This window comes from Grampus griseus, assembly GCF_964374135.1.
Source record: "Grampus griseus genome assembly, chromosome: 10".
Lineage (NCBI taxonomy): Eukaryota > Metazoa > Chordata > Mammalia > Artiodactyla > Delphinidae > Grampus > Grampus griseus.
This window is the reverse complement of record NC_139004.1, coordinates 4,796,592-5,073,855: the sequence shown is the minus strand read 5'-3', so window position 1 is coordinate 5,073,855 and position 277,264 is coordinate 4,796,592. Positions and strand designations below refer to the sequence as shown.

General features: G+C 47.6%; 2 protein-coding genes and 1 long non-coding RNA gene across 9 annotated transcripts; 1 reads left to right on the top strand and 2 right to left on the bottom strand.

The window, feature by feature from the left end:
- The first annotated feature begins 4,601 nt into the window (after nt 1-4,601).
- Nucleotides 4,602-25,869, top strand: SSR1 (signal sequence receptor subunit 1). Its single transcript, XM_082663689.1, has 8 exons — nt 4,602-4,763; nt 7,475-7,587; nt 10,768-10,855; nt 12,154-12,416; nt 14,337-14,413; nt 15,176-15,254; nt 17,515-17,608; nt 23,353-25,869. The coding sequence occupies exons 1-8, from the start codon at nt 4,685-4,687 to the stop codon at nt 23,418-23,420; spliced, it is 861 nt and encodes a 286-aa protein (XP_082519815.1). The 5' UTR covers nt 4,602-4,684; the 3' UTR covers nt 23,421-25,869.
- On the bottom strand, nt 24,761-40,399 carry LOC309828401. Its single transcript, XR_014297309.1, has 4 exons — nt 40,364-40,399; nt 27,603-27,716; nt 27,322-27,485; nt 24,761-26,232 (listed from the first exon to the last, which is right to left on the bottom strand). It is a non-coding gene; the product is annotated as an uncharacterized lncRNA (long non-coding RNA).
- An 8,739-nt stretch (nt 40,400-49,138) lies between these two features.
- Nucleotides 49,139-226,771, bottom strand: RREB1 (ras responsive element binding protein 1). Of its 7 annotated transcripts, none has more exons than XM_082664127.1 (13): nt 226,322-226,771; nt 119,641-119,758; nt 115,970-116,094; nt 115,151-115,363; nt 111,196-111,285; nt 110,326-110,489; nt 81,802-81,946; nt 81,099-81,235; nt 67,603-67,792; nt 63,660-66,552; nt 57,036-57,200; nt 50,961-51,776; nt 49,139-49,687 (listed from the first exon to the last, which is right to left on the bottom strand). In XM_082664127.1, the coding sequence occupies exons 4-13, from the start codon at nt 115,319-115,321 to the stop codon at nt 49,176-49,178; spliced, it is 5,283 nt and encodes a 1,760-aa protein (XP_082520253.1). In that variant the 5' UTR covers nt 115,322-115,363; nt 115,970-116,094; nt 119,641-119,758; nt 226,322-226,771; the 3' UTR covers nt 49,139-49,175. The 7 variants fall into 7 exon arrangements, with proteins under 7 accessions (XP_082520253.1, XP_082520254.1, XP_082520256.1 ...); XM_082664128.1 differs by lacking the exon at nt 226,322-226,771 and adding an exon at nt 184,342-184,623; XM_082664130.1 differs by lacking the exon at nt 226,322-226,771 and adding an exon at nt 183,662-183,774.
- Nucleotides 226,772-277,264: the final 50,493 nt, after the last annotated feature.

The window sequence follows — 277,264 nt, the reverse complement described above, 5'->3', positions numbered from 1 at the left end:
CGGGACGAGTGAGTGAGAGGTAAGCTGTGAAACTGGACAGGGGTCTTCCCGTATTTCGGAAGCGCAAGCTTGCAACAGCAACTAGAATACACGTTTAAGAAATCCTAGCGAGCACGCTATGGTGGAAACTCGACGGTTCTGTAGCACAGTTGGGGATTCCTATAGGGCCAAGGTCAAATATGTTACGAGAAGAGAATTTTCAAGATTTCACAGCACAGCTACCCCGCTGATGGGTTCCGCTTCAGTTTGGACTAGAGGAATTGAACATACCTAATCGAAGACCTTGGTGCTGGGAGAATAGTGTTTCGGGAAACTCTGTTTTCTCCCTCCTGTGTTCCTACTCTCACTCCCCGACCACATTCACAACACCTCTGACGCGGGAGCGTGCTGGGTTTTCCCCCACAAGCTATTCTCTGCGACACCAGCTGGGGGTCCCACAATGTAACTCAATCCGGACACTACCTGAAGGTAGCATCAGATCCCACAAGACTGCTCCTGCCCACTTCAGATGCCAATGGCAAGTCCTGGTCGTCACCTGTGCCTCTAATAGATCAGCTGTAAATCAGAGGCTCCCATGACCCCTTCCTCCGAGTCCATTAATTTGCTAGAGCAGCTCACAGAGCTCAGGGAGACACAGGCATTTAACAGTTTATTAAAGGATACAGATGAACAGCCAGATAAAGAGAGACATAAGGCGAGGTCTGGGAGGGTCCTGAGGACAGGATCTTCTGTCCCCCTGGAGTTGGGGTGTGTCCCCCTTCCAGTACTTGGATTCTGTTCACCAACCTAGAAGCCCCCTGAATCCTGTACTTTGAGAATTTCTACGGAGGCTTCCTGACATCATCATGATTAAGCATTAACTTCATTTCCAGCCTCTCCACCCTCTCTGGAGAATGGAGGGTGGGGATGAAATTTCCTTCCAGTGAGGTGGAAGGAAAACCAGGAGAGTATGTTGTCCTCCAGCCTCGAGAAACAGGTGTTAAAAAAGGGGGTGGAGGGACTTCCCTGGTGGTCCAGGGGATAAGACTCCGTGCTCCCAATTCAGGGGGCCCAGGTTCAATCTCTGGTCGGGGAATTAAATCCCGCATGCACACCGCAACTAAGATCCTGCATGCTGCAACTAAGACCCGATGCAGCCAAAATAAATAAATAAATATTTTTTAAAAAAACTTTTAAAAGTGGGGAAGGAGGCTCAGATGAGGACTTTCGGATTCAGCAAGATGAGATATGTTAGTGCAGTGCTGAAAATAACAGCCCAGTGGAATAAGCGGAGAAGAAAATCGAGAGGTGAGATAGGAAAGTTTTACTGTGTCTGAGGCAGACAAGCGAGGCTGTTGCTGAGGGTACCAGCGGCCACGGAGAATTTTTTTTTTTTTTTTTTTACTTTTTGGCCGCACCGCCAAGCATGTGCGATCTTAGTTCCCCAAACAGAAATTGAACCCACGCCCCCTGCAGTGGGAGCGCTGAGTCTTAACTGCTGGACCGCCAGGGAAGTCCCAGAATTTTGTTTTTTAAGATGGGCAATATTACAGTATATTTGTATGTGAACGGGAGCGATGAATCGGAGTAGAAATTCATGAGGTAGAGGAGAGATGGCTATTTTCAAAATCACACGGTTTTGAGCAGGAGATGAGATCCAAACCACAAATGACGGCTGACCTTTGATAGGCCCATATAAGTTTTTTCTTGGAACGGAAAGGAGGGCAGAGCATGAGTGTACAGTTGGAGGAAAGCGGTGAATGTGATTTTGTCTGTTCTTTTCCGGGAAATACGAGCTGAGCAAGGGTGGGCAGGGGAGTCTGTGAGTCGTGAAGGAAGAGGACCAGGTTGGGGACAGTCTCCCCTCCCACACCCCCATAGTATTCCTTTTACATAAAGATCACAAAAGAATTTTTTACTTTCAGAAGTAAAGTACAAAAACCATAACTCTTTTTTTAGCCCTTGCTAGGTGAAAGAACACAGAAGTCTTTGCTGGTATATAATAAACACAACTTTTTTTTTTTGCTTGACAGTTTTTCATTTCTTATTAGGTTTACAAATGAAGTTAGATTGCAAATTTGTGAGGAAAGATGTAACTTATAACAAATTCAACAGATATTTTCTGAGTTACCACTGGTGTCAGGCGCTGTTCTATAACATTGACTAAAGGCACAAAGGTCCCTGAAGTGTGACAGACAGGAGATGTAATAAACTATATATTGTGTTAGAAGATAAAAAGTGCTATAAAAAAGAGAATAGAGAGTACAAGGGAGGGGCTGGGGGTTGTAATTTTAAACTGGGAATGAGGGTGAGCCTCATTGAGGAGGTGACTGTTGAGCAAAGGTTTAAGGACATGAGGAAGTTCCTTAGCTACTGGGTTACCTGAGGGAACACCCAGAACAAAAACTGGGGCTTAATAGACACATTTGCTAATGATGCTGAGGGAAATCTTAAGAAATTCAAGGAAAAGAAAGCTCTGCTCTTACAAATTCCAAGGAAGTAAAATGACAGAAGTGGAGAATCAAGTGTGGGTTTGCCTGAGCTGTAAGAATGAGAATAACCGGGATGTAGTATATTTCTGGAAAACACAGATCTACAAGGAGATAGATGCAGAGGTGAGAGAGAAAAAACATGGAGAGGGGCAGCAAGGGGGAGAGCTCTGGGTGGGCACCCAGGGAACGCTGCTCATTACAGGGAGAATGGAGATCACAGTAGTGCAGAGTTTGTGGGCACCAAGATTAGGGCTACCGCTTTTGATTTTTGTACTAATTGGACAGTCACACAGGTCTCTCTCTGTTTTCTGTTCGTACGTTTTCATTTTCACATCAGTCCCGTCCTGAGCAGGCACACTTTGTTCCTGTTGCCCCTTTAGTGGCTGGCTGTCTAAAATTCAAGTCCCAAGTAAAATCTATTAGTAATCATTTAATAATAAAACTGGAGTGGAAGTCCCAGTTTAAGCCTAAACTGGATTATCCTCATATGTTCAGGCTCTATCTAAACATGTTCTGAGAACTGAAGAGACAGGCCTACTAGGAATCTCTTTAACATAAGGAATGAGGATCTTCTCTGCCAGAAACTAGCCCTCTGAAGGGAAGAGGGAGACAGCCCTGGTCCAGTGAAAGAGAGAAGAGGTGATTCTGAGTGTACAGCATGATTACATGTATATATCTCCTACTGCAGTCCACAGCAGATTCTTCCCGGTGCTGGGAGACAGCAGCAAGTTAAATAGTAGGACGTGTTTTTCAAAAAAACCCTGTCAGGCATCAGGAGCTCAGAGCAGGTCTGATTTGAAACTCATGGAAAAGAAAGTGCCTCAAAGTTGGGGAGGGAGAGTCTTCCCACGCCTGTAGAGAACTCAGCAAGGTTCAGCCACATCAAAGTGGTGTGCGCAGTCGTGATGTCTTTTCGCACAGAGTGGCAGCTTTGGTAACCATGCGCAAGCGTGGAGGCAGCAGCTATAGTGGGAGGAGCCTTCTCAGGGAGCCCCTCCCCTTCTGCCAGGTGCGTTAGGAGGAGCAGCCCTGGCGGCACTGGTGGAGCGGAGCTGAATTGGTTCAGACCAGCACTGTCAGGTTTAGCAGACAGAATTAGATGGTGCCTGCAGCAGCCACAAGCTACCTTTCCAGGGGCCCCGGGGCAAGGAGGCCTTGAGCAGAGCCAGTGCAGGAGTAGAGCAGCAGAGGTCCTAGACCAGTGGAGCACGCAGTCTGGAATCAGACTGCCAGGTTCAAATCTTGCATCTGTCATAGACTAGCTTTTAAGCCTTGGGGAAGTTACAAAACTTTCTGTGTCTCAGTTTTCTTCCCAGTAAATAATACCCAGCTCATAAGGATTTTCAGAGATTAAATGACAGGAATTGGCAATAGTAAGCACACCATGTGTTACCTTATTTGTTTCATCATTCGTATGACATCTCACGCTGGTCTAGCGCAACAGTACCTGGAATTCACATTGTTTAATTGCATGACATACCAGATTACTGGCAGCAACCCGAAATGCACACTAGATGAGAAGGAAAGTGTCCAGCCATTGCCGCCCCCATTCTGTGGTTCCTAAATGCTTACTCTGTTCCAGGCCCTGTTCTAGGTGACTTATAGCTCTGGAATGCCAGGTAAGAAGTTAAGAACTGTCACTGTTTAACTGTGGGCGAGGGTGTCTGCAGAGGGGGGACAAGAGTTTGCACTGTATATTTTTTATGCTTTGGGTTTTTTTTTCTTTAACTGTTATATATATTCCAAAACATATGCTTGCTTTTCAGTGCCACACACTGGCAGTTCATGCTCTTTATAAGGCCACTATTTAAAATTACACTAAGACTTTATTGCGCCGGTCATCCGGCGGATCGTCATTCAAATAAAGTAACCACTAACGACGCTAATTAATTGGAAGGGAGGGGCGGAGGGCGGGGCGAGCGGCAAACCGCAGGTCACCAGCCCGCGACTGTGACTTAGGCGGACTCTCGCGGGAATCTCAGAGGCCCTAGCAACCGGCCACGTGACTCCCGGGGCCGCCCAGCTTCCCCAGGCTCCGAGCCCAGCAGCCACGTTGGCGGCGTTTCTCTGCCAGGGAGGGGGAGTGGCGAAGGCCGTGCGTGGTACGTGCCCCACTCCTCCCCGCCCGAAGCCCGGATGAAGAGTAACGCCATTACCGCCGGAGCCGCCGAGAGTCGTTGCGGACGGGGACTGGACGCCGGAGCGGCCGCGCCATGAAGCCCTTCTCCCGCCTGCTGCTGCTTCTCCTGCTGGTGTTACCCGCCACTCTTTTGCTCCGAGGCCGCCCTGGAGGTGAGGCGAGGGGAGTGGGTGGCGGGGCTCGGGCGGGTGGGTGGGAGACGCCGCGACCGCAGGTTTGAAGCTGGAGGCGGCGGCGGCTCCGGCTCCTGGGTCCGGCGTCCGCCTCGCCGGCCTCTCTCCGCGGCCCCCGACCCCCGGCTCGCAGGGCGGCCCCCAGCGCGCCAGAGCCTGCCTGGCCCCCGCCTCTTGCACTCGAGCGCTGGACGCTGCCGGCGAGCTTGCTCGGGGGCGGCGGGCGGCTTGCGGCTCGGGCTTGCGCCTGCAGCCGCGGCCTCGGCCGGAGCGAGGAACGAGGGGCGGCGGACAGGCTGTGCCCGAGCGCGCTGCGGCCCCTGGCGCTCCAGCGGCCGCCGCTCCACCCCGTCCCCGCCCCTCGGCGCTGGGCTGACGTGTCTTTAGCGTCCGCGCCAGGAGTTCTCCATTCATTTGCTGAAAGCCTTGTTTTCTGCTAGCCTGAACTCTGAGCCGTGCTGCTGGTCCTCTCCCCGATTATCAGCACATCCCTCTGTGGTCCCAGGTGTGTTGATTTCCCCAGAACTCACCCGCCTGTCTAGCCTTGCTCCCAGGCGGGCTGAAGAATCCCTGGGCATGTCCGGTACTTGAGCCCTCCATTTGCTCTCCTTTTTTTGTAATTATTTTTCCCGTTTTGTTTTGTGTAAGCATCGCATTGTCCTGAAAAAAATGTAGTCTCCTTTGAACTGTACGTGGTTTTTTTTTTTTTTTTTTTTTGCGGTACGCGGGCCTCTCACCGCTGTGGCCTCTCCCGTCGCGGAGCACAGGCTCCGGACGCGCAGGCTCAGCGGCCATGGCTCACAGGCCCAGCCGCTCCGCGGCATGTGGGATCTTCCCGGACCGGGGCACGAACCCGTGTCCCCTGCATCGGCAGGCGGACTCTCAACCACTGCGCCACCAGGGAAGCCCGAGCTGTACGTGTTTTATCTAGGTTTATTCCAACAGTTAACCTGGTGTGAGAATAGATAGCAGGACGTCAGAAATGTGGAAACTTGGCTTCGTAACCCTGGTTCTATCGTGAACTTCCATTTTCTCCTCTGTGGAATTCAGTCTGACCAAATGATCGCTAGAGTTCCTTTTATTCTGTAACTTTAAGCAAGCTGTGTGGCAAAATGAACGATAGTGACAGGTATCCACGAGTTCTTTTGCAAAGAAAAGTGAACTGACTGGCTTCTGTTTAACGGATAGAAAACCAAGTGGGAGAATTAACCAAAACCGTTAATTCATTTGCAGGTTTAAATAGGAATGCTTTTCCTTTAGGAGTTGCTTGCTGGTCGATGTTTTCATTTTCTTTAAGAAAATTTGGAAATCGTACTTGTCTAGAATCTAAAGTATATTTTTTCAGGCTTTCTTTTCTTAAGAAACATCAGTATCTAACTGGGTATCTTTGAACACTTTTTGTGCAGAATGGCCTGTCTTTCAAAAGATGTTTTCTCTTAATTTTTCCAATGTAAAAGTGTAAGTTTTTTTTTAGGCACAAAATTGTTACTGGTTAGCATTAAAACATTGTTTTATAAATGTAGGGTGAAAGCCATTGTATATATTGAGAAGTCTTGAAATTTAACTGAGTACAGCTTTATTATGTCAGTTGTAGGTATTCTTACCGGTTTTACAAAATGGTTTGTAAATTATAAATGCACTGTTTAGTCTGTTCAGCCAGCAACTGAAGCTGATTTTCAGTTCATAAAGTGTGGTTCAGTGTTCTTTAATATTTGGCATAAGTCTTAACGGGCAGTAAGAACTCAAGGAAGTGGGAAAGACTTAAAATGCAGTCCCCTTAGTATATACTGTTTCTCCTGAGTATTACAGCATGTGCACGTGCTTCCTTTCCCATGTTTTTTCCCCCTCTACTTAATTGCCACATCATCATTCTTTCTGAGAAATGTTGGAAGAGTCACTAGAACTTTGAAATTTCTTTTGAGGGTCTTGCCTGAAATAGATTTAATGTGACATGTACTTTTGCCTATAAAATTATGATGTATAGTTTCTTGGCGTTATAGTTATGCTAACTTTCACTATGATGTTAAGTGTAGGGGAAATAAAAAGTATCTTAAAACATGTTTGAAGTTGTATGCAAAAATAAATGCATGCTTTCTCAGCTCTCAAACTTGAAATTACCAATATAGTTTTTACTAAACCAAATGTGTTTTATGAGAGCTAGTTTTCACTATGGATGTCATACAGATATTTGTTCCTTGGAATTACATGCTATCGAGTACTAAGAGTTTTGAGCTGTAGTCAACTCTAATAACAGGATTTCTTGCCTAGATATTTAGATTGCTCTTTTCCTTTAGACCTGGATTTTTTGGTTTGTTTTATGTGGTTAATGATAGATTAAATTCTGGAGTTTCTTATTTTTAAAACAAACTTACTTTCTTTAATATGCTTAACAGTTGCTTGACTTTCTTTATCTGGGCTTTAAGGCATCTTTAGTTTTAGCAGTTCATTTTTCCAGTTGCTTTTTAAAATTAAACAGCATTTCCCACTAAAATTAACGTGCAGTTGGTAAGACGAGCAGTAAGATAAAATCACATGAATGTTCTTAGACACGTTGTAATTTGGCATCACTCGAGTGAGCTGGGAGATTGAGTTATTCCGAGGGAAAATTTTCGTTGCCTATATACCTGAGATTTAGAAACATTGGTATTCCGGGGTAAAGGTTAACTGCTTGTTCTTTATTTTATTGTTAGGCTCATTGGCAGCGGCTCAAGATCTTACAGAAGATGAAGAAACGGTGGAAGATTCTGTAATTGAAGATGAAGATGATGAAGCAGAAGTGGAAGAAGATGAACCCACAGATTTGGTTAGTGCCGTATTTGAGTTAATACATATATATAGTGTATCTATATATGTATGTATTTAGCCCTTATATAGACAAATTTGGTATTAAAATTCTTGCTTTTAGAGGTTTATTACTGGGATCAAAGTGGATTGAATTTGGGAGAATGGGGCCAGTCATTGAGGATGATCCGTAAGTATTTTCTGGCGCAAGGAGGGAGACGTGAAACAAAGAACAATTCAAGGTGATATGAACGTGGGTCTGTGAGGGTAGCATTATAGTAGGACCACTGGACCATTTGTTGTTGGGTTTGGGATACAGACTACTTTGCTTTCTGGTCTTGGGCAACTTATCTTTCTGGGTCCGTTTCCTCTTTCTTCTTTTTTTCCTTCACTCAATAAGCAAGTATTTATTGAGTTCCTACTGTGTGCCAGGCACTGTTTTAGATTTCCCTGGTGAACAAACCAGAGATTCTCTCTGCTCTCATGGAGTTTATGTTCTTGGGACAGTGTGTATGCATTTTGGTGGCAGGGGGTGAGGAGTGGACAATAAACAATATATAAAGTATGTTCTGTGAAGATTCCGCTTAGAAGGAGGGCTTGGAGAAGATCTCTTAGAAGCTAACGCTGAGACTTTTACTATAAAATTATAGTATGACAGTAAGAATATTGGGCTAGAATCAAGATCATTGTGGCATGCTTCTAGCTCATTTTATTTTCTCTCTTAGACTACTGTAATTTATCCTACATAGAATTGGTTTTTAACCACTTTTAAACTCCAAAATCAGTTCTCTGTGAAATCTTAGCAACAATATTGTCTTTGATATCAGAAGGTGAAGGCCATCAAGTGTGGACTCTGTCGGATTTTCTACATTCTACTTCTGAATATATTATTCACTCATCTTTTCTACATCTCTCCTTTAGCAGTGAGTTGTCTTTACTCTCTTCTAAGGCCGGCCCTACCACCGCCACCTTCTCCCCATCTGGGCTTGTGAGATCTTGTTTATTATCCTCTTTCTTTCTGTAACTTTAAGCATTGATCCTTCTCGGTGACTTAATTCTGTTAAGCTGCAGATGTGCTCACATCCTCCACTTTGTGTTCCTCCACCTGAAGTTGCTACACGTTTTCTTTTCTTTTTACCAGCACAGTTCTTGAAAGAGGAAATTGTACCACTTTCTCTTCTGCTTATTTCACATTTGTTCTCTAACAGTGCTTGGTCTGGTCCCATGTATCTAGTAAAACTGTTCTTGGTAACTCACCAGTGACCTGACTGCCAAATTCCTGGCCTGGAATTTCCTGGAATTTCCATTCCTCCCCTGTTTGACCTCTTTAGCATTTCCTGAGTACCCCTTCCTTGAGTGCCCTCGTTGACCTCTGTGGCACCCCCATTGGTTCTCTCTGTTCAGCGGCTGCTGCCTGGTCTCTACTACCTTCTCTCCCCGGCTCACTCCCTTAATGTTGATGACACCTGTGGTTTTAACAACCACCGCCTTACATTGATGACTTCCAGATCTCGTTTCTAGCGGCCTACCTTACCGAGCTCCATTCCTCTGTTTCCAGCTCTTTGTGGGATAGCACATCTGGATGTTCCATAAGTACCTCAAATTTTATCTGTCCAAAATGGAATTCAGCATTTACCATCCATCTTACTTCCATAAATTAATTCTGTTTTCATAAGGCTCCGGTGCTTCAAGCTTTTACCTTGTTGCTTTCATTTCTTTTTATTACACAACCTGTTAATCAAATCTTAGGGATGGTTTCTCAAGTATATCCTTTTCTCCTTATTTGACAGCTTATGGTTCCTACCTTCCTGTTCTGGTCTCTTTCCTGTTTGTGGGTCTCTTTTCCCAAAAGTAGAAATTCACTAAGTCTTTGTAAATGAAGGTATCATTAAAGATACTTAAAATATAACTTATAATACAATTGAACGAATTGTACAACAGTCACTGAAGAAATGTTTTGAGTGCCTTAAGCATGAGATGGGTGTGGAGAATTTTTAAAATGTAAGACAGGCTTGGCTCTTGAGAGGTCTGTATTGGGAGAGAGAGTATTTACATAAATGAAAAGTTAAATGCCAGTAAACAGTGGTGCCCTTAAGCATCTCGATTTATTAAGGGCCTGGACATTTCAAATACATGAGTATCTGTAATTCTCATTGATGCCTGGAGAAATGCTGCACTGGGGTTTAAAATTTTTAGTTAAAATTTGTTGACATTTTTAAACAATTTTTTTTTTTTTTTTTTTTTGCGGTATGTGGGCATCTCACTGCTGTGGCCTCTCCCGTTGTGGAGCACAGGCTCCGGACGTGCAGGCTCAGCGGCCGTGGCTCACGGGCCCAGCCGCTCCGCGGCATGTGGGATCTTCCTGGACCAGGGCACGAACCCGTGTCCCCTGCATCGGCAGGCAGACTCTCAACCACTGCGCCACCAGGGAAGCCCATGGGGCAATTCTTAATTGGGATGGAAAGACCAATAACCAGGCCCTAGCCCTAGCATGGCTCGGCAGAATGTGGATGCGGGACAGAGCCAGCTCTGCCCCGCCCCGTGTTGTCCCTGGCTGCTTTCGTGCTGCCCCCGCAGTTGCATAGTTGCAGCAGGGACCTGTGGTCCTGAAAGCGGACGACACTTGCTACCTGCGTCCTCAGGCCAGCGCCTCCTTTGGAGTCTCCTTCCCTTCGCCCTTTGTCGGGGAGGGGTGGCATGAAAAGTGTATATGAGACTTCTTCTTTTCCCGGAAGGTAGTATTCCTGGCATTTAAACTAAGGGGAAAAGTAAGTACTACCCGTTTTAACCAGAAACTAAATGTCCCTTTGAAAAATATTGTTTTTAAACTTCTTTCAAACTTTACAGAAAATTTACCAACCCGCAGTCTAGAACCTCGCAGTTCAAAGTGTTATCTAAGTACCAGCTTCATGGGCATTTCCTGGCATGGGCATTTCAGGTACATACAGAATCTCAGGCTTCACCCTATACCTGAGTCACAGCTGCAGAATCCCCAGGGGATCAGCATGCATGTTACTCTTTGAGATGCACTGCTCTTGAAGTTTTATTTTCACTGATGAGTTACAGTGAAATTCATTCCACTAGTAATCCCAACACAGCCTTGGAGAAGCAATGTATATATTGTCCCAAATCTAGTGAAGTCATTATTCTTAAATGATGCTGTTTTTCTTCCATAGTAATCTGCTTTTAACATTTTTCTTAGGCTGAAGATAAAGAGGAAGAAGATGTATCTGGTGAACCTGAAGCTTCACCAAGTGCAGATACAACCATCCTGTTTGTGAAAGGAGAAGGTGAGAGGGGAATGTTGGTTGTAATTCAAATACAGGAATTTTATAAATGGCTAGCTCAGTTTTGGGGGAAGCATTAATAATGATTAAGGTCTTTATTTTACAAGTATGGCGTAGACACATTTTGGGGAAAAACCCACTTACATGTATGAATACCCATATCTGTAAGGTAGCATTTCTGGCATTTAAACTACGGGGAAAAAATAAATACGATCTATTTTAACTAGAAATCAAATGTCCCTTTGAAAGATACTGTTTTTAAAGTTTTTTCAAACTGCCACAGTAAAATAACATTGATATTTTGAGTGTAAACATTAGTGAAATATTATATCTTTACAGTTAGGCCTTGATTAGAGCCTGTGTTGCATTAGAAGAAAATTAACTAATGGCTTATATTTATTGAGAACTATGTGGCAGGCACTGTTTTCAATATTTTGCATGTATTATTCAATCCTAGTAGGAACCCTAAGAGGAGAGTTATTGTTGTTGAACTGAGGTTTAGAGAGGTTACGACTTGAACAGGGTTACTCAGTTAGTAAACAGATTCTGAAGACAGGATTCAGACCCAGATGTGTCCGACCCCAGAACCTGTACTTACTGGATGAAGCAGCTCTGTAGACCACAGGATAATTATCGAAGACTTATTATTTGAGGTTATTCATTCTCTAGGTCTTCTCAAGCTTTCTGTTTTATTCCCACATACATTCTGGCTCTGTGCCTACAGAAAGTATGATTTGAGAGGTTTTTGTTGTTGTTGGTTTTTCCCATTTATTTTTGTAGCTGCCTCCTCGGGTCACGTTTGTTTGCATTTGACTAACTGCAAGTAAGGATTGCCTGATTGATGTTTTCTTTGTTATGTTTTGATAGATGTTACAGTTTTCAGATGAACCTCTTAGACTTTACCTTTGTGTCATTTTTCTCTCCGTTATCTGCACAGATTGCAGATACTGAGTTGGAGGTGAAGGTGACTTCACCAAGACATGTAGCCCCACTGCAAGATAATCTTACTCCTGAAAGTATACAACTCCTTCTTAGACATACAACTCGGAAGTGATCTGGTCTGAAATTGAGGTGCTCAGTTCAACTCTTAAGTTGGAATGCTGCCATGGGGACAAGGGTTTCAGCTTACACACGAACTCCAAGTTGCTAGTTAGTGGATGGCTGGAGTGCTCTACTGAAAAGGGTTCTGAAACCAAATCCATACATAGCAGGAAAGGGTGCCAGAATCCGTTTGTAATGTCTGCTTATTTTGTACCCTGTGAATGTTTTCTAATCTTCCTGTCTCTCTTTTTGTTTCTTAGATTTTCCAGCAAATAACATTGTGAAGTTCCTGGTAGGCTTCACCAACAAGGGCACAGAAGATTTTGTCGTTGAATCTCTAGATGCCTCGTTCCGTTATCCTCAGGACTACCAGTTTTACATCCAGAATTTCACGGCTCTTCCTCTGAACACTGTAGTGCCGCCCCAGAGACAGGCAACTTTTGAGTACTCCTTCATTCCCGCAGAGCCCATGGGTGGCCGGCCCTTTGGTCTAGTCATCAATCTGAACTACAAAGATTTGAACGTAAGGCCCTCTAAACCACCTTCTTCTTTTTTTTTTTTTTTTTAAGTTAAGAATGGATGAGGACAGTTGACATTGTTTAATGAATATTCTTATATTTATTCATTCAGGTGCCTATTTTGTGGTTGAAAATAGGCAGCAGGGAGGCAAAGATAAATTGTACACCTCTGTCTCCAAGTCTATAATCCAGTGGGGCAGATGGTTGTAGACAGACAACATCACAGCATAAGTGATACATACTAGAGACAAGTAAGTGCAGGGGTAGGAAAGTGAAAGTGACTCCAGCTGGATCTTGAAAAGGAACAGTGAGCCGCACAGTGGGATCTGCTACTTCTTCAGATGTTAATATATATTAAGTAATTTTTGTACCTCCTTTTGTTGCTTGCATTTTGCCCATTTTACTGCTTCTGTTGGTAAGTTTTAAGGACTTTCTGTGACTATTTTTATGTCATTTTATACACTCATAGAGAAAATGTAACCAAATTATTTTTAGGATGTTAGTAAGGTTTATGGTTTATGAGAACCAAATAGCCTAATATAAGCTCTGCTGTCTTTCTTAGGATATTTTACTATCTTTCTATAGGATACATATATCCAATGAATGAATGAGAGAAGCCCACTAGAATTTTACTGCTGGGAGTTGACCTCTAGATGCCAACTATCACGTCCTCCTTCAGATAGAAAGCACACGTAAACCATTCCCTGTTGAAAAAGTTTTCTGAGAAGGAAATTTCATCCTCTCTTGGAAGCTTATTCAACCTTTTCATCACCCCAGTATCAACATATTTACATCTGAGTTAAATTTCTCATGCTGCAGTTAAGTTTTCCTTTTGTGTCTTTTTTTAAAACTACTTAGTGGAAAGTGGGAAAGAATTTTCATCTTTTTTCTTTTTTTGGGGGGGGGGGTGCATACTGCACTGCTTGCGGGATCTCAGTTCCCCGACCAGGGGTTGAACCCAGGCCCCTGCAGTGAGAGCGCCAAGTCCTATAACCACTGGACCGCCAGGGAAGTCCCCATCCTTATTTTCAGAACAATGTATTAAGCCTCCTCAACTTTATAGTTTAGTAGCTTGAAGGATTGTGTATTTCATCAAGTTTTCAAGCAGAATTAAACTTAATCCAACAAGCATATATGTAGCTTCAGTTCCATTTTGAATGTTTGTTTCATCTTGGAATTGTCACTAGAGGAATGCTAATTGAAAGATCTTGGAATAAGACTTAAATCGTCATAGTTCAGCAATAAGTGGTGCCAGTTTTGAAAAAGTACTACCTTGATGCTTCACACAAAACACAACACAGCTGTGTGTTGTCCCAGTGATTGTCATGTATTTGAAAACTGAAATTGTGTTGAGCTGATAGAATTATTTGGAGACCACCACAGAAAGAGATTTTGATACTGAAAGTCATTAACCCATTTAATATAAACTGATTTCCAATCCATTGCCAATTTAGAACATGAATTTGACTTTTGTTCAAGTCTAGTTCTTAAAATGATGTTCTCTGGAGCTCCTGTGTGCATGTTCATGGTCTTCCTTTCTCGTTTGGAGGATTACCTACAACAGAAGCCAGGGCTTCTAGCTGAAGAGTGTTCTGTGGGCTCTGTTTCTTTCTGCAAGTTATCCTGTTTTTACTTTACTTCCCTGGTTTCTCACACCTCTCATCCCCGTCAAAGAAAGTGGGGACAACTTTAGCAAAGTTGGAGGCCTTTTTTATTTTTGAGGAGAAAGTAACGTCATAACGTTGAGTCCCTGACATTGAATTGGTGCACTTACGTACGACTCTGTTGAGTCTTACTGACGTTCTAAGTGATGAGAAAGCGGTATGGTGTCTGTAGGGTATCTGTAGGGTAACAGTTTTAAGAAATCTTGTAAGCTTTCATTCTTTCAACACATTTCCGATTCTTGTGATTTATTTTTTTAACAGGGCAATGTTTTCCAAGATGCTGTCTTCAATCAAACAGTTACAGTTATTGAGAGAGAAGATGGGCTAGATGGAGAAACGTAAGTGAAGGTCGCAGTGTGTAGGTCTTGGTCTCAGAAGGTAGGGCTGGGAGGCTTGCTTCCGTCACTGTAGTTTTTAATGGTGAAAGATTAGGTGTAGATTGGGTGGAATCCTGACTACTTAAATTCATACTTTAGATGATTCTTACAACTATTAATACCAAGTTAGGAAAGATAGTTAAAACTAACAAAAAATTACTTTAGAAAGTTTGCATTTTGTTCTTCCCGTCTTTAAATTGTTTTCCACCCCGTCCTCTTAAGTTGGTCATCAGCCTCATCTAAGTTGCATGGCTCCAAAATTACTATTGAAAACATAAACCATAAGATTTTATCTTGAAAAATGTGTCCTTTGCGAATGATGAATCATTTTTCACTATATACTTATATAGTTCACTAAAAGTAACTTTCAAATAAAATTGTGCAAAGTCTAATATTTGAGGAAGACAGCACCTAATGCAGCTGTTTAACAGCTTTGACTATAACAAATTATGAAGTAATTTATTGTAGATCATATGCCTTTTTTGGGGGGTGGGGACTGACTGTTGTTAAAGGTAAATTTATAAAACTGTTACCTGGATCTACATTTAATTTAAAATATTTTGTTCCTTTTCCCCACAAATTATTTGGAAAAATTATATTTTGTTAGAATTATTGTTGTAATTAACTCATACCTCTTAGGAGTTTAAGCACAATTATAGTTTTAATTAGCTGTGGTATTTTTTATGAACTAAAGCCAGTTTATATTTTCTCTTTTTATATCAGAATCTTTATGTATATGTTCCTTGCTGGTCTTGGGCTTTTGGTGGTGGTTGGCCTTCATCAACTCCTAGAATCTAGAAAGGTAAATATCGATAAACAGCTCTTATAGCCTTACTTCAAAAATGGTTACAGTACTGAGTACAGTCTAGTTATTTGTGGCTTCTTGCTCTCACTGTGGGTTTGTAGTACCTTTTTTTTTTTTTGGCGGTACGTGGGCCTCTCACTGTTGTGGCCTCTCCCGTTGCGGAGCACAGGTTCCGGACGCGCAGGCTCAGTGGCCATGGCTCACGGGCCCAGCAGCTCCGCGGCATGTGGGATCTTCCTAGACTGGGGCACGAACCGTGTCCCCTGCATCGGCAGGTGGACTCTCAACCACTGCGCCACCAGGGGAGCCCTGTTGCACCTTTTTAAAATAAAGCCTGAATGAAGTGAGAGTAGCACGGACATATATACGCTACCGAGCGCAGGGTGGTTGGCTGGTGGGGGGCATCAGCATAGCCCAGGGAGATGGGCTCCATGCTTTGCGATGACCTGGAGGGTGGGGGGCCCGGGGGGTCGGGGCTGTGTGGGCATGTGGCTGATTCGCTTTGTTGTGCAGCAGAAACTAGCACGCTATTGTGAAGCGGTTGCACTCCAGTGAAGACCTATTTTTAAAAAATAATAACAACAATAAAAAGAAAAGCCTGTTCCCTGGTGGCGCAGTGGTTGAGAGTCCGCCTGCCGATGCAGGGGACGTGGGTTCGTGCCCCGGTCCGGGAAGATCCCACATGCCGCGGAGCGGCTGGGCCCGTGAGCCATGGCCGCTGAGCCTGCGCGTCCGGAGCCTGTGCTCCGCAACGGGAGAGGCCACAACAGTGAGAGGCCCACGTACCGCAAAAAATAAGTAAATAAATAAAAGCCTGAAGAGGAGACCTTGGGTGTCTGATTTGGATTTGTTTAGACTTTGCTGCCACGTGCACTTGGTGTCCTTTGTCTGCATTCTCCAGGATGATACTTACCTTCTCACTGTTACGTAACTCTATAGTCTAGATTTTTTATTCCTAAAACTCAGACATTAAATTTCATTCTTCTGTTTATCATACTCTTTCATGGATATGTATTTTATCTGTAAGTAATGCAGCTTTTATGTATTTGCTTTAATACTCTTGACTATAGGGCTGACTTCTGATTAGCAATTAAATGAGTCTTCATTTGAAAAAGAATGAATGAATTTGGCTGTATTTAAGTCAGAATTCTGTTTTGTGTTAGAGTTGTAGAGTGGCAACATTGAAGCACCTGGTGTAATCATGGTTTCCTGTCTCTGAACATGGTAGCTAATCCTGCCACTGTATCCTCATGTCCCTCTTCTCCCCTACCCTGCCAAAAAAAACCCAACCCCCAAACAAAATAACCCATACTATTCCTCGCAGTATATAATGTGATTTGTGTCCAATACACTGATGTGAACTAGACCCTAAACAATTGCTGGACATTTTGGTTAATCTTTATTTATTAAGCAGTAAGTCAGGCAATCAAATCTATGTAAAATTAGCAGTAAATGTTATTAATAAATCCTTACTTTTTAAAAGAAAAATACTTAGTGCTTGAATGTTAATTTTCATAACTTTCTTTACCTTGTTTTCATAATAATCAGCATTTTTGCTATAAGTTTATGTATTAGGTATAAGCCAGTTTTTCAGTTATCTCTGTATTCAGAGTCCAATTTTTGGACTGTAAAATTAATATTCTGTTTCTTATGTAAATAATTAGGTGGGTTTTTTTGTTTTGTTTTGTTTTTTTAAAAGAATAGGACCAGTGGAATTGAATCACCTTACTTTCTAGCAGTTTGGCTGCAAATACTCAAGGAACAAAATTTGAGGTTGTTAGCTTAAATGGGATTGTGTGTTTCTGTTTTGTTTTATTTATGCCAGCTGTTTAAGTGTATTTAGCTAATAATGCAGGGATCTGCCTGCATGCAACATTTCAGTAATTATCCCAACTTTTGTTTAATGTGGAAATAAGTTTATTCTTTAAGATTTGATTCCCCAAATGAAAATCATTGTAAAAGTAGAAGTTCTTACTTGGTCTACCAATTGTATAGTAACATATGAAGCTTTATAGCAGAGGAAAAGGCCGTTAGAGACTGAAAATAAGTAATTGTGCAGATTTATTCCTTATTCTTTATAATTAGTGTAGACATGATTTTCCTGTCTCATTAAAAAAATATTTGAGGAATATGTTTTAGGACTAAAAGAGAACATGTTTATTAATATATTTAAGTGGGTAGCTTGATGGGCGGTTTTAATATTATAGTAAATAATATAATGGAACTCCTTTACAATAATGTTTTTATGTTCTCTTAGCGCAAGAGACCCATACAGAAGGTAGAGACGGGTACCTCGAGTCAGAGTGATGTTGACATGAGCTGGATTCCTCAGGAAACTTTGAATCAGATCAGTAAGTACGCTTACAGGCTCGCCTGGGAAACTTTTCTCTTAAATGGAAATTAAGTATCTTAGATTTGGCAAAAAATGCTTGGTCAACACTCATCTTTTCATGGCTGTACGAATCTAATATGATGAGCAATGAATGCATCACATTTTTATTCTGTGCACTGTATTTATGCTTTAATTTAGAAATGCTTCCACATCTGCAGTTTGTATACAAATGTGTGAACTCTCTGTATTCCTAACCTTTTTCCTGTCTCTCTTCTTTCCTGTTGCTTCAGTGCAGAGTAGGAGAGGTGAGGCAATTCATCTTTTTAATGGTGTCTGTTGTGGTGTTGGGAGCTGTTGTTTGTGAATACTTTACAGCAAGTTTATTGAATAAGGGAACAGTTTTCTATCACCATATTTATTAGAAAAACTGCCACCTACCCACTCTTTGTGAAAGAATAACCACAGTACTGCCTGATAGTTTACCTAACGTATATTTCAGTTTTTATTATATATGCAGTTGGTTAAATATTAATCTTTATAGAAGAATATAGATTTTTTTCTCAGTTGTAATTGGACTTTTTAAAAACATTTACCATAAAAGCAGTATGGCTTCATTGCTTTTTTTATAAACAACTTTTAAAAATTTTATTTATTCATTTATTTTTGGCTGCGTTGGGTCTTCATTGCTGCACGTGGGCTTTCTCTAGTTGCAGTGAGCGGGGGCTACTCTTCGTTGAGGTGCTTGGGCTTCTCATTGCAGTGGCTTCTCTTGTTGTGGAGCACGGGCTCTAGGCGCACGGGCTTCAGTAGTTGTGGCACACGGGCTCAGTAGTTGTGCCCCAGGGGCTTACTTGCTCCGCGGCATGTGGGATCTTCCTGGACCAGGGCTCAAACCCGTGTCCCCTGCATTGGCAGGTGCATTCTTAACCACTGCACCACCAGGAGGTCCTGTCCTTTTTTTGGGTTGGTGGGGGGAAGAAAAAAAGTTCAGAGATAACCTCCTGGCTCCACGAGTCCCATTTTCCATAAATAATTGGTACTTACGTGTTAGTCTAAGTGTTTTCTATACGTGTACCAGCTCATATGTCTATTGTGTCTGTGTGTGTTTACACAGATGGCATCATGTGACACACAGTTCTACAACCTGAGTTCTTGTGCCTTGGATGTCTTTTTTTGATAATTATATATTTACCTTATTCTTTTTAATAACTACATAGTATTCTTTTACAATTCTTTTATATAAATGTGTCAGAATTAAGCCTACTCTATATTGAAGGATGTTTGTTATTTCCAGTTTTTTGCTCTTAAGATTAATACTCTAATGAATATTCTTAATATATAAAATTACGGGCTAATTTAAAAAATTAAGATGTAATTGACATATAACATTAGTTTTGCATGCACAACATAATGATTTGATCTTTGTATAAAATGTGAAACGATTACCACATCACCTAGCCAACAGCACCCCACACAGTTACAGATTTTATTTTTCTTGTGATGAGAACTCTTACGATCTGTTCTCTTAGCAGCTTTCAGATATACAGTACAGTGTTGTTAAGTGTAATCACCATGTTGTATATTAAATACTTGTGACTTATAACGAGAAGTTATAAGTATTGACCCCCTGCTCCTATTTTGCCCACTCTCCTACCCAGGATAATTTTTTAAAAATTAATTAATTTATTTTTGGCTGCGTTGGGTCTCTGTTGCTGTGTGCGGGCTTTCTCTAGTTGTGGCAAGCGGGGGCTACTCTTCATTGTGGTGCGCGGGCTTCTCATTGCGGTGGCTTCTCTTGTTGGGGAGCACAGGCTCTAGGCACATGGGCTTCAGTAGTTGTGGCTCGTGGGCTCTAGAGCGCAGGCTCAGTAGTTGTGGCGCACAGGCTTAGCTGCTCCGTGGCATGTGGGATCTTCCTGGAACAGGGCTGGAAACCGTGTCCCCTGCACTGGCAGGCGGATTCTTAACCACTGCGCCACCAGGGAAGTCCCTAGGATAATTTCTTAAAAGTAGAATAGCTAGGTCTAAGATTATGCACATTGTAATTTTTATGGAAAGTGTTCCATTTCCTTCCCGAAAGGTGGTGCCAACTTACACTCTCAGTCATGTGTAATATTGCCCGTTTCTCCTCCCCTCTTACTAATCATCCTCACGTGCTAAGTATAATAAAATGTTTTAATCTGCCAGCACGTTACAGAATGGCGTCTCATTTTCAGTTGCAGTTAGGGATGCGGTTTGGCTTCTCTGTGCATATTTGTTGGCTACTTACTGTCTCTTTCCCTGTGAATTGGCTGTTCAAGTTCTTTCCAGGTTTATAAACGGACTTGGCTTTCTGTGTTGAAATGCAAGTGCAGTCTGGTAGGTGCTTTAGTAAGAGCATAGGAGGGGCCTTCTCCAGGTAGGAGAGTAGGGAGATCATTCACAGAAGGGGTTGACATTGGCCGATTCTTGAGTTCTGTGAGGGGGAGTCTTTTTTATGTGCTCTGCTACAGCCTTCTGACTTCCCTTCTAGCCAAATGGCAGCCATCGGATACTTAAAGCAGAGAAATAACAAATTCATGTTTTTTTAAAAAAATTATGTGATAGTCTCATGGAGGCTGGCTAACAGGTGGGAGCTAGTGGACCCAGGGATACCAGCTAGGTGATTGCAGCCAAGCATATGAGGACCCATTAGGGCCTAAGCTGAGGCAGAAGTGAATGGGAATAAAAGGGAAGAGAAAGATACTTCAGAAGTGGAGCTGGTTGGGCTTTCAGTGGCATTTTGGTAGTTGCAGGAAGGGAGGAGTCAGCGTGCTCTGAGTTTGGGCAGCTGGATGGCAGATGGTCCCATTAACAGCAGGGACTCTAGGAGGAGGAGTGTCTGTGCACAAGGAGAGAGGGGTGTGCGTTGGATGTGCTGGGTGCGAGGAGCCCGTGCAACCCCAGTGAGCGTGTGGAAGCGTGTTCGGAGCACAGGCGGGCCAGGATGCGGAGACACTGGCACAGAGCCTAGGCGACAGCTGAGGGTCTCTGCAAGGACAGGCTTCCCACACCAACCGGCATTCCGTGTGGCGGGAAATGGAATTGGGCGGAAGTGTAGACCATGGCCTCTACAGTGCAGCAGGATTGCTTGTGTAGACTGGGAGATTGGTTTCATAGTATCTTTCTCCCTGACCTGTTATTCATGAACTTAAAAGCTGAGAATTATTACACTTACAGAGCAAAATTCCAATCATGTATAACTGTACTTTCATTCAGTAAGTATTACCTACAGTGTCATAACACTATGCTAGGTTCTGAGTGGTATGTTAAAAAGAAGCTAAGAATATATGTATTACTGTTTTTCAGAGTTTACATTTCTGCTTGAGGAAAATAAAGCACACATGTGAAATAGTATGTGATTATGTGCTAGAATGAATAATGTGGACAACTTAAAAGTTAGGAAAGGGGGATCGTATTTAGAGTCAAAGGAAGTCTTTTGAAGGAGAGAGTATCACGTGTCTCGGGTGATGAGTCTCGTTCAGAGTGTAAAGGAAGAAGGGTGGTTTGAAACAATTTGAGCCCATTACTAAGAAGTTTTTTCTTGTATGTTTTGCATTTCAGAGTAGGGTGCTTCAACTTCCCTGAGGTCTTTTAACTGTAAGTGACAGGTTAGCTGATTTTAATAGAAAAATTATAGGATCTTCGCTAAATGCTGTTTCATATGTGTACATAGGGAAACCTTCATCAGAGGCTGTAACTATGAAGTCTTCTGTGTAATGTGACTTTAACTCAGGGATCTGTTAGAAAACTGTGACATGTATCTCATTAAGTAAAAAGAAGTCCATCTGAAAGTTATTTATGTAATATTTCCCCACAGGTGAGGTAGGAAATTAGATTATGCAGTCCGAGAAAGTGGAAAGGGACCAGTTTAACTTTCTGCTAACATCTTGCCTTTCTCTTTTCTAATATGAAAAAAGTTGCAGTGAGTTACCATTTTACTACAATTTAGTCTTTTTTTAAATGGGCAGGGAGGCATTTTCGGATCCGCCCCATTTATTCAATATGCGACATCATGTTTAAGGTTTTCTGTTTTTTTTTTTTAAAGTTTTTTAGGGTTTTGGGGGGTCAGAAGGAGGCGGTTTCCTTTGATGACTGAGAGCACCATTATACACATTTCGTTGTTCTTTGCTGAAATGAAATGCCACTTTCTAGGCTGTTGAGGCATTTGGAGCCATTTTCCCCAAAGCTGGATGACTCCAGGCTGCTCTCTGTCTCGTTTGCCTGCTGCTTAACTCTGATGAGCTAGACATGTGGGAGGGGAAGGTTTAGACTCACTGTTAAGGTAAGTTGGATCGGCTGTCTTCCTGATGGAGTGAAATTCATGTGTGTTGGACGAACAGGCTTTGCAGGTTCTCCGAGGCTCTTTTTTGCGTATTCCTGTATTTAAAACCCTGCTGCAGGGGGTTGACATTGTTGGGAGTCAGTAATGACCATTTCACATCCATAGTAACAGCTGTGTCCACACAGGTGGCTGTTAGATTGTGAAGCATTTTTTGAAAAAAAAAAAAAGATTATTCAGCTGCTGCTTGTATTTAAAAATTATTTAGGAGTAGAAGACGCAGTAATTCATAGGCAAACCTTTCTGAAAATTTGATGAAAGTTGTAGGCTTTCTTTGTCAGAACAGTGCTTCTTTGCTCAGCTTTAGGCACTGGAGCCCCCAAAACACATCATTACCAACCTACTTAATAAAGCGCTGAGGCCAGCTCTCACGTGACAGTTCAGTCATTAATTCTTAAGCAGTTTTTAAAAAAGAATTTTTAGCTTCTAAATATTCTTTCTAAACATTTACTGTATATTTTTTTAAGCTGGAAAAATAATTGTAATGTGTAACTTATTCCGCAAGGAACTTACATTCCTAATAGGTTAGGTGCTCCTAGAAAATATGAAAAAGACAATGGTCAGAGAGAAGACAGTCTTTCACTTTTTTTTAAAGAAACTTCTAGATGACTCCTTACTGGATGGAAGTGGAAGAAACTCACCACCAGTTTATTTTTCGCTTAATAGACCACACTAAGACTCTAACATGAGAGAAAAAAGTAAAAAGATACTGCTTACATGTGTAGGATGCTTTTAATATTGATGTACTGTATAATTTCTTTTAACCTGCTGCTCATTTCAGGTAAACTTATGAAATTACCAAAAAGTATGCAAACTACATGGCGCTGCCTTTATAAATATTAAGTCTTTAATTTAATTTGTAACCAATATAAAATTTTTATGCTATCTGTAAAGAGTTTACTTATGCCATGTATCACGTATAAACATGCTGAGCTGTAGAATTCAGGAAGATTTTGTATGGTAGCTTCAACATCACAGTGATCAAGATTAGATCTTTTCCCACCCTAACTGCAAAAAGATTTAATTGACATATAATGAATGACACATTAGTTCCAGGTATACAACATAATGATAGATAACTTGTACACATTGGAAAGTGGTCACCACAGTAAGTCATCATCTGTCACCATACAGAGATACCAAAAATATTTTTGTGTGTGTGATGAGAACTTTTAAGATTTACTTAGCAGCTTACAAGTATGTAGAGTTTCATTTTGAGTTACCTCTTGAAGGATTATTTTAAAAGGTTAGTGAAAAAACCTATGCTAGGTAAGAGGCATTTATTATTAGATGGTCTTCTTGCATGTGTGTCGTTTTCTTAATGGTAAAGTTGAAGGAAGATGCTTTTGAATTGAACACATACATGACAGCCAGGCAAATCAGAACTTTCTCTTTTCTTCCAGATAAAGCTTCACCCAGAAGGCTGCCCCGGAAACGGGCACAGAAGAGATCGGTGGGATCTGATGAGTAAATGTTCTTTGTGCAACAATTCGGTCTTTACTTAACCCGCCCTAATGTTTTTCGGCCTGATGGGAATTAGTGCAGAGAAGCCATATCACCGTAGGAGGCAACTACTACTTATGTGTGGACTGAGCAATCAGAGTCTGTGGCGGTAACATTGCTGAAAATGCACTGCATTTATTTTTCTAAAGTAACAAATTTGGTTTTTTTAAAACCATTAAAATCTGTGTGAGTGTGTGTGTATGTATGTGAGCAGTTGGTCTTACCAGAATCATTGTTGAACTATCTGAAGCATGCCTTTAGAATACTAACTATAATGCTATTGTCTCTTCCTTTTGGACATTTTCTGGCATTTCCCCCCAAAACTCAGCATTTGCCCAGTATGACTGTAGACGTCCTGCCCTGGACTGTTTTTAAAGAAAACAGTGTTTCTCCTTTAGAAAAGCGCAAGTCCCGCTTGATGGCGCAAATCTGCATGTTGTCGCTGTTCTACAGCTAGTGTTCTAAAGGCGCGAGCCGGCCAGCTGCTTTTTAGCCGTAGAACTGTTGGTATTTTGCTGCTGTTTACTGTAATGCGCACCTTCCGAAACCTGCCCAAATAAGGTCAAGGAATTTGGGGATCTCTAGCACCAAAATTGTGAAACATGAAAATTGTGGTTTTGATATATAAAACCAACTTCACTCTCTTTTTTTATAAGAAAAAAGGTAACATATGTGGAAACTGAGTTGTCCACTGTTCTATTTCTGACCCAAGAGATAAAGCTCTGGGATTTTTAGACCACTCTGTTTGTTTTTTTAAGAGAGCATTTTTCTCTCCTTAATAGAAGCATCTTGCTTTAGAAGAGTTGCCTTGGTCTACAGACTAAGCAAACTTCCAACTAATCCTAAACCTGTTAAAGAGTTGGATAACTTTTAATGGTTAACAGTTGTTAACCGATTGTTTTTTATCTAATCTTTGGGGTATTTTGGTTGTTTTTTTTTTTTTCAAATTAATCTGAAGAACTCCAAAATTTTAAGCACTTAAGATATCAGAACCAAAATTAATTGGGCTTCATAAAATCCCTCTTAGTTGCCCTTGCCCTAGGTAGTAAATGAAGTTTGGCGTTACTGTCAGGCTGGATAAGCAGCAGAGTAAAACAGTACGCACACATCCAAGGCTTTGCCCTCTGTCTTCAAGTCATATTCTCCCACGTACATTTTGTAAGGGAATGGTAAATGAAATTTTAGTAGCTGTGTAATTCCTGATCTGTCTTCATTATAATGAACTGATCCCTCTTTGCTATAATCCCCACCTGCACCCACTCCCACACAAAAAACAATGAAGCAACACAAGTGAAAAACCTTTCCAAGTTGCGTAAGTCCTCATCTGAGCCAAAGACAATGACAATAAAAACAAGTTACTGTAGTGCTTCCCTGGTGGCACAGTGGTTGAGAGTCCGCCTGCCGATGCAGGGGACACAGGTTTGTGCCCCGGTCCGGGAAGATCCCACATGCCGCGGAGCGGCTGGGCCCGTGAGCCATGGCCGCTGAGCCTGCGCATCCGGAGCCTGCGCTCCGCAGCAGGAGAGGCCACACCAGTGAGAGGCCCGTGTACCGCAAAAAAAAAAAAAAAAAAAAAGTCACTGTAAAGCTGTTAACCGCTTTGCAAGTAGGGCTAAGGTGTCAAATTAACTATATTGGCAATGCTAAGCTAAAGAAGCTTTCTATACCTGTAATATAAAGTGTTTTGAGTTTTTAATTGGGCTGTATGATCAGTAGTTTATTTTGGAAAGCTCTGTGAGCTCTAAGAAACTGCATGGTTTTTATTTGATGTAATATAGGAGACCCTCCACCTTCTCAAGGAATATTGATATATTTCAAAACATTTTTGTGAATGTCCAAATTTGTGAAATTACTAGGACATAATGAAGTAAGGTGTAATCAAAAAATTTAAATGACCTCTGCAGAGCATTTTATTGAATTCCTGGTGATACTTAGGCAATGGGAAAGCCACGCTGAGTTACAAGTGCCAGGCCTTCTGACTCCTGAGTAATCTGCCTTATCTGTACTAGACCTTCCATATCTGAGGTTCCAATTAGCGCACGGAAATTATCTGTCATGTTTTATTTTTTAGCACAGATTGGGAACACTAAATTCTTGAGTCCTCAGATGCCAGGGGTCTCTGTAGTGTCAGTGTTTAACAGAAACTAACTCCATAATGAATGGAATTCAATTCCACACATGGTTTGTTCAAGCACACTTACTTAATAAGTAGCCTGTTTTTTAAATGTCTTTTTTAAATGTAAATATTTGAAGTTTTTATTTGTTTTGATATATTAATTTGCTACACCAACTATGGTTTCAGAATTCATCTTCTGAACAACTTGGTTCCAGAGTCTGTAAACTGAACTGAGAATCTTGTGTATTAAACCTGTCACTGGGACGTGTGAGAATAATGTGTTCATAAAGCATGGATCTCACCTTGGTTGTGCAGCTGCATCATTCATTCCATGGTCTTACGTAGTAAGTGACTTGTAAGACTGTTCCTGCCCCCTTGAAGAGGGAAGTGGTACCTCCAAGGTAGAAGCCTGAGGAAAACAGAAATCAGAAGGAAAGGATCATTGACTTGACTCTAGTGAAGTTTTTCATTTTAAATAAGCTTCAGAAAATAGTGACTTTGATAGGAGGAAAAGGCAAATTTAGATCTTAAAAAAAAAAAATTTAAAAAGCCACTGACCTGAAGGTGTATTTGCAGTTCATGAGCCTGGAAGTGTGTTTTGGCTCTGTTGGGAAGAAGCAGACGGTGGTGATGTGATGTTGAAGCCTCTCCTTAATGACTGGTGCTATTTTGGAGGTACAGGAGTACACAAATGTAACAGTATGTGAGGCCCTTATATAGCATTCATCTTTTGTGGTACAATGATATCCATACCCTTGGGATGAAGGAAAATTTATTTGGCTAGAGCATTTAAATAACGTAATTTGTTTTTTAACCTATGAACTTGGCAGTACACATCATTTCTGCAAGATTTTGATAAATTACACCGTTGCATTTGAAGACATTTCCAGATACACTTGAAGTAATTTACCACAGTTTTGGATGGCATCATTTATAAGCTGTAAAATGAATAAATTTGCTCTAATTTTATTAAATAAAATCTTACTTTTCTTTGAACTAGTATCTCCAGCTTAGTGAAGAGCAACCTGACACATACACAAGACCCTGGTGATTCAAGTGAATGGAATGTAGGTTCTGTTGTCAGGCTCATCTGTGTTTGTAAGATCATCATCCTTAGAAGAGAAAAGGAGGCAAGAACAAAACTTGGGGACTGAACATCTAAATAATTTCTTCAGGACTCTTACTCCTTTTTCATGTCCACAAAAGGCTGGACTTGTAGTTAATTACATAACCTGAAGTTTTAGAGTTTTTTTCCTTTGAGATTTTGGAATCATAAAGGAATATGATCAGGGTTTGGGTACCATTTAGCTGCTTTTTTATTTTTTTTAAGGCAGTAGGAAAGGAACTCATTTATTAAACATCAGCCCTGTACTGTGTTCCATTGGGCCTTTCCATTTATCATCTCATAAACCTTCACAACAACCCACTGAAAGAAGGTGATACAGTTCATTTTATACACGTGGGAAAACCCGAAACCTCTTGAGTTTAAGAAGCTTGTGCGAGGTGTCGTACTGACTGGATTCAGACCCGTCTTACTCTGGATCTTACACATTCTCTTCCCTGCACCAGGTGTAAGATGGAGACTTTATAAAACCAGGCATTCGGGCAGCTTAAACAAATACTTGGTTTTCTAGAATCCAGCAACTAGCAAGTTCAAATAACCTCATGGTTATTTCAAAATCGTGGTTAAAAACATTTTCTTCAAGGTGGCTTTTCTAGTTTTGATTGAATTTTCAAGGACTGAAGGACTCACCTTCGTGTTAGAGGTGAGAGTGATGAGCTCCCTGTTCTTGGGCTATACACACACACGGGGATGGAGCTGGGAAGCGGGTTAGGTATCTGTCGAGTCTTCCTGTTCAGACAGCGGTTTCCCTCAGTAGGGCACAGTGGAGCATTGAAAAGGAAACCTAGCATCACCTGGAGAACACAGGAAGGACAGCCCTTATTTAAAGTTCAGAAATCACAGCCAGAGATGATTTGGCTGGGCCCTTCTTGATCCCCTGCTGCCCCTCACGTGGGTTTCTGTTACGGTACCTGTGAACGATTGATCACCTCATCCCGTCTCGTTGGCCTGTCTGCTGGGCCGTGATCTTTTGTCTTGCTGGCCTTTTGTCCCCGGCTTCTAGTTCACAGCCCTCACGTGGAAACCTAACACAAGGGTTTGAAGAAGACAAGAAAACGTGGGCCAGTGTTTACTGGCCGTCTTCCAGAGGACTGGACTCCTGATAACCCAGTATCTACTGTTGGCAGTTCTGTGAGGTTGAACAGAGAGAGCTGGGGTCGTGTGTGGTGTGCCGGCCTGGGGATCAGGACGGAGTCGGCCCCGGCCGGGAACCAGTGGTGACGGTGAGAAGGCAGCTCATCTCTGGCGTCTCGGGGTGTTTTTTACATTGAGAAATACCTGGAAGTCCCAGTTTGATTCGTACCTTTGCCAAATACAACGTTAAGTGATTTTTCTCCTTAAATCTAGTTTACTTAGCAAAAAGAAATAGGACTGAGGTGTCGAATGGACTCGTGTCGGTCTGCTTGGGTTCAAATCCCAGCTCCCTCTTCTGAGTTGGAGGCACTGGGCTTCAGCCTGGGGTGCCTGACCCCCGGGGTTACCAGGTGCCGAGGACACGGCCTGGCACGTGGGTGAGCGATGCCACAAACGCCGTGTCGCAGGAACGGCCTGTGAAGCGCGCGCAAGGCAGGTGCGGGTAGTGCCTTTTGGGCTTCGTTGTGGAGTGATGGTTAAACTCGACCGAATAGAAAAGTGAAACAGTATTCGTTTTCAATGAAAGAGTAAACGCCTTAAGATGGACATGTAAGGGGGCCAGCTCTAATAACGGGTCTACTAATGAACCAGCGTTACGGGGCTGCCCGGGGTGTTACAGCCTGCACACGCAGCTCCCCGAACACCTGGGGAGGCTGCACACGTTCCAGTGATGCCATCGCCTGCCGTTCAAAAAACATTTATGAAACGCCTCTCAGAATTTCTTACAGCCTCAGACTGAGCCACCCCAAGATAATCAGTCTTGACGTGTTTTCAGAAACCCATTGGTCCGATCATGCATCCGAATCACATTTGTCAAACAGGTGCTCGAGCTCTAAAAGCACGTTACGGAGGAGCGTGAGGACGTGCTAGTGGGCAGCGGCGCTCGGGGAGCAGATGCGCGTCCAGGCGCCGCGCGTCCAGGCGCCGCGCTTCCGCTTCGCACGCCTTGTTCATCCGCCCGGCCCGCCGGCTCCGGCCTGGATCCTGCAGATGGGCCGTGCCGCGGGGGACGCACAAGGTACCTTACCGGCTTCTGGTCGCGCCACGTAGGATTTGCTTGGTGGTTCCTCTCTGAGGTAGGTTCCTTCGGTGGAAGTCAGGGTACCTGTCAAGCGTACGGGAACGCCCGGCCGCCGGCTCCAGTCTCCCGAGTACGCGCCGCCATCGCCCGCGGGGCGGGGTCCTTGGCGCCCCGGAGAGCGGGCAGCAGGCCTGCGGCGCCGGGCACTTGAGTGTCAGAGTTGCAGTACTTTCCGGTCTTGCGTGACTTTCTCATCCTGTTCACGACCGAGTGACCGTCTCACAGTTAAAGCACCGCTACGTTTTTAAAATGTGCCCCTGCGAGGGGTGGCCTCTGTCCCCACGGAGTGGAAGCTTGACCCGGAGCAGCTGAGGCTGCCGTCCTGAAGTTGCAGGGCGCACGGTGGCGCGAGGGTGGCTCCAGTGGGGAACCTGCCTTCGTCGCATTCCTCCCGGACAGCACACCTGGTGGCGCCTGAAGACTCTCTTTTCAGGGACCAGCGGCGAGAGGTTGTGGCCACCTCGCCGTGTCTGTGCCTCGAGGGCTTTCCCGCGCCCGCTGCCCGGGGCGCCTCCGTTCCTGGCACCAAGTCCCGTCTGCAGCTCCTCGGGAGACTCCCGGCCTGGCCTCCGTCCCCTCGTCCCGGCTTCTGTCCTCCCGTGCCCCTGGGCGGAGACCTTTCCGTCCAGAGTCCGGCGTGTCCTCTTGCCCCTCTGGCTGTTCCGGTTCCGGTCCTCCTGGGCTTCGGGCTTCCCCTTCACTGGGCCTTCAGTCTTCTAACTGCTTTTCAACCCAGCTTCTGCCCCAAAGGCCTCTCCTGGGATCTCCGTTCCCTCCTCGCCAGCCTGTGCATGTCCGCTCCCCGGCCTTGACCTGTGCGTCTAGCTCCTGGACGCCGGCCCTTGGATTCCCCCTGCCCTTCTAACTGCCCGTGATTCACTTTCACTTAAATGTTTTACTGTAACCCCAAACCGACAAGGCACAGATACGTTTATTTCCTCCATGAATCTCTCAGTCTGACTTCTTGTCCTTCTTCAGTAACATGACTCCTGTTTATCCAACATTAAATCTTCAAGAGGCCCACCAGGTACATTGATTTGCCCTTAAGTATTTAATACATTCTTACTAATTCACCTCTGCTATGAATTAAATTAGATTTCAGTTCTCTCCATTTCAAAATCTTAACAACTTAAGAACTTTAAAGAAGTCCGAATCTATTCAGTATAGGCAAAATACCGCTGGTTCAAAAGACTCCCTTCTTTTTACATTTCCTACTGCACTGCAAGAGGTCTTGGGTGTTTGCTATTTTAATTATAGCGGGCAGTGTATTTTAGTCAGGCTGTTTATGACAAAACGTTCTTCTGCAGTGTGGGTTTTATCTGGTGACTGTGAGAAAGTTATCTGGCCACCTTTAGGACTGACTAGTTAATGAAACATTTGAGAAAAGTTCCTGCTCAGTGAGTTATCGAAATCACAGTTTTTCCAGTTTGGTAAACCCAAGAACACCCTTTTTTCTTGGTTATTTCCATTGGTCCAACCTACTGCCTAAACTCGTCTTCAAACGCATCTTTTTAAAAAAAATTAATTTATTTCTGGCTGCGTTGGGTCTTCGTTGCTGTGCGTGGGCTTTCTTTTTAGTTGCGGTGAGCGGGGGCTACTCTTCATTGCCGTGTGCGGGCCTCTCACTGCGGTGGCCTCTCTCGTCTTGGAGCACCGGCTCTAGGTGCGCGGGCTCTAGAGCGCAGGCTCAGTAGCTGTGGCGCACGGGCTTAGCTGCTCCACGGCACATGGGATCTTCCTGAACCAGGGCTCAAACCCGTGTCCCCTGCATTGGCAGGCGGATTCCTAACCACTGCACCACCAGGGAAGCCCCTAAACGCATCTCTTTATTTGCATATCCCTAATTAAGGCTGATCTCGAAAGGATTTGCGTTCAATACAAAATGATTTGTAAAGTACCAGTGCGTTTTACTGCTAGGTCTTCGTCTTTGCGAAGCACAAAGTGCATCTAAAATATTAAGCAGAGAAAGGAAGCTACGATCTTGATCTTAATTTCCCTCTGGAATTTGTAAAAAGCTTTACATATTTTCAACCTACAAAATTTAGACATTTCAAGTAACAAGTTTTGTCTTCGAATGAAGAAGATTTAAGATGAGCTTTACATGTGCTGTTTGGCTGCGAGCTCTTTAGACTTTTCAAATGATGGTCATAAGACACCCCCCCTCCGACACACACACACACACACACACACACACACACACACACACACACACACACACACACACACACACACACACACACACACACACACACACACACACACACACACACACACACACACGTGCGCATATTAAGTTTCGGTTCCCAGTAATTAGAGACTGCATACTCTGACCGTTTAAACGTTTTTAAGTAGGCAGAGATGCCTCTTTGGTTTAACTTCATCAGTATATCACTGAGTCAGTACCGAACATGTCCTTCTTTTCATGATTTTGTTGTAAGTGGCAGAGCTGAATTAACGTGTTCTTCATAGAAACAGGAACTTTGGATTAGAAGCTGTGCATACTCTGGCCTTTTAGTCTTTGTAACTGTAATATTTTTAGTCTTCTCTGCTGAAGGGAAATGAATCAAAAAATATTAGGGCAGTGAGAACCAGCATTTTAATTTCTTCTCTACAATATGGCTTGAAACACTCAGTATTCAGTAAATTTCAGATTAGTCCAGAGTCTGAAAAGAAATACACAAAATGCTAGAGCTGCTTTTGTGGTAGAGTGGTGGATTTTTTTTTCCTTTTCAAAGTGTTTGTAATGTGCTTATATTTTAGAATGGAAGAAATAAATACAAGTGTTAAATTTATTTGAGCCTCCTACGATGAGTATAATAATCGCGATGGCTGTGGGCAGCTTGGCTGTAGCCCAGCAAGAAAGTGAGCCCATTCGAAAACTTAAGATGTTTCTGTCGCTTTACATACTCAGAGAAAATCAAGACAGATTGGTAGAAAATCCTCAAAAGATGTTTCCTTGGACGGCACCCAGGTTTGCTTCTCATCTGTTACGCCTTCACATTAATAAACCACCTGCACCTCCATCTGGGCCTGTGTCAGCCTGTGCTCGGCACTGCCGGCCCTCCCAGCCCTGGTGCCCACACGGCCCCACCCCCCGCCGTGGCAGTGACTCCCTCTGCCCAGACGCCCCCTGCATCGGCGCCCCCCACAGCCTTCCGTCGTCAAGGGCGCCTGCCTCCCGATGCCTCGCACCACCCTGGGCGTCGGCCTCGTCCCTCCCCACTCCCTGGCCCTTCCGCTGCCCGTCACCCCCTTTTCGAAGCTTAAGCTTCAGGACAGCAAGAATTTCCAGTTACTGGGTCCCCAAGTCTTGGAATGGTACCTGGCATGTGGTAGGTGTTTAATAAATACGAGTTAACCTCACAGCCCTGCAGTGAAGTAGGCAACACCCCCGTCTTGCAGATGAGGAAACTGAATGTACGAGTCCAATGACGTACTGAGACGCGGTTGACTGTGAAGTGGCAAAGCTGAGACTGGAACGCAGGCTGGTCTGTGTCCAGAGCTTTCACAGAATTCTGTTGCCTCCCTCGTAATACAGAGGTTCTCCCGGTGGCCGCCCAGTCCCCATTCACTGAAAACCCTGGAGAAAGGAGGTCGACTTGCCGGCCTCATGTGCGCAGTGAGGATTCTAGGGAGGGACCGGGGCTGCAGCTCCACCAGGAGGCATTTACCAAACAGAGCCAAGGAAACTGGCAAGTGAGTGCCCGGGAGTTGCCGGGAAGGTGGCTCAAGTGAAATCCCGTGGGTGAGTTCCAGAAAAAGGAAGTGAAACAACAGGGGTGTCACAGCCGAGCTTCACACAATCAAGTTAGTTCCCAAATCGTGAGTGAAATGTAACCTTAAATAGTTTTCGTTAAACGTATAATCCAAGCTTGGCAAATTATATCAAGTTGAGACAATGAGATAAGCTATCAGAGGTGACAGCTCCAAAAGGAGAGTTTCAAGTCCGGAGGCTAGCTGTGTCATTAAGACTTAAAAAAGAAAGTTGCTAATTTTTTTATAAGGGAATAGTTCACTATTTGCATCATAACTTTAAATCAGTAGTATTCCTCCTCTGCAAGAATCCTCCAAATGACAGGGAAACATTTTCAAGCAGAACCCTAACTCCCAGGCCCCCTGAAACCTGTCTGCGCGGGTGTGTTCTGCTGCCCTCTGCTGCACACGGGTGGTACAGCCATGACGGTTCATTCCCAAGGCATCGCCAGAAAGACTCAGTTGTCCTCCCCTAAAGCAAGCCAACTACTCCAGACACTGCAACCCACAGGCCTGGGCATCCTGTGCTCCACTCCCGCCCCAAACCAAACGTGGGACTAAAGTGAAAATAACTGCTTTTGCTAAGACGTCAGTGAAGTGACTTGGATTCAGCTGAGTGATCATGTCACCTGGAGAGCTGGCCACACACAGCACGTGCTCTCTGGAGCCTCGTCTCCCAAGAGGAACTTGGTCTCAGACAAAGCCACTGCCTGTCTGCTCTGCCTGCATCACGTCCACACACACATGTGTTTACTTCGGATGCACTCGTGAAATACTTTCTCTCATTGGACAGGAGTATGATGGTTAACAGCCCTTGTTTGAATCCAGGCTCACCCACTTAGCAATCTTACACAAGTCACCTAATTGGTCCCACCTGTTTCTTCTTCTCTAAAATGGGGATAATTGTAACTAAAATTATTAGTTATTAACGTTCAATGAATGTAAAGCCCTCACTATACGCCAGGTGTTTGGCTGGATTTGTTAAAGATACTGCATGTGAAAAGAAAGCTGACCCCAGTGCCTGGCCCAGAGTAACCTAATTTTCACTGCTAGGAATGTATTGTTTTTCCTCATTCCATAAACAATGTTCATTTGTCAGCCAACTGAATACCATCATTATCAACTTTTTTTCCCTAGAACTGTGAAATTCTGTTTAAAAGGTGTGGTCCTGATATTTTTCCTGTACTTAATAGAGCCTCATATAATATTCGAGCTGGAAAGAATCCAGGTCATCTAGGCCGGCTTTCTGGCCACCTGGGCAGGTGGCCGATCCCATCTGTGGACAGCTCAGCTAGCAGACAGTTCTCGCTGGAGCCCAGATCGACCGCCTTGCGGTCTGTGTCCTAGTTCTGCCTTCCGGACCATCTTTAAAAAATCTGCTTTCTCTCCCTTACAACTGTGTGTGTGTGTGTGTGTGTGTGTGTGTGCGTGTGCGTGTGCGTGTGCGTGTGTACCTCTAAATCTTTACCTATTTTATTGAATAATGGAAATTAAAGGGTCCAAAATGATTGCTTGAGATAAAGGATGAAATCATTGCCATTCCTTCGCCCTCCAAACGAACCACTTCAACACTTATTTCTTGCTCTTAGGCGGCATTCACCAACCTTGCTGCCCATAAGATTGGGGATGGAGGAGGGGGGGTTTGCTTAGGGCGCCGTGGCCAGAGCTGCCGATTTTCGCTCCGGGCCGGCGCCCAGGAATCTGCATTTTAATACCCGCCAGCGGTGCTCCCACAACTGCACTGCAAAACAGTCGCCAGGAGAGTCTGGGTCTCGCTTGATGGTCCTGCTGGCTGCAGAGCGGTGAGCCGGCCTGCCCTGCTTGCCCTCGGGAAGCCCTGGACTAGCTTGTGGCAGGACAGCGCACGCGCCACAGCCAGTGGTGTCAGCCTGGACCTGAGTGGCCCCCCTGTCCTTGTACAGAAATGGGGCTGCTTCACTGCCCCCCCGCCGTTGTCTCCTCTCGTGTTGGATGCCTGAGGCCAACTGAAAATGGTGGTGGGACGCGGCCCTGCCCCGGCCCTGGTCCCCAGTGGGTGGGCTCCCCACGGTCGGTGAGCAGGGGACACACGCAGCGCCCACGTGGTGGCCGTGCCTGCGGTGCCACCGCTGGTCCAGTCCCCCGAACCCCGGCCACGAGGCGCCACCGGGACCCTCGGCGATGGTCTGGTCCCTCCCACGGCCTGCAGGAGCCGGACCCAAACCTCTCGTTGCGCGTCTGCGTCTCCGTCCGACCTCTGAACCCAAGCCCGCACCGTCCCCGCTGAGCTGCTCGGTCCATCCCCGCCCCCAGCCTCGCACGCCCGCCCTCCGCCTACACGGGGGCGCCGGTGCCCTGCCCTCACCTGCCCGTCCGGCACCGAGTCTGGGAGCAGCCTTTAACTTTCATAGTTTGGAACTTGGAGAGAAGCTGCGAAACACTGCAAAGGAATTCCCCACACCCTCCGCCTTCACCCAGATCCTCAACTGCTGACTTTCGCTACAGACACACCTGCACGAGACGCGCACCGTCCCTGACCCCTCCCGGGAACAGGCACGCTCTCTGACCGGGGGACGAGCCACACTGCTGCGGTGACTGCCAAGCCACAGGCCACGGCCAGCGCTCAGCACCTGGCCCAGCACCGCCCCCGGCCCGTCCTCCTGCCTCGGGAGCCCGTCCGGGTTCACGCGTTCCGTGCACTTGTCACGTGTCCGTGGTCCCCTTGGGTCTGGACGATTCCTCGGCCTTTCAGGACATGGGCGCCTTGAGGCAGTGCGGGCCTTGTGTGCTGCGTCCTCGTGACTGGGCTCAGGTCACGCCCTTTCGTTAGGAGCCACGCGGCAGGGCTCCCGGCCCTTCCTGTCCATCCCTGGGACGTGGGTTCGGACCGCGGGCAAAGGTGGGGCCCTGCGTGCTTTCCCGGCCCCTCCTCCTCGAGGGAAGCTTCCCGGCACCGGGGCTAGGTCAGCGGCCTGGCCCATCACGCCCCGGGCACCGGCCGCCCTGCCCTCCCTCGGGCTCCCAGTCCAGACCTGGCACAGAGCGGGTGCTCCAGAAAGGTCCGCTGAGTGAACGAAAGAATGAGGGAGACTCTCTGGGAGCCGCTCTAGGTCCAGAGCAGAGCCCCCCAAACCTCTCCGCACGAGCCTGGGTGCGTTTCTGCTTTACGCCTGGAGCATGGCTACGCTTCGGGCTTCGCTTCATGCCGGATTCTCACTCAGAGCATGAAAGTCTGACTAAATCCCAATAACGATTTCTTCTGGGAGTCGCAGAATAGACTAATTTTAGAAAAGTGGACCCCAATCCGAGACTTCTCCATTTGTTTCTTCATGGGGGGCGGGGTGGGGGGAAGGGGATTCTCTGGGGCTTTTGTCATTCGCCCCGGCCTCCCTGCGCCCCCGACCCCGCAGGGAGGCCGCCCAGGAGCTGACCGTCTCCCTTTGATGTTTCAGACGCAGGAAGGGGGAGGCGCACTGATGTCGCCAGCCCCCCCGCAGCGCTGCCACCCCCTCGCCACGCGGGCGGGGCCCCGCCACCGAGGCTGCTTGCTGCAGAAAGACGCCGGCCCCCCTCCTGCACCGCTCTGCTCCTCGTGAAGGCTGGGGCGGCGCTGGCCCCTCGGCGGGATCTGCGGAGGAGCCACCGCCGGGCTGGCTGGGTGGCAGGGCTCAGCGGCCTCTGCGGAGCAGCTGCTGTGCGGTGTCGTCCTCTGCCCGCGGGAGGATGGGCCACCGTCCCCACCGGCGAGGACGCGTGAACCCGGGGACCCACGCCGCCGGGTCCTCCGTTTGGCCTGCGCTTCCCCGTCACGGGGACGGTGACCCGGACAGGATGCCAGCCCGTGATGTGGTGGCTGGAACACACACCTTAGCGGCCGCCGGTGTCGACTTAGGGGATGTTCAGAGACGAGCCGGGCGGGGATGAGTGATGCTTCGTGTGGGCACGCGCCCAGGTGACGGGGCCCTTCCTCCAAGCGGAGGCCCGCGTCTGTGTGTTGGGCTCACAACTGGCTCTTATGCTGACGTGAACTGAGTTGAACTGCACTGAATCGAATTGGATGGAAATAAATTGAACTGAAAGGCTACCCACAAGCATCCACCTCTTGCTGAGTGCCAGGCCCCCGGGGTCAGGGATGCACGGGACCGTCCCTGGTTCCTGTCTTTGCACCAGCCAGGCCGTAACTGTGCAGCAAGAGCATGCCGGGCCGGGGGCGGGCTGGGAGGGGGGCACGAGAGGCGTGGGACTGTCGGGGGAGATGCTCTGAGCTGAGCCTGCAATAGCAGAGCAGGGGGGACGTGCAGAGACACACTCGCACGGAGGAAGCGCATCTCAGGGGTGGCCCGTAAACCTCACGTGTGGAATCACCTGGAACATCCCCCAGACCTACAGCAGAGTCTCGGGGAGCTTGGCCCAGGGATCTGCATTTTCAAACAAACTCTACAGGTGGATTCAAAGTTTGAGACTCGCTGAGGGGAGGGGGTGACAGGGGGCCAGGCAGTGCTTTTCAGGGGGTGGGTGCGTCGGGGTCATTCCCGAGCCAAGAGACACTTCAGAGCACGTCGGCCCCCCTGAGAGGCTGCTAACTCTCTCCCACACTGCGCCTCCGCCCTGGAGTCTAGGTGTTTGCTTTGCTGATAAGCTTCCCAGTGGGTGAGGCTGCAGCTGGGACACAGGTTTGGAAGATTCCAGCCAGAGCGAAGGAAGCCCCATGGTTCTTCTCAGGCTCTGGGGAGCATACGGTCGTGATCTTTGGGGCACTCGGATATGACCAGATGCACCTTCCTTCTCTCCACACCCATCCCAGGTCTCAGGCCCAGGAGCACGGCGCTCAATACAATCACGAAGTGCCTGGTGCTCCCGGACCTGAAAGTGAGGCACCCGAGCCACGCTGCCCAGGGGCCCCAGCCGGGCAGGCTGGAGGTCTGAGATCCAGGCGTCGGCAGGGTTGGTTCCTCCTGAGGCCTCTCCCTCCTTGGCGCATAGATGGGCATCTTCTCCCCGTGTCCTCACACGGACCGTGCACACACATCCCTGGTGTCTGGGTCCAAACTTCCCCTTCTTATAAGAAGACCAGTCAGATCAGATTAGGGTCACCCTAACTTAATCACCCTTTGAAAGGCCCCTCTCCAAATACGGTCACATTCCGAGGCGCTGGGGGGGACACAATTCAGCCCATAACAGGCAGCATTTCCTTAGCTATGACCCTGATCATATACATGGTTAAGGGCTTTGATTGTCTAAGTACCATCTCTCAAGTTGAAGCTGCCCTTCCTTTCCTCGTGGTCCAATTAGCTTTATCTTCAGATAAACATGTAGCATTGGCAGAAATTTTTAGATTTCTAAGCAGCTTTTTGGTGAGCCTCTAACTCTAGTATCAACACAAAATTAAACCCTGGGCCCAGAGCTTCCCAGCTGACGCCAACCTTGCAGTGTGACAATGCAGAAGGCCTTGCCCAGCACCCCTGGGACTCCAAAGGCAAACCAGGACCCTCATCAGCGAGCGCCCCTCACCCACGCCCTGGGCCTCTGGCGTCTCCCGCCTCCCTCGATGGTTCCTCGCGGACCGCAGAGGAGCCCAGGCCCCGCCAAGCCAGCGCTCGGGTGGGGAGCCACTGTCGGAGGGAGGGACGCGGCGCAGGCTTGGCAGCAGCAGTCCCAGCTGCGATGCCCCCTCCCCGACTCAGGGTCCCCGCTGCCTTTCAGAAAATGAAAGTCTCCAAACGAATAGATGACGGATGACAATTTTGCGTAGCGTGTGGAAGCACTCACAGAGGTCATGTCCGGGAGACTATGAAGCCTTTCCTCTATAATTAGAAGGAGGAGGAAGGCTTTTCCGTCCCCAGCTCTGTGTGACTACGGCTGCCACCGCCCCGGTCACAGCACCCTCGAAGGGCCTCCCTCTCCCCACACGTCCCTGGTACAGAAGCTGAGGGTCTACTCGGTGAAGGCCTCAGGTCTCAGGGAGGCCTGGGGACTATTATTTTAGGCGGCTTCTATGCACTTGAAGCTCTGTAGGTACCTGATGTTTTGGGAAATGGGCACTTAACACCCATTCTGGAGATAAAGACATCAAATCCAGAGAAGCCGAGTCACCGTGGGGCTGGGATTTGAACCCAGGTCTGTCTGGCTCCGAATCCCATCAGCTGTCCCTGTGTCGCCCTCAGGACACTCTAGGCTGGGCAGGTCCAGCCTTCGGCACAGTAGGAAGCTCCGGGGAGCTTTAAAAGCTCTCCGCGTGGAGCCCCACCCCCCAGAGACCGTTTAATGGGCCTCAGGTGAGGCCCCATCGCCAGATGGAACAGTCCCCAGGTGACCGTAATGAGCCGCCCAGGGAGAAGCCCGGCCTGCCACGCGCAGCACCTGCGAAGGTCGGAGCCACAGCATATGCTCCCTGCCCCCCCGTCAGTGGGTGGACTCATTCACTGAGAACTCGCATGTCCACGTGGCCCGGGCAGAAGCCCCAGTCCTGGCGCTGACCTGCTTGACGGATGAGACCCAAAACTGTGTCCCAGACAACATGGCCGCAGGGCCTGCCCACCCGGGCTCTGTCCCCATCTGCAAAACGCACACCCCAACGTGCAGGCGCCGGATTGAGGTTTGGAGGGGACACAGGATAACTGCCCCACGCGTCCTCCAGTCTAGCTGAGGAGACACAGCTCAGCTAAACAAAAGAAATGGGGAAAAAGGACAAATACATTCCACCATATAAAAAGAACCAAGCAAGTGCCCAACTGGGGGGTGCCCCATCGGGTGTGTGGGCCCGAGCGACGGTGGGCACAGGGAGGAAGAGACAGGTGTTTGCTATCGAGAGATGGGCTGATTGTGAGCCCTGCCTGATCGCGCGCGCGCACACACACACACACACACACACACACACACCACAGCACCCCCACACACACACACCCCCACCCCCAGCTTCAGCGCGAAGTAGGTTAATCTTTTTGCACGGCCAGAGAGAGTGCCGTTTCGCGGCTCTGCAGGCACAGGGAGCGTGGTTTCTTTGCCCCAGGGGTAACCCCATAAAGCTGCTTGGAACCCCCTTTCTTCTCTCTCTCCCCCTCCCCAATGACCTCAGTGATCCCCAGAGCTTCAGCTCCTACACAACTCAAATCCGGCTGCAGCGCTCACCTGTCCCCTGAGCTGCAGACGCCCCACCTGGATGCCTGCCCACTGGACGCCCGCAGTGGGCCCCGCAAACTCCCCCTGCTCCTGGCGACAGCCCCATCCCCAAGTCCTCCTCTGCGGAACTTTCCATCCGGGCAGCTCAGGGACAGCCGACTGGCCCTCTGCTCCAATACTGGCATGTGAACCAGAGGTGGGCATGAGGCTCCGGCCAGAACGGGTCACTCCCGGGTCCCTGGTGAAAAGGAGCAGCGGAGTGGCTGAGCTGGGGAACAGGAGGGGGGCGGACGGGGGTCAGAGCGTGGAGAAGGCGGCTCTAGCACCGGCCCTGGGGTGCCTGCACCGCCGAGCGCCAGGAGCCCTCCCGGTGCAGCCACTAACACTGTCCCATGTCTGCATGAGCCGGTCCGAGCTGGCTTCTGTCCCTTTTTGCCATCAAAGGCTCCTCGAACAAGATGAGCCCACGGCCTCCAGGCCCAGCGACCAGCTCCTGGCCGGCCCCCCGGCTGCCGTGGTGGCCGCCCCGACCCGCACCCCGGCGCCTCGTCCCCCCGCGGCGCCCGCGCCCCGCTGCACCCCTCCATCCCCCTCCAACCCCCTCACCTGGGTCCGGACGACTTCAGCCATTTCCTCCCTGGGACTCCCGGCTCCGCTCCGCCCTGCGCTCCGCCGCGGGATGTTTCTAGAATCAGCTCTGATCCGACAATCGACCTTCATCGACCCCCTCCTGCCTCCAGGACCGCGCTCTCGACCACAGCTCTAATCCGCGGGCTCACGTGCGCTTCTCGCTGTCCCCGCCAGCGCCCCGGCCCGGGCCACTCAACGGCGTCGTCCCCTCCGAGGGCGACTGGCCTGCGCCTCCGTCCCCCCAGGGCCCCCCCAGACCCCGAGGCAGCGGAGTCTGCGCCTCCCTCACCCTGCGGCTTCCTACCAGGCTCCGCAGGCCCCGGGCGCCCGCAGGTGATGCCTGAGCGAAAGAAAGAGGGATCCACCCACCACGTGCCTCCCGGGCCCTCCCCGCCCCGCCCTACCAGCCCCGCCCCGCCCCACCAGCCCCGCCCCGCCCCGCCCCACCAGCCCCGCCCCGCCCCGCCCCGCTTCCAGCCTCCCTCCGGGGCTGGAGATCAGCGTGATATCGATGGGAAGCTCACCTCCTGGAAGCCAATCCGCACGCCGTTCTGGCTCCTTTCTTTCTCCCCCAATTAAACAAAATCTTAAAAAACCCTGCGGTATGGGGGGGATGACAAGGTGGAGCACCAAGGACTTGGGGGGAGTGAAACTAGTCTGTCACCTACTGTGATGGCGGATCCACGTCGTGGACGTTTGTCCAAACCCACAGGACGTCCGCCACCGAGAGTGAGCCCTCGTGCCAACCGCGGCCTCCGGGGGACAGGGACAGGGGCCGTGCAGGCTCATCCGCTGTAGTGGACGCCCCCCGCCCCGGCGTGCTGCGGGTGTGAGGATGGGGCCGGTGGGGACAGAGAGTAAAACCTTCCTTTCCGTTTTGCTGTGAACCTAAAACTAGTCTTAAGGAAAAAAAAAAAAAAAAGACAATACGTAACAGGAAAAACTGGCTCGGGTGCAATTCAGTTTCAGTAAAGATGAGGTGCTTCCCTCCTTTCCTGTTCACGCCACGCCTCCACCCACCTCTGCCCACACCCCGCTGCCTCTGCTTCCAGGCTCCACTCCCACTGAGGCTGACGGGCTCCTTGTCCCTTCACTCAGGGTCACCATGTGGGCACCTTTAGCCCCCCCTTCTCCGGCAGGATCCAAACTCTGGAGAGACAGCACTTAACCTCAGGGGGAGCAGGGCTGGGCCCTGGTGCTGGTGAGCGGGGAGGGAAAGCAGGTGGGAATGATCTGGAAGATTCCAGAAGGACGTGGGCCAGGCCGCCGGCCCTGCTGCTGCCTGGTAGGGCCCTGAGGCCCAGAGCTGGGAGTACGGCGTCCCGGGGTACAGGGCACAGGCCACCCGGGGCAGATGGTACTGTCACCAGGGGTGGGGCTGGGCTGTGGAGGACACGGCAGGACGGCGGGCAGCTCCCGGCCACTGCGACTGTGCAGAGCCCGGGGAGAAATAAGCGGGCGCTTGAGGCTGGGGGACAGCTGCCAGCGACCCGCGGCCAGTCGGCTGACACACAGCCCTGGGTTCTGGGCCCCTGGGGAGGGGTGGTGGTGCTTAGGCAGGTGTTGCTTAGGCAGCTCTGGAGATGCCTCTAGCCATCTCCCGCCGTCCCGGTGGACGCCGGCTCCCCACCGTTCCCCGGAGGCCGCGGCCCCTTGGTCCTGGGGGAGGCCTGGTTGGGACGCGGGGGGTGTGTACTGTCCGCCCAGGGGCTGCGGTGAGGCCCCGGGCGCCTGGGCGCACCTGCCCCCCGCCAGGGTCCCCGTGCCCGAGGGAGCCCATCTTAAACAGCAAACAAGAAACACCACGGAGGTGGGGAGGAGAGAGAGAGGGAAGGAGAAAGGCTCTCCCTGCGTTTCGAACAAGGCTCCCCCCAACCCCACGTCTTCGTTTTGCTCCGGGTCCCGCAATTGCCGGCCAGCTCTGGCGAAGGGACAAGCAGGTATCAGAAGACAGGGGCCCGGAGGTCCAGGAGGGAGGCGCCTGCTCCCAGAACTCAGAGCTGCGGTCGGGCCCATGCAGCACTCACGCAGCTTCGCTTCCTGGGCCGGGGCCTGGTTCCGGGGTGCGGTGGGGTCCCTGTGCCGCTACAGGTGGGTGGGTAGCTACACGGGCTGGAGAAGAGGGCAGGCGGGGTGTTGGAAGGAAGGTCCTGGCGCATTTCCTAGATTTCAGAGTTATTCCAGCCCAGACGACGGCCTCGGTGTTCCTGACGGCACAGCCAACGGGCAGGAGCCCGGGACTGTCTGTCATTCCTGGGACAATGGTTTTCGAACTTTCCTGGGCTTCAGAATTCTCTGGGAATTCCCTCCTGAGAAAAATTTCTGAATCAGTAGGTCTGGAATTTTTAACGAGCGACCCAGGAACTCTCTTTAGTGGGCCTGGGTTGTCCACACCGAGGAGCTGAAGGGCCTCCCGTCTTGGAGGTTCTGCCCCGGCAGACGCCTTGTGGAGCAGAGATAAGCCAGACCTGCAGAGCCCTGCCACCCACAGAATCCTGCCCCCTAAGTTCTGGTGTCACTTGCTTTGCAGCAAAGAAGCTGGAACAGTCAGGAATGCACTGAGTAACCTTGGGAACACACGGGCAGCACCCACATCGCATCTGCTTCCACGTCTGAGAAGCAGGTGCTCCCAGTTTTCTGTAACTGCCGTTTCAGTGGACACCGCACAGCATCACAGACCCCCACGGCACCCACCTTCTGTTTTAATATTTTTCTGGTGGGCAATTTCATCCTAACAAGGCCACCCATTAGCCAGCTGACCTGGGCAAGTCATTTCACCCTCGTCTCTGCTCCAAGGCGATAAGGATTTTTTTTTCCTTCCCAGTTCACTGGACGTGGGTGAAGAAGAGAGACAAAACCCACAGGAAAACAAGTTGCAACGTGCAACGTGCTGTATAAACATGTCCGAGAGTGAGGAAGGAATGGAAGTCGGGCCCGACTAAAACAGCAGCATTCAATAAATAAAGACAGCACTGAGAGGCAAAATGACCGCTTTCACTTTTTTCTCCATATTTTCCTGCAGCTCCCAAATTTTCCAAACTTTTACTTAAAAGAGCCGCCCCCGGCCCTGGACCAAGGCAGGCTGGGGAGCTGCTGCAGCCTCGCTGGCCTCCCTGACTCTTGCGGGCGAGGTGGAGGCTGCCCGCAGCCAGGCAGGTACCTCCCTCCCTCCTTGGGCTGTGGCTTCCTTCCCCGAAAAGCAAAACGGGAAAGGAGTGCCCGCTGGTTTCTTATTTAGGACACTGACTTGGCAGCCGAGAATTGGAGGGGCCTGTTTTGTCATCGTTAAAGAGTAACCTTCAATTTCAAGTTTAAAATAAACCCGGTCCTCTCCCCAGGTCCCAGCCTCCCCGGGAGCTGCTGGTGGAAAGGGGGCCCAGGCGGCCTGGCACCCAGGCGAGGAGCTGGCGGCGGGGCCGTGCGCTGGAGGGCCCTTCTCACTCCTTGGCTGCTTCAAGGAGCCTTTGGAATCTGAGAGTCGGGCACCAATGCAGAAACTCAAGCAAGATTTCTGGGTGGCTTGTGTTCAGGCTGTGGCTGGAGCAGTGCCTGGTGGGAGGAGACGCCAGAAGGACCCAGAATCCACACAGTCCAACACCCGGCCTGGGCTTCGCCTCCCTCCCGCTGAGGTGGGGACCAGACCCTCACACCCTCCCACGCAGGTGCCGACTGGGCAGGTCTGGGAGAGTGACTTTCTTAGTGCTGGATGTCCTGAGACCTGTCAGGTCACGGCGCCCCCTCGTGGCTCCTCTTCCCTTGGACTTGCCTTGATTCCGTATCTTCCTGGTCTAGTCGGTTTGTCTCCCACTGTTACAAACCTTCGTTCCACAGGGAAAGGAGTCTTCTTTTTCCTCACTGTGTTCTCCATGCTGAGGACAGTGCCAGGTGCACGGCAGCGGCCCAGGCTACACCTTGTTGAATAAAGGCACCGTCGGGGTAACTGGATCCTGGGAAAAAACAAGCAAAACACCCCCAAGGCTCCATCCAGTTCAAGGCCTTATCCATGTTTTGACGGCTACAAAAGTAAAACTGATTTTTAAACATAAACTCCTTTCATTTCCCCATCTTCTAATAGGGATGGTAAATCGCGAAGGGGGTTTCTAACGGGAGCAAGCCGAAGGTGAAGCACGCCTTGGGGGAGATGGCCCTTGGTCCTCTGGGGTCACCTGTGCTTGACTGGGATTCTTTGAAGAGACAACAGAAGAGAAAACCCAAGCCCACGGGTTTACCTGATAAACGCATGACTCTTGGGACTTCCCTGGTAGTCCAGCGGTTAAGACGTCACCTTCCACTGCAGGGGGTGTGGGTTCGATCCCTGGTCGGGGAGCTAAGATCCCACATGCCTCGTGGCCAAAAAAATCAAAACCTAAAACAGAAGCGATATTGTAACAAATTCAATAAAGACTTTAAAAATGGTCCACATCAAAAAAAAATCTTAAAAAACAACAAAAAAGGAAGACCGGCACCCCCCCCACCGCCCATCATTCTTGATGCTAAGGTTCCTTACGTAACTCAGCATCAGAGCCAAAATATAAACTCTGCCAGAAATGCCCACTCTGCATGTGCCCACGGCCTCCCTCTTCCAGGACAGCTGCCTGGGCGAGAGGATGCCAGCCAGCCTGAGAGTCCTCCCCGTCTGCCCGGGGTCAGCAGAACGGGAGACTCAGCCTGGGGCGGGGGTGGGTGCCTGGGGGTGAGGTGGCCTGGGAGGAAGGCCCGCAGCTCATTCCCCGGGGGGAGGGGGCCCCGGTTGGCTCACAACTCCAAGCACGGGAGGTGACAGGGCCGATGAACTTCATCTCCTCTTCCTAAGTAACAGGCTTATTACTCTTCTGATAAATTCCATCTTTCACCTCCTCTATCCTTCTTCCAGCATCACCCAGACCCCCAGGGGTTGCACCCAACACACGCAGACATCGGTGGGCAGAGGGGCATCTCCCTGGGGTCTGCACCCTGCGTCTTTGGCATCCTATTCCACAGGGGCTGCCCCTTTGCCCTTCACACTGACCACGCGCAGTCCCAGTTCCCTGCCAGGAACGACCCCATCCACGGGGAAGGGGAGGGGCTCTTAAGTGTGCTCCTCGGTGGCTAGCGGCAACCCCACGCCCACGAGGGCTTGTCTCCTGTGAGCTGCTTGTTTATGTTACAACCATTCCTGAGTTATTTGGTTGTTTTATTAACACCGGTCAGGACCCCTCACTGGACCTCACCAAAGCCAGTCTGTCTCCTGGGGCTGCTGTGTGTATGGGGGGCCCGGAGACCTTCAGGGCCAGAGCAATCAACTCTTGTCCTGCTGGCGCTCAGAACTGTAACAGGGTCAACTCGCTGGAAACATTTTCTGCAGTCAGCTCCCCTGAACCCAGGTTCCTCCAGGGCTGCTTTGAGATCCACTCCCAGCTTAGAGGATTCGGGACTTTGCCCTTTTGCTGCTTTACGATGGCTGATCCCCCAAACGTGGGTTCTGACCTGCTCTGTCCCCCAGCCCTGGGGTCACCCTCCTTTCCAGGCCGCTCCCCTGTCCAGACTAACTCAGGACTCCTCTGAGTTACAGCAGCTCTCCACCCGGGGACAACTCAATCCCGTGTAACCAGGCTGGAGGAGGAGGAAAGACAAAGTGGATCCCGGGAGCGGCTGGCCAGAAACACAGCCCCTGGCGTCAGTGGTCGTGAGCAAGGACCGAGCTGCTGCGGCCGCGGCCCCGGAAGAGACCACCCTGGGGGAGCCAAGATGAGGGCATGAGGCAGCTTTGGAGATGCCACCCGGGCGAAGGCTCTCATGGGTGCCACGGGTGCCAAGCTGGCGGCGAGCAGGCCTGAGGTTTCCCCCGATGGCCACGGACACCGATGACCCGTCCCCAGCAGGCTGCGGCCTGGGGGTGGGACAAGCTGACAGGATCACAGCAAATCAGAGGACGGGCCATGTGACCGGCAACCTGCCGTTTTTAAAATATAACATTTATTGCTTAGATGGTTTGATACAGAACAGCTTTTCTTCTCATTCTGAATTTGGAAGTACTGTACAACTGAATACAAAGAGGAGCGAAAAGTACCAAAACCAAACCTGTGATTCTGTTCATGTGGCCTAAACCAGTTTTGTGCATAACATGGAGCAGCAGCTTCTAAGTTCCCTTTAGAAGAATATGAACTGTACACATTTATTACTGTTTCCTGTTTAATGCATGGGCTGAAATCACTAGGATCAACTTCCTTCTGGAGGAAAGAGAGGAACAGAGGGTGGAAAGAACGGCGAAACTTCCTGAAACCGGCATCCGACTGTCACATAGCTTCCCCAGGGCTGGTGGAAAAAACAGCCCTTTGGGTTTTTTGTTTTGTTTTCACAGCCGGGAGTTTCATGTAGTGATTGAATCTCAGCATCGTGTCCATAAATCAAAGAGAAAAACAAAAGAGAGAAACTTGCACCTCAAAAAACTTTTCAGAAGATCCATATATATATATTTTTTTGTAAAAGCCCTGAGAGAAGGAGAAAGAGAATCAAACAAATGTATAGAAACAAATTAGCTGGACATGCAAACTAAGCTACGATTCACCCAGAGTTTAAACAAATCACAAATTTCACAGTTTAATATTGGGGGAGGGGACAGAACATCAAACAAATGATACATCTCTCAGCCTCACTAGTAAAATGTGGCAAGACCTTATCGACTACGAGGGTGCAGACAAGGCTAAATAAAGCTTTCAGTCGATGGCGACCACTGCGAGCGGTGGCCCCGGCTGGGCTGCGGCCTGGCGCCCGCTCCGTCTCGCCCCAGCGCAGAGTTAAGTCGTGGCCGCTCCCCACAACGTTCCGAATTTTAGTGTGGAGAGCTGCGAAGAAAAACAAAACACAAGCAACCCCAAGTAATAGCAACAACAAAAATAACAACAACAATCGTCATAAGAAATTAAGGGATGAATGAACTGGTTTTAACTAAGCACACCACGCTTGGTAGGAAGTGATACTGGGTGGGGGAATCATTGGTTCTGATTCGTGCTCACGTAGAGTGAAGAAAACCTTTTGAAATTGGTTCACACATCCCTAATACAGTTAAAAGTCATATATACCTCAACCTTTTTCCTTTCACATGCAAAGAGATCACTTTTTCATCATGTCAAGAACACACATAGCTTCCTTTGAAGCCCGGGTGGTTGGCTTTTGGCTACCAGGAGTTGGTGAGGAAGTGGGAGGAAGGGGGTCCTTGTGGTGGACGCAGGTGTAAGGACAGAGGAGCCCTGGGGGCCAGAAAGGGCGAGGGTCCCGGGAGGGGTGGCACGGGAGGCCTGAGGCACTGAGGCTGGGGCGTCCCGGGCGTCTGGCGGGAGGACAGGATGCTGAGCACAGCCCAACTACAGTAGGATCTGTTTCTTTTCACTGCTGGCAGCTACAGTAAGGGGGTCTATTGCCTGCAAATGATGCTCACGCAAGAAAATCCCGCCTCTGTGCACCCAGGGGTTCAGGCGATTCAGAAACTAGACACAACATGTTTATCTTCGAGCACCAACCCCAAATCACAGGAAGGTAAACATACACCTATTTTTCCTCTTCAATCTCGCATGTGCAGTTTTATTACCAGTAGTAGTATTTCATCGCTCCGCGAAGGACAGGAGCACAGGCAGGTGAGGCCTGGGCTGGGCTTGGCAGGAAGACCGCGAGGGACAGGTCCTGCTGCCTGGCTTTCCCGGAAGCCCAGGCACGCACCTCGCCTCCTCTCCCCTCCCCGGCTGCCCTTCGGCCCCGCAGGCGGGAGGACCACACGGCCCCTGCTGGGTTCTGCAGTCACGGAAGAAAGGCTTGTCTAAGTACAGTAGAAGAGCCACTGCCCGGAGAGCCAAGGACAGCTGCGGGCAGACGCTCACGCGGGGACCTGGGGGCGGCCCAGGTCTCCCAGGACAAATATTGCCCATTTGTTTCTGCTGACTGCAGAGACCAGCAAACTGATGAACTACAAATAATAATAATAATAATAATAATATTATTAATACATATACCGAAAAGGGGAGGGGAAATCAGATACATGACACCTATGCATGTTTTCCATCAGTTCAGTTGCCAGGGGAACTCTTCTCTGTCTTGAAACTTGAACAGTAATGGCATATCTAACGCTGAGAGAGTGGAAACATGTACGAGGTTGAAGCTAGAATCTTTCCTGGTTTTGGCTTGAACCAAACTGGAAACCTTCATCAACCACATCCTGCAATATATCGAGGACCAAATTACAGCTCCACCATGTAGCAAACAGAAAAAAAAAAAAAAAAAAAAAAAAAAGTCTAGTTGAGAAATGAGCATCTTATCCACATTTCCTCTGGGAATTTACATGAAATTCACATCACTTTCTTCCAGTTATTGGCCATGGGTATCCAAGGGCATGTTTTTTTTTTCCCTTCTGTTTCCAGCTCACAGAACAAATGTTACTATCACAGAATTGCAAAAACAAGTTAACACACACCAAAACAGAAGGTAAAGTTAATGCTTAAATGAAAAGGTCCTCTCCAAATAATTCATTAAAATATTTGTTTTGTTTTTTAAGAAGTCATTTCGGGAAAACACAACACCCAAGACGACACCAAAGGGCTGGTAAGTAGTTAAGGCACTCGAGTCGAACGTGCTGCATCTCCGCATGGGTCTGTAAGGCTATGGCACTGAGCGAGGCGCCTGCCTCTCTCCCTACCCCCCTCCCCCTCCCTCCCCCAACCCGAGAGCTGAAGGGCACTGAGGAAACCTCGGGAAATATAGACTCAGGACATTTTGCTCTGCTGGCTTTCGTCTGTGTGCTGGGGGGCAGGCTGGGCTGTCATTCCAGGCCCAGGAGCGAGGCGCTGTCGGCAGCGGCCAGGAGGGGGTGGGCGGGCCTCCTGCCGGGCAGCTCCAGCAGGTCCTGCACGAGGGCCGCCGGGCTCTCCCGCTCAGGGTCACCCGGGGACGCCTGCTCCTTGGGGCTGCCCGCGGCAGCGGCCCTAGGAGCACTCCTGCTGGCCTCAGCCTGGCCGGCACCCGCCGTCCGGCCCGTCGCCCTCTCCTCCCTGCGGCCGGCGTCCTTGGGGGCCAGGCTCTCCTTCCGGCTGCGGGTGACGGCCACGTGGTTGCTGGTGAGCAGGGCCGAGTCGGCCTCACTCTCCGACACGGGGTTGGTGCCGCTGTGGGTGGACTCGCTCTCGCTGTCGTCCTCGCCTCGCTCCTCCTTGTCGCTGTCCTTTCCGTGCTGCTTGGGGTGCCGGGCTTTCTGGTGGACCCGCTGGTGGCGAACCAGGCTGTGCTTCAAGGTGAAGGTTCGCTCGCAGGTCTGGCATTTGTACGGCCTCTCTCCTGGGGGATGGAGAGAGATTCACGGCTGTCAGCAAGGCCACCGGCACCCACCTCCCTGCTCCGCATGATAGCAAGCGAAGGCCCTAGGGGGACGGCGGCTGGGCCGGGCCGGGCCTCCCTCCCGCTCACAGGAAACCTTATCTGTCTGAACTGGCAAAATGGGGAGGGAGGAGAGTGGAGGCCCACACAGCCCTGTCTCCTCGTCCTTCAGCCCAGGGTTTGCACACCTGATCCAGGAACCAGAGTCCCAGAAGCGGAACCTCAGGGACAACAAGACCGGCCTGAAAGAACCCAGCAGTGGCGTCCTTCCCAGGGTCGGGCACCATCGCCAGGGACCTTGTAGGGCGGCACCTCCCAAGTCGAAGCTGCAGGTATGCTGTGTTCTGACTCAGAGCGGCTGGGGCTTCCCCTCTCGCCTGCAAACACGGAGCTGAGAGCAGCTGAGAGCACCACCTGCCAGTACCCCGAGAATCTCTCTCTGCTGGGAGCCAAGCTCCGGTGCCCTCAAGTCCCAGCACAGGGCCGTGGGTGTGTGTGTGGGGCACATGTGCACCTTGGCCGCTGGGAGGAGAGGGAAGCTGAAACCAAGACACAGAGGAGCTTTTCTGTTTGGTGGGGGAAGAATCGCTTGTATCTTCTGGCTTCATGAGGACATCCAGGGGGCCTTTCTACCAAAACAACAGCCGCTGCTTTGGGGTTTGCAGCCTCAAGCCCAGAGGCGGTGGATTCCAGGAGGAGCAAGGACGTGCCCAGGCAGCAGCCAGATGACCGCCCCACTCAGCCCCATCAGCCCCGCTGCTGCAGAGCCAAGAACAGACAAGGTTCTCGCTGCACAGCCGACCTAACACCTGTTGGCTGACGACGACTCCCGGGTGCCTCCCCACACAGGCCTCGGGCCGCGAGCCCCACGGAGCCCCACCGCACCGCCTGCTCCGCCGGCCACACCCACATTCTTCTAGATGCTTCTACCAGGCAGGGCAGCCATCATCCCCATTCTAGAGACAGGACTACGGAGGCTCAGAACACTAAGGGGCCGATCAAAACGCGCTGGCAAACACCACTCCGCCGTCCACTGCACCTGTGCCCTCCTAGTGCTAAGAGTGGGACACGCCCTCAGAATTCCTAGCCCACCCGGGCTCTCTCCCTGCTCGGCAAGAAAGCCCTGCTGCCCACGGTGGCTGGAAGACGGGATCCTGGCTGGCTCGCCACACCACCCCGCCCCCTGCCCCGCAACCTCCACCAGCAGCCCTCCCTCCGCCCCCGCCCCCCTCACCTGTGTGTGACCTCATGTGCCGGGTCAGGTCCTGCAGGGACCAGAACCTCTTGCTGCACACACTGCACACCTTCTTCCTCTTGTCCGCCTTGCTGGCCACACTCCTTGGGGAGTCTGTCTTTGGCTTCTTGTCGTCCTCACTCTTCTCCGAGGGCTTCCTCTCGGCCAGGCCCTCCCCATCCCCATCGGAGGGGCCCTCGGCCTCGTCGCTCTGCTTCTCCGCAGGGGCTTCAGTCACGGCCTCCGCCTGGGCGGGGGGCTCGGTGGCCGGGGGCTCGGCGGGCCTCTGTGGCAGCTCGAGGGCAGTGGGCGGTGGCGCTTCAGGCTCCTGGGGGGCTGCGCTCCTGTCCCCGGGCTCCTCGCAGCCGTGGGCCTTGCGGTGGCGGTTGAGGGTCCCGAGGAACTTGAAGCTCTTGCCGCAGACGTGGCAGGCATGGCGGGCGTGCCTGTGGTCCTGCGCAGCCGGGTCCCCGCCGCCGCCCGCGCCGGCCTCGCCCTCGGCCAGCTTGAAGCCCATCAGCTTGCTGGCGAGGTTGAGGTCTAGGCTCTTGTTGCTGACCGTGTCCTCCGCGGGGCTGTCTGCATCCTCATCCCACTCCCCCTCCGCGCGCTCCTCCTCGGGCTCCGCGTCCTCCTCGGTGCCCCTCTCCTCCCCAGCCAAGGGCGTGGCTGCCGCCGGCTCCGCCTCCTCTGCCGCCGACTCGTCCGGGACCGGGCTGGGCTCGGCTGCTCCTTCCGGTGTCGGCGGCTCCCTCTCCCAGGAGGTGAGGTCCAGCACTTCGCCGCCCGCCGATGCCTCAGCGTCCGACTGGCTGTCTGCAGAGCAAGCACGGGGCAGGCTGAGACCCAGGCCACCAGACACGCCCCTTCCGAGGGCTCGCTCGTGACCCACCCCCCGGGGGCCTGTCTCCCAACCCCCGCCAGGACTTCTCTCACACAAATTCCCCTCACCCCTTACGTCCCTCAAGGGCCAAGACAAATCTGGGGTTAATTTTTAAAAGGCAGAAGGAGCAGCCGCACACGGGTGCACACAGGCTGGGGTCACAGGGTAGCTGCGCCTGCAGCTCCCGGCCTCCCTTCCCCGCCGCCCCCATGCCGAGCCAGCCCCCTCCACGGGCACACACAGGGATGCTCGGGGCCCCCAGGGGCAGCCAGACAGAGCGACGGCGAGAGAGGACAGCTGGCACATTCCAGAGACTCGCAGCACAAGGGAGGTTGAGGAAGCTGAGCCGTAGAAGTTATTTTCCAGTGCAAAGAGGTTGTGTACACATGCAGCCTACACAGGCCTGCCCCCCAAACACGGTATCTGGGAGCACCTCACAGGAAGTGGCCCAAAGCGAGTATTCTGTGTACGTGGTACACATGCTCCCGCCTGACGGCGGGTTTCCAGTAGAGGTCCCAGGCAACAGGAGACGCATGCACACCTGCAGCCCCCCCGGCAGCTGTCAGGACCCCATGTAGGGAGCGGAAACATTTCCTGTCTCTCAAGTGGTTCCTACCTGTCCAGTCTCCACAGCAAAACCAGATGTGGACAGGCCACCAGTTTCTATCAGCCTTCTTAAGGGCTGGCCTGGTGGTAACAGTATCGACACCAAAGAGATGACGGTATTTATCAAAAGCACCATCTCCTCTCTATTCTGGTTGGGCAAAGTCTTAGCCAGTATTTTATTATGTGCTCTGATAGTGAAGCTAAAGCTTGCTGAGCCCGACTATTAACTACAGATGCAATGACCAATGGACTACTGTGGCATCAGGCTGATAAAATTCGTTATTTCATGGCACATATGTGACATGCACCTCCCTCATCATGCCAGGTCTCCGATCACAAGTTCACACATCTAACCTGAAGTCTCACCTGATGAGAGCAGACCACCGCCACACCGACCCAGGCCCGTGGCTCTGAGTCACAGGCTCCACGACTCGCCACCAACGCAGCCCTGGGCTGGGGGCGAAGGAGCTGCACCAACCCTGCCACGGTCATACTGCCTGGGGCTCTCGGCTCACCTACAGCGGTCTACGCGGCTCTCCCACTTTACTTCTCTTCACTGGTTTTATTCTGACTACTTTTTGGCAACCACTGTTTGAGTATCTTAAAAGGTTTCAGAAGGAAACAAGTAATTGTGGGGTGAATATAAAATTTCTGAAAGAAATTTTGACAATTTAAATGATTTCTGACAATTATCCAAAAGATGAAAGAAGATGACCCCTGAGACATGCACACCAACATCGAGGCCATATTCCAGGGGAAAAACCAGCTACTCATTTTCTTGAATCACGCAAATGGAGAGCACCTATTAAATGGCTTTTGGTATAAACTCCACAATAAAAAAAAATACAGAATGCTTGGTTTCCTATTTGTTGGTTCCGTGGGTAGTTAAAGACAAAAAAAAGACAAAACAAAAACAAAAACAAAAAAACGGCGAGGGGAGGATTGATCTCTGGTTACTCCCTATTTGTCCCAGTATACTCTAGGCTGTTTCACTTAATTATTAATTTTTTTCCACCAAAGAGCATGGATTATTTAAAATTTCAACTGTAGTAGGATATATTTAAGATGATAAACTTTTGGGGGAAAATTCAGTGAATTCTGAAATCAAACCCAAGTAAAAATACTACGATAATACACTAAGATCAGATCGTTCTGACTCCTGGGCCCTCCCGAAGTGTGGATAATGGAGAGCTCACCCTAAAAGCAATGGGAGGCCAACTCGCTTCCTCCGAGGAGTGGAGAGGGCTTGTTGCGTTCTACCCAACGTCCACTAGGGGGCGGGTTTTAGCAGGGCAGCCGGTGCCCTTCAAGTTCCCAGCAGCACCAAGGGCTCTTCTCAGCAATTCTTGGGAACAACGCACTTAGCCCCCCTCTGTCTCGTGAACACCCGCCTTAAGCGCCTGGTCCTATCTTGACCTTGTCCTCCGCAGCAGCTCGTGGCGGAGCTGATGACTTTTGTAAGCAATGCGGCTTTAAAAATGTGTTGATTTGGGGACTTCCCTGGCGGTCCAGTGGTTAGGACTCTGCGCTTCCACTGCAGGGGGCCTGGGTTCGATCCCTGGTCGGGGAACTAAGATCCCGCAAGCTGTGAGGTGCAGCCAAAAAAAGAAAAGAAAAGAAAAGAAAAGGGGGAGGGGAGAGCGGGGGAAGAAAACTGTGTTGATTTTCTGTCCCTGTCAGCCAGTCCCTCATTCGTGATGCTAATCTAAGAAGACTGCTAGAGGAAGCAGACAGAATCTGAAGGCACTAGTAGATAAGAAGCCCAAAGCTCCTCCGATGCGATGCGCAGTGTGGAGACTTCCACGTTAGCGCAACAATTAAGTATCTACTGCTTCCTAGAAATGTCGCGTCACCCAACTGAGGTGACAATGTACTGACCTCAATGCCTACCTGGCTGGGCAGGGGCACAGCCTCCACTTTATCTAGACCAGCACTCCCCGTGGTGCAGTCCATGCCCGTACGTGGCCTTCTGGGCCAGCAAGGGTGCCACCACTGAGGGACAGTCTTCAAGTGTCCACGCTGGGAAATTAATTCCCTGGCGGTCCAGTGGTTGGGACTCGGCGCTTTGACTGCTGTGGGCCCGGGTTCAATCCCTGGTTGGGGAAGTAAGATCCCAAAAGCCGTGCGGCGAGGCCAAAAAAAAAAAGTCCACGTTTACACTGATTTGAAAAGTCACATGCAGGTGCCCACAAATAGGAAGGCTCCTACAGACATCATCTGAGGAAGAACCAGGAGCATCCCCTGAGGGCAAAGTGGGCCAGGGTACCTCTGCCCGCAAGAAAGTGAATCAAAGTTTCAGCCTAGCTTTGAACTATCAATATGTCCCTTTCAGCTAAAACTGCCCCCATCGGAGCATCTTCAGCATGCCTTTGGGGGAAAACCTAGGGCGCATTTTTGTGAGACCTTATGTGATCGAAAAAGTCAGACCTACGTTGCAAAACATGTCCTGGGATTTTAAGAAAATGCAACCTAGGCACATAAACCTAGAAATCCCTCAAGAACTGCCTTGGTCATTTCCTGCCTTTGTGTTTTTACGGTCTTTCCCCAAAGCCTCACTTTTAACTTCATGGGAGGGAGCCGGAAAGGAAACCTTCACTCCCTCCATCATGCTCACCTGGTTTAAAAAACTTCCCCTTGAAATCACTGAAATCCACCTCCCTGACCCTCCTTCTCCCCATCTTACCTCTCAGCCCTCTTTCTCACCACGGATTGTGACCACAATTAAACCAAGCCTATATTTTTCTCTTTGCTGGTTTCACGTTACAACTCTCACTGAACTTTCTTTTTCCAGAGGCTTTGTCCCTTAAAGGAAACCTACACAACCTCCGGGCAGGGTCAGGGCAAGGAGGGCGCTGATGGGACTTGGAAAAACAAAACTCATAACTGCAATTTAAAAGATAAATTCACCCACCATGAAGATGTGGGCTGCACCGAAGCTAAGATATAAGTTCCGATTGGCTTTGCGCCTGCAGGAGCCCTGGTTTTGGTGTTCCTTGATCATACAGATCAAGATGCTGAACTCAAAGTATGTTACACTTTAAGACTTGTCTGCCAGTGTGGGAAACCAAGGGCTCCCCGCGGCCACCTCAACTATCAGCTTCTTTCCCTCCTTTGGGACCGTGATGGGCTGTGAGAAAATGGGCTGGGTAGAACGTGATGTGGCAGCTGACACTCAAACACTGAGAGGGGTCATCCCAGTGAAGGTGCGCTCTGCCAGCCTCACTGCCCGTTTCCTGGGGTTGAACAGCAGATCACCCAGCAACCTCAGGCTCGAGGGCACCCAAGTCACGGCAAGATTCCGTGGGGCCTGTACGTTTCTCTACTCAAAGATCCTGGCGAGTCACGTGGACCTGGACGCTGGAGGGGGCGTGGCAAACTGGCCTACACTTCTATACCATGAGAGGGTCTGGGTTCACCACAACCGAGGGCCTGGCCGTTCAAGGGCTTGTTTCACTGGGCTCTGTGGGAGGTGTGGGGAAAGAGCAGAGGGCTCTGCACCAGCTCCTCTTCCTGGAGAGGCTGCCCGCTCACTGCACCCCTCTCCCCCGTAACTGGGACAAGGACAAGGGGGCCGGGGCTGGGGTTGAAGCCCGACCCTCCAGTCCACACTCACTCACAGACAACACAGCCCCCCAACCCACCCAAGTCTGAGGGGGAGAAGCCCGGACACAGTCACAACTCTAGAAAAGCACATTTGGGGGGAATCTCCTCGGATTCAGAAAAGGGGGAAATGTCAAGCTTTCCAGATTTGCCAGACTGAACCCATACCCGCAACAGTTATTCAGCACTGGCCAACCAGCCCTGTGTCTGAGTAACCCGCAGCAGCCCATTTTCTGTTTTATTTGTTTTGGGGGGTGAGGGACACAAAACCCCAGCAGCTGGAGATAATGGAATATACTGAATAGAGGACACGAGTAAATACAGAAGCTGTAAGGAAAAAAAAAGGTGGCAGGAGACGCACGGGGCAGCTGTTAATTGCTCTATAGGGGCCGGAGGAAGGAAGCACATATCAGCACATGAGAAGAATACCCGGATTCGGGTCAAGCAGAGATGTGATTAAAGAAAGGACATGCAGAGTGCTTTTTCAAACAAGACGAAGTTTTTTTTACTGGGAAAAGAGTTATTTAAAAGAAAAACACCCCACCCAGCCCGGCCCCTCCCTGCTGAGGGTGGAGCGTCACTAGTTCCTGCAACACCCTGGCAGCGAGCGGGCCCATCCCTGGCTCTGCAGGATGCGGCAGACGCTGGGGTTTGAGAAAACAACACCCGAGTAGTTTCACATCCCTTTCAGACGTGTTCCTATGCAGAGCTGGACTGTGCACCCTCCTGCACAGCCCAGCTCCACAGGGCAAAGGGCAGGAACAGGCGTCTGGGGTGGGAGGGGTGGGGAACAGATCTTCTCTAGCAGCTCAGAGAAGCAGCCTGGGGGCGCTACCATGGCCCCCATACCCGTCCTGCTGCTGGGATGCCAGCAGGAGGCCTCAGGGTCCTGCAGAGAAGGGGAGGCCGCCAGCCGCAGCGCAGAGGCCGGGGCGCGGCTAACGGGCTCCTGCGGCGCCCTCCTCTCCATCACTTGGAGGCACTACCTGTGCTATCATGGGCTCCAACATCACTCTGTTTTGACTGGGGGATAAGCCCGTTTCTTCTCAGGGAACAGGCGGTAACTCCGTGTTTGCGCAACTGGTGGCGTTCACAGTTAGATTTGGTGGAAAAGAAGGCACCGCATTTTTGACAAGGGAAGGGTTTCTGACCTGAAGCGGGAAAAAAAATACATGTTTATCTGGCTTTCTACTGCAACAAAAAAGAAAAATCGCTTTCCATTCATTCTCCTGGGATCATTGGCATTTGTCCACCCCCCCACCGAACCCCTTTCTTTTAAGAAAATAAACAAAATACATTAAAAAAAACAAAACAAAACACTGAGAACAGTAGCAACTCAAGTGATCACCTTCCCTTATCCTGAGTGGGATGAAAGATTTGTCTTCAAAATACTAAAAGTTAACAATGAAACCAAGATACATATCTGAAGTAAAACAGTATTACAATTACAAATCTTACGTAATAACTACAACAACAAAGGTGAGTGAAGGGATCTGAGCACAGCAGGAGAACACCTATGTCCACCACAGAGAGAAGACGCCTGTGATAGTTTCCAGCCTGGCAAGTACCGTGGACGTGGGGAATCGAATGGGATGAAGGGCAACGCCCGGGGCCTCCTGGAGGAATCCTGAACCCTCTGGATGTCTCTGGGGTCCGGCCCTCCCACCTGGACTGCAAGTGCTGAGTTCTGACTTGCCGGGATGCCTCCTGTCTGACCTCTGCCCAAGGTCACCGTGGTCCTAGCTGGCAAGACAGGGGAGGTCGGCTTGGTGCACGAGGGTTCTCTGTCCCCCTTGCTCTAAGCTCTTGCTGGTGGTGCATCAGGGACCAAGGTCCCGAGTCTGATCAGAGCCGCAGCCCGCGTGTGAAGCTGAGTCACTGAGCGGCCCCTAACCCCACCAGCCCCACAAGTAGGCCAGCTGCCTGTCCCTCCCCGACCATTATCTGCTTCGACCGGCCTACTCTCCCCTTCTTCCATTTCGATTCCTTTTGCAGGCTCCTCAGTACCTGGTCCTGTGTCTGCATGGACGGACGAGGGGGCGAAGCCAGGGCAGACCATGAGGACAAAGAGAAGGAAAGAGGAGGGACCAGGGAAGGGAGTGGGCGGGCACCAGGACAGAGGAGGTGTGGTTATCAGCTACTGCATCACTGGGTTCTTCTGGTTTCCCCCCAAGTGCCACATTCTAAGGTTCTGGTTTCTGATTTTACAGGGAAAAGGTTTCGTGCACCGACAAACAGGACTCATAGAGCTGCAGCCAGCACGGCTGTCTCATAACCCCAAGGCTGCCACGATCACACACACCATCAAGACATGTCAGGCAAGTCAATCAGCGCGGTTCCCTGGAAACACTAAGAGGGGGTGGGGCTGGGCTTCAGCCTTCCATTTAGGTTTAGATGAGCATTAATGGACCCCAGAACCAGTGCAGGCGCACAAGTCCAGGCACCCAGGGAATGAACAGCGTGGGCCTGGAGCCACGAGTTCTCAGGACAGGAAGGACTGGCACTGCCAGCCGCACAACTCTGGGGCGCCATTTGCACGGAGCACACCGCGTGTGACCCCGAATCCCCACACTCCAAGTATGAGCATCAGCAGTAACCAAAGAAAGGGGACGTCCACCTCCACCTGAGCCATGGTTCCAAATCACTGGTAGGCTTTTTACGAACACAGATGCCTAGAACCATCAAACACCACGGAATTAGAAGCCTGGAAAGGTGGAATCAGACACTCAGAAACTGGACCCGTGCACCTCTAAGGAGCTCCACTTGGGCCTGAGAGGATGAAATGGAGAACCCAACTGCTCCACAAAGCTTGTAGGTGTTTTGCACTAAATTTATAAAAATGCTCACATTAAAAAAAAAAAAAAAAAAATCACGCTTTTTGCGTGAAGACTAGTTGTAAAGTATTTTAATGCTTTTTTTGTGCACCCTTCTCGCTTTTCACTAAAAGTTGAACATGATGTTTAATAATTATTCAGGCTGTGTTAAGTAAAAAGAAAATACTTTTCCTTTAATATTTCACTGTCAAAAGGCAACATCACAGCTTCCCTGAGTCAGGCCAGTTTGGAAAACAAGAGAACCAGGCTCGAGAAGAAAACAAGTCAGAAGCTGTGACTATGAACTGTGATCTGGCTCTTGATTTCAAATAAAGCAGTTAGTTTCTTGCTTCTTCCTCTTACATGATTTGCTCTGTAACTTTCACACTGGTAAATGCGTCACTTGTACAGCTGGTTTGAACAGCCAGGCTGATGTCTCATGACGATGAGGAGTCATGTTAAGGTTAAATGTAGAAAACGATTCAATGACCTAAAAGTACTGTATCCAGTTAGGAAGATTCCCGAAGTGACAACTAACAGCAGTCTTTAAAAGTTCCCATTTCACTGCATAAGTCGCACATTTTACATAGCAGTGTGCTCTCCAGACTGCATGGACAGAGGAAAACAAGAGCGCTTTGACTATTTTATGATCATACAGGTTTCAGAAAAACCTTGCTGACTCGTAATCTACGTGGAAAGTATCCAATGATTTTATTCATTTGGTAGCAGCCACAGAAGACTGTTCCAGCAGCGGTGTTTCTAAACGCACCTGTGAGCACAAGGAGCACCTCTGCACCCAAAGGCCCGTGACGTCCTTCCGCCCCACCCTGCGATGTCAGCCAGTAGTTTTCACTCTCACAGAACAGTCAAGAAACGAAGAAAGAAATTCTTCAGGAGACGATGCCGTCTGGCAGGCACTGGGCAGGAAGGAATAAAGGACGAACAACCAGAGCAAGTCCAATGGCCCGGCCTCACACCCTCAGACGCCTCTCCGTACCCCGCCGCCCGCCCCCACCCGGGGCACAGGCCTCTCTCTGTCTGTCTGTCTGTCTTTCTTTCAGGATGTGGCAGATGCAGGGCCGGCCAGGTAAACGCATTCAGAGCTGCCCTTTAAGAAAGTTGGAAGCAGCCAAACACGGCTGGTGTCAGTGCTTCCACACTGAGGTGTGTACATCTCACTGGTCTCAGCTCCGCCGCTGGTTGCCTGTGAACAGCAGGTGGGAGAGGTGGGTGGGGAGGGCCCCAGGCTGGCAGAAAAGGGCAGCGAAGCCCTCAACCATGAGAGAGTGAGCAAGGCAGGGGGCCACGGATGTCAGAGCGGGAGGGCACCTCAGCACCACAGGTGCCGACCCCTCCGTTCCACGCGGAGGAAGGTGAGGAAGGGGCTGAAATGGACCGTTTCCTGGCACTCTCTCCTCTACTTGTGGCCTCAAAACACACGGGACGCTCACGAGGGGGAAAGGCAGGAAGAGTGAGCCGTCTTCTCCTAAAGAGGCAGCACTGTTCAGGCTGAGAAGGGAAGGAGCCAGGACGGTCCTCCTCCACAGGATGCCATGGGCTAGCGGACGAGGGGAAGGAGGAAACTCAGCTGTGTGTGGAGATCACGCCAGGATCTCACGAAGTTCGCCAGCAGACGCCAGCTTCCTCCTAAGACATGATTCCTAGAACCTGAGCCACGCAGAGAAAGGGCTGAAACCACGTGCCCCTTGCCTGAGCAACAGTGAACCCCCGGCTGGGCACTTAACACCTGGGCTACTTAATGCTGCCCATTCAGGGGGCGGGGTGCACTGGAAACATGTCTGTGAGACGACGTAAAGATGCTAGAATTCTTCGCATGCGCTAAGAGGCTGGGAAGAGGCCGACCCTCAAGATGCACAGTTTGCTTCAAGCCAGTTTAAAACTGGACGCCACTCAACAGCTTCCGGCTGGAATGCAGCTAGAGCTTAACACTGCCACCCCGGCCCCCAAGCCTCTGCCCTGTGTGACGAGGTTTTACAGGGTCATTTCAGAGTCCATGTTTAGTTTCTGTTACATGTGAGCCTCAGTCTAATTTCAGCATTACGGAGGGAGCACCTCATAGGAAGCCACGAGCCGGGCACTTGGAGATCCCACAGCAGAGCCGTCTACCGGGAAAACCTCAGCGTGCAGGAAGGCTGGGCAGGTCACATGATTTCTCAGGCTCCGTCCAGCTCCAGCACTGTACCAGACATAGCCGAGGGCTGTATAAAATTACTAAATGGAGCTAATGCTGAGATTGTTGCTGGAAGCTGAGGCTGTGAAAGGGCAAAGGAAGTTAACTGAGCCCTATGGGCGCCAGCGTTCGTCCAGGTCTAAGCGTGTGGTTAGCACCATCCCACGGTCACAAAGTCTCTGGTCAACAGCTCGTGGTCCACAGCCGTGTTCCACCTTGTCTCAAACCACTTCCCAATCTTCTGCGTTCGCACGTGTCAGGATACAGGGGGGCAGAAGAGGCACGCCCCCTGCATCCTCAAATGGAACCTGACCCTGGCTCCCACCCCCAGCACTACTGCGCGTCCCCCGAATGCCTGCAGGCAAATTACTCAAGCCTCCCTAAACTTCAATTGCATCATGGCAAGATGGGGATGACATGGCCCTCGTGGCCCGGTCACCAATACTAGCTCTGGAAGGGTTCTCTACCCGCCTGAATGCGCCCCTCAAGAAAAAAAGCCCGCGACCCCACGGCAGGAACACACTATGTGAGGGACGGGGTGGAAGCAGACACGGCCGTCAGGGGACAGTGACTGTGGGGGGAGAAGCGGCAGAACATGTTCACACCTACACCTGCCCCCGCCCTCCCCCCGTCCCCGTCTCAGACTAACTCCCATCTCCTCTGCTCCGTTCCGACGCCACCAAATTTTAAACCAACGAGGTCGCTTCGGCGTTCAAAAGGAGCTTCTATCGGGCACCTGCAAAGACACGGCGCGACCCTTGAGCGCACGTACGGGCTGCTCAGTCCTCTCAGGGAGGCCGCTGGCGTGCAGGGAAGAGGACAGTGGCACCCGCCCAGCACAGGGCTCCCGGCTGGAGCAGAGGTGGGGAGGCGGTGCTGGCAGGGGAGCGCTCCTCATCACGCCCAGACCGCCTGCTTGCTCAAAAGCGGCAACGGGAATACTCACTTCTCCAGAGACTCTGCAGGAGACAGACAGCTGCCACAAAAAGGGCGGCAAGAGAGACTGCTGTGCAGGGCACCTTCTCTCTAAGAAGCATCTTCTTTCTGAACTGCTTTCTTCCTTAGAACTGTTCCCTTACTTTGTCAGGCTTAAATGATTTCAAACGGAGAGAAAATGACAGTCTGAAAACGCAGCACAGACTCTACAAATCTAGGAATTCTGGTTCCTGTTATTTGAGTCCTCCGTGGACAGACACTCCTAACTGATGCCTGGGTTTGAGGCCCCACCACGCCGGAAAGAGACGCCGTGCCCACGTGGCAGCCAGCCTCAGACAGACCCTGCAGCGCACCCTCCCCTGCCCTGCCCTGCCCTGCCCGTCTCCTCTGCACTCTCATTGCCCAGGACAGCTCTGCCATCCCCTCCCGATGTCCCAACTTGTTAGGAGAAACAGCCTTCCACGGAGGATCCACCCTGCGTGAAGCCTTTCTACCTGGATACAGAGCGTGGCTCCCACCCAGCCCCTGCCATCTTCCCCTCTCCACACCGTCATGAGCCTCTGCACTACCTGGGGTTGCCAGATTTAGCGACTCAAAATACAGGACGCCCAGCTGAAATCTGAGTATCAGATACGCAACAAATAAGTTTTTAGTATATCCCAAATAGTGCACGGAAGATATTTATACTAAAAATTATTTGTTGCTTATTTGAAATTCAAAATTTAACTGGCATCCTGTATTTTATCGGGCAATCCTATACCATACAATTCTTTATTCTGTTTTAGGTCCTATCAATTAATATTTGGGTGGTGATCTCCAAAAGGCTAAGGATCTCACCCAATCTGTCCTTAGTTCAAAGATGTAAATTTTGAATACTCAGCTTGAATATTCAGTAACTCATAATTAAGATGATCTTAAGATGACCCTAAGTTGTAGGGTCATCTGACTACTAACTCCCTGGTATAAAATTATTTAAAGTGTATTTCTTATCTCAAATTTCTCTTTAAAAATCAATGCACGACAACATTTGAAAAATACTTTTGGGATATCTTTTTGGCAACTTAAGTCTGTTACTTAGAATAATATTTTAATTGCGTGTTTCTCTCTGCAACAGCCAACAACTTTAGTATAGATAAAAAATTTTTTAAATTCTAAAGCTACTCTGTCACTGACGCTCACAATGAACAGGGGAAGAGGTAATCGCCTTAGTGAACTGAAAGGTAGCTGCAAAATTTGCAGTATTTCCCTTTATGAATACACAGCAGTCAAAAGAACTTCACAGAAGGTCTGCCATTTTAAAAGCTGCCTTGAATGCAAATTCTTCTGCCCAAGTCCCTGTTCCCCTAGCTGCCTCCTGTGCATAACCAAGCAGATAATGCCTCGACCACGTGAGGGATGTGATGGCCCAAGACCATCTCACCTAAAAACACCCTGCCTGACCCTTCCCTTCACCAGTAGCCCTCGGAGGCCCAGCCAACGGAAACAGGCCATTCTGGTTACACGAGCACACAGGGAAAAACTCTCGGCCCCATCAGGCAAGCCCCTGCTTCTGAGACTGAGGAAGAAGAGAAGCTAGGAATGGGGAGGCGGGAAGAGGGTCCCTCCTTCGACCCCACCCGTCGCCGCCCCTCAGCCCAGCGGCTGGGCCACAGCCTGCCCGGCCCTCTTACCAGTGTGCGTGAGCATGTGCCTCTGCAGGGAGCTGGCCCAGGGGAAGACCCGGGGGCAGTGGGGGCAGCTGATCCTCTGCAGGCAGCTGGCATAGGAGCTGCGCTTCGCCCTCAGCAGCCTGTCCTCCGGGGGGCTGCCCTGCTCGTCGTCGCTGGGCCCGCTGTGGTCTGCGGCCACCTCGTCCTGAGCGTCGTCCTCCGCGCTCTGCAGGAACGGACTGAACTTGTTGGTGTCCGTCGTAGCCAGCATCTTCTCGATGCTGGCGAACTCCCCGCTGGAGTCCAGGTCCACCCCGCCGCTGGTGCGCAGCCGGCTCCTCGTCCCCTTTTTCCGGCCCCTCTTCTTTGACAAGCCAGCTGGTCCCTGCTCAGCGGGCGAGGCTGTCTCTGGGCTGGTGGCAGCAGGGGAGGAGTCACTGGATCCTTTCCTGCTGGCGACATCGGTGGTGGCTTTGGAGACGGCGCCCCCTACAACATCTGCAGCTGCAGCGTTACTGCCAGCGCTCGCGGGCCCCGGGTCAGCCACCTTGGTTTTCAGCAAGGTGGGGGCCGAGGACACGGATGAGATGATCTGGGCAATGGAGGCCAGTGGGGGCAGCTCCTCTGTCACGGGGGGCTTTGGCAAAAGCAGGGGGGGCTTGGGGCGCAGCGGCCGCAGCAAGGCTGGGCTGCTTACGAGGGTGGAGTTGCCCAATAGCGGGGAGCTGTTGACCAGGGCTGAGGAGTAGATGGGCACAGCGAGTTGAACGGAGCCCTGCAGGGGCGGAGCCGGGGCTTCCGGAGTGCTGGCGGCAGAGGCCGCCGCTACAGGGGCCACGGGCTTTTCCAGGACCCCGCTGGGGCCCAAGGTCACCGGCAGGGTGGGGCAGGCTGGTGGACAGGGAGAGGCCTGCTCATTGCTCACGGGCTCCTGCTCAGGCTTCTTGGCTTCCCCGGGAGCAGCCGCGTCCTCGTCTCCTCTCCTGAAGTTCTTGGGGATGGACAGATCGATGGGCTCCATGGAGCAGTCGTATGGGGCCGAGGCGGAAGGGCTCAGGAAGGAGGCCGAGTTCTCCTGCTTCACTTGGACCAGGGCCAGGCCCTTCTGGGAGAAGTCCAAGGGCTCGTTGAAGTCCCCTGCGAAGTTGCTGGCGGGCTCCACTTTGACTGCGACGTGCGGGGGCAGCGGCTGGGCGGGGGCCCCGTGACGAAAGCCGTTCTGGGGCTCCAGGAAGGCGGCCAGGGGCTTGCGCTCACCCAGGGCGGCGCCGCCCTCCTCCACCCTGCCCGGGGCCTCGGTGGGCGCGTCGGCGGGGCCCAGGCCGTCAGCCGCCAGGACGTAGCTCTCGATGTCACGCTCGGGCACGTGCAGGTGCTGTTTGAGGACGTGGTGGATGCAGTTGCGCTTGGCCGAGAAGGCGGCGCTGCACTCCTTGCACTCGAAGGGCTTGCGGGCCTTGGGGCAGCCGCCCAGGCCGCGGCCGCAGTGCGCGCGCATGTGGATGCGGAGGGCACGGTAGTGCTTGAGGTCCTCGCCGCACAGCCGGCACACCGTGTCTGGGGAGCAGAAGGCGTCCACCATCTCAGCCGCGCTGCTGGTCACGTACTCGATGTTCTTCTCGATGTCCTTGCGTGTGGCCTTGAGGTGCTTCTTGCGTAGGTGCCGCTCGCAGTTGGCCTTGACCGTGAAGGGGTAATGGCAGATCTTGCAGATGTAGGGCCGCTCGCCGCTATGTGTGCGCAGGTGGCGGATGAGCGCGGCCTTGTCGGCGGCGATGTAGTCGCAGATGTTGCACTGATAGGGCGAGATGCCCAGGTGGGAGCGCACGTGCGCGCGCAGCACCCCCGAGAAGGCAAACACCTGGTTGCAGAAGCGGCAGGGGTAGAGCACCTTGCGCATGGCCGGCGTCTTCTTGCCGCTGGGGGCCGTCATGATGGCCTTGAGGTCCCCCTCCGTGATCTCCTGCTTAATCTTGGCCTCCATGCTCAGGGGTAGGAGGGCCTCGATGATGCTGTCCTGCTCCAGCTGCGTCTTCATCTCGGCCTGGCCCGGCAGCTCGAGGCGCGGCTGCTGCAGGAAGAGCTGTGCGGCTGTGTTTGGCTGCGCCCCCGACTGCGACTGCAGCAGGTGGGCGTCGGAGGCCGCCTCCACGGAGCCCCTGAGGAGCTTCAGCGGCGGCGGGGGCAGGCTGGGGCTGATGCAGCCCGGGGAGGCCTGCTGCGCGTTGACGAGGGGTGGAGGCGTGGAGGTGGCCACCACCGTCCGTGGTGTGACCAGGGGCTTTGGCTTCAAAGGGGGCATGTGTTTGAAAATGGCCTGTAGAGGGGCAGCGGGGGCCTTGGACAGAGGCGGAAGACTGATCTGAGGGGGGGCCGAGGCTGCCATCTTCAGGATCTGCTGGATGTCTGCCAGCTCGATGGCTGACTCCCCAGAGATGGGCTTGACCACAATACTGCTGTCAGGCTGGATGATGAAGCCCTTCTGGAAGGGCTGCAGGGACAGATGCTTCATGCTCTCCTTGGTGGCCGGAAGGACGGTAAGAGACCCGCCCAGGGAAGCAGCTTCGAAAGGAGACAGACTCAGCAAGTTGGTGCAGCCAGGGTCCTGAGGTAGCTGACACTTGAGTGCCTGGAGCTGTATTGCTTGGTTGTCATCCGGCAGCGGCTCCTCGGCCAGTGCAGGCCTGGCGTCTTCGATATGCTGCAGGCCCAGCATGGCCAGGAAGACCTTCTGGTCCGGGGCGTCGCCAGGCAGGGCCCTGGACTGCAGCTGTTCCCGTCCCTGGTCGGCAGTTACATGGGTCTGCTTGTGCAGGGTGAGCGAGGAGAGCATGGGGAAGGCCTTGTCACACGTGTCGCAGACGAAGCGGTGCTGCTCACTGATGCACCTGCGCAGGTTCGTTTCACACCAGGCCTGCACGGAAGCCGGGCGGGCGAAAGCAGGGGAACAGAAAGGAGCATTTAGAAATGATCGCCAAGCTGCGCAGCTGCCCCGGCATCCGGCCCTTCTCCACGGCACGTAGGGTGCCCACCTTCCCCTGCTCCCTAACTCCCGGACCGAGTAAGGAAACCAACTAAGCATCTTACGAATCCTTTCTGCTCGATGAATGACGCCGATCCCCAGGGTGTCTCGGCAGATCAGAACTGAAGTACGGTTAAGTAATAACACCACAGAGGTAGGATGAATTCTCTCTTTAAAAATGGGGGCCTTGCAAGCCTAACTGACGGCAACTACCACCATCAGTGAAGAACTGGCTTTCTCTGTGACTGTGGGGGAGGAGGCTGCCTGGGAAGGGGCACCATGGGGGAGGGGGCTACATGAGCGTACACACGTGGGTACGTACACACATGGACATATGCATGTGCACACATGGACGTATGCACATGGTCATGTACACGTGGAATAAGTCACTGAGTCTGGGGCTGCTGTGATGGAAAAATTTCACTGTTGATATCGTCTACCTCAATTTTTTTAAATTGGAAAAAAAATGGGTTCCAAAGTAGTTTTAGCAGGTGTTTTATAAGCAGAGCACAAATACAGCTCAGGCTAACACTGACCCAAAATATTTGAATAGAAGCTACAACACTAGAAATATTTAGCTGTGATATCGATATTAAAGAAATACTTAAAAAATACAAATTCAATTCACCTAGGGCTGTGTGGGGTAGTGAACAATTCACAACTTTAAACCCAAATGCCCCCAAATGGGCAAAGTACCGATGAGCTACACTCATACGCCAGTTAACATGAAATTCAGCACACAAGATAAAAGGCCGCCAACCCTCGTCAACTCAACAACTCAATGAAATGGGAAGGGCCGAGCTGAATTTCAAGAGAAAGGTACTATTAAACAGAAAAAAACCAAATGACAGCATTTTAAGGAAAGGAAGCCTCAGGTGAGGAAATTCAGTCCAGCTGTGTGGGCCATGGAGGTGGCTGCCAGTCATGGGCCAATCGGAATACCTGAGAAATGCGAGGAAACCTCCTACAGGAGAAGTCGGTGAAGCCTAAGTCGTGGAAGCCGGCAGGGATGGAGGGGTTGTTCTGGATGAAGGGCCTTCCCACTGCGTCCCTGGGAAGCTGCTTGTGGACCAGTGCGTTGTGGCGCAGCAGTCCTCGGTGTGTGCGGAAGGTGACGCAGCAAATGTCACATCTGCGGGAAGAAGACACAGGACGTAAGGAGGCGGCCATGCCGGGGCGTCCACCTGTCCGTTAGCCGTATTGTGTTTTCTGTTGCTTCATTTCAGTGGAGCAAAATAAAAAGCATGTGACATCAAGAAGCCAGCCACCTCATGGTGAGCAACAAAAGACTCTCCCTTTAAGAAAAAATTTATGTCCTAGCAGCCTCTGGATACCCAGTCTTTGCAGACGGCACAAGTGTGAACAGAGCAGAGAGGTGGGACCTGAGGCCACTTGCTCTTACCTGCGTTACACGATGTGGAGGGAACACTTCCCTCCCCCAGCTCCATGCATTCGGATTATCAAAAACATCTAGAAGCCCAAAAGCACAAACTTCCACAGCAGCTGGAGCAGTCACGCCAGCATCCCTGATATGTGACTGGGATAAAATGATAATCAAATCCTCCAACTGAACTGGTAGCACATGACAGTGATTATGTATTCAATTCTGCTATTGTTACCATCTATCTAAGAAATAACCATAGCTCCCGAATGCTGAGCCCACGCTAGGTGCGAGGGCACCCCACGGGGGTAGCGCACGACCCGGCAGGTGGGTGGGCATTCTCATCTTCATCTTCCAGAGGAAAACACCGAGGCTCGAAAATGTTCAGCAGCGTGGTGGAGGCCACACAGCCAGGAAGAAGCAAAGACAGTGTGAGCCCTGTTCATACTCCCACCCTCACCTACCATGAAGCCATCTCCCTATCCTAGAAAGACTCTTTCCAATGCGGTCCACAGAAAGATGAAAGACTATCACGCTTCACTTCAGAGATGACTGCATACACCTGACCCGTCCTGGGCCACATGGACGTGTAACAAACACCACTTTCTAACGGTGGCTCCGTTTTCTCCATGTTTCACACCAGTGCCACCTTCTAGGTCTTCACTGAGAGCCATCTTAAAACCCAACAAACATTAGGACATCACCCACATCCTTTAGACCTGCACTGAATACAGCGGCCGTGAAAGCCCTATTTAAACGAATTAAAATGTCCTTAGTCACAGGAGCCCCGTCTCATGGGCTCAGCCGCGACAAGCAGTGCAGGCCTGGCGCATTTCCAGGATCGCAGGAAATCCCATGGACAGCGCCTCTTTCCAACTGCTTTACACATACAAACACATCTGCCCCTCACAAAAGCTCGACGGCAGGTCTTACCCCTGTCTCACAGAGAAGGAGTCTGGGGCACAGAGGGGTACAGCGACCTGATTGAGCTTACACTGCACACACCTTAATGGAAACTTTTTTTGCCTTGAAATTCTTCTCTAGAAATCAAAGAGATAACGGCATCACCCATGAAGCAGCTGGGCTTCACGTGTAGCGCCGAAAGACCAGTGCCAAGTATGTGCAGCCCCGCTCCCTGTGCTGGGCCGTGGCTGGCACAGCAGCGTGCTCCTGTGTCCCCACCTCCTCGACACCCCCCCTCCCCCTGCTGACGCGCCCGCATCTCGCCACCAAGATTCCTGTCATCATTCAATTAAATTTAGCATGCTGGGTTCCCACGAGCCACTCAAAACACAAACCCCTTTTGAGGGACTTCTGGTTAAGCTCACCAACTGTGATAAAGGCTCTGGGCAGGGATGGCCGCAGAGAACCCAGACGCCTATAGGTATGGAAAGTTCTCACGCGGTGGGCCTGCACAGCGCAGCTTCCATCTCTCCCCGGCCCTGCTTCCCACAATCCCTTGCACTGTTCAGATTTTCTCTCCCTGCACCTCTTCCTCTTCCCCTCTGTCCTGTCTGGGCCACAAGCAGGTGAAGTTCAGGGAACTGTCTGGAAGCTGGTCTGTGCCTTCCCTGAAAGGTGAGACTGAGAGGAAGTTAAGAAAGAAAGGACAAGTGCAAAGGCAGCGGGGAGCTGCCACCCAGTGGGCCCTCAGGCATTTTCCACCTGACGTCCATGATGACTCACTCTTCCTGAGTTAACAATTAGCACTGACGACATATATTTTGTGTAGAATATTTGCAAAGTGTTTATAATTAATTTTTACCAGCGTTGGGACATTGCAACAAATACTTAAGCTCAATTCATCCTAGCAACCCAGCCAGTGTGTGACCATCCCATCACAATGGAAGCAGAGGCCTGGTTCTCGCTCACCCTCAGAAGACAGCAGGGCTCACTCCGTCTGGCAGAGAAAGGGTCGTTCATCAAAGTTGGGTAAAGGGGTGGGGTGGGGGGGACCCCTCATTAAAAACAAAAATTCACGCACATTTAATATTTTACTCAACCTAAAACATATTCAGTTGATCCTCATTATTTGCAGAGTCTGTGTTTGTGAATTTGCCTACTTGCCAAAATTTATTTGTAAACCCAAGTCAGTATTCGCGGTGTGTTCTTGGACAGGCAACGCAACAGAGAACAGAGTGGGAAGAATCTGAGTTGCCTGATGCACACGTTCCCTGCTGGGGCTGGACAAGGAGACGCTCTGCCCTCTCATGTAAGCTCCTACTGTAAACAAGTGTCCTTTCCGCTGTCTCTTTAGTGCTGCCACATTTCTAGCATTTTAGTGCTTCTTCTTGATGAGTCTGCTATTTAAAATGGTCCCCAAGGGCTTCCCTGGTGATGCAGTGGTTAAGAATCCGCCTGCCAATGCAGGGGACACGGGTTCGATCCCTGGATTGGAAAGATCCCACATGCGGCGGAGCAGCTAAGCCCGTGCGCCACAACTACTGAAGCCCGCGCGCCTAGAGCCCGTGCTCCACAACAAGAGAAGCCATCACAGTGAGAAGCCTGCACGCACCGCAATGAGGAGTAGCTCCCGCTCCCTGCCACTAGAGAAAAGCCCGCACAGCAGCGAGGACCCAACGCAGCCAAAAATAAATAAATAAATAAATTTTAAAAATAAAATGGTCCCCAAGTGTAATGCTGAAGTGCCACCCTGCGTCGCCAAGAGCAAGAAGGCTGTGACGTGCTTTGCAGAGAAAACACGCGTGTTAGATGAGCTCCGTTCAGGCGTGAGCTGGAGTGCTGTCGGCTGTGAGTTGTGTTGATGAGTCAACAGTATATACTACACAGAGTGTCTTTAAACAGAAACACACTTAATAAAACAAGGTTATGTATCAATTAGTTCATGAAAATGTGACCAGAGGCTTGCAGGAAACTAACCCTGTGTTTCCTCCAGGAACAATGGTTCAGTGCCCACTAACTCTCTGTCTGTGGGGACTTCACGGAACGTACCTACTGGGTAACGAGACTCCACTGCACATTCAACTCGCCCATTTTTATGGGGGCCAAGGACTTAGGCTTGAGTCTAGTTCCACTGAGTGAAGATCCATGTTGTCATCACTGTGTGAGTCACACTCGTAACACAGCATCTTTGATTTCTGGTTTTAGATGCTTTCAGGTAGAGCAAGAACTTAGATTTTTGCAAACCAAACTAAAGCAGCATCCTAGGTTCTTATGATTGTTTCTTCAACTGTTCACAGCTGTCTTGCCCACCCTACATTTGACAGCAAAACAAACAAACAAACAACAGCAACAAAAAAACCTGTCCAATCTGGATTATGTGCAAGTATGCCCAACTCAGTTTTCACAGACTATTCTTTAAAAAAAAAACAACCAATATTTCGCTGGCTTACAGAAAATTTAATTAAATTACAGCAAATAATTATAAGTATTACTGACATAAACAGGTTGGGGAGAAATCATACTGACCCTCGGCAGCCTGCATGTCAGCTGCAGAAGGTGAGCAGGTGCGCCTGAGCAGTGGGCTGCACGCTTCTTGAGCTTTTAACCTTGAGCTTCTAACTTTAGAGTTAAAACGTTTTTGAGCATTTACCCCGTATCGGCTTGCTGTTGGTGAAATGTGTGTGTTATGTATCTTTATGTATTTATATGCACACATATATAATGTACCAGGTACACTATAAAATATAAAAACAGAAAATTTTAAAGGATAAGTGAAGAAAAGTCCCATTATTTTGCCTTTGTGCCCCAGAGATCTTTCTGAACACCTTCCTCTTTTGAGACTATGGCATCAGTGCAGAGTCTACTGGCCATGAGTATTCCACATGAGGGCATCACACGTGGGTTGTACAAGGGAATGGAGAGTGTCTCGGAAGGTGGCGATAAGGATTACTGCCCTTCTATCGTAGCCATGAATTTTCAGTAACGCTGAGTTTGCACCATTTATCTAGACATATCCATCTCCTCCTTCATTCTCTTATTCACCTTCAAACCCTTCCCATTTCTGGTATCTGGTACCAAGTTTGCGCTCCATACACACGTGGCAGAATTACCTGGCACCAACCACAGGCTGTGTCCTCCGAGGAAGGCAGGTGTGGAGCAGTGGGAGTATGGGTGCAGGGACCAGGGAGTCCCAGCTGGGAATGGGGAGTCAGAGTGTGTGACCTTGGACAACTTGTTTCATCTGTATTTCAGCTGCCTGCTGTGTAAAATTTCCCAAACGTGCCTGAGATAAGAATCCCCCCATGACCTTGTTAAAAACCAGATTCCTGGGGCCACTGCAGATGGACTGGAATCAGAATAACTGGAGGAGGAACCCAGGAATCTGTATTTGTGCAAGCACACCAGGTGCCTCTTACATCAGACAAGTGTGGAAAATAAATTAGAGAGAATCAAGCAAGAGGATCTCGAAGTTATGAACAACTGAAGCGACACGCCTGGGCGAGCTCATTCCCTTTCTGCCATGAGTCTCCGTTTTCTTTCTCATCTGTGTGTGGGGATCTTTAGAGTTACTGTGAATAACAGGTAACCAAATGCTCGGAGAACTACAAGGTCCTAGACCAAATTTAACCATTACTTTATAGCGCTAGGTACAAAAAAAAAATCAGGAATAACCCATTTCCTGGCAATTACAGCAGACACAAAAATGCAGGAAAAATGGAATTTTAATTTCCAAAGGCTGTATTCTCTCCTTTCGCTCTCGAGGACTCCACAGAACAGCAGAACTTCTCCACGGCTGCCGTTCAATCTGGAGACTCACTGGAGAGACGTGTGTTCCTCCTGGTCCTGCCTGCGCTGCAGCCCTGCTTCCTCATCACCCCGTTCCCTTCTGGAGCCACAGCCTGCACGCGCATGCACTCAAGCCTCCTAATGCCGTGAAAACGAGCCCTCCATCCACCACATCACACCTCTGTTTCCACAGGGTTTCAATCAAGGTGCTCCTATTTCACTTCTGAAAGGATATAGACTTTCATCTTACAAACAAACTTCTTGAAAAGTGGCAGAGAAAATTAAACTCTGCCTTGAAATCAGAAGCACATCAAGAAGCTGGTTAAAAAGAAGGAAAGAACCCTCGTGGGAAAAAACACTGCCCCCCATCTCACGCTTGGACCTCTATCTGCGGACAGACTTTAAATGAAACCATCGTGGAAAACAGTCACCCAGAGACATTTAGATTGCCTTTGTCAGGCAGAGACACTCGGTTCCTCCTGAGGCCCAGTGGAGGTCACTGCAAATCTGCAGGTGATGCTGCTGGCTGCCGAGCTGGGGCTATCTGCTAACTCGCTTCGGTCTGTCACCTTCATTAAGGCCACAGCCATTGATCAGGTGGTCCCTACCACTCTTCCCCTCGACCCCGGTTTGGGGGAGCTTTCAACCCTGCCAGGAACTCGTGAACAGCACACTGTAAAACATTTAGATGGAGTGGAGCTGACTTAAGAGTCACGGCAGAGTGACTGGAGGATGATTTCATTTTGCAAGTGCTCTGACGACGTGCCAGGGGGAAATTTTACAGATCCGAGAGGCTGCTTTCGGATTTTCTGGCAACGGAGATGGCCTTAAGTTGCAAACTGAGGGTAACTTTTCCAAATGGAAACTAACTTCTGCTGTCAGTAAGATAAATGCATTTAATGGGGGAAAGTGTATCTAGCTGTAGGGTTTAAAGAAGCTAATAACATTCCACCCACTCTTCTAAGAACAAAACTTTCTTTTTTTCTTTTTAAATCACACATACTCAAATAGATTACCGTGAAGAAAACAAAAATTCATTATTTGAAAAAACTCTCAAGGACAATTTAAGTAAAGGTGAGCTTACTTACGAAACGCAGGGATGAATGCCAATATGGACATCCTGCCTGCCCTTGGCTTACAGAAGGATGATCCCCTATATGTGAGCCCCAAATCGTTCTAATCACAGAAACAGTGTTTCTGTACCCAAGGCAGTTCACCAGAGCCCACTTCACCCAGAAAACACTTGAATCTCAGCACGTGTTAACAAATGCTTCTATGAGAAAGGAAGCACGTTTAGTTCAGAATGCGGGGAGAGCGACCTGCTCCCCTAACTGCAGGGTTCCACCTCCCTCAGGGCGGCTCTATTCCCCAGGCAGGGGCTCCAGCACTTCAGTTTACTCGGGGTGGGTGGTAAGGGAAGAGCTGAGGTTTGGGGCCTTGCAGGGTTGGAACTTCTGGAACCGGAGGGGAAAAGCTGCTGTCTGCAGCTTATCTGCTCTGCCTGCCGTGGCAGCACCTGCAGTGTCACTGAGGGGGCTTGGGGAGGTGTGAAGCAGAGACAGGAGGGGCTGGGCGGGGGGTCCCAGGGGAGAGAGATGCCCCCCCCCCCCAACCCAGCAGCAGGCAGGGGAGTGAGCCAAGTTTCCACTGTGGCCCCCAGTATACAAAGGAACAGATGGCAGGACTGGGGGCTGCCAGTGCTGGGGCTGGAGGGAGGCACTGTGATCCCAGAGCACCTTCACCATGTGCTTGATCTGTAGCCTGTCCTGTCCTCTCCTTCAGAAATCAAACAAACTCACACAGTCTCTCAGCACACGGGCTCTGGCCTTGACGTTGGCCTCGCCGGGAAGAGCACACTGTGAACGTGGTCAGAGAAGGCTGACTTCCATGAGAGTGGTAAACTGCACTGATCTTGAAGCTACCCTGCCAGCCACAGCTCAGGCCAGGGATGGGCCAGGCAGCTCCGGGAGGTCCAGGAAGTGCTCTCCTTTGTTAGCTGGGGCTTTGTCCTTTCAGTTCTCAGAGGGCTTCAATGCAAATGAATGAGGTTCTTGTTCATGCCCAGATCCACGACTAGTCTCAAAAAAACGAACGTCAGGATCTTAGAGTCACTGAGTCGAGGACTGACACGTAGCATGGCACACCCAGTGGGGCAGGGCACCACGGAAGCCGTTCTTTACAACACATGCCCTTCCTTCTTATTTACTTTTTAGAAGAAAACTGCAGAATTCTGGGCTGGGGTAGGAATGTGCTAATGATACCCATGCTATAATGGCGTGGGCACTGTGCAGGAAGTAGGGGTACAGGAAGAAGCTGTCAATGGAGCAGCTCACAGTAGGGCTGACAGTGACTTAGCAGGACTAACTCTCACAATTAAAGGCATCAGCCATGAAACAAGGAACGTGTAACCACTAACCAGAGTGGGTTTCCCAACTAACCTTCCTGAAGGATCTACAATGGAGGGGAGCTTGCGCGCACACACACACACACAAGACTGAGTCAAACCAAGGTAAATGTGAAGGCAAAATCACCAGCAAAAGCATCTACAGAAATGGAAAAGAAGGCCACCAAAAAGCTTAAAAAAAAATATTTTTAAGCCTTGTGGCTAAGCAATTCTGGGACTAACTCCTCCTAGGGTTTGCTACAGTAATACTGTGTCATCTGGTGACCCCTTACTTCCACATTGTTCTATCATGTCTCCCAGTTAAGGGACAGACAGACAGATGACCCCCACTGCCACATGAAAGGGTTAAATTTTTTTCACTATGCTAAACATATTTTTGAAAGACTGCTTTGGCAAATTTCAAACATCAGGAAACACATTTCTTTAGAATCTCAGGTTTCCCCAACAATCTAAGGGAAATGATGTGCGGTTCTATAATTTAAAGGTATCAGGACCTTTCAAGCTTCTAATCATCTGGGTTTCTGTACAGTTGGATCACAACATTTGGGAGGCAGGACTCAAACCAAATGTAAACAGCCATTCAGCTACCCAGTCTTTACAAAAGCAAAATCAGATAAAAGTGGCTACTTACAACGATAAAGACTAAAGGCCAAACTGCTTTCATGTTCTCTGTCAAGGAAATGGTACCTGGAGAAGCCCCGGAACGTGCTTCCTTCTCTATTTTACTGGAATGGGATTCCAAGAGAGCGACACCAACCCATAACTGTAAGTGTCACAAGGGTTAAAATACTAAAAACAACACATGTTCTAAATAACAGTATCAGAAGTAAATGTTCATTGATTGATTGTTACAGTCTGGGGACTGTGGATGCTCCCTTCATCCTCACACAGCCCCTAAGTCCATTTTCCAGACGGGGAAACTGAGCCCAAGGTCACGGAGATGCCAGGCCCCAGTCAGGCTGCAGCCGGCACCCTCACCACCCCTCTGCTGCAGCTGCTGCGCTCAGTGTTCAGAGGATGGTTACTGCAGGTGTCCCAGCTCCTTCTACAACCCATGTCACATCCTTAATGCCTGGGCCCTGGACAGTGGCTCGACTGGGAGTCTTCCCAACACTCCCCAAGCAGCAGCAGGCCCGGCCCTGTCATCAGAACCTGGGAAATACCTTGCTGAGAAAGCGGCAGTCACCCTGGCTGCTTCCTTGAGATACTGAATTTCTTGCTCATTACAGTGTTTTATCGAGGGACTGACATTCCTTTTTAAAGGGATTCCATGCTTCATTTTCTCTGTTCTGTCTATGGAGGCAAGAGGGGCGAGTGCAAACAGCTTCTCGTCAGAGCCCCGCCCGGTTCTGACCCTCCTCTCCCCTGGTGCCCACCCTCCCTGCCCTCCCCCGCTTCCCAGCCGCAGAGCTGACAGCCAACAGCTGCACTAATCTCTCCCAGTTGCTGGGAGCAACAGTGACGGCCTATGAGAGGGCCCTGGCCAGGGGCAGCCTGCCCTCCCCACGCCCAGGAATCCACCGTGCTGCACACACTGCCTCCTGACGCCCTGCTAGGTCTGTTCGACCGAAGCAACGCAGCGGGAAGCCGGGCAGGTCCAGGGACTGCTCAACGGGTGGCTGGGGTGAGCCCAGAAGCCGGCGGCAGTGCCCACTCCACGTGGCTGAGAGGCCCCTGGGCAGGGTGCGGAGGGGCTGCCCAGAGAGAGGCCTCCAGCTTAGGGGGCGGACCTCCTCCCTCAGCCCCCAGCATCGTTTTAAATCTGCCCTCCACCTGGCTGAGCCTCAGACCCCTGAGGCTCTTATACGAGATGCTGAAGAGTGTTTTGTTATACCCTATCCCTATTTTTAGGATGACATTTAACAAGTGTGGGACCAGCGCCATGTCAGTCAGTCTTAGGGTCTCCCTGCAGGTGACGGGAGTGTGTAGAGGGGGGATGGGGCACAGGGCAGGCAGTCGAACGTTCCTTGGAACACTTGAGAATCCAGAAGAAGAAGGTCCTGGCGACTCTCCCCACCTCTGGCAGCCCACCCTCCATGCCTGTGGGCACCTGCCGTCCCCTCCGTGCCGCCACGTGCCCGCAGAGCCCACTCAGGTCCCCACCTTCCAACGCCCCATGTAGATTTAAGGGCATCACCATAACCTTTTCCTCACAGACAACTAGGAACGGTAACTGGACTGGACTGAGGAGGGTCTGCCCGGGCAAGCGCCCCAGCATCCAATGTAAAAGGCCGTGGGAAGCTTTCCGCCAACCTATCCGGCTCCCTGGCTCCCTCTGCTTGGACAACAGGCTGCTGGCCTGTCTGGCCCTGAACTGACCCACTTCACTCTGTTATAATCGCTCTTACTCTTTTGCTGACAGCCCTCGAGGGGCCCTGTCTCCACTGTCACCACTTTTTTCTTAAGTCTGGTCAAGGGCCTGGCACACAACAAGCACTCATTCATTTGCCGGATACATTTTAGCTGAACTAATTTAAAAATTATTTATTACCCAATCTCCTTTAATCAAGAAGCCACATAAGATTATACAATAACTTTTGCCAAATTTCGCCCCCAGCTGCAGTCACAGTGCCGCCGTGACTACCCAGAGGTCCCCCCAGCCCAGCCCCCATTAGCCAGAGACTAGTCATTCAGACACAAAATGGGGAGGGGGCGGGGTCTGAGACAAAGCCCTCCCAGCTACAGGTGGGCTTGTCCTAGGCTCGCACCTACACATGGGCTGCTGGGGGCTTGGAATGTGCCTCTTCCAATTGAAATGGTGGGCTGCGATCATGCCCCACACACCAGATGGCAAAGACTGTATGAGAATGAGAATGTAAATCACATCACTGACGGTTTCTGTACTGACATTATATTTTGGATATATTAGTATTCCAGCAAAGCATGATCAATTTCGCTATTTTCTTCTTCCTTTTTTAGAATGTGGCTACTTGAAAACTTAAGGTGGCCCTCGTGGCTCTCCTCCTGTTTGCATTGGTGGCTGCTGACCTGAACTTCCCTCCCAGCTAACTTTACTCAGGGCAGCGGACAGCCTGTTACTCTGTTCTATTCTTATAACCAGGCACGATATTCAACACCCAGACACCCTCACACAGGGATGTCCTCTCTGCATCCACCTGCTCACTGAACACTCTGTCACCTCCAGTCCCAAGTGCCAGCTCCCAGAAAGCCTCGCTTCTCCCGTCTGGGGGGCTGGACAGAAGGGCCAAGTCACCGCGGGTCTGGTCACGCCAGGGCGAAAACAAACCCGACACTCGGAGCCAGAATCACTACAGTGGTCTGTGTCTTCCTTTTGCTCTACGCTTACACTTTGTTAACTTGAAACACAAGGCACTGCAGGAGAAAGGCCTCGGCGTTTACGTGAATTTGGATTTCCAATGCTTTTTATTAAGGAACAACGGGCACCTTGCCAGCTTTGGGGGTGGGCGGTAAGGGCAGGAGAGGGAGAGAAAGAAGCCAACAGCTGTTTCGAGTTATAAACTTTCTGTCTAAACTGGTAGCATCCCACTGTGGTTCTGCTGCCTTTGGGGTTTGCAAATGGAGTTGGTGCCTATTTTAGCTCTGGGTTAACAAGCAGTCTCTCCCACCAGCTACTGTCACAGTTCACTGCCTGGCGGGGCCCTGCCGGCTCATGCCTGTCCCCATGGCATCCTCTGATAGCAGGCCATTATGTGGAGGGCAGAGCAGAGGGGAGAGAAGGGAAACTAACTATGTTCTGTAATTAACTCCTTTGGTTCCCAGACACAAGACCCACCCACACAGCAACAGCCGCCAGACAGGGGATGGCATGCTTGCCCCCCACCATGGATGCAAGGCAACCTCTTCTCACGCCACTGCCGGGAGGGGCCGAGCCCCCCACCAGGCTCAGGACTCCTCCAGTCTACCCTCCCCAAACAAAGGATGCTATTACCAAGTGGGCAAGGGAGGACCTGAGGTTTAACTTCACAGCCTTGGAGTCACGGCAAGTGAATTATGCACCAAATCATGTAAAACAGTGAACCAGTATCCAAGGCGATTCCCGTCTCCATGTTCTCCAAGTAGCCAGCCCGGCCTGCCCCCAGATTAGGTGCTTGTCCAGAAGGCCCCACTCCAGGAGCACCCACGCCCTGGTGCCAGCCAGCACTGAAGAAGGGGACACCTGATCTTCCTCTATCATTGCTATACACTGTGCTGTGCAGGCTCCAGCTGCCCAGAAATCTCTCTTGAGAGTTAAGTTATTTTCCCTGTCGGACAGAATCATCTAGAAGAGGGTAAATGGGTAGTTCCTAAGATGGTATCTGATCACAGCATAAAACACAAAGTGAAAGAAAACCTAGGGAGGAACCCAGAGAGGAGCAGTGTGTGGACTCAGGCACTCTGCAGTGCTGGGTCAGAAGCGCTGACGGGGGTCGGAGGGTCGGGGGTCGCAGCTGCTATTCCTGCCTCTGCCCACGACTCACCACGTGAGGTTTGTCTGGTAACTTCACCTCCGCTTGCTCAGGTCCTGCATCTAGAGAACTATTTCAATAGTTACCACCCACCACCAGCCCGCATCCTGGGATGCTGTGGACGTTAATGAAACCATGAAGTCAAGTTCCTGAATCTCTCAGAATGACAGGGCCTACAAAAGGAAGAGCCAAGCGCTTTTTCTTGGTAGACAGAAGAACAGCTGTTAAGAGGCAGGATTCCGAGTCACAGAATTTCAGGCCTGAAAGGGAACACGAGGACGATCTGGTCCAACTCTCCTTCAAGGTTCAGATGCAGCTGGTCCAGGCCCCATGTGAGCAGAGGTGGGACAGGGACCCAGGGTTCTGACCACCAGTCCCTGCCTGCCCGTCACATCCAGGAGTTTCCCAAGATGGGGCAGTCACCTCAAGACATGCTCTAGCACTTCAACTGCTCAGAGTTTAATCTCTCCATAAATTCTCTTCTCTCTCTAATGGAAAAATGTCAAGCTAACGTGATTAAGTATAATGATTACTTGACACGACTTTATGTTACTGGACAGTTAGGCTTTTCTCCCAACACAAACATGTTTAGCTGCCTCAGACCTTTTCACTCCTAAGTCACAACCAAACATGTGCCCCCAAGAAAGAAATGTGGTCCACGTATTGGTGAGTCAGACAAACAGATGTCCAGATTTCTACGCTCCCAAGCTGTCTTCTGAAACCCAAAGCTGCAACCACATATGCACTGGCCTCTGCTCTGGGAACCTTCAGCTGTGCCTCTCAGGACGCGCTACTTTCAGGTCTCACAATACCAGCGGCTCCCCTACAGCACCTTAAAAATGATACAGTAGCAGTTTCAGAGAGGAAGCGGGTACCTGCTCAGCAGGAACAAAGGGCTTTCTGCCTGATAAAAACGCAGGGAAGAAGGGCGGGGAGGAAAGCCGAGCTCCCCCCACCCCAGCCCCAAATTCTGCCGGAGGTCCGCCTGGGACCACTGAGAATCAGAAAAACTATGTGGAGCCTGGACCAGCGGAACCATCACCTTTGCTGCTACTGAGACAGGCTGCATTCAGGTCCCGTGTCCTGCATGACAGAACTCTGTCTTGCCCCCAAATGCTTTCCTAGGCTTCTGTGCTACCAGCCCATTCCAGACGCCCACGAGCACCTGATCTGCCCTCCCCGTCCTTAGCACACACACGGGCGCAGCTAACGACCATTTGGGCTGCAACACCATCCGTGAAGAAAATGTGTCTGCTGCCCAAAGCCCGGTGCTAGGAGGCTACCCGTGGGCGGGGACTCATGGGGATCGCCCGGGGGCCCCGCCAGGAGTGCAGGAAGCACCGTGACGCTGGTGAATCCTCCTGGGGCTGCAGCCACCTGCTCTGACCCCTCTCAGCCCCACTTCCACCCCCGCAAGCACTCTGATCGGCCTCACCAATGGCCTCACAGCCCAGGCTGGAGTAACAGGAGGCAGGTTGCATCACACATCACAAGGAGGCGGCCCCAGAGCACAAGCCCGCCGCAGCCCCTCTCCTACCTTAGCGGGTTATCTGAGTGGGTCTCCATGTGGGTCTCCAGCCCGTGCTTGCACACGAACTCCTTGAAACACAGTGGGCAGTGAAACACTTCATCAGCTTTCTTCTCCACGTCACCCGACTGCCTGTCCTCTACCAGCTTCGGGGAAGGAAGAAACATTAAGTCACAAGGGAGGGCTCCCACGTAGTTTGTTTCAGAGAAGCCGACACTAAATCCAGAATCTGAAAGGGAAAGGACGCCTCCCTCCTAGGCATTAAGGATGCTACTGACCAACGTTTCATGTAACAAAACCTCACCGAACACCAGCACCCACCCACCCACCCTCACCTCACTCATCCATTCAACAAATATTCACGGAGCACCTAGTACCTGCCAGGCACTGGGAATAAAAGTGTGAGGACAAAAGAGTCCCTAATACTTAGCAGAGCCTCTTCCATTCTAGCTGGAGAAACAAAAAACCCCGGGAGCAATGAAACAAGCTCCCCAGATCATCAGTGGGCTCAGCCGGGGGGCTCTTCCTTCCACAAAGGAGGAGCAAACCGGTACTTTTTTCTCCAGAGACCTTACGAAACAGTGCAGGGAAACAGAGGTTAGAAGCTTGGGATGGGTGTCCACCAAGCCCCCAGACTGCGAAAATAAAGGCTGGAGGGATTTCTGCCAAGAGTCCCTGGGGCAGGCACATCTGTGCTGGGGGCAGAGAGGACCTTTTTAGCAGGCGCTGGGTCTTCCTTCTCTGACTCTGTATCATGACTCAGTTTCCTTTTGGAGGACAGCCGCCTGCGCTTCAGTGGGGACGGAGGGGCTGCAGCTGTAGCGCTGCTGGGGTCCTTCTCATGAATCTTCATATGTCTGGAAAGAACACACACACAGACAATGTGATTTAGCAAAAACTGAGCTGGTTTATTTAAAATGCTTTATATTTTCTATTTGGGCACTGGTAGTTAAATTTTCCTTAGTTAAGAGATACGGGGTATAATTTATACAGTGACTTCTTTTTAAAAACCTTATAATCTCCTTGAACCCCTCGTGAAGCTCTCACAACGAAGTGCTATCCAAAAACGTGGCTCAGTGCCTTGCTGTCTGTTGGAAGATATTCATGAACTTCACTGGCACTAATAAGATAAAAACAAACTATTTGATGATCTGTTCTACTTATTCAGACAAGCTGTACTATTTTAGGGCACATAATTCTATAGACAAAAGAAGTCCCAGGTACCACTAGTTCATAAACCAAGAAACCACTCTGTGGTCCCAGAACCCACCCCCTGTCTACCAGTAGAATGTGTTCTCTCTCTTCTGCCTTTGGAAGCATGTTGGGGGTCAAATTTGAGAAGTGCTGACCGAGCACATGTCCGAAGTGCCTGAGACCTGAAAGCCTGCCCATGCTCTCCAGGGTCTTACATGGATTTGCAGATCATGAGAGTAGCTGGGACAGTGGGATAAGTTACATGTTGCAACCCTGACATCTACAGGACTAGGAATACACATACAAGAAAGTATTATATTAGTATGCATATGTCTGTTCCAAAAAACGAGTTTTATGGGTGACCTGACTTAAGTGACCTTACATTATTAAGTTCTAAAGCAAACATTCTAGGAACCAGGTCCCAAGAGCTATAGGGAAAGAAAGAATGGCATTACAAAAAGATAGTCTCAATTTCCTTGCTTTGTGACATAAAAGGTTTACTCTTCCTAATGACAATCATCATCGGCATCATCAGCTCTGACCGGGGTTAAACTGTGCCAGATGTGGGAATGTAGCCGCAGCTTTTTATAAATAACCCTCTGATGGGATTATCTTACTGGAGACGTTCTCAGGAATGGGAAAAGACAGCAAGTTTTCATAAACGATCCTGTCAGACTTCTAAAAAGAAGCTCTGCTCAGCTCAAGCTCACGTTCTGCTGCAACTTCTGTACAGCTGGGCTGGGGATAAAAGGGCTGAGAAGCTCACGAACCACAAGCAGCGACAATTCAGGCTCTCAGGCCAATGACGCACCGAGACGGCTGGGCAACACCCTTCCCACTCACAGCCTCTGCCCCCGACACCCGTGAGCCCTCCTTCCATGAGTGTGTGGAGCTAAGAGCTACGATTCCCCTGGTTCTGGCCCTACAGACATACTCTAGAAGGCGGAGGGGTCCCCACGTCAGCCCAAGACCACACTAGCCTCTGCCCGAAGAGCACCAGCCCCGTCATCCACCAGTAGGCGAGACGTGGCCTAACCTCTGAGAAATGGGATTCAGGGAAGGAGGCTCAGGCCAGCCCTCTGTTCTCTTAGGGGGAATCAATGTGGTGAATCAGAAAGATCTAGTGGGAGAAAATGGAAAAGAATCACAGACAACCATCATGCCCATATCCACATAATTCCTTGCTTAGATTATTAGGGGAGGATGCTTTATTATTAGTTCTTGGTCACCTAAAGCCTTGAGAAAGTTAATGGAGACAAACAGCCTCGTTCTATGTACCCCCTCTACTTCAAGGCGATTGGGAGTTAAGGAGACCATCGTTTAACGTCAGTGTTTGGAGAAAAAAAGAAAGGCTGGCAAGTTCCTTTCGACATTTATTGTATAGCACATTCCAATTTTAGAAATGTAAAAAAAATTTTTAGGCATCTAAGAATTGAGGAAGTATGATAATACTATGGGATGTAAATTAGTACCAAACCCATCCTTTCAAGAAATCACTCAAAATGAATTTTAAAAACAATATCCTGGAGGAATTGAGGAAGATGGCAGAAGAGTAAGACGCGGAGATCACCTTCCTCCCCACAAATACATCAGAAACACATCTACACGTGGAACAACTCCTACAGAACACCTACTGAACGCTGGCAGACCTCACACCCCCCCCCCCCCGCAAAAGGCAAGAAAGTCCCCACGTACCTGGCTAGGGCAAAAGAAAAAAGAATAAACAGAGACAAAAGCACAGGGACGGGACCTGCACCAGTGGGAGGGAGCCGTGAAGGAGGAAAGGTTTCCACACACTAGAAGTCGCTTCCCAGGCGGAGACGGCGGGTGGCGGAGGGGGAAAGCTTCGGAGCCGCGGAGGAGAGCGCTGCCACAGGGGTGCGGAGGGCAAAGCGGGGAGATTCCCGCACAGAATATCGGGGCCGACCGGCACTCACCAGCCCGAGAGGCTTGTCTGCTCACCCGCCGGGGCGGGCGGGGCTGGGAGCTGAGGCTCGGGCTTCGGTCGGAGCGCTGGGAGAGGACTGGGGTCGGCGGCGTGAACACAGCCTGCAGGGGGTTAGTGCGCCACGGCTGGCCAGGAGGGAGTCCAGGGAAAAGTCTGGACCTGCCGAAGAGGCAAGAGACTTTTTCTTCCCTCTTTGTTTCGTGGTGCGCGAGGAGAGGGGATTAAGAGCACTGCTTAAAGGAGCTCCAGAGACGGGCGCGAGCCGCGGCTAACATCGTGGAGCCCAGAGACAGGCATGAGACGCTAAGGCTGCTGCTGCCGCCACCAAGAAGCCTGTGTGCGAGCACAGGTCACTATCCACACCTCCCTTCCGGGGAGCCTGTGCAGCCCGCCACTGCCAGGGTCCCAGGATCCAGGGACAACTCCCCCGGGAGAACGCACGGCGCGCCTCAGGCTGGGGCAACGTCACACCGGCCTCTGCCGCTGCAGGCTCGACCCGCACTCTGAGCCCCTCCCTCCCCCCGGCCTGTGTGATCAAGAGCCCCCTAATCAGCTGCTTCTTTAACCCCGTCCTGTCTGAGCGAAGAACAGACGCCCTCCGGTGACCCACACGCAGAGGCGTGGCCAGACCCAAAGCTGAACACCGGGAGCTTTGTGAACAAAGAAGAGAATGGAAATCTATCCCAGCAGCCTCAGGAGCAGCTCCACAATCAACTTGATGTACCCTGCATCTGTGGAATACCTGAATAGAGAATGAATTATCCCAAATTGAGTAGGTGGACTTTGAGAGCAAGATATATTATTTTCTGAGTGTGAGTGTGTATGTGTATGCTTCTGTGTGAGATTTTGTCTGTATAGCTGTGCTTTCACCATTTGTCCTAGGGTTCTGTCCGTCCTTTTTTTTCCTTTAATACTTAAAAATATATTTTTCGGGCTCTCTGGTGGCGCAGTGGTTGAGAGTCCGCCTGCCGATGCAGAGGACGCGAGTTCGTGCCCCGGTCTGGGAAGATCCCACATGCCGCGGAGCGGCTGGGCCCGTGAGCCATGGCCGCTGAGCCTGCGCGTCCGGAGCCTGTGCTCCGCAACGGGAGAGGCCACAACAGTAAGAGGCCCATGTACCACAAAAAAAAAAAAAAAAAAAAAAAAAAAAAAAAATTTTCTTAATAATTATTTTTTATTTTAATAACTATTTTATTTTATCTTACTTTATTTTATCATTTCTTTCTTTCTTTTCTTTCTTTCTTTTCTTTTCATTTCTTTCTACTTTTTCTCCCTTTTATTCTGAGCCGTGTGGATGAAAGGCTCTTGGTGGTCAAGCCAGGAGTCAGTGCTGTGCCTCTGAGCTGGGAGAGCCAAGTTCAGGACACTGGTCCACAAGAGACCTCCCAACTCCACGTAATATCAAACGGTGAAAATCTCCCAGAGATCTCCATCTCAACACCAGTACCCAGCTTCACTCAACGACCAGCAAGCTACAGTGCTGGACACCCAATGGCAAACAACTAGCAAGACAGGAAGACAACCCCACCCATTAGCAGAGAGGCTGCCTAAAATCATAATAAGGCCACAGACACCCCAAAACACACCACCAGACGTGGACCTGCCCACCAGAAAGACAACATCCACCCTCATCCACCAGAACAGAGGCACTAGTCCCCTCCACCAGGAAGCCTACACAACACACTGAACCAACTTTAGCCACTGGGGACAGACACCAAAAACAACGGGAACTACGAACCTGGAGCCTGCCAAAAGGAGAACCCGAACACAGTAAGATAAGCAAAATGAGAAGACAGAAAAACACACAGCAGATGAAGGAGCAAGGTAAAAACCCACCCGACCTAACAAATGAAGAGGAGATAGGCAGTCTACCTGGAAAAGAATTCAGAATAATGATAGTAAAGTGATCCAAAATCTTGGAAATAGAACAGAGAAAATGCAAGAAACATTTAACAAGGGCCTAGAAGAACTAAAGAGGAAACAAGCAACGATGAACAACACAGTAAATGAAATTAAAAATACTCTAGAAGGGATCAATAGCAGAATAACTGAGGCAGAGGAACGGATAAGTGACCTGGAAGATAAAATAGTGGAAATAACTACTGCAGAGCAGAATAAAGAGAAAAGAATGAAAAGAACTGAGGACAGTCTCCGAGACCTCTGGGACAACATTAAATGCACCAACAGTCAAATTATAGGGGTCCCAGAAGAAGAAGAGAAAATGAAAGGGACTGAAAAAATATTTGAAGAGATTATAGGTGAAAACTTCCCTAATATGGGAAAGGAAATAGTTAGTCAAGTCCAGGAAGCACAGAGACTCCCATACAGGACCAATCCAAGGAGAAACACGCCAACACACATATTAATCAAACTATCAGAAATTAAATACAAGGAAGACATATTAAAAGCAGCAAGGGAAAAACAACAAATAACACAAAAGGGAATCCCCCATAAAGTTAACAGCTGATCTTTCAGCAAAAACTCTGCAAGCCAGAAGTGAGTGGCAGGACATATTTAAAGTGATGAAGGTGAAAAACCTACAACCAAGATTACTCTACCCAGCAAGGATCTCATTCAGATTTGATGGAGAAATTAAAACCTTTACAGACAAGCAAAAGCTAAGAGAGTTCAGCACCAGCTTTACAACAAATGCTAAAGGGACTTCTCTAGGCAAGAAACACAAGAGAAGGAAAAGACCTACAATAACAAACCCAAAACAATTAAGAAAATGGGAATAGGAACATACATATCAATAATTACCTTAAATGTAAATGGATTAAATACTCCCACCAAAAGACACAGACTGGCTGAATGGATACAAAAACAAGACCCATATATATGCTGTCTACAAGAGACCCGCTTCAGACCTAGGGACACATATCGACTGAAAGTGAGGGGATGGAAAAAGATATTCCATGCAAATGGAAACCAAAAGAAAGCTGGAGCAGCAATTCTCATATCAGACAAAATAGACTTGAAAATAAAGACTATTACAAGAGACAAAGAAGGACACTACATAATGATCAAGGGATCGATCCAAGAAGAAGGTATAACAATGGTAAATATTTGTGCACCCAACATAGGAGCACCTCAATACATAAGGCAAACACTAACAGCCATAAAAGGGGAAATCGACAGTAACAGAATCATAGTAGGGGACTTTAACACCCCACTTTCACCAAGGGACAGATCATCCGAAATGAAAATAAATAAGGAAACACAAGCTTTAAATGATACATTAAACAAGATGGACTTAATTGATATTTATAGGACATTCCATCCAAAAACAACAGAATACACATTTTTCTCAAGTGCTCATGGAACATTCTCCATGATAGATCATATCTTGGGTCACAAATCAAGCCCTGGTAAATTTAAGAAAATTGAAATCGTATCAAGTATCTTTTCCGACCACAACACTATGAGACTAGATATCAATTACAGGAAAAGATCTGTAAAAAATACAAACACATGGAGGCTAAACAATACACTACTTAATAACGAAGTGATCACTGAAGAAATCAAAGAGGAAATCAAAAAATACCTAGACAAATGACAATGGAGACACAACAACCCAAAGCCTATGGGATGCAGCAAAAGCAGTTCTAAGAGGGAAGTTTATAGCAATACAATCCTACCTTAAGAAACAGGAAACATCTCAAATAAACAACCTAACCTTGCACCTTAAGCAATTAGAGAAAGAAGAACAAAAAAACCCCAAAGTTAGCAGAAGGAAAGAAATCATAAAGATCAGATCAGAAATAAATGAAAAAGAAATGAAGGAAACAACAGCAAAGAGCAATAAAACTAAAAGCTGGTTCTTTGAGAAGATAAACAAAATTCATAAACCATTAGCCAGACTCATCAAGAAAAGAAGGGAGAAGACTCAAATCAATAGAATTAGAAATGAAAAAGGAGAAGTAACAACTGACACTGCAGAAATACAAATGATCATGAGAGATTACTATAAGCAACTCTATGCCAATAAAATGGACAACCTGAAAGAAACAGACAAATCTTAGAAATGCACAACCTTCCGAGACTGAACCAGGAAGAAATACAAAATATGAACAGACCAATCACAAGCACTGAAATTGAAACTGTGATTACAAATCTTCCAACAAACAAAAGTCCAGGGCCAGATGGCTTCACAGGCGAATTCTATCAAACATTTAGGGAAGAGCTAACACCTATGCTTCTCAAACTCTTCCAAAATATAGCAGAGGGAGGAACACTCCCAAACTCGTTCTATGAAGCCACCATCACCCTGATACCAAAACCAGACAAAGATGTCACAAAGAAAGAAAACTACAGGCCAATATCACTGATGAACATAGATCCAAATTCCTCAACAAAATACTAGCAAACAGAATCCAACAACACATTAAAAGGATCATACACCATGATCAAGTGGGGTTTATTCCAGTAATGCAAGGATTCTTCAATATATGCAAATCAATCGACGTGATATACCATATTAACATATTGAAGGAGAAAAACCATATGATCATCTCAATAGATGCAGAGAAAGCTTTCGACAAAATTCAACACCCATTTATGATAAAAACCCTGCAGCAAGTAGACATAGAGGGAACTTTCCTGAACATAATAAAGGCCATATATGACAAACCCGCAGCCAACATCGTCCTCAGTGGTGAAAAACTGAAAGCATTTCCACTAAGATCAGGAATAAGACAAGGATGTCCACTCTCACCACTCTTATTCAACATAGCTTTGGAAGTTTTAGCCACAGCAATCAGAGAAAGAAAGAAATAAAAGGAATCCAAATCGGAAAAGAAGAAGTAAAGCTGTCACTGTTTGCAGATAACATGATACTATACATAGAGAATCCTAAAAATGCTACCAGAAAACTACTAGAGCTAATCAATGAATTTGGTAAAGTAGCAGGATACAAAATTAATGCACAGAAATCTCTAGCATTCCTATACACTAATGATGAAAAATCTCAAAGTGAAATCAAGAAAACACTCCCATTTACCATTGCAACAAAAAGAATAAAATACCTAGGAATAAACCTACCTAAGGAGACAAAAGACCTGTATGCAGAAAATTATAAGACACCGATGAAAGAAATTAAAGATGATACAAATAGATGAAGAGATATAACATGTTCTTGGATTGGAAGAATCAACACTGTGAAAATGACTCTACTACCCAAAGCAATCTACAGATTCAATGCAATCCCTATCAAACTACCACTGGCATTTTTCACAGAAGTAGAACAAAAAAATTCACAATTTGTATGGAAACACAAAAGACCCCGAATAGCCAAAGCAATCTTGAGAACAAAAAGTGGAGCTGAAGGAATCAGGCTCCCTGACTTCAGACTATACTACAAAGCTATAGTAATCAAGACAGTATGGTACTGGCACAAAAACAGAAATATAGATCAATGGAACAGGATAGAAAGCCCAGAGATAAACCCACGCACATGTGGTCACCTTATCTTTGATAAAGGAGGCAAGAATATACAGTGGAGAAAAGACAGCCTCTTCAATAAGTGGTGCTGGGAAAACTGGACAGCTACATGTAAAAGTATGAAATTAGAACACTCCCTAACACCATACACAAAAATAAACTCAAAATGGATTAAAGACCTAAATGTACGGCCAGACACTATCAAACTCTTAGAGGAAAACATAGGCAGAACGCTCTATGACATAAATCACAGCAAGATCCTTTTTCACCCACCTCCTAGAGAAATGGAAATAAAAACAAAAATAAATAAATGGGACCTAATGAAACTTCAAAGCTTTTGCACAGCAAAGGAAACCATAAACAAGACCAAAAGACAACCCTCAGAATGGGAGAAAATACTTGCAAATGAAGCAATTGACAAAGGATTAATCTCCAAAATTTATAAGCAGCTCATGCAGCTCAATAACAGAAAAACAAACAGCCCAGTCCAAAAATGGGCAGAAGACCTAAACAGACATTTCTCCAAAGAAGATATACAGATTACCAACAAACACATGAAAGAATGCTCAACATCATTAATCATTAGAGTAATGCAAATCAAAACTACAATGAGATACCATCTCACACCAGTCAGAATGGCCATCATCAAAAAATCTAGAAACAGTAAATGCTGGAGAGGGTGTGGAGAAAAGGGAACACTCACACTTTTGGTGGGAATGTAAGTTGATACAGCCACTGTTGAGAACAGTATGGAGGTTCCTTAAAAAACTACAAATAGAACTACCATATGACCCAACAATCCCACTACTGGGCATATACCCTGAGAAAACCATAATTCAAAAAGAGTCATGTACCACAATGTTCATTGCAGCTGTATTTACAGTAGTCAGGACATGGAAGCAACCTAAGTGTCCATCAACAGATGAATGGATAAAGAAGATGTGGCACATATATACAATGGAATATTACTCAGCCATAAAAAGAAACGAAATTGAGTTATCTGTAGTGAGGTGGATGGACCTAGAGTCTGTCATACAGAGTGAAGTAAGTCAGAAAGAGAAAAACAAATACCTTATGCTAACACATATATATGGAATCTAAGAAAAAAAAAAAGTCATGAAGTACCTAGGGTTAAGACGAGAATAAAGACACAGACCTACTAGAGCACGGACTTGAGGACATGGGGAGGGGGCAGCGTAAGCTGTGACAAAGTGAGAGCATGGCATGGACATATATACACTACCAAACGTAAAACAGATAGCTAGTGGGAAGCAGCCGCATAGCACAGGGAGATCAGCTAGGTGCTTTGTGACCACCTAGAGGGGTGGGATAGGGAGGGGAGGAGGGAGAGAGACGCAAGAGGAAAGAGATATGGGAACATATGTATATGTATAACTGATTCACTCTGTTATAAAGCAGAAACTAACACACCATTGTAAAGCAATTATACTCCAATAAAGATGTTAAAAAAAAAACAAAAAACCGAACATCCTTTTCTACAGCCAATAGGCTACTTGTGCAGATAAACATAAGGCTACGATAACGCGTGAGGATACTGGAAATCAGAGACTGACAACTGTAAGCAGTTCACTAGCTCATTTCAAGCTATCAGTACATCTTTCCTATCAATGACACTAACAGTCACAAGACTGATGCTTTATTATCTAGCTCCTGGGATTTATGACAGAAGCTGTTTTCACAGAGCAGAGGAAGAGGGGGACTGGAGCGAGCACTCAGTGAGGATCTGCTGGGAACTTCACCCAGATTATGATTTCCATTTTGCAGATGAGGCCGTTGGGGTGTGGAGAGGCTGACATGCCAGGGCCTCACAGCTAGGATGGACCCAGGTGTGCCAACTCCAAGGTCTGTGCTTTTCCCCCAAATTGCCTTTAAAGGCCGAGCCTTTGCATCTCTGTTCTAGATCACGGATCACAGGCTGGACACTCAAGGCTATTCCCTGAACCCTGGACACTTCTTCTCTGAGTGACTGTGGCCCACAGTCCTGCAGTTGGTACCAAACTCTAATCTACATTCAACAGGAGAATGAAGGGCCCACAGGTCAGGTCTGGACGCTCCCCCCTCCAGTCCTGTGTCACTGCTAACAGCAGGGGGACGAGACCAGGTCAAGGCCGTCTCTGGGGCTTGGTAGCAACATGAGGCTTCTGAACATACCAGCCACTCCGGCTACCCCACTGAGCCCAGCTGGAGCCTCAGTTCAAAGCTCAAGCAATGCTCCATTCTAGGGTTAAATGGTGCTTGTTGGCCAAGACACAGGGGGTTCCCAGTCTGTCCTTCCACCTATGGGATGGCCAACTTCTGGAGGCTCGTTTAAGAACTTGATTCAGTCAATAACTGAGCTGCCAGGCGCTGGGATCTCCGGGCATTCCTGAATTTGGATGTGATCTGCAGTTAAAGACACTCCCTAACCTGACCCCTTCTCGTCTTCCCTCCAATAGCAGGAGCGGCCACAGAAGTGTCGGTTTCCTCCCCGATGCTCACAGGAAGTGGGGCGAGTCACCATGATGAGCCACTAATGGCCTCTTCCCTGCAGAGTGTGGCCAAAAACAGAGAGGAGGGTGGGCAGGGAGGAGAAAATCCAATTTCTCTTCTTTAGAAGACCTGGGTGTTTTTCTTTCAGGTTTTATTTCAAGGGCTAATTCACCTCATTTCCATGTACCCTAAGAATCAACAAATTACAAAGAGCCTCAGGACTGGAAGGGAGGTGAGATGCTATCCCACCACCCACGCAGCACAGAACGTCCCTCAGCAGCGTGCACTGGAGACAACGTCATTCAGTTCGGATTGAATGCTTCCAGCAACAAGGACATCTCCATTTTCAGCAAGGCCAGCTGTTAAAACCATCTTCCCCATGTCGAGTCAAAACTTCCATCCTTCCTTTAAACGTCTGTCTGTCCTCAGGGGCGACACAGAGTTAGTGCACCTTTTCTTCTGCAGGGCAGCCCTTCAGATAGTTCAAGATGAGGTCTGTGTCTCTCCGAAGTTTCTCTTCCCAAAACTGAACAACTCTGGCTCCTTCAGCCAGCGTCCCCTAGCTCTGCGCTCCAGTCTGCTGGTCGCTACTCATCTTGGAATACTCTCCAGTTTGTGAATATCCTTCATGAAATGTTGGATCAGAGGTGAAAACCAATTTGGATGTGGTCTGAGTGCAGGGCACACAGAGGGCTGGGACGACCACGTCCTGAGGTTGTGTAAACAGAGCTGGGGTTCTCAGGTGTGTGGGTCTGGTTTTGTTTTGTTTTACTCTTTGGCCGCACTGCACAGCATACGAGATCTCAGTTCCCTGACCAGGGACTGAATCCCCTGCAGTGGAAGCTCAGAGTCTTAACCACTGCACCAGCTCGTGCTCAGACCCCTGTGATTCCTTTATTCAGACTGCTGTCAAGCCTTGCGTCCTCCATCCTGCACCTAAACAGTGAACAGCTCTTCACTTTCCAGGTGGGCAAGGATGAGAAATATGCAGCATTGCTGTGGACAGAAAGCTGGCTCTCAACGCTGTCGATGGTACTGAACACTGGTAACCACCTTTCTGCAAAGTAGCTGAGTGACAGGGATCTGAATTTTAAATACATATGCCCTTTACTCCATTGATTTCACTTCTAGAAATTTGTCTCGAAAACTAATGATTGGACAAAAGTGCAAGGATTTATGCACAGGGGCTGATGTACCATTATACCCACAGATGGATATACTGCAAAAATGACCCACAGGACTCTTGAGTGGCTGGCCGTAACGTCTTACACTGGCCACCCTGCTTTCCCTCTTGCCCTCCTGTTGTTCATTCTCTACAAGGCAGCCAGAGTGAACTTCTAAAACATGGATCAAATCAGACACTCCTCCACGTAAGTGCCTCCGATGGTCCCCTCTTAGATCTGCCTACTTCTTGGGCCTCCTTTGTCGGCACCCTACCCCGATCCAAGGTGCTTTCAGACGCAGCGCTCCCTCCAGGTCCCTCAAAGGCATCCAACCAGTCTGACCCTAGGGCTGGTGCACTTGCTGCGCGCCCTCTACCCAGGCTGCTCTGCCCCCGGCCTTCCAGGGCTGGTGCCTGCTGTCACAGCAAGCGCCCCAGCCCACTCAACATAGATGCTCTCCAGCCTTCGACCCAGTTTTACTTTCTTCACAGCGCATCCAGTAACTGGAAATACCTCGTATTTACTCGTGTGACTGTCTCCTCGGCTCAGACTGAAAAGAAGTTTCATTATAATCTTGCCTCTCCTGCTCTCTGCACTCGCCCCTGGTGGTGCACAGTGAGTGGTTAATAAATAGCGGCCAAATGGCTGGCTGGATGAGCAGGCGAATGAATCAATAACTGCTGAATGGATGCATGGAGGGAATGGACGCATGGATGAAGTGTATGCAGAAAACCGGCTACACTGGCAGCACCACTACCACATATGTCTTCAGGTTCCAAGACAACTTCTCACTCACCTTACCAGGATTTAATGTTCACAAACCTGATATGAGATGGTATAGAAAACAGTGTCACAGTGAAGGGACCTCGATGAAGAACACCCCAAAGATCAACACTGAGGACATGGGGTAGTTTTTTCTCTTATTGGAATTCATCTGTATTTATGCATTCAAAACTACACATATTGGGCTTCCCTGGTGGCGCAGTGGTTGAGAGTCCGCCCGCCAATGCAGGGGACACGGGTTCGTGCCCCGGTCTGGGAAGATCCCACATGCCGCGGAGTGGCTGCGCCCGTGAGCCATGGCCGCTGAGCCTGCGCGTCCGGAGCCTGTGCTCCGCAATGGGAGAGGCCACAACAGTGAGAGGCCCGCGTACCACACAAAAAAAAACAAAAACACAAAACTACACCTACATCCACAGTAGAGAGAGGTTGATGTAAAATCAAAGTAAACATCTGTTTTCTGCATATAATCCTAGAAATTTCCTTTGGAGGCATGCCACATCGACTGCAGAAATCCTGCCACATCGCGGTCTAAGGAAGGCATTTTATCAGAACTCTTTCAGGAGTCAAGGGAAATTTTCTCCCATTCCTAACACTGCACTCCCGGCCCCCTCCTGGGAGGTGGGGGGACTCTTCCAGTAATGAATAATGACAAATATTGCAGATGTTTTTAAAACAAGGGGAAAAAAATCTCAATCTGAGTACTTTTTAGGAGCCCACTTTGAATTCTGGGGTGGATGTATATTTTCAGCTCAAAGTTTCCCTCCTGTAAGTGTTATTATTTAACTTCTAAAATGTGAAAAGATCCATTTTAGCTAGGGTGGGATGTCTGTAAGAATACTGAATATATCACAGCTAAAACAACTACACCTGTACAAGAGCTGAATGCCAGTCTAGTAACTCAGAGCAGACAGACCAATTCCTAAAACACATCCCTCCCTCCTCCCCCAACTTCCTCACTTCCAGTTCCAAATACAAGAATTCTCTACTGACCTTTCTTAGGTGTGATTTGGAAATGGAGGTAAACCCTTAACCATTCAAGCACTGGCTTGCTCTGAGAACGAAGCAGGAATTTAGTAGATGAAAAAGCAAATTCAGGTGGGAAGATGGTGTAGTAGGTGGAGAGACCATGTGACGGCAATGAAGCCTTGGAGTGGTCTCAGAGCATCGAGATGTTTTAGACGGTGCCAACTAATAACCATCTAGTAATCACGGAGACCCCACTAGTTACTTAGGTATGTTAGCTTCAGATTCCACACCTACAAAATGGGGAGAATACTGCCAGTCTTAGAGAGCACTGGCTTGCAAACTGTGGTCCTCCAACCAGAACCACTGGCATTTACCCAGGAGCTTGTTACAGATGTAAATTCAGGCCTGGCTGAAGACCTGCAGACTCAGAGACTCTGGGCCAGGGCTCGGTACCCTGGGTTTCACTCCACTGATACCCATGCCTGCTCAAGCGTGACAACCACTGGATCCCAGTTACATTCTTTAACCGTTCGCACTGTTCACAGGTCAGTTAACTACCGGACTACGATGTTGACATTTTTTGGATATAAGCATTAAACCTCTCCCAGGTTCACTCTGCAGTTTACCTGCACAAGTTTACCAGGTATAAATATGTAACAAAAACAGGGAAATTTAACCTCATCTTGGGGTAAAATCCCTTGAAAAACTTTCAACAAGTTTAAAGGACTACCTAGTAGAAGGTGTCCCCATGGCAGGTCTCAAACCTTCTTCAAGCTTTCCCATGTCTAATTTATGAGTGAAGGTCGAAGTTCAGGCAACATCCAGACACTTCTAGTGTCTGCTCACTTCTCAGACTGAATTTCCACGTAGGTTTTACTGATCTAGGGGCTGAATCCTCTGAGTGAATGGCATCATAAGGAAGGTCACTCTCAGTAAACAGGACACAAACCGTACACAAAACCAGCACCCAGCATGGCTCAGGGCCCCGCCGGACTGAAGTCAACAGGTTCGCACAGGTTTTTACAGGCTGATTATAGACACCTCCCCGTCCATTCCCCGTGCTAGCTTTGCTTTTACAACAAAGCCTTGTGATAACCAAAGACGGAATGAATGAGATTAAGAGGCATTGGACCTCTACAACCTATTTTTTGGGCCAAAGCAAAGTAAGTCTCCAGAAAGATTTGTGTGCGTTTCCCTAACAGATGTTTAGGGGAGGAGTTTCAGGGTGCGGAGCCCAGAGTGACGCCTATAAGGCAATCACGCCCTGTGCTGGCAAACGATGGGCTGGGGAGTGAAGACAGAGGTGGATGGGCTTCCCTGGTGGCGCAGTGGTTGAGAGTCCGCCTGCCGACGCAGGTGACGCGGGTTCGTGCCCCGGTCCGGGAAGATCCCACATGCCGCGCAGCGGCTGGGCCCGTGAGCCATGGCCACTGAGCCACAACAGTGAGAGGCCTGCAAAAAAAAAAAAAAAAAAAAAAGACAGAGGTGGACAAGGGGCCGGCGGGGGAGCTCTTCCCTGTGTGGCTCCACCTGTGAGCCCAAAGGCACCTTCTGATGATGCGGGTGTTGCTCAGGTTCAGTCATGCTTATCCACAGGCAGGTCACGCCGGCTGTGCCAGGGTGTGGAGGAAGGTTTGATGGTGGTGTAAGCAGCCTTGGAGACTGAAGAGACAGCTCCCCCGGGAACGTGCAGAAGTCAGGCCTGAGAGAGGCGCAGACCTCAGGGAGGCGTCCCCCACTGTCCGCAGGCCGGCTGCGGGAATCCTCTGCCAGAAGCTCCTGGTGGCTGCCCCGGACACAATGCCTGGAGGCTGCAGCCCGCCCCGGGCCTCTGCCACGTGGCTGGTGGAGGCTGCGACACAGGAGGTTCCCTCCTCCTGCCCCTGCCTCCACTGAGGGGCGCAGCATGGCACGTCAGCCTGCCCCCACAGTTCCTCTTCCCCTGACTCTAGGGAGGCGCATCCCCAAGCAGAGAATCTCTCTCCTCGTGCTGGCTGCAGCCTTGCGCTGTTGCTGCCAGTGCGAGGATTGTTTGAAACTGTGGGAGAAGTTAGGGAATCTTAATTCGAGGCAGAATGTATCCGGGGATCAGGTCCCAGTTTCTCATTAACAAATAAATGCCTCTGCACTTTCCCCCTCCAGAGTTCCCCAGCCCAGAGAGGCTCTCCAGCCCGACTCCGGGCTCCAGCTCTGGCTGGACCTGATTTCTGCTCCCCTGTCTCTGGGTTCCTTCTCCATCTTAGTCTCGTGGGAGACCTTGGTGCAAACACTTCCTCACTGACGGACAGGGCTGGGGTCACGATGCCTGAAGAATATTTCCCCTCCCGTCCTCGCTCTCCCGGCCGTCCTTCAGGCAGGAGTAAGGCCACCTGTGGCTGCTGCGTTTCTTCCCTATTTTCATGTTGACACTGGGAGCCACTGACTTCAGAACAGAATCGAGGGACACGCTCTCTTGTTATGGACCGCCTACTTAGACAACAGAGGGCCCGTGCCACTCACTCTCAAGCCCCGTCCTTCTCTCCTGACTTTCAAATCCAGTGCAGGGAGCTTGGCAGTCGGCCCACGTCAATAAATATCAACTTGTAAAAAACTTTTATTCTAGACCTTGTTCCTAACAGCCATGCCTTTGAATCCGAATACCCTGAACCCTCTTGTACTTCTCCCCGTTTGTCTGCCCTTGTTTTCCTAAAATAATCTTTCATTTGTTATAACACTCTCCATGCATTATTTGGCTCCTTTGTTTTCAATACCCACAAAGACACTGAGTACCTCTTTCCATGTAAAATTAAAGATTCTGAAAAAAAAAACCAAACTGAAGACCCCAGAGGCTGGATGAGCTGACTGCTCTCTCATGCAAAGAGAACTCTCTCATTCACATAGAGTTGAACGAGCCTGCCAGGCCCATCCTGTGTTAATGCCCGCTTTCCCCCTTGACAGCCCCTAGGTATTTCCGGGCAGCCGTCATGTTGTGCGGACTCTTCCCTTCCCTGGGCTAAACACCTCCATTTCTTCAACCTTCCCATACAGCCCGGGGGCCGCGCCACACTCTGAGCTGGCCCTGTCCCGAGAATGACTCGTATCTATGGTCTTGGGTGATGGAGGCCCTCCGCCGGGAGCCATCACCTCTGAGGGGGGCACCTGCCACCGCCCCCCCAAGAAGGCCCTTCGGTGGCAAACAGCTACAAAGCCAGTCAAGCCAGTTTCCAGCTCAACGTTTCGCAGTAGAATGGAAACGCGCAAGGCACCAGACTTTTCTGCAGAGCCCAGCTACTCACATCCTTTCTGGGCAAGGAGGAAGAGAGGACTCCCTGGTAATAAGGGGGTGCCACGGCACCATTTGCTGCCCCCCATCCTTTTCCAAAAAAGGAACGAGCAGTGCCTGCACCGGGCCACTTGAGACGGCCTGCCACGCACCACAGGGGGAAGGCAGGTGTGGGCGTGGGTGCAGGAGGTCACCACCACCGCGGGGACAACCATCCTCTACGCCTCAGGGGCCAGCAGAGACAGAGAGAAAATGAACAGGGCTCCAAAGACAAACTTCACCTGCGAAACAAACTAGATCACGGGGCCCCTGCCTGTGACTGCAGTCCCTGCTATCTAAGTGGGATAAAGGCTGGCCAGGGGTGACACACAGGACCACACGATGTGCTGTGGGGGAAGGAGCCCGGGAAGGAGGGTCCAAGATGTGCCTGGACCTTGGCTATACTCCGTGCCATCGCAGACCTCAGTCTTCTCACCTGCAAAACCGGCACAGCCTCCCGAGGGCGCTGGGTTATATAAGCTCAGAGAGTGAGACTGGAGTACAGTCGCGGCATCCCAGTGAACCCATTATGCAACCGCATCTCCGGTTTAAGGAAACACAAACTCTCTCCCCACTGAAGGCCAACAAGCTTTCCATCAACCCAGAGCCCTGAAGGAAGCAGAGGAGAAAGCCACCAGCACACACACACGCCCCAAGGGAGAGAGTGGGTATCCAGTGCGGTAAATACACGTGCTAAGATTTTTGTGCTACTTGTTCACTTTTTTTTGGGGGGGGGCGCGGGGTGCAGACTTTGCTGCTAATCACCTTCCTTAACAAATCAGAAAAACGTTGACAGTTTCGATGTTTGCTAGCACCAGCTTGTTCAGCCCAAACAGGTTGGACAGGTTGAATATTTAAACAAAGGCGGAAAAATGCAAGGTATAAAGCAGGACGTGCTGCGTGGCCTGCAGCCAGCACTCTGCAGGTTTAAGTTTGTGATCTAACGCTGGCAGTCAGACTCGCCCTCTCCCGCCTTCCTCCTCACCTTGCTACTTTCACATTATAAAACTAAATGGGACCCACACTCGTGATCTGCTCAAAGTTCTTGGGCCATCAGACGAGGGAAGTGTGCAGAGGAGAAGAGGGCAGAGGCCAGCTCCCCGGGCCACATCCCACCCCAGCAAACACACACCTTGCCTCCCATGACCTGATTTCCAGCGTGCACAACTGCCAGGTTGCTCAAGTGTGGGCAAGCAAGGATGCTCCAGATTTTGATGCCATTTACCAGTTTTACCTGGTGCAACTGAGCTTTCGAAATAGTTTGACAAGATAGGTCAAAAATACCAAATCAGCTGCACCCAACATTTCTTCTGCGTTTGCTTAATCTCCAAAAACAAACTAATAGACAAACACGACCTCTGCCAAAACAGAAGAAAAGCTAAGCTGTAAACCTTAGCATCCAGGTGGCCAAACGGTAAGAAACAATTTAATTAGGAAGCAGATCGTAAATGTGAGAAACAGGGATACAAGGAAAAACGCTTGGCTGGTGTTTACCACCTCCCTGCGCTCCAACGGTCCTATGAATAAACTCTCTCCAGTGTAAGTGAACTTGAACTGGTCCTTCAGAGGAAAACGCAGAATCAAAAGTGAGACACAGCACAAGGACATTTTTCAATTAGCCTTTCAAAAAAGATAAAATAAAATAAGCTGTGCTGGGGTGTCCCTGGTGGCGTAGTGGTTAAGAATCTGCCTGCCAATGCAGGGGACACGGGTTCGAGCCCTGGTCCGGGAAGATCCCACATGCTGTGGAGCAACTAAGCCCGTGAGCCACAACTACTGAGCCTGCACTCTAGAGCCTGCGAGCCACAACTACTGAAGCCTGCACGCCTAGAGCCCATGCTCCGCAACAAGAGAAGCCACCACGATGAGAAGCCCGAGCACCGCAACAAAGAGTAGCCCCCGCTCGCCACAACTAGAGAAAGCCTGCAAGCAGCAACAAGGACCCAATGCAGCTGAAAATAAATAATTAAAAAAAAAAAAAAAAAGCTCTGCTGAAAGGGTTAAAGGGGTATTAGAATAGAGAAAACACAAAGTAGAAGGAAAAATATTTTGGAGGATGTCAGTCTAGCAAACACAAAACAGGCTGCACAAGGGAGTGTCAACTGAAATGGGTCAACTTCCAGCTTTGCTATTTTCTTACACTTTGTATCTCATGTGAAGAATAAAATTCTGTGACAAATCACTCTGACCTGTTCTTTTTCTCAGAGAAGAGTGGTAGCTTTCTACTACGTAAAGATTTCTAAAATGTAAACTAAGAATTCTGAAAAGGACCACAGACTCTCATCTAATAGTGTAAGTGCAAATCCACACAAAAAATGTAAAAACACAACAGAACAAGCAATCCAAAAAAACAGAAGTGTTCAAATAATAATGAGGATGTGCACAATTCAGAAAAGGTGTACGGCACACAAAACCCTGCTCTCACACCATCACGAACTTAGGACGCAGCCTGAAATCCTCATGGTCGAAGGGCACAGAGTCTATTTTCTTGGTTTTGTAAATACTCATACTTACCGGCACGGAGGAGTGACTAGTGGGTTAAACTTTCCTCAGGGAGAAAAGAAAGGAACTTCAATTTGTGAAATATCTTATGTAAGCCAGAGGCTTGGGTATATATTATATAGCATTTAATCCTCATAACAACAACTTTTGTGAGCAAAACGTCACCCCCATTATAGATGAAGAAACGGAGGCCCTCTTCCCCATTCCGTGGAGCATCCTTTATCAGCCATAGCCAGAGAGGAAGGAAGAGCTCTCAGAGGACCCACAGAGAGGCCGCCTTTATTTAAACAACTATTAAGTTAAAAGAAATGCATACAAATTTCAATTCCAGCCAATGAGATGTGAAGAAAGGCTAAAAACGTTTAAATATAGTCAAACAAATAAACTCATTTGGTGAAAAATTAATAATGCTACTGGGGGAAGTGGTAACTCAGACATTTTGCTGTGATAAATAGATTTACAAATGTTTACTCTCAAGGGGAAAGTTCTCAGCCTTTGAATAATGTAGACTCTCAAGAGAGTGAAAAGCATATTAAGTGGAATGATCAGGGAATGGGGTATTATACTTTAACGACTTTCTTTTTTCTGGTTAAAAAGAAAAAAGTTTCATCCCTTGTAACAGAAAAGGTTTTCTAAACTGTACCCGAAGTATGTCTGACGATTTCAGTACAGGGTACTAAATATACCGAAACTGCCTTGATACCCAACTGCTATCATGAAACTACCATATAGTCACCGAACACCCACCAGATGTGAGGATCACATGTCCAGCACAGCTCATACAGTTGTGCTGACCATGTACACGACATTAAAATCTCATTCACACAAACCCAACAATCTTTAGAGGGCTGCGATGTTTATCATCTTCTAAGTGGACCTGAATGTGTAAAGACCTCTGAGCGTCCCAGAAAGGTATTTTCTTCTGATTTGTCTTCCCCCCTAAGGAACAGATACTTAGTTATAGATAAGAAAAGTGTTATTACATAATCATTTTCCCCTTCTTTTTTATAGAAATATTTCCAAGGAAACAAAATTTTCAGTCCTGGGTAGGGTGACCCACAGATTTTTATCCTAAAATAATTTCTTCACATGTGAGCTGACCCAATTCCTTCCTTCCCTCCAGGGAGTATGTCAGGAAGCAGGCAACTGTGATTAAGACTCATTTCAAGATGGGACTAGCTGAGCCTCTGCATGCGCACCTCCACTCTTGAGAAGTAGCAGGTACAAAACTAGTGACAGGGCGCCCTCAGAAACTCGGTTACCACCATGACTGATTTTCACAAGCCCCTTCCTCTCGCTGCGCTTGGAGGGTAAAGGAGTGACCCTCCCGAAGCACTGTCCTACGTCTGCTCCTTCTGTCCTTCAATGCCGGCCACCTGTTCCGATACCCAAGTTCAGCTGTACATGCCAAGGGCTGGCCGTGCCTAAGCATCTGAGAGTAGTGTGCTAAATTCAGAGCCTCCGCGGTCTCATTCGTCATGGAATAGGTCACATTTCTGTGCAGCGAATGTTTTTTTCCAGCATAATAGGAACACATAAGCCTCTGTTCCTGAAGACTGTCCATTATCCAGCAGCATCCTCAGGGCCTGTGTCTCCTGTACTTAGCAATGGACAAAGGCATGCCCATTGCAGGAGGAAAGCAAAACAAGCAGATGACACTCCAGGGATGTCCCTGCCTCACCTTCTAAACACACAGCTGAAATGATAATACATCCCTGCTCTCTGGAGGATGTGTTATCCTCCAAAGGATATATCTTCCAAAGAACGGAGAAGTTAGGAAAGCTTGCTCTGGTCAGGGTCTCTCTCCTGTGTGTCCTCAACGTGACTCCAGGACTCTCTTTACAGCTTAAAAGTCTAGAGTTTGTAAGATGAGGAGCAAAGTGGAAATTAATTTCCTATTTTCCAAGGCAAAAGAAAAATACCCATTTCAGAGGTCTGATTCTTTCCAAATGAGATCCATTGCAACCCTCTCAAGTATCATCACTTCTTCATAGCTCTGCTGTCCAGCACTTTTTGGAAAGTTTTGCAAATTGCAAAGCTCAGTGCCCTTTTTCCTACACTGAGCTCTCCCAGAGGGCGTGCTCTGGCTCAGTTTCCCAAGTTTGTTTTGGAAGACAAGCACCTCTCAATCCAGATTTTCAACCTAGGAGCAACTGATAAAGAGTTCTGGGAAGTTGAAGGCTGGAGCCACAGTGATGTTTCCGTGATGCATGTTTTGCACTGTGATGGCAGCCTGTTATTCTGCTCAGGAACTAAGCTGTGGTTAGAAAGGTTTGGGATAAAGGATTTTCAAGCCTCAAAAACATGAGAATCCGCAGTCAGGGAAGTGTTAACTTGAAAAACTGTACCAGATACGGTAATAAATTGAGATGGTCTCTCCCCCAACCTTTTTCAAAATGAGCTGGAATTGGCATCACTTTAGTGTCCCTAGTTACCAAATATACAATCAGTTTTAAATATCATTTAAATGTATTTACTGGAATTAAATTATAAGTTATGGGCTGCATCAGAGCTACAGTGCAACTATCAACATGACAGCACATAATTTAATCTGCTCTCTGATTCTGTGAAGTTTGTTTTTCTTTTACTAATATGATAATTCTACTGGATTGATTATGTGTTGATGGTCCTCTCATGAAACTAAGGTAAAGGAAACTCTACAAAAAGGCCAATTAGCCTAATAAACAAAGAAAACAAACACACTTATAAAAGGACTAGTGGCCAAAGGAGATATAGTGAGTTGCTTTACAAAGTGGGTGACTGCAAAGAGTACCTTGTTATCAGCTAGGAATAACCTGAAGTTGAAAAGGACATGGTACTGGGGTCCATGTTGTGAAACGTATAATGAGGCCCTCTGGGTGCCGAAGCAACAAAAGTCTGGGGTGGAACCAGATCTGCCTCCTACATGCGGTGCTCAGCGATAAACCTGGGGAAGGTGGGGCTTATCCAAGAGAACGTGCACACGGAAGTGTGCAGCATGTATGCGTGTGCAGATGACCTCTGGAACAGGGTGAGCAGGAGGCCAAGGGAAGGGGCACTAGGAGTCCTCAGACCAGCCTTGTGGAATCGGGCCTTGGAGAATCGGATCTAGAAATCTGCATCGCAGGGACTCATGTCACAGCAGGGGTCTCACTGAATCTGCACCCCCAAAGGGGGTGTACTGAAAACCAGAGCCCAGAGCCGTGTCACACGAAACTGACACAGGAAAGGAGGCCCAGGGCAGGTTAGAAACAAGGCAGAACAGGGACTCGGGGGTGGGTGCACCAGCCCGGGCTTAGCATGGGCTCCAGAGCCCCAACCTGTGAGCTCCTGGCTCTACCGATGGCAGCTGCGGCCGCAGACCCTGAGAAACAGCAGCAGCCAAAGAAAAATGAGAAACAGAACTTTGGTCGTGAGCACCACACACAGTCCACTGACTTCCTTCCAGGCTCTGGCAGTCAAGCACGGATGCAGCTAATCACAACTTGGGTTTTCACTCTTGTTTTTTAATCCCCACACACACATCCCAGGGCAGCTCTGGCCCCTGATTAATGTAACACAAGTATGTGCTCAGGAGAGATCACAGCTCACCGTTCGACTATCAGATTCTGGAACAGATCCACCAGGACAAATAAATCTAACTTTACTCTTTCTGGCACATTTTTGTCAGTGTTTTCACATTTTTATAATTTTTGTTTTCAAAAGTACAGATTCACCAACAAGTGAAGGTGGTAATGACTATGACTGATTACCGAACACCAAATGTTCTTTTAACCCATTGTTTGCAATTTTCTACAGGGAAGACAAAAATAAATGCAGTGTGATAAACTCAAACATTCTAAATAATTTTTTTGGTATTTAAATTACAGGGTTAGTATAGCAAAAGGTGAAAGAAAAGACAACCTTTCATTTATGTTCTGGCGTCATATGCATAGTCAATCGCCATCCCTCCCTTCAGTGGCACCACCACCATCACAACACTAGTGACCACTTATTTAAATCTATTTATAAATAGTGATTAACTAACATTATCCTAAGTGCTTTGCATGTGTTAATTCATGAATCCTCACAATGCTCCCATTGGTACAGATATCACTGCCTTCTACAGATGAAGTAACCAAGACACAGAGAGGTTAATTAACCTGCTAGGGTCACACAGCTAGGAGTGCACACCTCTCAAAGATCAGCACAAGGGTGCCTTCAGCTCTGAAAATACAAACTCAGGAACACCCCTCACCCAGGACATTTCCCTAGTACATGGTAAGCCTTCACAATGCTTTCACAAACACTGCATTTGAATACAAGTTCTAAGTGAGGTTTTACCATGCCATTGTGGTAAAGTATAAAAAAATCGAGAGATTTCTGAAACGTTCTGCAGAATTAGGACTGGAACTCAGCCCCCAACAATTAGTCCTCTCCTCCAAATCAAGATGACTCACAATAAAATCAGCACAAAATCCAAAATTAGCACAAACATCCCTAAGGCCTGCTTTAAAAAAATACTTATAAACAGTAATTTACAAACAACTCCAATATGCATTGTGCATAAATGAGAAATGCATCTTAGGGTAATATCAAGGGTTGGGCTATAAAAAATTCAACATAATTCACAAACAACACACTTAAAAAAAAATCAGTAAAAAGCGATTCCATGCTCATGAAATAGAGTATACTATGCTAGTAGGATGGCTCAAATAGTTTGACATTGAAAATAATACTCTACAACAACATGAAATTATTCCTAAAGAGGGTAAAGCTTGAAAGAGTGCTTTTTTTCTAATACGCAAAGTGACACGAAAGCTGTATCAATTATTCCTCATGGCCTCTAAGCCTGACAGCCTATGCTCAAACCTCGGCATTGACTTTGATCTTAAGCAAGTTTCCTTATCTGCAAAATGGGATGATAACTGTACAAACCTTACATGTAGAGCACATAAAGATAAATGAAAATCAATGAGGAAACAGAAGACTTAAACAGTGTATAAACCAGCTGGAACTGACACTACATTGAGAAAACACTCCACCCAACAACAGCAGAATACATGCTCTTCTCAAACAGACGTGGGATGTTCTCCAGGACAGTCCATATGCTAGGCCATAAAGCCAGCCTCAATAAATTAAGAAAAAATTGAAATCACAGAAAGTATGTTCTCCAACTATAATGGAATGAAATTAGACATTAATAATAGAAATAAATTTGAGAAGTAAATATGTGGAAATTGAACATACTCCTAAATAACCAAAGAAGAGATCACAGGGAAATTAGAAAATACTTTGAGATGAATGAAAAAGAAGACACAACATACAAATATTTATAGCATGTGATGAAAGCAATGCTTAAAGGGAAATTTATAGCTGTAAGTGCCTCTACTAAAAAAAATTCTCAAATAAACAGTCTAATCTTCTACCTTAAAACACCAGAAAGAGAAGAGCAAGCTAAACCTAAAGCAAGCAGGAGGGAAAAAATCATGTTTAGAGTGGAAAATTAATGAACTAGAGAACAGAAAAGCAACAGAGGAAAAATCAACAAAATCAAAAGTTCTTTGAAAAGACCAATAAAATTGTCAAATGTTCAGCTGGATTGACTAAGGAAAAGAATTGAGAAGGCTCAAATTATTAAAATCAGGAATGAAAGAGGAGACATTACTACTGACCTTACAGAATAAAGAGGATTGTAAGGGGACACTATGAACAACTATATGGCAACCAATTAGATAACTTAGACAAAATGGCTAAATTTTTGGAAAAGACATTAACTACTGAAACTGACTCAAGAAGAAACAGAAAATGTGAACAGACCTATCACAAGTAAAGAGACTGAATTAGTAACTTAAAAACTTCTCAGAAAGAAAAGCCCAGATGGCTTCACTGATGAATTCTACCACATATTTAATTAAAAAGAATTAATACCAACTCTTCACAAACTTTTCCAACAAAAAGAGGAGGAGAGAATATTTCCAAATTCACTCTCGGAGGCTTATATTACCCTGATATAAAAACCAGCAAAGGACATCACAAGAAAACTACAGACCAATATCTCTTTGCCTATAAATATAGGCAAAAATCTTTGACAAAACACTAGCAAACCCAATCTATCAACATATGACAAAATGACTATACATTGTGCCCAAGTGGGATTTATCTCAGGAATAAGGTTAATTTAACATCCAAAACAGAATAAAGGACAAAAACAACTTGACCATCTTGATAGATGTAGAAGAAGCCTTTGACAAAATCTAACACCTTTTCATGACGACACCACCAGGCAAACTAGGAATAGAAAGGAACCTCTTCAAACTGATAAAGGGCATTTATGAAAAACCTACAACTAACAGCATACTTAATGGGAAAAGACTACATCTTTCCTCCATAAGATCAGAAATAAGACAAGGATGTCCATTCTTTTCACTTCTATTGAACATCACACTGGAGGGTCTAGCCCGGGCTAGCAGGCAAGAAAAATAAATAAAAGCTTTCAAAGGAAAAAGGAAAACTCTCTCTACTTGCAGATGACATGATCTTAGATATAGAAAATCCTAAGGAATCCACCAAATAACTATTAGAATGAATAAACAAGATCAGAAGGGTTGCAGGAAACAAAACCAATATAAAATTTGAATTGTTATTTTTATACACTAGCAACGAACAGTCAAAAAACAAAATTAGAAAACAATTCCATTTACAATACCACTAAAAAGAATAAAACACCTTGGAAAAAATTTAAAATAAATATAAATAAATATATTTATAAATAAATATAAAACTTGCACTCTTAAAAATGATAAAACATAGTGGAAAGAAATCTATCAAGACTTAAATAAACGGAAAATATCCCGTGCTCAAAGATTTAATATTGTTAGATGGCGATGCCCCCAAACTGACTTACACATTTTGCAATCCCTATAATCTTCCCAGCTGCTTTTTTCTGCAGAAACTGATAAGCAGACCCTAAAATTCACACAGAAATGCAAGCAACCCAGAATAGCCAAAACAATCTAGGAAAAGATCTAAGTTTGAAGAGTCACACCTCCCAATTTCAAAACTTACCAAAAGCTATAGTAATCAATACAGTGTTAGGCCTCAGGATAGACATACCTTTCAATGGAACAGAATTGAGAGTACAGAAATAAATCCTTACACTTATGGTTAACTGAAATTTGATAAAGCTGGTAAGATAATTCAATGAGGAAAGAAAAGTTTTTAAATCGTTCAAAAGACTGAACTTGGATTCCTTCCTTATACTATACACAAATATCAACTTAAAATGAATTGTAGACTTAAATGTGAAAACTAAAATTATGAACGCATGGGGACTTCACTTCACACCTACTAGGGTGGCTGTGATGAAAAAGACAAGTGTTGGCAAGGATGTGTAAAGCTGCAACCGTCACACACTGCTGGTGTGAGTGTAAAATGATGGAGCTGCTCTGGAAAACAGCTTTGCTGTTCCTCAAAATGTTAAAACATGGAGTTACTACACAACTCAGCAATTCCCCTCCTAAGTATCTACCCAAGAGAAGTGGAAACACATGTCCACACAAAACTTGTACAACAATGTTCACAACAGCATTATACAGAGTAGCCAAAAAGTGAAAATGACTCAAATGTCCACCAATTGATGAAGAGGTGAATAAAATGTGGTATGTCCATACGATGGACTGTTATATGACAATAAAAAATAATAAAATACTGATAGATGCTACAACATAGATGAATCTTGAAAACATTAATGCTAAGTGAAAGAAGCTGGTCACAAAAGACCGCACGCTATATGGGAAGTCCAGAATAGGTGAATCAACAGAGGAAAGTAGATGAGTCTTCTCCTAGGCCTAGAGGGTGGGTAGTAATGAGAAGTGACTGATAATGGGTATGAGGTTTCTTTTTGGGGTAATGAAAATGTTCTAAAATTGGGTAGGAGAAAGCGGGGAAACCCCCCAAGAAGGGAACAGGCAATACCTCTAGGATCAGATTTTGAGGGGTCAAATACACAAGCGACAGAGGACTTTTTTTTTTTTTTGCAGGTGGGATAAAAGGAGAAGGGAAAACAAAACGAATGGCAAACAGAAGGCAAAATGATACTAACAGGCTGATGTGGAGGTAAAAAAGTAAAACACTAAAATGTAAACTATATTAAAAAATGATGACAGTATTCACTTCCTCCTTTGTACCCAGAAACACTCCTAGGAAGAGATGAGGGGCAAAGGGGATTGGAACTTATATAGGAAAAAAAAAAACCCCACTTCATCAAAATTCTTTAAAATAGTGATACCTTTCATGTCATACTCTACCCTACTTCTAGGAGTTCAGACTGAGAACTCCATAGGATTCAAATTATTGCAGCAATACTCAGAAATGCAAATAAAAATAATAAATAGCACTGGCTGAGTGCCTGCCATGGGCTAAACTCATTATCTCCAAATCCTCATTAAAAATCTCATTTTAAAGAGAAGGAAAGTGAGGTACCAAGGTTATGCAACTTGCTCAAGGATGGAAAATTTACAAGTAGCAGAGCTGAGATTTGAAATCAGGAGCCTAATTCCAAAAATCCAGAAATTTACCACTATACCAGTATGTCCCAAGTACACCATCAGTGGATCATAAAATGATTTCAGTTGGAATAAACTGGACCATCTCGTTTGAGTATTTATGTATGATAAAATATCAATTTCACAACTATATAAAGTCTTCTTTTGAGTAAATATGTAAAAAACAATGTTAGTCAACTCTTTAAAAGAAATCAACATAACGCCTAAAAGGGAATACGGAAAAATAAAAACAGCCTGACTTTTTGAGAAGGTGAAATTCTGAGTCCCTTGAAAACGTTTTCCTGGATTTCCAATGTTCCTAAATGTGTGTGTAAAAAAAGAAAGCATTAAAAAAAGTCTGTTCTAACCCTTAAAATTAAGTAATCGTTCTGTAAAGTGCATTTTCCATTGGTTCCTCCCACATTTTTATATATCCACCACTGAGCTCCCTCCCACTTCTGAGTGAGCCTCTTTCTCCCTCAGGAAGTAGATTCCTGACATTTATCAGATTTTCTTTCTCATTTTATCCTATCTTATCCTGAAGCTCTAGGACCAGCCCACTTAACTATTTATTCAACTGCTCCAGAAATTTTTCGCCCTGCAGGGTATCTGGTAGGCATATGCAAATAGTTTTAAAAAGGCAAGGGTTCCTCTGTGTCTGATAAGCTGCCCACCTCTGGCATCTAAGCAAAGAAACTCCAATTGGTAAAGGGTCACCCTGAAGATTCCCCCATCGGCCAAAGACCTAGCCCAGGTACTTCTGTTTCCTTGAGCAGACACCTCTGACACACTGGAGACTGTACACGGCAGGCACACAAAATCATCTCTGGCTTTTCCATACAGTGAACAGAACTCTTTGTGCCTTTAGCTAAGATGGATGGAAGGCCACTTTGCTTTCTGTCAACCTCCAGGCTCTAGCCAGCAGGCAGAGGCTGCCCTCACTCACCTGTGCATGTTCCCATTGGTGGTAAAAGACTGGCCACACACAGAGCACTTGTAAGGCCTCTCCCCAGAGTGCACCAGCATGTGGCGGTCCAGGGAGCTGGCCGAGCTCAGCGACTTCCCGCAAATGCTGCATGAATGGTCGGCCCCTCCAGTGTCTGTGTTGTGCTACAGAAAGCAATGATCGCAGTGGTCACTTAGGAAGACGGGTCAAAATGAGGCGATTATGAAATGCACATTCAGAGCTTTATTAAAAAAAAACTAACACTTCTCAGCAATTTTTTTCTTTTTCATTTAAAATATCGTCCCGAACATCAAAATCTATTGAGACCATAGGCAAATAAATATTGTGTTCTATCAAACCCAAGTTACTAAATGATGTTACTATTCAGTACCATGTTACGATTTGAATATTGTCAGTCCTTCACTGTTCTAGATTCAATACTTGTCATGAACCAGCCACAGCAGGCAAGGGAGAAGGATAAATCTTACAGTAAAGAAAAAAAGCCCAAAGAGATCCCAAATCAAGGAAATTCCCTGCTACATGATGTAAGTTTATAGCAATATATAGAATTAGGGTCTACAACTATAATCTCACTGTACTGTGAGGAGATTTGGTTCACAATGGCAAGTCACAGATGATGAAAAGTCTTCTGTTACATGTGGTTAGTTAATTAGATGTTTGCTAAATTCCAAAAAGATATTCTGTGTTGACCTGGGACTTTGTCACAATAACACGGACACACAAAAATTATTTCATAACTGCCCCTCAAAATTAAGAATATTAGATCTAAATGAAACAGCCACAATCCGTCCATTAAGATAAAATCCCATCCCCTCTCTTAACAAAGAAAATACAAAAGCAGCAGCAAACCTGGCGAATGTGCATAGTTAACTGATGCTGTGTAGTGCAAATCTTCTCACACAGGGGACAGTTATAGGAAGACTTCTCCTCTTTTGTTTCCTGAAAAGAGAATAAAAGGGAGAATCTATTTCAGCTCAGTGAGCTAGTGCCTCTCATCTGTGTTATAAACATCTGTGTCTGACAAGCTGTAGCAACAGAGCAGCTGAGAGCATAGGCCCTGGAGCCTGGCTGGGTATGAGCTTGGGAGAGTGGCTGTCCCGTCTGCCCTCCGTTTCCTCATTTGTAAAATGGGGAAAATAATAGCATCTGCTGCATCACGCGGTGATGAGGATTAAATCAATCAGCACACAGAAGGCACCAGAACGGTGCCCCGTACAGGCTAAGTGCTCAATAAATACTAGTGTTCTTGTTAGACACCATTTAGTTAATCATCAGCGATGGCGAAAAATTAAGCATCAAGTCACAGCTGAGCTAGAAAAGGGATGTATTTCTCCTCAATTCTGACCCAGGTTCCAGTCACTAGTTTCTACCTGGTCTTGAGTCCACCAAGACACACGAGAGGGAAGAGTTCTCACGTCAAAAACCCACCCTCCCGAGGGTGGAAGGCCCCAGTACCCACCAGTGTGCCCATCGGACATCAACGGGATCCTTTTACTCGCTGCGAGCACCTAACTGCTTATAAATAATAAAAAAGAGCGAGGGAGGGTGCAGTCTCTGGGAGGTGACAGGAGGGAGGGCTGGACCCTCGGGCACCTTTCAATCGACCTCTTTTCACTTGTACTCATTTGAATGCATTTCTGTTCCCTGAAATGATACCAATTATTGAACACTTACTATGTGCTAAACTCCGCACATACAGAATAGTGTTTTTTCACACAACTGTGAGAAACAGCCACTACTATGGATCCCATTTTCGGGATGAGGAAACGGGTACAGAGAGGCAAGTAACCTGCCCCAGATCAAAGGACTATTAAGTAGCAGAGCCAGGATTAAAACTCAGGCCAGCTGCTCCACAGCCCATGCCCCAAACCGCCAGGCTGTGTAAGTCTGACCCAAAAAGGATTAAGCCCAAGGCACAGAAAGGGAACACCCTTGTGGTTGGCTCATGAGAGATGACGAAAATAAAAGTCACCCTGAAGACCATAAAAACAAATGGCACCAGACGGGGTGGAGTGGACGCATGGTGGGTCTAGCGCGCGGCTCTACAGTGGGTCCCTCTCGCTCTTCAGAGACCAACAGCCTCACTGTAAGCAACACACACCTGCTCCCCGTCCGCGACCCTGGGTCTGAGAAACAGGTACGCCACACATTGTTTCACTCTCAAATTGAAAAACAATCACAGATGTGAATTCTAAGGAAGGTGATCAACCCAGAGACAATTTAAAAAACAAAACACAAAAAAACGCTGCACCCTCGCCCAGTCGTCATCCACTTCCACTCCTCCCCGAGGCAACGTGTGTGTCTGCGGGGAGGAGGGTGTCAGACCTTCTCATCCCCACTCTACGACAGTCACAAAGGAGCTGGCCAAGAACCACCAGGCAGAAAAACCAAAACCAAAAGTAGTAACAACAAAGTGAGAGCACTCGTATAAAAAGGAGGGATGCCTCACAGCTGGGCCCAAACTCGGTCTTTGGGGTATTTTTGTTAAATTATTAGGTTAGTGATAATATATATTAAAAAGTGTTTTGTTTTCTTTTTTTTAAAAAAAGAGATTCATCGGTAGGATGGAAATACATGTTAAAAAGTCAGGCCTCCAAGTAGCCAGCCTCTTGAGGATTTTAAAATTCTTTTTAAAAAAATCATCTTGCGTTCCCCTGAGACAGATTCCAGACACACTGAGTGGCCCCTGGGGCTAATGGGATTGATTCTGGGTTTACGGTTAACTGGAGCCTCACCATTCTCAGAGGCGGGCAGCGGCACGCTGCAGACCATAGCACAGGTCCAGGACATCCACAGGTCCAGGACATCCACGATGGTCTGGGAGAAGGAAGTCTCCAGACTCAGATTTAATTTTTAAAGACAAATCAAACAGAGAAGGGAGCATCGTGATGCTGGAAGAGGACCTACTGGAGAGTGCTGAATCCAGTGGCTGTGGCCGTGCTGGTGGAAGGAGCACACTTCCTGAGCTGACAGACAAAATTAGCAGCTAATGTGATAACTAACCATTCCATAATGAAACTATCTGGCACCCTTGTTGGCTTCCGGCTGTGGTTAATCTGCCCTGGAACTCTGCTAGCTGCTGGGCTTCTCCCCAGGGCTCCCTTCTCAGCCCTCCTGTCCATCCCAGGTAAGGACAACGCACTCTGCACTCTCTCTCCCGCACTGCGCTTGTTTTTTTTAATGCACTGTCTTTCCCATCCTACCTCTAGCCCAGACCTCCTTTCAAAAACTCAGCCAGTGCCCTAAGGAACCCCAGAGGACACAGGAAGTGGGTGGAAAATGGCCCAGGCACCCCTGTGGAGTCAACTCCACTTACCATGCAGGGATGGAGGTGCCGTGGGCCCCCTCTACGGCTCTACCTACTGTCTGAATCACTGGGAAGGGACCAGAGCCTGGACTTGGGCCAGGTCTGCCTGTGTTGGGGCGATGCTGGACTCTAAGGAAGAGCTCGGCACCTGGCGCAGTACCTGGTTGGAAGGAGGAGGGGGGTGTATATTGTGAAATAGGGGCATGGATGGAGGGATGGACAGATAGATGGATGGATGGACAGTCACATGAGAGTGGAAATAAACCTTTTCTTCCCAGAGCTAGCACTCCTTCTCGGCTCAGGCCACAGTCAAACAGGCTGAGAATTTTCTCAGGTACCCATAGGAAGAGAGGCACGTGGAGACAAGGGAAAAAAGAGAGAAAAAGTATCAATGCCCCAACCCTAAAGCATCATTTAACTCTGCCAAGTCTTCAGCCTTGAGAAAGAGGTGGAGAAACAGACACTCCTGTGCTGCTGGAGGGATTTTAGGCAGGGACAGCTTTTCCTGGAGGGCACATCGTATCAAAAGCTGTAATTCATGTTGTACGTCTACAAATTTATAGAAGACCATCACACTATGCTCAGACAATTCTGTATAAGGACAGTCACTGCGGGATTGTTAATAAAAAAAGAAAATTAACTCACAAAAGCCCAACAGGCTTACCTTCCTGTCCACCCCCAGTCCCTGGACAAACTCAGAAGACTGCCTTCTCCCGAGGGTTTGGCGGGACCCCATTAAATCAGTGAAGTCAAACATGGAACGTTCACATCACGTGGACGCGGAGTGGAAAGGGGAATGGCTCACCTCAGTCCTTGAGCTTCACGCACCGTCGAGCATGCTGCTGCAGGACAGCAACACCTTCTCAAGTGCCCCGTTTGTACATTAATTAAAAGACTCATCTTATTTCCCAAGGGAGGAGACATGGCCTTTCATAACATCCCTGCCCTCCTATGTCCTCTTCTCCACCCCTCCTGATCTCTGAAAATTCAAGAGGAATAAATGGCATCTTGAGTGGAATTCTCGGGAGCCCCATTGTGTGCTTTGTCAAGGATGGAAGCTGAAGAGCAGCTCCAGCACAGCCAGGACTCATCACTACCTAATCTGGAGACACTTAAAAAAAAAATCAAGGAGGTGGCATCAGAAACCCAATTAACCAGCTGCTTGAACGAGGAAACAAATCATGCCACAGGAGAGGAATAAGCCGAGTTCTCTGCCTCGCCTGTCCCGTGGAGAAAGCTTGCATTCAAATCAAATCACACGGCAGAGAATAAGGGCGCTTTCACCAATACTGACACCACAGCGTGGAAAATTTTCTCTACAAAGGGAAACTGACATAAGCTATGAGAAGTTAGCTCTTGAAAAAGGATTATGGCCTCTGGGTATATCCATTCAGTTCTGACCACATCTGAGTTTCTGGCTTAGGAAGCTGGGGCTCAAGGGGACATCCTTCTCCCAACACTCTCATGGATGCCACAGCCGGGCACACTAACGCTTACCTGGTTCCTTCGGCCAATACGATTTGGTCCCGGAGGCTTCGTGGGGGACCTGATGCTCTGGGGGCTCCCACCATTCTCGGCAACCTTCCCTACGCTCATTACCGCTGACATCATGGTGTTGATGGAAGACAAATCTGAACCTTCCAAGCCAACGGGCGAACTTGACATCATTGGGACAAAGGTTTAAGCTTCTAGGAAGCCTCGGCCACAGAACTGAAAATCAGAAATTGCTGATGTGATCAATGGGAAGTTTAGGCTTCTGTCACAACCAGGTGGCAGTGGCCATGGCTGCCACCACTGCAGTCGGGTTAAAACCCCTTCTTCAATTCAAGCTGACACTCATATGACTCCTATGACTTAAGCTTTCATCTAAACCAAGTGCTGTCATACCAAACCGATAACCTTGCTTCCTTTCTGAGCATGTGCCACCGACGAAGCTGCCCAAGGCAGGTCTTTCTGCCTTTCCTAAGCTTTCAATAGGGAGAGTGGGAAAGGCTACAACAATTAGGAAGCCGAGGAGCTGCCATCTGGCCAGCACCCACCTAAAAGCCTAACTCACTTACTGCTATGTGCATGTTCTAGACCTAACAACTAAGGATGAGAAACCTCAGCTTTCACTTAAACTCCAGGCTACAATACCGTGATTTTAATGGGGAGCCCGAACTGTTAAGACAACTGAGAAGCCAACGCTATCACCCAACACTATAACCAAATTTCATATCAACATAAAAAAGACTGTTTCTTAAAACATGTAAGTACATAATATAGCTGTACCCCAGAAAATGGACAGAAGAAAACCCAGCCCCCACTGCCAATCACCTCCATTTTCTGCCCCAACTGATATACTGTGAGACCTTCCCCTGCTGTAGCAATCGCCCACGTGGAGGAGGAAATGAGGTTGGGTTCACTTCTTTTCTTTTCTTCTCTGGTATCACTCGCTGACACTGGAAGGGAAGCAAAGGCAAAAAGGTTCAGTGAAGAAAAAACAGAAACCATTTGTTTACTCTAATCTCAGACCACTATATTCTCAAGACTACAGGGAACAGTGTAAGAGGAGGCGGCTAACTCTTCTTTTTCTTCCAAAACCACGTTCTGTGGTTGTTTTTCACCCTTAACTGATGTGCCCTACAGTGCTGTCACCCTCACTCCCAACAGCCAAAACGATTCTGTGGTATTTTATTTTCTGAAGCTCATATTTATATCCATACAGCAAACTTTCTCTCATACTCTACTCCTGTCTCCCACAAGGACTCTCAAGACTCCCACTTGACCATCTCCCGCCTCCCCCTAAAATTGACCAAAGATAAGGCAGTAAAGGAGTCAGAGTCTGAAGGCTAAAACCTCTAAAGGCTCAGAGTCTAGGAGGGACTAGGTCAGACCTTAAAGAAACTTGGTAATAAAAATAGGTTGACTAAAGGGAAAACTACAGCCCATGTACACATCAAACTTTACTTCTCCAGGCCTTTTCTAGTTATGCTTCTTCCATAGAAGTACTATGGCTACAGGTACGGCCAGAAGTAAGTCTCCAGGTCAACTGTTTCCCTTATTTTATCTGGGAAGATATTCTCTAGCCACACATCCTGTTATGCTCCAGTGTGCATTAAATTTTTCAAGTCCACAGCTGTCTCAGAGATCAAGCTAATTATCTCAGGAGCGAAGTGAATATTTAGGAACAACACCAGAAAGAATGTGATGTCTTGTGGTTCCTCCTCCACCTCTAGGAGAAGTGACCTAGGATGTGACAAACGGTAACACCCAGAGCAGCTGCAAACGTGTCCAGCAGCAGAGCAGGAAAGCCTGGGGACATAACTTTATTAAGTGATGCTGCCATCAGCTGAGAAGTCCCGAGCTAAAACCTTACCCAAGAGCCAAAGAGAAGCTCAGGAACAGTACTTTCCTTGTCAAAAGACAAAATGTGCCTTCCTTTTAGTAGACATTTTGAAGATATGACTCTAATACTTTTCCAAATGGTAAGTCAGAGGACTAACTACTAAACATACAACTTAAGACCACTGATCCAGCCTCACCCCTCACATGTTTCCCATTAAAAGAGGAAATCTTGGGGCTTCCCTGGTGGTGCAGTGGTTGAGAGTCCGCCTGCCGATGCAGGGGACACGGGTTTGTGCCCCGGTCCGGGAGGATCCCACATGCCGCGGAGCGGCTGGGCCCGTGAGCCATGGCCGCTGAGCCTGCGTGTCCGGAGCCTGTGCTCCGCAACGGGAGAGGCCACAGCAGTTAGAGGCCCCCGCGTACCGCAAAAAAAAAAAAAAAAAAAGAGGAAACCTTGAGCCGGCAAGCCGCCTGCCGCAACTAAGACCTGGTACAACCAAATAAATAATAAATTAAAAATAAATAAATAAAAATACACATTAAATTAAAAAAAAATAAAGAGGAAACCTTGGTCCAAAATTAAAACAAACAAGAAAACAACAAACCCCAAAGCTGTTGTCTTTCCATGAAGTTTCCTCCATATATGGAAGACCATTTAAACTTATTAAAAATTGTACTTTAAAACTTCCAATTTTGACTGTCTTTGAAAGTTTATTTGGGAGATTCCTCTCTAGGAAGAAACATTCAACACGAGTACACACATACGGAAGTATACACATACCTCATTTTCTTTCTTAAAGGATTTCTAACAAAAGTATCATCAGTTCCCCAGAATTGCTGTCATCGATCAGTATATGATTAGTTCCTTGATTCAAGTAAGGGGACACCTTCTATACCAAAAACATCTCATTCTTTTAAATATATATCCCCCATAGTTTTAATGTACATCAAATTATAAAATAAATGACTAGAAATCTTTATTGTAATTACATTATGTCAGTAAAAATAAAGTTAACCTTTCCACCAATTTATAGTGGGAGTTTAGATGATCTTGCTTTTGTCCTATTACTATACTTAGAGAAGAAAAGTGTGGTAGAGTTTTTCAGACCAGGAATTGATTAGAGAAGACACCTTTTAGATAAATATAAAATTATAAGTTATAGAAAACATATTCTAATTCTTTCACTGAGTAGGGAAAGAAAATGGAAAAAAGGGAAATAGTCAATATGAAAATTAACAAAAAATATATTCATCAAAAAGAGCCAAAGTGCCAGTAAGAATTTTTGTCACAATCATTATAACATCAAAGATACATTCTTGCAAACTACCTAAATGTCCTAAATATAGAAAACCCAGCAATAGTCACAACAGTTAACCAACCTAAGGGCTGAAAGTTGCAGGGGCTTATATCCCAACTGGAAAAGGAGAAAAGTCATGCAAACTTGCTATTTCCCATTTTGTCTGGACAGGAAGACATTTGCTAAATTTATTTCCCCTTTGGGATAAAGTGTGAAGTGTGACACTACCCACTGAGGACACCAAGATCACCTACATTCACTTCCTTTTCCTTGTTTAAATGTAAGTAAACAGTAATATTTTTTTTAAAATACAGACTCTTCTCATCTTTGATCAGAAAGAGCAATTAACAAAATGAAACTCCCAGTTACACTGTCTGACAAGAAGAACAGTCACTGGACTCGTCCCTGAAAAGCTGTTTCAGAAGCAAAACCCAAACCAGCCTCTCAGACCTGTTCGAAGATTTTCCTCCAGTTTGCGCTTGTGTGTTATGCGTGAGCTCTCCTTTAGGGAGGATGGAGCAGGAAGAAGGGCAGGGACCTGGTTGTAAAACAATGCAGCCCATTGTTCCCGGTCAGAAAACACAAATCCACCTTAACATTAAGGTGCATTTATGCACTAACTTAACCAGAAGCCAGCAGCCAGAATTAGTCCATTCTACCTACCCCACGCCCGACCGTGGACCACACTAGAGCAGTAATCCAAACTGACCAACCTAAACCTTCTGATACTCAATCTCAGGGGGTGAAAGATAGGTTTAACAGTTTAAGGTCCATTTACAAAGCACACTTTCTTTATAAATACTTATAGTCCGTATATTTTCATTCTCTCCTCTGCTCCCTGATACCATCCTACACATCAGCTCCATCACTGCAAATTAAAAAATAATAATAATAACCATAATAAACAAAATAAAAATCACTGGCCCCATTCTAGTACAATCTCCTCCAGCTGCAACCAGAGAGGAGTGGGAACCCAGATGAGGCCCCCAAATCACAGACATGAAAGGAAATCGTCATCTCTGTTGACATGGCCAAGTGGACTGGCCTTGTGTTCCAGTTCTGAACACAAAGAGTTCAAATCTGCGGGTGGGAAGGAAGAAGCAGGGAACGGGGGTGCCCGCAGCGTTGCTTCCTGTGAGCCAGGTCCTCGGCACGCCTTCTGGGACTTCTCATCCCACACCCCCGGCTCTTAGGTGCGGAATAACTAGCAGTTCACAGTGAGAGCTTCACCTCGGTTTTGTAGCAAAACCTCAGGAGGACCCCAAGCAGAGGGTGGACCGCTCAGCGGGGACATGGGGAGGGGAGGGAAGACAACGTTCAAAGTTACTGTGACTCAAGGAGTGTCAATAAAGTTTAACTGACCTGTTTATCTTCGTCTTATCAAGCTGGCTCTCCTTACTGAGGAGCTGGCGCTGGCTGGGCCCAAGCGTGGGCAGGGTCACACCTCAAAGCCACCACCTCTGGAACAGATTGGAGCAACCTACAAACACAAGAAAAGATGACATTAAGAGGGAGTCCAGACCAGACAGGATCCTGTCTCTGTATCATTTTCTCCACTTGTACCACTGGGAGTCACAAATTAAGGACAAGAGCATTCCCCATCCCCTGCCTGCACTTATAAGCAAGCTTCCAGCAACCAGGTCAGCTACACCCGAGCAAGAGCAACTGGAATCGAGTGTGGCGTGGACGGAAGGAACCCCCAAAGCACATGCCCCAGCAACATCGAGGGCGCCGTCACGTTGCAAATGGCCGAGACCAACGGCTTCAAGCGAAGCTTTGAGCATCTGAATGGCATGCTGACAGCAGGTGCTGATGGACCGCCATTTTAAAAGGAAGAGAAGAAAAGACAACACTAAGTGCTATCAGAAACAGAAGGAGAAAAGAAGAGAGTTGAAAGTAAAACATATGGAACTAAACAGCCCCTTAAGTAAAGCAGTGACTATTATGCCTCTTCCTGAGTGGTGGGGAAAATGTCCACAACAGCTCAAATAGGACCAAAGGTGTATCTTTTCCTTTCTGTAGGGAAGATACAGAAAACTCCTCAAATTACACATGCCCTTTGAGAGTTTGAGAAAGTCTGCTCTGGGGTGCCAGGGGCCTCAAACTCCCGACCTGGGAGAAAGCTGTGTCTGGCCCTCTGCAAACTCAGAGAGACCTAGAACACAGCATTTCCCAGAACTACACGTCCAGAGAAGATGCAAGAAATGTTTAACAAAAACCTAGAAGATAAACAAAATTGATAAACCTTTAGCCAAACTCAACAAGAAAAAGAGGGACAGGATGCAAATCAATAAAATTAGAAATGAAAAAGGAGAAGTTACAACGGACACCGCAGAAATACAAAGCATCCTAAGAGGCTACTACAAGCAGCTCTGTGCCAACAAAACGGACAGCCTGGAAGAAACGGACAAGTTCTTAGAAAGGCATAACCTTCCAAGGCTGAACCAGGGAGAAACAGAAAATATGAACAGACCAATCACAAGTAGTGAAATTGAAACTGTGATTAAAAATCTTCCAACAGGGCTTTCCTGGTGGCCCAGTGGTTAAGAATCTGCCTGCCAAGGCAGGGGACACGGGTTTGAGCCCTGATCTGGGAAGATCCCACATGCCGCAGAGCAACTAAGCCTGTGCGCCACAACTACTGAGCCTGCGCTCTAGAGCCTGCGAGCCACAACTACTGAAGCCTGCGTGCCTAGAGCCTGTGCTCTGCAACAAGAGAAGCCACCGCAATGAGAAGGCCACGCACCCCAATGAAGAGTAGCCCCTGCTCACCACAACTAGAGAAAGCCCGCGTGCAGCAACAAAGACCCAATGCAGCCAAAAATAAATCAATAAAATAAATAAATTTATATTTAAAAAATCTTCCAACAAACAAAACTCCAGGACCAGATGGCTTCACAGGTGAATTCTCTCAAACATTTAAAGAAGAGCTAAGACCCATGCTTCCCAAACTCTTCCAAAAAATTGTGGAGGAAGGAATACTCCCAAACTCATTCTGTAAGGCCAGCATTACCCTGATACAAAAACGAGACAAAGATACTACAAAAAAAGAAAATTACAGACCAATATCACTGATGAATATAGATGCAAAAATCCTCAACAAAACACTAGCAAACAGAATCCAACAACACATTAAAAGGATCATACACCATGATCAAGTGGGGTTTATCCCAGGGATGCAAGGATTCTTCAATATATGCAAATCAATCAATGTGATACACTAGATTAACAAACTGAAGAAGAAAAACCGTATGATCATCTCAATAGATGCAGAAAAGCTTTTGACAAAATTCAACACCCATGTATAACTGATTCACTTAGTTATAAAGCAGAAACTAACACACCATTGTAAAGCAATTATACTCCAATAAAGATGTAAAAAAAAAAAAAAATTCAACACCCATTTATGATAAAAACTCTCCAAAAAGTGGGCACAGAGGGAACCTACCTCAACATAATACAGGCCATATATGACAAACCCACAGCAAACATCATTCTCAATGGTGAAAAACTGAAAACATTTCCTCTAACATCAGGAAGAAGACAAGGATGTCCACTCTCACCACTATTATTCAACATAGTTTTGGAATTCCTAGCCACAGCAATCAGAGAAGAAAAAGAAATAAAAGGAATCCAAATTGGAAAAGAAGTAAAACTGTCACTGTTTGCAGATGACATGATACTATACATAGAGAATCCTAAAGATTCCACCAGAAAACTACCGGAGCTAATCAATGAATTTGGTGAAATTGCAGGATACAAAATTAATGCTAAGAAATCTCCTGCATTCCTATACACTAACAACGGAAGATTAGAAAGAGAAATTAAGGAAAGAATCCAATTCACCATTGCAACAAAAAGAATAAAATACCTAGGAATAAACCTACCTAAGGAGGTAAAAGACCTGTACTCAGAAAACTATAAGACACCGATGAAAAAAATCAAAGATGACACAAACAGATGGAGAGATATACCATGTTCTTGGACTGGAAGAATCAATATTGTGAAGGTGACTATACTACCCAAAGCAATCTACAGATTCAATGCAATCCCTATCAAACTACCACTGGCATTTTTTACAGAACCAGAACAAAAACTCTTAAACTTTGTATGGAAACACAAAAGACCCCGAAGAGGGCTTCGCTGGTGGCGCAGTGGTTGAGAGTCCGCCTGCCGATGCAGGGGACACGGGTTCGTGTCCCGGTCCGGGAAGATCCCACATGCCGCAGAGCAGCTAGGCCCGTGAGCCATGGCCGCTGAGCCTGCGCATCCGGAGCCTGTGCTCCGCAACGACAGAGGCCACAACAGTGAGAGGCCCGCATACCGCAAAAAAAAAAAAAAAAAAAGATCCCGAAGAGCCAAAGCAGTCGTGAGGGGAAAAAAATGGAGCTGGAGGAATCAGACTCCCTGACTTCAGACTATACTACAAAGCTACAGTAATCAAGCCATTATGATACTGGCACAAAAACAGAAATATAGATCAATGGAACAGGCTAGAAAGCCCAGAGATAAACCCACGGACCTATGGTCAACTAACCTATGACAATGGAGGCAAGGATATACAATGGAAAAAAGACAGTCTCTTCAACAAGTGGTGCTGGGAAAAACTGGACAGCTACATGTAAAAGAATGAAATTATAACACTCCCTAACACCACACAAAAAAATAAACTCAAAATGGATTAGAGACCTAAATGTAAGACTGGATACTATAAAACTCTTAGAGGAAAACATAGGAAGAACACTCTTTGACATAAATAACAGCAAGATCTTTTTTGATCCCCCTCCCAGAGTAATGAAAATAAAAACAAAAATAAACAAATGGGACCTAATGAAACTTAAAAGCTTTTGCAAAGCAAAAGAAACTACAAACACAACGACGAAAAGACAACCCTCAGAATGGGACAGAATATCTGCAAACAAATCAACGGACAAAGGATTAATCTCCAAAATATATAAACAGCTCATGCAGCTAATATTAAACAAACAACCCAATCAAAAAATGGGCAGAAGACCTAAACAGACATTTCTCCAAAGAAGACATACAGATGGCCAAGAAGCACATGAAAAGCACTGCTCAACATCACTAATTATTAGAGAAATGCAAATCAAAACTACAATGAGGTATCACCTCACACCAATGAGAATGGGCATCATAAGAAAATCTACAAACAACAAATGCTGGAGAGGGTGTGGAGAAAAGGGAACCCTCTTGCACTGTTGGTGGGAATGTAAATTGATACAGCCACTATGGAGAACAGTATGGAGGTTCCTTAAAAAACTAAAATAGAACTACCACACAACCCAGCAATCCCACTACCTGGCATATACCCTGAGAAAACCTTAATTCAAAAAAGAGTCATGTAGGGCTTCCCTGGTGGCACAGTGGTTGAGAGTCTGCCTGCCGATGCAGGGGACGCAGGTTTGTGCCCCTGGTCCGGGAAGATCCCACATGCTGCAGAGCGGCTGGGCCTGTGAGCCATGGCCGCTGAGCCTGTGCTCCGCAACGGGAGAGGCCACAACAGTGAGAGGCCCGTGTACCAAAAAAAAAAAAAAAAAAAAAAAAAAAAGAGTCATGTACCACAATGTTCACTGCAGCTCTATTTACAATAGCCAGGACGTGGAAGCAACCTAAGTGTCCATCAACAGATGAATGGATAAAGAAGATGTGGCACATATATACAATAGAATATTACTCAGTCATAAAAAGAAACGAAATTGAGTTATTTGTAGTGAGGTGGATGGACCTGGAGTCTGTCATACAGAGTGAAGTAAGTCAGAAAGAGAAAAACAAATATCGTATATTAACGCATATATGTGGAACCTAGAAAAATGGTACAGATGAACTGGTTTGCAGGGCAGAAATAGAGACACAGATGTAGGGAACAAACGTATGGACACCAAGGTGGGCAAAGTGGCGGGGGGGAGGGGTGGTGGCGGTGGGATGAGTTGGGAGATTGTGATTGACATATATACACTAATATGCATAAAATAGGGGCTTCCCTGGTGGCACAGTGGTTGAGAGTCCGCCTGCCGATGCAGGGGACACAGGTTCGTGCCCCGGTCTGGGAAGATCCCACACGCCGCGGAGCAGCTAGACCCGTGAGCCATGGCCGTTGAGCCTGCGCATCCAGAGCCTGTGCACCGCAACAGGAGAGGCCACAACAGTGAGAGGCCCAAATACCGCAAAAAAAAAAAAAAAAAAATGCATAAAATAGATAACTAATAAGAACCTGCTATATAAAAAAATAAAATTAAATTAAAAAATTCAGAACTACACCTCCAGCCCATTCTGTCTCTGAAACAGTCTCCAAAGAGTGCAAAACTGGAGAGAGTAAAGAAGTAAAGTGACTGCCACACGGACAAAAACTTGTCCCTTTTGGAGTGTCTGCAGAAAAGCTGCCCAATACGTCACACGCCCACTTATCATCCTGAATCTTACTTTGTCCACACAGTTGCTGAGCACCTAAGGCGGGCAAGCTCCTCCCGAACGGGTCTGCTGGGGGTGAGAAAGCTCCACCAGCCCTTCCTATCAGAAACAGCTCCTCAGTGATTTCTGACACCACAACAGCTTCTCTCTCTTCACACCTCACTGCTTCAGTTCTCCTGCCTTTTCTTTGTGTCTTTCTCTTCTGAAAAGTTCTTTGGATTTTGAATAAAGTATCAAGAAGCAAGGAATAACTCACAGGGACAGCCCCAGAAAGGCCAGAGACACCACCACCACCCCCCGCCTTTAACTTGGAGGAACCCTTATTACTACCCCAGCAATTCCCGCTGTTTCTTGTGGGCAAGACCCTCCTTGAGGATCTGATGAAAATTATGGACCCTCCCACAGATAAAAGGACATACTACACCCAACATTTTCCTTCAGTATCAAGGGGGTCAGGGGCCCCAGAAACTCATCCGGGATAAGTAGGATAAGAATCCCGGTTTTACTTGATATATAACCCACCTTCCTTGAAACTGTGAATCAAGACCATTTTACTAAAATTCCCATGAGGTTTCAGAAACGCACAAAGAAAACATCCTTTCAGATCATCCCCACCCATCTAAATTTAAAGATGCGTGAGGTGAAATTATATACTGTTTGAAAAAAAAAAAGCAAGCAAAGTTTCCCTATGTTGGGCTTCCCTGGTGGCGCGGTGGTTGAGAGTCCGCCTGCCGATGCAGGGGACACGGGTTCGTGCCCCGGTCCGGGAAGATGCCACATGCCGCAGAGCGGCTGGGCCCGTGAGCCATGGCCGCTGAGCCTGTGCGTCCGGAGCCTGTGCTCCACAACGGGAGAGGCCACAACAGTGAGAGGCCCACATAACGCAAAAAAAAAAAAAAAAAAAAAAAAAAAACCACAGAGAGACAAGTCTCTGGAATTAAAAATTTCCAGAATATAACTAAGATTCTCATTGAAATATGGACCCACTCCCTCCCCTCACTTAAAAAAGATACTTTAAAAAGTCCACCAAGTAACTTCCTCAATCCACAAGGGGAAGCAAGGAGAGGAGAGGGCCAACCTGACAGACTTGACCCTGAAACTTCCATCCTCTGATCTTGGATGTAAATGACCTGAATATCAAGAATGTCTTTCGATTAAGCTGAGTAACGAGAGTCACTACCCTGTTTGTTTTGGGTTCCACCAGGCCTGAGGGATTCACACAACTCCAAGAGTGGAAAAGTACAGGACGGTTCTTGGAAGAAAGTTCAAGATACCCCTTAGCTCTATCACCACCACCTCAAAAAAAGAAAAAAGAGAAGAGAAGAGAAGAGAAGAGAAGAGAAGAGAAAAGGACCCATGAGGAGAGGCTGTACCCTGGAGACAGAACCTCCAGGAAGCTGGAGGGGTGGGTCCCGGGCTCCTGAGGGAGGCTGCTGCATTTCTGGATTTGCATTCCCACACAGGCTTTGCCCAGATCTGATGGAAGCAGGATGGCCTGAAGAGGGCAGAGGTCCCTCTGTGAGGATGATGGGGAGGGCAGGCCAGCCCCAGCCCCAGAGGAGATAAGGGACAATGTTATGCGAAGCCAGAAAGAAAAGATTAAGGATCCTGTCTCCAGGTCAATGAGATAGCAAAGAAGAGATGAAAGATAAAAGGGAAGATGGTCTAGAAACAAAGCTTCCCAGCTTGTGAAAACCCGCAGGGTTCTTGAAGTGAAATCTAAAATCTGTCCCAAGGCCCCCAGGAAAAAGCTGGGATGCCTAGGATGACAGGAGAAGCCCACAAACCAGACGGTGGGGACCTTTACAACACCGAACCAGGACAGAGGCGGTGCGGAGCCTACACAGATGTCCACAAATACTTGGGATGGTTGATCCCCTGATTGAAACAGCCGGTTTGGGCCAACCCAGGACCGGACCGGCTAACAGTGTGAGTTTAGAGGAGTTCAGATACTAAAATGGTCTGGGCTACTCGGGGGCTTAACAAGCAGCAAGGACATCTCTCTTAGGATGGGCTGACTGATGCAGGAAGTCCTGGCTAGGCTGGGGATGAAACCCAAGCCGGCTAGTGCGCACCATGGCCATGCCTGCAAAGCTCGGGGCAAAACCGTCTCCTCTAACCAGGACGGCCTCGCGTGTGCTCTGAAGGCTGACAGCTGTGACTACGGCTCTGAGTTCCAGGAAGTTGATGTGTTTCTTGGCTGAGAGTTCAGTCTATGCCTTGGGTAGGGCGGCAACCCATGCACGGCCCCCTCCCCCTCGCTGGCACAGGCTTTGCTCAAAGGGAGCCTTGGAGTGTCACGTAGAGCTTTCGAGCGGTACAGCGGGGCACCGTGAGCTGCTCCAGCCAGCCCTGGATCCTACCCGCAGGGGGAGCGCGGATGCACCCCTCGGCACCGGCCACGTGCAAGACAGCAGAGCTGGGAGGTGCGTGGAGGGCAGCAACCCGGGGTCCCACGGCCGTGTGTGTGGCCCCCGGGTGGTCTTCTGGGCTCTGCCTCCACAACATGCCCCCTCTGGATGGAGGACTTGCTGACCCACGTTCACAGTGCTCCGTGCTCTGGCCTCAGTTTTCCTCTGGCCTTCTCTCCCACCGGCCCTCACACTCTCTGTTCAGTTTCTTCCCCCAGAACATACACCTGCACCCCTCCCCTGATCCCATCCCTCAGGGGCCACTGTTCACATGAAGCCTCCCGGATTGCCACCAGTCGAAGGCTCTCTGTTCCAAACTCTACCTCTGCAACACTCGCACTGAAAGACTAGAATGAAGACTAATGATGAGAGCGGCTAACACTTTCTGAACACTGTCTGCCACAAGCTAAAGTGCATCATCTTACTCGATCCCTGTAACAACAACCCTGTGAGGGTCAGTCCCACTGCACAGCCCCCAAGACCACGGTGGGAGAGCAAAGCGAATCCAGATTCTAAACTCTGTTCAGTTTCTGTTAGACAACAACTCCTAGCGCGGGGCTTGAGAGAACAGACGCACTCCCTGTCACATTCTCGGACTTCTAACGATGGTCTTCTGAGTCACCTCTGCCCCTCCAGTGCGCGGCTTCCCATTTCTGCCTGTTTCTAGGCAGGAAGAAGGTGCTCTCTGCTGCCACTTTCACCTCTGGCAGGAGAAGGACTGGACTCCCACCCCAGACTAACAAGTTCACTGCACGGAGTCTGCGTCCACGCACGGCCCCTGCTGAGAAAAGGGATGGGGGTCCATGTTCTACACCCTGTGGTTCTCCAAGCAGGCAACTGGAAGGAAGCCACCAGGCTCCTGAAATCCCAAACATCCCAGTCCTGTGGGAGAGGCTGGATCCCACTGATCCACTGACAGGAGCTCGAGCTCAGAAGTGACCTGAGTCCTCCGGGGCCTTCCGCTTCCACAAGAATCGATTGCAGACTTGGAGTCCACGCTTTGGGGTCCTCTCCTGGGGTGTGGAGGAGACACGTGTGTAGGAAGTACTGGGGGGCAGGAGATGGGGAGCACAGATGGTGGAGAATGAGTCGCAGAACTGCACAGATCAAAATTAAGCAAACGGGGGCTTCCCTGGTGGCGCAGTGGTTGAGAGTCCGCCTGCCGATGCAGGGGACACGGGTTCGTGCCCCGGTCCGGGAAGATCCCACGTGCCGCGGAGCGGCTGGGCCCGTGAGCCATGGCCGCTGAACCTGCGTGTCCGGAGCCTGTGCTCTGCAACGGGAGAGGCCACAGCGGTGAGAGGCCCGCATACGACAAAAAAAAAAAAAAAAAAAATGAAGCAAACACCATGCGAAGGTTGGAGTCTTGCCTACAAGAAATGGGGGACAAAAAGGCCTCCCTGCCGGGGAGCCCCACAGGGCCCTGCTCAGCATCAGAAGGAAACCTTACAGTCTCATCTACTCAGTGAGAGGTTAACTACTACTGACCCTCGCTCCAGCATGGCCACCCCAGAGTCGTCCCATCCAGTGGCATCACAGACCTTGCTTTAGAAATGCAGTCTCAGTAAATGTGAGTCAGTCATGACGCTGTACACCTTAAACCAACACAGTGCTGTACATCAATTATATCTCGATTAAACTGAGAGAAGAAATGCAGGTTCTCGGGTGCCACCCAGAACTGCTGCATCAGAAACTCCCCTGGGGGCGGGCCCTGGAGTCTGTTGACTCCCAGGGGATTAGATCCAGCTTTGAGGACCAGTGCTTTACATAGAATTCTGGAAGGAGGGTGACACAAAACCAAGGATCTCCCTGAAAAACATTCCTTCTATGAGGATTTGGAAGAAGCCGCTGGCTTATCATACTCCCAGGAGCAAAAATCAAGGCACTGGAGCAGAGACTCAGACCCCAGTTCTAACTTTAGCTTTATTTACCACAAAGAAATTTAAAAAAAAATTAAAACAATAAGGGCGGAGGGAGAGGGATAAATCTATGTGGGGCTATTTTAGCTTCCTCAGGAGCAGGCACATGTGGGACGTGAGCTTCAGACAGGGCAGGGCCAGCCTGCAGTGCACAGAAAGCAGAACCACTCAGCCTGGGCTCCCCCTCCAGGCAGCTCTGGATCCTCAAAGCCCCCTCTCCAGCATTCACCAAACTTGTGTCACTCACAGAAAAGCTCCTTCCGGGGTGCTGAAGGATGGTCTTCAAAGTTGAGGCCTTTGGCCGGGATCTCCGGTGGCCCTGGACACCCTCACGGTCCCCCCAGGCCACTCCCCTTCTCTGCTGCTCCTGGCAGTAAATGTGCTGCAGGGGCGGGAAGGCAACCCGGAGCACCCCCAGCCTCAGAACTAGCTCACTGTCTACTGCGGTTTCTCTCTTAATGTGACCCACGGTGGAGGGAGAAAAATGGAACGGAGACTGTTCCTACGGCCTAGAGCGGCTGCCCCTTCCTGCTCAGGCTTCAGGGGCCCCGGCGGGTACCAGGAATAACACAGGCTGCTGATGCTGCCTTTCAAAGGGAACGTCCAGTGTCTTCACGTAAAGGAACTCTCTAATATTCAGTAAAGTGTGTGGGGAAGGGGTGCCATCAGGGAGAGGGACAGTCTCTCTTTTAAAAATAAAAAGCACTTGGACATTTTAATTGCTACATTACCTACAACTTCAGCAGGGAGGCGAGTGCCGACCGGGAAGACAGGGTTCTTGCTCACCAAGCCTATCTACGTGAGTCAGAGTAAATTCACTATTTAAAATAGGAACCGCTGGAAAGGTGGGGAGATTTCCTGGTACATATGCTGGACGAAACCGTCCTGCGGTCCCCACTCTCCTTCCTGCATCCCTCTGTGAGGGCTCTTGGCTTCTCTGGAGGGAGGAAACGGGGCAAGGTCCCAATTACACGCCTTCCTGCGAAGAGCTGACTCCACCCCTGCAGCTCTGCCCCCTACCCCTATCTCATCGCCCCACCAGGATCTCATCTCACTGCTGCCAGACTCGGAGCCACGGCTTCTGCAGCTGCCGCATGGCAACCATTTGTTCTCAGTGGCCTCTCTTCAGGGAGGGGCCTGGCGGCCCATGGGCGCAGCCCTGTCCCTCTCCCCAGGTGAGCCAATCTTTTCCCGGCCACCAGGATCTGGTATTTCATCACCTTCTTGCCCAACTTGGCAGACACCTGTATGGTTCTCTACTCTGCAAGGAAGCTGGTGAGAAAGGGGGTGCGGGAGCCCTCAGGCTGAGCAGAGGGGCACCCTCACCTACCCCCGGGGCAGGGCAGGGCCTTCACCTAAGGCAGGAGATGTCTCACAAGAGCACCCTGCGGGGGGGGGGGGAGGGAATAAGGGTTAGGGTCCCTGCCCCACCCCTAGATCTGCTCTGCTGGCTTATACGGAAGTGTGGGGAGAGGCCTCCACATCTTATCTTGGCTGAAGAATTTTTAAATAGAAAGGAAAGCTATTGCTAAAAGAGAAAACAGGATTTTAGTCAGGGTGTGTCACAAGTCTAGTGTTTAGCCATTTATGTGTCTTTCAGAGTATCCCTTCTCTAATAACTACGGGGTATTATCTATTGGGGCATAAACTCTGGGCCAGAAGATGTGTTAGGCACTTTACATATATTTCCTCCTCCCCCAAATCGTATCAGGTAATGATTAGGTTATCTGCGGGCTATTACACAGCTCTGCAGGGGCAGAGCCAGGGTTCTAGCCCAGGTTGCCCGACTCCGAAATTCCTGCACTTTCTGATGCCACAAAAAGGATCATGGAAAAATCATTCAGAGAGGGGCGATTAGCAAGCTAGAGGACTGGGAAACCAAGCCGGGGGAAAACAAGAAATGGCTGAAGGAACTGTAGGCACCTGCAGGCCTGGTGCGTGGAAGAGAGGGCACATTCCCCCGTGTCCACCATGACGGGAACGGGGTTTGGGCAGGAGGCACAAAGAAACTGGTCTGGGGCCCCATAATTCTTTATACCAGAGCTGTGAATGACTAGAGCTGCCCACAGAAGGAATGCGGCCCCGTGAAGTAATGAACTCGCTGTCTCTGGAAGTGTTCAAGCAGAGGGTGGATAACCACAACCTGGGCCTGCAATGGGTGGGAGACCAAGTCAGACCAGCCTTCTGACTTCCAGATTCAGCACTTCTAAGAGGACAGCCCCTTTTTCATCCTACTGTAAGATTCAGAAGGATGCACCGGGAGAATACACCCCAGCAGCACAGCCTAAGGAGCACACGACGTGGAGTCTTCTGTCTTGGACTGGAAACTCAGCTTGCCACCAGTGGAGCGACTTAGGTCTCTGAGTCTCAGTTCCCTCATCCAGAAAATGAAGCTAGTAATACCAGCCCTCCATACTTTACAGTACAGAAATCAATCAAAGGAACATTAACTGAAACACTTTACAAACGGCACGGCACGCCCAGTGTGAGCTACTGATGCCACGCTATTCGCCTCCCGACGCTCCAGGTTAGCTGGGCCCTCGGCTGGCCCTCCCCCAGCCCCTCCATCCGCCTCCGGCATCCCCTCTTGGACTGCCCTGCCTCATGGAGGGCAGGGCCCAGTTTGCTGATCTTAAAAAAAAATTCTGTTCCAGCCCCCAAGTTTAACAATGAAATATAAATATAATTTAGCTTATCACAAATGCAATCCCATCGACAATTAGGAGTAAAACAGCTGCTGCCAGCTCGCAGGGCTGCATGGCCAGCAGGAAATAAAACGCCTCCGGCTTCAGGTCACCGCTGAAACAAATCCTGGTCAGCCTCACATGTGCTTAATCAAGGAAGTCTGCACCGCGGGCTCCCACAGGACCCGAGGGCTCTTCCCCACCCTTTCCTGCATCTCTCCCCTCCCAGCTCTAGAACCTGAGCACAGTGCAGCTGACACCCCGCAAGCTGCCCCAGCCTCTCAGCAGCTGGACCCTAGTGATTGGGTTTGCTCTGGACACTCCTCTGACGTGGGCCTCAGCGCCTGCAGTCACACTTACAGCTTGGGGAGGAAGCTGGGGTAAAGTTCAGTAGCAGTTTGCAGAGTTTTAGGCAATATCCTGCAACTCTTTCACAGGCCCTGAGGTCGTGGGGCTGTCTCTTCTCTCCAATAGGCTCGGTAAAGGGTCAGGCTGCAGAAACAGGATTCTCTACTTTTCCCTTGAGGAGGGGCTGGATGCCAGCTGAGCACCCCCAGGACAGGTGGTTACCCGAGCATCTGGGCTGCACATTCCCAGAATTCAGGGCGGGTTCAGCACGACACCCCTTATAAAACCAAGATGACTCTGTGGAAGATAAAAGTGTTGTTGGAAATGCTTCTAGCTCAGTGGAAGGAGGAGATCACATCTTTCCTCACCCAGCGCATCAGAAAGGCAGTCAGCTGGGGTCAAAATTTCACAGTGGGTGAGCAGACATTACAAACTGTCAGCTGAGAATGACTCTGAGTGTGCTGGGCCCAACGACCACGGGCTCCAAGGGCTGCCCGCTATGCCTCCTAACGGGTGACCGTTTTCCCCTCTATTTTGCCTCTAAGAAAATTATTCACCACTCTATCTATGAAGAAAAACAAATACTCTGAGATACAAGACGTTGATAAGTGTTTATCACAAGCCAACCAACCAAAAACATTAGCAAGCAAATGGTGTTTCTTAAAGCAAACTGAGCACAGGCCCAAAGCTGCTACGGGCAGGATGGGGCACTGGGAGGGAAGAGGGGCGCGTGCGGCCGAGGTCCCCCTCCCCGAGCTCTAAAGAGCTGCCGGGCAGAGGCACCTGGGGAGGAAGGCAGTAGTGGACCAGCCGGTCCTGGAGGAAGCCTGGGCTCTGTTTCTCCCCAACAGCCAGGAGGGTGTGGGGTGTCTTGCTGAACCAAGGGCCGAAGCCCGGCGGGTCTGAAACAAGTACACTGTGCCCAAAGCACGTCTGCTGTCTGCATCTGCCTGAGCTCATGCGGCGGCCCTGACCAGGCCCAGGCTCTTCAAGGTTGGGGTCCCGTTTTACAAGCCCCACCCTGAGAAAGCGATTACCCCTTCACAAGCCATTAAACTCACCCTAAAGTGACAAAGAACAGGAAGGAAATTCCAAAAGGGGAGATCCGCACCAGTCGGACAGATCCCCTCCCTTAGGCTCTCAGGCCCAAGCGAGAACCCAGCCAGCGGAGGAGGGAACCTGAGAGGAGAGCACACGCCACTGAGAAATCAAGGAAACTGAGCCGGCCTCCTGCGCTCCCCACTGGCTAGGCCAGCCTGACACTTCCTCCCGGTCCCCAGGGTCACACACCTCCACAGGGAAACCTCTGGGGCACGAAGATCTGGAAACCCAAGCTAATGCCCATTTAACTTAAGCTGACATTACACTACCAACATTACAGACATTCCTAGTCACGTGGACCGCTGTGGTTGAAAAAGACTGGCCTCTACCAATATTTCCGTGGTACAGAACTGATCTTGTGCGTTTGGGAAACCACTCCGCGCTTCTCCAGGAGAGTTCTCTAACACGCCTGCAACCATAAAGCTGAGGTTTCCCTGCTCACCCCCTTCACTCGACTTGAATGCCTGCGATAAAGGCCCCCTCGTGTTGTTCAAAAAGAACATCCCTGCTCTTCCCTTTTATCTTCCCTTAACAGTTTGCCATCCAGTGATAGAAGGGGCCTCGCCTCCAACAGTCCCGGCCTTTTATCTCCCGCTGACCTGACCATGCAACAACATGAAGCCAGGGGCTGGGTTTCCTGCAGCTCGCCTAGAGGGGCTGTTTGACTCGTTTAAAATACGACTGGCCTCCAAAACCTTGGAAGGATGCCGAGCAACACCCACCCAGCATCCATTTCAGCTCGGGCTTTAAAAGCCTCCAGGTGCAGTGGACCAGCTCCCTCCCAACCCCACCCCCGCGCCTCCCTGTGGTACAGTCTCACCGCTTCCAAGGAGAGCTCGCTTTCCGGGCTCACGCACATATCTGCTTTCTGTCCGCAGCAAACCTAAGAGCTCTCTTCATCAAAGTCCAGAAAACCCTAGAAGTTAGTTACGGTAGCTCCAGTTGAAGTCTGAGTTTATACTGCTATTATTAAAGTAATTCGGTAGCGTTTAATAACATCCTTAACCACTGGAACGCAGGGAGCACACCACGTGCTTCCCTGCATAATAAGCAAGTGGCCTGGGATACACCGGACCCCTCGTCTGCAGAGTGAGGACAGGCCATGACCTCTGACGTCCTTCCCAGGCCTAACTCTCGTATGAGACTCAGCTCTGCCGGGATGCCTGGGTGTTCTTAGGCCTGGTCTCTAAAGACCTCCACCTGCCTCATGCTACAAGCATTCTCGTGAATATCCAGGACCAAACTCCACCTCTTACGGAATCAAGGCAGATGTGGGGCTGTGTGCCACTTACGGGGTGGGACGACCAGAGGGCGTCCAACACACCAGAGCACAGAGGGCCCTGACTCCCCGCGTTCAAGGCCAGGACTTCCATTTTCTTGGCATCACCATCAGCACGTGTGAAGTTAATAGGTTCCGAGGATGATAAGATCAGATGTTTGAAACAGTCCCCCAGAGCTCCTTGCTGGGGTATAAGGAATCTTTCCAAAGCCAATTAATGAAAAGAAAAAACTTTCTGGCCTAAACACACGTCCCCTAACCCCTCACAATCTCAGAGACAAGAGGGAGGGGCCGGAGAGAGGTGATGGAGTGGTGACATACGCAAGGCAGTGGAGAAAATGGGGGCGAATGAGTGACAGAAGCCAGGTTGCGCATTAAACCCACAACAATTCCTGTGCCAACACTCCAAAATGGAGCCGGTACTTTTAGGATCTTTTTTTATGAGGCGAGATACCAGAGTAAAAAAGAGTGTGCACAGCCCAGAGCGGCCACACTGCCCCCGTGCAACAACACCAAACACGCTGCCTCCTGTATGGCCCCTCTCCTGTCGCCACAGGACTGGGCTGTGTCACTGGCCCATCTGAGAACAGGAGGCAGCTGACCAGTTCAGCCCCACCGGCCGAACGGCAAGCGCTCCACGTCCTGAACTTCCTCCCAGCCATGAAGTCAGGAACAACCTGTACAGACAAAGAAAACAGAAAACTTGCGAAACAACGGCATCTACCGTGCTCCCTGAATATGCCCGAGGAAACTTTTTCAAAGCCCTTTAAGATGCTTCATTACAACTGTGGAAAGAAAACGCAGTCCACTGCACCCAGGCACGCACATGTTCACACAAACCCAATTTCATGCTCTGCCAGCCCCACGACGAAAATGCAGAAGTCAAAATATAACTCGAGAGAGTGGCCCTGGTTACTTAACAGATCGGAATTATAACTGACACTTTTCCAAAATTATATGAGAGGCCAGGGACATCCTGGCAGGTTTCCAATCTGGAAACAGAATTTGCCTAAGGGGGAAAAAATAAAGGTCTAACAGATTATACAATCTGCTACCTAGCCACAGTGAAAATGCTGTGCTGTTTAGATGGGGATGTGAGGGGAAAAAAAAACCTCACCGTCTCTTTATTCTTTGTAGTTAACCCCTAATGCTATGCCGTAGCCAAGGCAGGAATAACCCTCTCAGGGCTTCACCACCAAGAAACTACTAATCGTGGGGATGACTTTTTTTTACCCTATCAGCCAAGATTCATTTAATGGGATCACAGTTTGGAAGACGGATATGCAAAGTAATTCCTAGTTCCGCTGGCCTTATGTGGAGATTCTGAAAGTACCATGCAGTCGGTGCCAGTCGCATATCCTGTACAACCCGAATTTACAGGCAGATGTTATTATTCGCATTCACAACATTAGGCAAATGCTGTTTTAATTTTTTTAGCTTGAAGAAAGGGAAAACAAAGGGACACATTAATCCATCAAAGTTGCCAGGCCCTGAAACTTTCACAGCTTCTTCTCACTTATCATTTCGACGGCTTCAGCCACCAAACAGCTTTCATTTAAAAAAATGAGTGTCTTTAGTTTCCCGCAGTTTGAGTTCCAGGCCCATCCTTGCTGCTTTCAGCGTGCTAGAGCCAAAGCCGGGGCGAGTGCACAGAAAATGTGCGTTCTCTGCAGGGGTTAAAATGAGTTAAGAGGCTCTATGCTATTTTTGTACCCTGGATGTAGGGCAAGATTTGGTATCATTGTGAAACCCTGAAACGGGATGATGCTCATTCGCAGACATCAGTCTCCTTCAAGCTCCAGATGTTAGAACCACCAAGAGCTGGAAGATAGAGCCCCCGGCCTCAAAGGCTGATACTCAGGCTGGGGAGATAGAGTAGACAGGACACAAAGAGATAAATTCCAATCCAAGCGAAAACGGATTATGAGCCACAAGCTTGAAAGGCTGCAGGGCTCCCCAGAGGTAAGTCATCAAGCGTGAGGGAAGTGGGGCAAAAGCAAACCTGAGCTTGGAGGAAAGATCCGGCTTTCAGAAGACAGGGCATTCCAGTCAGAAGGAAATGCATGAGGGAAAAGCATGGAGACCCTAGAGGTACATCCAGATGGGACACCGTGCCATGAGAGCACTAGCTCGTAAATGCCTACATTTTCACCCTTCTCCAGCAAAATGAGGACTTACTGAGATTCTCACAATGCTGAATGCATTCATTTTTTTAGGTTAAAGTGCCCCCTTTTAAGAGGAAATGATAGGTTTCCCTGGTGGCGCAGCGGTTAAGAATCGCCTGCCAATGCAGGGGACACGGGTTCGAGTCCTGGTCCGGGAAGATCCCACATGTCGCAGAGCAACTAAGCCCGCGAGCCGCAACTACTGAGCCTGCGCGCCTAGAGCCCGTGCTCCACAACAAGAGAAGCCCGCGCACTGCAACTGAGTAGCCCCCACTCGCCCCCACTCACTAGAGAAAACCCACGCGCAGCAGCAAAGACCCAATGCAGCCAAAAATTAAATAAATGAATAAATAATTTTTTTTTTTTAAAAAAAAGAGGAAATGATAAAGACAGTAGGTGGTTGGGACTGTTTTTTAACGCCCTTACTTGGCAAAAGAAAAAAATGGCAATCCCCTGTGTAACTGCCAGAGCTTTGCCTTCGGTCTCTGGCCCATGCAAACAAAACCCTTGGGAGCCATCAGACTACACCAGCCCACTATGCAAAAGGAGGAAGAGTGGAGTGGGGGAAACGGCAAAGATGGGGCTGGCAAAACGATGCTGAGGTCAAGGCTCCACCTCAGAGGGGTGAACTTTATCCTGTGGCTGTGGGAACCCACTGAAGCCCCCACCACTCTTTTGGAAGAAAACCTCTGGGATGAAATAATCGTAACCATATTTTCAAAAACTCTTGGCAGCAGTTTAAAAACGTGACGATTAGAGGCACATAACCCAGATAGGAGGTTACTGCAATACAGTCTAAGGGACAGACATGAGGAGCACGGGGTCAGGAGAACATCACCGAGGGACAGACCAGGCTACCAGGAGTGAGGGCGAAGGTCAGGGAGGCGCTGGGCTTCCTGCGCTGGCAATAGACTGGGCCACAAGGCAGTTAACTTCGATGCAGGAAAAATTCCCAGTACAGGAGAGAACAAAGAGAATACAGCAGGAAGGGACTGGTTACTGAGTAGCAGGATTAAGCAAGGAGTTCTGTTTAAAAGAAATCCAAAGACTGTCCCTAGCCAGAAAGGAGCAGATGGGAAAAAGGAGAAGGTTCTGGAGGAGGTGGGCAAGGAGGGCTGGGGGCTGTCAGGCACGGGAAGATGAAACACTTGCGGTTGAACGGAATACATAACATATGCAGACATATAAATGCACGTATTCATTGTCAAATGGGCTGCTGACGTGGGGGGAAAGTGCTTAAACAGCCTTAACTTACAGGTTACAAGTCCACACAAAACTGTAACAAATACAAAACAAGACAAAACCGAAATCCATCCTGCTCTCCCTTTCAAAGAGCCTAGCCTATAAAACGAACACGTTAGATGCTGGGTAAAACCTTTTATTGAATCGATACGGTCTAGAGCGGCGCTGTCCAAAGACGAAAAGAATCTCTGTGCTGTCCAGTCCGGCAGTCTCGAGCCACGCATGGCCGCTGAGCACTAATGTGGCCAAGGGACTAAATTTAAAATTTTCATTTCAGTTAAATTTAAATAGCCACATGTGCCTAGCCAGCTGTTGTACTGGACAGTGTAGGTCTTATGGTATTCTTTTTCTCCAGTAATCTTGAGTTACTAGATGGTGGTCCTTAATTCATTCGTTTGCTTCTCACGGTTTTCAAGCCCTAAAGCAGGAATAGAGATGCTCTAGTATAGTTTTAACTGGAAGGCATGGGAGGGCAGTGAGTGAGCTGACCCCAGAAGTAACTTACTTTGCTATGTTTCTTTATTCTTCCCAGGGTTTATCAGAGTTTCAATGTATAAACGGAAATAACCCACGAAACCAACAACAGAGCGATATCTCCTAAGCTAGGCTCGCTTCTTCTAGGTGAGTCATCAGCTCCCTGCCCTGTCTACCCAAAACCTGCTCAGGCCTGGTCCCACCTCACTCGTGAAGGTCAGTGTGTGAAAACATGGGAAAATGTTAAGTTGGACCAAGGTTAGAAAGCAATCTAGTACACTTAGGCATTCTATGTTACAACGTATTCATGGATAAGTCTGGCAGAGGCCACCTGAAATGAGATACGCATCATGGGACTACAGTGAGTGGTCCTTCAAAAATAAAAGCATAATTTAATGTCACTGTAAACTTGATTTTTGTAATTTAAAGTTATTTTTTTTAAAAGATACAAGAAAGAAAGTAATCAAACTGCATTCCTTTTCAAGCTGTTTAACTGTTCCCTCCTTCCTTCTCTCCCTTCTGACCTTACCACCTTTCTTTAGTCACAGCCCAGTGCCCAGCACACAGTAGGTTTTTATATAGTTCATCCTATAAATCTGGGCCACCTACTAGGGGTGATATGATCAGGTTGATAAGCACTGCTCTACAGACAAGCGCAAAACTCATACCCTTGAAACTATGTAAAATTTATGTGGTATCATTTCTTTTTTTGGGGGGGAGTCCATAAATTTGATCAGATTTTCAAACCTTCCTTTTTCTTATGAAGATGAGATTTACCATGTAATTCACTTCAAATAGTGTCTGATACATGGCAATAACTCAATAAAAGTTAGTGGCATCAATTCCCCCAATAAGCTCCCAATGCCTGCTATAAACAGTTATAATTTTAGGCAGAATTCGTCCTACAGAGAGGAGGTGGGGAGAGATCATTGTGAGCCCCCCGTCTATGTCACTGGGTTTACATGGTTTTGTTCTGTTCCCATTATTCCAGAAATAACTGATGGAATCAAGTTAGTTTCTTGATGATATTAGGTTAAAACAGTGCATATAATCACTGAAGGCAATGAGGAGGTCTTCTCTAAGATCCACATAATAGGTGTAAATGTGGCCCAAGCACTAGCAATTCCTGGGAATCTCAGAGGAGACCTAGAATAGAGGGTGGTCTTGTGGAGGATGTTTGTTTTTTAATTAACAAAAGGTAATGGGGGCATTAGTGAGCTTTTAAATAGGAGCCAAGAACTCAAACTGATTCCCTCTGTGGCGTCCTTACTTAAATCGCAACGCATGAATAAAATACACTGGCTGTGAAAGGGAGGATTGCATCAACTGTGAAATTCAAGAGTCACAACCAGGGGAGTGGGAAGAGTGACTGTGGTGACTGAGGTTAGAAGGTGCTGGGCTGGGGGGCGCGGCTAGCTTGGTCCTTGTTTTCTCATGTGTCCTTTGAAGGTGAAAACTAACCAATTTTTTCTGGCCTTCAAGCTGTCAGAGGATTAAAAAAAAACTCAGTCTGAAAAAATAAACAAATGAGACCTGTAATCTCCTTTCAAAAGGTGTAGTGGGGGGGAATGTCCCACCTAAGGCCCTTAAATATTTCCTGATGATTGTTACCTCAATTAGTAACTATCCATCTACTACACTACTGGGCAGGGCAGGGGATGGCGGGAGTCGGGGGAGGGGGAGAAGAGATGTTCCAGGAGCTCACCACCTAGGTGAGAAAAGAAGAAACCATGAGAAGGTAAGAGAATTTAGTGTTGTGTATGCAGTACTAATTTTAAGTCCAGAAGAACCACTGGCATGTAAGTGGAGGGGTGTCCGAGGTGGAAGAGTGTCTGGAGGAGCTGATACCTAGGGGGGACCACGAGAAGCCCCGGAGCCAGGTCCTGCTTGCCCAAGGTGTGCGGGGCGGCAGTCGCGGGGAGCTGAGAAAGCTGGGCCAGGGCAGCAGGGGGTGTCGGGGTAGCAGGGGGTGTAGGCTGGGCCTGGGGCAGCACCAGAGGATGATGTCAGAGTTTTAAGGAAACCTGTTTGAACAAGGTATGGGACAGCGGGGGAGGGAGACCGGACTGAAATGGGAACAAAGGGAATAGAGAGGGAAAGATAAACCTGAATGCCTTTCAAAGAACTGCCGAGATCTGGAGGGAGCTGAGCAGGAAGTGGCTCCTGCCACAGGCTCCATTTCCTGGGGCACTAGCACAGCGATGGGAAGAAGTTTTCCACTGTTAAGGGGGTTGGGCTCAATTACTTTTTTAGACACTTGGCAAGTGAAGAAATGGAGTGGATGAGGAAGGAAGGTCTTGGTACCTCGGTGAGATACTGGGACTCATGAGTGCAGCGGGGAATTGACCCCTCCACAGAGAGGGGAGGCCTGAACTGGCTGAGTGGAGACTCGGAGATGAGAGGGTCCAGTACGGAGCATGAAGAACACCCACTGTGAGCCACAGACCTAGGAACAGGGGCTGGTAGGAATGAGGTCCCCAAGGAAGGGGGGGAATGTGGTGTCCAAATAGATGTGAAACCACTAGCAACGAAGGGGCATAAAACCCCTCTGAGTCCCAAAGATGCAAGAGTAAAGCGAACGTAAGGGGGAGCTGAAGAAGTTCACAGTTGGACGGTCCTCATCTTGAGCACACAGTAGGCACTCAGTCTACGGATTAGTAATGTCAAGAAAGTAGGCAGCAGCGGGTCAGAAGCTGTGAGTAGGAGGAAGAGAAAAGGGGAACTGATGGCTTCAGGAGCAAAAGAACCCAGGGAGCTGGCGGGAGGGAACGCAGTGGCTGAACGGGGGTTGGGCAGGGAGAGGGGTGCTCTTAGCTTAGGTCTTTACAATCACATGACCTCAAGGTGCTGGGGAACAAGAATGGGCCCAGGGGAGGAGCCAGGAGGCCCTTTGGAACCCCCTCTTCCTACTCTGGGTAAGTCTGGCATCCTGTTTCCTACTCTGGATGGCTGGCTGAGGAGAAGGGAGGAAAACCGTGTTATTTCAAATGGTTGCATCTTTTATTCCTACTATTTGAGGCAAGCCTGGTACGTTTCTTTCAACAGATGCCCGATTCACACATGTAGCTACTTTCCTCAGCAGTAAACAAGTGGATTCTATCTACAAACAGCAAGGACACCAGGTCTGCGAGGGGAGAGAAAACATTTTCCAAACGCCCAACCCATCCCAAATGGCTTTCACGGTGTTTTTCTCACCAGGCTGAACTTTGCAGCTCTAAACCCATCAGATGCACCTTGGTGCGGAATGCAGCCAGGAACCTGCTCAGGACCCAGTTGTTGTTCTTAAGAGGCACTCGGCCCACCCCGGGCATGGGCTGGGGCTTCCCGAGTTCTCAGGGTCAGCTGGTCCCGGCAAATCTGCACGCAGGGCCCGGTGATTCAATTAGTGTGAGTTCAGTTGCTCTTTTTTAGGTCAGTTCTTTCTTCTTTTGTTTAGATCTGACTCAAGATTTACTTCAATTATCTACACCTCTGTCAGAGCACCTAAACAAATTAACCTGTTGAACGTGATGAAGGCAAAGGAAGGGATGAAGGGAAAGGAAAGGAAGAACCTGGGTCTTTAAAAAAACACACAAATGGTCTCCTCCCTCCCCCTCCACCATCTCTGTTCTCTTAAATTACTCAAGTAGACAAGCAACTGTTTCTCACAGGAAAACGCTAGACTCCAAGTCTGAATGTGAAAACCCCGTGGTTAAGCCCTGGCTTGCAGAAAACTAAAAATTTCAGCAACCCTGGAATGAAATGTTATGTTCAGAGCTATACGAAGCATCGCAGCTGTTCCCAACCAACATGAAAACTGAAAGGGGTGATGCTATCTTTATCCTCTACCTACAGGCAAAGCTGGTACCACCCTGGGCCGGGCTGCCCAGGAGCCGGCTCAGTTCTAGGCTGCTGAGCACAAGAGACAAAGAAGGCAAAGGAACACAGGGGCCGGCAGAGCGCACCTAAGCAACAACACACAACAGAGCCACCGGGAAGAAAGAAAATGCAGTTAATCATTAAAAATCTGAAAAGGATGCAAGGAAACGGAACTGCCTGAAAAGCTGTTCTCACTGCCATTTGGAAAATCTGTTTCAATCAATCAAAATTCAAAAGGTTAGATCGCATCTAACTTGACCTGGATCTCCCAAGTGGAAGGAGAACGCTTTAATCAATTTTCTTGGAAGAAAAAACACATTTCTCTACTCAAACTCAGAAAGCGTCTTTAGACCACCTCATGGAATCAGGCCCCAGATGCGCATCTCAGAGAGGACAGGTGATGGAAAATGAACGACTCCAGAAGAATCAGGAGGCAAGGGGACGAGAACAGGGCTTTGCTCACAGCTCGAAGCTGACACACAGGCTAACTGAAGGAAACATTCTCCAGCGTGACTGGCCGTCTCACACTGAGCAAGCGTTTCCCGCTAGCAACTCCGTGCTGCCCCTAAGAGCCCCAGGCCACCGCCCGGCCGCGCAATGCTCAGGCCCGGCCAAACTGCCGGCAGCCCGCCACACACATAAGCCACCAACGAACGGAGCTGTGGTGAGGGGCTCAGCTCGCAACGTGAACTGCCACCGACACACCACACTTCCTGCTCATGCTGCCAGACCATCTCCATTCAAGAAAAAGTGAAAACGACCGCAGGGTGGCCACCGCAGGGCCAGCGAGCAGGATGGCACAGCAGCTGAGGCGTGGGCTCGGGAGCCACGTCGCCCGGGTTCAAATCCTGCCTCTCCCACTTGCCAGCTGTGGGGGCACCACCCTTAGTTACAGAACCTTTCTCTGCCTCGGTTTCCTCAGCGGCAAGGAGGAGACAACGGTAACACCTCCTTCACACAGCTGCTGTGGGGCATGGGGGTTATGTGTGCAAAGTGGGACGGAGAGCACAAACTGCCCACACGCGTATCGGCGCTTCAGCGCTGATTCCCCAATTATCAGTCCAACGGGCGCTACAGGTACCCTCTTCACCCTGGGCCGTGGCTCCCAGACTTCAGCAAGCAGCCCGAAAGCGTATTGTAACAGATTTCCGACTCAGAAGGTCTCGGGCGGGGCCTAAGAATGTGTGTTTCTAACAAGTTCCCAGGTGATGCTGAGGCTGCTGCTGGTCTGAGGCTCACACTCTGAGAACCACCGCCCTACGCACCGGTTAACTCCTGTGTTCTATGCTTCGGGCCTAAGCCTTACCTGGTTTATTTATCGGCACAGCGAGCCTGAATGAGAGAGAGTAAGGAGAGCGGCAAAGCAGTTTACTGCTCAGAGGATACCCCAGTGTTCTTCCACACGGCCTAGCACCCCTGCACCTACCTCTGCATGCGGCAGACTGCATGACAAATCCGGCAATGGGCTATGGGCAAGGATGACACACATCACTTGCAGGCTGAAGCTTTTAAAAGCTGATGTGTGGCCTGCTGGCTCTCTCCTTACTGTGGCGACCTGGAAGCATGCGCAGTGGCGGGCAGGGGGCTACAGGACGACAGCAGCCTGGACCCTGGGTCACTGCTGGGAAGGGAGCTGCTGTAGAGAGCTGCTGGCCGGCAGCAGATTTCACATGAAAAGCAATGACGCTTTGTGCGCTGAGCCATTCAGATTTTAAAGTTTGTTTGACAGCTTAGCTTAAGCCCACTAAAACGCTTCCTGTCACCGCTACAAAAAGGGCCTTCGCATCAGTCTTAAGGCCAACCTACGGACACAGGTGTGAGGTATTTTACACCACAACCAGTTAGCGAGGGTTCCTACCCTATTCTCATTCACTTCAGTTCATCAAACAGATGAGTTTGTTTTTTTTTTAATCCTCCCATTTTGGGTCTGTTTTTCACCAGATATAAAAATTCTTCACTGCAACATGATTATGTAACAGTTGCCAATAATTTAGAAAGCTGAATATGCTAAGAAGTATTGAAAATGTGAAAATAAATACCATGAAGGACTCGGGTCAAAAGTCCCATGAAAAAACCTGTGTGCGCGCGCGCGCGCGCACACACACACACACACACACACACACACACACACACACACACACAAAATCCCTTGACTCTAAAAGGCAGGCCAGAAGGAAAGGTTCCCATTTTATTTACTAAATCATGTGCAAACTGACATCGTACTTTGCCCAAATAGGAGAAGGTGATCTCTTTAAGGTACAAGCATCACCGTTTAACCGCCAAACTGCTCTTAAAAGAAAAAATCGTCATTTCTAGTTAACTGAGGAACATCTGCAACTTGACACGCAGGTAATGAACTGTTCACAGTATATTACGTTCCAGATTATGTGGAATAAAACATGATAAAGATTCTGTTATAAAAATTACCATTAACCCCACACACACGGCCCAAACAAAACGTAACCTAGAACAACTCCTCAACTTGAACTAGAAAATTCATGAAATACACAAAATGAAAAGAATTGGGAGGACTTCCCTGGTGGTGCAGTGGTTAAGAATCCACCTGCCAATGCAGGGGACACAGGTTCAAGCCCTTGTCCGGGAAGATCCCACATGCCACGGAGCAACTGAGCCCATGCGCCAGAACTACTGAGCCTGCGCGCCACAATTACTGAGCTTGCGTGCTAGAGCCTGCAAGCCACAACTACTGAAGCCCGCGAGCCACAACTACTGAAGCCCACGTGCCTAGAGCCCGTGCTCCGCAACAAGAGAAGCCACCACAGTGAGAAGCCTGCGCGCCGAAACGAAGAGTAGCCCCCGCTGGCCACAACTAGAGAAAGCCTGTGCACTGCAACAAAGACCAAATGCCGCCAAAAATAAATAAATTAATTAATTAATTTTAAAAACAGAATTGGGGAGAGAGAATTTTAAAATATGTAACAGAATCACATAGGTCCTTTTGGTCTATGGAGCAAACAGCACTTCTCAGGAGGGCCCTCTTTGTGAGACGGACTTCAGTTGAGTGGGATCTACAACGTCTCTCAAAGGTGGGGGGATTTCTTGCTAGAATTCTCCCTAGCCCTTTCTACAGAGGGCAGGAGAACAAACCCTTCGTGGACACACACACACACACACACACACTTTAAAACTCATCTCCGAAGGAGCTCAGTGGCTCTCTGCTCCCCAATTAGCACCGGCAGAGCTAAGCTGGAGATGAAGGGCCCTGCTGCCCTGGCCTTCTCAAGTTCCTAGGCCCTTGAGCGCCTCATTCTCTGGGTGTGTCACATTCCACCTCTTGAGGTACTTCCACGTGGCCAAAAAGAAAAAGAAAAAAAAGGTAAACACTCAGGTAATGCATTAGGTCACATATTATAATTCAGCTGTAAAACCAGAGTTAAACTAATTAAAAAGGCCCAACACGAATTTCTCTAATATGCTTTACGGTTATTTGGCAACTGCTGGGTTTTATTGGTGAGTAGATTTTTTTTTTCTTTTTTCATTTCTTTCAGGAGACATGAAAAAGTCATTAAAAAAAAAAAGGAAAACCTGAAAATTTAAACATCTCTATTTTAAAAAAAAATCTCATGCCATACTACCTTGAAGACACTGGGGAGAACGATAAAGTCTCCATGTATACCCTAACACTGGGTTACTTCTCTACTGTTCATTGAGGAGCTAACCCTGGGGAACCTTCTCTTAGGATAACAGGAATAACGTGCAATCAGATAATAGGTGGCTCCGTTACTAATCACAGAGCTAAAGAAAGCTGGCAGTGCATCCTGCTAGTACCCTCCTGCAAGGCCCCTGAAAACTCCCTATTGTTCAGCCAGTTAGGGAATGTACACATTATAGCTGGCTCATAATGTATCCGCACACCAGAGCCGCTGTGTGTACGTCTGCAAGAGAGACGTAATAGGAACGTCCACATTTAGAAGATGAAAGCCATAGAAAAAGCAATCTCATGTGATTTTTGCAGTCTAACTTGCTCAGTTTATTTCTTCCATAATCATGTTCCTAATGAGAGAATCAAGCTATAAGTAAAGTCCTAGGAGTTTATAATCATGATGCTTTTTATACAGCCAAACGGCCCTTTCCATTGCTTATACCCAAAGAGGTCTGTGGTGAAACAGACCACCACTGTGGTGGTGACTTCTTTCTATCCACTGTCCACGTGTCCTGGACTCACGCGAGAGCGTCACAGGATGGTTCTCTCCACCCGGCAGCCCCACGGCCAACGAGTAGGCACAGGACTGCAGCGCACTCACTCCTGCCACCTCCTCCAACTTGCGCCAAGTATTAAATCTCAGGCCATACAAATGTCACGTCCCCGTGGCGTGCAACTTTTATGCAGACCTAAGGCTACGACCAAAACCAGTTCTTGGCTACATGACTCCCGAGCCGGCACGTCCCACGCACTCTGAAGCCAGCTCTCTCCGTGGACTCCTCAGCACAGAGACTGCCCGTGCTGCCGCTCGGGGGCTGGTCTGCAGATCATATGACAGCTGGAATCCCTCGGACACAAGCAGGCATTGTCCACTTTTCCTTGAAATCTCAAAATCCTGGATAAGACCAGCAATCAAGTAACACTTCAATCCTCCAACAACCTTAAATCAATTGACCAAATTCTTCTCTTTGGGTTTCAACCTCTCCCTTTACAAATAAAGCGATGATGTCCAATAAAAGCCATTTTCGTCAGCTTTTGAAGCAGACCCACAGCACTTACTTTAAATAAAAGGTTAGGACTACGAGATTGGGGGAAAGCATTTAAACAAACAATGAACGTTATGGACAGAGCTGCTAATAACTGCCCCACAATTTCTGTGGTGCCTTCAGAGTGCTCTGGGGGCGTCAGAGCATTAACTGAACGCTCCCTTCCTTCTTCACGGCTGGCCTCCAGACCCACAGTTGACTCATGGAGGCTGAGCTCCGGGCAGCCAGCAGCTGCTCAAACCCAGGCCTGGATGCTTCCCTCCCTACTCCTCCAGCCCCACCATCCCAACCTCTCAACAGGTGTCGCTGAGGCCAGCCCACTGGTGGATGCCATAAGCACATCATCTCAACCGAGCCGAGCAAGGAGTTGCAGGTCCTCACAGGCCATGACACAGAAGGAGGCCAAGCCCTTCCACCCTCCACCATGCCCCTTCCCTCCAGCAAGCCCTCTCTGCGCTGTCCACACTCCAAAAAGCCAGCACGAGACCCGCTCCTTTATTCCTGGGAAGTAGTAGGTTTTATTACTTTTCCATCTGCTGTGAGCGTCTAACATCCAGAGAACTAATTCTTATTTCTCATATGCAATTCATATAGATTTCCCTTCCCTGACAGAGTCACAAACAGCTCACCATGAGAGAATGCTTTCCACCTTCAGCATGGCAATCAGGAGGTATATCGTTTCCATGGATACCCAGAAGACCAAATTTCAAAACTAATTACATTTTCAAAAGGAACAATTTCTCTTAGTAAAAAACAAACAAACAAAACCAAAACACAAAACCTATTTGATTCAGGAGCAGGAAAGTCTATACCAACCATTTTATTTGTTAACTATGCATTACAGCAAATCTAAGTGCACAAAAAGCTTAAATTTAGTACTATTAGAAGCTAGTATGTATTTAAAATACGTATATGAGTATGATTATTAAAACTTAGGCCTAGCAATGCTCTATGCTTAAGCAGATAAAATTAAAATTTTACAGCTTGTGAATTTTAGTAGCTTGAGAACTACTAGTATGTAATAGCTACCCTGGGAAGTTTTCAACTCTGGGATTTCCATGAAAATGTCCAAAAATACTTACTGATGCCAAGGGAGATTTTTGGTGTACCACCACAGAGTCCCGCAGGGGTCTCCACCTATAAAATGGAGCTACTGAGAATACAATTAACAAGAAACCTAAAAATATATAATCATCTCTGCCAAGTGAGCACATTTAATTTTTCAAGTTAGGATGAGCCCTCCTGCTAAAGCAGCCACACGGACGCTCCTCCAGGTGACACGTTCAATTCTGGGCACAGACATTATTTGTGGAAGAATACACACTAAAACAAAGGCAAACCCATAAAAACAGGCCAAGTGATCTCTGAAGTCCCTTCCAGCTCTAAATCCTATGGTTCTTAGAATGAGCCTATAGTTGGGATGAGGGGGGAAAAACACTCCTTCCTTCCATTTGTCATCTGATGGCTTAAGATTAAATTTTTTTAATATTTAAGTTTTCTGAGGCCTCCCTTACACTCAGAACTCCTTTTCTACAGAGACTCCGTCTCCCAGGGTATCTATGACTTCTATGGTACCCACCAGATAGAGGGTCTTCTCTAGCCCCTGCTTTAAAAACTCCATGACAGGACTTCCCTGGTGGCACCGTGGTTAAGAATCCGCCTGCCAATGCAGGGGACATGGGTTCGATCCCTGGTCCGGGAAGATCCCACATGCCGTGGAGCAATGAGCCCATGCGCCACAACTACTGAGCCTGCGCTCTAGAGCCTGTGTGTGGCAACTACTGAACCTGAGAGCCACAACTACTGAAGCCCACGCGCCTAGAGCCCGTGCTCCGCAACAAGGGAAGCCACCGCAATGAGAAGCCTGCGCACCACAGCAAAGAGGAGCCCCCGTGCGCCACAACTAGAGAAAGCCCGCGCGCGGCAACGAAGACCCAACGCAGCCAAACAAAACAACCTCCGTGACATTCTGTGTATTATTTCAATTAAAAATATGAAAGAACAATTCACATTAGGAATACAGAAAAACGACCCTCGTACCCTCGTGATGGTATTTGGACACCATTCGAACCTGTTAATGCATCACTTTTTTTTCCTGCAAATCTGGTCGAAATAAATAATATTTTGGTATGTACCTGGACCCACCGGAATTCTGATTCTAATGCTTCACGTTAGCTCATAAAGCAGCTGCACATCACTGAGGAGAGTTGTGGGGGAAGTATCGAGACGTTGTAAGACTCCTGGGTGTACATCACTATGAAGTATCTTTCTAATTTGCCCACCTCCTTAAGCAGAGCATGGTGAATCAACACATGATTAACTAACTTTCCTGGGCGATGACTCAGGATCACTACAATGAACAACTATTACACAAGGTGCCTTCGGAAGCTAGTGTCATAACCCTCCCGCTTCAGTTCTGCTCTTATGCCACATGGGCCTCAGTCAGCCATGCTTTTTTTTTTTTTACTGAAATTTGTATTCCGGAGACGCACTGAGAGCATGTGGATATACATGCAGTCGTAAGAACCAACAAAGAAGGCCCCTCTGTTCGTGCTGTCTGCGCTCTCCTGTCTTGCCCCCGGACATCCCTTCTTGCTGCTCTCAGTGCGTCTCCTTCTGATGGCTCTTCTCCACCCTCAACCACCAGCTTTGGCCTCTAATTTCTTGTGGACTGGAAAATGGGAGACGAGGTGGTCAGGGCCGTATCTACAGTGAGAATAAATAGTGGTAAAGTGTGGGCCCAAAGGACCATCACGAACCAAGGGTAGGAGTGTCGGCACCGGACCTCCTCCGCCGGCCCGGCTTCCGAAAGCTTTAGCTTGCATTCCCCCTCCGCCACCCCACTGGTTCTCCCTCACGCCCAGGCTAAGGATTCTGGACCTCAGAATGCCAAATAAGTGACCTCCACAGAAGTGATATATTACTTTTGAGTCAACTGAATACTAGCTAAGCAACTGCTGTTTCCATAACTGGTAATTGGTACTCTGGCAGTACCCAGTGTCTTACTCTGAACATTACCAAGCATTGTTAATAGCCTGAAATGAAAACACAGCACCTAAAAAAATATTTTAATTTTTTTTCCTGGACTCACTGATATTTTTAAGGAAGTTTTAACTTTGTACTACTTGGAACAATTCAATTATACACGCTAAAGGAGTAAAGTTCTAAAAAAGAGACGATAAAGAGCGTAATGAATGTGTCTCAGAGACTTCAGTAAATGAGAAGCTGCCACTCTGTTCTTCTACTGCATTAGGAACTTCTCAGACAAAGAGGCTTGATGGAGGCAGACAGAAAGGGGCTTATCAGCTTAAGAAACGGGAAGGATGGTACAATTAACTGTCACACGGTCAGATATAATTCACTCTGACGAGGCCAATGAAAGACAACAAGGCAGTGAAGGTCCCCATCTTGTCTCTTTACATAATACCCAAACACCCCAGAGTGGCAAACCACCTTTTCTTTAAGGGCTATCAGTACATGTGGCCTGAGAAGAAAAGCAATAGCCTTTGGAGGGAGGGGGGAAGGAAGGAAAAGAAAAGAAGAGCAGGAAAGGGAAGAAGTCTCTTATCTGAACCGCAAATGCCTCGGGCAGCTCACTCACTCCAAGCTGAGGTGCTGTATCCTAGGTATTCCTGGGGAAAAAGAAAAAAAAACAAAAAACAACTGCATTTCTTTCTCAGTACAGTCTCCTTTCCGCTCCACAGACCCAGCCCTGCCAAGGGGAAAACGGCTGCGCTCAGCTCTGCGGACTCCGAGCTGATGCTCTGCCCTGGCAAGGCGAAGGTGAAGTGTTGTAAACGCATGAGGACAGCTCGGGGAGGATGCGGCGGAGGAAACGCGAAAGCAACTTCTCCACCGGTCACCGACAGTACAGGCTACGGGGCAGAGCTCACCCTCACAGGGTTAAAAGATGCTCCAAAACAAGCAGTTGAGAACCCCGGGGACCATAAAATGCGAAACGCGTGTGGTGTGAGAGATACTAAGAAAAACAAGGGTTCTATTCTAAAACAGATGTACAAAGAGAATTCAGTCTCTCCTCACGTGAGGATACAGTTTCTTGAGTTTTCACAGTGCCAGACAGACTAGGATCAGAAACATGCTTCAAACAGTGTAAAGATGGAAAGAAAAAAAGCCTCCTGCCTCCTCCCTCCAAAAAAGAAAAAAGAAAGTAGCGACACACCAGAAATAGCCTGAGCCTGCTTCTAAGCACGGGCTCTGCATCAGGAGAGGCTCCCCTGCAGCGTGTGTTGTAGTGAGCTCCAGCATGACTATATATGGTATGTTTACGGAGGGATTAGACACAAACACCACGCAGAACTTACGTCAGACCAGAGCTGGCTTTTACAGAGCTCAGTTTCTCCAAGTTGACGGCCACAAGACATCCCCAAGTCCCAGCAAACTGCAGACGCTTTACAAAGCAACATCTCATGACTTAGGGGCACTTGGAGCGCAAGGACTCCCCCGCGCTGCCCTCCACATCCCCACCCCGACCTCGCCGCCTCCTCTCCCCCCCCACCTCCCCTCCTACCCCCCATGCAGGCCGTCCACCCTGCAGTCCCGCAGAGGCATAAATGCACACTCAAGAATGTCTCTGTTGAATGGGGCCTATGTTACATGACTAAGGGCACAGACATGGATTTCTCCAGAAACAGCTGGCAAGGCTGAGGCCTCTTGCACAGGCTCCTCATTGCCACAAAGTATTTTCATCACATCAAATGTCCTGCCAGAGAGAGGGAGAGCCAGACACTGAAGTGGGGAGGGGGCGGGGGAGCAGGGGATAATGTGAAGATGTCTGAAAGTCCTGGGAGAGGAGCAGGGGAATAGAGGAGGTCAGAGGGGGAGAGCGGGAGGGCCAGAGAGAGGGAGAGGGACAGAGGAGGGGGACAGAGAGAGAGGGCCAGAGGAGAGGGCCAGAGGAGAGGGAGAGGGCCAGAGGAGAGGGCCAGAGAGAGAGGGAGAGGGACAGAGAGAGAGGGAGGGAGAGGGCCAGAGGAGAGGGCCAGAGAGAGAGGGAGAGGGCAAGAGAGAGAGGGAGAGGGCCAGAGGAGAGGGCCAGAGAGAGAGGGAGGGAGAGGGCCAGAGGAGAGGGACAGAGAGAGAGGGCCAGAGGAGAGGGCCAGAGAGAGAGGGAGGGAGAGGGCCAGAGAGAGAGGGAGGGAGAGGGCCAGAGGAGAGGGAGAGGGCAAGAGAGAGAGGGAGAGGGCCAGAGGAGAGGGCCAGAGGAGAGGGAGAGGGCAAGAGAGAGAGGGAGAGGGCCAGAGGAGAGGGCCAGAGAGAGAGGGAGGGAGAGGGCCAGAGGAGAGGGCCAGAGGAGAGGGCCAGAGGAGAGGGAGGGACAGAGGGAGGGAGAGGAGGAGAGCAGGAGAAGGGGGAGGCTTCATCACTGCTTTAACAGTCTTGCCCAACCTGTTCTGCGGTGCGCTCTGTTAACTCCTTTCTGGCAAATGGATGCGCACAGCAGCCCTTTCTTTCTTCTTCTTTCCCCCACAGCCAGGCTGCAACTGAAGGCAGACTTGCAGAGAAAAGTCCCAAAGAAAAAGGCTAAACCCATTCCTGACTGGACTCAAACCCATAATTTGTATCCTACAGCAGGAGACCTTCACTGCCAGCTCCCAGGGCGTCTTCTCCACCAACTTCCCAGGCCTCTCCATCTCTTAACTCTCCTCCTCCCCTCGGAAATATGGAAATCGAGGTTGGGTCCTGAACACAGCTAAGTGGAGGTAAGGGTGAGGGAGGCCCAGTTTTTACCCTCCAGAACAAAGCACTACGGGAGAAGGAAGCAAAAGATGGTTTTTCTTCTTGCTGTTTTTTGCTTGATATTAGGCATTTACGGGGTTAACAGACAGCCTGCAGACCAGAAATTTACCTGCTTAGCAACAGAAGCATCAACTAAGCCACACTGGTGGTTTTGACACAGGAAAAGCAGTTTCTACCTGGTGAAAATACCTGGTGATGTTTCAGTTGCCATTTTAAGCAACACACATATTAATCACGTGAGAAGGGCAGTCAAGAAACCACGGTTAAAGGGAGAAAAAGTCCAAAGAGAGTTTACCCAGCTTAAAGGGGGAGATCAAAACCAAGCATGAAAACGCTGGACCGAGTAAGGAAAACATGCTCTACAAGTTAACAGCAGACTCCAAGGTAGAACACTGCTCTTGAAAACCCTGAAACCCTTGCCCCCTAACTTGCCCCCTAACTTGTTTGCAGCTGCTTAGTCTTTACGTCGACCTTAAGGACTCTTCAGGTAGTAGGAGACAATGCTCACAAAAAGACAGATTTTCCCCCTCTGAATGGTGAGATGAAAAGGAAGGCATGAATCTCACAAACGATTACACTTTCTTCCTTTAAACATACCTGTATGTCTCAAAATTCAAGTGCAACCCGGGGCCTCCATGTCTTCTTTTAAAGACGAGTGAATACAATCCTTGAAACCTAAACATCTACTTTAAAATTCAACTACAGAGAGCTTCTTCATTTTCAGCAAATGGCTGTTTCATTTTTGGAAACTCCAGGATGTCAGGGTTTGTAGAGTTGGTTGCTGTAGGATGTTTACTGCTGTTTTAACAGAAATGTGTCTCCTTAGCCATAGCAAGGCCTAAAAGCAATTAGGACTAACAATTTGGTCCAGCTGTTGAATATGTAAAGCACAGTATAAAAATATGTTAATACATCCTTTCACCTAAAATGCAATTAAATAAAACGTAAAGGAGGAATAACGCCAATGCATGCATACATAACACATAAATAATTACAAGGCCAAAGAATGAGAGAAACAAAACAGAAGTGAGATTCTGAACACTACTGGTATCATTTGGGGATGGAACCCCGTTTCAAGAAACAATGATAAACAGTCATTTCTAATGATAATATTCAAATATTCTAGAAAACCACATTGTACTTGTAACGGCTTCCCTTAAAATCTAAACTGAAGATACTGGATGACAAAGAGATTTTGTGTAAAGCTTAGGAGATATAATGATCTAGGAAAAAACCCAACTTTCTAACTTTGACCCAGTTTAAAATAAAATTTCAAAGGCACATGGTTCTACAATATTGTAAAAAAAAAAGAGAGAGAGAGAGAGAAAGCACATAGCCACAAAACTAATCTCTTCCTTTAATAAAGTAAAATACTTGCACTTATTCAGAACCTCTGTACTAACAGTTAGAGCAAATTAAGCCTTATTTCTGAAACTTATATTTGAAAAATGTAAGCTGGGTCAAAGAAACTAGTGTGGACAAAATGGTGGTATTTAAAGCAAAAATCTGGCCTGTGCAGAAGCAATGAAGAAGAAAAAAAAAAAAGGAAAAGGGAAAAAAAAGGCCGCAGTGATGCACTCTGGTCGCAGCCAGAGTGGGCTGCAAGGCCAGTTGTATCTAACAGTTGTGCACGGGACGACAAATGGTGCATTCATAAGCTGCGAGAGCAGAGGCTGTTCAGAGGCTGTAAAGTCTGCACTCGAAATGATGAGCGTCCGACTCTCCTGTTGTTTCACAGTCAAGGAGTGCAAAAAAAGATGGATTCAGTTAGAGGCACAGGCTGTCCCTTCAGCTGTGGCAAAATGGTGAGCAAGAGGGTCTAGATAAAGAGGCCCAAGTACCATTTACCCTCTTCTAACAAGAGCTGGGCCCGATGATAACTGAGTAAACACCTCTACAGAAGATAACACGGCAAGAGCGGTGGGGGGGTGGCGGAGGCCCGGCAGAAACCAGAACGGAACGACATCTTCTCCAGCCCTTTCTAAAGAAATTATTCAGCATCCCTAAATCCACAGCCACCGACCACGGGATTAAACGTCAGTAGCTTTATTACCTGTGTGTGACCTTACCTCTCCGTGACCTTAACAAAAGAAACATCTGGTCCCAGTTATTCGGCATCCCTGATAATTCCGTCAAAGCGCCAATTTCTTAAAAAATTAATTAGTGGCATTTACACCTGCCAGTGCAGACGGCCTATCGGGGTCTAGCACAGGTACCACGCTATCTCGCTGAAAAGGAAACTCAGGGTTGCAACAGACAAGCATCGGATAGGAGAATTTCAAGGTTTGTGTCATTTCCTAACTCCATTAAAAAAAAAAAAATCCCAGTGGCTCAAATGTATTTGTAACCTGTTTATAAATACAATTTTGAAAGCTGATTATTAGGGTTGTTCATTAAAATCACCCTGGAAGCTTTTTCAAACGGACGAGGCCCAGCCTCACAACAGACCTACTGAACCTGAATCCCCTAGTCTTAAGAATCACTGGACGCTGCAGCCCAGCGAAGAGTGATCACCCAAGAAGGCACACCAAAAACGAGACAAGTCAGGGCACAGGGCTCACCGGAAGTGCTCTAGGTACTGAGCTGCTCCTGGGGACGGACGAGGGCCCCGGGTGGGTGAACCAGCCTCATGATGGCACAGGGGTGCAGGCAGGGACCACCCGCACGCCCCGGTGCTAGCTCCGGGCAGGCCTGCGGGGACACAGGGCACACTGGGCAGGGCCCTGGTGGCAGGCGGCCTTCAGGCCCCAGGAGCAAGGCCCAGCGATCCCACAGGCCCTGCCGTCCCCCCACCGGGTCGGGGGCGGGGTGGGGGGGGGCATGAAGCGCAGAACGTGGAGCCGGCGCCCGGCGCAATGGGCTCATCGCTACTACGACCACGTGGACCACGGAGGAGCCCGGGGGACAGAGGCCCGCGGTCTGCCGCCGCCGCCGCCACTGCTGCGACGGGAGGGGGTGGGGATTTAAAACCTGAGGCCACGGTGGCTTGTTTGGTTCCGTGGTGCCCCTCGGCCTCCATCCGCAGAACGCGGGTCACATGGGAAAGAGGCAACAGCCGCCCAACACGGCGGAAGAGGACAGAAAGGACCCGACGCCGCGCTGCCCCGGGCGTCCCGTCCCACAGAAGCTGCCCCTGTCCTTCCTCCTCCACTCATGCCTCCCCCAGCCAGGCTGCATCCCCTCTTCGTCCTCTTCATCCCCGGCCGCCTCCGCCTCCTCCTCCAAAAGGCTCTGCGGACACACTTTCAGCCACACGCTGTTCTCATTAAAACGGCCATCAGGTAAGCCAAACCTTTTAACGTGGACTCCTTCTGGGCAACAACTACAAGACGCGAGTGGGCACGCTCACGCCCATGCAAAACTTCGGGAAACTTAAGTGGTCACAGGCTAAATGGCCTCAAGCGAACACCAGGGGAAAAAACATGAGGGAGCACTTCATTCGGGGCGCACATGTGTTCAAATCTCTACCTGAGAGGAACCCATTTCTAAACAACGAACTCAACTACTAGACGGGCTCTTCGAAGGCCTCCAGCCGCCCACGAGGTTGCCGCCTGGCCGCCGCGGCCCCAGGAGAGCGCGTCAAGGTTTTCGTGGAAGCGACGCCTGCGCTGCCCACGGGAAGGCGGCCTAGCCCCGCCCCCGTCCCGCCCCAGTCCGCCCCCGCCGGCCGGCCGGCCAATCGGCGCCCGCCTCCCTGACTGACGGCCCCGCCGCCCGCTCACGGGGCGGCCCCGTGCGGGCGCCGAGGTGGGCGGACGGCGCGGAGGCCCGGGTGGTACCAGCGCCCCGCGACCCCGCCGTCCGGCCGTCGACCGCCCGCTTCCCACAGGCCGCCGCGGCGGGACGGGCACGGGCGAGTCCCGGGACGACGGCCGCCGCGCGCTCTGCTGTGCGAACGCACTTCAGCTTAGACGGTCCCAGTGCACGAAGGCTCCGCGGCCCGAGGAGGGCCGGCTGCCCGGCGGCCCGGCCGCCTTCCGCGGCGTCCTCCCAGGCCCCTCCCCGGCCCGGCCGCCGGGAGCCCAGAACCGAAATCCATACAGACAGCCTCGATTCGGTCGGTGCCTCCCTCCGGGAAGGAGACACGACCCTCGGGCGCGCTCCGCAGCCCCACCCTCCGTGTCTGCCACGGATGCCTAGGGGGCAGCCTGCAATGAAGGGCAGGAAGAGAGGGTAGTTCTTACTGTCTCTGTAGTTTTTAAAACGTGCAGATCCTTTTCACTGAAAAGAAGCACAAGTCACACTCCTATTTTCGGAAAGAAGACACAGGGGAAAGTTTTAGAATATTACATGATTTCCGAGACGAGAACGTTTACTCTATATTTGGCGATATTTCATCTAGCAGGCTTCACTGTGCTAACTCCGGAAATGAAATTAGTGCTCAGAGGGCAATCCCAAACAATCTCTGAGAAAGGAAAAAAAAGGAAATCCCTGTAATATCAGATCGTCAGAATAATCACGATATATGTTATAGTACTTCTTTGGGGGGACCTTGAGAACCTTTCATCCTAGAAGGCAGTCCTGAAAAAAATTTTCTTAAGAAAAGGAAAGAATAAACTGTTTTAAAATCACTTGTCTTGCCATTCAGAGGGAGCATCTGAAGAAATCTCTTTTAACCCCAGGACAGAGAAAGGCCAGACCAAGTGTCCTTGTCTTAGGCCCACAAAACCATAGAGAGGATATTGAAAGTGTGAAACTTGACCCTAAATTCTCAATAATTAAAAAAAAATTCAACATCCATGTGACCTTGGACTCTCTCATTTTCATCTGTCTCTTGCAGTACACTCTCTTTGCTAGCCATTCAGTACACTGCAAGCCCTGATAAAAGTAGTTAATGTTTACTGAAACCTGGGCATGAACTGTACTAAACCTGATAGGAGTGAAAAGGCAAAGTTCTGTTAACAGCATCCATGCACAATAAAAAAAAATTTTTTTTAATTAAAAAAGAGGGGGTGGAGGACCAGGAAAAGAGGAAACTTTTTTTCTTCTTTCTAATTTGAACTTAAAAATCTCTCACTGATGAATACATCAATTATACATCCCCCAAAGAGGCTTTTTATCTTTGTTGTTATCTTTCTGGAAAATTTTCAACACAAATATAGTTCGATCATTTAAGATTTTTCTTAATTTATAGACCTTAAGACTGAAACCAATCTGTTTATATCTCTTGTTCTCTGACTTTTTTGGAAGGCCCAGGTACTTGATCAGTAACCAGTTTTAATGATACTACTCTCAAACTTTATTCATTTGAATAGCTGCTTACAAGTTACAGCTAAAGAACTGTAGTTCATGCAAAAATAAATTTAACATTTCAATGGATATCATCTAAAATATTTTTTCTTCCCTTGACTTTTTACTTTTTCAAATGTAAAAACAGTTAATTTCAGTCTGATCAGATCTTTTAGTCTAACATTTCTTATACCATTACTTTCACTCTAAGTATATTGTTGTGTATTGGAACTTACTGATATTTTTAACTTACTGATAATCTATCTTTTCCTCCCATTTCCACACTATCCCTTTTTCTCCCATTACCTCAGTTAAAATAATATTTCAACTTACACACACACACACACACACACACACACACACACACAGACTGTATCCTGAACAGGATGCTCTCAGGTGTTTAAAGCCAACTTTCTCTCTCCCCATCCCCCCTTGCTTAAAGGGCAGCAATAGAACCAGTCACCTTGGAAACAAACATCACCCAGTGTTTGCAGAACAAACAATGGTACCTTTTCAGCCAGTACCAGGCAGGCAGGCCAAGGGGCAGCCCAGCAATTCTGGGCCATACAGGAGTGTTAACATATTGCATTCATTCAGTGCACGAAAAAGTAGTTCAGTACTGAAAATGAAGCGTTTGAACCTCTCAAACGTGTGAACCTTTGGCTAGAAACCACAGTCAAGCCAGGGAGGTTGAAAAGTCCAATAAGGCTACCCAAAGTCAGAAGAAATCTTTTCATTATTTTTGGAATTGTTTTTACATACCTCATGAATAAGGTAAATTACACTCTTGTCACTGAAAATTACCTTCTCTGGCGACTAGGAAGAAGTTGCTTAAGATCTTAAAAAAAACAACAAAAAAAGCATGTTTTATCTAATTACTTCTACAAAACCATCATGTCATTTTTTAAAATGTGCTACTAAATATTGGTTCCTAAAACATGTATATTGCTTGGCACCTAAACCCTCATGAATTTCTAGTACTGATAAAGAAATCTGACTTTAAGCTAGAAAATTAATTACCAATTTTTTAAACAGTGCCAAACATACATGAATCTATAAGGGCCCTAGATAATAACTCACCACTTTTTGACCTTGGATAACAACGATTACTAAACTGTCATTTATTAAAGACTTACAAGGGCTAATCATTTGGGGTAGCTCAAGTGTGAGAGGAGATTCTGTTGTTACGGTTTTTAAAAAGCTCAACTGGATAGTTCATTTAAAAGAACACACACAAGTGTTCTTCAGGTCCTTCAGAATGAAATTTTTAAATGTTAAATGTAATTAACAATTTCCTCCTTATTCTGGGTGTGTGCCGAAGTTTTCCTTCCCACCAATTAAAAGAGAAGGCTGGGCGCAACTGAATTATTTGGACAGGAGTTTGATGTCAGTTAAATACCACAGTAACTGGCATTTTCTGTCACCTCCAGACTGAGGGACAAACGCCTAATTAACATGGACCAACGTGCAGCTTAAACTGGAAAAGTGCCTGTCCTTTTTCTTTCTTTTCTTTTTTCTCAGATTTAGGTCTTTAACATCCTTGAGTTAAAGTGCACAATGCTATCTGACTGAGGTGTAAAAGTCTAATTAACTAATAATGCTGTTTTTGCAGCGAAGTAAATCAGTTAACATTATTAATCTTCCTGACTGGGCCTGAGGGAGGGAGGGAGCCTTTTGAAAGGGAGCTGAACGATCAGACTGGATGCCCTTGAAAATGAAAAGGAACCCTGCGAGCGATGACTGATAATCCTAAAAAACGACTGAGAAATACTATAAAATACCACCGCTGGGCGTAGCACCAGGCCATCCTCTGAAAACTGCAGCCGCGGCTCCAGGGCAGGGAGAGGAAGAGGAGGAGACTTCTCCCATCCTTTCCTTCCAGGACCACAGAGAGCAGAACTGGAGCCTTGCACTCCCTTCTCGGACACTGCACCTTTCCGAATCATTGCTTTTTTTAGTAGACCAAACAAAAAGTACCACCTAGAGCAGCTTGGGTGCACGAGTCCCACACTTTGGCCAGTTCGGGCTAGTTTCAGTTTATCAGGAAAACAACTAACTTAGCACTTGGCTGCTTAGCTTTTAGCTGCCTTGTTTTACTGCCTATTCAATACTCCAAAAATGTGCATGCGTGTCATACTCATGTTAGCAAACCATAAATGTATCGCATGAATGCCAGCCTCTGAAGAGGAAAAGCCAACAGCCAGACAACAACTTCCGAACCATAGCCTGGTCTGTACCGAAACAATGGCAGTGACTGCCGTCCACCTGTCCACCCTCTGCTCTGGATTCCCCCTCCCTGCACCCCGTTCCAGAAGGCGGCTCCTTCCCCCGGGGCCCAGGGGACAGGGGAGGCAGTCTCTCAGCACCCCCCTGTTCCGGCAGCCTCCCAGGCCTTCTCTGGAAAGCCAGGGACAGGAAGAGTCAGCACTGAGCTGAGCTTTGGGGAAGGACTCCCAGTGCCAAGCCACTCCTGTCCCCAGACCCAGAGGCGCAGGGAGACCCAGGGCGACGACCCCAGCCACACGCAGCTTCCTCCATGTTCTCAAAGAACATCTCAAAGAGGCAGAGTTAGGAAGAAAAAGAAGGAGGCCCAGGTGCCGGGGTGGCTTTACCTTCTCCCCTCCTCAGTATTTCTATTAAGTTTCTGTTTCACTGTCCCCTCTCCTACAGAGTATGTGAAGTGATGCACACCTCTTAATGAAATTCTGTGGGAAACACAACAGATCTGATTAACAATGTGCCTTTTACAAGCCACCTGATAATAAAGCACTCTTGAAGGCATCAAGGTTCAGAACTCAATCCATTCTGAACTAACATATTTATGCTCTAATAGATTTAAATATCTTTAGAGAGTGTTAGTCATTACTTTGTGCACCATTATGCCTAAAAATCATCTTTTCTCCTGTTCCAAAAGGAAGGTAAGTTCAGAGGAAACTTTACTTACGTATTCCTAAGTTTAGTATGTACTCATAACCCCCTCCTCAAATAACATCTCTTACAAAAAGCTGGGTTATTTACTATTATCTCCATGTTGCCTAGTCACTGGGACCAGCCACCGAAGGGGGAAAACCCCAGCTGATTAAAAAATTCTTCAAGATAAACTAAACTAAAATCCTTAAGGAAGAATGTATAACTCACTTCTATTTTCTTCAAAAAGATAATTACTAACGTCCATAAAACAGAGGCAAGAGAAGGCACTGAAAGACTCCCCTTGCAAATCAAACCTCTCTTAGAATCAGAATTGTGAAACTGCTTTGGAATTCTTGAAATGATGGTTGGAGGGGTTTTGCCCCTGGAAACCTTTGTGAGGTCATCATCCATCAAAAGTGACCATCGCCCTCCGTGGACACCTGGGAGCCTCATCGTGGGTGAGTGCTGGTCCCACCGTACAGATGGCCACAGCCCTGGAACTGAGGTCAGCAGACTGTAATCACACTCTCACCAGGTCCACTTCATGGAAGTAATTCTTCCACATCAGGCCCAGCTGATATGGGCTTACTGTGCACCCTGTTTTGCTAAGAAACGGATGAAGATTTTCTAAAGCAACTTGGAAAGGCTATAGAAGCTTGAAATAAAGGGGACATTCAACATTTCTTGAAAATACACAGACACCACATAAAACTTAAGCAAAATACCTGCTCCCGGCCCTGACTCCTTAAAAAGGTGAACCCTGGGATGATTGTCCTTCATCAGATAATACAGAGACATCAGAAATGAGGCGGCTTCTTCTGCCACCCATATCTTGGGGGACTAAGCAGTGCAAGAACTTTTTTCTCACAGCCCAAGACTAGTGTTATATGAGGCATCACTGTTGAATAACAATTACTAAGAGAAAAAAACAGGACTACAGGAGAATGAAGATAAGGTTTTTGAGGAAGGTCACACTCCACTGGCAGGTCTTTTGGCTGCTGCCTTGCCATAAAGCAGCTTTTAGGATGCTTAGAAGTTCTCTAGTTTTATGGTACTTTTCCTTTATATAAAAAGACAATCGCTTCCAGCCTTACAAAGATTTTTCTGTTTGCTTTCGCGGATTAAAAAGAAAGAAAATGCAGCCTGGGGGTATCATTATGTCACCTCCCGAGAAAATGATAAAAGAGATACTTCCCACTTTACAGATGGAAAAACCCGAGGCACAGGGTGTAACATCTTTCCATTAACCATAATCAGGGCTGGGCTTGGGTTTGGGACCTTAAGTCTTCTAGCTGACAAATCCAGCCCCTCTCTGTAGCAGATCATATGAAATTCTTGAAAAGGACCAAGGGAGATAGTTCATCAGGTGTGTTGAAATGTCCCTGACTCAATTCGCTTCTCCAACAACGTTCCTTCCTCTGAAATGATGAGGAAAGTGAGGTGGGGTGGGCCCCTCTGGAAACGTCAGCAGTGAGCAGTTGGCAACAAACTGCACCTTCCTAATTTGTCATTTAATGGCCCTCGGACCCTCCGCCTACACAGCTGTCCCTGGAGTTAGAGAATCCCACTTGCCCTTCAGAAGGGGTCTGATTGCTGTCTTCCTCACATTAGACCTTAGAGTGATTCACAGGTAGGCTCTATCTTCCTGAGGGCAGGGGCCTCCTAGGGGCTATTTCAGAAGCTCCGCCCATCAAGCAGCGACAAGTCTCATAAATCATACACATATATGTACTATTACTGGGCAAGTGTATGAAGATGCTGTTGTAATTAATACAGAAAAATTCCACTAAAAGTGTTATTTTTAAGAACTTTTTGTTAGAGCTTCCCAACAGAGTCTAAAAACATACCTAAAATTATGTTTGCCCCAGAAACATTTTTTTACATTAAAAGAGGTCCTTATATTAGAAAAGACTGGGAATAACTGCACTAAAACGTCCAAATTACATGACACTGATTGAAGCAAAACATCCAATTAAAAATAAAACTACAGGTACGTAACATATCCCGTCAGCCATTAACATTCACCCCGGTGTCCTATACAAGATGGAAAACACCTTCTTCTCAAGAGAACTTGACCTTTTAGAAGGACTCTTTGAACTGCTCAATTTGCTTTTCACCAGTGATTCTTGTTTGTTTGGAGCAATAGGATGGCAGGTCACAGGCTAATCAAAAAATAAATACGTTTTGTCAGTTCAGCATTTTCCTCTTTAGAATAAATCAATTTCCGATTACCTATTCATAATTTACAGTAAAAATTTTAACCTTAGATTGGCTTCATTTAACATAGGACCAGTAAGTGCCCAGGGAACGCAAAATAACCAAAACATTAACCTCTGACCCCCCCCCTCAAATTATGCCACATCAAAATAAAGTGATTTTCATGGCAAAGAACATTTGAATACAACAGAAAATACTTATCCCATTAAATTTTTAATAGGTATGGTATAATTTAAAGGCACGTACAAAACTGGGCTTTTTATTGTCTACAAATGTAAAAAATCTCAGTTTTTGTAATAAGCGTATGTGTCCACAGGAAGCAGATATACAACAAGGTGATTTATGACTCATGAAAGTAAGTAATTTTAGTTTCTTATGTGCTTTACTAGCTTTCTCTTCCTTTAGAATTTTTCTATGATGAATACGAGTTAAATGTGCAAAAAAAAAAAATCTAATGGGAAAAACCTTTCTTAATACTTAGGGTTGTTGACACAGTCCGCTTACTAACATCCTTGGCAAAAGAATAATGGTGGCTCCCACCCCCCCCCCGCCCCACCCAATACAAAACACCAGGCATCTGGGCGTGGCAGGGTTGCTGACACTGAAGGGAACTGACCACGTAAGACGGAGGTTCCCGAAGCCCTGCCCCTGCATCTCTCCAGGCCTGATGTTCCTCACCTGTAAACTAAGGGGTGGAAGAACACAGTCTGGACGAGGACCCCGAGGCCCCTTCCAGTACAATGTTCTCACTGGAAACCAAGAAGATGAACATACAGCTTCGTCAAAATCTTGCTAGTCGGGCTTCCCTGGTGGCACAGTGGTTAAGAACCCGCCTGCCAATGCAGGGGACACGGGTTCGAGCCCTGGTCCGGGAAGATCCCACATGCCGCGGAACCACTAAGCCCATGCGCCACAACTACTGAGCCTGCGCGCTAGAGCCCGTGAGCCACAACAAGAGAAGCCACCGCGATGAGAAGCACGTGCACAGCAATGAACAGTAGTAGCCCCTGCTCGCCGCAACTAGAGAAAGGCCTGTGAGCAGCAACGAAGACCCAGTGCAGCCAAAAATAAATAAATTAATTAAATTAATTTTAAAAAAAAATCTTGCTAGTCGTGACACCACTTGACCAGGGTAGCTTTAAACTGATTTCACCAACTTTACCAACTTCAAACGCTTCATAGACATCACAGCCAAGAGAGCAATGTGGGCTGAATAAAAAAACGCTTTTAAAAAGTTTCGGTGGCCAGCACATTTTTGGCGGGGCTAATCGGTATGGCAACCCTGCCCCAAAGGAAGGCAAACATAGACAAGAGGCTTGAAACCACCAAGGCAATGCCACTCATCGAATGCTGGTGTGGTGCCAAACACTGGTAAGTATTTATAGTGTTTTATATCATGTCCTCCAATCCCATGACATAGATCTGATTACTCCTGAAATTTTACGTGTGTGAAAAAGGTCTGCTGAGGGCTTCCCTGGTGGCGCAGTGGATAAGAATCCGCCTGCCAAAGCAGGGGACACGGGTTCGAGCCCTGGTCCGGGAAGATCCCACGTGTCGCGGAGCAACTAAGCCCGTGCGCCACAACTACTGAGCCTGCGCTCTAGAGCCCGCGAGCCACAACTACTGAGCCCGCGTGTCACAACTACTGAGCCCGCGTGCCACAACTACTGAAGCCCTACAGCCTGTGCTCTGCAACAAGAGAAGCCACCGCAGTGAGAAGCCCGCACACCGCAACGAAGAGCAGCCCCCGCTCGCCGTGACTAGAGAAAGCCCGTGCACAGCTACGAAGACCCAACGTAGCCAAAAATAAAATTAAATAAAAATTAAAAAAATAAATAAAGGTCTGCTGCAAAAACAAGAGATCTGAGGTGTGAGGTATTTGTGCCTGTGTGCCAAGTCACCCAACTGCTCTGTTGGAGTTGCCTTCACTAGGATGGGGCAAAATGACCCGCTCACTCCAGTCATTCCTTTATTCAATACTGACTGAGCACCCAGGCTGGGCCAGGCACTGGGCTAGGTGCCTGGGATCCTGCATGAACAGAGGGGAAAAGGAGCAAAAAGCCCTCATGGAGCTTACACTCCGCTAAGAGGAAAACAGATCATAATGCCTAGATCAGACTGGGTGCTTGACAAACGCCCCCATCTTTAGAAATGGGAAAAGCATCAGAAAACAAATCCAAAAGAAGACATCAGCTCTAAGCCAGCCCCAAGCTCGAAAAGTTTTTCTTAATCAACAAATACACCAGCTTGGGCTCAAAGTCCTTATACTGGAGTGGCCTCAGGCAAGTTATTTAAACTCTCTAAACCTCAGCTTCGCCATCTGTAAGATGGAGACAACAACGACCTCAGAAGGTCGATGCAAAGGTGAAACGCCACAAAGCACAGAAAGTGGAGGGCACAGTGCCTCCTGTACCTTAAGGGTACCAGGTGTGATCAGGAGCGGCTTCCAAACCTGCAAAATGGGGGCAACAACACTTGTTTGCTTGGTGGGCTTGCTGTTGAGGGCTGCGAAAATAACGCACGGGAAGCATTTACAAAGACCGCGTGTGATGGTACGTATTTGCTTCTTTAAAATGCCAGTGACACCAATGAATGGGGAGGTGGCCACAATGGCATCGCCAGGCTAGAGCTCAAGAGAAAAGAGCTGGGCTGGGGGTGGGGGGCACACCGGGGGGAGGGGGGGTGGTTAGGAGCCTCAGAGGGGCGTTTTGCTTCTAGCACAGGTGCTGAGTATGTCCCAGACCTCCCCTTGCCCCAAATTAGGGCAGGCGAGGGCACCTTTTGGGCTGTGGCAGTTACCACAACGGAAAGCCAAAGACTTGGAAAACTGGATGCGAGGGAAGGGTCGGCAGTCTGGGCTCAGGCCCCACCCTCGGCTGTAACACCTGGACCAGGGCACGTACTCACTCACATCTCAGGACGCACATGCGCCAGGAAAGCCTTTCCACCCTGGTTTCAGTAAAGCCAGGGTTAACGGATAAACCAATATGGCGACATTATGAATGTGATCCAGGATCAGTAAGCCAGGGTTAACGGATAAACCAATGTGGCGACATTATGAACGTGATCCAGGATCAGTAAGCCAGGGTTAACGGATAAACCAATATGGCGACATTATGAACGTGATCCAGGATTCCAGTGGACAAGTCCCCAAAAGAGATAAGCCAGAACATAGAGGTCTGAACCCAAAGAAGTCTATGGCTGTAAAGAAAGGAAGTCCCCCTCCTGTGTGTGTACATCACTCAGTGGGCTCTGGGCGCTTCAGCGATCTGACTGCTGCTTGGTTCACCCTGTACCAGCTGATGGGGATGCGCCCTCTGCCTCGGGCCAGAAATCAACAGTGAAGGAACCCCAGCAGCCCCGCGAGGTACAACCGTGGCCCCGCTGCCCCTCCCGAGGACATTTCCAAAGCCTCATCAGGCCACCTGTCACTTCTCTGCTCAAAACCTTCGGACTCCCTCTCAGGGACGGAGGACAGCTCCGACTCTGCCCCACCCCCATGCCACCCCAGGGAGCCCTGCAATGCCAGCACCTTCCAGTATGCGGTCCTCAACCCCAAACTACACCTCCAAACCCAGCCTGCCCCTTCCCGCTGGGATCGCAGCCTTCCCACGGGTGCACGGCTCGGGGGCCACACTGCACTGCACCCTTTCACGACGTAAACTCCCAAAGGCAAGAACCACCGTGCTCCCCCGTGCCTAAACCTAGTATCCTAAACGTAGAGGCACTCAAGCAATGTGTTATGCTCAAATCCGCACCAACTATTAAAGAATCAAGACAAGTGAAATCAAGCTTCAGAGCTGCTCGGCTGGGAACTCTCCAGGTACCACGGTGTCATGAGGTCCCATGTAACCAAAGAACGTCCTTCAGACTGTGGATATGGCCTAAAGCTTCCTGGTAGTCTGACACTGGCTGCGTGATCTCAGAAAAAGTGAATTTCTCTAAGCCTCAGTTTCCTGTCTTTAAAAAGAGGAGGTCATACCTATGCCCCATCCATGGGGTAACACATGCAAGCACTCCACACAAGCCTCTGGGCCCGAGTGGGGCTTTCCTTCCCCAGTGAGTCCACCCTGTGCTCTGCAACAAGAGATGCCACCGCAGTGAGAAGCCCGCGCACGGCAACGAAGGAAGGTTCCTTCCTTCACAGACAGAAGGAACCCACTCAGCACTTTGAGACACTCCCCCTCCCCCCTGACTCCCAGCCTGACCCCTCAACCCCACCCCAGCTCATAGCATCCCACCTCCTCCCGCACGATTCCAGCTCCAGGGAGAGAACTCGGTAAGAAACAAAACGAAACAAGAGGTTGCCAACAGTTCATAAAATCGTTAACACATAAACATCAGTTTTAGGTGATGAAATTATTAACTTTAAGGTATGTGTTCCGTCCAACCTGCTCACTCTGCAGGGGCCTTCCCACATTTTTCACAGCCCTCTCAGCAAGGTCCCTCAGTCCCTGAGTACAGGCCTTGAAATGTATAAAGTCACACATCTTAAAAATGGATCTGTCCTCCCTAGAGGAAAAGGCAGTGTGTCCCTCCACCATAATTAATAAACCACGAGCGTCTCTGGGGCCTGCTATCTACCTTCACCACCCGCATCTCTGCGGGCACAGAGCGCCTTTCCTGGCCGACCTCACCCGTAGAAGATGGAATCCCAGCAGAGGACTGGGAACACGGGAGGACAGTCCTCCAGCAGAGGATTGGGAACACGGGAGGACAGATAGAGCATCACCTGGGCGAGGGCAGATGCTACCCAGGTGAGCAGAACAGGCACAAATCCACTCCACTCGAGGCAGCTTCGCCTTTGTGAGCTGATTCTTCTCCCACCCGCGGCTTCCAGAAACCTTCATCCACAGGCTCGTCAAGACTGCACACTAGCTCACCCTCCCAGCCCGCATTCGCTGCCGGCTGACAAACTGAATAAGTAGCTCCCCCGACTCCCAGCATCCTTCCTCAGTATTTTCGAGGGTACAGAAATGAGTCTGTCTCTAATTCCCTAGCTGATGAGCTTAAGTAAGTACCAAGGAGTAAAACACAACCAAGGAAGTTTAAACATTGTTGAACTGAATTCTCTCTGCTGAAAATAAAGGTCCCACCTCTCAATGATCACTGAACACCACTTCAGACGGCAGCCCACATGTCCTGGGCTGAAAAAAATCTCTTGGAAAAAACGGGAAGAAATATTCGGTTCCATATGGCATCAACGTCCAAGTTCATTCTGCTGGACGAGTCTCCTCTATGGCCTGATTTTTCTAAAGGTTTAGCAGCGTTCTCTCCGGGGCAGAGCTGTTCACACCACGGCCTGGCTTCAAAGCACTTCCTGGCTCACAACTGCCTCCACAACTGGCCATCTACACTGCCAGAGACACATCTCAACACTCCTTCCACTCCAACTCTGCACAGCACCCCAACCGTACTCTCTTGGTCTCACCCCACTGCTTACCCATCCTGTCCCCAAAGAAGCCTCGTGGTATCGTCCTCCAGGGCCTGTACTTATACTGCTCTTCACCTAGAACCTCATTTTCCCTTTCCTACACGCTTCTCCACATGGCCAGCTCTTCACATCTGAGAACATCATCACTACCTCTTTTCCCGACGGCTTCCCACTGCCAGGTCCTCCGTGTGTCCTGGTGTCTCTGCCGGTTGTGACGCACTGGTGAGTGTCAGGGCTGGACCACGTCTTACGCATCCTTGCCTCCCTGGAGCCTAGTGCCTGGGGGAGGTATCGAGAAGCATTCCAATGCAGGAAAGCTGATGGGATTCCAGTCACGAGAAAGAAAAAGCCCGGGATGCTGGTCTCCAACCCAGACGTCTTTCACTCCTCTTCTGCTGGAGCCATCAAACTGCCACGAGCAAAATAACAACGGTACTAATAACGGTGGTAGGAGCTGGTAGCACACAAGGCTGAAATTTTCTATTTGTAACTAAATTTCAAAACAATCCTCCTCCACAGACCCACCGGAAACAGGAAACAGACCATCAGGCGCTCGGCGCAATTCAAGACCTGCTGGTTCCACAACTTGCTCGGGGGCTCCCACAAAAGGGTAGGAAGGGTGCACAACTGGACACCCTCACCCCAGAAACGTTCCACGGGAGACAGGGCATCCTCCGTCACTGTCCTCCAGTCCATGTAGCTCCTACTGCTTAAAAAGCAAAGCAAACAAACAAAACACCTCCTAGAGACTATCTCCGCTGAATATGGACAAATTCAAACATTAGGTTAGTAATTAGATCAATTCAATTGTTGCCCCTACATCCCTGGTAACACAGACCACTGGGCCTCTTAGATGGCTGATCCTGCCCCCAGTACTAACTCTGAGGCAAAATCTTGATGTTATATATTAAATAAAATGATAATAGCCTATTATAACAGCAAACAAGTGACCTGTTTTCCAGGCATTGGCCCTCCAGAAACCCAAGGCAACCCTCACCCCCAGATGCTCAGACCTTACAGCGTCCTGGCTTTTCCCAAAGTGGCCAACACACCATCCTTACTTTGAAACGGAGCTCAAGCACTTTTAGTGAGGTTAACAGTGGGTGTCTGCAAGAAAGAAGTTAAGGGGCAGGCGTGCGCCCCCCCACCCACCACACAGAAGACGAGCAGAAGCCTCCAATGCTGGCCCAACCTCTCCACTCCCTGGAGCCTCTCATGGGAACTTAGGGAAAACTGTCCCCCAGCGGGATGTTCAGGGCCTCTCCCGACTCTCTGCAGGGTCTCCCGGGCCCCGGGTGCTCTGGGGCAGCCATTCCCGCTGCCTGATTTGTCAGCCAACCGCACCTCCCCTCCCACTTGATCTTCCACAGAATTGACGGTCTAACTCGCTTTGTCAAATACCAGATAGAAGGACCTATTTCACGGGTTAAGTTTTAATCTACTTCCAGAAGCCAGCGGCCCCGTCGCACACGTGTCCCTGTCTTTCCCCTTGCTGTGTACCGCAGGGTTCTGCACACAGCAGGTCTTCAGGGGATATTTATTTGGTGACTATGTCACGTCATTGTGAAAGGAAGTTGAGCAGGGGCCACCAGCACAGGCTGTGGGGTCGGGCTGCACTGCATGATGCCTACTAGCTGGCTGCCTCGCTGGGTCTCAGTTTCCTCCTCTGAATAACGGGGATAATCACTGTACCTACATCACAGGGGCAAAGAGCTGTTGTGAGGAATGAATGAGATGACCCACGTCAAGAATTCAGGACAAGGGCTTCCCTGGTAGTGCAGCGGTTGGGAGTTCACCTGCCGATGCAGGCGACATGGGTTCGAGCCCTGGTCCGGGAAGATCCCACATGCCACGGAGCGACTGAGCCTGTGCATCAGAACTACTGAGCCCGCGATCTAGAGCCCGTGCTCTGCAACAAGAGAAGCCACGGCAATGAGAAGCCCGCATGCAGCAACGAACACCCAATGCAACCAAAAATAAAAAATAAATAAATCAAATAAATTTATTTTAAAAAAAAAGAATTCAGGACAAGGACATAACTGGTACGCGCTCGATAACCTTAGTTCACATTACTGCTTCCTCCACCACTCTTGTGCTGACAGTTCTTCCTGATGAAAAGCCTAACAACCTTAAGAGGGTGAAACGGGGCAATAACTTGAGTTTTGTTTTTTTTTGCGGTACGCGCGCCTCTCACTGTTGTGGCCTCTCCCGTTGCGGAGCACAGGCTCCGGACGCGCAGGCTCAGCGGCCATGGCTCACGGGCCCAGCTGCTCCGCGGCATGTGGGATCCTCCCGGACCAGGGCACGAACCCGCGTCCCCTGCATCGGCAGGCAGACTCTCCACCACTGCGCCACCAGGGAAGCCCCCTAACTTGAGATTTTTGACTTAAGAGTCATATATGGATGAAGTCTAACACGGGCAGAAAAGAAACTGAAAAGACAACATCTGGTTTATCTGATATAAAGCGAATACAGGTGGGCTTTGACTAGGGGTGCTTTTCATCAAGGGCAGCCTGTAATTCAAAGGTCTGCTGACCGGATTTAATTGCACTCTCGGTAGAGTCGTTTATCATATGAATAACCAGGTCATGGTTTCTGCTGCTTGCGGCTGGATTTCTGTGTCTTCCCTTTTCTGCAGATACAGGTGGCAGCAGGAGCAACCTGACTTCCCAGAGACAAGCCGACCAAAGGAGCCCTCCCCGAATTCCATCTGCCATAGAGATAAAACAGTGAAATAAAGCTGCCAGGCCACTTTGGCTGCGTTCTCGAAGTGTAATCATTTGACCATCCCCGAGCCCTTCCAGAACCAACACCAGGGATTGAATACACAACCGTTGAAAGAAAAAAATTACCCGACAGATAGCGGGAGTTGTCACCACTATCTAGCAGTTAGGGTGGGTTATCTGAAAGTGAGCTTATATAATATACACCTTTGTCACCACAAACTGGCTACTGAACATACTACCCACACCAATTCTGGACGCTCACCTCAAGGCCATCCCTAGTAAGCTATTTTTGCAACAAACGTATTAGATCTCCAAGTCCACGCTTCTGCTTGGGTCACGGTGAGGTGAGGGACTGCATTGTATGCATTGTACCTGAAGGTTTAAATTTTCCAAAAAGATGCGTAAACCCAGTTTCTCGAGTTCCCTTCCCGCCATCCCCTCACCAAGCTGTTTCAGCTAGAAAGAAGCCGAGGGGCAAGGTCCCTGTTGAGCGTTTTTCCCCTCATCAGCTCATCTTATCAAATGTAGGGCTGGAATAAAGCGTGCCATCTGTTACAAATGGGATGTGAGGCTGAGGTGATATGGGAACATCCGTGCTTTTTCAACAAAAGATGTTAAATCATACTCTCCCCAAGGTGGGCAGCGCTCTCTGGGGGCCAGTGGTCGGGTTACCCGAGTCAGGACAGATCCCATATAAAAAGAGAAGCGGAATTCCCTGGTGGCGCAGTGGTTGGGAGTCCGCCTGCCGATGCAGGGGACGCGGGTTCGTGCCCCGGTCCGGGAAGATCCCACATGCCGCGGAGCGGCTGGGCCCGTGAGCCATGGCCGCTGAGCCTGCGCGTCCGGAGCCTGTGCTCCGCAACGGGAGAGGCCACGACAGTGAGAGGCCCGCGTACCGCAAAAAAAAAAAAAAAAAAAAAGAGAAGCGTCTGGGGAGCAGGCTGGGGCTCACCTGAAGTTTTGATGAGTCATTTGTATGACGTCAGAGAAAAGCTCTACCTAAATCCGGGAGCACTGCTAATGCTTTCTTGCAAGACGATTTAAGGAAGGTGTCCCAGCTCACGAGGACAAGCGAGGCAGGACCTCTCCAACCCCCTCCATGAAGCAGGAATTCCAGTACAGGAGGAAGTAAGGAGGGTGGCACTCCCCAATGGACTCTCTGGGGATCAGATTGCACAAGGCAGCCGGCCTGCGCTCCAGCTCCAAGTTTTTACCAACTCAGCGGAAAACACGCCACTTTCTAGCTCATTCCACAAAGATTTTGTTTGCCTTGAGAAAAAAAAAGTTAATTAACGCAGTAAAAACCCAAGGACTGCCTTGGGGCAATGGGGAGCAGGTCGGCCATCACCAGAGATGTTCAACCACAGGCTGGACCGTGGCTCGGTGGAGACCATCCCCGTGGAAGGATGAAATCTCTCCCTTTGGCACCCAAAGGAGATACACAGCACATTTTGTTTACTGAAGGAACTTTGTTTTCACACAGATTACTGGTCAAGCAAAACACTGTTGTCGTTGTAAGACATTCAGAGCATCAGTGAACACTGAGAAACTAAGAAATAAGTTGGAAAATCAGGTCAGGAGAGGAGTTCTGACCCTCTTAAGCAGAAGGCGGGGGCAATTCTGAGAGTCCTACCTCGGTTCTTACCCCGGAGCCTCTGCCCCTGAGCCCCAGGCTCACAAGTCAAAAAGATAAAGCATCACTAAAACAAACAGAAACTTAAATACGCTTAAGGTTTTAGTTGTATGCCTCATCTGAAAACCATTCAGAAGCTCCGGCCATCGGCCATCGAGGAGAACTCTTCCATGTTCCTTTTGGCCTCAGGAAATTTAAAGGAGAGAAAGAAAGAAAGAAAGGAGGGGCGGGGAGGGGAGAAGGAAGCCATAAGTAAGAACCTAATTTCTGTTTCTCACTTTTATAGAAGTCCTTTGCATGCATTATCCATGCCAGGAATAGTATGTTTTGACCAATGAAAGCGGTACAAGTAGAGAAAATGCTGATAAAATTCACAAACATAACTTCTTTGAAGGGTAGGGAACGTACCTGGTTCACAAACCTTGCTTTATCCCGTGATCTGATCTCAGAGAAAGGCACCGCCAGCCACCAGCCACGGAAGCCTGAGACCTGGAAATCATCGGGCCCATCCTCCATCCCAACCCCCAGCCAGCCTCAAATCCTTCCTCTGGCCTCCATCTCTGTCAAACCCACCCAGGCTCCCCACCTCCACTGCCACCCACCCTGAGCCACCACTGCTTTTCAAAAGTTGTGCAAAACCAACCTTCTCAACGATCTTGCAAACAGAAGGTAAACAGTCACTTCCTTCTACTCTAGTTTATTCTCCACTCTGGGCAGGAGTGATCTTTAAAAACGCAAATCTCATCATGCCAGTCCTTGGCCTAACACCCTGCAAGGCTTCCCCGAGTTCTTGAGGGAAAACTCCAAATACCTGTGAGCTACAAGGAGCCCATCCACCTTGCCATGCATGTCACCCGCCTGGGTCTCTTCTTCCTCCACACTGATCTTCTCCAACCTCAGGGCCACAGCACCAGCTGCTTGCGCTCCAACTCTCCTTCTCTTCGTGTTGTAGCTCAGGGGCCACTCTGGGGGGATGCCCCCTCCCCCAGCATCCTCCTCCCCTCCCCCACAGTGCATGTCACATGCTCTTGTCATACTTAACACCCAGCACAGACGGAAACGACTTAGTGGTCCTGTGTCTCTTTCCATGTCTGGGAAGCTAGCAACTGTCTCTCTTTCTCATACTAGTACCCTTGGTGTTTATCACTGCCATCCCATCGTTGAAATTCAAATTTGTTGAATAAATAAAAATCTATAAATAAAGATCTATAAGTGGTTTAAAAAAAAAAAAAAAGAAAACCCCACTATGAGGTTTTCAAATTTGGGGGTGGAAAAGTGCCTGTTTTCCAAAGGGAGACTGAATCTGATACTGAATCCAACTGGATACAGTATTTTAGAAAAAGGGGGTTGTAAAGCTTTACTAAGCTCTCAAACAACGAATGGTTGCCAGAAACATTATTTTCATGATTTAAAAACAAACTTAATTTAGAGACGTGCAAGTTGAGCCTCCTTTAAATTATACTTGGTTTAAATTTTTAAGTAGGACAGTTTGATCCAATATAAGTTTAACTTACCAAGTCGTGAAAACCTGTTTGAGATGCTTACTAACCAATTTTATATAACTGTCCCTCAAAACAATTAAAAGCCCTAAAGTGGAGGGGAAAATGTTTTTTTTTAAAAAATCGGTTTTTCACATCAGAGAGGAACATATACAAGCCTCCGTAGAAATAAGATGAAGTTGGAATTATTATATTTGAATGTATCTGCCAAATCTGAGCCTAAGCTCTAGTTATCAGGTAAGCACGTCAAGGAATATTTAAAGGTAGCAATAATGTACTTTTTTTTTTTTTGCGGTATGCGGGCCTCTCACTGTTGTGGCCTCTCCCGTTTCAGAGCACAGGCTCCGGACGCGCAGGCGCAGCAGCCATGGCTCACGGGCCCAGCCGCTCCGCAGCATGTGGGATCTTCCCAGACCGGGGCACGAACCCGTGTCCCCTGCATGTGGGATCTTCCCAGACCGGGGCACGAACCCGTGTTCCCTGCATCGGCAGGCGGACTCTCAACCACTGCGCCACCAGGGAAGCCCGCAATAATGTACTTTTAATCAACTAGGATTTTACCTCGTATAAAGGATACCAAGACCTTCCAATTTAAAAAGAAAAAAAATGGTAATTCCTTATTCGAAAAGGAAACCTATCCACATAGTTACAAACATAAAGGTATAAACGGATCCATAAGCGAAACGCCTCTCTCTCACCCCATCCTTATGGTATCTCCCCTATTTCTGAAGACACAAGTGCCTCTTTTAGAAGAAAGTTAAGAAAAGATTTTGCGATGATTTTGTGTATTCAGGGGTTTTTTGTTTTTTTTTTTTAACTATGAAGTCTCAGCATAAAGGAACCTCCCCTAAAACAGTGAATATGATTCTTTCTGTAAATACGATCTATACTCAACTTCCACCACGTACAAACATATATTGCGCGCGCACACACAAATAAAGCAAGATCTGTACCCTGTAGGTTTCTGGTTTGCACTTTATTTTAAATCCAAGGAGTTACAGAAAAAAAAGAAAAGTTAAATTATACACGGACCAACACTCCTATTAACTCACACCACTAATGAAACAAAAATCTAACTAAGCAGAGAAAGTGGGCCCACACACTGGAGTTCAGAAATGATTTTGGTCTTTGATCTGTGTGCCCATCTCTCCTATTTAATATAAACTTCAAACCAAGAGCCATGAAAAGTGGTTATAATTAGTAAGGGCCCCAGTGTGACAGCTTTTAGTGCAATCAGGCATTAACAACTTTTTTTTCTCCTCTTTAATTTTGAGTAAATTAAGCTGAGCAAACTTTTATTTTAAAATTTCTGTAATTCAAAATGCTTTCCCACCAGTGTGCACTTAGCACCCAATTTCTGCAGGATGGGTCTGTTGGAAAACGATAGTTTACTTCTGTTTCCTTCTCTTAATTTGTACTGATACTTAGGACTTAGCTTCCAAATTATATGTGCCCTTCTCCAAAAATAACCTGCGCCTCTTCAGAAAAACTCTGGGTTTTTTATATTCAAAAATGGATCCAACAATAATTATTGAATGAGCATCAACTACACAACCCTTGAGCTAGGTACAAAAGATGGAAAAATATGATATGAAGTTGCTGCCTATTCTCCAGGTGGGGAAAACATGCCAACGGGTAAATTACAACAGACAGACCCGGCCAGATGGGGTAAGGGTTATTCTGGATGGAGGACCTGATTCTCCCTGCAAGAGGCGGTATTTGAGATGGGTCTTGAAAGAAGAGTTGAGAAATGTTGTGTGCAAGGAGAAGGGGATGGGGACAAAACAGAATGAACACTCCACGGAAAAGCAGAAGCAGGACGAACTCCTCCAGTGTGGCAGTGGCCTGCAGGGAGAGTGAGAAGGGCTAAAACTAGGAAGACAGTCTGGGAGCTGCCGGTGGAGGTCCTCGTGTGCCAAGTTGAGGAGTTTGGATTTCTTCCTGCGGACAACAGGGGGCCATGAGATGTTTTTCAGCAGCAGGCAAACCCCATGTGCAGCTATAGTGTTCAAGCCGAGTGGAGGGCAGACTGGAGGAGGGAGACAAAGGGGGCAGGAAATTGACTTGGGAGGTGCTTGTGACATGATGAGGGCCTAGGTCAGGACAGTGGGGCAGGCAACACCAGAGTCAGACTGGACCAGGGTTTCGAGGAGGGTCTGGTGACTGCTGGCAGCTGAGAGAGAGACCAGAGTCAGGGACTGGCCTGGGAGGCTGGGTGGATGGTGAGTTTCAGCTCACTTTCTAGAAGTGGGGGAGAGACTTTTCTTCCTGCAACTTCCCTCCAACACACCTGCAGGGGATCCCCAGCCTGGCAAAAGTTGTAAATGGAGAGGGGGAGCAGTGACCGTCCGGTTTACAGGTTGGAGGAGAGGGCGGCAAAGCACCGGAAGCACAGCTCTTACTACACCAGGCGTGGGCTGGCGAAGCCAGCTTCCAAGCAGGTCACTGACATCATCAGCCCGGAGGGACGTGAACGGGACCCTGACAGTCTGTCCTAGGGTTAGGATGTAAAGAAAGCTGCCTGTAAGCGTTAAACATTTCTCTTAGGTAAGTGGGAGCCCAGACCGTTCTGGAATCATCCCCCTCTCTTCCTGCCTTTTCTTCTTGCTCCCCTCCTGCCTGTAAGATGGGGGGTGGGGTGGACCAGGACAAGGGTCAGGCAAGTGGCACCTGTGGCTAAAAGATGGCTCCTGCCACTGTCCTAGACATGTCTGGCCCGAGGAAATGCAGTTTAATGTTTGTATACCACATTTTATTTTTCTTTCAGTCAACCACCTTTCCGTGTATCTGAGGTCCGCAAGTCCCCAAAACATAAAATCACCACCGTCTCTTCCCTTGATCCCTCCCCAACCTTCCCTGGTAAAGCAGCAGCCTGCCAGCCACCTGCTCAAGAGGAGATACACAGACAGAAGACCGGGCTCCCACCACTGCCCTATAAAAAGGGTGGAGAGGGCTTCCCTGGTGGCGCTGTGGTTAAGAATCCACCAGCCAATGCAGGGGACACGGGTTCGAGCCCTGGGCCAGGAAGATCCCACATGCTGCAGAGCAAGGAAGCCCGTGCGCCACAACTACTGAGCCTGCGCTCTACAGCCCACGAGCCGCAACTACTGAGCCCACACACCTAGAGCCCGTGCTCCGCAACAAGAGATGCCACCGCAGTGAGAAGCCTGCGCTCCGCAACGAAGAGTAGCCCCCACTCGCCGCAACTAGAGAAAGCCTGCGTGCGGCAACAAAGACCCAACGCAGCCAAATAATTAATTAATTAATTAATTAAAAAAAAAAGGTAGAGATTTATGTAAGAATTTTGCAAAAACTTAAGAAAACAAAATAAGGGAGACTCCAAGGGCAAAAAACATTAACTGTCAAGCAAGTAAGGGCTAATTCAAACACTGAGCAAAAAAATGGGGAGGGTGTGGGGGTACCCTCCACATAACTTCAAACACAAGAGAGAAGTGGCAGATGGCAGCGCCGGAGCTAGTTACCTAAATAAGTGAAGAAGCACCACCTACCAGAGCAGCTCCCCAGCGCCAACGTATCTGGTTTGTTTTAGAAGCAGACGAGTTCTGGAACTTTTATTTACTACAGGGTTTTTAAATATATGTAACGCCACTTAAATGTTTTCCCCAACCCCCAATCTTCTGTGAAACCTTGAACTTGCCAACCACAGCACCTCACAGGCCTGTAAGGAGAGCTTACTCGCTCTACGAAATTCCAGATCCCCAAATATGCCACGTGCAGTACAGTGAGAACGCCAGGCTGCTTGCACACGTGACACAGGCCTTGACTCCTGTACCTTTAAAGCAGGCTTTCTTACCCTCCACCTACTGACATTTGGGACTGGATAATCCTTTAGCTGTGGGGCCTTCAGGTGCATTGTGGGATGGGCAGCAGCACTCCTGGCCTCGACCCACTAAAGGCCAGTCGCACCCCCCCCCCCCCCCCCCCCCGCAGCAAGGCAATCAAAAGCGTCTCCAGACTTTGCCAGATGCCCCCGGGGCGGGGAACCACCAAGCTGAGAACTACTGCTTTAAAGGGGGCATCCAAAGCTTACCACCTGCCTTTCCCTTAAAATCCATCCCTAAGCGAACTCCTTGAAGGAGAACTTGCTAGTCTGTTTGTCTCTAGGTGCTCGAAGCAAACACAAACTCTGCCTGAGTACTGCAGTTGTGCACAGTTCTGGAAAGGAAATCCAGAGTGGATACCCACAAAGCTTCCTGAGCTTAAAATACACCAGTTTCTTCCATATATAGATTTTGACTTTCTGGAACATTTATTTTATCCTTACAATGATCCCACGAGGTAGAAAACCTACTGAAAAGAATGCCTATAATCACGTTCATCAAGAGAAATGCTGGCAAAGGCTAAAAAGTTTCTTTTCCAATTGCCTTACATCTTCAAATTCAACCACAGCATTATTGTGAAAGGATCTGGTCTCATTTAAAAAGCACACACACAGATAAACAGGCCCTGTATATTTAATGCTCTGTCTTCTGAGGCCAAGCTGACTTGGAAAAGCAGGTGTTGTTTGGACTGAGGCTGGGGCTGGGTGTTCTGGGTCCTGGGCCTGATTTATTACTAGCCACCGGATGGAAGTTGGCACAGCTGGAAAATGGGTTAATACACCCACCCAGCCCTCACCATGCTGCTCTGAGGATCAAATTCGAATCTTTGTTCAAGGCCTTCACAAAAGCAGGGTGCAGTTAACTTTGTCCAGAGTCTGCCCTAACGAAAAATGAAATTTCACAAGTAGTGAAACCACTAAAAGCCTCCAACATTCTTAAAGCCATCTTACCCCGCAGTCTCTGAAAGAGGGGTTAGAGAGATGAGATACCAAGCTAGCCAGGGGAAAAACAAATAGAGCCATTTAAAAGCTTTATCTAATTACCCCCACTGAGACTTTTTCTCTGCAGTCTGGCTGGCTGACAAAGAATGTGGTGGGGCTTTTGACTGGGCTTTCTCCACCCTATCGGGACCACCCGCCCTCCCCGAGTCTGAAAGGCCCCCGTACCCAGACGCTGGGACTTTACAGAGGCTTTCAAGTTCTATTAGCACGGCTTGCTTGAATCACACTGAACAAACAGTCTCCACCCTCTCCCACTTCTTTTGTCTAAAGCACCTATTCACTGGCAGCCACCTTTATTGATGGGCAGACTGGCTCACCTGTGCCCGAAGTACCATCAGAAACAAGATGCACCAGTAGCTGGAAGGGAGAGCTCCCTGCGCCCTCCTCCCAGGCTCCCCACCCCCACCACCCCCATCTCCACCAACCAACGCCAGCTACACTCGGACAGGGACACCCAGGGAAGGTGACGAGGGAAACAGAGACCAGCACAGTGGTGACCCTGTCCCAGAGGACAACTAACAGAAAAGGAAAACGTCTGTCACCCTCGCGCCCCATCTTCCTCACTCTCCCACCTCGGTCATCATGAAAACAACGCAGATGGTTTTCCTCTCTGTATTCTGCCTTCCATGGGAGCAGGAGAAATTAAAAATAAGTGACGCATTTCAGAAAGCAAATCGTATGCCTGCCTCTGCGTTTCAGATGGTACACCTTTTACCTCTGATTTATGGGGAGGCCCCCAAGGGCGTGGAAATCACAGGCTGACTCCTGCTTTTTGAAGACAGCCATAGCTATTTCTACTCCAAAACCACTTTCTAAGTCTAAAAGAGAGAAAACTCACTTACCCTGCCTCCTCCCCCCACACCCCAAAAAAACCCATCTAATTTCTTAATTATATTTGGCTATAAAAAACATTACTCAACTTGGCCTGTTCAGTAGGTCAGATGTACACAAGTAATCTTGAGGAAGGGAAACTTGTGAGTTACAGTGAGCATGCCTTTCAACCAAGAGAGGATGGTTACTAACCATGGCTTCGGTCAGATTGCAACCCTTTGATCTCACTGAAAACCCCCAAGATCCTTAAAGTGTTGCTTTCGAACACTTGGTTCCAAAGATACTCTACACCTCATGTAATGATTTTCAAACAGGTATTAGGAAGTGTTCTGAAATGAACTGAGACGGGGAGGTGGAGTGAAAAGGAGGAGCCCTATAAAATTAATCTAATCTCAGTAAAGGGGGAAGACCACTGTCCTGTGATCAGGAGACTACATTGCCTTCGTTCTATTGATACTCTATTGCGTTTCTATCTTTTGAACACAAACCTGTTCAATAAAGAGCAAAAGAAGACATCACTTCATGGATTAGGTAGGTTTTCCAAAACGAACGAAACAATCTGTTATTAATCAGTGAAATAAGGTGATGTTACACACCATTTCCTTGGGAGGATTTAACCCGAACACACAGGTAGCAGGGAAGAAGTCCACCCAGACAAGCTGCCATCTGACACCAGAGTTGGTCAGAGAGCATGAACTTCAATTAAAAGACACTTATAAAAGAGAGATGATTTCAATGTGATAACAAAAACAAAACAAACTTAACATCCTACTTTCCTAGGTCAAAGGACATGGAGAATTCAGAAATTAATTAAATCTAGTTAAATAATGTAAAACAGAGAAGGACTCCCTTTCAAAAATGCTTTGGTTAATTTTAGCATCCTTCTGTTTCGCTGCTAAGCAACCCTTATCCTATGACCTTTTAAGCACCACCTACTTTTCAAAAGGATAATGAATAGAAACATCAAAAGGATTCACTTCTGACTACTTCTAGTGAGCACGTTTAATCAATTTCTGTAGGAGGAAAAATTTATATTAATTATGCCATATAAAACCCTAGACTGGTAGAATTTCTTCTTAGTTTCATTAACCAGGAAATTTCCTTCACTGAAGATAATAAATGATGTTAACAACTGAGCATAACACAGCGAGCAAAAACTTCCAAACTGATCTTAGCAAGTGGACCAGCACAGCAGTTCAAAATTGAGTAAAAATGCAAGCCACGTAATGGCAACTACGTAGGGCCCGGCATACAGCAGGGAACCAACCAATCAATAACTGCTGACGGCATGCCGGCTAAACTAGGTAGGTTTATTTTCCTCCTTCTAAAATAAAAGACCCTTCCATCAAAAGGTCATTTGTTAGATGATGCAGATAGTTAGGAATGGATGCCCCACCTGTGCCAGCTGAGTCAGACCCATCTTCCCCATCACACAACAAACACTTGTCTGCCATAAGGGCTGAGGCTCTGAATTTCTGATGAGAAAAAAAGTGGTATCTAGAAAAACGCAGAGAATGATATGCCATAGAACGGTACACATCAGCAGCATTTCTTAAGAGTATCACATAACCAGCAAATCCTCTTTAAAAACAAAACATCCTAAAATGCAACCTGTTTAGCAGTATTTTGAGTTATAAAACAGTGCAAGTTCATTAACAACCTAAAATGGACCACAAGGTAAACAAATAACCAAATCAAAGGACTCTCCCTTTCTTTTGTAAAAGTGGGGGGGAGTGGGAAGGAAGGTGTTCTTTCACACATTTAAAACTTGATAAAAGCCATTCAAATGTTTAATTCATCAGTGTAACCAAAGCTCAAAACACATCAAAGCAAGCTCCATCAGCGGTACCCAGAAGCTCCCTCCAAAGGGTAGTGGCTCACCTTTACATAAATTGCTTGAAGAATAATTTGAACCCATTCCTTCAAAAGTTCTGTGTGACTCTTGAAGGAAGAACTAAACGTTTAAAAAAAGAAAGCGAGAGAAAAAAAGAAGTTTCAGCCAGGACTTCAGCCTCTAACTTAAGACTTCCGGGTTACATTATGTCTTAGACCCATACCTGCCTACTCAAAAAGGCACCAGACCTAGAGGATGCTTTTAAGGGCCATGGGAAGAAGAAGAAGAAAACAAAAACAAAAACAAAAACCCCAAAACAAAACAAAAACCATTCTTTTCTTTGCAGTTCCCTTTTCTCCACTTTCCACATCAATGAAATTTATTTCAGAAAACACTCACGCGCATGCACACACCACTGCCTATCTAAAAGAAAACGACCTCAAAAATATGGGATGCACGTGAACTCAGCCTTTGCACAAATCACCTCAAGCCTCCTCTTCGAGACAGAAATACCTCGCTATTTCCAGCATCCCTATCCAACGGGCAAACTTTATTTCCACTGGCTTTTAAACCTAAACGCTAAAACAAGCACGGGGTGAATTTTTCTTCTGGTGAAAACCACCGGACAGGTTTTTCAGCATATCCCAAAGTGATATTTTTTTATTCACCTTCCTATCTCTCTCCACCACCACCATCCCCAAAAAAGAAGCCGAAAAAACTCCAAAGTGCCCCGAATGTGTCCTGCTGCTGGCTCTGAAGCCGTGTAGAATTTCGTAATGGAATGTGAACTGCTCGTCCGGATCTGGGCTCACGTTCTATCTTCTAACCAGTAAGGAGCGAGGGAGGGCAAATCTGCTGAGCAAGGAGAAATACTTTCCTGCTCTTTTATAACCCATCGCGGATGCACCGCGGACGCTGGACGCGAGCTGCACGCGGCGCCTGTCAACCCGCCCGCCGGTCCCCGCGCCCCTCCTCTGCCCGCCCCCCCCACCCCGCCGGAAAAGAAAAGTGACCCCACCGAGAAGTGGGCTCGGCCGCCGCGCCCCTCACTCACGCGCCTCCCGGGCCCCGCGGGCGGCGGGGAGCGAGTCCCCACATCCTCGACGCGACCCTCGGCCCCGTCCAGAAAACACGCCGCTTCCAGGGAGGGGGCTGGCGACTGGAAGGACCTCCCCTGCTCCTTAGCAACCAACCATTAAGGTCGCAGTTTCCTAAGAGACCGCGAGCGGGGAGGGGGCGCGGGGGACCGGGCCGAGGCGGGGGGCTGGGGGCTCACTGGGTCTTCAGCCCCTCGACGCCGGCCCCCCCACCCCAGCCCCTGCTCGGCTCTGCGGGCCGGGACGGGAGGAGACAGAGAAGACCCACAACTCGCAAAAAAATTGGTCCAGCGGGCAGCGGACAAAAGTTTCCGAGCGCGCTCCACAGCTGGGCGGCGAAGCGGGCCCCGGCGGCCAGCCCCGCCTCGGATGCTCCCGGCCTCCTTCCTGTGCTCGTGACGGCGCCGGGCGCCGAGGTTCCCCCCCCCGCCCCCGCGATGCAGGCTCCGCTCCACACCGATGGCTCCCACGAAAACACGTACACCGCCAACGGAAGGGCAAGGGAACAATACGCGCGGACGCGACCCCCCCTGCCCAGTCACCCGGGGGCGGTGGTCGGCGTGACCACCAGCCACGAGCCGAGAACGGCGAGGGCGCTGGGCTGCCCGCGGCCCCCTCCCGGCCGGCGCCGTCCGCCCGGGAGGATCAAAGTCCGCAGAGCAGGGCGCGGCGGATGCTCCCACCGCGCGGCCCCGGCGGGCACCCCCAAGCCAGCACCCCAGGCGGGCACCCCGAGCGGGCACCCCCGGATACCTTGCGGCGGCGGGCGGGCGGGCGCCGTCATCTCCGCGCTCCTCGGCCCGAGAGGGACTCGAAAGTATGTAGGAGAAAAGTTTCCCCTCCCACATGGGGGGGAGGATGTCGGGGGAGAGAGGGCGGAAGATGGAGAGCAGCGCTGGTAAGATGTTTCTGGCCGGCGGTGCGCGCACCATCCGAGTCCCGGCGGTGCTGGTTAAAAATAAATTCCGCGGCGGGTGCGGCGGCGCGGGTCGGGCCGGATTCCTGCGCTCGGACGGCTAATATGGATGCGCATCAGGTCCTGGCGGCGGGGCGCTGCAGCGGCCGCGGCGGCTCGCGCTGGGAGCTGGTTGGCAGAGCCGGCAGCTCGGGAAGGGGAAAAGGAGCGGAGGAAGGGGAGGAGGAGGGGGAGGGGGAGGGGGGGGAAGAGAGGAGGAGCGGCCCGGCGCGCAGCCGGAGGGGAGAGGGCTGCCCAGCTCATCCCAGGCCGGCCCCACCGCCCCGAGCGCACGTAGCGCGGCGTGGGGCGCTCGGGTCCTCGGCTCCGGGAAACGCTGAGTTTCAAAAGTACAACGCGCTCTGCAGACTTCACCCTCCCCATCCCCAAAAGTTCTTTAAAAGGTCGCTCCCGCTCAGCCCCAGACATCTCGCTGCCACCCAAGGACCGCGAGCCGGAACCTCGGGCGCGTACTTACGGCCGGGCAGGGCGCTTGGCTCCCAGGCATGATGCAGTGGGGACCGGTGGGCTTCGGGGAGAGAACGAGGAGAGATGCAAACTTGTTCCGGAAAAGGAATCAAAATGGCGTTTCTGGATGTGCAAAGTTCATCAACTCCGCAGTCACTTCCCCTCCTCCTCTTCTCCCACAGGGAGGGAGGTGGGCGAGGAGCAGGCGACCCCGGCGCCCCAGCCGTCGTCCCGGCCCCCGCCTCGGCCCCCCGCCCCGCTTCCTCGCCCGCACGCTCGGAGACTCGCTCTCCCCCTCTCACCCTGATAAGTAGACACATCACGTGTTGCTCCTGCGACTCTCCTGGGGACGTGTTACTGAGCGGAGGCGGCGGCGGCGCTCGGGCTGGGGGGGGGGGGGGGGACCGCGGTACCCGCTGGTCCCCACCGCAGCCCCTGGCCCGATTTTAGCGGGGTGACCGCAGTTTCCATCCCGGGATGGATGGAGGTGCAGTCCCCCCTCCACCCCCACCGCAGCCCCAGGTTTGCCCCGCGCCCTCCGCAGGCGCCCCGGGCCAGGGGAGGGCCGGGCAGCCCCGGGGGAAGGGTCCTGGCGGCCGCAGCTGAGCGCCGTCCGACCAGCACAGCGATCGCCGGCCGGCCACCCTCTTGGACCACCGCGCCCCCTCCCCTCCGGCCCCTCACTGCGGGCGACTCCCCGCCCCTGGCTTTCCATCACTTCGCTCAGTGGTTTGTTTCACTATTTTAACGGAGGACAGGGAAAGGCAGCGATGCCTGGGAAGCGCGAGAGGGGCGCCTCGGAGGCCGGGAGGGGGTGCCATGGGGGGCAGGGGTGCCTGGCCCGGCGCCGCCCCTCTTGCTCTCAGAGGCAGACGGGAGGGTGAACCCCACCCGTGCGGTTCCCTCTCCACGCGGTCCTCGCTCTGCATCCAGGTGGGACAAGCCGACGATGGGGCGGGAGATTAAGGAACTGGCGCTTCACCCCGCCCCCAACTTCGGGCTGTTTCTCTCCCAGGGCCGGTCCTTCTCGCTCTGGGGCTGCCGCCCCGGGAGCGTATTCTCCATCCAACAAATTCAACGCTGACTTGGCTTTTGTCACCTTCCCTTCCCCACACTCCACAGCTGATGCTGAAGCGGGGGGGGGGGGGGGCTGCGTTGCCCCCAACGGGCCGCCACTGTGTCCCCACCCCACGATGGCACGGCTGATGCTGTGTCATCCACGTCGCCCTCCGAGGCATCAGGGAAGCCACATGCAATATCTCTTTCTCTCAGAGGGCTCCTGTTTCAACTCTGAAAAGCAGGGGCCCTCCTCCGAGCCGCGCTCCGTCTCCACGGCTCGAAACACCAGCTTCGCCCAGGCTGCGGCGGCCCAAGTTATCACCGAGCCCAGAGAAACCAGGCCTGGGCTTTGCTTCCTCCATAAGGCAGCTGACATGTTTCCAACTGTTAATACTTTTCCTACTGAGCTTCTGAAAGGGGCCTGTTGTCAGCCTTTTGGAAACATCTTCAGGCAGATAAGGGTGATTGTGGTTGCAGAAAACAAACACCACCCGGCCCCCAAATTATAAAGATGGGGGGCCTCTTGTCTAGTTGCAGAGAATGCTACTGCAGAATCATGCGTTTGAGGCTTGTTTAGCAAGATGATGTTACACATACAGAAAGCTGGCCACTATATACTGGCTGTGACCTTTGACCCTCTTTTACGCCAACTCTTCTGAGTACCCTTGCACACCATACAAAGTTGTAAGCCCAATCATGGGCCTTTAATTTGAGGCCTTTAGTTGAACTCTGGTGTTCAGGACTGCAGACAGAAGTGTCTACTTAGGGATGGACTAAATGGATGGGTCCTGGCCAACACAGAACTCTCTAGAACCAAGCAAAAGCAGCTGGACCATTACCTATGACTTGAGATAATCAACCACCCAAGAGGGAACTGATTCAGCTGGCTGTTTCTCTGACGTCCAGAGTCATCAAAATTAAGTTTTCAGAACCTGTTATGTTTCCCAGGGTCTACTGTTTACTGAGGAAAACTCAACCCAGGGAAACGTTAGCAGTTGCATTTTTCTAAGCCTCCCCTCCACCCCAACCCCATGTCCCCATTCAGGGAGTTACCTTTCCTGGTCTCTCCATTGAGGAGTAGGTTTTGAGTAGGAACCATATCAAAGTTGGAATTTTGCTTGTAATTTAGCTTATTCTGTAAAATCCATGCAAACCTGCAAAGCTACATGATTTTTCCTGACCTTGATGTCACCTAGGTAATACTGGCAACCTTTTAAGTTGAAAAAACAGTCTAAAAGTAACTTTTGAAAGTTGAATTCTAATGATACTGAGCTCTCTGTTCATCTTTTCTAGCTAATTCATAAACTTGGCAGTCAAACGAGCCGTCCAAAGGTCTGTTTGTCCATATTACATATAAATATCATTGACCCAACAGATATTTATTGACCATCTAATAGGTAAAAAAGAGTCATGCTATTAAAACCATGATGAGTTGCCACTTCACACCCACTAGGATGGCTGTAATAAAAAAGACAGATAATAACAAGTGTCGTCAGGGAAGTGGAGAGATGGAACTCTCGCACACTGCTGGTGAAAATGTAAAATGCTACAGCCACTTTAAAAAACAGCCTGACAGTTCCTCAAAATGTTAAGCATAGAGTTACCATCTGACCTAGCCACTCCACTCCTAGGCACATAACACAACACATGAAAACAGACATCCACACAAGAACTTGTACAAGAATGTTCATAGCAGCGTTATCCACAGCAGCTAAAAAGCAGAAACAACCCAAATAGCCATCAACTGATGAGTGGATAAACAAAATGTGGTACATCCATACGTGGAATATTATTCAGCCATAAAAAAGGAAAGAAGTACATACTACAGCACGGATCAATTCTGAAAACACACTAAATGAAATAAGCCAGACCCAAAAGGACAAATATCGTTCTGATTCTGTTTATATGAAATGTCCAGAATAGGCAAATCTTCGGAGACAGGAAGTAGATTAATAGTTACCCAGGGCTGAGGGTTTGGAGGGAAATAGGGATTGACTGCTAATTGTGTGATATTTCTTTGAAGGGTGATAGAAATGTTTTAAAATTGATTGTGGTAATGGTTGAACAACTCTGAATATACTAAAACCATTGAACTGTACGCTTTAAATGGGTGAATTGCATTCTTTGTAAGTTATACCTCAACAAAGCTGATATATATATATTTCATATATATATATGGAATTGTGAGATTTTATATATATATATATATATATATATAGGTTCTGTAGTGGAGAAGTGATACAAAAATGGATAATTTATAATCCATGCCTTAAAAGAGTTTACAGGCTAATCTCTGCATCCACAAGAAGTAATCATGAAATGCAAGCCAACATTTAATAAGAACCATTAAATAGGTACAAAATTCAGAGGTTCCAAGAAAAGAGAGCACTTCAAATAAGTGTCATTGGGGAAAATTTCACAGAAGAGAAAGCGACGGGGCTGAGCCATGGAGAATGGCTAGAAATTTCGTGTCTGGAGATGGGGATTAGAAATAGTAGATGCAAAGGCACAGTGGCGGCAAGTTATGAGCCCTGTTCAGAGACCAGTAAGGATTCCAGTGTGTTGGATGGTAACCCACACAGCAACAGCAGGTGATGAGAGTGAAAGTCAACAGGCTGAGGCTGTCCCACAGAGAACTCTGAACACCGTCCATGGAAAACCTCAGGGACCAGGGCCTGAACTAGGGTGGAGCGGGGAAGGGATAGAGAATAGCTGATTGGGAGCCGCTTCAGAGGAAGAACTGATAGAAAAGCAGCTGGTGGGCCGGGAATGGGGGGTGAAGAAGTGAGGGCCAAGATGATGCCTGGGCCCCAGCCAGATGGAGAGAACGAATGACTAATGAGAAAGTCAGAGGTAGGAGCCCATTGGAGGTGGAAGGGGACAAAGCAGGTGACATCGAGCTGGAAGTAGAAATAATGGAAACCATAGAGCTATGCCATGGAAGAGAATCGAGGAGAAAAAGGATGTGGATGTTGGAGAAGGCCCCTAGGATGAGGTGACACAGTCCGCTGAATCTCATGAGACGTGTAGGCGTCCCAACCCCACCCAAAGGAGGGGGCAGGGCGCTCCAGACAGAGGGATCGGTAAGTAGCAAGCACAGGGCAGAGAGGCGTAACACAAGGTCAGTTTCCAGAACTGCAAATACCTGACTCTGTGGCTGGACCAGAGGGAGGAAGGGACGCAGCCAGAGATGGAGCTGGAGAAATTGCCCGTGGGCCAGACGGCTGAGAGCTCCGGGCACACCGTGGAGCTGACCTGTGCTTTATCCGACGCCGAGCCCCTGAAAGGGCTTAAGGAAGAGGTAGACAGAGCCTCCCTCGGGGGACCATGGAGAAGGGTCTGGGAGACCTGGGATCGGAAGGTTAGTTAGGAATTAATAGAAGAGCCCACCTAAGAAATAATAAGGACCCTGTCAGCCGCTGGCTATAGAGGTGGAGGAGAATGGATTGGTTTGAGACAGACTTAGGACACAGATGCAATAGGATTTGACCAATTTGATATGGGAGAGAGGAAAAAAAAAATCCCTCTGGAGCACTGACCACGGGGCGTGGCATCAAAAGAAGGGAAACCAGGCTTCCCTGGTGGTGCAGTGGTTGAGAGTCCACCTGCCGATGCAGGGGACGCGGGTTCGTGCCCCGGTCCGGGAAGATCCCACATGCCGCAGAGCGGCTGGACCCGTGAGCTATGGCTGCTGAGCCTGCGCGTCCGGAGCCTGTGCTCCGCAACGGGAGAGGCCACAACAGTGAGAGGCCCACATACAGCAAAAAAAAAAAAAAAAAAGGGAAACCACTCCAGCATCGGCAGAATGACACATGACAAAGCAGGGGTTAAAGTAAAAAGAGGGGGACAGACAGAGGGACTAGAGGTGGGAGGTGGTAAAGAAGATGGAATCCCCTGGGCTTGGTCCCAACTGCTTTGGAGCGAGAAGAAGAGACTTGAAAAAGACAGCTTCCCCAGTCTTGGTTTGGGACCCGGGTTGGGGGGTGGGTCCATGCATCATGGCAGGGTGGGGAGAGTAGGGGGTGGTGTGTGGAAGACGAGAGGAGGCTGGACCCAGGAAAAAGGCCTGGAGAGACATCTGGGGGCCAGAGAGGATGGGAAGTAAAAGGCTAGAGGCTAACCCCAGGGAAATGCCTGCCATGAGGTGGATGCAGAGGAGGGGTGACAAGTGCTCTCGGGGTCTCTTTCCTCTAAAGGAGCAGAACAGCTGGGGCGGGGAGTGCTGCCTTAAAAAAATTTTTTTTAAATGTTGTCAATGGTGTTAAATCACAGAGACGTTAAAGCAAGTAGCTGAAAAGGGGGTGAGATCTGAGAAAGTAAATTGATTTGAGAGAGGAAGGCAATGGCCAGAAAGCGAGGGTTAAGGAGTGATGGCAGGAGAGGAAGTGAATGAAGGCCTGAAGGCTGAGAAGTTAGGTGACAGAAGGAGGGGCGAGAAGGGAAAGTAACGACAGCAACGTAGTAGGCAGCTAATACGTACTGAACACCTACTATGTGCCAGGCGCTGCTCTGAGGGCCCCCTGTGAATCATCTTGCTTAACCCCCCTCCAACCTGGCAGGTGCCTTATCACCCCCATCCTACAACTGATGAAACTGAGGAGTTCCAAGGTCCCCAGGCCGGGATGGCTGGGACCTGGCAGAGCTGAGCTAAACCCCGGGACCCACTCTTTCCTTGCTGTCATCACCCCTCCTGCTGTCAGTCAATCGAGAATTAAATAGTTTGCTAACAAAAAATGCCTACTTGATTGTCTTGACTAATCTGAATAAAAAACACTCTCGACTGGAGTTTGGCAGAAGGGCCAGTATTGTCTGTGCTGTCTTAACAAGGATTTAATTGGAAAGATAAGCAAATGACCAGCTTTCGGTATTGCTGATTTGGTTTATAACCATCCCTCCCGCACATAAACCTCGCGTACAAACCCCTTTCTGTTCTCCATAGACATTTATGTCAACAGGAAAGGAATGGAAATCCAGAGAGAGAGAGAGAATACAGATCTATGAAACAGAACACAGCTTTTGAAGGAAGGTGTGCATGCGTGTGTGTGTCTGCCTGCCTGTCTGTCTGTCTATGGCAGAGGAGGAATGGTAGGGAGATCAGCCTTGGGGAAAAAAGAGGGATAATTAATATTCTGTGACAGGAGGGAAGGGGAAAAGATGGTAGAAACTTAACTACTACATCAGGTTGTGGGAGTTACCATGCGATGGCTTTGACTACGGACAGCAGCAGGGCCGCAGAGCAAGGGCAGGGGGCTAAGGCTTGAAGCAAGAAGTCAGGAACTGGTGGTAGAAAAGTTCAGCTCTGCGTTAGCTTCAATGCCGCAGAGCCACGGAGGGGACGAAACATATGGTAGGGATTACTGACAGCGGGAAGCTGAAATGAGTAAAATCCATCACAAGAGGGATGACACCAGAGAGGGCCTGAGGCTGTGAGAATGGGGAGTGGCCAAGGGCCCTCAGGAAGAAAGGCAGCTTCAGTGACCAGGAGGGTGAGGCAAGGGGTGAGAGGAAGAAGGGGGTCTGAGGGTGGGAAACGGGGATGGAGACCTCGGGGGAGACAGAGAAGCAGAAGACTCTTGTGAGCTGGAGGGAAATCCTACTCGTGGGGCTGAGGAAACGATGCAGGAAGGACAGGACACCAGTCCTTGACAAAGAGGGTCCTCCACTCATGGAGGGACTGAGACTGAGGGCAGGAAGGAGACGGAGAGGAAAAATGTGACGTCGGTCACTTTGGCTCTCCTGCGAGAGGCTCTGCAGGTGGCGGGGATGCAGATGAGAAGAGGCGGGCGTTGACAGGTGACACCCCCATCAGAGGAGGCAGCACGGGCTAAGCCGTGTCCCCCCAGATGCGTACGCTGAAGTCCTAGCCCCCAGTCCCTCAGAGTGTAACTGTAGGTGGAGGTATGGCCTTTACAGAGGTCATTAGGTGAAATGAAGTAATTGGGATGGTCCCTAATCCAGTAGGACTGGTGTCCTTCTAAGAAGAGGAGATCAAGACACACACACACACACATACACAGAAGGACGACCAGGTGAGGACACAGGGAGAAGGTGGCATCTTCCAGCCCAGGAGAGAGGCCTCAGAAGGCACCAACCCCACCAGCACCTCGATCTCGGCCCTCCGGCCTCCTCAACTGTGAGAAAATACGTTGCTGCGGTTCCAGCCCCCCAGCCTGTGTGGCTGAGTTACAGCAGCGCGAGCTGACTGATACAAGAAGGAGGGACCCAAAGACGACGGGGGGCCTGGCGTGGAAGGAGAGCGGAACACACTCCAGAGACGCCGCGGCCTCCCGGTCAACTGGGAGAACCAGTCTTCTCGAGGAAAGGCTTTGGGAGGAAGTGTCATATCTAAGGACACACGAAGTTTCCATCGGGGGGCAGAAGTAGGGAATGTGCTATGGAGAAGCCCGGGAATTCGAGTCTCTTAGGACAAGGAGTGCACAGTCTCAATGGATGGGGCGGCCTGAAAGTCGGGGCCTGTCTTGGCTAATGATTCCTCCATCCCAGCCCTCAGTCCAGGGCCTGGCACAGCGCAGGTTCTCGATGAACACGTTTGCACAGTATGCAGAGGTGGAATACACATGAAGGAGGGGTGGAAATGGGCTGGAAACAGTGGGGAACATAAGGGAAATTCCAATTGTGGGAGGAAGGTCTGCCTAGGATGGGCAAGGCGAGCAGAAGGCTTGAGAGGCAGTGGTGAGATGTCATTTCAAACGTCCAAATCCCCTTAGTAACGTAGCCAATTAGATGCTTCCTCTCAGACAAGCCGTGCAGCATCACAGGGATGGGCTGCCTTCATACAACCTCTGTTACCCTCAATACATTATGACTTTAGCTACCCAGATACCTCGGGGAATGCATTATTTCTGGTGTTTTTCCTTTTAAAGGTTAAATATTGGAGCAGATCGTTTTCTAAAATGTATTATGAACTGCCTCACTTTTTCTCCCTTTTCTGAAAAGTCAGAAAGCTAATATCTGCACAAAATGCTATTATAAACTTCAAATATTTTATTGGATTGTCCAATAAAGATAACTTTTTATAAGCAAGATTTATACTAGACCACAAGATGGTCGCATCTTCAAGAAATTGTTCATCTGAATAGGCAGGTACTAGCTATTTGCTAGCGTCCCCTAGGCCTCCGCAGTAGATCCCAGTTGGAGTTTTGCGTCTGCTTTTAGCTATTTTTCCTCCCTCACTGTCTGGCTGTGTCTTGTCACTTCTTTCTGACCTCAGTATGCCTGCCAGTAGCAACCTCCTCTTCCCTTTCTAACTGATGGTTTCTAATTTATGTGGTTAGGAAACTGGATAACCAAGATTGCGAGAAATGTGTCAAAAGTAAGTGTAAGGGGCTTCCCTGGTGGCGCAGTGGTTGGGAGTCCGCCTGCCGATGCAGGGGACGCGGGTTCGTGCCCTGGTCCGGGAAGATCCCACATGCCACGGAGCGGCTGGGCCCGTGAGCCATGGCCGCTAAGCCTGCGCGTCCGGAGCCTGTGCTCCGCAACGGGAGAGGCCACAGCGGTGAGAGGCCCGCCTACCGCAAAAAAAAAAAAAAAAAAAAAAAAGTAAGTGTAAGGACCAGCATCTCCTTTTGTTGCCCGGAAGCCAAATGTTGCTGATGTCCTGATTCTCAGTTGGGCTTTAGATTGACGCATGGTTAGCGTACTTCTCAACTATTAAAGTTGTTTCAAAGATATCAGAATATCAGGGAAGGTTAAATAACTCTTCTAAGTCAACCTTTCCTCCATGATGTAAGTTTATTGCTTATGGAATTTTTTTTTTTTTTTTTTTTGCGGTACGCGGGCCTCTCACTGCTGTGGCCTCTCCCGTTGCGGAGCACAGGCTCCAGACGCGCAGGCTCAGCGGCCGTGGCTCACCGGCCCAGCCGCTCCGCGGCATGTGGGATCTTCCCGGACCGGGGCACGAACCCGTGTCCCCTGCATCGGCAGGCGGACTCTCAACCACTGAGCCACCAGGGAAGCCCTGCTTATGGAATTTTTTAATGATTTAACCTCACCCCTCCACAGAAAGGGCCGGTCATCCCTCCTGCCTTCAGACAACGTGGCAGGTATTAGGGAAAAAAACTGCTCTATTCTCACAGGATGCAGGTTCTTTCTTTCCCTAAAAGATGTACTCGCCGTTCAACATTTGTTTCTTTGTCGGATAGCGCTCTTTTGTCACGTACCAGAGTACAAATAAATGAAATAAATACTTCCTCAATAAGTAGTAAGTATCTGTACCTTTGTGGGTTCAATTGAGGGTGGACAGAAGCAAAGTAAAATTTCTGCAGTTTCAGTTAAGTCCAGCCCCAAACGGTAGTCGTCAGTCGAGCTTACTGACAGTGCAGTAGTATTTCCAATAACTCTGGCCACTGGTCCTCCTGCTAACAGACTAAGTCCATATGTTCCCAGGCCAAAGGATCAGAACAGAGTTTTCAACTGTAAAAAGTGCTAAGGAGCTGCAGTAAATCACACAACTAGATAGCCATGAAACAGGCTGACAATTGCCAACACTGAAAACAATGTGTCTATCCTAATAGACAGAAGACTCTCTTTCTTTCCCTCAGGAAGAAATAAAGTCATATCTAGTGCTTGGGTGTCATTCCACAGTGACTAGGGTGTGGGGATGATTCTGCCCACTGCCTCTAACTCCTACAAGGAATGGACTTAGCAATTTCTGGCACTTTTTCATATGCTCACCTCAGCTACGTAATGGAGTCCATGCTCAAAAAATAAGATATTTCAGAGTGTGTGGGCTGACTACGTTACTTCTTCACGTTACTAGAGAAACCTGACATGCATTACTCATTCATTCAACCAGCGACTGGTTGCACTGATGATGTTCCAGGCTCTGAGTACAATAAAGCTCACAGGTTCCCTGCCCCAGTGGGTCTTACAGGCTAAAGGGTTGTTATGTTTTAATGTCCCCATCTTTAACGTCTCTATCAGAGTCAAGGATCTGAAGCAACCATCCACAGAATGTGACAGACAATGTAGGTAATCCAAATTTTAAAATGTGAGCTCTCTCCACGTCAGGTCCATCCCTCTTCCCCACGGTTTATCTTTACACTGTAGTTGTATGAGCTCTTCATGTTTCCTGTGCTTACAGCCAACTCCACTGTGTATCAGAGCATGTTTTATTCCTAAACTGAAACCAAAGTTTCCGGCTTCAACTACTTTCTTTTTTCTCCAATTTCTCAGAAATTGGACTTTACAAAGCAAAACAAGGACTGCAAATATACTTGGAAGTGGCCCATTACAGTGTAAGGAGCATGGACTGGGCTGTGAGACAGCCCTGGGTACCATCCCGGCACCGTCACTGACCAGCTGTCACTAGTACAGTTGTCTAACTCCGGAGAACTTCAGTTCCTTCAACTTTAAAACGGATGTAATAATGAGGATCGAAAGAGATGATATGCATGAAGCATTCAAAAAGGCATCTGGCCGGGCTTCCCTGGTGGTGCAGTGGTTGGGAGTCCGCCTGCTGATGCAGGGGACGCGGGTTCGTGCCCCGGTCCGGGAGGATCCCACATGCCGCGGAGCGGCTGGGCCCGTGAGCCATGGCCGCTGAGCCTGCGCGTCCGGAACCTGTGCTCCGCAACGGGAGAGGCCACAGCAGTGAGAGGCCCGCGTACAGCAAACAAACAAACAAACAAACAAAAAAAACAAAAAGGCATCTGGCCCATGTTATGTATGCAGTAAACTGTGGCTCTTATTGTATATTTTAAAATTTTGATGCTTAATATTTACATGCTGCAGCAAACACGTACATCTTAATCCAATAAAACTGTTAAGGTTACATCAAGTTCCCTATGTAATCTTTTATTAAAAAAAAAACAGAATAGTCCACGTCAAGTTCATTATTTCTTGACTGCTACATGACAATCATCCACTTATCAATATGAGTATGTTTATATAGCTGGATTTACATATGTGAGCACGTATATACATAAAAGTACTTATAAAGCTGTTTAGTGTTACTGAAATTATATTATGATGACAACAGATAAGACAAAATTGTTATAACCAAAATACTGAGTTAGAAACTTTCTGCAGTCATTAAAACAATGCAGTCATTAAAACAATCTATTTCTATTTTATAGAAATAGATAGACCTGAGTGATGTGACTCTCTGATTGGTCAAGTTGGTCCTATTATTTCAGATTAATTTGGGATAAGAGCTGATTTTCCCATGATTCCTTCAGTAGAGAACCCAAGGCACAGAGAGAGTACATAATATGCCCGACTTAAACAGCTAGTGGGTGGAGCAAGGTTTGGAATCCAAGTCCTCTGAGTCTATAGCCCAAGTTCTTTCTATTGCACTCTATAGGATGACAGGAAAATTTATGTCCTGATCAGGCTGTAAGTCTAGAGTTGCACAGAGAAACAAACTTTCAGTTTTGGGGGAAAAAAAAAAAATAGGAGGGAGATGAGATAAGTACATGTAGATACTAAGCATGCAATACAGCTAGAATATACATAATGTACGTATGTTCCATCCTATGCCATAGTGCCAATGCAATGCTAGACCGGTCAATGGAATCAAACAGGAAACCTAGAAGTATTTGCTGTATGATAAAGGTGGTACTTCAAATCAGCAAGGGGAAAAGGATAGATGAGTCAACAGAACTGGAACAACTGAAAGGGAAAAAAATTCACACCAAATACCAACTTCACACTAACTTTACACCAAAGGCTAAAACCTATTCCAAATAGATTAAAGAATTGAATGTAAAATGGAAAAGGATAGAAGAATCAGAAGAAAAATATGTAAATATTTACCTGGTCTCTGGCCGGGTGGGGGTGGGGTGGGGGCAGGTTTGAAGGGTTTTTAGGGCAAAGGAAGAAACCATAAAGGAAAAGATGCACATTTCCATTTGCGTAACAATTTTAGATTTAAATACATTAAAAAAAAATCTGCAGGCTAAATTGAAAGGGAAATGACAAACTAGGAGAAAAGCATATTTACAGGCAGAGCTGGTAAGGAGCCTCAGTATAACAGTATAACAAAAGCTACACTTTAGTAGGTGTATAAGATGTGTTAGCTTTGCACACAATATCTCATCATAATCCTATAAGGGAGATACAGTTAGTTCCACTTTTAAAATAGAGAAGTGGAGACAGTGAGTGGCTAAGAAGTAACACAGCCCGGGTCTCAGAGCTAATAAGCATCAGAACAGAGACATGAATGTAGACCTCTTTCTGAGTTTCATGCTTTTCCTCTTAATTTTTATGCTCTACCGACTCTTACAAGTCAATACAAAAAGAGCATCTCAACTGCAAAATGGACAAAGGATATGAAAAAGCAATTCACAAAAGCAAACATATAAATACTTAATAAACACATTTTAATGTCCAGCATCTGTAGTAATGAAAGAAACGCAAATCAAAGATTGCAGTTAAGATTTTTTTCCCCTATCATATTGGCAAAAAATATTTTAAAATTTCAACATCTAATTTGGGCAAAGCTGAGGAAAACAGATATACACTGTTGTGGCAATGATAGTGTTTCAATTATTTTGAACAGAAATTTGAAAATTTACATCCTTGAAAATGTGTACTTCTTTCAGCCAGCCAATCCACTTCCAATTAAAAAAAAAAAGAATTCTAGAAGCTTTTCTAAAGAGATATATACAAAGATATTTGTATAAAGGTGGTTGTTATTAGATCACTTGCCATCATGAAAAACTGGAAACAAGCTAAATGTCTACTAATAGGGCTTTAGTACATAAATGGTAAAATAGTCATATGATAGAATAACAGGCTACCATTAGCAATCATGAAGTGTAAGTTTACTTAAGGTTGGAAAATGTTCAAAATACAGTAAGTGAAAAAATTATAAAGCAGTATGTGTTATTTTTAAGTTTTGTTTTTGTGGTTGTCCACATTTTTCAAATTTTTCAGAATGAATATATATTACTTTTACATCAGGAAAACAATTATTATTAAAACACCAATAAACCTGAACCAGAAGAATACCTAGTTTAAGATTACAAAGTTTAAATATGATTTCTACTTAAAACTTGTTATGTTCCAAGTTTTGGTATACATGGGAATTCAAAGTAGGAATCAAAGATTAAAAGGTTCCTGTGGAACCCCAACCAGATATAAAAGCAAGGTACAGATTTCTATATATGAAGAAACTGGTGGTTAGGCCACTAAAGGGTAGATGCCCTCCCCGACCCCACCCCATCCCCAAGAAGGTTAACTGCTCTTCAGTATTCAAATCCATAAGAGGACTCATAAATACCTCATACAGAGACAGGTATTTTTACAGGAAATAATAACCTGTATGTTCAAGATAGGACTGACCCTTAATTTCTATCTTTCCTCTTAGGTAATATTAATATTGTAATTTGTAAATAAAGTTGTTCAAATTGTATGAATCTTCCAAGATAACCAGTATATATATTTTTTAAAAAAATATATATTTTCTTGGCTGCGCCATGCAACATGTGGGATCTTAGTTCCCCGACCAGGGATCAAAACTGTGCCCCTTGCATTGGAAGCGTGGAGGCTTAACCACTGGACACCATGGTGGTCCCCAAGATAACTGATTTTTAACTTAAAAACACTTAAACAGTAAGAACTGAAATATACTTCTCCAACATATAAAGAGTATTATCCATTTCAAACCACAGCCAACTAATATATTTCACAGGGAAATTATACTTCATAATGAGAAGCTAGAGGAACTTCTTTAAAAATAAGAACAAAAATCTCCAAGACAGAAAAAAAATTATTTAGTATTGTTTAGCAAGTTTTTCTGGCCAATGCAACAAGACATGAAACAGATTAAGAGATTTAAATACTGGAAAGAAAAAGTTCACATTATCATTAATTGTAGATATCATTGTGTAAATAGAAAACCCAAAGAAATAAATGGAAAACTATATTCAAGAGAAATCTAATCAAAGTAGCTATCATTATTGAAATCCTATATGATCAACACTGCAGTGCTATATTGAAGAGTCAAGCATCTAGTAAGTAGTAGAGCTGGGATTCAAACCAAGTCTGATCCATTCCAAACACTCCAACGACTGTGTTCTCTTCAATATGTTATTGTTTTGCTCTGTAAGTGAATAGCTATAACATATGCAAGTACACACACACACACACACACACACACACACTTCCTATGTGAAAGCAATAACCATCAAAAAGTACAATTAAAAGAAAAAGTACAATTAAAAAAACCCCATTCACAAATCAACAAATTCAACAAAGTTTGTGTGTAATCAATAAAAGCAAAAAACAAAAAAAACCCACCTAGACATAGATATAACAAAAAGTAAAGAGAGATGAAGCAAGATTTAGATAGGAAGGCTAAAATTTTATTTTTAAAATGTATATTCTAAATTAATTTATATGTTAACTGCAATTCTGATCAAAACCCCAACTGGATAGAACATTTTATACAAAGAAACATAACAAAACAGTTCCCATGTGAGCCTAAAAGAAACAAACTGATGAGAAGAGTAAAGAAAATTTTGCTATACAACTACAGGAAGAAGGCGTATTAGATATTTAAACAATTATCAGTCTATAATTAAAGCATGGGGACTGTGCAAGAAAAAAGTAATTAACAGAACAGAGTAGATAAACTAGGAATAGATCTGTCTGATACACTTATTAAAAGTCAGTTTATGATACAGGAAGCACCAGTAATCATCAGAGAAGGACAGAATTATTCAGAGTAATTCAGTAACAATTGTTGGAATACTTGGTTAGCAATATGGGGGAAAATATCAAGGTAAATTCTTACCTCAAACCATACACCCAAATAAATTCCTTGTGGGTTAACTAGTTAAAGAGGGATGTCGTTTTAAAACCTAAAAATAAAATAAAAACAAAATTGGTCATACTCCCAGAGAGAAAAAAACGTATCATACCACTGGAGGGGGAAGAAGTTTTAAAACTCGAATGCAGGGCTTCCCTGGTGGCACAGTGGTTGAGAATCTGCCTGCTAATGCAGGGGACACGGGTTCGAGCCCTGGTCTGGGAGGATCCCACATGCCGCGGAGCAACTAGTCCCGTGAGCCACAGCTACTGAGCCTGCGCATCTGGAGCCTGTCCTCCACAACAAGAGAGGCCATGATAGTGAGAGGCCCGCGTACTGTGATGAAGAGTGGCCTCCGCTTGCCACAACTAGAGAAAGCCCTCGCACAGAAACGAAGACCCAACACAGCAAAAATAAATAAATTAATTAATAAACTCCTACCCCCAACATCTTAAAAAAAAAAAAAGTTTAAAAAAAAAAAAAAAAAAAACTCGAATGCAAATAAGGAATAGACAAATATAAAATTAGAAATAAAAGGGACATTAAAAAAAAAAGACCATAGATAACTTGACCACATAGAAATATGAACCTTCTCTATGTCAAATTAAAAAAGCAAAAAACAAACCAGGAAAAACATCATTTGCTTTTTACAAAAGAAACATAAATTAAGGTAAGTAGTTAAACATTTTTTTTTCTATTAAACTAGGGGGGAAAAATGCCCAAAGTCCACCAGGATATAGTGAAATGAGTAGACGTTTCACATGCTGAATTGCTAATGGCATCAGCAAACTGGGCAAAACCTTTTGGAAAGCTTTATTTATACACTTTATGTACATATTATTACAATCATGTTTTTTCTTTAAGTAAGTAAAAAAGACTGCAAAGAAATGTACCAAAATGATAAAGAAATAATGTTAGAGTGATGTGAATGGGTTATATTTTTTCTATTTCCCAAATTTTATGTAATTGCCTTACTTTATTATTGTACTAACTTAATTAGACTTATTCTTACCCATATGAACTTTATGTGTTACCTCCTCATATTACAGAATCTCAAAGCATTTTATAAAACCAGAAATCTGGGATCGGAGCCACAATTTTCAAAATCATCTAAAAAGCCATCATTCCACTGGAAACATAAACCTGCAATAAACAGGTCTTGTATTTTTTCCATTTACCCTGGAAAACTAATGCTTTTGTGGTAGGTGAGCGTCTTTTTCAAAAGCTGTGGGAGGCGCAGGATATCTCTGTAAAACTAAAAAATGTGTCAGTGGTGAGTTTGCCTTCCAGTGAAAGCACACCCCCCAGCAAACTGATCAAAGTAAGTGCCTCTGCTCCTGCCCATGTGCTTGGAAGAAAGATCTTCAAGGAATCCCAACCCACCCCAAGGTGCTACGACCTCCTTCCACCAGGATGGAGCTAAGAGCGGCCCAGATCACGTGTCTCTTATCTCCAGTTGCCCAAAGAGCCGCAGGGCTTAGCTAGAGCAGACCAGAGCAAGGGCTCAGATCTAGACCCCAGGCAACGGGGACGGGGAAGGGGCCTTCTCCTAGAGTCTGTTCTATCGCACAGAAACACAGCAGGGGGGGTTCAGCTCTGCATGCCACCAAACACCAATACTAAAACCACCACTGTCCCAAACCACCATGGGACACCACCCCACACCCATTAGGAGGCCTAGTACCAAAACCCCAGAAAACAACAACAGTCAGCAAGGGTGTGGAGAAAATGGAACCCTTGTGCACTGCTGGTGGGAATGCAAAACAGAAGAGCCTCTATGGAAAAACAGTATGGCAGTTCCTCAAAAACTTAAAAATAGAATTACCCCTATGATCCAGCAATTCCACTTCTGCATCTATACCCTAAAGAATTGAAAGCAGAATCTCAAACATATTTGGACATCCATTACTCACAACAGCCAGCAAGTGGAAGCAACCCAAGTGTTCACAGATGAAGAATGGATAAACAAAATGTGGTCTGTATGTACAATGTCATTCAGTCTTAAAAAGGAATGAAGTACTGACACAGGTTACAGCATAGGTGAACCCTGAAAACATTATGCTGAGTGAAAAAAGCCAGTCACAAAAGGACAAATGCTGGATGACCCTACTTACATGATGTCCCTACAATGACAAATCCATAGAGCCAGAAAGTAGAACAGGGGTTACCAGGGAGGGGGATGGGGAGTTAGTGTTTAATGGGGACAGAGTTTCTGTTTGGGAAGATGAAAAAGTTCTGGAGAGGATGGAGGTGATAGTTGCACAACAGTGTGAATGTACTTAATGCCACTGAACTGTACACTTAAAAACAGCTAAAATGGGGCTTCCCTGGTGGTGCAGTGGTTGAGAGTCCACCTGCCGATGCAGGGGACGCGGGTTCGTGCCCCGGTCCGGGAAGATCCCACATGCCGCGGAGCGGCTGGGCCCGTGAGCCATGGCCGCTGAGCCTGCGCGTCCGGAGCCTGTGCTCCGCAGCGGGAGAGGCCACAACAGTGAGAGGCCCGCGTACCGCAAAAAAAACCCCAAAAAACAAAAAAAACAGCTAAAATAGTAAATTATATGTAACGTCTGTTTTACCACTATATCTATAAAGACGATCACCGCACAAATGCTAAAGGCACCAGTCGCTTTCAGTGAATCTTTTATTCTAAGATGCAGATCGCTCCTGAGAACATCCCCCGGGACACAGCACGCACCTGTGGCTGGGGAAACGGGACGTACACGAGCCAGACCCAGGACAGGTGACAGAGGGTGGGGGTCACACTCGCTTCTCAGGCCTTGCAGTACTCGAATCAAAGCGGCACATGGGAAACCACAGGAAACCGAGTGCTGGCACCATAAAACTGCAGAGCAATTTCCTTATCGCCATCTCCGCAACTCAGAATTTTTTACGAAAGGCGTTTACAAAGGGCAAAGCTCTCAACCCATGGGACTCCCGGGGTTGGGCTCCCTGGGTGCTGGCAGAGTCCGTCCATGTCTGGCAGAGCAAGCCTTCCGGAGGGGCTCCCGGTGGGGCTGCAGAGGATGCCACCACATCATAAATTAGAGGCTGAAACAAGGCTGGCCGAGAGCTCTGGTCTGAGGACTTGCTTCAGCCCTCCGAGTGCCAGGTTTGGGGATTATTTTGAGAACTTCATTTAGCCATAGTCAGACATGTCAATTTGTAACTTGCCTAATTTAAGTCACCTGTCCCCCAGCCGCGGTCCCATTCAGCTCCTCCTGCATTGTTCTCTGGACAAAGCTCCAAGCACACTTTTCTTTTTAAAACCTGGTCCAACGGCTCTGTCTTCAGTCTTCCAAAGACTCTTTGGCCACCTACTGGATTTTTTCAGCGTGAGGGCTGGGCAGAAAAAGAGCAACTCACTGCCCTTGTTCAAAGGAAAGCGAGAAGAGTCGCAGACTAGAAGCTAGTCAGACTTTACCGTTAAGTACCCAGGGGGATTTGCAAGAGAATAGCTCAGACACAGCCCGTACTGCCCTCCTTTCAAGGAGAAAGCCAATTATTCCTCTTACCTAAAGAGTTGAGCAGGAGTGTGGTACCTAAAAGCTCCTATGACATCGTTATCCTGGGCACAAGGAGGGAAGAATCAAAAGTGGCAAAAATTCAAGTCAATTTTGTTCTAAGTTACCAGGAGGAAAAAGGTTTAAATGGCTTGTCAGTTTTTTCACATATAAAAAAAGGACTATCAGCTACTTTCACTTTCTCACGAACAGCATCTTGTCTTCTAAATGAGTCCCGTGTAAGGCATTTAGGGTAAAGCAGAGTCGTTTGATTAACAGACAAAGATGCGGAAAAAAGCCCACACCCCTCCTTTTTTTAAACACAAGCATTCTGTCAGATGTGGCCCTCGAGATCAGAGAGCAAAGTTAGAAAAAAACCCAAGTGACGACTCATTCAGGAAGAGCACACTGAAAATGAAAGATTCATTGATGAGTTTCTAGCTCTCAGACAGTGTCACAGAAGAGAAGCAGGTTCAAGGTGGAGGCTGAGAAAGGCTGGGCTACGCGGGAAGCAGTGGGGTCACTGGGCTGTGCTGGGAACTGCTGAGTCGTTCCAGCAATCTTGGTCACGGGTATGTAGAACACGGTCCCCAAATGACAATTTCTGAAAGCTGCATGGGGGCTGGAGAGGCGCTGGTAGTTAGGGACCGCTCCCCAGGTGCTAATCCTGGCAGGTGGTACGACCTCCAAGAAGGAGGCCTGTAGAGCTGGTTTCAAATGCATTCAGTCCCCGTGGGGAGGATCTCGGGGCCTGGAGGGTCTGGTCTATGCATGTGCACACGTAACTCACAATCCTCACGCATGTGCGGAGACTGGGGTCAGAGAGTGACTGGCTGGAGGTCCAAAGCTCCATGAAACCGGGACAGCAATTCAGGCCCCATCCCCCCACCGGCTCCCAGAGCTGAGTATTCTCACTTCTTGAAATCTGAAAGCCCTCCCGGGTGCTCACAGCAGCCAGAAGGCGCTTGACAAGGCCACGTGGCCGTGCAGGCACCACCAGCAGCTGCTGCATCATCCAGAGGTAGGGCCCGGATGCAGACTGCTCAGCAGCCTGAGGGCGGCCTGTCCAGTGGTAGAAGACGTCGGGGAAAGAGGAGAAAGCACCTCAGCCGTCACAGGCGGGCGTGTAAACACATGCAGGTCCCCCCCAGCCTCCCCTGCCTTCCCCTCTGGCTCCAGCCTCTCAAAGTTCTCCTCGTGACTCAAGTTGCTGGAAGCATGGCTTGTCCTTGCCTCTGTTCTCTTCCCTTCCATTTCCCCAGCAGCTGAGGATACCCCCCCAGACAGGCTCTCCTTAGCTTTACTGCTTTAATGCTGGTTGTAGTAGTGAGCTCCAGAGCTACAAAAGCTTGCACTGGAAACAGGTCTGGATCGTGAAGCTGGAAACAAACCACAGTTAACGTGTCCCGAGAGCCTTGACTCCACCTTGAGCCACGTGGTTTGCCTACAGGATCGCATCTAACGTTTGCCACCACCCCGGAGTCAGACACCTGCCCCCATTTTGCTGAAGGGAGGGTTAGCAGGGCTTGAATCTCCCCTTAGGGGACCCCCTAAGGTCCCCGCTTTATCACGGCTAGTCCTGAAATCACACAGGTGGGGTCCCTCTGACTGGCTTGGCTCTACTTGAAATAAGGATTCGGACTTTCTTTAAAGGGGCTGAAGTTAAAACAGACCAACAGATCAAAGTCGCTGTGTTCAGACAACCCCGAACTGCCCCGATCTGCTGAAGGCCACTCGCCCTGTGTGCGTGCCTTGCCTTAAGGATGGGAAGTAACAGGACCATGAAATGCCAGGTGTTGCCAGGGAGAAGCTGGCAAACCATCTTCCGAGATGCCAACTGAAAACACCCTCAGCTGTAAAGACCCAACTGGAATGGCTCTTCCTTCTTTCCCCAAAGGCAAACCAGGACATCGAGAAAGCTGAGGAAGGGCCCTGATTTCTTTCTCTTTCCTTCCTTCCTTCCTCTCTGTCTTCTTTCTCTCCTTCCTTCCTTCCTTCCTTTTTCTTTTTTTAGATTTTTTATTTTTTGGCTGCACTGTGCAGCATGTGGGATCTTAGTTCCCCGACCAGGGATCGAACCCACACCCCCTGCGTTGGAAGCGCGGAGTGTTTAACCACTGGACCTCCAGGGAAGTCCTATGGGCCCTGATTTAAACCACGGTGGAAAGAGTTACCAGCGGGTTGGAGGACCACTGTTCTGAGCACAGAGGTACTGTTTTCCTGCTGCACCACGAGTGCACCACAGCCCCACCAAGATGACGGGACAAAGGTTAAGGACGGCTGATAAGCTGGGCAAGAGGTGGGGGCTGAGACGTTTGAGGCGTGGCAACGCTGGGAGGAGCAGCCCCGGGAAAGAGAGGAATGAATATGAGAAGCCCTCGCGCAGCGAGAGGGCTTCGCCGGCCAGCTAGCTAGAGCAAGTCGTTTTTCAAGAGAAGAAACCACCCAGAGGAAACTGGTCAAAATGCATGTTTTGAATTCAGACAGATGATCAGTGTTGTTTCCCACGCACAGCCTGCCGCGACCCGCTACCTCTGCAGGCTTCCTCGGCTGCATGGACAATGGATGTTTCAAATTATACAGCGACATGAGCGGAGTTAAAATGCAACTCAAAAATCTGGCCAGCAGAGGCCCTGATTCCATCCTGAAATGAAGACTATTTGTGGGTATGTATGCAAGTGTGCTCTCCATTTAGAAGAGACTTATTTCCAGTCCCTGAGGCGTCTGAAAGATTCCAGAATCGTGCACAGGTTTTTAGACTGCTTTCCGGAGAGGCTGATACACCAAGCAGTCACTATGCTGGGCTCTGACCACAGGTCACAGGCCTTTCGGGCAGTTGATGGAGAAGGTTCTCTGGGAGGGTACAAGGGGGAGGGGGGTGGTACATCACATAGCTCAGAGGAAGCTCCTCTGGGACCAGACATACCTACCATGGCGGCTGCCACGAAAACCCAAGTGGCCGAAACTGGCTTTGAATCCAAAGGTGCCCCCTAGATTCGGCCCAACACACCTACCAGGGTCCAAATTAAACCATTTACAGGCCCAGAAAGGTCACCTCTAGGAGACACTTAGGCAATAATCTGTCCTGGCAAAGAAAGAAGTGATTTGAAATCTTAATTGGCTGTGCAGAAAGAGGGTACAAGGAAACAGACCTTGCCGTGGTTACTGTATTGGTGTCTAGTACCCTCTGGGTGGGCTCGGCCGGTCAAACAGGTTCCACACCGTCTGAAACTCCTTCGTAGATAACGTCAGCCCGATGCACCTGGATGCTACCACAGTGGAAGACTCCCAACCTGGATGTGAAGGTTTCCTCACCGCTACTCTCCGCACCTGTGCGAGAACGTGGCACACAAGACGCGCTGCAAGAGTATGGCAACAGGCCCTTCCTCCAACGTGTACGTGGGGAGAGAGAAAGGGCAAATCTACTGCTTCCTTAAAAGAGAAAGACTACCTAAAGCAAAGGTGCTACAAAAATGCACAAACCCTGGTTCTATCTCTTATCAACTGACAACGTAGACAAATGATCTAACCTCTCTGAGTTTCGGTGTCTGCACTCATAACGACATACGATGATATGGACCATCCAAGACTGCGATAAAGTTAAGTAACACACGAGCACTCAGCACAGGGCGTTGCCCACAGCGAGGAGTGACATCCATTCCCTCAGAGGTTCACCTTCTACCAGTTCCAGAGTTGCAGTATACACTGACCTCTGGTACGCTGCAAATCCTTAACGATTCTGATTTCTCGACACACTTTTATTATAAATCAGTTCCATGAGGGTAGAGACCTTGTTTATTAATTGCCATAATCCCAGTGCTAACTAAATCTCTGTGGTAAGAACACGCCGATAAAGCGGAGATGCCAACACTGTGTGGAACAATTCTGTGTATTTACTTGCAGGTTTGTGTCCAGGCAGTGAGGTAGACACCTCTTTGTGTACCATTATTAGTGCCTGGTATCAAAAGTCTATGGCAGGGACTTCCCTGGCGGTCCAGTGCTTAAGACTCTGCGCTCCCAATGCAGGAGGCACGGGTTTGATCCCTGGTTGGGAAACTAAGATCCCGCATGCCGCACGGCACGGTAAAAAAAAAAAAAAAAGTCTATGGTAAGAATCCTCCTAATACAGGGGTTCTCAAACTTTTTGGTCTTAAAATTATGGATGATCCCAAACAGCTTTTGTTTGCGTAGTTTTACAGCTGTCAGTATTTTCCATATTAGAAATTAAAACCGAGGATAAAGTAAATTTATTATCTAAAATAATGATAAACCCATCACATCAGTATAAATAGCATATTTTTATGAAAAATAACCGTGTTCCAAAAAATAATTTAATGAGAAGAATACATAGCTTTACATTTTTGCAAATCTCTTTTAATGCCTGGATTTAGAAGGTGCTGGGGTTCTCTGCAGTCTGATTTTTGTTTTTTGGGTTTTTTAAATATTTATTTATTTGGTTGCACTGGGTCTTAGTCGCGGCAGGCGGGCTCCTTAGTTGCAGCATGCGAACTCTTAGTTGCGGCATGCGTGTGGGATCTAGTTCCTTGACCAGGGATAGAACCCAGGCCCCCTGCACTGGGAGCGTGGAGTCTTATCCACGGCGCCACCAGGGAAGTCCCTCTGCGGTCTGTTGTGATATCACACATCACGTATCCTCTAAGCCCAGAGAGAAAAAGAGTGAAAAAAGTCAACCTTATTATTGTTATAAAAATAGTTTTGACCTCATGGACCCACAGAGAGGACATCAGGGATTCCTAAGCTTCCAAACTAGACTTTGAGACCCACTGTTTTACCAGTGACGGCAAGAAAACGCACTATTTGTTGGTACTATTAAGGGTGGTTTTATTTGACAAACATCTGAATTTCAAATTTCAAAACTAAACCCAATTTTTCATCATTTGCCTCTGTGTATATGCCCTCATTCAGCTGGAATCTGACAGACAGTCTACTTAACGTGATGACAAGGATATATATTTGAGTGTGTGTGTGTGTCTGTGTGTGTGTAAAAAAACTTCCCAGGTAGGGGTGCTGCAAACCCGACCTCTCCCAAACTGACCTCATTATCCTTCCCCCAAACCTGCTCCTCAGTGGTGAGGAACTAGAATTTTTTCAATGAAGCATAGTTTCCCTCTCCCCAAAGTCAAGGCCTGCAGGCCCAGGCCTGTACTGGCTCTCAGATCGCAGCTCACACCGAGAAAGCCCCCTTCCCTTCAGTTTCTCCTAGTCCCTTTTTTCCAGGCACATCCTAAAAATCATGCTTCCCCCTCAGAGTCTTCTTTAGAAGAAGAGTCCAAAATTCTTCTTGTCCCATCAAGCTTAAGCCACACTGCCGCTTGGTAGGTTCAGAAACTTCACAAGTGGGTTTCTCTGTTACGTGGAACCAGCCTGTGTTAATTTTCATTGTATCATTGAAAGAAATTGGAGAATAGAATTTCATCAGTTGATGGTCATTTATAAAACTGTTTCTATTAAATTAGGTGTTGGCTTTGTGCCACCTGTATACAGCGAGGCGGAGGCTAAGACACAGCATTACAAAGCAGATGATTTGATCAATTACAGGGCATCTCACCACTTTGCATCAAATTCTCTTTGGGAAGACCCACAGAAGGAAGGTCTTGGTGCCAAGGAAAAAATCGTGTTTCTCCTGCACAACTGGTTTGTTTTCATATCACAAGGGCCCTGTGAGTCTCATTATTAATCATTTCCCCTATTCGCTTTGTGCTAAGCTGACCAAAGCCAGCTCTGAGGCCCACATCTAGCAAACGAGCTGGATTTCGTGACATTATTTTGTGTATCAACCTCACCCCAGGCTTTAGCTTACGTTTCTACTTTAGCCTTGATTCATTTCCTTGTTTATTCACTCATTCATTCATTCATTCGTTTATATTTTCTTTTTAAGTTATTTTTCCCCTCTCTTTTTAATTTTTCCCTCACTTATTTTAAATAATGTTGTACTATGCATATCTCTACGATCCCTTTTTGGAATGAAGCGGGGTATATATGAATAAGTAAACTGGGTAAAACTTCAACCTACTCCAAACCAAGCTTCCCCAGTGAGCCCTCGAGGAGATTGGGCCAAAATCAGTCGCGGGCATTTGTGTTCTCTGATCCATATTGTCAACTACATTTCTGGATACACGTGAGTGGTTACTTAACATTACACACTTCCAGCTACCACATACGTAACCCACTTTGAGGGTGTTAGTTTGCAGAGGCTCTCCTCAGATTAGAGGGAAGGAAGAACAACCCTGGGTAAGTTACATATCTTATCTTTACTCTCCACAAATACCTATGAAAAGCAACCACCAGGTGAGAAAACTAAGATGCACAAAGGTCCCATAATTTGCCCAAGGTGACACAGATCGCAAATGGTGACACCAGATTATGAAACCAGCCCTGTGGTACTCAAAAGCTCTCGGGGGTGGGTTCATCTGGTGAAAATTCAGGGAGCTGTCCCTTTATACTATGTGCACTTTTCTGTGAGCACGTTACACTTCAACAAAATGTTAAAAAGAAAAGAAAAAGGCCATGGGCTCTTCTGTATCTCAGTGTGAAGTCGATGTGACACAATTCGTATGGAGGAGAGCAGAAGACAAGGCGGGGGTCACAGCATGGGCCCTGATGTTACTGCCTTAACTGGTCCACACTCGTGGGATTATTTTTAATGAATGAAACAGCAAACTTAATGAACAGATTCTTTCTTAGGTCTCCTCCACTCACATGCCCATTCTCCAAGGACATTGGGTCAGAGGGTACAACCCACATCTGTGTGTCTGAGGCCTCGATAATAAGGTCGGGGGCCTAGAAGATTAAAAAGTGATGAAGACGTTCACAACGATATGTACCTCTTCCTTTTATTATCTTTTTGTTAGGTTTTCTTCCTCTCCATTGAAAACCTGTATAAGAAAATGGAATATCCATAAGGAGATTTTCCACTTTGCTGGATGTGAAGCTCTCCAGCAGGCCTGGTAATAGTTCAGAAGAGTCTCTCTCATCATCCACTATTGTACATTTAGAAACATCATAATTTTATCACTAGCCTAACTAACATATAATAAGGAAGGTAAATCTGCCTTTAAAAGGAAAGCCCTACTGGGACTTCCCTGGTGGCGCAGTGGTTAAGAATCCGCCTGCCAACGCGGGTTCGATCCCTGGTCTGGGAAGATCCCACACACTGAGGAGCAACTAAGCCCGCAAGCCACAACTACTGAGCCCACGCGCCGCAACTACTGAAGCCCGCACGCTCTAGGGCCCGCGTGCTGCAACTACTGTGGCCACATGCTCAACTACCGAGCCTGCGTGCCGCAAATACTGAGCCCATGTGCTCAGAAAGCCCTACCGCATGAAACATTTTGAAGTTGAAATTCTGAAATTCTTAGGGCTTATTCATGACATGATTCAGCTTGATAAGGGCGGTGCCGCCATAAAATCAGATCAAAGAGGTGGAAGGAAGGCACTGTGCTGGGTGCCGGTAACTGTGTTCTAGACTTGCCACTAACCAGTTACCTGGAACAAGTCTCTTAATGTGCAGGTTTTTCCTTCCCTCTTCAGTAAGATGGAGAAATTGAGCTGGATGATTTCTAAGGTTTATTCATGACCAAACACTACAATTCTGAAGCGGCTCAAAAATAATCATATTGAATTCCCTCTTTCTCTCTCTCTCTCTTTTTTTTAATTGGATAAAATTGCTTTACAATGTGGTGTTAGTTTCTTCTGTACAATGAAGTGAATCAGCTATGTGTATACCCTCTTGGACCTCCCTCCCACCTCCCCCATCCCACCCATCTAGGTCGTCACAGAGCACCGAGCTGAGCTCCCTGTGCTATAGAGCAGGTTCCCACTAGCTATCTACTTTACACATGGTAGTGTATTTATGTCAAACCTAATCTCCCAATTCGTCCCACCCTCCCTTTCCCCGTGTCCACGTGTCCATTCTCTACGACTACATCTCTATTCCTGCCCTACAGATAGATTCACCTGCATATGGCCCAATACCAGACACTAAACGTCCTCTCATGAAAATTAAGGAGCTGCTTAGAGCACAGAAGGCCAACCCGCCTCTGCGCAGGGGTAAGCAAATGGTGTACTTATGGGCAAAGCTAGGATGTTCCTTCAAAAACCAGTTCTGGGGGACTTCCCTCGTGGCACAGTGGTTAAGAATCTGCTTGCCAATGCAGGGGACACGGGTTTGATCCCTGGTCCGGGAAGATCCCACATGCCACAGAGGAACTAAGGCCATGCGCCACAGCTACTGAGCCCACGCGCCTAGAGCCCGTGCTCAGCAACAAGAGAAGCCACCATAACAAAGAGTAGCCCCCACTCGCCTCAACTAGAGAAAGCCCACGCACAGCAATGAAGACTCAACTCAGCCATAAATGAATTCATTAATTTAAAAAACCAACCCAACAAAAAACACAGTTCTGGGCCTCCTCCAGTCCCTAGACATCCGTCAATCTTGTTATTGGCCATGAACCTGGCCGTCGTCATATTAGCTCTGAAGGATTCTTACCTGGCGGGCCAGGCAGGGGCAACAGAACCAGGGGGCAAAGTGGGGAGGCCAAGTAAACGATGAATGACATCATAAGCCATTGAGAAGATCTCTTTAAACCTCAGAGTGATCTTAGTGACTGGACTGTCTGGGTCACTATCAGATGGAGAGTCATTCTCCTCTAGAAAACAGAAAATCCTATTTGATTGCATAGTCAGAAGCAGAACATAGAGTCGCTCAAAGCCAGGTTCTGGAGAGAGGTAAGCATTGTCTTCCTATCACAACCTGGATGCTGTATGACCATGAGCGAGCTTCTTTGTGTCTCTAAGTGTGTTCAGTCAGTGATCAACAGAAGCCAATGAACAGGGTTCTTGTGAGGCATAAATGAAAAATTACCTGTAAACGCTCAGCACAGAGCCTGGCACAGGTTAACAATGGACAGAAGCCCCTCTATTCCACCCCACCATCCTCTCATCTATCCCTGGGCACCTGCTAAGAAGTTACGAGTTTGTCTGATACACTCTCATTTCCTGTATAAGCCCTCCTTTTGAGGAATCCCTACCTAAGCCACAGGGATTCTAAATGCTCCTAAGGCCTTGCTAAAGGAATGAATAATTTATAAGGCACAGGACACAATACCAAGGCACAGTTCGGATCCAAATAGACCCTTTAGGTCCATTTCTGCTAGTGTCCAGCTTATTCTGTAATTAACAAAGGGCAGGATTTTGCTTTGAGGATCCACAAAGAAAATGACAGTTCCGCATCAGATGTTCGACTCCGGGCAAGTTATTTAACCTCTCTGCGCCTCCGTTTCCTCTTCTGTAAAATGGGGCTAATAATAGTGGTCTACTCATAGATTTAAACATAAAGGGCCTGACGCATGGCACCTAAGAGGTGTCAGCAACCCTATATTAAACCTCTCTGAAATTGTCCATTAAATGGTAGGTGATCGATGAAAATCTAAGCTTACCACACCATCAATATTGTCACTAGGTCCCTGCCTGTCAGTACCACCAGGGAATCGTTTAAAATATGCAAATGCCTGCCTCCTCTTTTCCCCGGCTTGTCTTCTTCCCTTGGTCTAGATCAGGTCCAGGAACCTGCATTTTCAATGAACCCCCTGAGTCCCAGCAGATAATCACTGAAGCGACAGACACTGCCTGGAACACACTAGAGAAACTGGATCAGACGTTGGTGATTCCCCTCTCCCTCCAAGAAACGGATTTATGGTTTGGGTAAAAACCATTAAGAACACATTGGTTTTCTTGTTGGTTTCACTTTGAGTTTCTGCCTTCTGCGACACAAAATGAAATCATACAGAGCTTGGGGCTTCACCTCCCACGTGGGGCAGCACTGCCACGTGACCAGAGGGGTGAGAACTGAAACCAGAGGCAGACAAGTTGAGGGGAACCTATACAGAGAGAGAGGTACATATACATATGTATATTCCTTTCCCTTTCCTTTCTTCTTTAAAAAATGAGAACTCCTTAGAGACGTGTGTGACACGTGTGACAAAAGAACGGCAAATGAACAATGTGAGTTTTCACCCAGAGGATTGTCACTGGCAGTGGATGCAAGTCGAGGTGTGAAGCTGTGACTCCAATCTCAAAGGGTGTGGCATCTTTAGGACAGAATTTCGGGGAAAGGAAGAGCATTGGAAATAAAACGCGCGATCTCAAGCGCGTGATCAAGTATGGAACTAGAATGAGTTCATAGCTTGAAAAGAAACAACGAACTGAAAGCAGCTTGATATGCAAGATAAAATGAACCAGGCTGCCAAAACTCTTGTATGGGTTTCCACAACAGATGTCAATAGGATACAACCGTTTAAAATTATGCAAAATGGGAAAATGTTCAATCCCATGAAACCAAGTATGATGGGCAATCACCCAGATGGAAGTGTCCACATTTCTCGTCTGCTCCAAGAAGTATCTTATGCAACACGAGCACTTAATAATTCTTCATCAAAGATAACCATAATCAGCTCACAAAACATACTAAAGAAAAACACAATAATCTGTACACCCCCCAAAAAAACTTTTAAAATACCATTTACAATAGCATCAAAATGGTTAAGTTTCCCAGGAATATTATTACACATATTTCTGCATGTTATATATATATGTAGCAATGTATTTTTTATATATTATATATGGTTTTATACAGAACATTATAAAACTTTCTTGGGACGGTGAAGATGATATAAATAAGCATGAAGAAATCAGTGTTTGTGTATAATACTTATATAACATGGACTGACTATGTGCCAGACAGCATTTTAAGCACCCTCCACATATTATATGCAACACATGTAGTCATTTAATCCCCTCAATTATCCTGTAAGGTAGGTACTATTACGATCCCTATTTTACAAATAAGGAAACTGAGGCTCACGGAGCTTCTGCAGGGCCACGTGGCCAGTGAAGAGCGGGGTCGGGATCTGCACACAGGAAGGTGGGCGCCATTTTTTTTTTTTTATGGTTTGTTATTTTGGGCACCATTCTTTAAAGACTACACCCCGCCTTTCGATGTGGTGAACTCGCTGTTGTAAACATGTCAGGCCTACAAATTCAGTGCAGTCCTAATAATAACTCCAACAGGTTCTGTTAGGGAATTTGTTCTGTTTCTAAAATGTATATAGAAGGGCAAAAAGCCAAGAACACCAAGACATGCTTAATGGAAGCACATGCCCTGCCAGGCATCAGGACTCGCTGTGAGGCTGTGATAATTAAGGGATCGACAAAGAGACCAGTGGAGTTGAGTAGAGAGCACGGAAACAGACATAGCACAATGGCCACGTGGTTGATGACACAGGTGGTAAGTATTCCAGGTTACGTGGATACGTAAATAAATAGACAAATGGTACCCAAATAGACAAAAAACGAAGATAGTCTCCTACCTTAGAACATTCACAAAAATCAGTTTCAGATAAATAAGATACAATGAAATCACACGCGAAAGGCACAACGCTAGAGAATACAGGAGAATAGCTCCATGAACCTGGGAGAGGGAAGAATTTCTTCAACAAGATAGAAGGGACTTCCCCAGTGGCACGTGGTCAGGAGTCTGCCTGCCAACGCAGGGGACACGGGTTGGAGCCCTGGTCTGGGAGGATCCCCCATGCCGCGGAGCAACTAAACCCGTGCGCCACAACTACTGAGCCTGCGCTCTAGAGCCCGTGAGCCACAACTACTGAGCCCGTGTGCCACAACTAGGAAGCCCACGTGCCTAGAGCCCGTGCTCCACAACAAGAGAAGCCACTGCAATGAGAAGCCCGCGCACCGCAACGAAGAGTAGCCCCCGCTCGCCGCAACTAGAGAAAACCCACGTGCAGCAACAAAGACCCAACGCAGCCAAAAAGAAAGAGAGAAAGGCAGACAGGCAGGCAGGCAGGCAGGCAGGAAGGAAGGAAGAAAGAAAGAAAAATATTGACCATAAAGGAAAAACATTGATAAATCTAATAATATTAAGAGTTTGTGAGCATGCAAAGGCATCGTAAATGGAATAATAAGACAAGTCAAGGTGGAAGGCGTTATTTGCAACACGTATAATCAACTAGAGACTCATTCCAAAATATATAAAAGAAGCCTACAAATTAGTAAGAAAAAGACAATCCATAGAAAAATGGGAAAGCTCTTAAGAAAAAGGAGTATCAAAATGGCCAATAAGCCTTGTTATTAATCGGGGAAAAGCAAATTAAAACCACAATACGACACCATTTCATATTCATCAGACCGGCAGAAATGACAAAGTCTAAGGATACCAAGTTCTGGTGAAGATGTGAAGCAGTAAGAACTCCCAATCGTTGTCAGAAGGAGCACAGACTGAACCAAGCACTTCGGAAAACAGGCTGGAGTTACAGTAAAGTTAAAATTACAAATACCCGCGACCCAACAATCCACCGCCCACGACACACCACATGCACCCTAGAGAAACTTCTGCACAACGGTACTAGAAGCCATATATATATATAAATGCTCTTGACGGCCTTTGTCGTAGGACCCAAAAGCTGCAAACAGCTCCAATGGCCACATCAACGGGACAGGAACCCCAAACAACAACAGCGACTGAACCACAGGTCCAGGCATCAGCGTGGCTAAGTCTTGTGATTATATCGTTGATGAAAACAAACAGGTAAAATGTAATATACACCAAGCACTTGCAAAACTAAATGATGTCATTTAAGGATACCTACACAGCTGTAAACTTCCTACGGACGGAAGAGGGAGGTGGTTTTAAAGCGGAGAACATTCTAAGGCTATGTTCTATTGCTGAATGTGGATGGGGGTTACATGCATGTCCACTTGCTAATTAAAACATATATATATATTTTTTTAATACTCTTCTGCATATATGCTATATATCAAAATTTCTGATTATCCTCTTAAGAAGGTGCAATACTGCCTATGTCCTGATTAGGAAAGAGGCCTGCTTTTTAAAAAGAAAAGCACGGGCTTCCCTGGTGGCGCAGTGGTTGAGAGTCCGCCTGCCGATGCAGGGGACACGGGTTCGTGCCCCGGTCCAGGAAGATCCCACATGCCACGGAGCGGCTGCGCCCGTGAGCCATGGCCGCTGAGCCTGCGCGTCCGGAGCCTGTGCTCCGCAACAGGAGAGGCCACAGCAGTGAGAGGCCCGCGTACCACAAAACAAACAAACAAACAAATAAAGAGAAAAGCACATCACAAGCAAACTTTCAAATGTAAAAAATTGGAAGACGTATTCCAAAAGATAGTCCATCAAAGACAGAATGAATGTTCGATTACAAGGAACCCTAAGTAAGAGTAATAACAGCTCACCAAAGTCTGATTATACCACAATTTTTATAAAAGTCAAAAGGTGAAGGCTGATAATTAACGTGGATGTTGGATTCGATGACACATTGGAGGAATTACCATCAAAATAATTAGAAAAGCGGTAACAAATGCAGAGCGAATACCTGATGATGGTTTAGTCACATTTCAAAGGCAAGCTATAAAATTTAAATATGCAAAACGAATACTTTTCATGATTCTTTTATATTTCTTCATCTTTTGCCTTAAAAAAAAAATTCAGAGCCTTTACCCAGACCTAAGACTTTCCACTCTGACTGAAACTAAGTACAGAACTCTATAGAAAGTACCAATTATTTCCCTGAATGTCTAAACTCACACTCTAACAGCAAATAGATTTCTGCTCAGCCGAAGTTTTCTGAAAATGGTCTGCATTTGTTTTTACCAGGAGGCCACTTAAATCTTACCCACTTGTTTAGCTGCAAGGATTGAAACAAAATGTTTGCTTGCAAAACAAACACTGGTTTTAAAATTCTCCACTTGGGCTGCCGGGTAAAACACTTGTTTACTGAAACAAATGTTTTATTTGGAAAACGCCTGCCAGTGTGGACACTTTCCAAGAAATACACCAGGATGTACTAGGATGGTGATGTCACGCCCTTGATAGAAGTTGGCATTTTAGGGTAACTGCACAAAGTTTACTTTCAGAGAATAGAACAACAATGGGAAAACCAATCCGCTTTTTTAAAAAAATCCAAGGCCTAAAATGCTTTTACTGGGTCATTACATAGGCCAGTTCAATCCCCCCAAAGCTAATCTCTTTATACAATCAAATTAGTTTTATAAATGACATAATAAGTATCATCATCATCATCATTATTATTTTAGAGCTAAGCCTCTTCCTTTAGATTCATTCTATGCCTTCTGGCTCCCCTATGTGACATGGCATGAAAAACCATTTCCATCTCTTAATAAGATACGCTAGAACCCTGAAATGCCATTATTAACCACAAAATAGGATTGAGCATAGCCAAGTCTAACTTGAAAACCAGCCACGGAGATTTACTTTCTTAAGTACGGAAAGAAAACATCCCAAAAGATATTCTTGGGACCCTGTGGTTAGTTTCATATGGCGGCTCCAGTAAACACATTACATTTGACCAAATAGGATTCCGCTCCCCACCCCGCGCCCCAGAAAGCTTAGGAATTTTCATGAGTATTTTCCTGCTAAGGTTAGGCACTAAGAAATAAAATAGATCATTTTTATAGTCCATAATAATGGACTTTTAAAAAGTACATCCCAGGGCTTCCCCGGTGGCGCAGTGGTTGAGAGTCCGCCTGCCGATGCAGGGGACGCGGGTTCGTGCCCCGGTCTGGGAAGATCCCACGTGCCGCGGAGCGGCTGGGCCCATGAGCCATGGCCGCTGAGCCTGCGCGTCCGGAGCCTGTGCTCCGCAACGGGAGAGGCCACAACAGTGAGAGGCCCGCGTACCGCAAAAAAAAAAAAAAAAAAAAAAGTACATCCCAAACTTTCAAAAAGTACATCCCCCATCTTTAAAAAACACCTTGCATATATCCTAGCATATGTATATTTTAATTTATAAACTGTATACTACTCTTAGGCATTACGAAACGTATACAAGAATGCACAATGCAAAGAACTTAATAGACATTTCTCTAAAGAAAACATACTACTGACCAATAAGCACATGAAAAGATGCTCAGTATCATTAGTCATCAGGGAAATGGAAATCAAAGCCACAAGATACCACTTCAGATCCACTGGGGTGGCTATAATAAAAAAATGGAAAATAACAAGGGCTGGGAACGATGTGGAGAAATTGCAACCCTCGTATATTGCTACTGGGAATATAAATTGGTACAGCCACGGGGGAGAACAGTTCGGCAGTTCTTCAAAATGTTAAACGTGGAGCTACCACATGACCCAGCAATTCCAGTGTTAGGTAAATATTCAACATATACCCAAAAGCACTGAACACAGGGATTTCCACTGACACTTTTATACCCATGTTCACAGCAGCATTATTCAAAATAGCCAGTGTAGAAACAACCCAAATGTCCATCAACTGATGAACAGATAAACAAAATGTACTATACACAGTCAATATAATAGGATATAATTCAGCCATAAAAAGAAATGAAGTACTAACACATGACACAGCATAGATGAGCTCTGAAAATATTATGCAAAAAAATAAGCCGGACCCCAAAGGACATACATTGTATGATTCCACTCATAAGAAATATCTACAACAGGCATACGAGACAAAGTAGATTAGAGAGTCAAGATGGCCGTGGGGAGTTGTTGCTTAATGGGTGCAGGTTTCTGTCTGGGGTGATGACAAATTTTGGAAATAGACAGTGGTGATGGTTGCATAACATTGTGAATGTAATTAATGCCACTGAATTGTACACTTAAAAATGATCATGATAGCAAATCTTATGTTATATCTTTTTTACCACAATTTTAACAAACTGAAAAAAAAAAAAAAGGACAAGCTAAAAATACAATTGAGGTTCTAATATTTTCTTCTCAAATTCCAGTGGGCGACCTGGCACACTCCAGGGCTGGGTAGAGGCAGAGCTTCCAAAGCCAAAGCAAGAATTAGTGAATTGAATGTGGGACAGAGGGAATATTGGGGAGAGAATATACGAGAAAGCCTACAGCTCAAAAAGAATTGTATTTTTAATTCCAAAGGAAAGAGGACCTCATTCTGTAGCCTTTGCATAGAACTAAATGCAAACCACCTGTGAGTTCTCGCCATCCCTCACTCCCTCATGTCTGAGTCACTGCAAAAACACCAGGAAAACCCTCTTCACTTCTCCTGCAAAGCGTCCATTCGAATCTAGCTCACTCGATGTGAGGGCTGAGGTTCTGCCTTACGAAGCAGACTGTGCTTTTTCCATTGTCTTACCGTCTCAGGTAAGACCCAAGTCCAACATAAAATACTCCTTTTCAAAGCTGTTTTCAAAGTCATTTTCATCATTTTCCCCCCCTTGGGCTCAAGAGGATCAATTATGGGGAAAAGTGACAGGAAACAATAAAAAGATTAACAGCCCAACATCAAGAAGCAGCTCTACTGCCTATGCTGGATGTGTCGAATACGAGGCTGGCCCAGAACCAAGGTAATCAAAGGGAAAACACACACGAGTTTGAGGCCTCGGCTGACATTTCAGGAGGGTGAAGGCCCTGTTCAACACAGAAATGACAACGCGAAGGGCACGGTGATGGAGCAGGAAGGTTCTGTACTAACACACAGCACAGAAATGTCCCACATTCAGCATCACAGGGTTTCACCGTAAGACAGGCACCTGTCGACTGCTGGACTGTTTACTTTAAAAGCTGGACTATTTTTCTAGTAAAATGTAAGAACTCAGCTTTAAAAGAAAACAAAATTGAGATATGTTAGACTCCCAGGACCATCTGAACTTTCATTTTCTGTAGATTAATGACGGAGCAACATGAATTAACTGCTGCTTTCCTTTGGCAAATCAGCTGAAGCTCATGGCTTCAAGGACAAACATGTTCTAAAACTGCAGTACAAAACTGTTGATTCATAGCCTTCAAATCTCTCGAGTGACTGTACCTTATAAAAAATAACTCCGTGACTCTCAAAGTAATCCTTTAGAGAGAGCTCTCGTCTGAAATCTGTATTTCAATACCATCAGAGTGCAAAGTATTCAAAAATCTACATAAAGACTGCTTCTAGGACCTCCCTGGTGGCGCAGTGGTTAAGAATCCGCCTGCATTGCCAGGGGACACAGGTTCGACCTCTAGTCCGGGAAGATCCCGCATGCCGCGGAGCAACTCTGCCCGCGCGCCACAACTACCGAGCCTGCGCTGTAGAGCCCGCGAGCCACAACTACTAAAGCCCGCGCGCCTGGAGCCCGTGCTCCGCAACAACAGAAGCCCGCGCACCGCAACGAAGAGCAGCCCCCGCTCGCCGCTGCTAGAGAAAAGCCTGCGCGCAGCAACGAAAACCCAACGCAGCCAAAAATAAATATATTTTTTTAAAAGACTGCTTCTAAACAGAATTCAGTAAATTATATTGGTGTCATGCGTGGGCGCAGGATTGTGAATATGTAGGTATCCATACAAAAGAAACCATCTTCCAAGTTCTTCGTGAAATTCTAATTGCCTTTGCCTGTTATTGCTACCGTAGGAAAACCTTCCACTGGTAATTCAGTCCTACTATGAAATCTTGGCTTTTAAAAGATGAGTTCTCCAAATGCAGAGAAACATATGAGGATTCTTGTTGAAAAGTGTTCCGTTTTAGTCCCAATGCTGATACTGCTTCAAAACTCTTTTCTCAAGGCCCTCTATCATGCTATATGAAAAAAACGTTGCCAAGCTGGTTTTTAACACATCTTCACAGGGCTGATAAGCAAAAGTTTACTAAAGCAGTTTGGAATAAGATAAACTCAGAGCCATTCTGTAAGTTTTCTCAAATTCAGCAGCACTTTTTAAACGGAGGGTTGTTAAACAAGCCATAAATTCCCAAAGCTGTGAGAGAGAAATGAAGCATCTTTCCTTTGGTAAAACAGGAACCCACAGCTTCTTTGGAACTGCGGCTGACATCCTGTTGGACTGAGCAGCTCGAAACCTGTTTTGTGGGTATTAGGAATGAGTGCAAACAGTAAGGGGTTGTGAAAATAAATTTTCTAATGGGGGGAAAAAAGTGAACAGCAATCATGTCTCCAATCTTTCTTGTGAATCTTACCTATTTAACCTTAAAAATCGTTCTATTTACCATGTGATCATTGACATGCTCATAAATTTAGAGGTTCTTGCTCATTTAGAAGTTTTTTGCCTGTTAATACCCATATTTTCATAAATAATAATAAGATACATGTCACTAGGAGAACTAGGACAACAGCAGTAAATACTACCTACCCCTCAGTGTGATCAAGAGAATGCAAAACGTGTACAAAACTCTATACACGCCGCAGAATACACAAAACAAACTCTGGAGATGCTAGAAAATTGTGTAAATTAGATGCTGTAAATTCTCATTTGAGCTCTTTCATTTTACACTCAGAGCTTCAAGAAGACTTTAAAATCTGTGTATCAAGATGCTAGCCATAATGGAAAAGGATATGAAAAAAATATATACATATATGTATAACTGAGTCACTTTGCTATACAGAAGAAATTAATACAACATTGTACATCAACTATATTTCAATAAAATTTTTAAAAATTAAAAAGACAATGATGCTAGCCCGATTTCTGGCTTCTTAAAGAAATCTCAAACACAAAATCGCCTTTTCCCCCCTGTAGTCTAACTTCACAAATAGCTGCTGAAAAGGATGTTCTCGGACAAGCCCATCCCGCAGACGGGCCATCCATCTACCTGCCATCTCTCCCCTCTCACATGAGTGCTCTAAGGGTCTGCATCTTATACCATCCTCTCTCACTCACAGTTTCTTGAGTACCTTGGGTTTCATTTTCTGATATGTTTAGCATACTCCCTTATATTCTAAATGAAGTTCAAGGCCTAGACTCCATTGCATAACAACGTGAATGTGCTTAACAGTACTGAACTGCACACTTAAAGTTGTTGAAGATGGTCCATTTTATGTTATATGTACTTTACCACAATTAAAAAAAACACAACAACCCTGATTCCATCATTTTCTACTGTTGTTTGGTAGGGGTAAAGTAAAAGGTCAACGAGAAAAAAACCCCACCACTGGCTTCTGCAGGGAGAGGATGCTGCCCCTCCAACCTCCACCATGAATTTTAATCATTAGTGTCTGCCTGCTAGTGCACCAGACATGTAATGATACGGACATGAGAATTTGTCTCTTTATAGCTTATAAACAGGAAAGGATAAAAAAGAGCAAATGACACCTTGCAGCCGGATAATCGGCACCTGGTTAACTGGAAGTGACAAAATGTTTGCTGCCGCTCAAAAGGACAGACATTTGTTTTTTGTGACAATAAAGCAATGAGATACACAGATAGACAAGTATTCCTTGGAAAAGGTGTGAACGGTCATCACCCTTTAGAAATCCAGCCCTGAATTCCTGACTCTCCATTCTCTCTAAACTGGACTGGTTCTCTCTAAACTCCAGACTGCTGTTTAGAGCTCACAGCTTGCCCCGCCTTACCTCTGACTACTCAGCTCCCTTGAAGAGGATAAGCCAATCAGTCAGTCTCCTCCCGAGAATATTGCCAAATACCAGGCCCGGGGTCTACGTATCCAAAGGTACAGGAAGTAGTCTGCCCAGGGCCCGGTCTATTGCATCATCTCGACATACTTCGATGGACAGAGTGTGAGTCAGCCCCGAACACAGCGCTTCAACTCCAAACCTGCTTCCTACCTAGCAGGGCAGAGCTCTTCTGACACATCCATCCAGGCTTGCAAACCCGTGCTAAGTTTGTAAAGCAGCAGGTCCTCTGGATATAAATACAACTTCCAGCATTGCCTATCAATGGCTGTCCATCAGATACAAAAGCACAAGAACAGGTTGAAACTAACACGTGAAAAGGAAGAACTCTTGCTCTCCTGGGGAGAGACGGGAGGCTCCCGGGAGGTCTCAGGTTGTAGAACACACTGACGGAGGCACTGGTTCCCCAAGAGGAATCTGTAGCAGAGTGGCCTGTAACGCTTATATAACACACAGCCTGCCAGCCCGGGAGATTCTGATTCAGTGCCTATGGGGTTGTACCCCTTAATCTGTTGAGCCGGGTTTGGGAGCTCCTGGGTAAAGTACTTGGGTTACCACAATGCTGATTCAGTAGATTGGCTCTAACTAAAGCCTCAGGAATGACTACCTTCCAGTGCTTTACAAGGAAGGAGGAGAATCTTTTTTTTTTTTTTTTTTGCTGCACGGTTTGAGGGATCTTAGTTCCCCCACCAGGGATCGAACTTGTACCCCTGTAGTGGAAGCACAGAGTCCTGACCACTGGACCACCAGGGAATTCCCAGGAGAATTTTGGAATGTATACATATGTATATAGGTATATATATAAATTCTAATCATGAATGTACCCTAAAATTCGTCCTTTGCCACCAAGTTCAAATTTAGGACCAATCATCGCTTACTTCTCTTTAGATGACTCACCCTCTACTTTCAGCCAAGACCCATCCATCCTCCCTAAATCACCTAAACCCAGCTGCCAATCACGGCTTCCAATTCCACTTCTGAAATCAACCCTTCAATTTACCTTAAACACTGCCTTCCTGTTCCAATTTCTGTTCATAGTACCACCTGCCAAGGCATCTAGATTTAAATCCGCAGTCATCTTGGATGCTTCAGGTCCACATCCAAACACCATAAAGTACTGTCAATTTTCCATTTATAACAACTCACGGGACTTCCCTGGTGGCGCAGTGGTTAAGAATCCGCCCGCCAATGCAGGGGACACGGGTTCCAGCCCTGGTCTGGGAAGATCCCACATGCCTCAGAGCAACTAAGCCCGGGTGCCACAACTACTAAGCCCACGCGTCACAACTACTGAAGCCCACGCGCCTAGAGCCCGTGCTCCGCAACATGAGAAGCCACTGCAATGAGAAGCCCAGGCACCGCAATGAAGAGTAGACCCCGCTCACTGCAACTAGAGAAAGCCCGTGCACAGCAACGAAGACCCCATGCAGCCAAAAATAAATAAATAAGATAAATAAAAGAAAATAAATAACTCTCCAAGCATCGCCTTCCAACCAAGGTCCCACTGATACAACCCTTGTCCAGGCCCTTGGGTCCCAGTGGCAATAGCCACTCATGGTCCCTGACCTCCCATTCCCAACAAAACGCACAAGATTAACCTTCCCCAAATCCAACAGTGACCACGTATTTTCCTTGCTCAAAATCCTGTCACAATTCCCCATTACCTGCAGATGAAGTCCTAACACCAACAGTGGCCCAGGCATTCAAGGTCCCTAACTGGTCTGTCCCTAAACCTATCATTCAAATGACAAAGTTCATACTTGATCCATCTCCAGGAGCAAAGACGATCCATTCAAATTCCCCCAATGTTCCCTGCGACTTCCTGCCTCGCGGCTTATCTTCCTTCTACCACTAGGAAGGTCTGTCTTTCTCTAGCTATTAAAATCATGTCCACCCTGTACGGCCTAAGTTCAAGTTCTACCAACTCCCTCGGGAGCACTTCCTGATGGCTGCCACCTCACAGCTACCCAGGACACGCCCAGCACTGCCACATCTGAGCCTTTGCTAAGTAAGGGTTTGCCCTCTCCCTTTTACCTTCCCTTTCACCCTCTGCCCTCTGCCCCTCCCTGGAAGTTCCTGAGCACTTTGCGCCTGACTTTTCATTGACAGTCAATTGTACACTAGCTGTCTGGCAAGATCTCCCTAAAAAAGAGCAAACCCTCATTCTTACACGGAAACAATACAGGTTCACTGCTACTATTTTAGAGAATAAATAGAAGGAAAAGAATGTTTTTAATCTCTCATTCTACTTCTCAACTCATTTTAACTTTCATCTATGAATCCATCAGCTCTTCTTAGGCATACAGGCACATATTTTTTCCTGGTGTTTTAACTCCTTAACTGTTAAACTTCTTATATTTATCATCTAGCTGTAACCACCCCCAACTAAAACATAGTAGCCTTCAGTCTTTTTAGGGACATGAACATGCCTCTCTCCACTGTGTAATCTCCACAGTGCTTAAGTTAACACAGTGCTAGACAAAATAGGTGGCTAAAATGTTTAAAGCACATGTTCACTGAAAAAAATATTTTGGGGGTAGCAGTGAGTAAACAGTTACAAATGCATTGTCCAAAATAATCTATGTGGAAACCTGCTACACATAGGCAATTTCTTGAAAAGTGCCCCCCAAATTATGTAACACGTTTTAAATATACAAGAACACACAATATTAAGGACTCTATTGTCAATCCTTTCTTAACAGATACTTATTCCTTAATTTAACTTGCTTTAGAGATCTGATTTATAACTAAAATGAAGATCACCCTACATAGAAATGTTTCATGAATGTAGAAGAAATTGAGGCGTGGGGAGAAGGGATGGGGGGAAAAAGGAAGTCTGCCACTTCATTTTCTACTTAAATTTTCAATTCATTTCTATAGCAACAATGCTGGTTTGTACCAAGATTTGACAGTCTCATTATCTCACACAGAAGGAAATCATGCTCCCTAACAGGGTGACCAAATCTAAGATCATGAACGTCTTCATTTTTTTTTCAAGTTTCCAGAAAAGTTCTGCATAACTCTGCCATTTTCATTCAAATGCAAGACTATCCAGGGTATGGAATTGGTCCGTTTCCAGCTTCAGCTGTTGTACAGTTCAGGAAAACACCATAAGCGAAAATAAAGACTTTTGCCAGTTGAACTGAAGATCCTCTATCTAGAAAGTAATAGAAAAAGTCCAGTCTACTACCCCAAAGCAGATCAAGCATTATTATTCTTACTCCCATTTTACTGAGAAAACACAACAAAGTTAAAAAATAAAATAAAAATAGACTAGGGATGGTTAGATCTCCACAAAAGTTTTCATCACAAAATAACCTCCTCTTTTACATATAAACGTAGACTATGATTCAATGTACCGAAATTCAACTGACCAGTTTTTGCTTCCTATGAATATAGACTCTTTCATGCAAAATGCATCTCAATTTAGTTTTCTTTCTCTAGGGTTGCTCTGGAAACAGAAATTTACATTAAGTGCTAAGTCAGCTAGCTTTTCTTCGGCTAACTCTTAGGATCTCTCTAGAGGATAACACACCCCTCCCGGCTTCTTGAGTAAAACTCCAGCAGTTTCTTTGGGGCCTGAAGCTTCGCGGCTTTCTGGGCCTTGGTTCCGCAGCCCTAGCCTGCCCTCTGTAACTGAGGTCTCCTGGACCAAACCAGCAGAGGAAAAATGCGACAGCTCTCTGGAAAGGTGCTCAACAAGGGTTCGGGCTGCACTGCTTCGCAACCTCATTGCTTACTGTTATTTCTTCCTTGACTCCGCTTGCATCACCAGCACCCAAACCCAAAGCCCATCTCTTTAAAAGCTGGACCCTCCCTCTCCTAATCACATGCTCGGGGTGTGAGGTGCCGCTGGGCTCCGGAGGGAACTAACTGGACTGCTCTCATTTCTCCTGCTTTGAGGAGGGTTGAGTGTGGGGGGTTTTTTGCTGATTTTTTTCTTCTCCTTTTAATAAAGGCCTTTCCATGTTTGTTTCTCAGGCCTTCCTCAAATACAAAACTGTCACTGTCCCTGTCCCCTGCCTCTTCCGACTCGAAGGTACCAACTTCAAAGGGAGCGTTTGCTAAGAACGTTGGTAAACTTATGGCAGCCCGGGCCTGCATTTGGGAGACTCAAACTCTAACGCAAAGATGTTGAATTTATGTTCTCTGAGACGGCAGGAAAACAAACAAACAAACACACAAGAAGCAGGGCAAAAACCCACCTCCTCTCCAGTTTTTCTTTCACGTCTTGGTTCAGTAACAAGAAAAGTTAATCCGCTCCCTAGTGCAACTGCCGCCTCTTCACCCTCAGGCTCACCTAGAACATTCACTGCATCCTCCCATCCAAGCCAAGCTCGGTTACTGAGGCAACTAAGTTTTTCTTCCCAAAGGGTCACAGGGAAACACATCCCTCGGGATCCCCTGGTAACCGTCCACCGATAAGGCTGGGGAACCACAACGGCAAAAGACTCGCTTTCCAAGGCTTGCGCGGGCCGCCGCTGCCGGTATGGGGGCGGGGGAGGAGGTGCGTGCGGGTGCGCAGCGTCCAGTTACATTCCTGACCCACTTTCGCATCCCCTCCCTCCCCCTCCTCTTCCTCCTCCTCCCGGGCAGGCCGCGAGGGCACCAGCGCCCCGGAGAGCCACCCGCGAGCTCTCCCTAGGCCGCCGCGGGCGGGGTGCGCGCGGCGTCGGGCTCCGCGGGGGACCGGGAGGGAGGGGGAGAAGGGAGGGAGGGAGGGAGCCCGCCGCCACCCCCACCCCACCTCCACCCCGGCTTCCCCTGCGCGGCCCCTCCCCCGTCACATGGGCTCGCGAGCACCTGTTGGCGACCTCAGCCCCTTAGCGGAGCCCCTCCCGCCTGCCTGGCGAAAACCCCCGCGGGAGGCGATGGGAACACTGCCCGGTTCTCGCTCTGCAAACCCCGCTTCGCCCGGGGAGGGCGCGGGGGTCGGGGGGCGACCCCTACCCAACTGCTCAGCTTTACAAAGTGCGAAAGCGCCCTGGTCGCGCGGCTATCCGCCCGCCGCCGCTTCCCCCTCCCTGGGACGGAGCGGGGAGGTGGGGCGCGCCCGCCCCCAACCCGACTCCGCTGGAAACCTGGGCTCCGGGCGGGGATGCTGCCGAGTCCGGGCCGGGGCGGCGGGGGCGAGGGCAGGCAGCGGGTGGCGACGGGTGGGGTGTGTGTTTCGAGTCGCCGAGTCCAGGAAGGGGGCGGGAAGCTGCCGTCTCAGCTGCAACTTCTGAGCGTGCAAAGCAACTCAGCAACTTTGCCTGCGCCGCGCCCCTCCCCCGCGCCGCCGGCCGGGCCGGGGGCTGCGCTGTGCCTGGGGCCCCGGCGACAGGCCCGGCGGGGAGCAGATCGGGGTGCAGGCGAGCGGGCCGGGGGCCGGCCGCCCCGGGGGTAAGACTGGGGAGCGCCGCCCGGTCCCGGCGCCGCGCACGCCCCCCGCCGCCCCCACCGGGCCCGTCGCGCCCGCCGCCGGACTGTGCGCCGGGAAGGGGGCGGAGGATGGCTGCGGAGCCATGGAAACTGCCGGGTGGATAAATAAGGAGAGGGCCGCGCGGGGCCGTCCCGAGCTGCCAGCATCTCGGCGGCGGATGCGGCGCCCCGGGAAGCGCGGCCGAGCTCGCACAAGTGTCCCTCCCGCCCGGAGCGAGGCCAGCGGTGGAGACCGGTCCCCGGAGGGGAGAGGGCTGCGAGGTGGAGGGCAAGGCGAGGGTGAAGGTGACCCGGGCCTCCCGGGGTCAGCGGCTGTTTGTTCCGGTCCCGAAGGACGGCGCGAGGCCCCTGCCGGTCCTGCCAGCCCGGAGGCCTGGGGAAAGCCCCAACTTCGCGTCCAGAAAGATAGACTCGTCCGGTTCAGGCATTCGGAGGGGCTGAACTTGGGCATCAGGGGAAGATGGAAAGCCTGGGCCAGCCTGGGGTGGGACACCCCGGCCCCGAAGCCCTGCCCGCACACCCTCCGGAGGCGGATTGGCAAGATGGGGAAGGATGGAAACGGGCTGACTTGTGTCGGGCCCTTGCACTCCTGTACGGGGAGCCTGCACAGCCCGGCCCGGCGCCGCCCCCTTCCTCTGGAAGCCGATTTACGAATCCTCCAACCTCCTCCCAGCACTCACAAACTTCATCTGACTCACTGTGGAGTTACTGATGCTTTACGCCCAAACCTATTGCTTGGGAAGTGCTAGGGATTTTTTTTTTTTTTTTTTGCGGTACTCGGGCCTCTCACAGTTGTGGACTCTCCGGCTGCGGAGCACAGGCTCCGGACGCGCAGGCTCAGCGGCCATGGCTCACGGGCCCAGCCGCTCCGCGGCATGTGGGATCTTCCCAGACCGGGGCACGAACCCGTGTCCCCTGCATCGGCAGGAGGACTCTCAACCACTGCGCCACCAGGGAAGCCCAGTGCTAGGGATTTTAATCGTGGGTTAGGAATTGAGTCACTTCAGGGTGTGGGGCTCTTTCTTAAAAAAATTTATTTATTTGGCTGTGCCGGGTCTTAGTTGCAGCATGTGGGATTTGTTCCCTGACCAGGGATGCAACCCGGGTCCCCTGCATTGGGAGCACGGAATCTTAGCCACTGGACCGCCGGGGAAGCCCCAGGGTGTGGGGCTCTTGAGAGGCAAAGGGGTGGCTTCGGGTGAAAGTCAGCTACCTGTCACCCCGCAGGATGATTTAATTACATGACTTCTTAATTTAAAGAACTTTACAAGCTGATTGAGGACAGCTGGACAGTTAGATTCTGATGTGAACCTGGAAGTTACTTTTTAACTGAACAAGGTCTATTTTGCACCAAAAACGAGTGAGCAGTACACTGGTCCCTTGGTATCAGGGGTATTGGCTCCTGGAACCCCCGCCAAATCCAAAATCCAGGGGTCCTCAAGACTCATGTAAAATGGTGTGATATTTGCATATAACGGATGCACATCCTCCCCTGTACTTCAGATCGCCTCTGGATTACTTATAATACCTAATGTAATATAATTATAAATAAAATAAATGTTCTGTAGATAGTTGTTGGCCTTCAGCAAATTCAAATTTTGCTTTTTGGAACTTTCTGGAAATTTTTTTTTTCAAGCATTTTCTATTCGAGGTTGATTGACTCCAAAGGTTACAGGGAGGGCCAATTATCTTTTTTTTTAACTTCAAAATTTTTAGTTCTTTTACTTCTTAATGGGAAAAAAATACCCTTTTACTGTCTTCCTCTGGAATAATTGTACAAGCTCTAGGCTAAAGCGTAGCTTCCAGAGTGTTCCAGAGAACACCAGATCCTCAGTATGTCCATAGGTGATGTTTGAAAAAAGGTTCACGTTTCATCTATTCCAAGATGCACATATTTTCAAATTTTGACATCTCTAATGTCCTATTTGGTAGCATCACTGAGTCCTAGTTTAACTGGAACTGTTTTTTTAGTGGGACATGAAATTAGGAAGTTTGAGAAATGCTGAGTTAAACAACTATATTTGTTATACAACCAAGAAATGCAACAAATAGCTTTACAGCAAGGCCTTTCAGAGTCTTCCGTGTGCTAAGGTGTTTGGGAATCACCAAGAAGAGGTTATGCAGACTTTCCTAAATGTATCTGTCCAGTCACTGGTTTTGTGAGTATCGTTGCTGAGGACTCATTTTCCTTTCAGGAAATGCTGCTCTAGGGGTTGTCCCAGATTGGAACACAGTGAAGGGAAACGTTCACATTTCAAAACTGTGCCTGTGGATAATCTGGAATCTTTAAGTGATAAACTAAACTTAGTGACCTAACAAAAAAGAAAGAGCCCATTTAAGGAAATCATAGGCAGAACTGTTCCCATTCAGCTGTAGTAGAAACTGAATCGGGAGCATCTTTTCATCTAATTCAGGGGACATTTAGTTCATCAGAAAATGCATGTAGCTGATACATACAGCTGCTGTTACACTACCTCCTGCAATATTTTGATTTGTGGAAGTTAATAAAGATGCCTTATTTAAATTAGACTGGCACTAAGCTACTAACCAATTCCTCCAAAAAATTCCCCTCAAATATCATTACTGAAAAAATAAAGAATGGTGATGGGTACCTAGAAGTGTAATTTTAATTTAAAAAAAAGAAGAAGGAGGAGGAAAGAAAGGCATATAAAAATTTCCAAAGAGAGGAAATTTAACATAGGAAAGAAAAAAAATGCCTATCGTTCATCCCTTAACAAGGGTTAGAAGCAAGGTTGGACTTCCATCAGTGAATACAATATTCTACTTGGAATGTTTCAAATACAAATAATAACACTGAATATTTTTCAGTATGTAATATAAAAGGAACATTTTCATATACCAACGCAGTCGCCATACAATAATGCTACAAGGTAGATGGAGCAGTCACTTATCCTCAGATTGCAAACCCAAACATTCATTTATGTAACAAGTGTCTATCAAGTTCCTACCAGGTTCTAGACACTAGGCTTTGATTATAGAAAGATGAATATGAGAAATTCCCACTCTGTGGAAGTTTACGTCTGGTAGAAGAGATGAATAAGTAAAATAAATAACTGTAATACAGTATAGCATTGAGGCTTAGAAACTAGGTTAATGACTTACCCAAGGAAACTAAGGTCAGGATTTGGGTGGTTTTATGATTTCATGCTCTCTCCTGTAATAGACATGCTCTCATCCTTGCAAACAACATCATGAAGTTAGAGTATTTGAAATGAATTAAACATCAAATCAAATATGTTCAACCTTAAGAGCCACAAAGAAATGTAGGGATTACGTAGGCTAACCCGCTCATTCCACAGACTTAGCAACTGAGACAGAGAAGAAAATGGATTTGCTCAAGGTTGTATAGTTATGTAGTGACCGAATTAAGGCTACAATCAAGGTTTTCTGACTCCCAGGTCTTTGCACTATAAGGTGCTGCTCTCCAGTAAGAGGTGGCAAGACAAGTCTTAGTAGAGCCTGTCTATACTGTTGAACAGTGCGTGGGCCCATCTCAATAAAGGCCCAGGGTGACTGATTGTTAAATCTGTGATAAAATACTCCATGGCTAAGCACTTATTTAAAGAAATATTTCTCGGAGGAACTGCAAGGGGATTTCAGCTATGTGAGTTCCTTAAAAACAGCCATGATCCTTAAAAGTTGAAGATGTATTTGATAAAAAGTAAATATGGGACATTTGGGGAAATTTGAACACTGGCTGACTACGTATTAGAGAATCTCAAGGGATTATTGTCACTGGTTTAACCATGAGTGGATTTGTGATTGTGCTGTTTCAAAAAAGGAGTTCTCGTGTTTTAGGTGTATATTGTGAAATATTTGCACTGAAATTATATGACGTCTGGGATTAAAATAATCCAATTTTTGGGGGGTAGGGGTGGAGAGTAAATGAAAACTCTAAATCCATATGCTGAAACTAGGAAGTATATATGTGAGAGTTTATATTACTATTATCTCCACTTTTGTGTATCTTCAAAATTTTCCAAAATAAAAAGATTTTTTGGTCTCTACAAAAGAAACATTTGTCAGTGTCCTCCTCCCCCAACCTCCACCCCCAAGAAAAAAATCTCCTCCTAAGGTTGAAATACCTTCTTGTTGTAAGTTTCATAGTTATTTTTCCTAACAATTGAGTCAAGGTTAGGGAGAAACATGATCAGTAATTTTAATTGCTGACATTTGCATAGGCTAGCACCTTGTAGTTTACAAATGATTTACATCTACACAGATCTTCCCTCACATTCATGATTAGTTTAGGCCTGAAGTTGAAAGGCAACGGATCTCAACTCTGTTCTCCTCAGAACAATGCCTGAAGCCCTGTCTGAAAATGAAATTTTCTTAACATTTGTAAATGGTAGTAAAAATTCGAAGGATTTCCAGGAACGCTGAAGCCAGGCACATGCTGAGCTGCTTCTGCCTTGCAAGAAGACTCTTTTCCTTTTCATTTTAGGTACACAGAAGGGGATGTGCTCCGATGTATTTCAGCCAGTTAACGTTCTTCCCAGGGAATATTAAGTCAATCCCAAAACCACATCACCGTGGAATCTATAGTATTATGAAGGGCCTCTCTGTGGATAAGAGTGTGTTACTGTTTTTATTATAAGATTTATAGAGCTGGTTTATAATACTCTATTCTTAATTGTATGGGTAATATATTTAAAACATATGTGGTAACTGCAGTTTTGGTTCTATTTTGAGTGGCTTTGGGTTCTTTCCCCGTTCTATTCAATAAGGTATATCTGTATCTGAAAACTATCAAAATATCACGAAGACAACACAACACATGTGGTTAATTAAAGGGGGTGGACGCCATGGAGGTTATAAGCAAGATCACTATCATTCAATAAATATTTTATTGGCAATACTTCTTGTTTTGTAGAGAGCTGAAAAACTAACATGGGTGGGATTTCCAAGCACATCGAAATGAAACCAATTTCAGGATGAGACAAACTTCATGTGTTCAGATGCTTAGGGGAAAGTAGTTTCATCTCATCTTGCTTAAACTCCAAAAACACTCTAAGGAGGTACTGAGCATCCCATCCTGCTCTCGGCTCTAAGTCAGGGGTTACCAGCTGGTGGCTGAATGTGCCCTCGCGGCTACTGAGTTATTGCAAGGGATGCTTTATGTGTGTTAGATGTTTTCCATAGACCGAATAAGAAAATGATTGGCATAGAAAAGTACTCTGTCCAAATGTACGTGCTTGTCATTAATAAACTACAAATTTATTTTCAAAGCTTTTCTAAATTTACAGTATCACTTCATTCTTATGTATCTTTTAAATTAATGAGTAGTAAAAGGACAGCTACTGTCTTATATTTGGAAGGGGGCTAAAAAGGAGAACCAGCTCTCTAGGCGAGAGGCTCTTTGTCAGTTTGGTAAAGCAAATTCTCCCTCTAGCCTTTCTCTATGTAACACATAATACTCTTTTGTTGCTGTTTGATTATATAGTACATGACACAAGAGAGGAAATGATACCCGGGATGATTCAAGGCACTCATCCGATTTGTTTTATCATTTGGTATCAGAACTGGAAGTTCTAGGCATACCTTCTTTGCCACTTTTTTATACTTACCTAATAAACTCACTTTTGTGTCCAAAGCCAAGAAAAGTTTTCACAATCTGCACACCACCGGACCTGAATTACCCGGGATATAGCTCTCTGCAGGAAATTTTTACAGTAACAGGAACTGCAAATTGGGTGGTTCTTGTCAGAAACACAAATGTTGCTCAGAATGTCTTGGAAGGCTCTTAATACAGAGTAAATTTTTATGTTCTACATTTCTCTACTTGTTCTTTATCACTTTCCCTCCCTTTCTTTCTTTCTTGGACTTTAGTCTGGGATTATTATAGCAAGCAAGCAGATGGCATCGTTGCTGAGTGGGGTTCCAGGGTGAAGGATGATACACTGAGCTCCCAAATCATAATTGGAGGTGGGATTAGTTGGAAGAGTCTTATTTATTAACAAATCCTCCTCATTTCATTTATTCTCCCATAATTATTTGCCACTTACTAAGCCCTTACTCTGCACCTGGCCTGTTACGCTAATCTTCACAACAACCCTACCCAGCGAATACTCTTATTCTTTCATTTTGAAGACGAGGAAATTGACACTTAAAGAGGTTAGTGACGGAATTAAGAATTGAACCTAGGTCTAGGACTCCAAACCCTTAACCAGCACAGACTACTCACTTCCTTCCTCAGAGAGGAGTTAAACTCTTGTGGGGCCTGCTTACCAGCTCTTGGGTCTAAAGCCTTAAGCACCTGCCTCTTCTTATCTTTAGAAAGGCAAGAATTGCTGTAAACTGAACCAAAATAACGACAGCTGTTTCCTTGGACCATCCATCATTAGTCACTTCTTCCTTCATCCCTTCCCTAATAGTAGGTTAGTAAGTGGCTTAAGTGTTACCAAGATCATCTGCACATTCTATGCACAGATGGCACTGGGCTAGTTATGACTTAACCTAATTATTCTGGCCTTTCTAACTTTTCACTCCTAGAAATAGTCATTAAAAAGGGGGGAGGTTTTGAAAGACTTATTTAGGTCTTACTACGTTAAAGGAGAGGGAAATTATTTTCGAGGCAAATGAGTCCTCGATTTCCTACAGGAGGGGAGATTAGTTATTATTTGTCTAAGTAGAAGTTAATTAAGAGGATTTGCACACAAAAGCTATTAAGTCAGGAATGGCCTGTGGAAGCTGAACGGTCCCACTTTTCGACACATATGGTGGCTAAAAAAAAATGGGCCATCTTCTTGGTTGTAATTCATCCCTAGCCTCTCTTGTGTGTCTGGACGTGGAACTCAACTCTCTCGCCTTCTAAACTCTTCTCAGGACCTCAGGTCGTTTTACCATTGGCTGAGGACTGTATCTGATCGTCTTTTTTTTTTTTTTTTTTTTTTTTTTGCGGTACGCGGGCCTCTCACTGCTGTGGCCCCTCCCGCTGCGGAGCACAGGCTCCAGACGCGCAGGCTCAGCGGCCATGGCTCACGGGCCCAGCCGCTCCGCGGCATGTGGGATCTTCCCGGACCGGGGCACGAACCTGCGTCCCCTGCATCGGCAGGCGGACTCTCAACCACTGCGCCACCAGGGACGCCCCTGATCGTCTTTTTCAGTGTATCTCTTATTTTGAGATAGATGGAGGTGAAGCCTTTCTAAACACTCCTACTTTATTTTTTTCTTTTAATATTTTTTTGGCTGCGCCGCGCCTTAGTTGCCACTCTTGGGATCTTCGTTGTGGCATGTGGGAACTTTAGTTGCGGCATGAGGGAACTTTAGTTGCGGCATGAGGGATCTAGTTCCCTGACCAGGGATCGAACCTAGGCCCCCTGCATTGGGAGTGCGGAGTCTTAGCCACTGGACCACCAGGGAAGTCCCACCACCCCTACTTTAAATCCAATAGGATTGTCTACCAGAAATAAACTCTTCCCCTTCTCTTACTAGGAAGACAAAAATCAAATGTAGGCAGGAGGACGGGCTGGCATCTTATAATGCTTCCCGTGCACGGCATACATCATCGGCACTCCCTTGGTACAGAAATGAGAGGAAGGCACTTAACGTTTGGGAGTTGGGAGGAAGGGGCGGGTCTCAGCAAGGCCAGAAACAGCGGTTTCTGAGTCTGAGGGAGCAGCCCTGCGGAGAGCAAGTGCTGGGTGTCGATAGCTAAGCCCTGCGCCGGTCCTGGGGGGGCAGTGTGTGGTGGGGCAGGCTGAACAATGGCAAGAGCAGAACCCTGCCTCTCAAAGCAGCTAACATCCCTCAGTGAGCCCAAAGGCTGCCTGCTTTATGGAAACAGCTGAAAATCCAGCGTGAGGTTAGGCCCTGAGAACTGGCCGTCCGCCAGCGGCAGAGAGAGAAGCCAGGGTCTCCCATACAGGACACCAAGACAGCAAACTGGGTTTCTGCACGCCTGGGGCCTGACATGCCTGCCTGCCTACCTGCCTGGGATTCCAGCTCTCAGCCCTGCCTTGGGAACGAGTGCAACTTTTTAATACTGTTTGTCCTGTTGCCCGAATAACAAAGAGATGGACCCAAGTCAAAAGGTGTGTCTGTGCGCGTGTGTTCTTCCCGCTTGTCGGTTGGTTTACAGTTGCACTTTACACTGTGCCTGTACATTTCATGTTGAAGAAAAAGCAGCATCTCGAAGCACGGATTCAGCTGCTGAGAGACAGTTTGCTCTGGCTGTGGCTCTTGCCCAGAGGAAGCAGGTTAAACCCTTGTAGGCCTTATGTTGACTTGTTAACACTACCCGTGTCCGAGGTAGCAGGCTCTGATGGGTCTCAAAATAGAGCAGACACACATGGCTGATAAGATCCCAGTGGGCAGAGGTAACGTTACACCATCTATGACATAACTCCTAGAATAATCACTGCTGCCCTTTGCTCCAGAATCCAGCTCCAGCGCCTTAAAAAGTGGAAAGTCCTCAAACAGTTCGGGGCTTAGTGTGTGTGTACTTTCCTTGAAGTTGGTTAAACTTCCACTCAGCCTTGGAAGCTGATAATAAGCAGTTCACAGCCTTTGCTTTTCTTTCTTTTCCTTTTTTGCTTTAGAGGGACAGATCGCCAAACAAACTTTCCGGTGGCCGTTAAGAAGGACACAGTTCTTTGCCGAAGCGCGTGCCAGCATTTTACGATGCACGGCGCACAGAGGAAGCCGTTGGCACACACTGGGGCACAATCGGGTTCCTGAGCTCGAGCGACAAAGAATGTGGCTAATTTGTGCAAACGCTGCTTTAGAATAGTGATGGGGCAGGACACTCATTTAAGGAGCCAGGAAGTCAGGGCATCTCAGCGCATTGATTTTCCAGGCTGAGTGACGCTGGTGCAGGAAAGGGAAAGGTCCGTCTCAAAAGAAACTTCAGCGTCTGCTGACCCCAGGGGCCCGATGTCAGGTATCGCGCCTCTTCCCAGAAAGACCTGAATCTCCACGCCTGCTCTCCTGGAAAGCGGCCTCTTGGTGAGAATGTACTCTAATATTTATAGAGGAAACCAGGAAGTGGGGAGTCACAGCCCTGGCTTCCTGGTCCGGCTGCTGACTCACACTGTCATCTTTGAGGCCATTTCCTTCATTTCTCTGTACCTCAGTTTCTCAGTTAAATGAAGGCTGGAGGTGGAATTCCCCTAGAGGCACTGGGAACACCTAATTCATGTTTATGTTCCTTAGAGATAACTGGGATTAAGAGGTCCTAGGACTGCAGAGCATCATTATGTGGAAGATTACATCTTTATGGTCAACTCTAGGCATACACCGAATAAATGGCATTCAGTCCTAGGGGTCATCTTCCTGACTATCCACCTATCTACTTCATGACATCCCCTCCCCCTTGTTTTCCACACTGACCTCAAGTTATGTCATTTGCAGGAAGAGTTGTTTCTAAAAGGAAGGAGACTTTCATTTCTCTTGGCTTGTTCCAGAACCTCGTAGCCCATAAGTGCAGATGAGAGACCGAGGGAGAGGTTTTGGAGGAAAGGGCTGGGACGCTGCTAAGGGCACCTCATTCAGACACAACCCTCCATGTTCCTTTAAGGAGTTTTGGCTGTCCCTTTGTACTTGATTTTCTTGTCCCCTTTCAAAGCAGCTGACTTCATTGTTTGGCTAGGGTGAATACATCACTTCCTCTTTGGGGGTCTGTGTTTTGTCTCCTGCTGGGTCTGAAATGTCATGTAATTTGTTGGGTTTTGCTGGATTAGGTTGGGGGTTTGTTTGTTGGTTGGTGTTCCCACATTGTCACCGGTCCCCAGCACCCTTGCCAATTCTCCCTCCTGACGAATGATGGGAGAGAAATTTGCAGCCTTCAGCATTTACCAAGAGATATGCCTTTGTCGTTACTGCTCCCCTGGATCTGGTGCCTATAAAGGGAGTTCCCCTGCAAGGGCAAAAGACCAACAAAACCCCACACAGCTGTTATCTTTTCTTCCTGCTGTGAGGTCAGGCTGCTCTGCTGCTTTGCTCGTTTTCTGAACTTCATTGAAGAGCCGCTCTCCATGCCTCCCATCAAGAACAGGGTGCAAACCTCAGGTTTTTCTCCTCTTCAGACGTATCAACCTTTCTGTGGTTTGTCATAGTTTCTCTGCTCTCATAAGTACATGTTGGTAGATACACTTGGAATTTATTAACTCACTCCCCAAGCTTTATTTGCTTACCATGTGCCAGGCGCCCTAGATGCTGGGTGTGTGATAGGAATTAAGACTGAGCTCGGCTCTCTGAGAGTAGGGTTGGGGGCATGGCAGGGGGGTGGAGGTGCAGGTGGTGATGGGGAGGGTTGAGAAGAACCCACAGACTCATTAAGTGACAGTGCAAGGAGAAAGATTTCTGAAGGGGCCTGGGAATTAGTACTTATAATATTTGTCATATCAATAGCATGATAGCATTATTTATTATAACAAAAATATTTCCCTGTGTGCTTACCATGTGCCGAGCTCTGTGCTAGGTCATCTCATTTAATCCTCACTCAGCCCTTCGTGCTAAGTTGTATCCTCATCCTAATTTTCCAGATGAGGGAGTAGAGACCTGGGAGGCTAAGTCCTGAGTGCAGGGTTGCTAGCTAATTTCAAATTTAGGCAGTGAGGCTGGGCTGTGCAGAGAAAGTAAAGCTTGCTAGGGGCCCTTTTGGTCCGGGCCCTGCCTGTACCTGGGACAGCACTAGAGATGAAGTCGTCTCCCCTGTGTCTCCCTGGAAAGAACCTGTTTCTCGTGTTCTGGGAGGATGTTGGGTGGAGATGCTGTTGCTGTGTTTTGAAGCACATCGACGCCTTTGGTACTAGGCCCCGCTGAGACCCTGCTAACTCAGGAACGCCTCAGAGAGCTCTTGTCAGGCTTAGGGAAAACTTTGGGCAGTTCCGCCAATCCAATAAGGGGTACCTGGGACTTTAGTACCTTACCAAGTACCTTACCAAGTACCTTACCAAGGGACTTCTGGGGTGATACCAGCAGCTGAGTACTCCCCCTTTATCTATTTATTAAAAAAAAACTCTTTCTGGGTTTCCCTGGTGGCACAGTGGTTGACAGTCCGCCTGCCGATGCAGGGGACACAGGTTCGTGCCCCGGTCCGGGAAGATCCCACATGCCACGGAGCGGCTGGGCCCGTGAGCCATGGCCGCTGAGCCTGCGCGTCCGGAGCCTGTGCTCCGCAACGGGAGAGGCCACAGCAGTGAGAGGCCCGCGTACCGCGAAAAAAAAAAAGGAAAAAAAAAGTCTTTCTAATATACTCAAGACTATTAAGATTACTGGGTACATACACCCCAGATGAGCATCCCTGACATTGATGTGCTTGCCAAGGTCATCAACCCTGTCCTCGTCACTGTATTCAAGGGCACAACACGGTTCTTATTTGACCTGCAGCGTAATTTGCTGCTGACTGCCGTCTTTTGAGTGAGTCTGTTCTCTCGATTTTCTGGTCCTCTTCCTCTCTCGTAGGGCAGATTGTTTGCCTCTTCAGTGTTGGTGCTGTCCCAAGACATGCTCTCTGGTCCAGGGCACTGAGGTTTTCAGAGCTCATTTATTAACAGGGCCTCGGCAACCAGCTTACGGGAATGGCTTCCGGGCCTCTCATCTCCAGACTGGATCTTTTTCTAAGGTGTGGAACGTATACCCACCAAGTTTATGCGTCTCACAGTAACTTCCAGCTCAAAAGGCCCAACACCAAGCTTGTCCTCTTTACCCCAAACCGTCTTCTTTTTTTAAAAATGTATTTATTTATTTATTTATGGCTGTGTTGGGTCTTCGTTTCTGTGCATGGGCTTTCTCTAGTTGTGGCAAGCAGGGGCCACTCTTCATCGCGGTGCGCGGGCCTCTCACTATCGCGACCTCTGTTGTTGCGGAGCACAGGCTCCAGACGCGCAGGCTCAGTAATTGTGGCTCACGGGCCCAGTTGCTCCACGGCATGTGGGATCTTCCCGGACCAGGGCACGAACCCGCGTCCCCTGCATCGGCAGGCGGACTCTCAACCACTGTGCCACCAGGGAAGATGGAGTCCTTTTCATGATGATCTGTCCCATATCTCCTCAGAACATCGGCTCCTGGAAGGCAGAGCTGAGATGGATCATGTTTAGCACAGAGCCTCGTACACATTGGGCGCTGAATAAATGTTAACAGACTGTAGGTCAATGTGCCATGTATGAGCCTGTGCACTTCATAGTCGCTTCAGTTTACACAGCACAGGAGCTGGTGCTGCTGTCACGGCTGGGGGAGTTGGAGAACCACCGTGGCCCTCCTCCTGCCCCTGGTCCTGTCCCTCAGGCCCGTGTCAAATGTCACAACCTTGACTTCACTTTCGATAGGTTGCCAGCCTCTGGCACAGCCCTTTCTACTTTGTAATGTCCCTCTGCACAGATTGCCTTGTTTCCTTCGCCAGCAATCCCTAAGACTCAGGGAAGCCAGAGGTTTCTGGAAAATCAGAATGGAAGAGCTACAAAATGGTGGAAGAACATTGTTTGGGCAAACATCTTCACATCGTCCTCCATTTTACTCAGTGTCTTAGAACAAGGTGGTGACGAGTAACAGAACAGGACTCGGGGCCAGGCAGGCTCCTGACTTCTACCCTGGGCTCTGTCCCTCTACTGAACAGGGAGGCTGGGAGCTTAGGGACATGGGCTCTGCAGGAGGACAGTCTGGGTGCACAGCTCGGTGCTGCTACTGCCTAGATGTTTTATTTTATTTTATTTTAAATTAGTTATTTACGGCTGCATTGGGTCTTCGTTGCTGCGCACAGGCTTTCTCTAGTTGCAGCGAGCGGGGGCTACTCTTCGTTGCAGTGCGCGGGCTTCTCATTGCAGTGGCTTCTCTTGTTGCGGAGCACAGGCTCCAGGCACTCGGGCTTCAGCAGTTGTGGCACGTGGGCTCTAGAGCACAGGCTCAGTAGTTGTGGTGCATGGGCTTAGTTGCTCCACGGCATGTGGGATCTTCCCAGACCAGGGATCGAACCTGTGTCCCCTGCATTGGCAGGCGGATTCCTAACCACTGCGCCACCAGGGAAGCGCCACCCCCGCCCCCCCACCTAGATGTTTTAGGTCTCAGTGGGTCATCTGTAAAATGGGACTAATAATGGCACCTACCTCGTGGGATTGTCGTGAGGCCTAAATGAGATAATCCATGGGGAGCTTGGCACATGACGAGTGCTCAGTACACATTAGCTGTTATTATCCCATCCTGGCCTAGATTTTACTTCAGGCAAATTGAAAAGATTCCTTATTACCCACGTTGGCTGAAGATCTACATTTCCTCATTTGTATATCCTAAATCAGCAGCCCCAAATGATTAAATACATATATATGTGTACGTATATTTAATAATGATATAATATATAAATATAAGAAGATATAAAACACCTAGATATACATATATATTTGTTTCTCTGAAGTAGAAAGCTTGCTAGGAGCAGTCTGACAGTTAGATCGAGGTGGGGTGTGTGTGTGTGTGTGTGTGTGTGTGTGTGTGTGTGTGTGTGTGCGTGTGTGCATGTGCGTGCTCGCACTCTATTTTCTTGATATTTTGCAGAAAGTTTCTTATGTTCAGCTTTTGGTTATGACACTGTATTGGTGGAACTAAATCTGTTAGATCAACTGATTGGAGTCTCTCTGAGAGAGAGAGAGAGAAAGAGAGAGGGAGAGAGAGAGGGAGAGAGAGAGAGAGTCTTAGATTTTGCCTGGCGAAAACTTAGGCTTGGGCTGAGATTGGGTATGTGTTGCCTGAGTCATGGAGAGTGAAAGGTGGAAGGATGGGGCATGTTCTCCTGAACTATTTGGATAAGGAAAGACAGAAGGGAATTTTCTTTGGTGGGTATTAGCACCTGAGGAAGAAGTCACAAAATAAGGCAACAATCCCCAATTTGGGGGAAGTTTGCTGTCATGTTGTTTTCTGTTTTATTAATGACTCCACCTCCACCAATATTTTTCTATAATTGAAGCCAATTAAGGAAAATTTTATTCGAGGATAGAACTACATTACAAGTCCCAAAGATGATGATGGAAATCATTAGATTTATTCAGGTGAGGGCCAGGAGTCTTGGGTACCTTCTCCCCCAGGTGTTGTACCAGGTGTGACTGAAGTTCGCTCCCATAGCAACTCACCTGCTGCGTTGCCCTCCCGAAGCTCTTTCTCATGCTTCATTGTTTTCCCAAGCATTGGTGTGTTTTTTTCTTTTAATTCTTCCAAAAGGAATTTGTCTTTTCATTAGAAAATAAAACAGCTACTTCATTTTGCAGGAATGAAGTCCAGCTTCCTACATAACTCCAGTAACTTCCACATAGACCTTAAATTTCCTTCCATTCTCTTATCCCCACGCAGATAACTGAAGACAGAAACTTCAGATATGGTCCCAGGCAACAAATGGATTATTTGTGCCATAGACCGACCAAGGGAAGGAACTCAGATGGCTGTATTTAACCCTAATTCCAACTTTATTTTACTAAGGAAATGTAGAGATGGTGGCAAGGAGGGCGGGGACAGTGATTTATTTGTCTGCTTTTAAAGTGCTGAAAGGCTCTTTTCCCCTCTCCTTCCCCTTTATCACTGGGCAGTGACTTTTCCTTTGCTGCTTGCGGTGCCGATGCCTCCGGGTGGGTGCTGCACGCTCCCTTCTGAGCCACAAAGGCAGTAAACGCAAGGGCTGACGTTCTTGAAAACTCTAACGCACTTGTTCGGGAGGAGTCTTTATGTCGAGACTTCCGCTGAATAACTTCTGTTGTGTTTTCCTAGTTTTTGCCTTGATTTCGCTTTGTAAGTTCTGGGTCTAGATTCCAGACATCAGATGGACCTGAATTCATCACATCACATCACAGTGGAGAGGAAGAGTGCAAGCCAGGGCCCACGATTTGGGCTGGGGGCCCTCACACGCGCATGCGTGGCACCCGGTAATCGTGTGGGTATAGTGATGACCCTGAACTCCTGCCCGTGTGCCTCTGACCGCCTCTCCTTACCGGAGGGGGCCGATCTCTCCAGTTCTCAGGGCACCTTTTCATTTCTTGGTTTTCCTCTCTGAACTTGATCATTTCCTTTATACTCTGCCCCATCCTGCAGCTCTTCATTTCTCAGATTCCTGCAGCCAGGGAGGAAGAGGATACAGAGCCAGGAGGGGGCAGGGGAAACTGCTCAGAAAACACTGGCCGAGAGGGCTCCGAATTCAGGGTCAAGGTTTCACTTCTTGTCCTTCACAGACAGGCGATACTGAGCTTAAGAGAGCTGCTTGCTTCAAGGGGGGTATTTTTTCAACATTAATATGTTCCAAAATGTGGACTGCCTCAGAAGCAAGGCCCTGGTGTATAAACTCATCAATATTGTTCAAAGTACCTCCATGTGCATGGCAGCTTAGAGTATATCTCCTGATGCCTCCTTTCCAGAAACACATGCCGAGCCTGTAATTCTCAAGTACCAGAAAATGAGGAGGAAAACCACACAAAATGGAATTGGAACACACAGAACAGATACGGAGCAATGACACCCCAACCTAGCGTTACAGGAGTCGTGCACATTTTATACCGGAATGGACCATTTTTACAAAAGCAAAAATAACTACATAACACTATCGGAATCTTTAAAGAGGCATTTTGTTACTTTTCAGTGATTTCTTGTTTGAAAGCTTTGTGTTTGTGTGTTTATTTTCCTCTGGGCAAACATCTTTTGCAGAGTGTGTTCATTCACTAGGTATGAATGAAATGCTTTATAAGAGAATCTCCTTACTGGCGGGATCGAAAGATCACTGGCCTTAGAACCATATAGACCTGAATCAGAATTGGCATTTTTGCTAGCTGTGTGATGCTCAATATATTTCTTGACATCTGGGAACTTCAGTTCCCTAATTTCTTAAAAAATGGAAAGTGTGGTTTATTATATTTAAGATTGTCCTATAAGGCACCTTCCCTAGTTTTTGAAAAGGGACCAACAATATCTTCCTTTCCAGATAGTCATTGTGAGTCAACTAAAGAGTGAATAAAAGTCGTCAGTGGCCCCAGTAATTCTTAGCTGATCTCAGTTCCCTTTCTCTTTGTATTTATTGCACCTGGATGGCAGGTGTCCCCTCTAACCCTCCCTGTACCACCGCCCCCAACAATGCACCATGAGCTTTATTTTGGGGCCTTTGAATTGCTCTCTAAGAAATGACTTACTGAATTACTTGGCAAGGCAAAATTAAATTCATAAAACCAACAACTTCTTTGGTTTGTCAGTATTTCATCTACTACTCAGTAAGGCTTGCAGAGAAACAGATGACAATAACAGATGTCTCTGCCATCAAAAGCTCTTGGTTTATCTGACTGAACCATATGAAACCTTGTAGGACAAACACAGTGGAACGTGAGCGGTTTCATAAGGTTCGACCTGATGGTTGGAAAGAGAAGGGGGATGTTTCCAGCTGAGGATCGGGGAAGGCTTAACTGAGCCCAGCACGGCACCAGGCCCTCAAGAGGCCACCCCTCTGAGCATCAGGTTCACGTAATGGGAGCACTCCAGCATGAGGGCTGTGTCCACACGCTTCCTTCTGAGCTACCTGCTCCCACTGATTTCTTGCTCTCAGCTCTCAGCGTTCCAGCCCGGCCTTTGGAACGGGTCACTCAGATGTGGGCACTGACCTTGGTCCTCCCTCCAGCTGGCTCAGGCTCCCGCTCTCTCTGCACCGTCTCGGGAAACTAAGACTCCTCGGTTGGACCTGGCTGCAGAACGCCTTCCTCGAGTCACCCGTTTGGGTATGTGGAGTGCCATCTTAGCTGCAGAGACGATATTTGCCAAGGTGGGGAGGGGATTGGAATATGGCCTGTGATCCAGGCGGGCAGCAGTGCAGGGGACCCCTCCCTGATCTCTTACTCAGAACAGGGTTTCCTCTAGGTGAGATGCCCTGCCCTTGGCATTGGGCCTCCTCAATGCTGGACTTCCCATTGCCTGTTGCCATACTTGCCACTGACCATCTTCTTCCTCTAGAGGGACTAGAGGGAAAGGGACTCCTTCCCTCCCTGCCTCTCAGGGGTCTGGCTCTCGCAGAGCCCCGCAGGAAGAGTGCCCGCAAGCTGCAGTGAGCCTCATGGGCCCAAGGCCACCCCCAAACAGGACACCTGCGGAGGTAATGGAGATAGAGGAGAGACAGATTTGTAGTCCATTAGTTCACCCATTGCCCCGTCCTTGAGCTCTTCTCTGGGCTCAGTGCAGGCCGGTTGCCATGGGGAAGCCTCACGGTCTGGGAGGGAAGCTTGGTCTGTGGGCAAAGGCTCTGGTACAGGATGCTGAGAGCTGGGAGACAGGTACACATGGATGAGGGGATGCCTGATGGACAGATACAGAAGGGCGAAGCTTCCAGGAGAAGGGGAATCTGGAGGACATGGGGAAGAGAATTTGTTTGTTATTTCATGAAGCAAGTGTCGATTTGGCCCCTACTTTGTGCCAGGCAGTGGACCTGGCACCAGAGGACGCAATGATAAGCAAATCTGGATTAGGTCCTGCCTTTGTGGAACTTAGTGTCTATTTGGGAGAGACAAATATCGATCAATAGGCACAAAGATAAACGGATACTTACAAGTGGTGGGAAGGGTGAGGAAAAGTGGGGAGTTTGTGAGAGGGGCCCTGGCTGGTCTGGGGGACGGGGACGGATTAGGGAAAGCAGAGTGTCATTTTGAATTGAGATTTGAAGAATGAACCTGAAGTTAGCCAGGTGAAAGAGGGTCCCTGAGAGCCTTTCAGACAGAGGGATGGTGCTGGTGAGGGCTCAGTGGTGGAGGGAGAGCCCTACACGCAGGGAGCTGTGACGGGAGCAGTATAAGGATTTGCTTAGGCTTTTTCCTAAGAATAAGGGGAATCCAAGGTTGGGTTTTTGGCTAGGGGGCAGGGTGGGTGCAGGGCTGGTGACAGGATCAGATTTGAATTTTGAAAAGGCTTCTGGAAGCAGAATAGAGAATTACAGAGAACAAGAGTAGAGGCAGGAAGTCAGTATTTATTTACACATAATGGGAGCCTATTGTATGTATTGTTCTGTAACTAGCCTTTTTTTAAGTTATTTTGTCATATTGATCTATCTCATTCAACTAACAACGCTGCCCAATTTTCTATAGTGTCGACATACAGCCTTTGTAACCATTCGTAGTTTACTTACCTATTTCTCAGTTGCTTCTAATTTTTTATTTTTACAAACTCTACTGGCAGGAACATCCTTGACCACAGGTGTGGCAGGTGGCCTTCCAACATTGCCCCAAGATATCCACTCCTGCTTCTCTCACCTGTGTAATCCCCTCCCCTCGAGGGTGGGCATAACCCATGCATAAAATGAGATGGAACTCCTGCGATTGGCTTAAGGAACTTGGACTATCCTGGGCGTGCCTGTGTAAACAGGGATCCCTTAAAGGAGAGATTTGAAGAGTGAGGGGCTGGAGGGACTGAGAGTGACCTCTAGTTGCTGAGAGTGACAGCCAGCAGAACAGGACCTTCCCTCCTACAACTGCAAGGAAGTGCATTTTGCCGACTACCCCAGGGAACTTGGGCCTCCAGGTGAAAACGCACGGGGGTCCCCATCTTGCCTTCAGTCTTAGGAGATGCTGGAAGAGAAGCCCCAGCATTTACATTTTTAGTAAGTATTTTCAAATTGTTCCCTCAAAGGTCACACCAATTTAACATTCCCTCTAGTGGAGAATAAAAATATTTCCCCGTAGTCTTACTCACTATTATTGGTTTTTTAGGTTTTGCCAATCTTATGGGTAAACATGGCATCCCCTTTTTGTTTGAATTTTTACTTCCCTCATTATTACGGAAGGTGAGTCTCTTTGGATATCTATCCTTGCCTACTGTTATCCTTTGCTTTTTATTCTGTTGTCTTTTTCTTCTGTGGTAAAAAAAAAAAAAGTATAAAAAGAGGCTGGTACGTGCTAAGTGCTTGATAAATGTTAGTTACAAATATCATCAATGGGGCTTCACAATGATGGGAATTGATTGATATTTCGTTGTTTCCACTTATTGGCTATAATGAATGATGCTGCTGTGAACATTCTTGTACAACTTTTTAATTTTTTGTTTTTTGGCTGCTCTGCGCGGCAGGCAGGATCTTAGTTCCGTGACCAGGGATTGAACCCCTGCAGCAGAAGCACGGAGTCCTAACCACTAGACCAACAGGGAATTCCACCTTGTACAACTTTTTGTGTGAATATGTCTTCATCTCTCTAGAATTGCTGGGTCACATGATAACTCCGTTTAACATTCTGAGAAATGGCCAAACTGTTTCCCAGGGTGGTTGCACCACTGTACATTCCTACCAACAATGCACAAGGGCTCCAATTTTTTCACCTCCCCAGCGCTTATAATTTTCCTTAAAAAAAAAAAAAATTATGGGGCTTCCCTGGTGGCACAGTGGTTGAGAGTCCGCCTGCCAGTGGAGGGCACACGGGTTCGTGCCCTGGTCCGGGAAGATCCCACATGCCGCGGAGCGGCTGGGCCCGTGAGCCATGGCCGCTGAGCCTGCGCGTCCGGAGCCTGTGCTCTACAACGGGAGGGGCCACAACGGTGAGAGGCCCGCGTACCGCAAAAAAAAAAAAAAAAAAAATTATGGCCACCCTGGTGGGTATGAATGGTGTACATTACTGTGACTTTTTGATTTGCATTTTTCCCAATGAGTAACGATATTGCGTGTTGGCTGTTGTATATCTTCTTTGGAGAAATGCATGTCCAAATCCTTTGCCCATTTTTTTCCGGTGGGCTATTTGTCATTTCATCGTTGCCTTCCATCGCTTTCTTGGAAGTAATTTCTTAACAATGGCATTAAGTTTTATTGCCCCAGATCTCTAATTATGTAGAGCAGCACTGTTCAGTTGAAACACAGTGGTAGTCAAAATGCAAGCTAAATATGTAATTTAGATTTTCTAGTTGCCACATTAAAAAAACAGGCAGGAGGAAACAAATGGAATTCATTTTAATAATATGTTTTATTTAAGAATATGTATTCTTTAACCCCCAATATCAGAGTAGCATTATTTCAGTGTGTACTCTACACAAAAATCATTCACGTTCTTTTTTCTTGTATAAAGTCTTTTGAGGGTATATGTTACATTTGTAGCACGCCTCAGTTTAGAACAGTCCCGCCTCAAGGGCTCAGTAGGTCAGGTGGGAATCGTCTCCCACGTGGACAGTGCGTATTCAGATGTTGCCCTAAGGTTTATGACAGTAACGACTACAGTTTTGCCTGCTGCCGTTTCTTCTATTCCACATTTTCACTGACTTCATATTTTGGGATGGGAAGTTGAGAAAATTCAAACCGAGTGGCTTTTTACTCTGAGCAGCATGGGGTCAGTTTAGAGAACTTGAGGGCGGTATAAAGAGGGAATAAAGAAATACAGCAGCCGAGGAGACCGCTGTGAGGGAGGGCTGTAATTAGCGTGGTGGTCGTGGAGAAGGGCAGGTGGGCAAGGGCATTGAGGAAATAACACAGGAGGGGTTTAATTGATCACGTGGGCGTGGAGGCCTAGGGAGAGGGAAGAGTCGAGAATGATGGGGGCTTTAGTCTGGGTGAATGTGGGCCACTCTATCATAGAGAACTGCAGAGAACTGCAGAAGAAGGAAATGGTTTGGGGAAGATGGCGAGCAGTCTCACCCCACAGGTCCAAGATGCCGATGTGACAGCAAATGGAGCAGGCAGGTGGGCGTGGCCCTCGGCGGGGAGGGTGGAGCCACTGAGCAGGGCTCTGGACTTGTCCTTAGAGAAGTACTAGCTGGAGACCCAGAGTGAGAGGATGAAGAGGCGGTAAGAAAACAATCCGAAAGTAAACTGCCAAGGAAGAAGTAGGAAAATGAGAGTAGCCTGGAGTCTGAAGAAGGAAGCCAGGGATCAGTGTGCGATGCAAATAAAATAAATAACAGCAACAATAAAATGATGGTGTTAATCACATAGTGGCTCGTTACTCCCCTACTTTACCCACTGAACTCTTGAGAATGAGAAAATTCTTGTTTCATGTGTAAGAAAGTGCAAAGTTCATACATTTTAGTAACTCTGAAAACCTGCCCATTCTGTGTCTTTGAAGACAGCATTTATTCCACACGCTGGGTCCTTGCTGTTTGGGGAATCCATGACGTCAATCCCGCCCACCAATCCAAAAGCCAGAGTGAGTTGAGTAAATCAGGGTTGCTTCAGCCCAGCTTGGAGGCCTCCGGTGGCACGTGAGAACCTTGGTGGTGTGGCCCCAGTCTGGTGCTCTGCCCCTGGCCACGCACAAGGCCTCACCCCCCCGGCAGTAGTCACTTCTCCCAGGGCCTTTGCATGGGCTGCTTCTCCCAAGCACTCTCTCCTGCCCACGCCCTTGCCTGACCAAGCAGCCGGGATGATCACTTTAAAACACAAATCTGATCATGTCAGCTGCTGGCTTGAAACCCTTAACTTCCCATGATGCATACAATAAAATCCAAACTTGTGACCATACTCTATGGAGCCTTGTGTGATCTGGCCCTGGCCTCTGCCTCTGACCCCGGTCCCTCCATGCTGCCCCTTGCCCACTACCTTCTGGGCTTTCCCCTGCTTCTCCAGTAGCACCTGATGCTTGTGGCTGCGGGCCATTTCCTCCGCTTGAGAAGCTCTTCCCTCCACCTTATCATTAGGTCTCAGCTTGCACATCACTTCCTCAGGCCTCTCTGGCCACGAGGTAACTCTGGCACAATCCTCTGCCCACCGGTGGAATGTGAGTTTCTAGTGAGGAGGACCTTGAGTGTTGGGTCCACTGCTCTATCTCAGCACTCAGAGCAGTGGGGGCCCGTGATAAGTGCTCAATTGCAGTTGAATGGATGGAGGTGCTAGAGTGCACCTCCCCCAGGCAGTCTTCCCTGATTCCTGCTCCACACCAGCCTGGTGTAGGCTCTGCTCCCATGTGCTCACATGGTGCCTGGGCTTCTTTTCGGTTACGGACCTTCTACACTGGGCTCTAACTGCCTTCCTGCTTGATGTCTCCCTACCCAGGGAACCTGGAGGCCCAGCATGGCTCATCTTGGTGGCAGCAGAGCTTCCTGCCAGGCATGGTCCGTCCGACAACCAGTATTTGTAAGATGTCGAATGAAGGAAGAGTCCTCTCTCGTTGTGACTCCGGGACATCGTGCTGGTCCCCATGGCTCCTCAGCTATTCTTCCAAAACAAAGGCCCCGAGTGCACCCCTCCCCCGGGCATGTCATTTCCCCACGTGTCTGTCCTAGACAAATGCCAGTGAATTTTCCTGGGAGGCCAGGTGGTAGAGTGCCCTGGGGGGATGGGCCAAAAGGTACAGATGGCTCTGGAGGCCTGTCCTGCAGAGGAGAGGGTAACGGCCAGAAACTGGCCTGGCTGGTTTTATCAATCTGCCTTTCAGTGAAATCGTATGGTGCAAAATGTAACAATACAGCTGCTTAACAATCACTGTCTGCAAAACCATTTTAGACAAAAGCAGCTTGCACTCAACCTGATTTTGGTGAAGCAATCACAAAAACTTGAAAAATCAAATGCCTGGGTTTAAGTGCCAAACGTTGTTTCAGAAGGAATATCACCAACATTTAGCTTTAAAGAAAAACGTCACCCTTAGGCATTACCCTATTACCTTTTTATTAAGTGTGGTGCTAAGACTGGATTGGTGAAATTAATTAAACAATGTGAGCTGGGAGATGATTTGGTCCTTATTGCTAAGAGGAAATACAATAAAACAGAGCACATGGAAACAGGAAATTAAGAAAAGGAAGTCCAGTTAAATGAATGTCCTTTTGTATTTCTCCTTCCACCGTCCTTCTCCTCTCACTTCTGAACTTTTTGATCCCTTCTCCTCACCCCTCCTCCACCACTTCTTAGCTCCAGCTCCCCCAAAAATGACTGATGCCAAGTCATACTTCCTTGTTCAAAGTGAGAGCCACAGGCCTTGCCTCAGAAAGCTGGAAGGAATTCAGGTTATGAATTTCACTGTGACAACAGCCGGGGAAAAAAAATGGGTAGCAGATTGGAGCTGTGAGAGAGAAAATAATGAAATAAGACAGGTTTATTAGGTATCTAGTGTTGTATACAGGCTACAACTGCCCAGAGACAAACAGACCCCAAAACCGACAAGGCCCTCCCACGTGGTTCCTGCGGTAGTGCCAGGAGGGACAGGGTGTCCCGAACTCTGTCCCCTGGTTTCCGTGTGCTGTCACTCCGCAGAAGGCCCTTGCCTGGTGGACTCAAGGCATTTCCAAAAGCCGCTGGCAGCACAAGGGGCTTTATTATTGTTGCTTTTACGTTGCAAAGCACTTACGCCTTTGCCCCTCCCCGTCCATTCTGTGTATTTGTGTTTTGAGAAACTTGTGTTATTATTGCCTTTTGGACAGACTGGGGTGAGAGGAGGGTTCTCAGAGGCCCTAATCCCCACCCCGGGCAGAGTTTGCTTTTCCTGGACAAACGTTTTTGCTCCACCTTTGCTCTGGACTTTCGTTGTCCCTGACCTTGGCTGGAATGGATGTCCTCCCTGCTCTCTGCCAGTAAATGAGCCCGGCTGGTCAGACGGACCACCTGATCGACCCTGAGCCCAGATACTTCCAGGGACACTCTTGGAAGCTTCTTCCAGAGTAGAGTCTGCGTCAGGCCGTGCGAGATCCTAACTTAATCCATCAACTTTCATATCTGCTCCCAAGCGAAAAAGGAGTCATGGTGCCTGCAAACGTTTTTATGCAGCTTTTAATGCTGCTAAGTTATGGGGATTTTGTTCCCCATTTCTTTCCTCCCAGAGGCCTAAGCTCCGCCTATATTTTTGTATCGGCTCTCCAAGAAGATGGCCCGGAATTGCCGATTTCTGTCTCGGGTACATAGCTTTGCCCCCATCTTTCCTCTTTTTTTTCCCTCCTCCTTCCTGGGTCTCAGCGGTTATCAGGGCATCTTGGACAGACCCCACCACTGATCATTGCTAGATGCTTCTCCCAGCAGCCTGCAACTTGCCTTCCCTGAGCGGGTGGCCCTTGGGAAGCTTGGGTTGACCACAGAGCCTCTGCTGATATGACCCCAGCTGGTAGCCTTTGAGTACTCTGTAAAGTGTTACAGGGTGACGAAGACAGATGGGCCTCCCTTAGGGAGCACAGAGCCCAGTAGGGCCTAAGAGAAGTTAAACAAGGTTGGTGACCCAAAGCAAGGTGGGATGAGGGCTATTTAGGGAGGTGCTAGTCACTTACTTCCTCACCTAGATACCCCTCTCCTTCACGGATGCACTAGCGGAAATCGACCGCTGTCATCCCCATCCAGCATGTTTGTCCCATCCATGCCCCGCAGCCTATCTCTGGGCCCTGGCTCCCACGCCTCTGTAACTGCGCCACCTTCTGCCCATCGTGGGTCACGTGGGCCCCCTTGCCACCCTCACACCCCCAGAGCGAGCCCAGTAGATCCTCCCTCGTGGCTGCCCTCTTCTTTCCTCACTTTCCTGCTTTCCCACTCATGTCCCCAGCTTCCGGTGGCCTCGCTCTAGTGCGTCCCAGCCTAGACGCTCTAACTCTGAGGCTGGCTGGCACGGCACGCCCTCGCGCGCCGCCTCCCCTGTTGGTTCCGAGCCCTTGCTCTTCCTCAGCATGGTCTGCACCACCCCCTCCAGCCTCCTGGATGCACCTTCTCTCATCTGCTCCCTTTCTTTGCACCTCTGGTCTCCAGACTTGGCACAATGTTTTGCAGAGATAAGCAGGTCCTTCACTTTGATGTGACTTTTACTCAAATGAGCGGGGCTAGGCTGAGAGGAGGGACACCGGGGACTGACTCCACTGTGTCACACGTTTGCTCAAAAGCTTACAGGGAATTTACAAATTTAATTTAATTCTTTTTTTTGGCCACTTGTGGGATCTTAATTCCCCAACCAGGGACTGAACCTGGCCCCCGGCAGTGGAAGCGCAGAGTCTTAACCGCTGGCCCACCAGGGAATTCCCTAAGCCATATTTGTTAAACAAAACACATTTGTTGTAGAACAGTGCATGAGATGTGTATAAATGCTTAGAAAAGCTGCTAGAAGAATCTATACTAAATTGATAAAAGAAGTATTCTGTGCTCCCTTTTATATAGTCTTTTATAACAAGAAAGCACATAGAAGAGTGCTTTATGTATACCATTTTTTAATGGAACAATAAAGCCCAGCTTACCTTTGCTTACACCGGAATCTCTGGCAATCCTACCCTGGTTCTCGGTGGCTATCGACACCGCGATAGGACCCGCAGGGAGAGTCGTTCGCGGGCTCTGTCAGGGTGGGGTTAGCTGAAAACTGCGCAGTGTGCCTCTCAGGTTGTATGACATGGAGGGTAAGGAGACCTCTGGGAAGCATTTTAAGATGTAGCGTGAGCTTGGCCTACTGGGAAATGGGAGGGAGCAAAACAGATGTGGACTCAATTAACTTGCCAATGAAGCAAACCAAACATCACCACCATGGGAACTAGATTAATGTTACTATTTTATTTTTATTGTTTAGGCTAACTTGGTGCGAACTTGTTTTGTTCGTGTGGACTTTACTTACCAGATACTAGACACGTCACCATGGCAGGAACCTGAAGATGCTATTTTCTGGACTTTCCCTGGACCACGATAAATGCCTAGTTTCATAAACTCTATGCCTAATGTGTATACATGTCACTAATTACTAGTGTCCGGCTCTGTTTTCATGATTCAATTTCCATATCCTCTCGAATTACCTGCAGGTAAAGCCGTGCATCTCATGTCCTATTGCCCAATTAGTTGTTTCTGTCAGTCTCACAAACAGAAGCGTTTCTGGTGTCCTTGGCCTTGACGCGAGGATTGCAAAAGGCTCTATACCTCATTTGTGTCTCTTGTCAAGTACATCGGTAGGTGTTACCTTTCCTTGGGATCCCATAGTCCTCTTTTTTAACCCCTTGTTCTTCCACAGGCCCCGTGGAGCCATCTCACAGCTTTGGAACTGGATGTAGAGATAACACTCCCCTTATGACTCAACCTGGTTATTATGGAACGAATACGGTTACTGTGTTTACGGAAAGCATCTTCTGACTTGAGGAGTGTTGTTCAGATGCTTATTCTCATAGGCTGTGTTATGCTGGGGTTCTCCCGGTCTTCAAACACCTCCTTTTACTGACGCAGCTACCTCAGCTCCATCATGAAACACATCCGGCCGCTGGAGATACTGAAACCTGTCGAAGAATAATGACTTCCTCGGTCGGTGATCCACGTGGGTATTTTCCGTTCTTCCTAAAAGCAAAAAAAAAAAAAAAAAAGATGTTTATATAGCTGAGGAAGCCTAGCAAGATATTTTGTTGACAACCAGAACTTAGTCATGGCCCCCAAGTCATCTACAGAAGACTTGTGCTTTGGTTTGAAGCATAATATATAGCAACAAGTTAGCCAGAGAGAAAACTGTCATGTTGGCCTGAGCTGGTCTTTCTCACCTCCCTCTGCTGGGTCTTCAGACTCTCAGCACTGGTGCTGGCTACTTGTGGGTGGCTGGAGCTCCTCAGGAGGTGTCTGTCTCCTTGTGCAGTGTCTATGCCTAACGTTCCTCATGACTCTGCCCTCTGTATGGAATTCTCCTGTATGGACTCTCTTCCCCGAGAATCCCAATCTAAGCCTACTGTTCTGTGGAAAACCAGTCTTTCAAGACAAGGGTTATGGCTCAATGATGACTTTCCCTCAGAGCTATTTTTATTTTACTAGGAGATTCCTGGTAAAAGGACCAGTGCCCTCATCTAAGTAAATAAACCTCTGGTGTCGGGAATTTGAGGTATGTGGCACGACAAGTTGGGTGAATATTTTTGCCTGGGAGAGGGGTTCTCCTCCTCCCTAAATGTAGGAACGTTTTCCAAATCATCCTAGTTAAGTCACTTCATGTCCCTTTCCTCATCTATAGATAAATATCGATGATAATTTTATAAGAGTTTCCTGCTCTACCATTTTCTGATTCCATGAAATGAGTGATTTCCTGGTACCAGCGAGACAGAGGTCACTTATTTAATTTTCCTGAACACATACGGCGCAGCAATTCTTAAAACTTGCATTGAACGTTTGTACACCCGTGTTCACAGCAGCATTATTCACAATAGCCAAGAGGTGGAAGTGATCCAAGTATCCATCAGTGGATAAATGGATAAAAAAAAGTGGTACAGACATGCAATAGAATATGATTCAGCCTTAAAAAGGAAGGAAATTCTGACACAGGCTCTACCATATGGATGACCGTTGAGGACATCATGCTTAGTAAATAAGCCAGTCATAAATGGACAAATACTGTGAGATTCTACTTATATGAGGTTTCCAGGTGAGTGAAATTCGTAGAGACGGAGCAGGGTGTGGGAGGAATGGGGAGTTAGTGCTTTTTGTTTTTGGCCATGCCAGATGGCATTCGGGATCTTAGTTCCCCTACCAGGGATCGAACTCGTGCCCCCTGCATTGGGATTGCGGAGTTTTAACCACTGGACCGCCAGGGAAGTCCCAGGAGTTAGTGTCTAACGGGGAAGATGAGAAAGTTCTGGGGAAGGATGGCAGTGATGGTCGCACAACAATATGAAGGTACTTAATGCCACTGAACCGTACACTTAAACATGGTTAAAAAGGTAACTTTTGGGCTTCCCTGGTGGCACAGTGGTTGAGAGTCCACCTGCCGATGCAGGGGACGCGGGTTCGTGCCCCGGTCCGGGAAGATCCCACATGCCGCGGAGCGGCTGGGCCCGTGAGCCATGGCCGCTGAGCCTGCGCGTCCAGAGCCTGTGCTCCGCAACGGGAGAGGCCACAACAGTGAGAGGCCCTCGTACTGCAAAAAAAAAGGTAACTTTCATGTTGTCTGTATGTCACCACAATAAAAAATTTGCCTAAATAACAGCCTCTCCCTGCGCCTGAGTTCTGAGTCTGGAGCTCTCTCTTCAGGTCACCTTGGAGCACTCATCATGTTCGTGCTGAAGTTGAATGTTGAACATGGTATTAAGACGTGAAAGGCTATAGCTGGAAAGCAGACCATCTAGCCAAAACCAGATCTAATTTTCTATTTATTTTTTTCCCCTTTAGTATAGGAGTAAAACACATACTTAGTATAGATTGTTTTCTTTTTTTTTTTTTTATTCGCCACACCGCGAGGCTTGTGGGAACTTAGTTCCCCAACTAGGGATCAAACCTGGGCCCTCGGCAGTGAAAGTGCTGAGTCCTAACCACTGGACTTCCAGGGAAGTCCCAGATTTTTTTTTCTTTAAAATATTTTAGTCTGGTAGAATATATATAACATGAATGTACCATTTTAACCATTTTTAAGTGTACAGTCCAGTGGCATTAAGTACATTCACACTGTTGTGTAACCATCACCACCATCCATCCCCAGAACTTTTTCATCTCCCCAAACTGAAACTCTGTGCAGATTAAACATTAACTCCCCATCCCCTCCCCCAAACCTGGGGCACCCACTGCTCTACTTTCTGTCTCTTTGAACTTGATTACTCAAGGGACCTCGTGCAAGTGGAATCACACAGTATTTGTCCTTTCGTGACTGGCTTAGTTCACTTAGCCTAATATCTCTAAGGTTCATCCTCGTAGCCTGTGTCAGAATTTCATTTGTTTTTAAGGCTGAATCATATTTTGCTGTATGTATAGACCGCATTTTGTTTATCCATTCATGTGTCAATGGATATTTGGGTTGTTTCTCATTGTAGAGAATTTTGGAAAATATAGAGACAAATAAAAAGAAAAAAAAAAAGTTCTATCATAATCCAGTTGCCCAGAAGCAATCATTGCTAACACTTTGGTACGTTTCCTTTTAGTGGTGAACAGTGACATTTACGGCTAACTCTTCCCAGTCGTAAGGGATGGTATCTTCATACACGTCTCTTTGTCTGGATTTCTGGTAACGTTTCTTAGAAAGGGAATCACTGGGACTTCCCTGGTGGCTCAGTGGTTAAGAATCCGCCTCCCAATGCAGTGGACACGGGTTTGAGCCCTGGTCTGGGAAGATCCCAGATGCCATGGAGCAACTAAGCCCCTGCGCCACAACTACTAAGCCTGCACTCTAGAGCCCGTGAGCCACAACTACTGAGCCTGAGTGCCACAACTACTGAGCCCACATGCTGCAACTACTGAAGCCTGCGCACCTAGAGCCTGTGCTCCACAACAAGAGAAGCCACTGCAATGAGAAGCTCACGCACTGCAACGAAGAGTAGCCCCCGCTCGCTGCAACTAGAGAAAGCCCGCGCGCAGCAACAAAGACCCAACACAGCCAAAAATTAATACATTAATTTAAAAAAATAAATTAATAAATTAAAAAAAAGGCCCACTTGGCCAATGGGTGTAAACATTTTTAGACCATTTGATGGATAATGCCAAAATGCCTTCCAGACATAACTTTGTAATTTTAACACGAGGAAACAGGAGCAGAAAGGCTTCCTTTGTGTCTCTCTCTCTTTTTTTTTTTTAAATTTATTTTTTATTTTTTTTTTAACATCTTTATTGGGGTATAATTGCTTTACAATGGTGTGTTAGTTTCTGCTTTATAACAAAGTGAATCAGTCATACATAAACATATGTTCCCATATCTCTTCCCTCTTGCGTCTCCCTCCCTCCCACCCTCCCTATCCCACCCCTCCAGGCTGTCACAAAACACCGATGTGGCTCTCTTTACAGTGAATAAATATTCTGATTAAAAACCAAATTTACACATTCAACTGAGCAATTTCTCATGTGCCTACTGTTGGTACCACACAAATAAAATATCTGGATACTTGATTGATTTCTTTCCCCCAGAGTCTATCAGAGATTTGGTGCCTTGAACATTTCTCTTCATGCAGGGGTGGAATTATTGCAGCTATGTGCCAGTCTGCATGGGATCTGGGATCAGAAACTGGAAAGGGATGGGGGATTTGTACTGATTTACATGAGGTGATGACAGCCAGAGGGAGGACATGAGCTCTGGGACATCACGCGAGCTGTGTCCCGCCTCACTTCCTGCTGCCCTGAGAGTTAAGCTGAGATGGAGCGTCTCGCGCTCGAATGATTGGTGTGAGGTCTGTGCTGCGTGGGGGGAAGCCTGGGCACTCAGCGCTCACCCTCGGGAACTCTTTGAGTGATGTTACAGCAAGCCCAGCAACGGTCCTGGTCCTGATGAATCTTTCTCCGCAGTGGGCAATCACTTAGCGATACTGGGCTGCCCAGACGAGCCGGTTTCTTTCCAGAGGCACCATGGTTTTGTCAACAGAGCACCCACCCCATGTAGCACTGGAAGTCCAGCCTTAGCATCCATTAACTCTGGGACCTTGGGGAAGTTTCTGGCTTCTTGGAGTTTCGGTTTCCCCATTGGTTTCCTCAGTGAGCATCGATTCAGACAGCTGTATTAAAAGGACTTGGAAACCAGACGAGGTCTAAATAAATATCTGGTGTTGACATCAGTCCAGGGGCAACTATTCAGTGCTGCAAAGGTGGCAGCGTTTATTAACTTTGAAAGTAACTGTTTCTTGAAGATTTTATTAGCATCGTAACGGTATCACTTCGAAAAGAATATAGCCTTTCTTGCTCGCATTATCGCTTCATGCGTTTCATGGGGTATCATTTGACATTCACCCAGGTGTGTTACTTATCTCATTTAATCCCTGAGGCGACACCGTGAAGAGGTGCTACCATGTCTAAGACAGGCACGTGCTGTCCCGTGAGGTCTAGTGTCATCCCTGGTCACAGAGAAGAGGGGCTGAATTGCCGGACTCTTCCATTCAAGGCAGGCACATCCACTCCAACCCCTCCCCAGAATCTGAATGTCCTTAGATAGGATGATTCCGTGGGTACTTCCTGCTTTACCAGGTGTGAACCTGGGCCAATGACTGCAAATGTAAGACCAGGCAGGCTGGAGTTCAAGGAACACGAAGGTTCGTTCCAGATCTAGATGCTGAGGTTCTCCGACGTCACCTCTTCAGGCAGCTTTGCTCTCGTCACCACTTCACATGACCCTGCTTCCCATTGCGTCCGAAGTAACACGAGGACAAGAACCGAGTCTGGGGCCCTCCTGCTGCAGCCCCACGCCTCCGGTGAAAGCTACCTCTTACTGCAGTGCCCCAAATAGTACGCTTCTTCTCTGCTGTTAATTTTGAAGGCAAGACGCTAATTGCTTATTAGTCATTCCAAGACAGTCTATTTAGAGCCATTATTACCCAGTTTGCAAACACACTTTCGTGATATGTACATATTGTGGCGTTTGACCCTGTAAATAAGAGTTTATTATTATCCTCCAATGTTCACACTGACACATAAAAAAAGCGACATGAATATCTGACATTTTCCCTCACTGTGGTTAGCGCTCACTAGCCATCTGTGTTCACAGTTTTCAGACTGTCCTCATGGGGAGGCAAGAAAAGGGTTTCTTTTGCTCTTTGTGAGTGGAACAGGGGAGCCAGTCGGGGGAGCGGTGAATGGTTAAGGTTTGAGTGCTTCTTCCATTTTCAGCTGCGTGGTGCCCCCGTGGAGATCCTTGCTGGGTTTTGGGGTGGAGTAACGAAACTTTGGTTCTGAGTTTTTGCAAACCTGGATTACTGCCCAAACTTCGTTTCAGCATGAGATGTCCAGACAGCCCTCAGTGGACTGCGGCCATAGAAAACCATCTGCTGAGACGAGCAAGTCCAGAGTCTGCTAAATACCAGCAATTGTGCCGCCGAGAACAGTTCCGTGCTCTGTGAGGCCAGTGACGCGAGTCAAGGAGGTTATAGGCTGCTCAGCCACCAGGGTTTTGGAAAATATTTTGGGGCAACTCACTGATCTTTAGTGGGGTCAGGGATTTTGAGGGAAGGTTAGATTTCCGAGCATGTAGTTAGCGCGGAAAAGACTGGGTTTGAAATCTCAGAGTTTGAGTGACGGAGCCTAGAAGCTCAGAGAGATACAGGCAGAGTGGAGAGAGCTCCAGGCAAAGAGAGATGGGGGCTGTAGTCCTGGTTCTGATACAGCCGGTGGGTGGGCCCTCTGTCCATCCTGGGGCGCCCCTCCACCTCCCAGAGCACAAAACTGCAGCTCAGCAAGCGACAGCCCACATTTCTCCAGCTGATTGGAGTCCAGGAGACCAGGAGTACAGACCACATATTTTGATATCCAGGCCAGGATGCCTTCTATCACTCAAAATCATCTAATTTCAGTGATGCTTTGTCAAGTTTTCTCGACTCTCGTGGCAGTTTTCTTGGTGCTCCCGATATTCTAGTCTTAATACATTTCATATTTAATGAAAGAGGTATAGCTAGGGACAGCCACAAAAAGAGGGAATACCAGAGCAGGCGTTTGAGAGGGTTCAGTGTGGATATTGACCTTTGCCCCTTGTTATAGACGGAATCGTGTCCCCCCCCAATTTCATATGTTGAAGTCTTAACCCCCAGCACCTCAGAATGTGACCTTATTTGGAAAAAAGGTCACTGCAGATGTGATTAGTTAAGATGAAGTCATACTGGAGGAGGATGGGCCCCTAATCCAGGATGACTGTGGCCTTATAAAAAGAGAAATTGGGACACAGACACACACACGCAGGGAGAATGTCACGTGAAGGTGACGACGGAGATCAGGGTGATATTTCTACACACCGAAGGCTGCCAGTAAACCATGGGAAGCTAGGGGAGCGGCCTGGAACCGATTTTCCCTCCTGGTCCCCAGAAGGAAGCTACCCTGCCAATACCTCAGTGTTGGACTTCTGGCCACCAGAACTTTGAGATGGTTGTTTAAGCCACCCAGTGTGTGGCGTTTTGTTATGCAGCCCTAGCACACAAATACATTCCCCTTACTCAGGGCTCTCCTCACCCACGTGCTTAATGATCTCAGATATTTATTTTAGTACTGAAAAGAGCTTGGTAGCTAAGGAAAAGTACCCCATTTAATTGTAAGACTTTTTAGTTAGGCTTTTGTTTTGTTTTGTTTTTTAAACACAAAATGAAAAAACGCCATCTCAAGCAATTTATTTGACAGTTTTTCTCAGGGATGTTATTGGCGTTATACTGTTCAGGCTACTAACCTAGGGTCATTTATCCCTCACTCCAGTCCCAGAGTTTATCTGCCTGCTTGATTTGTGTCAACCTACCTACCAGAGCATATGCTCCTTTTCTTTGGCCTCGACAGGGCCCACACTTCTGAGCCGTGTCAGAAGGGCTACCAGAGCCCCGGGGTCCTTTGTCTGTGGAGGAGTTGCTCTAAGTTCCCTCTTCTCATGGTGGGTCCCTCTGAGGTCCACTCTCCTGGCTATGCCTTTGGCCTGAGCTGACCACTCAGAAGCCATGTCTCAGGGGGAGTAGCGCTGCCCGCCCTGCAGTCAGGTTCTCACAAGGCTGGACTGGCATGTGACCATCACATGCTCAAGGGCCACTTGGGCTTTGTAAGTTAATTTGTCCACTCACCCAGAACTGTTCCGACGGCTTCAGGGGATGGAAGCTGTCAGGGGAACCATATGTAAGCCGGCACATCAAGAGGTACGTATCTTCCTGGGCACCGGGATACCCCTGTTCCTAGTACAGGTGCTGCCTTGTGAGTGTTGGTCAGAACAAAGTGGGCTGGTACCCTGAGGACACCTCAGGACCACTCCTGCCCCAGAGAGCCGTTGAGTCCTCATACTCTGGGCAGACAAACCTACATCTGTTCAGACGGGTAGCGCTTCAGACGGTTTTAAATACAATTGATTAGGTTAACTTTTTCCTTTAGGTTAATTATATAGTTAGCTATATGAAATTGCCAGTTTTGTGGGTCAAAAGCAGCCAAGAATGGACATGTTCATAGAAGTCAACCTAAAAGATTTAAAAACTTTTAATTTAATTATAGATGAGCAAGACGTTACAGAAATAGAGGCCATGTGCCCATCACCCAGCTTCCCCCACTGGCGGCATCTTACATAACATGGTTCACTGTCAAAACCGGGAAATTGGTACTGGCACCGCCCATCAACTAGTGTCAGGCCATACTTGGATTTCACCCACCTAATAGCTTCTGGGGGCTATTCCTAGTTACTTCCATGGTGACACACTGAGGAATCTTCTAGACTCTGTGTATTTTAGAGATGATAGGGCTTTTATTCTTATGTTTTTGCAAATATTACATTTTCAAAATAAAAATTCAAGCGATATAATGTGTGTAATTGTGTACGTGTGAAAGCTTCCTCTTTTCTCTCTCACGCAATAGAAGTAGCTATGGTTACAAGTTTGGTGTGAATCTCTCTTTATGTTTCTTGTATGGATCTATAGCTATACCTCTGTCTATTTATATCTATATCTCTCTATCTATCTATTTACATCAGATTTATATAAACCCATATACCTATGTAGCTTTTTTTTTTTTTTTTTTGCGGTACGTGGGCCTCTCACTGTTGTGGCCTCTCCCGTTGCGGAGCACAGGCTCCGGACGCCCAGGCTCAGCGGCCATGGCTCACGGGCCCAGCCGCTCCGCGGCATGTGGGATCTTCCCGGACCGGGGCATGAACCCGCGTCCCCTGCATTGGCAGGCGGACTCTCAACCACTGCGCCACCAGGGAAGCCCTTTTTTTTTTTTTTTTTTTTTTTATGTAGCTTCTTTTAAAAAATCACACTTGGTAAACATTTTTTTCTCACCAATATGTTATAAACATCGCTCTTCATCTGTACCACGCCTTCATGTATCTTGTTTCACTGAGTGAAAGACAAGGTTCTGAGACTGACTTCCTCGGCCCTCCTTGGCAAGTCCCTCCACCTTTAACCCTCTCCTTGAGCCCAGCCTCCGGTTCTCTGAATCCTCGGCCACCTTGTCCTTCCGTTTTCCCCAGGTGGGTCTACATTTCAGGTGGAAACTCCAGGACTCTCTGAGCGGCCAGCTTGCCTGCCTCCCAGCCCCCGGCCCAGCTGCCCGTCCTCTCCACCACGGCCAGACGAGTGGACTGACCAGGCTGATCCCCTTCTCAACCTGCCGTGCCAGCCACATAATGCCTCTCATTTGCTAGACCCGTGTCTCCCCTAATATTATTAATTTGGGGCACATTTATTCAATCTTTACAGACTCGTGTTTCCTCCTCTGTGAAAGGAGAGGCCCGGATCATCTACAAAAGCTGTCTGGTCTAGAGCAGGGGTGGGAGAATTTTTTTCTGTAAACGAACAGGTAACAGATATTTTAGACTTTGGGGGCTATACGATTTCTGGCACAGCTATTCAACTCGGCCCTTGTAGCATAAAAGTAACCGTAGACAATATATAAGTAAATAGGTATGGCTGTGTTCCAGTAAAATTTTATTTGTGGACACTGAAATGTGAATTTCACATTGTTTTTACATGTCACAAAATATTCTTTTTATTTATTTATTTATTTATAACTGTTAAAAAGTTATTCTTGACTCACAGGTAGTACAAAAATAAAGGTGGTCGGCCAGATGTGGTCCACAGACAGTATAGTTTGCCAACCTTTGTTCTAGTGGAAAGAGACTGAACCTTGGGGTCAGACAGGTAAGGATTTGAGGTGCTTTTGTCATTTGCTGTGTGACCCAGACAGGTTATACCATCTTCTGAAACTTCAGACCTTGCAGAGTTGCTATGAGAATTAGGGATAACTGATGTAAAGTTTCCGACATGCAGAGGACACTCAGTATGTGTTAGTTCCTTTCTTTCCCTTCAAGATCTTTCCAAAACTGGAATCCAGCAGCCCAGAGCACAAAGCCCAGTTCTGTGCCGAAGACTTCTAGGCTGCCTTCAGCTCACCCTTTGCCCTCATTGCAAATGTACGTGAGGGTGTACAGAGCTCTTACGTTTACATGTGGGGTCCATGTGTCTCCATGACAACAGGGGGAAAATGACCTCTCACTGTGTCCATCTACAAAGAGGTTCTGAATTTTAGATTGTGAAATGTCTCCATTTAGCAATTCCTTAATCTTTTAATATTTTATAGCACTTTATAGTGTTTTTTTTAAAATCAGAAAGTTTCAATAAATTTTAAAAAATCTATGTGTTTTATATATCCTGTAAAAGAGACATTTCAGTAAATCAAAAATCCCATTATCTTCAAGTGTCCTGCCACAGAAGCCCAGGGGTTACTGCCCGTGGATGAGGAATCTTTCCAGACCTCTTCTGGACTGAGTCACTTCTCTGCCCATGCTTGGACATATCAACTCAGAGAAATTAAAATGATTTACATGGATTATTTCACCTGACACCCAAGACCAATTTTATTAGTAATTTTTTATGTGAGGAAACAGGCTCAGAGGGGTTAAAATGATGGCTGGCGTCACACAGCGGTGGGAGAGGCCAGGATGCAGGCCCTTGGCCTCTGGGTCTGGGGCTCTGGCTGCTACACAGCCTATATCCAACACTGCTTCTAAAGCTTGTATGTGGTCCATTCTGCTCCTTGGACATAGTTTTGGAAGTTGCAGTCTACATCTTTTTGTGAGTGCGTGTTCTGTTAGACCCTAAACAACTTATTACAATGTGATTTGTCAATTGGCATCCAATAAATATTTATTCATTTATTCAGACATTCAGGAAGGGTCATTTAGGCGTTGCTCTCCAGTCAGTAAGCATTTGCTGAGTGCTTCTGTGAGTGCAGGGGTGGTAGCAGAAATGCCGTATATGCTGGGACTTTCTCAGTTTTGCAGAATGTAGTTTTTTTCTTTTTTGCGGTACGTGAGCCTCTCACTGTTGTGGTCTCTCCCGTTGCAAAGCACAGGCTCCGGATGTGCAGGCCCAGCGGCCATGGCTCACGGGCCCAGCCGCTCCACGGCACGTGGGATCTTTCCGGACCGGGGCACGAACCCGTGTCCCCTGCATCGGCAGGCGGACTCTCAACCACTGCGCCACCAGGGAAGCCCCAGAATGTAGTTTTAAGAGCAGGAGCCTCTGGCATTAAACTGACTTGGTCTAATTTCTCTTAAAAAGACATACAGATGGGCAACAGACACATGAAAAAATGCTCAACATAGCTAATTATTAGAGAAACAAATCAAAATTACAATGAGGTATCACCTCACACCAGCCAGAATGGCCATCATCAGAAAGTCTACAAACAATAGATGCTGGAGAAGGTGTGGAGAAAAGGGAACACTCCTGCACTGTTGGTGGGAATGTAAATTGGTACAGCCACTATGGAGAACAGTATGGAGGTTCCTTAGAAAACTAAAAATAGAGTTACCATATGATCTTGCAATCCACTCCTAGGCATATATCCGGAGAAAACTCTAATTCAAAAAGATCCATGCCCCCCAGTGTTCATAGCAGCACTATTTACCATAGCCAAGACATGGAAGCAACCTAAATGTCCATCGACAGAGGAATGGATAAAGAAGATGTGGTACATATATACCACAGAATATTACTCAGCCATAAAAAAGAATGAAATAATGCCATTTGCAGCAACATGGATGGACCTAGAGATTATCATACTAAGTGAAGTAAGCCAGAAAAAGACAAATATCGTATGATATCACTTACATGTGGAATCTAAAAAAAGATACAAATGAACTTATTTCAGAAATAGACTCACAGACATAGAAAATAAACTTAGGGTTACCAAAGGGCAAAGTGGGGGCGGGAGGGAGTAATTAGGAGTTTGGGATTAACAGATACACATTACAATATATATAAAACAGATAACCAACAAGGGCCTACTGTATAGTAGGGATTAACAGGTACACACTATAATATATATATAAAATAGATAGCCAACAAGGACCTACTGTATAGCACAGGGAACTAACTATATTCAATATCTTTACTAACCTACAAGAATAACTGAATCACTTTGCTGTACACTTGACACTAACACAACATTGTAAATCAACTACGCCTCAATTAAAAAGAAAAGACTGGGCTTCCCTGGTGGCGCAGTGGTTAGGAGTCCGCCTGCCGATGCAGGGGACGCGGGTTCGTGCCCCGGTCTGGAAAGATCCCACATGCCGCGGAGCGGCTGGGCCCGTGAGCCATGGCCGCTTCCGGAGCCTGTGCTCCGCAACGGGAGAGGCTACAACAGTGAGAGGCCAGCGTACCGAAAAAAAAAGAAAAGAAAAGACTGACTCGGTCCAGGTCTCAGCGCTGGCTCGAGCAGGTGTCAGGTTCCTTACCCTCTACAGGTCTGTCTCCTCATCTGTCAGGTGGGGAGATGAGTATCCAGTTCCTGATGATGTAAGGATGTAAGTGCCTGGCTTATAAACAGTGCTTAGAAGACAGTGTCTATGATCAATAACATGCAATAGACAAACAAGGCTACACTGTGGTCAAAAGGGGTCCAGATCCCAGCGGCTTAGCCCTTTCTTCCCACATATGCATGCTCCACGTCCATTGTGGGTGAGCTGTGGCTCTGATCCAAGCCTTCTTTCTTTCGGACTCAGGCTGATGGTGAAGCTTCCATGGTTACACCAGGGCAGAGGGAAAAGAGCGTGGCAAAACCCTGACTGACTCTTAGCGCTGAATGTGACATACTTTACCTCTCACCTTCAGCTGGCCAAATCGAGTCACGTGGCCAAGCCCAATGCGATTGGGAAGAGAAACGGAATTCTCCTCTAGGCAGAGGCAGGGAATGTTTTTGAATGCTATTACAGTTTAGCACAATATATCTGCAAAACAACCTTAGGAAGCACGAGAGAGCGTGGTTCAGAAAAGACATGTAAGCGCTGAATAAACATGAATGTGGAGTGTGCTTTCAGGCTTAATTGCTTCTTTAAGAATTTTCTGAGAAAGGCTTGTCATTGTCACTCTCTTGTCAGGTTTATATAAAACCAGAGATTACTGTACATACACTCCCAACTGTTCTCAAATACCCAGAGTTCTATGCAAGCCAAGCTTCTGTTTACCTTCTTGAAGGCTTTCAGGGGCAAACACTGATCAAAGCAAATAGCTCCTTTTTGTCAGCCAATCTGGGCTTTTAAAATAAATTTGGAGAAATTAATGGCATTTTGGAGACTCATTAATTTAAGCACGCGCGCGCACGCATACACACACACACACACTATGGTCAACTCTTTGGATCCTGTATCCCTCAGGGTCCTTTAGTTACAAACAACAGAATCCATTCTTGAGGGGAAATCGAGTAATGGCAATTAGGTAGCTCAGAAAATTTCCAGGAGAGCTTGGCCCTTAGAAACAATGGCTGAGTTATGCTGATTGCACTGCCTGACTGTTCCGGGGAGAATTAACTACTCCAGTGTCGGGCCTGAGGCACTGTGCCTGGAACCTCTGTCAAACTGCCCCTGAAAGCTGGGTGCCTCCTTTCTCTGCCACTTTGCCAGAAGGGATTCTGGGAGGCTTCCTCCTCTTTCTTCAACTTTAACTTTTTACAACAATCTTTTCCAAATCAAAATCTCATGTGTTCACCACCTTAACCAAGGGATCAGACTTTGCAGCCCAGTTGTGAGAAAAGCTGGGATAGCAGGTCTCCTGCGAGATGCATTGTGACACACACAACATCACCTGTGAAATGCTCTTTTATCAGGATGCACGGAGTATCTATTTGTGTGATGTTTGCAGCTGTTGGTAATTGTTGCCTAAATGCGTTAATTCATTGGGGGTTGCGAGATGGTGATATTCTAATCTTACTATTTCTTAAAAAATATTTAGTTGGAAAAATTTAATAGGGATACTCTTCCCCTTAGTACTTTTGGGTTACCCAGTTGTTCAGCTCATAATAAAAAGGCAGGATAAATGTTTGATTTTTGATGTCTCCCCTATATTTATTAGTTTTCAAGATCATTAGTTGGGTCCTTTTCACCCTATCCTTCTCTGAAGGTGACCAATTAGTTTAAAAATATGTATAGTTCATCATGACTCCATAAATTAAAATGTATTGGATGAGTTTCAATCAATTGTAGTTATCATTTTTTTAAAAATTTATTTATTTAGTTTTGGCTGTGTTGGGTCTCCGTTGCTGCGCACGGGCTTTTGCGTGGAGCGGGGGCTACTCTTTGTTGCGGTGTGCGGGCTTCTCTTGCTGCGGAGCATGGGCTCTAGCTGCGTGGGCTTCAGTAGTTGTGACATGCGGGTTCAGTAGTTGTGGCTTGCGGGCTCTAGAGCACAGGCTTAGTAGTTGTGGCGCATGGGCTTAGTTGCTCCGTGGCATGTGGGATCTTCCCGGACCAGGGCTCAAACCCGTGTCCCCTGCATTGGCAGACACATTCTCAACCACTGTGCCACCAGGGAAGCCCCGGTTATCATTTTTGAAGCTCCAGTTCCTTTATCTTTTGCTGGTGGAAGACTCTTCAATTTGCCTCCTGAGTCCTTTTGACAGGATCCTTGTGGTCTTTGTCTCCTCACTAGTTTGACAAAATGTTTTCAATTTTCTACATTTTGTGCCTCAGACCAGAATCAGTCATTTCTCCAAGAAGCCCTGGTTTCTTTTAGTGAGAAATGGCATTTCAAGACCACGATCTGACCATTAATAATGTTTGTTGATACTGGGTTGGCCACTGTTTCTAGGTCTCTTCAGTGGACAGAACTAGGAGATATATATATATATATAAAATACGCAATATTATATACATTTTTAAGGTAAAATAAAAGATGAGATAAACTACTTCATGAGTTTATAACTGGTACTTCTAATTCATATTTATGACTATGATGATGAGTATTTTTCAACTTAAACTTTTCTATGTTAAATCGATATATCCTTTCTTTCATACCGAAAGCCCTGATCTTAAAAAATACAAGAGATGCTATAATTAGAATATCGTACAATGACTCATTTATTTGATCTCATATTGGACACACAATAGTCTCAGAATAACAGTACTGCTACCACCTCAAATGGAATCACTGTGAACGGTTCAATACCTTTTTCATATCTTCTTATTTTCCCCATTTTTAAATTGTTGTGCTGTATCTAATTTACCAGAGTCATTGCGTACTGTACTCTCTCTTCTTTAAACCTCACTTAGTGTTAGTACCACAAATAACTGTACGTTTAATGCTCATCACCAGTCCTTATTATGTCAATGTCTCTCTGGCCATTTTGGTTGTCTGAAGCTTGTTCACTGGTAGATTTTTCAGAAAGCGCTTGTGAATGGCAACAATATTCCCTGGTTTCTTGCATGCTAACAGTTTACACCTTTTATACTTTAAAGTCAGTTTTTCTGGATACAAAACCCTTGGATCACATTTCTTTCCCTTGAGAATCTTAATACATTATTTTATTTTCTTCTGGCATCCAGCCTTGTTGTCAAAAAGTTTGATGAAAATTTAATTTTCTTGTCTTAAATGTCACTACCTGTTTTTGCCTAGATGCCCCAAAGGGTTTTTTAATCTCCAGTAATTTTTTCTAGAATATATTTTGGTGTTAGTCATTCTGGGTTGGTATTTTCAGCTACCCTGTGTGCTCTTTCACTATGTAGTTTCAATTAGTTTTTTTCTTATTCTGCTCCCTTGCTTTGGTTTTCTTCTTCAGTGTCTCCTGTTATCTTGTGTGTTAAGTCTTCTCTGCCTGTTGTCAACATTTATTACTTTCTTTCAGATCTTTTTAATTTTTCTTTGTTTCTTTTTTATTTTAAAATTTCCTTACATTTTTTTCCTGTTTGTCTTAAGGCATTATCTATTGTGTTTCTTCATTCTAATTTTCTCTTCATCTTTGAAATGATATCTTCTTCTAAATACAATTTTTCCTGAGTTCTGTCATCTCATTTCTGAGTTTTTCTTAGTTCTGATTTATGCTGTTCTTTTATGTCTTGTATCCTTTAAAATTTATTTTAGTTTTTAAAATTTTTTAATAGGAGGTTACAGTTTTGATATGTTTTTTAGACTTGTCTTTCTGGTGGGTTTTCATGATCTACAGAGATGTTTTTCAGCTTCTTAATCTGTCTTTTCTTATGATAATTTCATATAGGATTTGATCTTGATATTTTTATGTTGCTCATTTAAAAAATTAATTCTCCTAAACTTTTAGAGGGTGGCACAGTTGAGAGAGTTTTTCTAATTTTTATCTTCTGTTTTATTTTTATCTTTCTAACTTTTGTCTTCTGTTGTTTTCATGTAACTTTCCTGCCTCTGTCCTTCCCTTTTACTTTTAGCTGGAGCATCCCTATCCTTTGTCTCTATCCACCTCAAGTCCGACTTCACTCTCAGCAGTTTCTCCTCATTGTGGAACCTGCCTTAACAGTTTCAAGAATTCCCGGGAGCTTGACTTCTCTAGACCCATTAGTCCTTCGTCAAAGCTCCCTCTGCTCTCAACCACTATTAGGTTGGGCAAAGCCCTGGTAGTTTTAGCTGCTGTTCTCAAATGGTCCCACAGAGCTCTCCTTTACATGCCTCCTGGCTGACTGGGCCTTCTGTTCTCAGGTCCAGGAGACACCCTTTTGCTTCTCTGTGCTTTCTCCTACATAGATGCTGAGACCATGCAGACTGTGTGACAGTTGGTGACCTTGTATTTTGGGGTTTGTGGGGAAAATGTCATCTAGTTTTGTTGTCGATGTTGTCCATGGTAATTTGGTTTTGCTTTATCTTTTTCTTTTCTTCTTTCCTTCCTCCCTCCTTCTCTCTTTCTTCCTTCCTTCCTTTTTCCTTCCTTCTGCGTCCCTTGCATTGGAAGGTGGATTCTTAACCACTGGACCATCAGGGAAGTCCCTGTTAAGAACATATGAAGTAAAATATAAGAACACAAAACAGTATTATTTCATTACCTCCCTTTTATAAGATGCAATATATATGTGTACGGGGCAAGCGGCTGGAAAACAACACACCAACATGGTGGTAGTGCTTACCTGTCGGTAGGAGGATTACAGATGACTTTTATTTACTTCTTTATACTTATCTGTATTTTCTATTGTTTCTGAAACAAGTACAAACTTTTTACATAATAAATTCTTAAAGACTTTTGGGAAAACTTCTACAGGTAACCCTCCTTTATCCACTGCTGTGAGCTCAGCATCCCACTGTGGGGTTTCCTAAAGCATGGAATATATATAAGATGATTTTAGGTGGTTTGATGCAGATTAAGCGTTTCTTATTTTCATAATATATTACAAAAATATATTACAAAAATGGTAACACATATTAAAAAATAAATTAGTTTCAACAAGGGTGCTGAAACAATTGGACACCCATATACCAAAAAAAGAAAAAAAAAAGAGAATCTAGACACAGATCCTAACCTTTCCCCCAAATTAACTCAAAATGGATCATAGATCTAAATGTGAAAGAAAAAACTGTAAAGCTCCCAGAAGATAATATAAGAGAAAAGTAATTAGCACATCAAAACCACGATTCAAATGATAGTCAAATTTAAAAAAATAGGACTCCTGCAGTGCAGGGGAAAAGGACTGTCTTTTCAAAAAATGGTGCTGAGTCTGCAGGGTATCGTTATGGAAAATAAGTAATTTAGACCCCTGCTTCATCACATGCAAAAATTGCTTCCCATTATCCCAAATGTTAAAAAGAAAATGTAAAGCTTCTACATGGTAAACAGTTTTTTGTTTTTAAAGAAAGGGGAAAAAAGTACACAGGTTTCTTTAATTCTTTCATCACAATGGCCCTAGCTGCATAAGGATTAAATAAGCACACAGCAGACAAAGTCGACAAATTTGCGACATACAACATCTGTCTAATCTTTTCAGACTCTTCATTTCTGTACCAGCCAAGGGTTCCTGGTAGAATACGTTATTTATAGCACGGCATATGAGTGCTAGCAATAGAGTGTGGGCAAACATGACACATGGAAGTTGACTTCTAGGGGAGGGAAGCTTCCTTTAACATTGCCTTGTTTCCTGTTTTTGCTGCTATATTTGCGAAGAGTGTCTGAAGCATGTCATTTAATGAGTGCCTAGTCTGAAACCTTTCTTTCCCCAGACAAACCAGGACTATCCCTGACTTTTTTTTTTTTTTAATTTATTTATTTATTTTTGGCTGCATTGGGTCATCGTTGCTGCTCGCAGGCTTTCTCTAGTTGCGGAGAGCGGGGGCTACTCTTCTTTGCCGTGTGCAGAATTCTCATTGCGGTGGCTTCTCTTGTTGCAGAGCACGGGCTCTAGGCGTGTGGGCTTCAGTAGTTGTGGCACATGGGCTCTAGAGCGCAGGCTCAGTAGTGTGGCGCACGGGCTTAGTTGCTCCGCAGCATGTGGGATGTTCCCGGCCCAGGGCCGGAACCCGTGTCCCCTGCACTGGCAGGTGGATTCTTTTTTTCTTTTTTGCGGTACGCGGGCCTTTCACTGCTGTGGCCCCTCCCGCTGCGGAGCACAGGCTCCAGACGCGCAGGCTCAGCGGCCATGGCTCACGGGCCCAGCCGCTCCGCGGCATGTGGGATCTTCCCGGACCGGGGCACGAACCTGTGTCTCCTGCATCGGCAGGCGGACTCTCAACCACCGCGCCACCAGGGAAGCCCTGGCAGGTGGATTCTTAACCTCTGGGCCACCAGGGAAGTCCCTACCCCTGACTTTTTCTAAGGACGGGTTGGTTGACTGAGGTAGGGCTTGCTGTGTGGTGACCATTGTGAATTCTGAGAGCAAAAGGAGGTGAACAATGACAGGAAAATCCCTAGCAGACCCCAAGCTCCTCTGTGAGTCAGGCTCATCACTCACATGTTTATCATTTCATCCTCCCAGGAACACCACAAAGTAAGTACCATCATCTTCACTTTACAGGGGAGAGTTTTACAATTCAGAGAGACGAAACGGTCCTGACTCATGGGCGTGCAATCTGTGCCTTTGTGCTGGTCCCCAAAGCTGAGAACAGCCCTGTGCTTGGTCTGATGCTCTATTACGACCGTCTTGAAATTCTTAATGATTTTTTTAAACAGGAGGCCCTGCCTTTTCATTTTGTGGATCCTAGAAACTATGCAGCTGACCTTGTCCTCCAGCACAAATACTTGCACGCATGGAAGGCCCATGTCCCTTTCTAGGGCGGCCAGCTTCCTAGACCTCAAGAGGGAGGCTGGGGAGCTCTGCCATGTGACCAGGGGTGTTTCTTGCTTCCAGAGGCAGAGTGTCTCTGGGTGGGAGGGGGAGGCGGAAGGAGCTGCCGCATAAGGTCTTCCCGACTCTGCCGGCTTCTCTGAACTCACAAGGGAGAGTTGGTACTTCTCTTCCTGAGCACGGCACCTTTGCTACGACAGTGACTGTGCTAATACCGAACGTGGTTTATACGACCTCCTTCTCCCCAACACTCCCCGTTCTCTCTCTCTCCCCGCTGCCCCCATAAAAGCAGACACTGAGTTACTCCTTCTGTACTGAAATTTATCCCTGAGCCACCCAATTGTCCTATGTCCAATTCCACCAGTTCTTCTGCCCTCTCACATGGTGCCTCTTGCTGGATTTTGGCTTCTGTGTTGCAGTGGAACTCAGATAACTAAACATCTTAGAATCATGCTCTGAGGATGGTCTCGTGACTGGCTCTTTCATGAGGGACTGTGACGTTGATTTGGGCTCCTCTGAGGTCTTTTTCCTTCACGTTTCTAGTTTCTCAGCGATGTTCCGCGTGGTTGGAATCGCTCCTGGATTGTACCCTCTGGTGCAGTTCAGGTCTCTGAGCTCCGCATTCCTCTCTACTCTGACTGCAGGGGTTCTGTGCCCACTGCCGCCTGGCTTGCATCTCTGTCTATGGCCCCATCCGTATGCCCCCCCTCCCCCCGGCCCATGCACTGCTTAGGACCGTCTTGCTTAGAATTCTCAGCACCGACCCCAATCTCCTACGGCAGTGTTGAAACCTGTTTGTGTGTCTCTGAGCCCAACTTTGTGTCCCAGACCCTGACCTCAGCTTTGCCCTCAAGACTCATCATATGACACCCCTCTCAGCATAGACATCTTTCAAAGTGAAACTACATAGGTGCTGGGCACGAACAAGGGGGCAGCCAACAGCATCCTTGTTCATCACACCTGCGGGCTACCACTCATAACACAGCCAAGTATTGACGCTGCACACGCGCATAAACACTGAATACTTTCCCTCCTATGACAGAACTGTGAAGCTAGTCAGAGTGTCCCTGCGTAGGACAAATGCAGGAACGAGTACAGAAAAATGAAACAAGCAGAAAGAAAGCTCCCACCCCAAAGGGCATGCTGTCCACAGTGAGTTCCCATTCCACGAAACCTCATAGGGTGATCGATTATGTGGTTTGCCCAGGACGGTCTCAGTTTAAACACGGAAAGTCCTGCATCCTGGGAGACCCCGTGGCTGCAGGCACACCAGGGTAGATGGTTCACCTAAAACTGAAAAACAACTTTGAAAACACAATTTGGTTTAATCAGAAGTGATTAAATATTTAGTTTACCTGATGAAGCAATGATATTGTAAATCTCAGTGTGTGTTTATCAACCCAAAGGAGAATAACTTTTAGAGTCCAGCCTTTATAGAACATGCCCATCTCTGGTATTAGCTAGCTGCGTGTCTGTTTTTTCAATGCTTCAGGATTTGATATCGTCTGGATTGAGGCCAAACACACAGGGCTTACCTCCCTGGAGAGCCCAGGTGTTCATGGGTTCACATCTGGAATTTAACACATTGTCAGATAACTAAGGCTTCAGCCCTTTGTTTCTAGAATGTATACCACAAACTACTGCACTCTAGGAGGGACATTTTCTCCATCTCCCCATACTCAGGAAGTACCAGCTAGCAGGAACTCTCTATTCTGGAAAATCTCTGAGAAGAAATCAAAAACCAAGACAAGGAAACTCTCTTAGCACTTCTCCTGCAGACATGTGCACCCTGGATGATGGAGAATGTGGCATCCGACTCACGGACGGGGAGATTCATAGCATTTTGTTTCTTGTTTTTTCATCCTTGGGAGAAGGACATTGAAATGTCACTGAGACGTAAGATGTTATCAGTGAAATAATTCTTTCTCAGCAGATAACTGAGATTCAGGGAAAACTTTAAAAAACAAATCTGAAACTGCTGTAGTTGGGTTAGCTGCAGGGCCAAATTGGACTTGTATACAGGTGGGAGTGGCTCAGGCTGGGGAAACAGGGTGTGGAATTACTTTCCAGGTATAAAGGGATTTGTTTTCCAAAGAGTGATGAAAACCAACATCCCAGAGGAGGGCAAGCTCTTTGTGGGCTACAAGGCTCTGGGGGACAAGGGGTTACCTAAACCAGGTCCAGAAGGGATGAAGATGAGTGCCCGGGAAGTGAGACATGCCCTAGACACATGTGCACACACAGGCATGTATCTGACTCCCAAGGTCACATGCTTTTTACCCTATGCGGGGCCTCTCATTTTTTGGACTTCCCCCATGAACTGTCATAGCAATCACTAAATATATATATTCTTTTAATTGAACTAGTGAAATTATTTATTTTTGTTAAGGACCCCGGAGTCCCACAGACCTGGATTTGAATCTTAGCTCTGCCACTTGCCAGTTTCGTGTCCCCGGGTGAGTTATGAAATGCCCAATCCTCAGGTTCCTCCTCTGTACAATGGCATAACGCCTACCTTGTCTATCTCCAGATTTTTTGGAAGGATTAAAAATGAGAATGTACGTGAAAGTGCTTTGAAAACTGTAGACTTCTATGCAAACAGGGTAGCAAATCAGTATGGTCTGAATTGTGTTCCCCGCCCCCCATTCGTATATTGAAGCCCGAACCCCCAATAGGGCTATATTTGGAGATGGGGCGTTTAAGGAAGTAACTAAGGTTAAATGAGGTTGTAAAGGTGGGACCCTAATATGATAGGACTACTGCCCTTGTAAGAAGAGGAAGAGACCCCAGAGCTCTCTCTTCCCCTCTGCGTGAGCACAGAAGGGCAATGTGAGGACAGAGCGAGAAGGTGGCAGTCTGCAAGCCCGGAAGAGAGACCTCACTAGAAACTAACCCTGCCGGCACCTTGACTTGGCTTTCCGGAACTGTGAGAATATAAACATCTGTTGTTTAAGGCCCCCAGTCTGTGGTCCTTTGTAATGGCAGAGTCCAAGCTGACTGGCACAGAAGAAAACCAGTGCTTACACAGCCATTTAAATCTTACAGAATGTTCTCCTGTATATCTTTTTAATTTTATTTTTTGTTGAAAGGGTAATAAAATACTCACAAGTAGCATGTAGAAATCTGTTTTATTTAAATGCCTACATTTTTTGCATCATGAAGTGTTAAGAGTGAGTTTGCGTCTTGTCTTCCTGGTGCTTTGCCCCCTATGAAGCTGGTGGAAATGCCTGACCATAAACAGAGCAGCTAAAAGTGCAGAACAATTGCTATTCTTTAGAAGAAACTCCTTAAGCTTTTTACCCTAAATCCCCCCTTCTCCATCCTCCTGCATGTTATTAGAGTTTCTGGGACTGATATAATTTTTTTTTTTTTTTTTTGCAGCTGTGATAAATGGTGTGCAATGCTGGTTTAAGATAAGAGTCTACAGTTTGGTGGAAAGAATTTTCAGAAACACGAATTCCCTCCTTCCTGCCTGAAACCGTGACGTCTTGGACTGGTAAGTCACGGACACAATTGCTACACTCTGGTTTGCTGTTCCCAGTGGTGTAGGTGAGTTTATCTGCCTTTCCTCCCTGCCTCTTTGCTCCCTACTAACTCCTATCCTCTCCCACCCAACACCGACACCTGCGTCTCCCTCTTAATTATAGTAAGAACTGTAGACAGTTGGAGATCAGAGGGACCATCTCCTACCTTCACCCAGGAGAGCCTTGGAGTGCAGAACGAAAGCATCACCTTCGTCCCATCAGTAATGTGTGCCAGCTACTCACGCACTTTGGCTTATATCGACACTCTTGGGGTTACTAACTCATTGATGAAAAATAAGGCCTCTGGGCTTCCCTGGTGGTGCAGTGGTTGAGAGTCCGCCTGCCGATGCAGGGGACACGGGTTCGTGCCCCTGTCCGGGAAGATCCCACATGCCGCAGAGCGGCTGGGCCCGTGAGCCATGGCCGCCGAGCCTGCACGTCCGGAGCCTGTGCTCCGCAACGGGAGAGGCCACAACAGTGAGAGGCCCGCGTACCGCAAAAAAAAAAAAAAAAGGCCTCTTCTGGTCTTTTCTCTTTCCTTTATGAAATATATTCTAATAGATATTTGTACACCAACATTCACAGCAGCATCATTCACAGTAGCCAAAAGGTGGAAACAACCCAAGTGTCCATCCGCAGACGAATGGATACACAAAATGTGGTCTATACATTCAATGGAAAATCATTTGGCCTGAAAAAGGAAGGAAGTTCTGACACACGCTACACCATGGATGAACCTTAAAGACATTATGCTCTGTGAAATCAGACAGACACAAAAGGACAAATACTGCCCTTTGTGCACTCCTGTGAAGTAGCTCGAATAGTCAGTAGAGATGGAAAGTAGCATGGTGGTTGCCAGGAAGTAAGGGGAAGGGGACGGAGAGTTAATATTTAATGGGTCAGTTGGGGAAGATGCAAAAGCTCTGGGGACAAATGGTGGTGATGGTAGCACAACAATGTGAATGTATCTAAAGCCACTGGAACAGATGCTTAAAAATGGTTAAAATGGTAAATGTTACGTATGTATATTTTGCCAAAATAAGAAAAATAAGAAAGGAAAGGTGGTGCCTGCCTGAGGGTGTTCCTCCCATCGAGACCAACCCAGCAGACCCTTAATGGCCCTGACCCTCCGCGCCCAGACCTTTAAACCCATAGCTCTCATTGACAGCTGACTGCCTTGGGCACATACCCAAAAGTGGAATTGCTGGAGCGTATGGTAATTCTGTGTTTGACTTTTTGAGGAACTGTCAATCTGTTTTCCACAGTGGCTGCAGCATTTTACTCTCTTACCCGCAATGGCGGGCATCTTTGTCACGGGTGTAGTGACTTACGGGGCACCTTTCGATGATCAATTAAAGCTATAAATAAATGACAGAAACACATTCTACAAAGCACAATGGCACATGGGCCATAATGTGCTATATAAAGGTGTATTTCCTTCATGTTTTCCCATCCAATCAGATGGAAAGGGCAATAGCCTTGGGTTGGGAGGTTTAACACATAGAAA

Excerpts from the sequence above, each read along its gene's own strand:
- RREB1 (XM_082664127.1), bottom strand. The coding sequence starts at position 115,321 with ATGATGTCAAGTTCGCCCGTTGGCTTGGAAGGTTCAGATTTGTCTTCC. Across the intron at positions 111,286-115,150 it reads GTATTGGCCGAAGGAACCAG|GAAACAAAAGAGGAGAAGTC; the intron begins GTAAGCGTTAGT and ends TTCTCTTTTCAG. Across the intron at positions 110,490-111,195 it reads TAACTATGCACATTCGCCAG|CACAACACAGACACTGGAGG; the intron begins GTTTGCTGCTGC and ends TGCTTTCTGTAG.
- SSR1 (XM_082663689.1), top strand. The coding sequence starts at position 4,685 with ATGAAGCCCTTCTCCCGCCTGCTGCTGCTTCTCCTGCTGGTGTTACCC. Across the intron at positions 4,764-7,474 it reads GCTCCGAGGCCGCCCTGGAG|GCTCATTGGCAGCGGCTCAA; the intron begins GTGAGGCGAGGG and ends TTTTATTGTTAG. Across the intron at positions 17,609-23,352 it reads GGAAACTTTGAATCAGATCA|ATAAAGCTTCACCCAGAAGG; the intron begins GTAAGTACGCTT and ends CTTTTCTTCCAG.